General features: G+C 30.6%; 7 protein-coding genes and 1 non-coding gene across 9 annotated transcripts; 2 read left to right on the plus strand and 6 right to left on the minus strand.

The window, feature by feature from the left end:
- Positions 1 to 386: 386 nt before the first annotated feature.
- On the minus strand, positions 387 to 132,816 carry LOC129912775 (uncharacterized). The gene is made up of 6 exons (XM_055991230.1): positions 132,612 to 132,816; positions 131,665 to 131,930; positions 51,395 to 51,610; positions 32,809 to 32,930; positions 30,580 to 30,873; positions 387 to 1,378 (listed from the first exon to the last, which is right to left on the minus strand). Exons 2-6 carry the CDS (start codon positions 131,723 to 131,725, stop codon positions 404 to 406), a joined length of 1,668 nt encoding a protein of 555 aa, XP_055847205.1. The 5' UTR covers positions 131,726 to 131,930; positions 132,612 to 132,816; the 3' UTR covers positions 387 to 403.
- A 16,657-nt stretch (positions 132,817 to 149,473) lies between these two features.
- Positions 149,474 to 154,172, plus strand: LOC129912892 (CBY1-interacting BAR domain-containing protein homolog). Its single transcript, XM_055991254.1, has 6 exons — positions 149,474 to 149,722; positions 149,781 to 149,940; positions 150,004 to 150,144; positions 150,202 to 150,636; positions 153,779 to 153,913; positions 153,979 to 154,172. Exons 1-6 carry the CDS (start codon positions 149,580 to 149,582, stop codon positions 154,153 to 154,155), a joined length of 1,191 nt encoding a protein of 396 aa, XP_055847229.1. The 5' UTR covers positions 149,474 to 149,579; the 3' UTR covers positions 154,156 to 154,172.
- LOC129906536 (heat shock factor-binding protein 1) lies at positions 154,153 to 155,206 on the minus strand. Of its 2 annotated transcripts, XM_055982325.1 has the most exons (3): positions 154,805 to 155,205; positions 154,540 to 154,691; positions 154,153 to 154,452 (listed from the first exon to the last, which is right to left on the minus strand). In XM_055982325.1, the coding sequence occupies exons 1-3, from the start codon at positions 154,904 to 154,906 to the stop codon at positions 154,446 to 154,448; spliced, it is 261 nt and encodes an 86-aa protein (XP_055838300.1). In that variant the 5' UTR covers positions 154,907 to 155,205; the 3' UTR covers positions 154,153 to 154,445. The 2 variants fall into 2 exon arrangements, with proteins under 2 accessions (XP_055838300.1, XP_055838301.1); XM_055982326.1 differs by lacking the exon at positions 154,153 to 154,452 and having other exon boundaries at positions 154,464 to 154,691; positions 154,805 to 155,206.
- Positions 155,207 to 159,200: 3,994 nt separating this feature from the next.
- On the minus strand, positions 159,201 to 160,425 carry LOC129906755 (uncharacterized). The gene is made up of 2 exons (XM_055982652.1): positions 160,268 to 160,425; positions 159,201 to 160,211 (listed from the first exon to the last, which is right to left on the minus strand). Exons 1-2 carry the CDS (start codon positions 160,338 to 160,340, stop codon positions 159,274 to 159,276), a joined length of 1,011 nt encoding a protein of 336 aa, XP_055838627.1. The 5' UTR covers positions 160,341 to 160,425; the 3' UTR covers positions 159,201 to 159,273.
- Positions 160,426 to 162,487: 2,062 nt separating this feature from the next.
- LOC129921393 (secretion-regulating guanine nucleotide exchange factor) lies at positions 162,488 to 164,036 on the minus strand. The gene is made up of 3 exons (XM_056003200.1): positions 163,828 to 164,036; positions 162,770 to 163,752; positions 162,488 to 162,704 (listed from the first exon to the last, which is right to left on the minus strand). Exons 1-3 carry the CDS (start codon positions 163,843 to 163,845, stop codon positions 162,614 to 162,616), a joined length of 1,092 nt encoding a protein of 363 aa, XP_055859175.1. The 5' UTR covers positions 163,846 to 164,036; the 3' UTR covers positions 162,488 to 162,613.
- A 22,055-nt stretch (positions 164,037 to 186,091) lies between these two features.
- Trnaf-gaa (transfer RNA phenylalanine (anticodon GAA)) lies at positions 186,092 to 186,164 on the plus strand. Its single transcript has one exon. It is a non-coding gene; the product is annotated as a tRNA-Phe (tRNA).
- A 15,779-nt stretch (positions 186,165 to 201,943) lies between these two features.
- On the minus strand, positions 201,944 to 202,862 carry LOC129905147 (rutC family protein UK114). Its single transcript, XM_055980551.1, has 3 exons — positions 202,715 to 202,862; positions 202,412 to 202,638; positions 201,944 to 202,159 (listed from the first exon to the last, which is right to left on the minus strand). Exons 1-3 carry the CDS (start codon positions 202,786 to 202,788, stop codon positions 202,044 to 202,046), a joined length of 417 nt encoding a protein of 138 aa, XP_055836526.1. The 5' UTR covers positions 202,789 to 202,862; the 3' UTR covers positions 201,944 to 202,043.
- A 5,927-nt stretch (positions 202,863 to 208,789) lies between these two features.
- Positions 208,790 to 210,671, minus strand: LOC129907325 (uncharacterized). The gene is made up of 4 exons (XM_055983452.1): positions 210,374 to 210,671; positions 210,158 to 210,292; positions 209,685 to 209,834; positions 208,790 to 209,324 (listed from the first exon to the last, which is right to left on the minus strand). Exons 1-4 carry the CDS (start codon positions 210,660 to 210,662, stop codon positions 208,900 to 208,902), a joined length of 999 nt encoding a protein of 332 aa, XP_055839427.1. The 5' UTR covers positions 210,663 to 210,671; the 3' UTR covers positions 208,790 to 208,899.
- Between the last annotated feature and the right edge of the window lie 77,687 nt (positions 210,672 to 288,358).

Here is a 288,358-nt window from a genome sequence, read left to right on the forward strand (position 1 = left end):
TAACAATTAATAATATTTTTATCATTGGCTGAATAAATTAACTGTAGATGACTTACTTTTAGCTCATCTTTTTTTTTTATTTTAATTTCCATTAAATCGACGCTCTATCTATTTTTAAAACAAAACGAATGATCAAAGCATATTATTTATATAAATATAATTTTTTTTAATAAAAATCAGACTTAAAATTACAATTTAGACAAATTAGTTAAATATGTTAAAAATTATATTGCAGTCATAATAATTGCTTTTATGGCAAAATTTTTATATAATTTTTTTATTTATTGAGTATTATAATGATGATGATTTTATTCCTTTTTTTTTGTTGCTTAAATTAAATAATTTTAATAACTTCTATAAAAAAAATACATAATAAAAAATATTTGCTATATATATAACTTTTCTACTTGATATCAGCCAACAATTCAAGTCTTTTTGGTTCATCTTGTCCCAATGTCAATTCTTCCACATCAAATAACTCCGCATCCGGATTGACTGGTGCTGCCTGATCAGCCATTATGTCATTTATAGCAATGTCATTTGACAAATCAATCGGCACACTCTCGTACATATCGATTTCGTTTGTCAAAATATTCTTATCATCCAAACTAACGATGCCACCCCATTCAGATTCGAGTCCTTCATTCTTAGTGGGGGTGTCACCACCCTTCTCCTCGGTATCAGCGGCGTCTTCGTTGTCATCTTCATCATCTGAAGATGAGACATCTTCGCGCAATGAATGGGATTCTTGATTGTATGGCTTTTGTGTTGCCTCTTCAATGGTCTCCTCGTCCCTAACATCGTCATCATCAGCATTGTCGTCGGTCGATACCATCTTTTCAACTTCATCGGCAAAACGCTCCTCGTCCGCGTCGGCCATTGATAATTTCTCTCCAACCGAATCCACTAAAGCTTGCATCTGTTTCTCGGCAATGACTTCTTGTAGTTCTTGTCGTTTTTCCAGTAGCTCCTCGAGCTCTTCGACAGCATCCTCAGCATTCTGATTTACGACGATTGATTCATTAATTTCGCCATTACTATCGTCCTTGCCGCTATCATTTTCTCCATCATTTTCGGAGGAGGACGAGGATTCAGCAGCAGTAGAGGAGGACTTGATGTCTTCGTTCTCATTAACATTTTCCGCCTCCACGGGTTCTGAGAGTTGTTCGCTTTTTATTGCATTGCCAGCTAGATTTGGAGTATCCTCGCTAAGGGTGGCTACAACTTCGGTATCTTCCAATCCTTCGGTGGTAGTTGGAGATGGGGTGTCCTCTTGAAGTTCATCACGCTTGACAGGGCTGTCAGTGTCGATGGCATTGTTGTCCAATGATGGCATCCCGGTGTCCAACATTTCTGTGGTAATTGCTTCTGTGGTAATCTGTGTTTGTTTTTGTTGTTTTTTTTTTTGTGTCAATGTGTTTGTGCAAAGGACAATGATTTTATTTTGTGCGTGCGTGTGTTTGTGTTGATATGAGGAAAAGTGCGTGAAATTGAAAAAGAAAAATTGGAATTTTTTTTTATATATTTTTTTGTTTTTAAAAATTTTATCACAAAAGTTTGATGGTAAAAAAAAAGAATTATAAAGGACGTCGAAAAGGACACTCAGGGAGAATGTATGACATGCGGTTGGGTAGCCTTGTTTATTGCTTGGTTAATTTTATGCTTGACAACTTTACTGTCAGCGGCGATGGCGTGGCTGTAATTATGATCGAGTTAATTAGTGATGCGTTTTTATGTTTGTATGGGTTTATTATATTTTCCTTTTTTCATGCAATTTTATATCAATCACCAAGGAACAAGGACAAAAATGAATTTTAAAAAAATAAATATGATACACTTTTTAATCCATCAATCTGCAGTTGATATACTCACCACAAATGAACAATAAAAATTATCAAAAAAAAAAAATAAAGTATTTCGCTCTTGGGAGTATCTACGAGTGATTGTTAAACGCGAATGATTAATTCAATCCTTCAGATTCTATCTTTTATACAGAGTCGCAGAATAGAGCTTGAATTTCTTCGAAATGTTGCAAGCTTTCTTAGTAATAACCCCTCCACTATTTCATTATTCATCTAGAAAAACAACAAAACTTCAACCAACGATGATACATGTATCTGATGAATATCTGTTGATTGTTGCTAGCGATGGTGGTTTTGTGTGATTAATATTTCAACTACGTAGTCAGTTGATCACCAAGTAGTGATGTCACCTTCAGAATGGATGCGCGATCGGAATTAAAGTTCAATTTTTCAAGAGCTTTTTGTGATATTTTCAACAATAGTTACATTATTTTATGATAATTTTGATGAAATTCTGTAGAAATTTTGATGTTTCACGCGGAAGTGTGAAATAAAGAGAGAAATTATTGAGGGTGTGAAAGATATAGACATGTATCTATCATCAGCAACATGTGTTTGTCAGCAATAGAGGGCGAATGGTATCGGATTTAAGAGACTTTTTTTTGTTTACCTCATAGATTGATTTAGAAAAATCAGGTAAGAGCTGGTGTTTGTTTTGATACTGAGTCACGTAGTATAATATTTTTTTTTTTTTTTGTTTTTCGAACCGGAATAGAAATATCAGTATGCCTTTATACAAATATGCATGCTAATCGCAGAATGATTTTTTATGATAATGAGGGATTCCCTCTTTTTTCGGTGATTGGAATTTATAATTTGAAATGTTTTGCGAATGGAAATAAAAATTAGAAAATTGAAAATAATTATTTTTTATGGGATTTTGGTTGGTTGAGTAGAAAATAAAAATTGAGTTTATAGTACAGGTATTTTGTTTTATTTATTTATATTAGACTAACGTTGTTCCTATAGTTTAAAAATAAGAATATTAGAGAGCTTAATTTTATGATTTTGCAAATAAAACTGAAATTTTCTGTAAGTAACTATCATAAATATAGAAATATCAATCCAAACATCGGTGCAAATGTTATTTTATAATAGATTAAAGTATAACCATTCTATGTCAACTAAAATATATGAAAATATATTGATAAAAATGTAAATATTTTTTTTTAATTCACTAATCTAATAAGGTATCAAAAAGTATTTTGGCCCACATAGAAAATGCATTACGAAAGGATATTGAAAAATGTATTTCTTTTTCTGCTTAAAAAATGCAAGCCCTGATAACAACTTATCTCGAAATTAACCCATTTTCACATAACTACTGAACGTTCTTTTATATTAACAAGAATTAATTTTAGTTTTGTTATAGTAATTAAGAAAGCAAATATAATCTTAGGTTCAAAACAGGATATTTTCTTAACAATTTCAGTAAAATTTTTAGAAAAAAAACTTCTAAGGAACTTCAGAACTTTTACCTTAAATATAAACTGGGCGGCTTACGGGTAGAGATTGCAATCCCGGGATGATTTTCCGATCCCGGGATTTCGGGATTTGAAAAATTGAATCCCGGGATCCCGGGATAATCCCGGGATTTGAAAAAAAAATACATTCTTCATAAAAAAACAAACAAAACAAGTAAAACAAAAAAAATATAGATAACAAAAACTAAAAAATATTCCTAATAAAATAAAATATTCCTAATGGAATAAAATATACAGGGTGTCCCAAAAGTTAACGTCGAAACGGTAGATAGAATAAGTGGTGACAGTTATCAGAAAAATAATAAAAAAAATCGCAGCCATATATTTTGTGAGTTATGGGCATTTGAAAAAAAGTCGAAAAAATGGTCACCCTGTGACGGTTTTTCATGTGCCGTGACTACAAATCTTAAGTTTTCTCATTTTTTTTTTCTTTTGCTACGCAACCTTGAATAACCCTGCTACCAAATGCATTCAAAAATTTTAACTCAACTGCATCAGTTTTAAAGCAAATATTACTTTTTTGCCCAACTAAGTACTAAAAAATTTTGACATGACTCTAATTCAATGAACCGTAGTGTAAAAAAAATGCTCTACGATGTTTCGGCAAGTTACCTTAAAAGTTGGTGTGTTCAATTTTCTTTTCAAAATGGTATAACATTGTTGAGAATATTCCATAAATAACTGAGATAAAATTTTTTTTCTTAAGAAATCTGACTTTTTTATTAGGTAATTTTCCCATATTATTTAAGTTTTTGTGTTCTGAAAGGTTCTGAAAGGGTAAAAAGCTAAGCATATCCATTCTTGTAGTTTTGAGATAAATGCAATTTTCTTTTAGGGTATACAGCGGAGTTACATCGTTGTGGTCATCTTCATTGAATATTTTGATCCACTTGGAATTGGAAATGCGATGTTTTTAGTTAACATATAAATGAGGCATTGTTTCACTAAGTCAAATATACCCTTAACTCAATTTTGGATTTTTGACTCATACACCCTTTTTGCTTAGTACGGCAGCAATGCAAAGCAACCATTCGTTAACGAACCATAGCCGTATTTAGGGGGAGGGGTTTGGGGGTTTAACCCCCCCCCCCGAAATTTTTTTTCAGAAAATCAAAAGATATATATTATAAACAAATATAAGCCTAATATGTGCAGCACTAAATGGTTTGTTTTTGTATTTTAGTGATTTGATTACCTATCTGAAAATCTCCCTTAAAGTCTCTACCAATTTTGTATCGTTAAAGAAGTCGATGAAGTTTTATAATGGAAAACAAAAATTTTTTGTACCATTACAAATTTTGGTAAGGGATTTTTCAAAAAACGAGTTTTTGTCTCTTTGACCATTTCCTTAAGCACCATGCTAACATCTTAAAATGCTCTTTAAAGAACCCTTTAAATACCAGACTAAACTATACTTTTTCAAAGGGTTTCGGTGCGCCGAACTCGAATCCAAAGACAGACATTAGTGTCCGACCGAAGGTCGATTTTCATCCGAAGCCGAAGCCGAAGCCTAAGGTTGAAAAAAGTCAAGAATTCTCCTCCAAAATTCAAAATTTGAAATTTTGTTCGGCGGCTACTATGCGGCACACATTTGTTTTGAAATTTTTGAATACCTACCGAAGAAAAAATTGCAATCTTTTCTTAGATATTCAAAAATTTCAAAAACTGAAATTTTTTCCAGTGCCTAGTACGATGCTCGATATAATAAACAGAACCTTCGGCTTCGGCCAAAACTTCGGCCTAAAATAGCCGAAGCCGAACGTTTGGCCGAATGTTGTTTTTTTGAGCGAATTCTGCCGAAGCCGAAGGCCGAATCCGAAGCTTCGGTCGGACACTAACAGACATATTCGACCACATCTCGTTTTTGAAATATTACCGTTAAATTTATTTAAATCTTTCCGACATCTTTTCTACTGTCCGAGATATCTTCAGCTGCTTGTTACCCACTTTTGTTCAATGTTAAGCTTAAATCCAGTATATAAGCGAAAATTAATGTAGGTATCCATTTATTCAGTATTGTAGTACCTATGTACAACATTTAATAACGAAGAAAAATAACAAAAATAATAAAAAATTATTAAAATTATTTTTATTAAGTAGGCGAAACGCTTTATAAATTTGGAATTGAGGTCACTTGAACTTTAAAATTGTATGTACCTACAACATTTCGTTATTTTTTTGTTTCAAGTTATAAAATTGAACAATTTCAGTTTATTGTTAAATTTCAAAGTGAAGTATAATTAGCTCATGCCAACAACTTGGAAAAATTAATAAGAAATACTTCATGCGTACATACATTAACTTCTTTTTCCAAAATACAATGTTTTTTTTTTATCCTTTTTTTTTGCAAAAAAAAATTTCACAAAATTTTTGAGGTGGATAGAGACAGTTTGACCTGTCAAATTTCAAATAATGGCTTGAAGTTGCTGAAATTTCGTATTTGCCAGATAAACTAAAGAATCGCGTTCATAAAACTTTCTAATTATTTTCGATTCTACGATTTCTAGCAAGGGGGCCATTTTACCTTGGGGTGCCATTTTAGGCCACTTTCCCCTACTTTGATATTTTTGGAAAAAATGTTTTAGTAAAAAAATTTGACAATTAAAAATATCTCATAAGATATAAATTCTTGATTTTACCTAAAGTTGAACATATTTTGGATTTGTGGTTAAGTTCATTTATCTTTGCCGCCGGGTACAAAGGGGTTAAGTCACAAAATTACACTTTCCGGGTTTCGATGAAATAAGAATAACCTCTTTTTTCTCTTTTATTTGGTAGCAAAAACATTAATTTAGAACAACTCTTTTCTATAAAAATAAGAGGATCAATGCTCAAAAGTTCATCGATTAGCTCAACTTCACATTTTCAGGCAAACTATCAATTATGACTTAACCCCTTTGTACCCGGCGGCAAAAATATATAAGTCAACAACATTCTCTCCAACCTAATTGGTGTAGAATACAATTTTGAGAAAAGTAAGTCTAAAATATAACTTGATTTGCTCAAATACCTTAACAGGAATCTACTGAAAAGATGACAAAAGAAAGACAGTGAAGTTAACATTACATCGTAGACTATAATTTTAAATTTACTAATTTTAATCAACAAATAATCCACTTAATCAGACTTGCTTTGATCTAATTCCATATAAAGGAGGTAATGTATGAAATATAAAATCAATAAGTGTCTGAACTTAAAAATTATGGTCTTTTCGTTTTTATCGGCGGCGACAGGAAATATTTCGCTCAAACTAAGCTTGAAATAATGAAACCAAAGGTGTTGAGATTGGGTACGTTATAAATTTATTTCAGTTTTCGACTAAATTTCATTGCGTATAAACAAAAACTATATGGTACAAATCGCAGAAGATTAGAAGAAGGTTGTGGTAAGTACCACGTTTTAAGCTTTTTATGTTAATTCATTAAATGGGCCTTTATGAAAATTGCATATAAGTCTGATTAGTTTTTCCCTATTTTATCTAAATTCTTTTGGAGCTTTGGATTTAATAATAGTTTTTAATTTAACAACAAATTTTTGCGAAAATGTCAGTTATCAACATGTTATTCTAATCGGCGAACCCCACAAGCGGATCACTAGTGTGAAGCAGTAACGTGGGATAGTTATGATCCCCTCGACATCGAGATCATAACAGCGCCGAGAAAAAGGAAGAAGAAGATTCTAATCGCTTCAATCCAAGATTAGAAATTTGAATGCATTATTCAAGATGAATAAGAAAACCTGAGGAGGGTAATTTTTTAAATTAACTATATCCGCTTAAGATATTCGTGTCTTAACTCATTCAACGATGAAGAATCATCTTCATGGTCAAATGAGCTGAAAAAAAATCTAAACTGAGTCATAGAAATAGTCTACAATATTTTTGGGGAAACTTTCATAAAAAGATGTGTTAAGTCGCATTTACTATAAACTCATAGTCCTTACTCAGAAAAGACGATTTAAATGCCAGTGTAATATCAGTGAATTTTTAAAAATAGATATTGATAGAAGGACAGAGGGACTTTTTTTGTAAAAATTGGAAACAATTTAAAACCTTAAAGGTCCAGAGCACCAAAGTCATACTGCTTTACTTTAAAAACAATAAACATACCTATATAAAAATTGTTTAAGTATGTAGTGAATACATTTTCAGGCCTTTAATGAAAAAAATAAAACTAAGCAAATATTAACTCAAACTAAATATCATTTCTAGTTTTTCAAAAAATGAATGGCAATTTTAAAAGACCCATCGTAAAATAAAATTTGAAAAAAAAAGTCATTAGTGAGTAGCCCGATATAAATACTACGATTTATTTCTATTACCTGCTACACATAAACAAAGGGAAAATAATGTCTCATACATGAGATCTGATATCATTACCAAACCACAAGTATGAACTATGTTCCGTATTCCCCCAACAACACCTGCCCTTCGAGAAATATTAGATATTGATTTTTTTTCTATCGGCGGCGTAGTGCGGCTATACTTCTAATGGAATACTACAAAGTACAAAGTCAAGGTGAGTAAAGTATAAAAATGTGACAACAAAACGCAATAATGTTGTAACTAAAACTATACCTATAATAAAATAAATGCAAAAAGCAGAAACCGCTGTCACAGCAAATATTGACGAGTAAAATGACTAGCAGCAGATTTCCAGCGAAATTCAATTGGATTGCTCGATGGAAACGCAAAATATACTGACCACATGGCAGATATTAACATGGAAGGCGCCTATCTAATCATTCGGACAGAGACAAGAAGCTCATATTTCCAACGCAATTTTGTGTTTCTGTCACTTTGATTGAAATTCATTTTTACTTATATAAATGAGCTTTTGAAGATACCATTAAAATTATTCAAGTAGGTCATCACTTCTTCATTATTCAGCCATTAATCGTTTTTCAACTGATAAGTCCTGACGACTTTTTTGAGGGATCTGTTAATAAAAAGCCACACGAAATACATTTATTTTTTATTATTCAATACTTCCGCAAATTAAATAATACTCTTAACATCTCAACGCAATAAACAATTGTAAATTAATAAATAGCTTGAGGGAGACACAAAATTATTTCGATTATGAGATTTATGGGAAAATGAAAAAAAAAATATTTTTTTTAACCAAATCCTCTTATGAAAAGTAATTTGCATATTAAATGACATCTTTGATAATCTTTTTTTTTTTTGATTCACACAAAAATAAATATTTTTTTTTATCCCCCCAAAAACTACAAAATAACAACAACAATAATAGTCGAATAAAATATCCCTTTACCACATAACATTGTCTCCAGCTCTTTAAAATATGCATTTGGCATATAAAAATTGATGTACGCCATGCCAAGTGATGGCCGACAATTTTATTCGGCGGTTAATTTTAACATCCTGGCTGTGGGTATTAATACCTCACCACATGACAACCGAGTATTAAAATTCATATCCTATCCTATTCAATTAAATATTAATATAAAATAGTATTTGCCATTCATTCATTATATTTTTTCATAAAAAACAAAAAAAAAACTGAAAAAAACGAAAATACTTTGTAACATGAACTTTAATATCCTGTCAACTCTTAACAGTCTAGGACACAATAATATAACCCTTAAACAGTGATTATATTTTTACTTGTTGCTCGTTTTTATTGTAAGTACAAGACCCACCCAATAATCATTTCAAACATAAATTTTGAAAATTTCTTATAATTATAGTTTCCTGAATTATTATTTTTAAGTAATACTCGTATTAAAATCTTAAAGTTTAAAAAAAAACTAATTTTCATAACATTAATAAGCCAGTTTTCGAAACATTTAATTAATAAAAAAAATTAAAACAATTTCTAATTTTAATTTTTTGAAGTGATAACGTCTTATAAATCGATGAACCAGGGTAGCATCCACGAAAAAGTGACGCCATTTATACCCGTTCCACTTAAAATTTTTAGTAGTGCGGCAAAAATTTCAATTAAAAATAAACTATTAGAGATACAAAAATCTTCTTTAGCCAGGGGCGTACACTCCCTTGGGGCAAGCGGGGCGACGCCCCGGGGCCCCCGACCGCACTCAGGGCCCCCACTGGAGACAATGCAGGAAAGGAAACTGTTAGCAGAAATTGAGTAACGAAGTTAATTAAAAGGTATTTCAATCACTTCGGATATTTTATATATATAATTTTATCTTAGGGCCCCAAAAAATATGACTTGAAAAAACTTTATAACCACAAATAATACATTAGGGGCCCCAAAAAAGCAAAAATCAACTTCAAGCCAGGGTCCTGCAGGGGCCGCAAATGGACTTAAAAAAAATAAAATAAAAAAAAAATTGTTTTTTTAATTAAATTATATTTGTTAATGGATTACTAAATATTACTTTAGGAGCCCCAATCAAATATTAATTTGAGGGCCCCAAAATCTATTACTAAGGAGCCCAAAAATATTCATCAAATTTTCTGATGACATGACAAATATTATTTGAGGATCCTCAAAAGCTATTACTTATGTGGTTCAAAACAATCAAATGGAAAATTAAATATTAATTTAAGGGCCCCAACATAAATACATCAGGGCCCAAAATAAAACATTACGTTCTTGGTGGCATTCCGAATATTACATCAGTACAGAGGCCCCAATACCTATTAATTCTTGGCTCCAAAAAAATTATATTATATTTTAGGGGCCTCTAAGCACTTAATTGTGAGGCCCCAAAAATAATTTTTCAGGGGCCCCAAAAGAAATAAACTATGTTTGATGATGGAAAATCAAATGTGGACACATTACTTCAGAAAAGAGGCCCCAAGAACTATCAATTCTAAGCTTCAAAAATTTTTATTTTAGGGGTCTCTAAATATTTAATTTTAGTTTTTCAGGGGCCCCAAAATAAAAAAAATTATGTCTGATGATGGAAAATCAAATATGTATGTATATATTACTTCAGAACAGAAGCCCCAAGACCTACAATTGTAAGCTTCAAAAATTTTTATTTTAGGGGTCTCTAAATATTTAATTTTGGGGGCCCCTAGTACAAGTATTTACTACTTTTAAGATTGAAGTTTTATGTAAAAATAGCAAAGTGCATTACAACATTTTAAAACATTAAAATAAACCTAAAAATAAATAAGCCATACAAAACAAAAAATGTATGGCGTATGCGTACTTTTTTTGTATCTAAGGGGCCCACAAATATCAAAGGGGCCCCAAAATATAGTCTTGCCCCGGGGCCCCGACGAATCAACGTACGCCACAGTCTGTAGCTTATTTAAAAGATATCAACCTAAAGTTGTATAAAAATGTAGAATTTTTTTTTAAATTTAGTCATTTAATAGTAAAACAAAATTTAAAAAAGTGGCTATTTTCTAAACGTGACAAAAGTGCTTGCAATATTCATTTTTCGGGTGGTTAATAATTTTTTACTATGAAAAAAAATCTGTTTTTTTATTTTTTTTTCTTAGCTTTAAGTGTTAAAACTAGGAAGAGGGCTCCTAAAACGTTTGATTTTTATTTTTTTTCAAATGCTGTGTAAATATTTAAACCAAAAATTAAAAAAAAAAATTTAAAAAATTATTTTTTAATTGTTTAATTTAATGTTTTTTGAAACACTGTTTTTTGCACACTTTTTCGACTTCAAATTGCATAGAAAAAAAAGATTCCTACGTAATCAAACCAAGCTCAGCTGATTCAAAATCCTTATATATTTCTTAATAAAAATCCAAAAGCTCAGCTGCGTCATTTTGCATCCAACTGAGCTAGAGCGATTTGATTTGAAAAGGTCAGTCAATTTTTCGACATTTTTTTTCATGTGTGAAAATAAAATCTTGGAAAATTGGAGTTCTTTGTTTTGTAAGTGGTGGATTTCAATAACATGATTTTTTATGAATATATTGGGACCAAGGAGATGGAAAAGAGAAGAAAACAAGCGATCCAAACGCGTTTTCGAGAAGAGCTTGGACTTGATGTGGATAAACCAAAGAAAGGCTATGGAAATACTAATAACACTGGTCAACAAAATTGAACTTTTTTTTGCCACAAGAACCAAGATATACTTTTCTAGAGGTTTTTGATGTGCTGAACTCGAATCTGAAGTCAGAAAAATTTGATTGGCCTCCGTTTTTGAAATATTACCGTTATAAAATGCTAAAAAACGTCATTTTGGCTGTTTTCGAGCTTCTGTTTTTATGTACGGTAATTCATTGCATACAAATTTGTAACGGTGATTATAAGAACAGATATTCTTCTTTCAAAAATTTTAAAATTTTCCCTATATCTCTTTAGTTGCTCGAGATATCTTAAGTTTCAGTTAATAAGCTAAAGAGAAACTAAACTTAATCTAAAGTTTAAGTCACTGGTAACAGAATTTTTGCCCCAAGAACTAAAATATAATTTTCTAAAGGTTTTTGGGTTGCTGAACTCGAATCCGTAATCAGAAAAATTCTATTAGTTTCCGTTCTTAAAATATAACCGTTATAAAAAAAACCTTTTTTTGCATTTTATAACGGTAATATTTCAAAAACGGAGGCCCATAGAATTTTTCTGATTGCGGATTCGAGTTCAGCAACCCAAAAACCTTTAGAAAAGTTTAGTTGGGTTCTTGTGGCAAAAAAAAGTTTAATTTGGTTGGTCAGTGCTTTTTCTGAGTCGAAGACCACTCATTAAATTTTAAATATCTCGGGCAGTAAAAGAGATTTCGGAAAGATTAAAATATTTTTTGGAAGAATAAAACCAGTTCTTATAGGCTCTGATAAAAATTTTTTTCATAAGGAATTACCCCACATAAAAACATAACCTCGAAAACAGCCAAAATGACGTTTTTGACATTTTCTAACGGTAATATTTTAAAAACGGAGGCCAATAAAAATTTTCTGACTTCAAATTCGAGTTCAACACATCAAAAACATATAGAAAAGTATATTTTGGTTGTTGTGGCAAAAACCTTGTTGACCAGTGTAATGGAAACACTTAAAGGAGAACAATCAGATGCAACCGCTCGAATAACTGGAGTCAATGGAGAAGTTATTATGATGCTGAAAATAATACCTACTGAATGTTTTGAATTGCAGGGAAGTAGTGAATGCAGTTAAATTTGGAGAGTATACTAAGAAAACAGCAGAGCTTCTAAAAAAAAGTATCCTGAAAAACTACGCACGCCTACTCTTCACAAAATAATGGTCCATAGTCAAAATATCATCGAATATCAATCACTTCCACTTGGAGAACTGTCAGAAGAAGCCCAGGAGTGCAAAGTTAAAGACCACAAGAAGTACAGATATCAAAATACGTGCAAAGTTTCAAGGATTTGGCAGAATGAAGACCTATTTAACAGCTTGCAACCTCATCGGATACACCTATTTCTTCCTTAAGGCATGTAAGAAACCAAAAAGATCTGCAAGAACAATACTCTCCAGAAGTGATGAGTTTATTACAAATTACCCCGGATTTAGATGATAGTTTTAAAGAAATCTAGTGTTTTGTATGTCTTAATTTGTTACTTTTATCTTTTTCCACTGTTTGACTTGTAATATATCACTGAAATACATTATAAATGTACTCTTCTATAAAGAAAAATAAAAAAATTGCATAAAAATAAAAAACAAAAAAAATACTTTTCTACCCACTGTTTCACTCGAATTGGTTCCTTTCCTTTTTCCCCACTGTGTCACCTAACTCAGATTACTTCAGAAATTGATCTTAGACGATTGTAATCAAAATACCATTATGTTTACAACCTTATCTAAAACTTCTTATTTTAACACCAAATTCTGAAACACCCTGTAAAGTTTTTTTTTTTGAAACTCACAATTTTCATAGCCTTGGAAATTTCCTTCAAGATAAAAAAATTTTGGCGATGTCTTTATTTGTTTAGAAGATATTAATTTTGCAAGCAAAAAAGTCAAAACGGGCCACTGTGCGTTGTAGAAAGTTGAATTTTTTTTAAACGATAGATAAATATATTGATAGGCTGACAAAAAAATTGAACACGACCGACTCAGTTGGTATTGCCATGTTCAAAGGAGAGATCCTGAGAACCCTGTCAAAAAAGCAATATCATACAACGTTCCAACACGAAATAATAAGAAAGGTAGGCCTAAAAACTCCTGGTACAAGCAAATGCAAAAACACCAGCATTCAGTTGGCCTCAGAAACGGAACAATACAAAACCGGGAGGCTTGCCGCCGATTTCTGAGGTCAACCCGGCGAACCCCACAGGCGGATCACTAGTGTGAAGCAGTAACGTGGGAAGGTTATGATCCCCTCGACATCGAGATCATAACAGCGCCGAGAAAAAGGAAGAAGAAGAAGATAGGCTGACAATAGTATTGAACAAATTCTAAATAATTTCAAAATTAAGTTATAAATGTTTTTTTTTTTAACAAAAACATGAGGTAGACCTTTGACAAGGTAGTGACTATGGATAGGGGAAATTTTTTTTTTGACAATTTAAAAAACCTCATTCGAAAAATAATATAAAAAAGTTAGGGGTCTAATACGGATTTTTTTAAGTCTCTGCGTTTCGAAATATGAATTTTTGAATAACACCTACTTATTTTTGGGCATTTTTGGGTGAGTTTTTTTATTTTTTAAATTTTTTGTAGAGTTAAAAAAATCTCAAACTTATAGAACATGTAGTCTATAACCGTGCGCATGCATGTATTTTGACCGAATAACGGGAAAAACTATTTTTTTTGTCCCAAGTTTTTTGACCGTTTTTAACCGATTTTTATTTTAATTTTTTTTTTTCTTCAACAAATAAATGAATAAAATTAATGCTGTAGATAGATAATCAATTCAATTTCGTAGTCACAATTTTGAGATAACGGTAAAATAAAGTTCTTTTTTTCCACAAGTTCTTTTTTTTGATCTAGAGCAGATAAAAATTTTATTTAACTTTATTGAGCATGCTGTTAATATTACCTTTCATTTGGTATATCACACATAACCTATGGAAATCTGTTGCCCATGAACAGAACAGCCACCAGTGCACTGCAGTGTGATAAGTACCGTAATCTCAGTTTGGAATTTCGAAATGGTTGACTTTAAAAAAATCTAACTTTTTTTGTAGTCATCAAAGAAATATCATTGAAACATCATATGAAAAGTGAAATAATAAGCTTTCTTATGATATAAAATTTAATAAGGGTTGTCACAGAAAAAAATTAATTTAATGGCGTGACAAAATAAAAAATATTGATATTTTTGCTTTTTTTGATGAAAACTTATTGGGTTCAAAAAATTCTATCTCTTTTTGTAGACGTCGCACAGACATGGGCGATATAAATATTTTGAGCTGAAATAATAGGCTTTCAGATGGTATACAATTTATTATAGGTTGTCATTTAAAAAAAATGGATTTTTGGGTGATGGAAGTAGTTTTTTTCACTTTTTTCATAAGAAATGATTGTATTTAATAAATTATTTTAATACTTTTTGCGCATTGTAAAAATTTAAAAATGGTTTTATTCTTTAGAAGAAATATTTGGCTTTTCAATGGTATATTTTTTTTTAAGCTTTTCAAATAAAAAATTAATATAGTGAGAAAAGTAAAAAAATTGAAATAAATAAACTCTTCAATTGACTCATTTTAAACAAAAGTACACAACCTGTTTTCTTACAACGTTATCACTTAAAATCATCGTCCGTAAACAGGCTTTACTTTTTCATTTACAATCTCGTCAGGACAACTTTTTTATTAGAACTCCTTTAATAAAATAATTATAGTTCGTGTATACAATTTATTGTCCTACACTGTTTCAACATACATCAGGCAATTGCAATTATCACTAAACCACATAAATCTGGTGAAGAGTTAAAATTTTGAACTTTACGACGGACGAGCAAGAGAGGCAGGCTAACAAAAATGTATTATTTTTTTAATAAAATCACCGTCAAAGTGCCAAACAAAATTATCAACAATGTTATATTTTTTTTTTTTTTTTTCTCTTATTTTGTTTGTATTTTGTAGATATATTTTTTTTCTACATGCATAAATTTCAAATTAAAATTACATATATTTTGATTAATTATTTCATTTAATATTCGAATAATTGACGTTGCGGGTTAGTGGATACCTAATGATCTACCAATTATGCATCTTTTGCAATTAATTAAACATACAACACAAAATGTGGTTCAATTCATATAAAATGAAAATTATATTACATAGAAAAACAAAAAAAAAAATTTAAATAAATATAAAAATATAATGATTTATTATAAAACAGTAGTAGGATGTGCAATCCTTTTTTTAGTTTTTTTGTGTTTATTGAGGAAAAACACAAAAAAATTATTCATGATGATTTAGACTCGTGTCGCCCAAAAATAACATCAAATTTAACAATATCGTTGTCAAAGTAAATTTATTTATAATTTTTTTTAATTTTTTTTTATTTTTTTGTCTGCTCGTAACTCGTACCTTTAAAAAAATATTAAAATTAAAAAAAAAAAATTAAAAATTCAGGTAAACATTTTGCGACGTGAATATTTAATGCCCCAGAATTTGTATTTCAATATTAAATAGACACAATTTGAAGGATAACCACGGGCAATTGGAGAGGTGACATAGGCGGTTATAAAGAGGTGGAGTTTTTCAGGAAAAACCTCAACGTTTTTGACACACAACACAACAACTAGACCAAAATTAATTTTATTCAAATTTGTTTCGTGTGATTATGGTCGGGCATGTAACATAGCAAATTGGACGTGCAGATAAATCCCAAAAGGTATAGTGTTCGCCAAGGGGAAGGGGAGTGGGTAAAGGGAAGGAAAGAGGGATCGACTGTAGGCGTTCATTGAATGCAATGAATTATTCTGACGATGAGGATGACGAAGAGGGTATAGGTTAGATGGCGCTGCTGGCGGTCGGGACAATCGGGATCTGCTAGAGAGCAGGAGGACGGAACAGAGAGAAAATGGAACGAAACAACACTGGAGAGCTTTGAATTAGTTGTATTTTGGTTTGTGCGGTTTCTGTGGTTTGGTACAACGATGATTGAATGCGTAATGAGGGGACTTTTCATTAGCAAATGGCTACGAAATTGTTAATACATAAAATTTGATTCATTGGGAGATTGCGGCCACCGACGATTGGTTTATTCATCCAATATCGAATTTTAACACACAAATTTGATATAGGAAAATAGGCTTCAATTTTGTTTTTTTATTGTATTTTTTTTTTTTTGTTAAATGTAATGGGATTGATTTGGATGTGCAACATGAACACAACACAGAGTTTACTCTCTAATTTGTTCTTTATGGCTAAACGAAATACGCACGTTTAACAGGTTACCATAATGATTAGCTTCAAATTTAATGGTTCTTTTTTATAGTTGAGTGGTTCGTTTTTGGACGGGAGAATTGTTTTTATTGTGTTTTGATGGAGATGCTGTAAAAATTCACTTTTGAATAGAGAACTTTGTGTTGTTGTTTTATTGAATTGAACTTTTAAAAATTAATTATTTTATAGAATTGAAAGAAAAAAAAAGAAAAATAACTTGCCAACAAATTTATTTTGGTAAAGGAGGGTAATTTAAAGATGAGGATTATTTTCTAAATGGTGAGTCGTAGATAGTTGATTTTTTGTTTATAGATAGATCAATTCTTTTTGGCTTTTTTTTTTACACAACGCAAGGTATAGGACTTTGAAAAATAGTAGGGAAATTTTTATCAGAAATTTGAGTTATACTAATGAAACGATTATAAAAAGGAAATTGTGAGTTTAAAACGGATTTTTTCTATGAATTTCGAAATATCACTTTTTTCTTATGAATATTTTTGAGTGTTTGTTTTATATTAAGGAGTTTCTGAAGACTTATAGGTGAGATTTGAATTATTGTTAGAAAGGTATCTTTTGTTCAAGGAAAAATATTCAGTTTTGTTGAACATTGTATAATTTAATAATAAGTAGGTAAAATGTCAAAATTGTTACTCATTAAAAAAATCCAAGAAATAGCATAATAAAAGTTCTAAGAGTATGTTTTACAAATTTGGAACTTTTTCGATTTTTTTTTTTTCATTTAATTTGAACAGTTCTAGACAAAACATTTTTTGTAATTCCTAATTTTATACTGTTTAAGAAAAGAAAAGAAAATTCTACTGAAACGCTTATTATGGCCGCCACTATAATATTGACGAAAAAAATGAAATTTGCATGTCTTTTTGTCAAAAAATGGCCTTGAAAATGATTTTTACACCAAAATGGACCAAACGCACCACTGTGATGCCCTCAATTTGCCACCGTTAAATTTATTAGTACAGGTAAAATAGTCCATAAAATCAAGAAATAAAAAAAAAAATTGTTACACTCATGAAACTTTGGCAAAAAGTTTTCTTTTGGGATAAGAACCATGTACAAAAAAATTCTATAAAAAAAAGTTGGGTGGAAGGGTGTTTTTTCGCGGACAAGAGGGAGGAGGTGAAGGTCAAAAATATACCTACTGAAAAAAATTGTTTGTCGAATATCATCGTATGACACATGTTTTCAAGGTAGTCTTTGATGCTCAATCTAATGACATAAAAATAAAGTCAATACTATTGCTCTAAGAAAAGTTATTGCCGATTAAAAACAAGGGTGCTTGTTTTTTGACTTCAACAAGTAAAATATAACCGAAACCCATGTGAAAAACATTCTACACTGTTAAAATTCGGGATGAAGGTTTTAGATAAAGCAGGGGCAAAGGATTAATAAAATTCTTAAAATTATTTTTGGTGAAAGGGTGTTTTTTTGATGGGTTAAGTTGTGTGTAGGTATCATAACAGCTGACTGAAATTTTATTAATTTTTAAAACTTTGTGTAAATGTTATGGTTGGTATAAGAATTAAGAATCTATAAAGTGTACACAATTATCTTGAGTCAAAGGTTGTTTTTTTTTTTTTTAAGAAATGATGAAATTCGGAATTAGTACCACAAAAACTAGGACAAAATTTTTACACCAATGCAAATTGGTAAAAATGTTTCATTTATAACAGAAACCAAGAACCCGAACAGTCTATACAAATAATTTAGGTTAAAGGGTATTTTTTTGGGAAAAATGGAAAAATCCGCTATAAGTCCGATAAAATCAATGGTATAAATGGTACCCTTACAAAATTCATTAAATATATTCTCTTTCCCATGGGAATTACGAATAATGTAAGTCTATAATTTTTTTTTATGTGAAAGGGTGTTTTTTTAGAAGTAAAGAAAATATGGGTATATTTGAAAAAGTGTGTAATGCAAGAGTAATATTAGTGGTACCCTATTAAAATTTAGTAATTATGTTACTTTTAAGATAAGAAACAATTATCTAAAGTGTTTATAAAAATATCATGGTTAAAAGGGTGTTTTTTTGAATGAAAACAAAAATGATGGGTCACCCTAATGAAATTTAGTAAAAACATTGATTTTAGGATAGAAAGCAAGAATAAAGAGTTTTCATAAAAAAAATTTTGGTGAAAGGGTGTTTTTTTTCGAAGAGACAGTAAAATCCCAATGGTCCGTATGTTGATTTGATTTTAATGCCACTAGATTCAACTATTCAGCATAAAAAATCAAATGATAATATCCCATAGGTAACCATCTTTTTTTCACCCCATTTCCCGCGAAAAAAAACATCCATCCATCCAAAAGCAAATATTTTGCCAAGTTCATGAGAGTAAAATAGTTTTTTTTGTTTTTTTATTTTTTGTACTATTTTACCTGTACTAGTTAATTATTAAAAATAATAAATACACATAAGTATAAAGCTTACAATAGGTGTAAGCACTTAGTGAAAAGCAGGTGACAAATAGCTGATTGTCTAAATATTTCATGAAAACTAAAAGCTTTAATAATCCTAGACACCCATATTTTTCTGTGTGCTTCTGATATAAGCTGAATTACAAGCTTTAAACAGTTAAGCTCTCTATTTTTCAAGACAAGATCCATTTTCTAAGAAACTTATTGAATGGTTGTAAAAAAATTCAAGCTCAAAAAAGCTTTCCATAATTAAAAGTCGTAAATTTTTCGCAAAACTTTGCTGCAAGTTAAGTTTAAGTTTAATCTGAAAATGCATTTAAAGCTCAATATTAAACTTTTGAAAATAGTAATGCAATGATATTGTTTTTTCAGACTTACACGTATATGGACAGCATTTGCTAGAATGTAATACCTAATAGAGGCTTAAAATAATTTATAAAATCGAATAATAAATTAAACAATATGTAGCCATTTATATAAACACATATTAAGATGGGTCACTGTGGTGTATACGTAATATTTTTTTTTTTTTTTATAGTATAATTTTACTATTTAATTTTTTTAATAAAAGCAAATTCTTTAATAAGTTCAATTGAATAGCATTCGTTTGTCTATTGACAGAAATTTTTAGAAATTTTTAAAATCTCAAACAACTGGACCGAGAAAATCCAACTCGTCTCCAAATCATTATCAACATATGCCAATCCTGTAATTTATCAATGTTACTAAAAAACTGACAAAAATTAACCTCTTCTATGAGCAATGAGAAGTCTTTACATGCTTCCAAAGTGTTCTATTCTTCGATCATTAAGCAAAAGAACATTTCAATGAGCCAGGGCAAAACTTTCAAAATGTTCCAATCACCAAGGGATGATGTTTTATAGATAAAAAAAATAGTTTAGGGAGAAAACTTTCGATACTTTCACATCCTAACCGTAATAATATGTTGTCACTATCGTCGTCATCGTCCTCGTCAAGCAAATCCTAGTATTTTCCTCCTCCATTTCACTTCACTGTTTTTTTTTTATATTTTTTTTATTTCAATTCATTTCCAATCAATTTTGGCATTAACGACTTTTCCAACCGATTGCCATCGTTGTCGTTGACAGCCGAGTCTTCTCTGTTTGAGACTAAGATCCTGAGACAGACACTAACATTTCGATTTGCGAATGAATGGAGAGGAGAAAAGAACAAGACACAAGAGTGTCTGTCCGCAGGGTACAAAAAAAAAGTCAAAGCACTTGGGTTATCCTGTGTTCTGGCTGGGGTTATCCTTTTTTATTCCGCTTGAGTCAAACATACCAAATAAAAAATTTCGCAAGCAAATTTATAAACCCAAGGAAATTCGCTGGAGCAGAAGAGTGTAGCTAGCACATACCGCGCGCCGCTCATCGATTTGAACTTAATACTCGTAACGAAAAATGTATACAATTTTATTTGCAAGGATTTGGGTTTTTTTATTTTATTTTTATTGGAAAGGGTAGCCAGAGCCAATAAAAAAGTGTAAAATGTCTCCCGGCTGGCGGAGAAGCTGCGAATTCTTTATTTTATTTTTCGGGAAATTTAACTACCGAATTGCTGCAGTAGATTTCCTCGAATCGAAAAAATGTTCATTGCGAATGATCATTGTCGTTGTAATAAAAAAAATAAAAAAAAAAAGAGTAAAATATTTAACTTTGCACGAAGAAGCCTCAAGCAACAAAGTCGTTTTCGCTATTTGTTTGTGATTTTTATTTGTGACTTGAATTTAAGGGTAATTTTAAGGACTCGTTGAAAAAATATATTCGGAACGTATTTTGCTAATATTTTATGAATTGAAAACTGATAAATAACTCATATTTTGGAATGGGATAGTTTTTCGTCTTGAAAATCTTTTAGTTGATGGTTGAAATTACTGGAATCATAACATTTAAATATTTTATCACCAATTTTGTCCAACCTAAATGAGAACTTTATTTATTTATTTTTTGTATTCTCAATTCAAATGATGAGACCTGAGAACGTGACGCGAAATTTTATTTCCCTAGAGGCAGTGTTTTTGTTTTTTTTTTTTTTTTCATTTTTTGTGGAGCAAAAGGCAAATTTATGAATCAGAAATTATTTTTGATTATCCTTTTGGAGTAATTTAATTTAATAAATAATGGATAAGGCTGGTAGGATTTACATTACTTATTTTGTAGCATTCGGGTGTTAAAAATGTTCAAATAGCAGATGATATGGTGGCATTAAAATAATATTTAAGTCTTGAACTGAAAATGAAATATGCATTTTACGATGACCTTTTTTTGTAGGTACTTTAAAATGTTAACTCTTGCTTTCAATTAAGTTGGTCAATAAATTCGTTTATATTTATGAGTTTCTTTGGTAGAGCTATGAAAACAGAAAAGATTCGAAATCGAATCCGGAATTAAGACTCTTGTATTTTCTTGGAAACCCATTTAAAAAATGTTTCTTTTGAAAACTTTGTTTAAAGACACTAAAATTGGCTGCGTACAATCATTTTGACATTCCAAATAAATTTTTTTTACTGAAAAATGACAAAATTAATTCTAGATTTAAAAAAAGTAATCTATACTAGAAAATATCTGAAGTACAAAATAGTACCAAAAATCAATTCAAAATAAAAATTAAAGATTTTTTTACTACAACAGGTAAAATATAACCGAAACCCATGTGATAAAATTTGGAATACAGATTTTGTATCAACTAGGGCAAAAGAATTCATAAAGTTTTTTAAAAATAGTTTTGCTGAAAGGGTGTTATGTGTGAATCATGTGTGAGAAAGGTTTCTAACAGCTGGCAAAATTATCTAAATAAAAGGGTGTTTTTGTTTAAGAAAAATTCAGAATAATTAATACAAAAAAAAAAAAATGTTTCATTTTTTAAGTGAAATATCTTTAGTATCGTAGTGATTTAAAACACGATGAAACGAAAAATCAATTGATTATAACTTTTTGTTTTAAAATATAGATGAATGAAATTTATGCTGTAGATAGGTAATAGAATAAACTATAATTGTACAAAATTTCAATTAATTTCATATACAAAATTCTGAGATAACGGTAATAAGATGTTTTTTTTTTCTAATCACGTTATATCTTTTGATCTAGTGGAGATAAAAGTTAAAGATATTGAGTTGGCTGATAATATTACCTTTCATTTGAAATATCACACATAACGATACGTGCTCTACAAGTTACACAATCTTGAATTGAAAAACTTAAAAAATAACTCAAAGCAACTGTGGAGATCTGTTGCCGATGACCAGCCACCAGTGTAGGAAGTACCGTTATTTTTTAAAAATTCTTACTTTTTTTGTTAACATCATAGAATTATGATTGAAGCCTCATATTAAAGGTGAAGTAATAAGCTTTCAGATGGTATAAAATTTATTATAGTGTGTTTTTTTTTAGGAAAGTAAAGTCTAATAAAATCAATGGTGTAAAATGTACCCTTACTTAATTTATTAAAAATGACTGCTTTGCCTTCGAAACTACGAATCAAATTAGTCTTCATATAAATTTTTTATGTTAAAGGGTGTTTTTTGAGGTAATGAGAACATGTGAGTTTATTAAGGGGTTATACCTAGTTGTAATTTTGAAAAAAAATCAAATATTTCTTTTTTCATATTTTGAATGTAGGTACATATACTCCAGTCAAAGCGTCGGAAAAAAGGGCCTCACCTTGCGCAGAGAGGCACTGTCAGTTTTTATTTCATGGATCGATAGGGGTATATTTAAAAGGCTTAAACCCAATTTCTCACCACCTGATCATTCTTATTAGCGGAGTTATTCACAAAAATGTATTTTTTGGGATATTTTACTTCTAAGCTAATATCTTTGCTCCAGATTATCGTAGACCAAAAAATAAACATACATTCTCTTCCTTATAATATTTTCTATCGTTGTATGTAATTTCATTGTATTTGAAAGAGTAAATATAAAATGGCAGCCATTTAAAGTCAAATTCTTGTTGTAAAAAAACACATTTTTGTCATTATTTCGAGAAAAGCTTATATCATGATTGACATTTTTCTAATCTATTTTGTAGTTCTGTTTATGTCCTGCATTTTACAGAAAAAATGAGCTCTTTATCACTAAAGATGGCCGAGCTATTGATAAATGAACGCATGCAAAACCGGTGCGAAAACACCCAAAAATATCGTTTTTTGGGAATAACTCGACTTCAGAATGTCCTACGGCAAAAAATAAAGCAATGAATTGTTCGTTACAACATTTTCTATCAATTTAGTGCACAATCTTTTTGTTGAAACAAATAAAAAATAAGTAATATTAAGTCAAAGTCGTTTTTTTGTTTAGCAAATTCTTGCCTTATTATTTTGCAAACGGTGCGAGTATTGGCTAAGAAAATAAAATATTATTGTAGTCCTTTAAATTATCTACAATTTAAAAAAAAATTTAGCTCTCTACGACCCACACGAGCCGAGAAATTAATTTTTTAAAAAAGGTCCAAATGACCAACGAAAAAACATAAGACAAATTCTCTTATAACAAGAAACAATGAAAACAACCCCTCTCACTGAGAACTAGTATTCGAATCATAAACAAGGGAAATTTTTTTGAATTTTCGTACGCATTAATGCTTTCTTAAAATTATAATAGCTCGGCTCCCGTGGGTCGTAGAAAGCTAAATTTTTTTTTGAATTGTAGATAATTTAAAGGACTACAATAATATTTTATTTTCTTAGCCAATACTCGCACCGTTTGCAAAATAATAAGGCAAGAATTTGCTAAACAAAAAAACGACTTTGACTTAATATTACTTATTTTTTATTTGTTTCAACAAAAATAATCTGCACTAAATTGATAGAAAATGTTTTAACAAACAATTCATTGCTTTATTTTTTGCCGTAGGCCATTCTGAAGTCGAGTTATTCCCAAAAAACGATATTTTTGGGTGTTTTCGCACCGGTTTTGCATGCGTTCATTTATCAATAGCTGGGCCATCTTTAGTGATAAAGAGCTCATTTTTTCTGTAAAATGCAGGACATAAACAGGGCTACAAAATAGGTTAGAAAAATGTCAATCATGATATAAGCTTTTTTCGAAATAATGACAAAAATGTGTTTTTTTACAACAAGAATTTGACTTTAAATGGCTGCCATTTTATATTTACTCTTTCAAATACAATGAAATTACATACAACGATAGAAAATATTATAAGGAAGAGAACGTATGTTTATTTTTTGGTCTACGATAATCTGGAGCAAAGATATTAGCTTAGAAGTAAAATATCCCAAAAAATGCATTTTTGTGAATAACTCCGCTAATAAGAATGATCAGGTGGTGAGAAATTGGGTTTAAGCCTTTTAAATATACCCCTATCGATCCATGAAATAAAAACAGACAGTGCCTCTCATCGCAAGGTCAAATGACGCTTTGACTGGAGTAATAAAAGAATGTTGTCCGAAAATTTCATATTGATACAGCAATTAGTTTCCGAGAAAATACGTATTTGTGAAGACTTTTTAACTAAGTTTACATGGTTCCCAAAATTTTTAAACGCGTTTTTTCTCGAAACTGTGTTTTCAAAGTCGGTGAGCAAAATTTCTCCGAAACGGTTGGAGTGATCGGCTTAAAATTTTTTACACAATTATCTTAGAAACTTTTGTCAGGTAATGAATGAAGAAATAAGGTTTTTGACAATAATTCGATTTTTTAAGCCACTTTAAATTGAACATTTTAGTGAAAAAAAAGATATTTTTGTTTGGAAAGCCGCCTCTTTGTCAAAATCTAAATTTTCCATATTCCTTCGTTCATTGCCTGCATTCGTCTATCCTGGAAATGATTCTTTTGGATTTTTAAATTTTTAATGATATGGATCAGAGATATCTTGATCACCGCCAGACACCTTTTTTTGGAGGTCGTGTATATAAAACACACATCGAATTCTTTTAAAACATGAAATTCTTTATGTTTATATAGTTAAATGCCTCTTCACAAAAAATCCACAAAAAAGAACGCACTTACAACTAGATATAACCCCTTAAAAAAACTAAGTTCTAAAATTCAGAATTCGTATAATATTTGGGATTGGAAGCAAAACCTATAACAATAACATGGTTAAAAGGGTGTTTATTTTTACCGAAAAAAAATGTTTGCCCCTAACAAAATTTGGTAACGATGTTATGGTTATATTTGAGATAAGAAGCTAGAATAGAGATGCTTCATAGAAAAAATTGACTAAAAAGGGTGTTCTTAAAGTCTGTAATAAGTTCCAAAATACAAATGATTTCCTTAGAACCTTACTGAAAAGATGTTTTATTTGTATTGGACGCATAAAATAAAATATACCTTACTTTAAAAGGGTGTTTTTTTTGAGTGAAAGAAAATATTTTCGCCGATTAAAATTTCCGTTCAAGATCTCTACATTTGCCTTGCTCGATAAAAAAAAACACCCTTTCATCCAAACTAACGTTTAAAGCTGATTTTGATAATAATTAGTTCGCCCAAAAAAACAACCTTTCAGTAAAAAGTTCATTTAATTTTTGAGAAATTTAAATACATTTTCAACACCATATCAGGTATCTACTACAGGAAAAAAATACGAAAAAAAGGGTTGTTTCGTTCCTGTAAGCTGTAATAGAAGTATTAACCGTAACTGATGTGTTGTATGGCATTTTGTGTGTTTCGATGCAATTTTGAAGAAAAATTTATTCTGAGTACGAATTTCCGTTTTCGAAAAACGCATAAATCTCAATATCTCGAGAACTGCTTAGATCTAGTCCTACACCACTGTTTTTTAGACAAATACTCAATTAATAAGAACTTAAAACATCCAACAGAGACTAATTAACTCTCAAAGGTTTTCTTCTTAGCATGAAAGGTACTCTACTTGTGCGATGTATTTAATTATAGTTTAATTTCATTGATCTTTACTTCCTACTTTTCTGTTTATTATCACTAAACTACACATTGTTTCAAATCTCGTTACTTACCACAACGACTAAACATAAAAACCATTATTTCATTAAAAAAAAATTCAATTTGGCTTATATCAAGAAAAATGCAAATAATTTAACCATATAACGATGCAATTTACAGTCAATTAACTAGTTGCATGCGGGGGGGGGGGGGAATATAGGCTAATCAAAAATGCACATCCAATTTTCTAACTTATAACATCACTTAAAGCTCTTAAGTCCACCCCAAAGTCGAAATGGTTTATGGAGGGTAGATTTAATGCAACCATCAGCAACTTAACATCCTTCGAACTAAAGCAACATCATCTACAAAAACAATATACCTAAGGTGTAGAGGTAGGTATTTTTATTTTTCTGGATCCCAGTTTCAGATGCATCCTTACACTATTCACGTGTATGTTTGTATAGGTATAGGAACTCGTCCTTTTTTTATTCTTTGGTTTTTGTCTCTATATAAAGAGTGTTCGCCATCTCACCAATTTAGCTCGTTGTCGAAGCAATTAAATATCAAAAAAAAAAATAATAATAATAAAAGAAGGAAGGAAGTTATAGGTAGGTTAAGCCCCAGGACCAAAAGGAAGCTCTCTACAGTAAGTGAAAGAAAATATAGCAAACATGCATGTGCCAGCAGTTTTATTTTTTAATTTTTTTTTTTTTTTGCTTGTACGTTCTCCTCATTTTAACTTTATCCTCTTTAATTTAATTGAAAAAAATATACTCCCTTTCAATTTGAAGGGAATTTCGAGTAATTAGCTGCAAATTAATGTACTTGAGAATGGACCGAGGCAAAAAATGGGTGTATTTTTGTTCGTTTATGTTTTTTTTTTCTCGTTTTATTGCAGCACTCATCATATTACACACACACAGCATATGTTCTTACATATCCTTAACCTCACAGGCATACAACTCACAATTAAATATTATTTTTGCAAAAAAATTTAATTCAATTCACTATATCCAAGCCGAAATGTTTATCTTAAAAATTAAATCATTATTTCATTTTTTTTTTATTTTTGTATAGTAGCATGCGGCGAGTTCACACAACAATACTGTACATTTTTTTTTAGTCCAGGAAAAATAAATTCAAAAAAATATGTTTATATATAGAATTAAGAAGAAGGGTTTTTGTTTAAAAATATCAAGGATTAAAAAAAGTGAAAAATAAAATTATTTTTACGAGTACGAACATTTTATGGTAACATCATAAAATTAAATGCAATTTGTTTTAATTCAAACAAAAAAAAAAAACATTTTTGAAAAAAAAAAATTAGAAAAAATTATTTTTATAACTCGTTTCTAATTTTTACTGGGCAAACTATTTGACATAATATTTTTTAAGGAAAAACTCTGGTTACTGCACAGACAAAAAACTAGCACGAATCCTTTAGAAACCTTACGAATCAAATATTAAGGCCAAGTTCTTCCAATGAACGATAGTTTGCAAACGAAATTTCTATGTCAAAATTTTATTTTTTACCCTGACGCCTGACAGCTTTGTCAAAAAAAAAATTTTTTCGCGAAATGTGCTAGTCTATTGTTATTTTTTATTTTTTTTTTCATTTTTTTTATTTCTCTAGATTTAAGATCAAAACAGCATGTTCAGAAATTGGAACAAAATTTCATCTTCAAGGGCAGACTTCACAACTGTCCGGACAACTTTATTAAAAACAGCATTGAAAAAATTAATCGTTTTTGATGAATCCGGAGAATTTATAAAGCAATATTTTGGATTTTAGACTCCAATTATTGGAAATTTTATTAGCTTTAATTCCTTTTTCTAAAATTCAGTACCCAGTTTTTGAAAATGAACAAACTTGGTATGTATTTAGCATTTCGTGGAAATTATATGCTTAGGCTTTTTGAATTACATACTCTTGTATGGCCAATTTCAGAAAGGTTATTTTTCTCAAAAAAGGTCTCCTAAGATTTTGCATAGAAAAAAGTCCTAAGTTTTTGAAAAGCGTATATTTTAATGAAATACAAAATGGTATATACGTTGGTAAACTTAATTTTAAAAAAAAATTGTTCAAAAATTAATTTTTACAAAAAATAGTTTTTTTTTAGCTGATATTCATTTAAAAAGTTGTTTGAGAAAATTAAAATTTTGCGAAATTTATAGGTATTGGGCATGTAAGTTTACTATTTCTTTTAATTCCAAAAATTGAAAAGAAAAATTAATATAACCAACTTAATGAACGCTTTGGAAGAGCATTTAATTACTTAAACACTGCTTTAAAAATGGTTTGACCAAAAAACGAAGTATTTGATTTCATTTGTATAAAAAGGAATTTTTAGAAAAAGAAATTGAAATTTTATATCAAAAAGGTCTAACATTTTTCAAATAAAAAGTTGTTATGTCTATTAAGAAAATACTTGTCAATACTTAAAAACGTTTACTTAACGTGTTTTCAAACATTTTATTTTTTTTTTAATATATTGTTTTAGATATATTTTATCTATAAATTAATTACACGTACAAAATACGTTCAGGAACTATATTAGTTTCAATATTAAAGACAGAAAGGTACACTTCTTATACTCATACAATATTTTATTTTCAACAATTAACGTTTTCGAGAATAACAATTCTCATCTTCAGATTGTGTAGCAAAAATTAAAAAATTATTTAAATAATTTTGTCAATAAAGTCTAAACATAAAATTTTTTTTTTTTAATTTCTTAATAATAATTTTTTAGCTGGGTTTCGTTTGTTAAAACAAGTAAATAAACCTAAATTATTAGATGCATTTGAAGAAATGTACATAAATAAAACAAAAAATATGAACAAAAATAAAACATTTAAACGATCTTTGTTGCACAAATTTTTAGAACCACTTTCGGCCAAAGAAATATTTGAGACAAAATTCTAGATGCATTAATTCACTTTAACTTTATTATATATTTCGTTTATAACCTTTAAGAAATTATTTTTAAGAAATTAAAAAACAATGTATGTTTAGATTTTATTGACAAAATTATTTAAATAATTTTTTAATTTTTGCTACACAATCTGAAGATGAGAATTGTTATTCTCGAAAACGTTAATTGTTGAAAATAAAATATTTTATGAGTACCTTTCTGTCTTTAATATATCTATAGGGGATATGGAAATTTTCAAAAAAAATTCAATCGACTAATTGATTGTAATTAATCTTTCTCTCTGGACTAAACCGAGTTTTGTTCCTTATCTATAAATTGTAGGATTTTTTAGAAAATCAAAATTTGTTTAATATTTTAGACATTTTTTAATTAAACTAAAATTGCAATTTATATTTTCAATAATAAAATAATTAAAACTTTGACTTGATATTGGTTTTTTTTTAATTCAATTTAAAAATTTCTTAAGAAACCTATTTCTTTCGAGATTTTAAATGCTTCAAATGATTGTCTATTATTTTTCCTGGACTAATTTATGTACATATTTGTTTTCAAGGCGACAGAGGGAGTATAGTACAGGTAAAATAGTACATAAAATCAAGAAATACAAAAAAAATTGTTTCAACTTGGCAAAAACTTTGCTTTTGGGATAAAAACCAAGTACAAAAAAAGTCTATAAAAAAAAGTTGGGTGGATGGGTGTTTTTTTCGTGTTTTTTTGAGTGAAAACAAAAATGATGGGTCACCCTAATGAAATTTGGTAAAAACACTGATTTTGGGATAGAAAGCAAGAATAAAGAGTTTTTATAAAAAAAATTTTTGGTGAAAGGGTGTTTTTTTCGAAGAGACAGTAAAATCTGCATTTAGTCCCAAAAAGCCAATGATTCGCGTAAAACGTGTAAGAACTTATCTATAAATGTTTAATTTGTCATCAAAACCATAAATAAAATGAATCATTGGCTTTTTGGGACCAATGTTTTCAATCGGCTATAACTTAGAGCAATCGTATTTATTTTATTAGAATTAGCATCAAAAAATACCTTGAAAACATGTGTCATATGATGATATTCGACAAACAATTTTTTTCAGTATATTTTTGACCTTCACCCCCTCCCTCTTGTCAGCGAAAAAACACCCTTCCACAAAACTTTTTTGTATAAACTTTTTTGTACTCGGTTCTTATCCCAAAAGCAAACTTTTTGCCAAGTTTTATGAGTGTAACAATTTTTTTTCTTGTAAATGCCTATTTTACCTGTAGGTACTAGTAGGGCTGAAAAAATCTCTAAAATGATTTATATTTACAAGAAAAGCAGTTATTTTTTGTTTTAATTTTTTTTTAAACAATTTCCTTCCTTTTTATTTTTAACTTGTATATAGCTTTTTGTTAGTTTTGTTGTTGTTATTTGTTTTGTTTTATTAGTATATTTAGAATAATTGTATATATATTTTTTTAAAGATTTTTATATATAGGTATATTTTATCTGTATAAAATCAAAGAAAAAAAAATATTAACAACAAGGCATATTAAAATGTACATACATTATTAAATATATGGAAACAATAAAAGATAATAATAATAATAATTTTATACAATAATAATAATTTTATAGTTTTTATATTGTATGGAAATTAAAAATTTTAAAAACTATAAAATTTATTATAAATTTATATAATTCATTGCGCTGAAGAAAAGGCCAAGCATTTTTTGATTAGTTGATGTTAGATTTTTTTACCTCCGGATCATCAACATTTGCATTGATTTCATTTTCATCGGAATTTTTAACTTCATCGGAATTTCCTTCAATGTCACGTGCAGGTGCACTTCCAGTAGTTGGGGTATTTTCCAATGGAGTTGTTGGTGCTGATGTAACAGTTCCTTCGGCAACTTCTTCACCAGATTCCAATGGGCGGATATTGATAATGCGAAATTTGAATAAGGCACCACCAGCACCATCGCCATTGCCAATGACAGTTTCATTTATTTCAATTTTGTGGCCATCAACAACCTGAAATTTGAAAAGACATATTAGTTTAAAATACAAATACTCTCAACATTATTTAAGTAATAAGTAAGACATAAGCTAGAAAGCAAAAATCATATTGTCGGGTAGGGTGAAAAACAGCTTACTCCATTTTAACACCCCTGACACAGATAAAAACATCTTTAAATGTTTGAATAAATCCAAAAAATAAAAAGTTATTATTTAAGTTACGTACCTAATAAATAAAAAAAAGAATTTGATTAAATTGGAAAGATATTTTGTGTGAGTTATTTCCTAAAAGGAAAATTAAAATAATTTTGACGATTTTGATAAAAAAATAGCTTTTCTGTAGCGTATAAGGTCATACTTTTAAAATTAAAAAATATTTTTTTGAACCGTTAATTAGTAAGAACCTACCCGCCGTAGAACCATTTTCTATATATCTGACTTTCTCGCAATTTTTTGTACAGAAACGTCTTAGTAGCAAATTAACAATTAAGAATATTTTTCAAAAAAATAATTTTTACACAAATTTAAAAAAATATCCAAAATTTTACTATGAAAAACTAATATTTTTGAAAATTATTTTTATGTTTTTTTATAACGTCAATAAACATTTCATTTTTAGTGGCATACCTACCAAATTCAATTTTTTTTTTAATTTTTAAAACTTAAAAAAAAATAAATTTAAACTTTTTGCTTTAGGTACAAAAAGTCATAAGAATTTTTAATATTTTGAACACTTTTTATAATATGAAAAAGTACCTACTTGCCACCAAGTCGTGCACTTAAATATATTTTTTTTTTTTTATATTTTTTCGAAAACAGATTTTTTCTGCTTTTTAATTAGGAAGTTGAAATATGCATAGATATTTTTTTTAAGCCCGAATATTTGAATATTTAGTTAAATAAGACAGAAGTCATGTGTGCAATTCACACGAGGTAGAAGTGAAACCTTAAAAAATCATATTTATTTAAAAAAAAAAAAAAATTCGAAAAAAATCTACCTTTTTTTATTCCATCACCTTTAAATTCATTTTTTTTTTATATGACAACCTATAATAAATTTTATATCATCTGAAAGCTTATTATTTCAACTTTTATATTACGCTTCAATTATATTCCTACCATGCCTACAAAACAAGTAAGAATTTTTTAAAGCCAATTATGTCGAAATTTCAAACTGAGATTACGGTACTTCCTACACTGGTGGCTGGTTATCGCCAACAGATCTTCACAGGTGTTTTGAGGTATTTTTCAAGTTTTTCAATTTAAGATTTTGTAACTTGTGGAGCTTGTACCGTTATGTGTGATATATTAAATGATAGATAATATTATCAGCATGCGTGAAAATTTCCAACAAAAAACAGCGTATTGCATAGCTTGATAGTGGCTCTACATCGATTTATAAAAAAAAATGTCATGGCAATACTTGAAGACATACAAAACGTATCAATTACATTTATCAGGATTTTCTTTTAATTGCTTATTTGAAATGTGAGTATTAGAAAGCTTTGGAAACACTTTTTAAAACGTGGAAAAAAAATCTGATAAAACCTATTCTCTTAAATGGCGGTCTGAAAATATAAACATAGTTCAGATAAGCTTTCAAAAATCAGTATTTTTATGTTAAGCCTTAATTTTTTCCTTCAAAAGTTATTTGACTGTCAGAAATCCTCAGAATCAACTAATCTTTAAGATGTTATTGCAAAACTATACACACTCAGAAAAAAAAAATAAATTTTAAAGAATTCCGCCAATAACTCATTTTTGTTTTTGCACATTTCAAAATTCTAATATTTCAAATAAGAACTGAGAAAGTAGGTAAATTGATTTTTCCCCTTGTAAAAATGAGGATTTCTATTTCGGCATTCTGTAATTCTGTTATGAGATATTCAAAACACTTATACGAGTTACAAAACTCTGAAAAGGCTTATATTGAAAAGTATGAAAACTTACCTTAACAACTGAAGTTGTATCGTTAATAGGATTCGATCCTAGACCAAAACCTGATTCTTCGCTTGACTCATCTGAATCAGAATCCACTGACCATAATCGGTTACGGAGTCCTCTGAAGATATCTATAAAAATAAAAAAAAAAAATAAAAGAAAACACATAAAATTACTTGATTTTATTTGAAAGTGTCGCCTCATTGAAAATGACTTAGAAAACAAAATAAAACATATTAGCATTTTGAATGCAAATCACTGTCAAGGACCTATAAGGCTTTGAAATCACTGTATGATGTGTTTCATCATTCATCCTTCTGGATCTAACTGACAAGAGCAGATGATATATAAAGGTACAACAGAGAAAGGGGATAAGAGATGCGAAAGTAAATTTACATTCGATGAAGTGTAAGTACTATGAGAGGAGAGATTTGAGCATACGACCAACGACGACGACGTGTTTGTTTTTCTGCTGTTTGGCTATATATCTGCTCGGCTCATCGTACCACTCTTGCTGTTTGTAGATTGTAAAGGTACTATAACTCACAAAGGACTCTCTAAGCGAAAGTAAAACGTATAACATCAACGCACAAGGACAATGACAATATAACAACGCGCGCTTTCTCCTTACTCTGCCCGATGAGCTTTGTTGTACAATCTCGTCGTCGTATGTATAGGAAAACATCACAAACGGTTTGCACAATCACAACACAGAGCAAACATTATCGCCCGATGTTAGTCGAGAAAAGCCTAATGGGAACATGCACAGGTGTAGTTAAGTGCTAAGTCGATTCATCCCTTTTTCTTAATGTATGCATTCTCGAAAAGGATTTTGTGTGTTGATATATATTTGAGTGTGTGTGTCTGTGCATGGGAAAAGAATGTTTTTTTTTTTTTTTATTTTTTTGTTTGATGCCTGTTGTCAGAACTAAGCGGATGTAAAGTTGACATTAAGTTTATTTCTTCGTGTTTGAGATTTTTTTTTTGTTTTTGTTTCCTTAATGTTTTACTTTGCCAAACAGACCGGTGATTTACCTTACCCAATATACGCACATCAGAAGTTCTATGAAGATTCTTCAAGATTCTAGAAATGTAAATGGAATTATAAAATCGTGCTTGGGTCAAATTGCAGGAACATTTTAAATTTAACTTTAAACATAAATGTGCGTTCTGGCTTTTTCATTTTATAAATGTTCTTTTTTTCACAAAAAAAAGTAACTGCTTGTTCAATAAAACAATAATTTGAGATGGCCTCTAAAGATGAAAGAACCATAACCTCCCAAATTTGGAAGAATTGTGATTTTTTGACATTGCTATGAAAATATCTTAAAAATTGCAATATTGCATATTTTTATACAACGACAATTATAGTGGAGTAAATAAAGCTTAAAAATTGGCAATATAAGGGAACCCGGCCGAACAGCTTAGATTTTGATGATCTTTTTTTTTCAAACGTCGGTAATTAAAAATACTTTAAAGTTTATAGATTAAAAATTGCCGGTGTTGCCGTTTTGATTTTTTAAATTTAATTGAAGATTTTTGTGAACAAAAACAAATTTTTTTCAAAAATTTTTCTTAAATTTCATAAATTAATTGATGCCAAAAGATTGTCTAGGAAATTCAAAAAAAAAAAAAAAAAATATATGGGAGTGAGGGACAATCTTCCATAGTTCAAGCGATAGATGCAATTTTCTTATGAATTGACTTCAAATACAAAAAAAAAATATTTGAACACAACGGCAACACCTACAATATTCAAATATACATTTTTTAAAAGCTAGAAGCTTAGTTGTATATGTAAAATTAAAATTAAGTTAATTGAATGAACGGCTTTTGAAAGAATGGTAGGTAATTGAACTCAGATTTTTGAAAAAAAAAAATTATTGAAAAAATTTTAACATGTCGTTTTTTAAACTTGGTCGTAATATAAAATGGAAAAAGGAAATGAAAATATGTATTACGGTTTATGAAAAAAATTAAAAAGTATTTCATTTTCGAAGAACTTTTTTTAATGAAAGTTTTGAAAAAAAAATGTAACTTATTTTTTTTTTTTAAAGTTCAACATCTAAACATAAAATTATTTTTTATTCATTTAATAACCCTTACTGTTGTAAGTTAAATAGCAAAAATTTAAAGTTCCTATTTACCACAGTCTTTGAGAAAATTAATTATTTCAATGCAAAAATTCAGTTTTAATAAAAAAAAACCATTGAAATTGAAGTAATTTTTCATTTTTTTTTTTCAAAAGTGTGATATATTTTACCTTTTTTTGCTTCGAAATTCAACTGATTTATGGCCAAAAATTTTTTTTAAATAAATTCATATTTTATTAGAAAAAGTTTGGAAAAAAATCATTTTAAATTTTTCTAATAACATTTTTTTTTTTAATTCTGATTTTGAGGACCATTTTTTCAAAAAGTCTTGATTAAATTTAGTGGATTTAAATTTAAGAGATAAGAATGAGCTTCTGGCTTTTTAAAAATGTATTTTAAAATATTGTACGTGTTGCCGTTGTTTTCAAAATATTTGTTTTGTGTTTGAGGTCAGAATGTTAGAAAATTGCTTTTATCGCTTAAACGATGGAAGATTGTCCCTTACTGCCTTTTATATATTTTCCTTAAATTACCTAGAGAATCGTTTGCTATCATTTGTTTTATGAAATTTAAGCAAAAAAAATGGTTTTGTTAAAAAAAAATTAATTTTAATTTTAAAAAACAATACGGCAACACCGGCAATTTTTAATCTTTAGACTTTAAAGTATTTTTAATCACCAAATTGTCAAAATCAGAGCTGTTCGGCCGGGTTCCCTAATAATTTGCTTTAGTTACTCTACTATTAAATGATATCTGATTTCTTGTATGAAAATGTATTTAAAAAAAAATATATTTGATAATCGTTAGGGCTGTTTTTTTTAAATAATTTTTCTATACAAACTTTCCAACATTTTTCAAAAAAAAAAAGTTGATATTAAATCTTGAATAAATAGTTAATTAACGCTTTAAAACGAAGTTTCGAAACAATTCCCGTTTTCAAAGAACCCATTTTTCAAACAAAAAATTTGAATATGTTGTTTGCAGGATCGTGTTTTTTGAAAATTTTACGGTTACTTAAATGCTTTTGTATAAAATTTTTTGTTGAAAAAGTTGTGTACGATATATTCAAAAACCCAAAAACGCATTGAATGTCAAGTACAGTTTATCACGTTTCAAAATTATTTATTTATTATTTTTTTATTTAAAAAGCTGGTTCTTATTGTTTGTAACATTATACACACAAAAAATTCTTATCAAAAAATTAGTTTTCTATTTCCGTTATATGGCAGGTTCCGTTGCGATAACTAAGGCTCAAAATAAAAAAAAAAATATTTAAAAAAGAACGGCAATACCTACAATTATGAACGATATCTTTTTTAAAAGCCGGAGTTTTACACAAAATAAACTGCCTAAATTGATTTTTAATCAAATGCTAAAAACCATATGTTTCTATGTACTATGTAGTCTAGTTTTTGAGAAAATTGAAAAATAGGAAAACTACTTTTTTTTAAGAATGATGTTTTAATGATATTATTGCTGAAGGGGGGTTTAGTTCCTTTTCTGGCGAAGGAGACCAGGCAAAATACTTTAAATTAAAACGCTGTTGACATTTACGCCTGTCTGGTGACTTTACAGATAAAAGCTATTGATATTGGCGCCTGCCTGGCGAGATATCTAGTGTTTTTTTCTTGAGGGTACCTACAGCTCTCAACTTACTCTATGTATGTATAAAATATCAAAGATCTTTTTAATGTTGGCACTGTAATGCCAAACTTATCGAAAACAGTTAAAAAATTCAAAATCTGATAAATAAGTCGCTTTCGTGTTTTTCAATTTTCTCAAAAACTATAAGGCATAGAAACATTATGGTTTTTAGTGATTGATCAGGAATCAATTGAGGCAGTTTACTTTATCAATCAATTTTGTATTCAAGTCTAAAATCTTAAGAAAAATAGTATTCAAGTACGTTTTTTTTCAGCCTTTTTTCACAATTTATTCGATTATTTAAAAAACTATTGATTGAAATAACTTGATTTGAAATTAAAAACTAATTATAAAAATTTGGCTTTTGAAAAAGGTATCTTTTATAGTTGTAAGAGTTGCCATTGTTTTTAAATATTTTTTTTATCAATTTTAGTCCTTTTTTAGTAAATTGCCCTTCCCTCCTAAACCGGAGGAGATAGCCCCCCTCCCATAGTAAAAATGCTTACACATATTTGACTGTTCTACACTGTTTTCACCGCTTTAGTTATCGTACTTTTACCCCTTTAGTTTTGGTCCTAAAAAAATTTTTAAAATTTGTGTGCTATTTGACTTTAAATATAATGGATAGTGAATCAATTGGGATAAAGTCAAATTTCCAAAATCCTGAAAACTTGTCCATTTTATGAATCTTCAAACATCTACCTTCATTCTTTTAAATGTTCCTTTATTTTAAAATTCGTTGTACCTACCATCTTATTAAAAACCATGAACTTCTGCTTCATCGAATATAATACTCTACATGTTCCCAATATTCTAACAGCTTACAAGTACCTGTACCTACCTTGGACTGAAAACTCGTATATAACCTACATTCCTAAAGTTATTTAAACCTTTACACAATATACTATTTCAAACAAAGAATAATACAAAGACAATACAAAACACCTTTCATTGGAATTGAAACCAAGTTCAGAAGTTCAAGCTTCTTATTCAATCAATAAACCAACTCGGTTGTATTTTCTACACTTTCTTATACATTTCTTCAATTTCTTTCTCTGGCAAAAACAATCATCACATCAATCCAGCCAACCATTTTAGTTTGATCCTTGGTAACTGTTACAAATTTCATTTGTCACCTCACTTCTAAATCTTATATTTCACTTAGGGTTCAACTTTTAACACCATTTTGCCGTTAACTTTATGCATACTACACACGCACACCTTCTTGCAAAGTCACAAGACTTGAGTCAATTTCAAAGAATATATTATAAAGCAACAAACAAAGTATCAGATAGAGAGAGAAAATAACCAATTTGAGGAATCCTTAGAAAAGCTTTCCGAATGGGATTGCATGTAGAAATTTTCAAAGAAATTACTCATACGCCCTGTTTCACCATATCGTATCGTGTGATGTATTCTCTAAGTTTTTGTTGGTTTCATTTAATCCCAATGTCATATTCACTCGATATATAGCTGGTGGGTAAAATGCATTTCAAGGTAAATTGTCAATAACAGGAACTTGAAAGAAAATGCACAACAAAGTGACTTCTTAGTGACAATAATCTTGAAATTCACAGCAACTTAAGGTTGAACATGAAAAGCAAAAAAAAAAAAAAAATCAGAAAAAAATGTTAAATTGGATGAGGAACTATTTGGCAAGTTGTAAAATAACCATAAATCAGCCTTAAGCAGTAATATTGTGAAATCTTTAGTAGGTGTTAGTTTTTAAGTTGTTATGTTTTGTTGTTATTATGTCGAAATGCTGATGAAAATAAAGTAAATACGAATTCGTGGGTACCTGGAGTGGTTAAGTTACCTTAAGGGTCAAAGGTTGAACTACTTACAACAAAGGTAAACGACTTGCTTAAATTTTCCGTTAAGATCTGTGTACTAAGATAGCAGAATACCTATAATTCTAAGTGCTAAATTTTCAGTGTTTTGAAAATAAATTTGACTCCAGTTAATTTAAGTCACAGTGTTTTTAGTAAAGAATGCAACGACTGAAAACATAATTCAATATCAATCAAACATGTTCAATATTGTGATATGGTATGAGGTAAGGAAAGAAAAAAAAAATTCAGTACCGAGAATGTAAGAATAATTAATTCAAAAACTGTCTTCTAAAGTGGAAAAAGTGGGGGATAAAGCTAATATTTTTTTATTGGAGCAATGACAGGGAAGTACAATGTACTTTATCTATAATCCTTTGGGGTAATCTTTTGAGGGATTTTCTAAATAGCCAGCGGCCCTATACAAATTTATAGAAGTGGCAATTTATATTCTGTCATTTTTGTTCCTGGGGTCCAATAAAATATTTAGTAAGTGAAGTGTTGCTTGTAAACAAATAGACTGTTTCAAAAATCTCCATTTGGTTATCTCCAACATGGTTTTTTACGTCCCTTTTTTGAATTTCTTCAGTAATCGTAGCTTTTCAAACCATTATTTTTGGTGCAAGCCCTAATTTTATAGCTCCAACGCTTTTTAAAATATTTAAGGTTTAAGATTAAGTGTTTCTTGGGTCATTAACCCGTGCCTCTAGGGTCATACTTTCCCCATACAAATTTGTATGGGAAATTTTTAACTCATACATAAAATTTTTTTTCTCTCGAGTTAAACCATCTTTTTTCAAAATGTTTGTTAATTCTGGTTATAATTTTTTAATTTTCGGAAAAAAAAAAAATAAATTTAAACGTATAAAAACGGCAAAAATTTCAAATAAAAATTTAAAAAATTAAATTTTTTGATTTATACACACATTTTTGAATGCAATATTGGAAAATATTTAAAAACCAATAAAACTGCATTAAAAAATGTGTGATAGGTGGTGTACTCTTAAAAGAATAAAATAAAACGTAAAAGCAAAAACCACGAAAACAGCTAATAATTTAAAAAGCCGAAATAAAATATAACAAATTTTTTTAAAGGGAAATTTTGAATGTGATCTTTTAAAGTAACTTTTTTCCAACCAGAATTATCAAACATTTTAAAAAAAGATGATTTAACTCGAGAGAAAAAAAAATGTATGTATGTGTTAAAAATTTCCCATACAAATTTGTATGGGGAAAGTATGACCCTAGAGGCACGGGTTAATGACCTTTAAAATTTGCTAAATTCCCCTTATTTAGGTCCTAAACTTTCAATCTGGGGGGTGTCTCCCCCGAAAACATCACTTTGGGAAATAACGGACACCCTAATATACATATAAGATATGAACCTAACTAGTAAAAAAAAAAGATATGGAGAAATAAAGTGAGTCCCGCAAGCTTGCCAGCCTGTCAGTCTGTGTAAAGAAGAAGCTACAGCTTAAAAGGATAGATTAAAATTAAACTTGTTATGTAGCGTTTTTTGGAAGGGTTTTTTGAATTTATTTTTAGGAGTAAAAATAGGACCAATTTTGTAAAAGTTCAATTTTCTCAAAAATGTTTTGATGGAAAAAATTTTGAAAATCATTATTAACGGTAAACCTGCCATTCTAAACTTCTCTCAAACGACAAATTTGATTTCAACACAATTGTCAATATAAAAGCATTTATAAAGATTTATTATATGTAGGTACCTACCTAAATCAAAAATAAAATTTTGAAAAAAAAAATTAAATTAAAAAAAAGGTTTAATTCTGTGCGTGGTGAATATAAATCGTATCGCTTGCGTTTTGGAAAAGAGAAGTTATTTTATATTTGTGTAACGGCCAATTTCTTCACATGAGTACTAAGGGAGCTTAGTACCCGGTTTAGCTAGACCAGGTCCTAGCACTGGTACTCGGTCCTAACGAAAAGTTAGTACCTGAGCAATTCTTCACATTTATAGGACCTGATCTAAATTCACAATGCGGTCCTAAGAAATAATTCGTATAAAACTGGTCTAACTGTCATATTGACAATATTTTGATGTTTGAAATATAGTATTTTGGTATTTCATCAAATTAAACAAAGCAAAATAGATAAAAAAAAAATGTTCATATAATTAAATCACCATTTAGAAAATATAAAAAAAATATAATGAAGCTTAAGAAGACCCAACAAGAAAAGATTTTAAAGATATATCAAGAAGTGTCACAATCAAAAATGAAATGTCATGATTCTACGATGAGAAATTTACTGAATAATCTGGGCAAGCAATGGATAAACTACCGGAAGAAGAATCATAATTATTAAGAAATAAAAAAGATAGTTTGCGTAATATGTTTGTTCCTACATATTTCAATAAAAATAACAGTTCTTAAAAGCGCAGTCCCTTTTTTTTTGTGTGATTATGTCTCTTAGAAGTCATCAGTGCGAGACGCGTTATTTACCACAATTTGTAGATATTAGCGACTAAATTTTTGTTAAAAAAGTCTACCCACAACTTTTTTGAATTAATTGGCGGGGCAAAATATACTGACATGACAGATATTGAGGCATTGGATAAATGCAACGTACCGATTGACAACATTTTTCACCATCAAAAATTAAATTCATTTTCTTAAAAAAAAAATACAAAAATTAAATGCACAAATTTGTTAAAAAAAAATGCCAAAATAAGAATAAATATCAATAAAATAAAAAAATATCTATTTTAAAGGACACCAAATCTCAAAACATAAATATATTTTTAAATAAATGCAAGAAATCCAACCAAATGAAGTATTATCCTCGCTAGACTCTCGATTTTTAGGTTCTAACTTTTAGGACGTCCTAAGCAAAAATCGGTACCAATTTGACAGTACTAGGGCTTAGAACTTGTGTGAAGAAATGATTTGGTACCGATTTAAGTACTAACGATTGGTATAATAACCAGGTCCTAGCTGATTTTGAGGAGCTAGCTAGTACCGAGTCCTAACTAGTACTCGGTCCTAAAATGACGGTTCTAGGGCTTAGTACTTGAGTGAAGAAATGAGTTGATACCGATTTGAGTACTAACTTTAGGACTAGGACCGGTACTAGCGCTAGGACTCTGTGAAGAAATCGGCCGTAAGAGCAAACATGGTTTTTTTTTTCTTTAGTTGACATTTTTTGTTTTATATTTTATTTTTTGAAATTTGAAAGTGCGCGAGTGTATCTGTTTCGTTAGAAAAAATCGTTCTGTCTTTTTCACACGAATGTCTAATATTTCGTAAAAGAAGTTTTTTTATCTCGCTTCAATATTTTGAAAATCAATAAAAAATGTCTTGAAAAAGACGTTTTTAATTACACTGGTTTACAAGGGTTTTGTTGCCGAAACAAAAATATACTTTTCTGAAGGTTTTTGGTGTGCTGAACTCGAATCCGAAGTCAGAAACAACTAATCAGCTCCCGTTTTTGAGATATTACCGTTAGAAAATGCAAAAATACGTTTTTTTTTAATTCTTCGGACCTTCTTCTTTTGTATAAAGAAAATTGTTTGAGCATATTTAGTAACGGTTTCTATGTGAACTGTTTTCCATCTTTCGACACCTGTTTAAATCTTTTCAGTATTTTTTATATTGCCCGAGATATCTCAAACTGAAGTAAGTGGGTTTGGCTTCATATATCATATAGAAGATAATGACGTTATAAAATTTATAAAAATACCAAACAACTTAGGATATCTCGGGCAGTAAAAAAGATATCGGAAGGATTTAAACAGATTTAAAAAGGTGGTAAATAGTACTTATGAAAACCTAACTAAACTAAATATGCTCAAAAAATTTTCCTTATATAAAAGAATAAGGTCCGAAGTACTGCATTTTCTAACGGTAATATTTCAAAAACGGGAGCTGATTAATTTTTTTTTTTTACTTCAGATTCGAGTTCAGCACACCGAAAACCTTCAGAAAAGTATGTTTTTGTTTCGGCAACAAAAAAAAAGTTTAATTTTGTTAACCAGTGTTATCAAAATTTTCAAAATATTTTCAACCTAAAGAAACCTTTAACTGCAATCAATTGGGGATCATTAGAGGATTCAAGATAAGTATTTATTCTATACGTTTTTAGAATTTCCTAGAATTATTTTTCTTAGTCCTGAAGAAGCGTGTAAGCACACGTGAAACGTCGACACAGAAGATAAGACAAAATCTAAACAAGGCCTATAGCCAACGAAGAAGATTAACTTTATCAATCTTACAATCACTCAATTTGTATGTTGTTTGTTTGCATCAAAATCTACCTGTTTACGTCCAAATTGGGGATCATTGTACAATGTACACAGATAGTGCATATTACAAATTGAAGGGACATTAAACGAATTTTAAAATGGGCAACACACTGAATATTAGTTCGTCCTCAAGGATAATACTTATTCGTTTTTACCCTCTCAGTTCAGTAAAGGATTGCTCTTGCCTTAACATCTATAAATATACAAAAAAGAAATATCCAACTGATTTTGTCTAAACTGATGTATTTCTTAGCCAGCCTTCTAAATGCGTTTTCTGGGATCAATGCTATGTGTATGTGTAACTTAAGTAATGCATAAATTCACAAAATTTTGTGAAACATTTCTTGTTTATTAACGCTTGAGTCTTTACCTAGTTTTTGAAGTGAAAACTTCTTTAGTATCGTAGGGATTTGAAACAAGATGAAACGAAAACGCGAATCAACTTCAACTTGTTATAACTTTTTTGTTTTAATAGATATATGAATGAAATTTGTACTGTAGATAGGTAATTAAATAAATTATAATTGTACAAAATTTCAATTAATTTCATATTCAAAATTCGGAGATAACGGTAAAAAGATGTTCTTTTCCAACACACGTGATATTTTTTGGTCTAGTGCACATACAAATTTGGTTTAATACGCATGCATGATAAAAAAATATAAAAATACCTCAAAACACCTGTGGAGATCTGTTGGCGATGACCAGCTACCAGTGTAGGAAGTACCGTAATCTCAGTCTGGAAATTCGACATGGTTGACTTTAAAAAATTCTAACTTCTCTTGTAGACATCTTTGAAATAAGATTTATACATCATTATACAAGGTGAAACAATAAGCTTTCACATGGTATAAAATTTTGTATAGGTTGTCAAACAAAAGAATTAAAATTGATTTAATAGCATGAGAACATAAAAATAAATGTTTTTTTTCGCTTTTTGGATGAAATTTCATCGAGTTTAAAAAATTCTAGCTCTTTTTGTAGATGTCTCATACACCTGATCGATACATATATTTTGAGCTAGTAAAAACAATAAGCTTTCAGATGGTGTAAAAATTTGTATAGGTTGTTAGGGAAAAAAATGGATTTAATAGTGTGAGAAGATAAAAATACGTGTTTTTTCGCTTTTTTTGATGGAAATTGATCGAGTTCAAAAAATTCTAGCTCTTTTTGTACATGTCTCAACGAACGATGTATATATTTTGAGCTAAGACAATAAGCTTTCAGATGATATAAAATTTATCTAGGTTGTCATATAAAAAACATGGATTTGAAGGTGATAGAATAAAAATAGGTAGATTTTTTCAATTTTTTTTTTTTGCAAGAAAAATGATTTTTTAAGGTTTCACTTCTACCACTTGTGAATTGCACACATGATTTTTTTTTTGCTTTATATCCATATAGGTTTGCGTTGTTTGTTTTTCCCAAAACAAACTTTTGATGTTTATTTTCAAATATTTGCATTTGAAATTTTATATACGAATGTATATTATTTACGAATGTCAAAAAATTTATTTTCTTGAGTGATTTCAAAACATCAAAGACATTTTTTTGTTTTTTTGAATTTAATTCACATAACCACTTGCATTTGGAGTTATGCAAATTAATTAGAACACCAAACACTTGAAACCCATTCACTTTGAAATACTACCAAAAAATTTCAAATGCACTTGTGTCAAATTTTATCCAGAAAAAAAAACAAAAAATCATCCTCCTTCCCTCCCGCCCTCTCTACTCAAACAAACATTCATTAAAATATTGAAACCAAAAAAAAAAACACAAACACAAAGTGAAAATTATATGAATAAACCTCTTGAGCTCCTCTAGTGGTGCACCAGCATATCTGGGTTAATGCAGCTCATTGCACTTTTGACGAATTCATTTTCTCGTTGATTTTATATAAAAATTTTTTTTTTTTTTTTTTGTTATTTTGTTGCAGAATTTTTTTCTGTATTTTTTGACATAAATTTAAAGCACAGAAGAATAAAAAAAAAAAGTATCAACGCGTGAGGGAATGTCGTTAAGAGTAGTCGTTTGTCGTCGTCGTGTTGATGTTCATGACACCATTTTTTTTTTTTTTATATATATATAAAAATATTATATATTTTTTTCCATGGCATCATTTGAGTCTTCCTAGAAAAGAAAGAGAAGAAAATCACTCAAGCAATTAAGCCGGCAAACGACAACATTGTTGTATAAAAATAAATCACTCTCCATTTGGGAATTCCCACAAATTAACATAGAACATTGCTAAGATTCATATCGCGCATTACAAAATCACAACTAATTATTAGCTTATTAAAATGAACGATGCACAGATTAGGGATATACAATGCGAAAATTAAAACAACTAATCGTGAGTACATCAGCAGTTCGTTATGAAACGTCAAAAAGTGCTAAAAAATTATATGAATAATAACATGATGGAAAATAAAAAAAAAAAAAGAAATTAATCTCTGTCATTTAAAATATATGATATATCTGTTTGAGCTTTTTTATCAACAATAAAATGACTAATAGTTTATTTTGAAATTAAATATAGTGTCAGTGACAGTTAAAAATGCACACCTTGATTTTGCACAAGAATTGAGGTGAAGTCCTAAAAAAAATCTCTTTAATAAAGACATTATTAACTTTTTACTTTTTTCATTTACAAGCCTCCAACCCAAATTTTTGTTAAAGATTTTGGCACGTAAAAATTGGTAAAAATCTGGTATTAACGAGTATTTAAGACAGATTTCAAATAAAGTTGTAAACGAAGGAATTCCACTAACACAATTCAGTCATGTGTTGAAATTTATCAGAATTTTTATAGGGCAAGTATTGGTTTCGTGTCGAAAAAAAAATTTGAGGTTTTAATCAAAACCAACATTACGATGATGGAGAATTCCAAAAAAGTGGGTCCCGCAATTCCGTCCGTGCGTCTGTACGTCTGTGCGGTTGTGCGTCCATCTGTAAACATTTCCACAGCCTAAACGGGTGGACGGATTTTCTTCAAGTTACAGATGATTTTTATGGAATTTTGAAAGTTGGTTTTTTTTTTGTTTTTTATATCTCGCTTAGAAAGTGTACCTCCCATACAAATTTTTCAATTCAAACCAAATAACTCGAAAACGGCTCTAACGATTTTGATTAAACAGACGTAATATTCAAAGCAATTGCAACAAAACTGCATTTTTAGTTTTTCCCAAAAAAGTCAAAAAAGTGTACCTCCCATACAAATTTTTCAAATTATACCAAATAACTATAAAATGGCTCTAACGATTTTGATTAAACTTAACAAACGTAATATTCAAAGCAATTACAATAAAACTGCATTCTTATTTTTTTCAAAAAAAGTCAAATAAAAAATATTTTTTTTTTTTCATTTAACAAAATTTTGCCCTAAATGTCGGCTCTTCCCCAACATCAACAAAATTTCTTTAATTGATTTATACAGAGGCAGCTCTTAAAATCTACAAGTAAACTAACATAAAAGTGTTTTAAACTGTCGTGCATTTTATTTTAAATCCGGTTTACTCCGAAACTGCTTATTCGGTTTCAACGAAACTTTTTATTCGATTTCAACGAAACTTTTTGTGAAAAAGCATTTATATAATTTTAATTAAAACTAAAAATAAAATTTCAAAAAAAATAATTTTTGGATTTTTAAAAAAGTTTTGAAAATTTTGTTTTGAAAAATCAAATTTTAGAAAACGTGACATTGAATTTTTTTGAAATTACGTTTTTAGATGATGATAAGTGATTTCTACAAAATAGCATAGGTATTAATATTATTTAAAAACTTTTTTTCCAAAAAATTATTTATAAAAAATTAGTTTTTTTTAAAAAACGACTGTAACGATTTTGAAATTTTTTTTCTAAAAATGCATGTTAATATATCAATCAAAACTGCATGCTTGTTTTGTGGGGCGATTGGATTTCAGATGTTGTTTTATTTTTTTGAAAAACGAATTTTATTTTTTTTTTTTTTATATACTACATTTCCCAAATTTTTATATAAAAAAGTCTTAAAAATGTAAGCAACTTGAGCAAGTTCGTGCGACCCAGTCGTGCATTTTATTTTTATTGCGTTTTAATGAAAGTTTAAGTAAACTTTAACCTACTTTGTATGTAATTTAAAATGTTTATGTAATTAAAAAAAAACTAAAAATATGCTTTTATCACGCACTATAAAATAAATTAAATGGTCTTGACCTCCAAACGAGATATGAAATTTAATTTCTTTTTTAACAAAAAATATTTTTGAAGTTATACTATGAAAATTTAGTTTTTGACAAGAATGTCAAAGGGATTATGACGCGATCACCCTGGGTAGCAGGGCTGTCGTTTCACCTTTAGAGTACGCAGTACTTTAGTATTTAAAAATGCAGTACGCCGCAGTACGGCAAACATAAAACACACAACACGTAGCAAGTTACATGTTTCATGTGGCAAGTTGCATGTGGCAAGTTGCATGTGGCAAGTTGTATGTGGCAAGTTGCGTGTGGCAAGTTGCATGTGGCAAGTTGCATGTGGCAAGTTGCATGTGGCAAGTTACATGTGGCAAGTTGCCAGGGTTGCAAAAAGCTAACATTTTAGCTCAGCTCACAGCTCAGCTCAAATTTGAGCTAGGTACCATAGCTTACCTCATTTGAGCTGAGCTGAAAGTGAGCTGAGCTGAAAGTGAGCGCCCCAACTTCCAACGCCTATATCTCGGAATTTTGAAAAAAATGAAAAAAAATTTTTTGATGCCAAAAGGTAGCGGGGACTCTAACCTACATTTGGGTACAACTTCCATCCCTGTAGGTACACGCGTTCTCAAACCAGGAGAACTTAAAGGTAAAAAAAAAGTTAAGCCCGATTCTGAAAAAATAGGCATGATGTGGCGGTTTAACATGCAAGGCGATTTTTTTAAAATCTGACAATGTGCAAAGCGTAGGCCCATGACACAAGCTATCATTTGGCATCATTCCCAAAAATTGCTCTCAAGCGGTTTAGCTTCTAGGAGCGTTCAAAGATTCGGGGATTTTTCGAAAAAATATTTTACCCCAACTTTCAAAGGCGATTTTCTCGGAATTTTGAAAAAAATCGAAAAACCGGATTATACCACTATTGGGTAGCTGAGAATATAAGCTTTCATATGGCACCACTCCCCTGTCTCTAGATCAAAGCGTTCGAACTCCTATATCGCGGAATTTTGAAGAAAATGAAAATGAAATTTTTAATGCCAAAAGGAAGCGGGGACTCTAACCTATATTTGGGTACAACTCCCATCCCTGTAGGTCCACGCGTTCTCAAATCGGGAGAACTTAAAAGTAAAACAAATTAGGCACGATTCTGATAAAATAGGCATGATGTGGCGGTTTAACATGGAAGGCGATTTTTTAAAAATCTGATAATGTAGCTCAAATGAGCTGAGCTATGGTACATAGCTCAAAAGTGAGCTAGCTCAAAATTTGAGCTGAGCTGTGAGCTGAGCTCAGCTAACTTTTGAGCTTTGTAGCAACCCTGCAAGTTCCATATTGCTACTACTAGTGCTGAAGCACACACAATTCTCATAAAATTACCATATCGCACATTTTATGCGCAATTCATTTACTTTCGTTAACCATAAACCGTACGTTCTGAACCGCACAATATGAGTAAATTTCACAGAATAAATTGAAAACTACATGGACGCAAGGAGGATGAAAGAATTAATTTATTGTTCACTTGATAAAAATGTAAAAAAACTAAGTGTGGATTAATTACTTCATAATAGAAATTAAAAATATCAAATGAAATTCATTTACATAATACTGAATGAGAAGTATAACTTCAGTCGCGTGTACATGTGTACACACACTCTTTTTTTTGAATAGTTTTGTTTTTTATACAAATTTTCAAAAATTGAAAAAAAAAAAAACAAAATTGGTACAAGAAAATATTAATCGAAACCAAAGTTTCACCAAAATTCATTGGTCCGTTTTCAAAAAATTGATTTTAAAGAAAAAAAAAAAAAATAAAACACATATATACAGATTTATGTATTTATTTATTTTATTAGACCAATTTTTTGTTACTTTAAAACATAAATATAAATCTACAAAAAAATTTTGAACTTCAAAATAATCTTAATCTTAAACTTTAGTATTATAAACCTTCTAAAACTTTCTTATACAAATTTTCATTGTAATCAGTTGTGTCGGTAACGAGAAAGTCAGAAATAAAATTAAATTTTTCGGCACCAAAACTAACGGTAGATACCTGCCAACCAAAAAAGAAATCTAATTTATTTTTTCAAAAATTACTCAAACCATTGAGATTCAAAAATTTTTCTGTAATATAACAATAAGATCCTGTTTTTAAAGTAGGTAATGAAAAAATATTTTTTAACTCATATTTACGGTACCTCAAATAGAACTATTTTTGTTTTTTGTTTCTGGAATTTCTCGTAAATGACTAATCTAATTTAAACAAACAAAATGTCTTATAAAGCACTAAAGGAACCTGGATATAAAAGAATAAAAAAAAAATTTGAAAAATATTTTTGGATATGAAGAAAAATATTTGTATGGGTTTATTTATGTTTTCTTAAAAATGGCATGTTTTCTAACTTTAAAAGTAGGACACAGCCAACACTAAATTTAAATAAAATCATTAGAGGGATTTTTGAGAAAAATATCATTGTCCATGTCCATATTCGTCATAAATGAAAAGTAGGTACCTTTAATTTTTTCCCAAATCGAATTTAATAAATTTTTATTTCAATTTACTAGTGTATATTTTATTTATTGATGTTTTTAGGATTTTTAAACGACTTTTAGAGACGGAACTAATATTTTTGATTTTTTAACTTATGAATTTACTAACCATTCAATAATAGCATTATTAAAAAAAATTTTGCATTGAAAACAAAAAATTAGAAAAATTACCTAAGTTTTTTAGTTTTTTTTTTTTTTAATTTATATTTAAGTGTAAGTGAAATCAAAAGATACCATATTTCTTGAGCCTGATTTTAATGGTTTTAATAAAAAAAACGAAGTATGCCATCTGATTTATTGTATGAAAAGGAATTTAAAAAAAAAATTGAAAATCGTTAGAGCCTTTTTTTTTTAATAATTTTTAAGACATACAAATTTTCTACCTTTAAACAAAAAGCTTGGTATGCTATTTTGAAGAAATAATTAATTTACACTAAAAAACGGAATTTCAACATATTTCACTAACCCGTTTTCAAAAAATTGATTTTTCAAAAAAAAAAAAATTTTGAAATATTTTTTAAAATCCAAAAAATTGTTTTTTAAAAATTATTCTAAAATTTTAAAATAGCAGCTAACAGTTATTTAAACGCTTGTGTGTAAATATTTTCGTTGAAATCAGGTCATTCTTGTGAGAGATATTCAGAAAACAAAAAAACCGTTCCATGGCAGGTACCGTTAATAACACTGGTCGGCAAAAAAACAAAAAAAGTCGGGCGCAAGAACTCTGTAAGGTAATTTTAATAAACTTGAGTGTGCTGAATTCAAAACAGTTTACAGATTTTTTCCATCACGTCTTGTTTTTAAGCTCTGCTCATCACAATTTTAGCTATAAAGTCCCAAAAACTAATTTTAAATAAAATTTTTTTTTGGGCATTTGATCTAAAAATATTTATTTTTCCGTAATATTTTGCTATTTTTTCAACCGAATCAGGAGTCGAAAACTGAAATTTACTTCAAATCTGCTTCAAAAACCATAAGTTACCTTAACCACCAAGATTTTGAGATATTATACATATACCTTTCTATACCAAATATCTTTTAGAAAAAAATAATTTTGAAAATAAAAATAAACGTATTTAAGACGATAGAATATGGCTTTAAAAAAAATCAACGCCAAAAGTACCACAAAAACGCGTTTTTGACCTGCTAATATTTAAATATTTCAAAAACTTGACGTGCCAGTGAAATTTTAACTTCAGATATTCGGAATCAGCACACAAAAGTCCTTTAAAAAAGTATGGTTTGGTTCCAGTTTCATTTTCGTTGCCGACCAGTGTAACTTTTTCATTTCAAAAGTTTTAACCTATCTGTAAAATTACATACACAAATTTTAATCAAATTCGTTAGAGCCGTTTTTGAAAAAAAAATATAGGTACGTTTGTATTTAAGTCATAAGACAGGTACCGTTAGTTTGTGTCTTAAAAAAAAATTCAATTTCCCCTCGCTCCAGTAGTTAGACTGTAGCTCGAGGTACTTTCAGACGGACAGACATAGAGACAGACAGACGGACGAATCATAAAATTGCCCTATAGTACCTATATCGCAAGTAAAAATTGTACATATTTTACGTTTCATAACGTTTATTGAAATACGTACCTACATTTAATGAAAACGCTTATTTCACAAAAATAACCGCATTATCATCACAATAAATTCGAATTATGTCAGTTTATATAACCAAGCATTGAATTAATGAAGGGCAACTTAATTATTCATATTTTTTTTTGTATTTTTTTTACAAAGAAGACTTAAAAAAAAAAAATAATAAAATACACTTCCATATCAATATCCTAAAAGAACCCTCATAAAAGTCAGGAAAAACCGACAAAAACAAATTACTTTACACTTAAAGTGTCATCACTCCTCTTTTCAGTGTTTTTTCCCCCATTCTTTTTTTGTTTCTGATAATAAAATGGTTTATTTTCTTTCCCCCATCTTCGTCAGTCGTTTGGTGGTGGACGCATAAAATTAATTTTAATGATGTGGTAGGTTTCACTTCCATTATCGTAATTTTTTTTGTTTTTACTTTTTTTCTGTACTCACCGTCAAACGAATCAAAGAATCCCAAATTGAAACTGAACGGACGTGGCAACGGAGCAAGGAATGGATAACCAGCACCAGTATCTACAAAGCCCTTAAAATTCTTGTAATCAGGATCGACATCGGTATCATCGTTGTTGGAGTCGGTTTCGCGGTCAGGGGATCGTTGTGGTCCTTGTGGCACTTGAACAATATCAACTTCATCCTTGGGTGAGCGTGCTAAAATTTGAAAAATTAAGAAAACATGTTTTTAGAATTTTTTTTAGTTTTTAAATAAATTCCAAAAAATATAAAAATATAATAAATTTAAAAATAGATTATTCAAACAAATAAAATACACCTGATGGTTTTATTGTATTGAGTGGGTGAAGAGAGATGACCTTCAAAATTAAGAAAAATAGAATCCTAAAATATATGAGCTTCATTTAAGTGACAATGCTCATTAGTGCGTGGGTGGACACATGTTGACAAAATAAATGATAGCCAACGAATATAGTCTTCTTAGAATATCATAAACACGTGAATAGATATAAATTAATATTTATATTTCAACCCTCCTTCTCCATTCGGTAAGCCCATTATTCAGGCGAAACCAAGCTGGTTTGCTTCAAAATAAACTACCTCAATGATTGAGGGTGGTTTTTGATAGGAGGTGAACAAAGTTCCCACTTTGACTTAAATTATTTTTGAATTTTTGAAATAACTTTGTTTTGTATTTTGTATTTTATTACCTAGCTACGAAAACGTCAAAGGGAATGTAATTTATTTGGCCGTTTTTTATGTTCAAATGTTCATATCTTCTAAAATACTTATTGTCGTTTGACAAACGAGGTATCGCTGAACGCGTCTTACTTGTCCGCTTGTTATGGAATTTAAAGCACCACTTTAAATTTAATATGGCGCCCTCTGGAGGCCAAAGTAATGAACTTATTTTGTATGTGCTCTCTAGACTCTTTAAATACTCTATCATGAAATGATAACTTCAAAGTAGCTTATTCGATATTGGTGAGCATGTTTTTTGGTATTATCACTAGCGTTAAAGTGGCAACACTTATCGCGTGGGGTTTTTTTCTTAATCGGACATTGTGATGCAGACGTTAATTGAGTTTATTATATAAGTAAACGATATTAATTCCATAATTCATTGAACGTTTGAGAGACGATGGATGTTGGTTGACGACCGACCGACCGACAATGATGAAGATGACGATGAAAACTATAAACACCACGGTGTTGGTGCGATAATTATTATTATTATTGCTTTTGATTAATGGTAAATGGCAACGTTCATCAATTTCAATATCATAATCGTAGTTTCTAGTCCTCCTGTACTTAATTTGTGAAATCCAAACGACCCACTTTCATGTTTTGCAATTTAAGTGAAATCCGTTTATTCTTCTTTCTGTATAGAATGGGTGTGAATGGAGGCTTGAGAATATTAACAGGAGTACCGCCTGCGTCTACGTTGAATATAAGTGATTTATTTATGTAGCATCTGTTATATCGATGATGATAATATTCCTTCATTTCACTTTTCAAATAAACAAAAATTAACTTACAATGAAGTTGAATGGATTGGAATATTATCCTTCCTTGATAGAATATCGTTTATGTGCGTAAAAAGAGTAATAAAAAAAGTAAAAAAAAAAATCTACCTACGATAAAATGAAGGAAAAAATCACGTTTTCAGTAGACAATGATTGGTACACGTATACGACGTGATATTGAAATTGAATATCTTAATGTTTGAAAAGCCTTTAGGACCATTATACACACATTCGCATACGAGTGTGTGTATAATATGAAACGAAAAAAAAAAAAAGTGATTGCAAGAGTGCTCTTCTCTGATTATTAAGTTATGAAAGCAACAATGAAGAGCGTTCGCACTTCTTGGCTAATGAAGTTATCAAAGTAATAATGGAAGTCATAAAGTTATAGAGGGTAAACTTTTAAATTAAGTTATGAAGGACTTAATGCTAAAAAGGTGTAGCAAATAGGTAAGTGTGTTCAAAAGGTAGTGATGAAGTATCACAAACAAAATTACAATTTGTAAGTGAAGGTACATACGTATTAACATATTTACGTGTATGGAGATTTTGTGAAAAAAAAACGTCTCATTTTTATTTGACATGATAAAAGTGTTGATAAATATATATGCGTAATTGATTTTATTAGAATTCAGTTTTATACTGGAAAAAACAAAATTGTAGACAAACTAGGAAAGTTTAAACAAATTATAAACCTTTGTACCCCGATTTTATTTTGAATATAAAAATTTTGTATTTTCATTTGCAACTAAACAACAACATTAACTAATTGATCGATTCAGTTCTGCAATTTATTCAATTTGGCTTAGACATCCACTGACATAATTTTATAAAACATATAAATTTTTCAACGATATAGTGGAGTAACTAAAGCTCAAAAATTGGCAATATTAGGGAACCCGGCCGAACAGCTTAGATTTTGATGATCTTTTTTTTTCAAACGTCGGTAATTAAAAATACTTTAAAGTCTATAGATTACAAATTGCCGGTGTTGCTGTTTTGATTTTTTAAATTTAATTGAAGATTTTTGTGAACAAAAACAAATTTTTTTCAAAAATTTTTCTTAAATTTCATAAATTAATTGATGCCAAAAGATTGCCTAGGAAATTCAAGGAAAAAAAATATACGGGAGTGAGGGACAATCTTCCATAGTTCAAGCGATAGATGCAATTTTCTTATTAATTGACTTCAAACACAAAAAAAAATATTTGAACACAACGGCAACACCTATAATATTCAAATATACATTTTTTAAAAGCTAGAAGCTTAGTCATATATGTAAAATTAAAATTAAGTTAATTGAATGAACGGCTTTTGAAAGAATGGTAATTGAACTCAGATTTTTGAAAACTTGGTCGTAATATAAAAAGCATTTATTTTCAAACTTTTTTGGCCGCATTTATTATGATTTCAAATTATAAAAGGAAATGTCAATATGTATTACGGTTTATGAAAAAAATTAAAAAGTATTTCATTTTCGAAGAACTTTTTTTAATAAAAAAAATTGAAAAAAATGTAACTTATTTTTTTTAAAAAGTTCAATCTAAACATAAAATTATTTTTTATTCATTTAATAACCCTTACTGTTGAAAGTTAAATAGCAAAAATTTAAAGTTCCTATTTACCACAGTCTTTGAGAAAATTAATTATTTCAATGCAAAAATTCTGTTTTAATAAAAAAAAAACATTGAAATTGAAGTAATTTTTCTTTTTTTTTTTTTTCAAAAGTGTGATATATTTTACCTTTTTTGCTTCGAAATTCAACTGATAATATTTATGGCCAAACATTTTTTTTTAAATAAATTCATATTTTATTAGAAAAAGCTTGGAAAAAAGTCATTTTAAATTTTTCTAATAACATTTTTTTTTTAATTCTGAGTTTGAGGACCATTTTTTCAAAAAGTCTTGATCAAATTTAGTGGATTTAAATTTGAGAGATAAGAATGAGCTTCTGGCTTTTTAAAAATGTATTTTAAAATATTGTAGGTGTTGCCGTTGTTTTCAAAATATTTTTTTTTTTGTGTTTGAGGTCAGAATGTTAGAAAATTGAATTTATCGCTTAAACGATGGAAGATTGTATCTTACTGCCTTTTATATATTTTCCTTAAATTACCTAGAGAATCTTTTGCTATCATTTGTTTTATGAAATTTAAGCAAAAAAAATGGTTTTGTTAAAAAAAAAATTAATTTTAATTTAATTTAAAAAAACAATACAGCAACACCGGCAATTTTTAATCTATAGACTTTAAAGTATTTTTAATTACCTACGTTTGAAAAAAAAATCGTCAAAATCAGAGCTGTTCGGCCGGGTTCCCTAATAATTTGCTTTAGTTACTCTACTTATAGAAACACCTTGTTTTCTTGTATTTTTTTTCAACAAAAGAAAAGTTTTGAAACAAGTTTTAGAACTCCAACGGTCACTATGGCGTATGTGTACTATTTTAACTTATTGAATATTTTTAATGTCTACAGTGAAAGCTCCCTTAGCCGGACAGCGACGACACGGTCGCAGCACTTTTTTCCGGCTAACGGATTTGTCATTTTGTGAAAGTTTTTCCGTCCACAAAATTAAAAATAATGATGCAGAAAGCTTATTTGTTGGTTTAAAAAAAAATTTTGTAGTTTTTTTCCAAAAACAAATAGCGCTAGAAAGAAATAAAAAAAAATTTACTTTTGTAAATTTACCACAGCAAATTGCTTAAAGCAATAGAGTTTATACAAGCACTGAAAAGTCTTTTTATTTCGAAAAATTATATAATTGCTTTTTTTTTTATAAAATATGCGAATAGGTGCCTCATAGCCGTATTTAGGGGAGGGGTTACAGGGTTTAACCCCCCCCCCCCCCGAAATTTTTTTTAGAAAATCATATGATAAGAATTTGAACAAATACGAACCACATACTTGTACAATGTACAACATAATGTATGCAGATCTTGATGGATTGATTAACATTACCTATACCTAAATACCATTTAAGACTTTTATAATACGTCATAAACACAAAAAATATGAATTTTTTGTTTTTTCTTGGGAATTTCATTTATTTATTTATTTAATGCGTTAAGGACTAACGTTAAACACTTATTATATATCTTAAAACTAGTACATTTTAAATTTTAAATTCATGACTCATGAATATGTTAGGGCTTGCGACGAAACAGCTGAATACAAACAAGAAACGAAATGCAAAAAAAATCTTCCTTCAGTCTAAATATTTGAAACTTTCATTTTTAAACGTTATAATACTGAATATTTAAATCTTAAATGGTGAAAAGTAAACAAATTTTTTTAAATTTTTTCTGAACTTTGGAACTAGGGGTTAAAATTTCGATTTTCCAAAATCATACGTGATATACAATTTATTTTACATAGACATTTAATAAAAAAAAATTTATTTGAGGTGGAAGATTTCAATCTGAATTCGATATTTAGGCCGTGTGTGAATCAAGTTAAATATTTAGTCAAGGATAAAGACACTATAGAGGTCAAAAAATAAAATTTCTGCCGTTAAAGATTTATCATGTTCTGGGTGCAGATTAAATTTGTTTCTTCAGAGAATACATTTTTGATAAAAGGGTTTTTGTATATTTTTGTAAATAAATGTTCAAAATAAACAAAGAAATTTGAAAAAATAATTCAAGAAGGTTGACCAAACATAAAACACAACACGTTTTGGGAGTTTGAAATTGTTTATTATTTTTTTTTTTTTTGCAGTTTAAGAAAACTTTTAAGCCACGTAAAAAATGTATCCATTAAATTTTCAACACATGTTGTGTGTATGTCAAACATTTTTCTTTGGATGAATATTTAAGAGACAAGAACATCAATTTTTGGTTATTTCTAGATACTTTTTTATAGAAACAAACCATCAGTAAGAGAAAAGTCAATTTTTCATTGTATTGCTGTTTAAACTTTTGATTGTATCTAGCGTTTTACGAAATAGTTTTTTTGTAAAGGCTTAGGAAATCTTCTAAAAAAATTTTTTGCTCACTTACGCTCGTATGTAAAAATATGTACAAAAAAAATTTGGTCGGTCTAAGCTAACCCTCCCCGAAATGAAATCCTAGCTACGGATATGAGATGCCTATCATATGTTTATACCAAACACCACAAACGAACTCTCCAAACCTAGCTAGAGTTGTCTCAATATGCAGCTCACAGCTAATGTTGATTCAATTAATTCCTGAAGCTAAAACTCAACCGGTCACTGTGGCGTATGTGAAATATTTTTTTTTTTTTTTTTTGATTATTCGAATAATCAAAACTTTTGAAAAACGCTTTGAAAAACCCTCAAACATTCAACTTTATGAAATAAGTATAGTCGATAACACTGACGCTTTCCCTACGAATTTGACAAACGTATGATTTGTATTTCAATATAAATTTTGCAAAAAGTGTTAAAATTTTTAAGTTTGTTTCAAATGTTTAAGGAACAAAGTAGGTAAAGTAAGTGTATTACCATTAATTAAATTTTGTTATTTGTCTTTATTCAGAAAAATAGTGTTATTTGGCCAAAACTATGTTTAAATAAACATATGGTTTCGAAAACTAAAACCCTACTACTCTAAATTCATAAATAAAATTGGCAGGTCCGATATTCGTTTATGTATAGGGGAAGTTGCAAGACCGCCTATGGGGGCAAGACGGTTTTCGTACTATGTTGTATGAAAAAAAGTAATATTGGCAACACTTGCAATATAAAATACATGCCCTTTGGTACGATCGATCACGTCTGTAAGTTTTAGCAATTTTGGTTAAGACCCCGAAGAGTTACGGTAAATTTTGTGATTTTTCATCAAATTGTTATCGTTTATGTGAAAAGTCAGTTGTATTTTTGACACTGAAATAAATAAAATTTTTAAATTTTCCTTATTTTATAATAGAAATTAAATATTAAAAAGTATTTTTTTGCGAAAGAAGGAGTCATAAAGATAAATTAAAAAAAAATAATACAGAACATCAAATATGAAATGGCTGGGGCAAGACCGCCCATGGGCGAAATTGGAAGCTCTGATAGCTTAAACAAAGTGAAAAAAGAAGTTCACCGTTAAATCTTCCAAAAAGCTAAGCAACAGGCGCCAAACAATACTGTAATTGATGATTCTGATGAAGAGGACTTTGCAGATTGTATTTGTTCCTTCTTTCTGCAACTGTTTTCTTGATCCAATCCAAAGTTTTGTTGGATTAAGTGCAAAATGTGTACCAAATGGTACCAAAAAGCTTCTGCTTGAGTCAGAACTAATGAATATATAGCATAATTGTGTTATTATTACAAATAGGCTGCATTTAAAAGAATAGAAACGGTCTTTCTACCAACAAAATTTGATAGGGCGGTCTTACCCCCATGTGGGGGCAAGACGGTTTTTTGTTTGATGCTTTTTCAAAACGTACTATCTTTTGTTCAGTATTTTTTTATTTTTTTTTTATAATAATGAGAGTTTCTGCAAAAAAAATTAAACTTAATGAAAAAAAAATTTATTCTATTTAAAAGATTTTTTTTATTGGTTTTTAAGACACTCAAACACTAAGTGGGCAGTCTTGCCCCCACTTCCTCTAAGTAAGAAACTTCTTATTCTTAGTTATTTTTAAATATTTTTTTATGTTGAGAATCTTTTTACTGTTGAATTTTTAACAGATTTTTAAAGCTAAGTTCTCATAAATCAACAAATAGGTTTTTTTTTTTTAGTATTCTTCAAAGACTTTTCTACTCCTCATTCTTTTCTGAATATGATAATGATAACAAATTATTTGGTTCCAATACCGTGAACTTACAATTCAGGGTATAGCTCTAAAATCTAAGGCTGAGTAGTCAAATTTCTAGGCAGATCTACCCTTTTGACAATTTTCTGAACCTTTAGTATTGACTTATTGAGATCAGTTATTTTACGTATCTGACCTCTGTAAGTCACTATAAAAAAAAATAAAAAACTTTTTTGGTGAAATTTATTTAAACTACACTGCCGCTCATCTGAATAGGTTCACATTTTAGTTCATCTTACTTTTAGCCTGTCTTGGTATTTAATGCAATGGCACATCTTTTTTATATATGTAACGAGAGAACATCTTTATGCGCTTAGTTTAGGAGAAAAAAAATTGTCTTGGGGCCTACCGTTCTTCTCACACGGTAGCTAGACCAAATCTAGTCAAAAAATCAAGCATATTTTTTGGCTCATCTGAATAGGTTCAAAAGCAAAAAATGTTAATAAATGATGAGTTGCATGGGTCTGTTTGACTCAAAATTGTGTCTGTAAATAAATCTGATTGTGTACCTATAACCTGTAAGGATGAAAACGGGTCGTGAAAAAATCTTTAGGCGCGGAAAAAATGGGGAAAATAAAAGAAGTCTTTGAATCAGCCCGAAACCAACGATGCATTTGGACAAAAACAAACGCAAGTTAAAATTTAGTAAGCAGTTATTTGCGCAATATCCAAGGGTATAGAAACAACATTAAAAGTCGATGCAACGTAGTCACAACATGGCCCGATAGATGTGCAATGATCACAACAGCATGACTTTGCACTAAAAATTAAGCCGAAAACCGGTATAAAATGCAGTTTAACGACGGCAAAACGGGTTGTCAGAAGTGGGAAACATTTAAGAAGAACAATATTACGCAAAAATTACCACTTTACAAACCACGAAAAGAAACTCGCCTACAATAAAAAAAAAAAAAATATGTCGTGAAAGTCGAATTTGCAACCGGTGATTTTTCAAAGGAAAAAAAATGAATTTAGTGGGCTCTGAGGGCTAAATTCCTATTTTTATGACCTTCGTAGAGAGAAGCATTATTTTAATGTTTTTAGATAACTGTGAAGGCAGTGTCATTAAGTGCAAAGCTATTTCCTTCTACAAAACTTTCACTCTGCAATTTGTAACACAGTTTTTTTTTTTACTATTGTCGGCGAGTTTCTTTTCGTGGTTTATAAAGTGGTAATTTTTGCGAAGATTTGTTCTTCTCAAATGTTTACCACTTCTAACAACCCGTTTTGTTGTCGTTAAACTGCATTTTATACCGGTTTTCAGCTTAGTTTTTAGACCGAAGTCATGCTGTTGTGATCATTGCACATCTATCGGCCCATGTTGTGACTGAGTTGCATCGACTTTTAATGTTGTTTCTATACCCTTGGATATTGTGCAAATAACTGCTTACTAAATTTTAACTTGCGTTTGTTTTTGTCCCAATGCATCGTTGGTTTCGGGCTGATTCAAAGACTTCTTTTATTTTCCCCATTTTTTCCGCGCCTAAAGATTTTTTCACGACCCGTTTTCATCCTTACAGGTTATACACAATCAGATTTATTTACAGACACAATTTTGAGTCCAACAGACCCATGCAACTCATCATTTATTAACATTTTTTGCTTTTGAACCTATTCAGATGAGCCAAAAAATATGCTTGATTTTTTGACTAGATTTGGTTTAGCTACCGTGTGAGAAGAACGGTAGGCCCCAAGACAATTTTTTTTCTCCTAAACTAAGCGCAATAAAGATGTTCTCTCTTTACATATATAAAAAAGATGTGCCATTGCATTAAATACCAAGACAGGCTAAGAGTAAGATGAACTAAAATGTGAACCTATTCAGATGAGCGGCAGTGTATCTGAGTGATTTAAATTTATAATTTAATATGAAGTGAAACAGGGAAATTTCTTTTCCATTAAAAACCTCTAGAGTGATAAAAAATTCAAATCACTTAAAAAAGATTTGTTATATTTTTTCATATTGACAGTTTTTTACCTTTATTGTTACAGATTTACTTCTCCCAAGCAAAAAAAAAAAAAAACTTTTAATTTTTAATTCCTTTTCGAACATTGAATAAGTTTATTTATCAAAATAAAAAAAATTAAAGAAGCTAATTGGGAAAGCAAATGTTTACGATGCAAATGGATTAAATACGTGTTTTTTTACTGTCAATGATTGTTTCATTCCCACTGGAAGAGTTTTTCACTTTATATTTGTTTTAATTTTTTTATAACACACAAAACTTATTCTATTTGTTCATTTTTTTTCCTATGGGTTGGTATATATTTGTATAGAATGTAAAAGGCAACAGCATTACAACAGAGTCCCTGAATGTAAAGTTACCTAGTACAACTAGCTGGATGTTGTATGGTGCCAGTGCCATCATAGTTTACTTGATACTTGAATCCTCTGTACATATAGAAGTTCCTACGTAAGGATATTTCAACATAAAAGTTAACTCTCTCTATGACTATATACCCAAAGTAAGTACGCAAAAACCCGTTCTGCACAACTATATAAATGGGCTCGTAAACAAAATGTTGTGTTTTTTTAGGGACAAGAGAGATCCGTGCGGAAATAGTGGAGCACATTTGGAGAGTGCCAGTCACCGAAAATACCAAAAATAAATAGCAATGCTTAAACGGCCAATGTGCTTAAATCGACTGAATAACTGTATATAGGTACCTACTCCAGCTATAAAACAAGTTAGTCTGCTGGACAGGACCCAACCAACAAGCCAGCTCGTGATGTGATCCATAAGCAAGTCATTCTATGGGAATGCGGATTTAAAGTAAAGCTGAACAAAAAAAAAAAAAACAGAAAATGAAAAAACAAAATCATCAAAATTCTGGAAAAAAAAAACTCCAAATTGATGTTGATTTTTGAAAGTCAATTAGTGTCGAGCATTCGACCGTAAAGGCGAAGAAAAAAAAACATTTAAACAAAAATAAAAATAAAAAAAAACTCAAAAACTTAAATACTTGAGTTAAAAGAACGAAAATGAATTATGCACTGCAGAACTCTCGAAAGTGTTGAGAATGAAATTAAGAAGATTTGCCAACGATTACGAATGTAAACTCGAAATTTACATGCAATGCTTCATCATTACGACTCTGTTTCACAGGGTGACACATTGGAGTTAATTTTTTATAAAATGTTTGAGGATAGATAAAATTAGCTACAATTTTTGCAAAAAGTTTAATTTTCTATAATTTTTGTGGAAAATTGATTTTCATAAAATTTTTGTAGAAAAATTTACTCCAAATCAATTTTCTACAAAAAATTGTAGGAAATTCAATTTTTATAAAAGTTTTTGAGAAAATTGAATTTTATTCAATTTTTGCTAAAAAATTTATATAATTTCTAAGAAAATCGAATTTTTAATTTTTTTTTGTAGAAAATTGAATTTTCTTTGATTTTTTGTAGAAATTTGATTTTTATAAATTTTTTGTAGAAAATTGAATTTTCTGCCATTTGTGCAGAAAATTTCCTACAATCTTTGTAGAAAATTGAATTTAACAATTTTTTGTGTAAAATAGAATTTTGTACAACTTTTGTAGAAAATGGAAATTTCTACAATTCTTTTTAGAAAACTATATTTTATTCAATTTTTGCTAAAAAATTTGTATAATTTCTAAGAAAATCGAATTTTTAATTTTTTTTTTGTAGAAAATTGAATTTTCTTTAATTTTTGTAGAAATTTGATTTTTATAATTTTTTTGTAGAGAATTGAATTTTCTGCCATTTGTGCAGAAAATTTCCTATAATCTTTGTAGAAAATTGAATTTAACAAATTTTTGTGGAAAATAGAATTTTGTACAACTTTTGTAGAAAATTGAAATTTCTACAATTTTTATTAGAAAACTAAAATGTATACAATTTCTGTACAAATATTTTTATAGAAAATTGATTTTGTTCTTTTTTTTTCAAATATTGTAGAAAATTGAATCCTTCACAACTTTTTCTAGAAAATTATAACGAGCTGAATTTCCTTCAATTATTTTTAAAATTAAAATCTCAACAACTTTTATATAGAAATTTAATTTAAAAAAATACTTGTTTTCATAAAAGTTCAAAAATCGTTATTCGTAGATAAAGTGACACGATTTTTTTTCTATGAGTGACGGTCTTTTAAATGCAACCGTATTGTTTTCCATCGATCTTTACTATTACAAAGAATAATTCCTCATTCATTTCCTGACTATCTTCACATTGATCATCTCAAATGACTGCAATAAATTGATTAATCAAACTGACATTCATCAGGCATCTCAAGCTCAATTGAGACTGTTAACCACCTTAACCACCGCATACAATTCGATTTAAGGAACAAAAAAAAAAGCAAAACAAAAAAAAAACTGAAACATCTCTTTCCTCTCCTCTGACAAAACAACAACGTTGCATTCAATTAAAGTTTACGACACAGTCCATAACACCATCATCGCCAAAAACCATCTCATCTTTAAGCCATGGACGAACACGTCCAAGCACACCATCAGTCTCAATTCATATTGCAGCGATCTCTGTATATGAAATATATACAAACACAAAATGAAAGATTCAATGCATCCCAGCCCAGATATAGCCACCTATTCGGCGGCTCTGATGGCGGGACATTTGCCATGTAAAGCCGTCGGTCGCCGCTGCCACTGTTGCTCCCGCATCGTCAACTATACGACGTTTGTACAAGCCTTTTTTTGTTTCCTGGATTCCCTCTCGCTCCGCTCCGGAACCGACCATTCATTTTCCTATACCTCGTACAACATCCATAGAAAATGCGGCACAATTTAGTTTCGGTGACAGAGTCACTCATTCATTGGTGTGAGAAAAAAAACCACCGGGTGGGCGCACACTGCCCAGCCGCACACCCTATTGAGAAAGGGGATGCCCCAACCTTTATAACTGGCACTCTAGCTTCTGACCCCAAACAAAAAAAAAATACACAAAAGTTCAAAAAAAAAAAGTGAGACACGTCGCAATCGTTTGCTGAAAAGCCATTCACGATTCGATGCGACGTGAACTGAACCCAAAATCACCATTCTCGCTATTGAAGCAGCAGCTCTACCCCCCTCACAAACAACAACGACTCGGTGGTGTATGGTCGTATATGATGGTAGCAAGTTATCCAAAGTTGGAGTCACTTGACTCCCTCGTCCACTTGTTTTCGAATCTGTCCGGGCCATGTAGTCTGACAATGCAACCACTTTTTGTGTAGACACTTTTTCTTTTGAACACAAAAAAAAAAAACACCCTAATGGGAGCTGGGTACACGGTCATCCCACGGATATACATGCATGCATTGCTTACCCTTCTTTCCTATATCTCCTGAATGCCTCCTTCTGTTAGGCGTAAATTGGATTGATTCAAGCCTCGAAAAAACAAAACCTAAAAGAAGAGTATCCAACTCGATCTGGGTGCATCATGTCTGGGATTGATTTGGCTATGTATTTGTATACTAACCCATCTCAATTTTTTCCAAAAAGTTATTTTAAGGGGAATTTCTTAAGGTCTGGTACCTTAACATGATAGCTTTCTAGAAAGTTCAATGGAATTTATCAGTTGAATGATAAAAATTAAATGTTTGAATGAACTTTCTTGGAAAGAGGTCTTCAGCTAATACGATTTCAGTAAGACAGCCCAATTCCTCCATTAGGCTGTTCGGAGTAGGTGGAAACAGGTGAGAGATGTAAGTCACAAAGCCCTAGGCTCTTTGTGAGCTCTTCACTTTTTTCTTAGTCCGAAACATTTACCAAAGAATTCAAGGTTCAATACTTCCGACCTTGAAATCTACAACATTAAAGTGGGAAATTCCAAATCGGATAAAGAAGAAAAAAGTTAATCATGAGAAGAAACTAATTGAACAAACCGTGTTTTCATGCGTTAGTACTATCGTCTTTATGCTTTGTTGAATTAATGAAGGCACCAATAATTCTGCAGAACGTTTGCAGGCCTGCTTAAGTAAAATTTTCAATAGTCACTGAATGTTAATAAACGTGCCAAAATATCAAATGAGTTTTGTTTAATAACACTGGTCGGCAACGAAAATAGAGCTAGAACCAAATAATACTTTTCTAAAGGATTTTTGTGTGTTGAGTCCGAATCCGAAGTCAAAATTTTACTGGCACGTTACGTTTTTGAAATACTTGAATATTAGCAGGTCAAAAACGCGTTTTTTTGGGTACATTTGACGTCGAATAACACCACCGTAAAATATTTTGTTTGCAAATCTTCTTATGCAATTTCAAAACGCAATATTTTATCGTCCTAAATATATTTACATTTTTTTCAAAATTAATTTTTATCTCAAAGATATTGGAAAATGAAATATATGGTATCTCAAAATCATAGTTATTTCATAATGAATGATTTTTTTTATACAAATTCCAGTTTGCGACTTCTGATTGGGATTTTTAAAAGCAACATATTAAAGAAGCATGTATTTGTTTGATAAAACATACAAAATAAGTTAATTTAAATTTAGTTTTTGAGACTTTTTAGTGAAAATATTAATAAGTATAGCTTAAAAACTAGACGTGATTGAACAAAACTGTAAAGTGTTTTGAATTCAGCACACTAAAATCAATTAAAATCACCTTACAAAGTTCATGCTCCCCACTTTTTTTTTATTTTTGCCGAACAGTGTAATGGTTGGCAAAAAAATACATACTTCCTTTATCAGTTTTTGTTTTTAACACATACATTTTTTAAATCGCTTTACATTAGGGTGGCACAAAAAAAGTACTTTGTTCTACTTTTTTACCGACTTCCGGTACCTATTCAATTCGTCTGTTTTTTTTTTTTTGTTACCTCATAACTTTGGACTGAGTGAACCAATTTTGATATTTCTTTTTGTATTGGAAAGCTGATGGCTGCGATGTGGTTCCATTTCAATTTCGTTCAGTTTAAGCCATAGGAACTATTAGAAAAACCATAAAACCTAGTTTTGATCCATGGAAGTCGGTTTTGTTTTTTTATAAAAATGGACTTTTCTCAAATACAATTTTATCATTTTAATGATGATTGAAATTTTTAATGATCAGTAAAATTATAAAATTGTACATATTTAAAAAAAAAATCTTTATGAAAATTAAATTTTTTTTTCACTAAACAGATTCTCTTTCTTATCACCTTCAAGAATTTACCCAATATAACCATTATTGTTTGCTTCATTTTCTTTATAACGCAAATGAAAATTTTCAACTATGCATTTCAATGAAAGCTATAGGTAACTGCGCCCTAAATGTAATATATTGTATTTTTCTGAGCCCCCTAATGCAAAAATACTCAATTTAAGGTACATAAAAGACGTTTTACAAACTTTCTTTGTAGTGAAAATCAATTTTTTTTAAAATTTTTTTACCACTAATCTCAAAATGTACGATTAAAAAATATTTCGGCGTAATTAAAATCAAAAGAACAACCACAAAATAGGCAAGGCAATAGTTTTGGTTAGTCAATAAAATAAAATAAAATATAAAATAAAATAAAATAAAATAAAATAAAATAAAATAAAATAAAATAAAATAAAATAAAATAAAATAAAATAAAATAAAATAAAATAAAATAAAATAAAATAAAATAAAATAAAATAAAATAAAATAAAATAAAATAAAATAAAATAAAATAAAATAAAATAAAATAAATAAAATAAAATAAATAAAATAAAATAAAATGAAATAAAATAAAATAAAATAAAATAAAATAAAATAAAATAAAATAAAATAAAATAAAATAAAATAAAATAAAATAAAATAAGATAAAATAAAATATAAAATAAAATAAAATAAAATAAAATAAAATAAAATAAAATAAAATAAAATAAAATAAAATTAAATAAAATAAAATAAAATAAAATAAAATAAAATAAAATAAAATAAAATAAAATAAAATAAAATAAAATAAAATAAAATAAAATAAAATAAAATAAAATAAAATAAAATAAAATAAAATAAAATAAAATAAAATAAAATAAAATAAAATAAAATAAAATAAAATAAAATAAAATAAAATAAAATAAAATAAAATAAAATAAAATAAAATAAAATAAAATAAAATAAAATAAAATAAAATAAAATAAAATAAAATAAAATAAAATAAAATAAAATAAAATAAAATAAAATAAAATAAAATAAAATAAAATAAAATAAAATAAAATAAAATAAAATAAAATAAAATAAAATAAAATAAAATAAAATAAAATAAAATAAAATAAAATAAAATAAAATAAAATAAAATAAAATAAAATAAAATAAAATAAAATAAAATAAAATAAAATAAAATAAAATAAAATAAAATAAAATAAAATAAAATAAAATAAAATAAAATAAAATAAAATAAAATAAAATAAAATAAAATAAAATAAAATAAAATAAAATAAAATAAAATAAAATAAAATAAAATAAAATAAAATAAAATAAAATAAAGTAAAATAGTTTCGGTGCTTCAAATTCAAATTTTGTGCCGCAAGTGACTGTGAATTATATTTACACAAAAATAAACAAAAGTTCTAAGCTGATATTGAATTTAATCTTTAAGAATTAATAATATAAAATTGTATAAACTCTGGTTATGAAATATTATATGATTTACACTACTTTCTTTTGAAGATGTCATAGAAACTCTGAAAACCTAAAAAATATCATGATAAAAAAAAAGAAAAAAACTTTTTACTACTTTTACCAAACTGGCGAAATTCAACTAAATTGATGTCAATATATGCAGACAATTCCCTGTGGAGAGATGCATCTATTGTAAACCTGCACAGTCTATGTAGACTGGCGGCAGCAAAAAAAAAATACTAAAAAACAGAATGATAGAATTGATGATTTGAACACTCGTAGAAGTGTGAGAGAAAAAGAGAGTGAGTATAAGAGAGTATAGAAATGGTCTTTCAAATGCAATAGCAAACACCATAGTCACCCATCATTGTACCCGGATAAATGAAATCAATTGTAATTACATATGTCAACAAGCATTTTCAGGTCCACTAGAACTCTAGTTTCTATACTACATTAGACTGCTGCTGCTGATGCATATTGCTCTTATTTCGAAACTAAAATGGCAAAACAAAAAAAAAATAGTTAGATAGCTACCCCCATATAAATACAAATTGGATATATTCAACACTCGAACAGACGACGGTATAAACCGTCCCGAGGTTATATACAGAAGCTAGATTGACTGAAAGGAACGGCTTATTATTGTAGCTAATTGGGCAAACTGATTGATAGCTTTTCGGGGATTGGTGACGCTACTGACGTACATATACTGACGACGACAACGTTGTCAGCAATGTTTTGTTGTGTACATATTGACTTTTTTGTTTTCTCACTTTCCAAATGTCTCGTCTGGTCGAAATATACCAAAAATAGAGACTTTTGTTGGGATTTAGCAAAAGCTATGTTCATCTATTCAAAAAGCCTGCGGAAAGTCAGATAGTGTGTAGAACTCATAAATTAGACGGATGCAATGTTGCAATAGTTACTTGGTGTGGGTGTTTGAATTATATCTATTGGCAAACATGGTGATAGAGGTAGGCTATGGTGACGCGACGATTTTAATGACAGTTCTTAAAGTATTGGTTAATTTAATGGATTTGAAAAAGAAATAGGAGCTTAAGCCCTCAAGGTCCCAAAACTGTGTTTAAGCTTTCAAAGAATAATAGTTAAAACAATAAAACAAAGGAAAGTTTTTTTTTAAGATACTTTTCCATAGAACTTAACTCAAAACCTAGAAAGTTTTTTTAGCAAAAACCAGCTTATATAAGGTTCGCATAACATTCCATGTTATTTTTATAGATTTAATATAATTTTCTATGGGTTACGTGATGTATCAATAAAGAACTCACAACAGAGTCATCATTTTACTTAACTTCTCTTATAGCAAAAGCAAAGCAAATAAACTTATATTGCATTTTTATCACGTAGTTTGTGTCATTTATATCAAACTTAATGTTTTGTCCTTTGGTTATTGTTGATAATAATAATAACAATAACCCTGCAATATATTGGCTTTCAACTGTCAGTTAGAATTTTACATATATACAAACTTACATTTGATTATATTCTCAATCTCAATTATATTGTATAATCAGATTGGCAGATGATTTTTTTTATTTTTTTTTTTTTTTTTTTGTATTAAATTAATATAGGGGAGAGTGGGGCCAAATGTAACACTTTTTTCTAAAATCGATGGTTCTCCTACAAATTTGAAAGTGGGTCAACCAGACCTTTTTTAAATTAAAGACCCATGTTTTAGCTCCAAGATCCATCATAAAAATTTAGCAAAACATAACGGTAATGTTGAAAAATAAAGCTTCCAAAAAAAAAATCGTGTTGTTTCAACTTACCCCACATACGGGGCAAAGTGTAACACATACCGGGATAGGTTGTACCAAGAACTAAAAATAAGAGAAAAATACCTTTATTTGTTTATATTTATTTATTTTTAATTAATAACAATAAAAGCAAACCTCAGTCATGAAATTTTGGTGCAAATTTGTAAAAAGTGGAGCAAATCCAAGTTTTCCAGAGAAAATTTGACAGTAGTCTTAAATAAAAGTTATTCGAATTCATAAATTGTTTTATAAGCTTTATGAATTCAAGTGGTGGTTCAAAAATGTGTTTCCAATTTCAAAATAAATACAAATTCAATTACAAGCATTCATATTCAGGGTTGTTAATTATATTAGGTAAACAATTTTTCAGTATAGGTAGGTTTTTACATGGTACAACTTGCCCCGGAAAAATGTTACAACTAGCCCCAGCATGAAATTTGGCACATAAAATCAATTTAAAAAAAAGCGAAACTGATATAGACATAACATATACACGCAATTTGAGCCAAAACACAGTTGCATATAACAAAAAAACACTTAGCACTCTATCTTTTTCGGGTAAAGAGGTAGACCAAAAATAAAATTTTAAAAAAAAGTTACAAACATGCATTTTTTGGGCACCACTAGTGTAACTTCTCACCCTGTCGTCTAATCTTCATCTGAAGAAAATGTGCCGGTAGATATGCAAAAATTGAGCATTTTTCTCCTTTACGCGTTTCTTAATATTGAAAGGAACATCGCTTTTTTTAGCTGTTAATTCTTACCCCTGTTACATTTAGCCCCACTCTCCCCTATGTAAATTACATTTGATTATTTTAATTTGCATTTTATTTGAACATGCTTATTTTTAGTTTTATTTTTATATTGATGGTATACATTGTTAGTTGATATTTCTTCCAAATAAAAAGTTTTCACAATAAATATTATAAGGAAATTTATTGTTTATATTATTATTTTTACTCTTTTCTTTTAAATTAATTTATAGAGTTGTTCAAAGTAACTGACAGCCTAATGGATAGTTTGTTAGTTTCTTCGATGCAAGTGTCACTCATGGAAAGCTATATCTTGAGTAATAAACGACTAATCTGAACAAAAAAGCCAGCGACTGAAAGCTGAGTTAATAAGAAACAATCGCTAGAACAACTTTTCTGGTTCACTCTATTTGTTTAAGTGCAATGTATTAAAACATTTTAAAAAAATCGAGTTTTTAAAGAAAATTTCTCAAAAAAAAAAATTTTTACTACTGAAAGAAAAAATCAAAATCTATCGAATCCTCATAACTTTCAATTTTTATGTGTAGCACACTTTCTCGCAAAGATAAAAACATAATTTTCTTCAAAATCTATGCATAAATTATAAAGATATGATAATTTTTGTAACGATCAATATTTTTGACTTTTTCTGTTACTTTTTGAGTTTTTGTCTATAACTTGAAAAGCAAGCCAAATTTTAAAATTTTTATTTTGTAATTTTTTGTAGATAATTAAATTTCCTATCGATGTGTATATATTAAAATTGAAATATTGTAAGAAACTTAAGAAAATTATTCATAAAAGAGAAAAAAAACGAAATTTTTTATGTTTTTACTAAATGGTCTATTTTTATCATTTGAGCATTTATAGATATTGAACATGTAAAGGAGAAAAGAACATACTTTATCTTTCAACATAATGGTCACAAAAATTGAATACGGCTAAAATTGGATAAAATATGGACTTTCAAAATCTACAGTTTTTGGTCTTTTTGAACCATTTTTGATTTTTTCTTTCAGTAATAGAGTTTTTTTTGCAGAAATTTTCTTCAAAAACTCGATTTTTTTAAAAATGTTTTAATACATTGCACTTAAACAAATAGAGTGACCCAGAAAAGTTGTTCTAGCGTTTGTTGCTTATTTATTCAGCTTTTAGATTAGTCGTTTATTACTCAAGATATAGCCCGAGTACTAAGTAGGCTGGAAAAAAACAACAACAAAAAAATTTGAAAAATCATATCTCGGAAACGTATCCATAAATATTTTTTTAGATAATATTTTCGAATTTTCTGGGCTCAAATCTATACGAAAAGTATAACGGCACTTGGTGTCCAAAAAATTTTTATATTTTTGTAAACTAGTGTAATTTCTACAAAATGGAGTACCAAAAAATAATAAAATTGCTAAAAGTTACAAACCCTATCTTTTTAAACATTTTTTTTTTTTCAAAAAGTAAGTGTTTATAAATTTTTTTTTTTTGATTTTGGATTTTTTTTCTAAAAAATGAATCTTAATAAAAGAAATCAAACTGCATCCATTTTTGGAGCTCAAATCAATCAGATACTGCACTTCTAAATGCAGCATCTTATGCAAATATTAATCAAAAATAAAATTTTGAAAAGAAAAACTAACTTTTGAATTCTTAAAAATATTTTGAAAAATTTCTTTTGAAAAAACAATTTTTTTTTTAAAACTGGACATTGATTTTTTTTTAAATTTTTGGTTTAAGATGTTGCTTAGTAATTTCTTACAATAATTGGCGTACCAACTTTATTTTAAAACTTTTTCTTCAAAAAATTATTCATAAAAAATTAGTTAAAAAAAAAAAACGACTCTAATGATTCTGAAATTTTTGTTTTTCTAAAAATGCATCTTATTCAGCTTATCTTAAGAAATGTCGGGTGTAATCTCTAAAATACCAGTAAATAGGTAGGTACTACTCAAAGCTATACAAAAAAAACACCAAAGTTCTCATATTTCAGTCAAAAGAATGATATTCGATAGTGTTAAAGCCGTTAAATGTAAACGAAACAAATTAATTCTATTTAAACTTGTTTGATTCGTAGCAAAACCTTTAATCCTTTAAAGATAGATATTCATCAGTGATTAATTGAATCAAAATTATGATTTTACTTACATCAAAACTGAGTATAGTCATATTGTATTTAAAGTAAAGATTTGCATAGTGAAAATTATCCGAATAACAATCAAATGTTGATTTCAAGAACTTGAGGATATTTCTGCCTTCTAACCAAATTCAAATTAAACTTAACACATTTCTATTCCCTATTTCATAATATCTCTACATTTTAATGAAGATATTTGAGCTATCTCTTGACCTATGATATAATCATGTCCTTAACTTATGTATGCTCTGGGATATCAGGAAATCATAATTCTGGCAATTTCCAAAACAGATATGAAGATATAATTGCATATTGGAGTTTCACATCAAATCAAAGCTCTTAATATATTTCACAATTCATCCAATATCAAAATATCCCTTCGATCTCAATATTCTTATCAAAAATCTCGAAAATACAATCTAAAATGTCAGCGCAAGCAAAATCAAACACTAGCGGCTGCTGTTATGTGTATCAAATATATTCTGGCCCAAAGTATCAGACCTTAGAGGCAATATTCACACATTGCACATCAGTCATCAAAACCCAAAAACGAATGCCATATCAAAATGCTGAATTAATTAAAGACTCGATATCAAATTGACGCGCGCTCTAGCAACTTTATGCAGTTATGAATAATTTATTGGAGAATTTCATTTCATATTCCGAGTTCAAATAACATTGCAACAGATAGCAAACCCAAAATAGCATTATATCAACTTGAGTATGTGTATGTTTGTAGGCTTTAGGACGTATATTTTGTTAGAGGGTGCGTTTTGAATTGTATTATATAAGCCTCCCCACTGACTACGGGGTAAGTCTCTAGAATTCAATGTGCCTTTGGCGGATTCAAATAAATGTAACAATCCACAATAAGCCTTAACTCCTCTGTAAATTCGTATAGGGGGCATCATTGGCATCGCCGAACATCACACATCCTGTTTGTAAAGGATATGATGTCATATACACATCGACGACATGACATCTGGCACAATTCAACATTAGAGTGTGTATGTAAGAGAGATAGAAAGAGCTGTAAATTTAATGAGATTTCTGCCAAATTAATTTCCGGTTATGATTAGATTTTCTGTAATAGCAATTTGTGATGAAATCTGCAAAAGCACTCCAGGTCCTTCAGCCCCCAAAAACTATCCTCCTATTTTATAACTTTGTAATGCGGATGGAATTTCGTGTGTCTATAGATACTCTTCGTACACATTTTGTAGGTAATCTAATTGGTTTGGTCAAAAATATATGCGTGCAACAATAGTTTAGATGAGAGTTAGAAATATATAGCTGGTTCCAGCTCGTCGAACTATACACTGAAGCTTGCCCAACCGTGAATGAGTTTATTTCGTGAATCTTGTATTAGTTAGTTGAAAATGCATTTATAGCTTTAGAATAGGTGTAGTTTGGAGGGTATGGGTACAAAGTCTTGCCACAACAAATTTATTTCAATTATAATATCATCGACAGCAAAGTGCATTGGAAAATATAATTGCGTATTTGTTAAAGGCGAGTGGTTTTGTAGCACGTGTTTTATAATAGAGATGATATAAGATGGAACAAATAAAAATGGATTAATAGCAAAACAATTTAAAAACGTTTGTTAAAAAATGCCTAATGTCTAAGAAACTTAAATTATGTATTAATTTTAGGTACCACTTTTATTGTTAAGAACAATCACATTCACTTGCAACTACTTGATCGGAGGACAGGATGTCTTACAAAAATTATCCAAGTTTTTAGCCTTGAACAACTCCTGTGTCCTGCTCCGAATTCGATCTAAGATAAGATAGTATTATTTTTGTGAGTGCTGCATGTTGATAGAGGGCTTTAATCCAAACTTAGGCTATTGAATGTTAATATTTGTACGCACGACAAATTTTCTGAAAAAAGTGGTTGTCTGTAAAGCCGGTAAGAAAACACGTTGTGTGGTTTTGTTTAAAATGAGTCAATTGAAGCGTTTATTTATTTCAAACAATCATAATTTACAAGAAAAAGCTAAAAAAAATTTCCTTTTTTTTCTTTTCTCATTATATTAATTTTTTGACGTGATAACGTCTTTATAAATCGATGAACCATGGCAGCCACCACAAAAAAGTGACGCCATTTTCTAACTTTACACTCTCGCACTTTCGAAGTGCGGCAAAAAATTTCAATTCAAAATTAAAAATAAACTATTAGAGATACAAAAATCTTCTATAGCTTATTTGAAAGATAATAACTTAAAGCTTAATCCAAATGAAGGATTTTTAAAAATTCAGTCATTTAATAGGGTAAACAGGGGTAAAACGGAAAGATGAAATTTGGGCTAAAATCTAAACGCAAAGTCGTAGAGAATTGATTTTTTTTGCTATAGATAGATGAGACTAATTTAAGAATAACTCCATTTAAGAAAAAATTCCAAAACATTTTTAAACTAAGCTTTAACGTTTTATTTGAATGTTGTACGTGTTGGGGCTATGACAAAATGATGATTTTGGGTAAAGGAAATTTTTTTTGACAGTTCTAAAGATGCCAGGTGAAAGATAAGTGAAAAAAAATTAGGGTTCTGATACGGATTTTTTTCCAACACTCTGCGTTTCGAAATATGAATTTTTGAAAAACACCTTGTTTTTTAGGGGTATTTTTGGGTAATTTTTGATTTTTAGCTTTTTTTGGAGCGTTCAAAAAATCTCAAACTTATATTACATGTAGGTTTTGGCCTTATGCATTCATGTGCAAAACGTTGGAAACGTTTAGTGAGTTTCGATTGATTAACGGAAGAAACAAGTTTTAAAAAAACACGTTTTTTTACCGTTTTTAACCGATTTTCATCGTTTTTTATTTTTATCTTTTTTTCATTAATAGATACCGGAATAAAGTATATGGAGTAATGATAGACCATGACTACGAATATATGTTTCAATCATTTTCGTAAACACAATTTTGAGATAACGGTAAAATAATATTTTAGAATTCAACAGGTTATAACTTTTGACCAAGAGCAGATACAAATTTTATTAAACTTTTATGAGCATCCTGATAATATTACCTTTCATTTAATATATCACACATAAAGGTAGACTAACTACAAGCTACACAATGTTAAATCAAGAAACTTGCGAAAAACCTTAAAACACCAGTGGAGATCTGTTGCCCCCCGAACAGCCACCAGTGAAGAAAGTACCGTAATCTCAGTCTGGAAATTCGACATGGTTGACTTTAAAAAATTCTAACTTCTCTTGTAGGCATCTTTGAAATGAGATTGATAAGTCATATGAAAGGTGAAATAATAAACTTTCACATTATATATATTTTATAGGTCGTCAAACAAAAAAATTGATTAGGTACATAGCCTGAGAACATATATGGTTTTGCTTTTTTTTAATGAAATTTGATCGAGTTCAAAAAATTCTAGCTCTTTTTGTAGATGTCTCATAGACCTGATCGATATATATATTTTGAGCTAAGACATTAAGCTTTCAGATGTTATAAAATCTTTTATAGGTTGTTAGGGAGAATTAAGATAAAAGATAAAAATTCATGTTATTTTTGTTTTTTTTTTCTGAAAATGATTGTTTTCAATAAATTATTTTTATACTTTTTGCGCATTGTAAAAATTTTAAAATAGTTTTATTCTTAGGAAGAAATACTTGGCATAATTTTTTTTGTAAGCTTTTAAAATAAAAAAAATAATGTAATGAGAAAATAAAAAAGGTATTTTTTTTTTAGCTTTTATCCAAATATTTCTTCTAAAGAATAAAACCATTTTTAAATTTTTACAATGCGCAAAAAGTATTAAAATAATTTATTGAAAACAATCATTTCTATGAAAAAAAGTGAAAAAATCACTTCCATCACCCAAAAAAAAAAATTGTATGCAACAAAATATAATAAATCTTATACCACCTGAAAGCCTACTATTAGCTCAAAATATATTTAATTTTATATCATAAGAAAGCTTATTATTTTACCTTTCAGATGACGCTTCAATCATATTTGTATGATAACTACAAAAAAAGTTAAAAATTTTTTAAGCCAACCATGTCGAAATTTCAATTTTCCCACACTGGTGGCTGGTCATGGGCAACAGATGTCCACAGTTGTTTTGAGGTATTTCTGAAGTTTTTAAATTAAACATTGTGTTACATTATGTGTGATATATCAAATGAAAGATAATATTATCAGCATTCTCAGTAAAGTTAAATAAATATATTATTTATCTGCTCTATATCAAAAGAAAGAACGTGTTGAAAAATAGTACTTTATTTTACCGTTATCTCAAAATTGTGGCTACAAAATTGATTGAAATTTGTGAAATGTGAAATGCACAAAGAAAGCCCAGTATATAATCTATCCACAGTATAAATTTCATACATTTATCTGTTGAAGAAAAAAAGATAAAAATAAAAAACGGTTAAAAACGGTCAAAAAAACTTGTTTTTTCCGTTATTCGGTCAAAAATCATTTTAAAATACCAGTTCTAGACTAAATGTTCTATTAATTTGAGATATTTTGAACGCTACGAAAAATTAAAAAATAAAACTCACCCAAAAATATCACAAAAAAGTAGGTGTTTTTCAAAAGCTCATATTTCGTAACGCAGAGACTTAAAAAGAATCTGTATCAGATCCCTAACTTTTTTACTTGCTCTATAGGAAAGTTTCGTAAAAAAAATTGTCTAAAAAAAAATTGATGTTTTAATCAAAACCAACATTACGATGATGGAGAATTCCGAAAAAGTGGGTCCCGCAATTCCGTCCGTCCGTCTGTGCGTCCATTTGTACACATTTCCACAGCCTAAACGGGTGGACGGATTTTCTTCAAATTTGGTACAGATGATTTTTATGGAATTCTGAAAGTTGGTTTTTTTTGTTTTTTTTTTTATATCTCGTTTAGAACGTATACTTCCCATACAAAAAAATACGATATTGCGAATTTCTCGAAAACGGCTCTAACGATTTTGATTAAACTTTGTATACGTAATATTTAAAGCAGTGGCAATAAAACTGCATTTTTATTTTTTCTTAAAAAAGTCAAATAACAAAAAAAAAAATTTTTTCATTTAACAAAATTTTACCCTAAATGTCGGCTCTTCCCCAATATCAATTTTTTTTAAATTTAAAATCTAAAAGTACACCCAGAGAAAAAACGCATAGTAATTTTTAATCCGTTCTACATTGAATCAATGGTGAAAAATATATTCATTAATTTTCTAAAAAGTCGTCCTATGCTTAACTTACAGTTTGTCACATCAATTTTTATAAGTGAGATGGCACAGTGGTAAAGCACAAGCTTGTCAACCCAGGTATAGCAGGTTCGATCCCCAGCGGATGCCAGTTTTACTTTTTTTATTTTTTTAATGTGTGAACAACTGTGATTTAATGTGTGAACAACTTTGATTTAATGTGTGAACAACTTTGATTTAAAGTGTGCTACTTTGATTCAATCATTTTCCACTTTAGGCTAAAAATGTAGTGATTTTCCATTGATTCAAAGTGGTTTAGATTGATTTTACGTTGTTTTTTGGCTCAGTGTAGACTAACATAAAAGTGCTTTGAACTGTAAGAGCAAGTACGTGCGACCCCAGTCGTGCATTTTATTTTATTATCTTTCGAATGACGTTATTGAAATTGTCAAAAAAAATGTCTCCTACCTAGTGATGGGCAAATACCCGGTATATACCATTTGTGGGTTTATACCCTGGGTATATACCGGGTATTTACCAAAACGAGAGTGAATACGGGTATTTATTTATAATCGCTATAAATTCGATTGTTTGTCATCAGGGCCCTGTTTCAGAGCTACTACATCAACTACATCAGCTACATCAGCAACCTCAAAAGCCAATAGTTGAGTCCGATTGAAATTCGGGAAATATTTCTTATGGTTTAAATAGTGCAAATGTTCAAAAAATGCTTCGTGAAGTCCAACAGGCCTCCGCAATTAATGTTTAAAGTCATTGATGTAGCTGATGTAAACAATGTTTTATAGCCCCCGCACACTACAAACTTTCTATCGGTCGACAGTTTAGTCGGTCTCTTAATCAGTATCAAAATGTATGAAAGTGCGCACACTACAACGATTAAGTATCGGCCGATCAAAAAGTTTGTTTAATCGAAAAAAAAGTTTGTTTTGCTACACAATTGCCTTTAAACTAAAATGTTTCCTAGCGACCCGACTGTTTAGTCGGTTGCCTGTGCGCACACTAGGAGCCCAACCCGACTAAACTATCGGCCGATAGAAAGTCTGTAGTGTGCGGGGGCTCTTAAGCTCTGAAATAGGCTCCTTATATTATATAAACTTGACAGGGCACATTTGTTCGGTCTTCTTGATTGAGGTTATTTTGTTGTGTTAAATTTTGGAGAAAAAAACAATTAATTTTTTTCGTTCACCCCGTTTATTAGTGTTTGTTTTTCAAAAACGGATGTATAGTTTTAAATGATATTTTCAGAGTTATGAGCAAGAAAAAAGTAATTTAAGTAAAATCCGCTTAAATTGAAACGGCTTGAAAACGGCTCTATTTTAAAAAAAGTTTTATTTAATTAAGGGGTAATAACACCTTGTAAACCACCAAATCGAGCGTCATTTTCATCACCGTATAAAACAAAGAAGAAATATTATTTTCTTTTGGTGTTTGTTTATTTTAATTAAGTATATTAATAGGTAACAGAATACGCTAATGTTAAATTTTTTAACGATGTGAAATTTTTTAAATGGCGGTGTAGTTCCGGATGATAGTAAAATCCTGTGCTCCCATCGGGCGACCAACTAGCTCCTACAGTTTTTAACCGATTGGGCTGAAATTTTGGAGCTTAAAAATACTATTCTCTAGTGAAGTACGTAACATTAGCCTATTCTGTTTCCTATTAATATACTTAATTAAAATAAACAAACACCAAAAGAAAATAATATTTCTTCTTTGTTTTATACGGTGATGAAAATGACGCTCGATTTCGTGGTTTACAAGGTGTTATTACCCCTTAAAGAAAAAGAAATAAGGAAAACATTAACGGATCAAAAGAAAAATTCCAAAATTTTAAACAAGATAAAGCTCAAACTTTCTAGTTTTGAGAAATCATAATGAATTTTTTTTCGAACTAGATGTTCGGCTCAATCCTATTAAATCAAAAAAAAAAAGAAAATTGGAAATTTTTCCGTTTTTTTTTTTTTTTTTGTCCAAAAACTTGGAAAAAATCTTTCCACCTTAAATTTTCTTTTTTAAAGTTTGATTTCGACGCTGAGATATCGAATTTAAAACTTGAAAGGATCTTTTTGACTTTAGATCAATAAATCAGTATCCGCTGATTGCACAAGAAAAGGAGTGTTTTGAAATCTTCAATAAGTTTCCCACAAAAATTTAGTGGGTTTAAAAAAAATATATTTTTTTTTGCAATTTATGGAAAAATCAAGAAAAAAAATGTGCTTTTTGTTGCTATGGGATAATCAGGCGCTAACTTATATCAAATGGTTAGATCAAAAAGCATAGAGCGCATTTTGGTTGTGTGTAGTTTCATTAATAAGTTTGAACAAAGCGCGCTTTACTTTTTTAAGACTAACCATTTTACTAACTAACAAAATTATTTTATAGTTTTTAATGCGTGATAAAAGCGTTGTTTTTAAAATTATATATTTTACTTTTTATCATTATTGAAGGTAAGCAAAATTCGACTTACATAGATTGTATATGTTGTATAAGCCTCCATGTTTTTTTTTTTCATTTGATTGATTTGGAATGTTTCAATGTTTCTAAGCTTCACGCCCCTCCCCTGACCACCAAAATATTGTGTTGACGTCTGAACTACATATGTGTACAAAGTTTCAGCTTGATACGATAATCGGAAGTCGGTCAAAATTAACTTCTTCGATTTTATTACATTGCTAGTTAGTTTGTTTGTTACAAGTGAAGCTAATAAAAGCTTATTAAAAATACAAGTATTGATTGAAAACGTTATAAAGGGCATGTAATGGACTTTATGCAAAAAATATTTCTTGACATCACTCCTCCCCCTAGTGGGATGTTTCATTTTCGTCTGTAAATCGTAAATACCCTCATTTTGGGTATATACCCGCCGTTTGGGTATTTACCCGGTATAAACCCGGTAAGTACCCATTTATAATTACCCACCCGATTGGTATATACCCAAGGCACATCACTACTCCTACCTATAATCACTACTTTGTCAAAGATCTACCTCATGTTTTGGTTTAAAAAAAACCATTTATAACTTGGTTTTGAAATTTTTTAGAATTTTTTCAATACTATTGTCAGCCTATCAATATATTTATCTATCGATTAAAAGAAATTTCAACTTTCGTTGCGTTTAGGAAATAGCCACTTCTTCAATTTTGTTTTACCCATATTTAACCTATTAAATGACTGAATTTTTTAAAAACCCTTTTCATTTGTATTCAACTTTAGGTTAATATCTTTCAAATAAGCTTTAGAAGATTTTTGTATCTGTAATAGTTTATTTTTAATTTTTAATTGAAATTTTCGCTACACTGCTAAAAATTTCAAGTGGAACGGGAGAAAATGGCGTCACTTTTTCGTGGATTCTACCCTTGTTCATCGATTTATAAGACGTTATCACGTCAAAAAGATCATTTCGATTTTTCAACTCAATTTATTTTCATCAAACTTTAAAGTTACAACATTGTCCTTGAAGCTTTTCTGGTTAAGGTTACAAGCCAATTTCCCTTTGAAGATCAGCGGACGACTGAGGCAGGTAAGGATCAGTCACTCGAGAATTATTTCATTGTGCCAAATAGAATAAAATAGGATTTGATGGTCTGACTAACTGCAGTATAATTAGGAAAATATTTCAGCAAACTATATCAAGGGTCTAAACGGACCGATTTTAATGAATAAAAAGTATCGGTCTGCTCATGCTCCTACCAGTTTCTGATACAATTTTCATCGAAATAAAAGAGAAGTATAACAATAAAATGAATCTAAGGCAAACTCTTGCTTCTTATGTCGTGTTCTATAAACCCTTTTTATCTCTTTTTTTATGTCAGTCAATAGCTGGAAAATCATTACTTAACTAGAAAGAACCACGTCTGTATATATGTTGCCAGTACAAAGAGTCTATTTCAGTATTCTTCTTTCGACCCATTTTTCATTTATTTTATCAAAATTTCCGTATGGGTCTATAAGTCCAAGCTTCGAAAGAAACTATAGTATAGTGAATTGCAATCAGAAACACTGTTTAAAGTTTTTGATAAACTTATAAAAGAACATTTTTCGCCAAAGAAACGATGAACAAACCAAAAAAAGAACATACATACAACAACTTTTTAACTTCTTCGAAAATCCAATCCAATACCGCTACCACTACTGCCTGCTATGCTTTTCAAAGTCCAATTTTTGCCTGCTCTTTGCATCGGAAATAAACTAACTTGAGCCTAAAGCAGTTTTGCAGCTTTTACATGGCAGTTCTTGTTTTCTTTTTACTTATTTTTTTTTTTTGTGTTCCTTAGTTTTTCATCTTCCTTAGCAACAAAGAATAAGGATGAAGGCTTGAGATGTAAAGTTTTTGCTTTATTTTTTTTTGGGGGGGGGGGGGAGGGGTAAAGAAAAATGTTTCTTTTACGTGAATAACTTGCATACGAGAACGAGTGTACTACTCACAACAAAAAAAAAAAGAAGAAAATTCAGCTTGCTTGTGGGGCTTTGTTTGGCAGGACTTTTGAACAAAATTTCTCATTCTCATCGTCTTTGTTTGGGAGGAGGGCGGGATCTAAGTTTGAGTTCGAGTCCTCGTTGTCTTCGTCTTCTATGTTTTTTTTTTTGTTACTTGTTTGTTGGATGGAAAGGGGCTTAGTAAATAAAAGTTTCGAAATATTTCAATTTTTGACACTAGCAGAAAATTGCACTCGACTCGTTTTAGGTCTTCTTCGAGTTCAGAGATTCGTGATATAGTGGGAGTGAAAGGAGTATACTGCTTACAATAGATCCTTTCAAGGACTAGTTTTCTTTATTTTTTTTTTTTTTTTTAATTTTCTTCCTTGGCCTGATATACATTTTCGAACGCAGAATTTGTTTCTCTGTGTACGAGTTCAAAAAATAACAAAAAAAAAAAACAAAGAAACAAGAAAAATGTTCAATGCAAAAACTTTAATCCTGGCCAAAGTGTTGCGCACAAAATTGATGCAAACATTTGTCTTATTTGCCGGACCAAATCCTAAGTGCAAATTTACACAGAAAATTTTCATGGAAATCATTTTTGGGGAAAATGAATCATATTGGACAAAAAAGGGGTGATTTGAAGAGGGCGGGCGGTCCAGAGGGAAGGGAAGTTAGAGATGAATGTGTATGAGAATGTTGTTTTTTTCTGGAAGGGTTGAATTTGATTTTTGGCATTTTGGGTCAGGTCAGAGAGGAGAGCTTGGCACAAAGATGATGCAATTTGTAATATGATTTATGGTTTGTGCATGTGAACTGAAATAAATGAACAGTTTTGAGTCGGTTTTTTTTTCTCTCTTCTCTCTCTCTTGTTCGTTCTTTTCTAACTGATATTTGTGTTTTTTTGTTGATGAAATGGAATTTTCATTTAAAGTTGTTTGGACTTTTCTTGTGTTCAACTTTTGGCACTTTGATGGGACTTGATTTGAAAAGTCGAAAGTAATTATGTAAATGGTTTTAAAATGAAACATCAATTTTGTATTTTATACGAGTACCTATATAGAGATATTCAAACAACTGTAAATATAAGATTTTCAATTTTATATTTGAGGACTGAAATATTTAACTTTGGTCTAGGAGATTAGTTATATTGTTGAACATTTTGATTGAATATGATATTTGGTTGATGGGAATGTTAGAGTTTTTGTGGTTTGGGATTATTAGTTTTGAACACAAATTCGAAGTTTTATTTAGTTTTAGAATAAAATTGGGGAACTGTTGTTTTATCGTCTCGCAAATAATACTTTTATTCATATGGATTTCATTAGTATGTATGTTTTTGTACCCATTTTGTGGCTGTAACCATTAGTCCAGTGCATTTATATTTTGACCCAGCAGTTTGTACCACCCCCAAATTTTTTTTGCTCATTCGATAGAACATTGGCTAAATATCATTACTCTGATTTTTCGCACTAGCGAAATTCACCTTTCGGCCGCCATCTTGGATTTTAGTTTTTGTTGAATATCTCGATTTCTATTTATCCTACATAAAAGTTGTGTATACAAGAAACGTAGGTAATTGAATTTCGCGTCTTTTATGTTGAGAACACTTTTTCAATATTCTGAATATTAAAAAAGTTACAAGCCAACAAAGTAAAAAAAAAAACAGAAAAAAGTGACAATTTTAAAGTTTTGAGCACTTTTTATCAAAGTTATGAAAAAACCTTCCGTGATAAAATTATTCACCTTAAAATTCTCTACAACACTGCTATACAACTTTTTTTTCTATCGCTATTATTGATAAAGTTATTAAATTATGTTTTTTTTTCTTAATTTCTTAAAGTAACAAAATAAGTATACACTGTGGCGTATGAGTAATATTTTTTTTTTTTTGGAGACAGCTTTTTACTTGCTCTAAAGGGCAAGTATTAGTTTCGTGTCAAAAAAAAATTTGGAGATTTTAATCAAAACTTACATTACGATGATGGTGAAGTCCAAAAAAGTGGTTTTCGTCATAATGTCCGTCGCGTCGGTCTGTGCGTCGTCAATTTCATTTATAATAATAATATAATACATTTTTTTTGAGTTATTGCAATTTTCTCATAAACGGCTGTAACGATTTTGATTACATTTGGTGTACATAGTAATCAAAACTATTCTAATCAAACTGCGTTTTTAGTTTTTTATCAAAAAATTCGGTTAGTGTAAATATGACGTTGCCATTTTTTTGCGAAAACTAACATTTTGGTTATTTACTCATATCTCGATAAAGGATGAACTGATTGTATTCAAACCAGGCCCTCAGATATTTATTACCATTTAAAAGGATTGTGTTTATTCAAATTTTAAATATGAAAAAAAAAGGAAAAAAAAAATTTGTTCCTAATTTTTTTTTGGGAGCGGGTAAAATTCTGACTTCAAAATTCTGTTTTTCAAAACTCTGATTTTTCAAGAAAATTGTGTTTTTCAAAATTCTGCTTTTTTTCTATTTTGTCTTTCAAAATTCTGCTTTGTAAAATTCTGCTTTTCAAAATTCTGCCAACTTTAATTTTAACAAAAACATTCTGCTAATTCTGCTAATTTTGCTTTATTTATAGCATATGCGTTTATAAAACAAAAATACACCTCATTAAAGTTTGGCACATTCCTAACTGTTTGCTTTTAACTGTCACAAATATTTTTCAAACTGCCTCCTAAAATACTGACTTTCCTATACCTACCTCACATCTGTATACCGTTGAAAACCAATTAAAAAAGAAATGTTGTGTGATAAAAAATATTCCTTTACTTAATCAATTTTTTGAATATTAATTTTTATTTGATTATTTAAAAAAAAAAAAGATGAATATTACAAAAATTGACAAAGTACTCGTAGTACTCTTCAAGTAGACTAGAAGATGATTTTACAAATTCTGCAACAATGGAAAATGTTAAAAGGCGAGCGCTTTTTAACATTTTCCAAACCCTTTTTTAAATTTTTGCAGAATTTTGTAAAACAGAATTTTGAAAAACAAAATTTTAAAAAGCAGATTTTTGAAAAAACGGAATTTTAAAAACCAGAATTTTGACCGCAACCCGAAATAAACTTACAAAACTTTGTTTTACATACCGTTCTTTTATTGTTTGATGAAATGAATTCAGATTAGATTTTATCGCTTTAAAGATTTTTTATAACAATTTTTGATAAAGACCTTTAATTTATGTATTGCATAAAATCTACTGTCAAATGAAAATAATTACGTATTCATATTCTTCTTAATTCAACACCCCAATAAAAAATATACCCAGACAAAAAAATATATTAAAAAAAAAAAAACCATAATTGCATAAAATATTATGGATTATTTAAATTTGAATGAATCTATTGCATCTGTTTTGAAAAATACGTTAATTTAAACTAATAACTTGCTGTTTAAATTATTATTATTAGTTGGTTATTCCATGAACTATACACATTTATATAGATTTGCTGATATTGGCATATAACAAATTTTCGGTTCATTTGAAAGTACTAAACCCATTTTATATGCATGAATAGTAAATTTGAATTAATAATTGGATTTTGATTTTGATTCAATTATATGTATTCGCATAAAGGTACGCACTTTTATTTATAAACTTTGTTGTACCTATATACATAACAACTAATGAATTTCATTGCCTTCATCGAAATAATAAATAATAATCGTTCGTATATTTCAAATTCAAAATCCAATTGAATTTAATAAAATTAAAATAAATTTTGTTTATTTTTTTTTATTCTGAATTTTCTAAAAACAATACACAAATGTCTGGCTCGTATTTATTTATTTTTTTAGTTTTGTATTTTTACATTGCATGATTTGATTTTTTTTTTTTTTTGTTCATTATTATCAATAAATTAGCTTATATGTTTATTTGTTGTTTGAATACATTTTGGTTGTAATCATACAATAAATATTTGATGAGTTTAATATAGTCACAGTGGAATGAGATGCTGTTTACTTAACCTTTAGCCTAAAATTATGTAATTATTTCCATTCAATCAGCAGAATGTAAATTGTTAAGTGCTTAAGCTATAAGATTGAATATGCCTCGTGTTTATAAATACAAACATTAAATTGTAAATCTCAAAGGTCATATGAAGTATTATAGGTCTTATTTTTTAAATCATTTATAATAAATATTGAATTGCATGTTGAAAATTATATTAGTCAAAATAAAGAAGTTGTGAACCTTAAAAGTTCACTTTAAGAACAATAAATTAACAAAAAAAATCATTGAAGATCGGAGAAGGTAACTTTTTTGAGTTGGACTTATTTTTGAAACTTGCCTATTAAAATCGAAATCGAAACTTTTACAAACTGCTAAATGTTGAAAAAGGGAATGTCTTATGTTTGGTCTACATGTCGAAATGGTTTTTTTTTTTGCATATATAATTTGAGCTGAGTAATGCTAAAAAAAAAATAAATTCCACGATTGGGTCACACGAATTTGCTGTCAGAGTAAAATTTCTTGCACACAAATTTTGTAAATTTATATGAATTAACAACATCTTAAGTGAATTTGAGCCCGAAGAAAAGTATGCAACTTGATTAATTTTACTGAAAAGTATTTTTTTAGAAATAAAAATTCGTCAGATCCCTTTTTTTGAAAAATTAATATTTTATTAATATTTTGTTTTTGTTTTGTTTTGAATCAAAATTTGAAAAAAAAATTAATATCCCATTTTTGAAAAATAAATAAAAATAAAATGCATGACTGGGGTCGCAAGTACTTGCTCTTGCAGTTCAAAGCACTTTTGTGTTAGTCTACTTGTAGATTTTAAAAGCTCTATATAAATTTTTAAAAAAATTGATATTGGGGATGAGCCGACATTTAGGTCAAAATTTTGTTAAATGAAAAAAAAATTTTTGATTATTTGACTTTTGTGAGAAAAACTAAAAATGAAGTTTTATTGCCACTGCTTAAAATATTACGTATACAAATTTTAATCAAAATCGTTAGAGTCGTTTTCGAGAAATTTTCAATATCGTATTTTTTTGTATGGGAGGTATACGTTCTAAACGAGATATAAAAAACAAAAAAAAACAACTTTCAGAATTCCATAAAAATCATCTGTACCAAATTTGAAGAAAATCCGTCCACCCGTTTAGGCTGTGGAAATGTGTACAGGACGCACAGACGCACGGACGGAATTGCGGGACCCACTTTTTCGGAATTCTCCATCATCGTAATGTTGGTTTTGATTAAAACCTCAATTTTTTTTTTTGACACGAAACCAATACTTGCCCTATGCTATAGAGCAAGTAAAAATATATTCAAATATTTAGTAGAGTAACTAAAGCAAATTATTAGGGAACCCCGCCGAACAGCTCTGATTTTGACGATTTTTTTTTCAAACGTAGGTAATTTAAAATACTTTAAAGTTTATAGATTAAAAATTGCCGGTGTTGCCGTATTGTTTTTTAAAATTAAAATTAAATTTTTTTTAACAAAACCATTTTTTTTGCTTAAATTTCATAAAACAAATGATAGCAAAAGATTCAAAAAGAAGATATTTATATCGACCATGTCTGAATCAATTTTTTCATCAAAAAAAGTACAAAAATCAATCTTTTTTCTCCCATTAAATCTATTTTTTACCGACTTCCAAAAAGGAGGAGGTATTCAATTCGTCTGTATTTTTTTTTTTTTTTTTTATGTTTGTTACCGCATAACTTTGGACTGAGTGAACCAATTTTGATAATTCTTTTTGTATTGGAAAGCTGGTGGCTGCAGTGGTCCCATTTCAATTTCGTTCATTTTTAGCCATAGGAACTATTTTAAAAACCATAAAACCCAGTTTTGATCCATGGATGTCGGTTTTGTTTTTTTGCTAAAAATGATTATTTAAATGACAACCTATGATAAAATATGATCTGAAAGCTTATTTCACTTTTTATAAGACGTATCAATCATATTTCTACCATGCCTACAAAAAAAGTAAGATTTTTTTAAATCCAACCATGTCGATATTTCAAACTGAGATAACGGTAATTCTTACACTGGTGGCTGGTCATCGGCAACAGATCTTTACAGGTGTTTTGAGGTATTATTAAATTTCAATTTAAGATTGTGTAACTTGTAGAGCACCTACCGTTATGTGTGATATATCAAATAAAAGGTTATGTTATCAGCATGCATATTAAAGTAAAATCAAATTTGTATGTGCACTAGATCAAAAGATATAACGTGTGTAGAAAAAGAACATTTCATTTATCTATTTATTAAAACAAAAAAGTTATAACAAGTTGAAGTCGTGTCGCGTTTTCGTTTCATCGTGTTTCAAATCACTACGATACTAAAGAAGTTTTCACTTCAAAAAATGTTATTAGAAAAATTTAAAATGACTTTTTTCCAAACTTTTTCTAATAAAATATGAATTTATTTAAAAAAAGTTTTTGGCTATAAATATTATCAGTTGAATTTCGAAGCAAAAAAGGTAAAATATATCACACTTTTGAAAAAAAAAAATGAAAAATTACTTCAATTTCAACGTTTTTTTTTTATAAAACTGAATTTTTGCATTGAAATAATTAATTTTCTCAAAGACTGTGGTAAAAAGGAACTTTAAATTTTTGCTATTTAACTTTCAACAGTAAGGGTTATAAAATGAATACAAAATAATTTCATGTTTAGATGTTTAACTTAAAAAAAAAAAATAAGTTAAATTTTTTTCAAAACTTTTATTAAAAAAAGTTCTTCGAAAATGAAATACTTTTTAATATTGACATTTCCTTTTATAATTTGAAATCATAATAAATGCGGCCAAAAAAATTTGAAAATAAATGCATTTTATATTACGACCAAGTTTAAAAAACGACATGTTCAAATTTTTTCAATAATTTTTTTTTTTTTCAAAAATCTGAGTTCAATTACCATTCTTTCAAAAGCCGTTCATTCAATTAACTTAATTTTAATTTTACATATATGACTAAGCTTCTAGCTTTTAAAAAATGTATATTTGAATATTGTAGGTGTTGCCGTTGTGTTCAAATATTTTTTTTTGTGTTTGAAGTCAATTAATAAGAAAATTGCATCTATCGATTGAACTATGGAAGATTGTCCCTCACTCCCATAAATTTTTTTTCCTTGAATTTCCTAGACAATATTTTGGCATCAATTAATTTATGAAATTTAAGAAAAATTTTTGAAAAAAATTTGTTTTTGTTCACAAAAATCTTCAATTAAATTTAAAAAATCAAAACGGCAACAGCGGCAATTTTTAATCTATAGACTTTAAAGTATTTTTAATTACCGACGTTTGAAAAAAAAAGATCATCAAAATCTAAGCTGTTCGGCCGGGTTCCCTTATATTGCCAATTTTTGAGCTTTAGTTACTCCACTAATTAACAAAACTCCAAAAAATTAAATTTTTGAAAATTTTAATTTATACCCTAAATTTTAGAATAATTTCACAACTCATATTTTAAGCTCAAATGAAGGGGCTTTTTTTAATTTATACTTATGTTATTTATAAGCTTTTGTACAAGGAAATTAAAAAATGCCAGTGTTAAGTTGGCCTGAGAAATGGAAAAATACTAAACCGGAGAACTTGCTGCCAATTTTTTGAGATTAACCTGGCGAACCCCACAGTGAGATCAGTAGTCTGAAGAATAGAGACCATAACAGCGCCGAATAAATGAAGAAGAAAAAAATTTTCGAAATAAAAACATTTTCTGATTTTTTTAAAAATTAAAATTATTTCTTTTAAACCATTTTTTTTTTTAACAAATGAATGAATTTGTTTATTGAGACTTTGTAAGTTGTCTGCTTATTGTACTTTGGAAGTAATTTCCCGATTGTAAGTATCAAGAGTTTTCTTTTTTAAGTTTGTAGTCTTGAGTATTACTTTTTCAATAACATGCTTATGCTTAGTGTTACACAGTGGGACCAATCCGGTTTTCAGACGGCAAAAGTTGAAAAAATTATTAGCAGCTTATGGGTGATGGGAAAATTTAGAATAAATGGAAGATATATGAAAGGGGAAAAGTAAACTGCCCACAAACAAATTAAGGGAAAAGGAGGTGGGTATTGTGGTTTTTATAAATTTCTGCTTAAAGTTTACCTCCTATCGAAAAAATAAAATTCAAAAGTTAGAGATCATAAAAAGATCTAAGCACAAATTTTCCTGAATTTTTTTTTTTAATAACCTCAAAAATAGTCAGAAAAATGCCAAAGTACGGTGTTTTAGTTTTTTTATTTTTAACTTTAAAAAAATTATTTTTTATGGTTTTTTTGCCATTTTTTTAGCAAAATATTAATTTTTGTATTTTTGACGAATTCAATTTTAAAAAAATAGCCTATTTTTCATTAAAAAAAAGTTACCGAACTCGTTTGCACTTTTGTTAAGTGGACCTCGTTTGTGTCTAGGAACACAGCAGACGCGACCCATACATTTGTACATAAGTTGTATTCGAAAAATACTAAAAGATCTTGAACCGCAAAGCAAATTTAGGAAGACTTTTTTACAACCTAATTTCTTGCATCTTGCATATTTTGTTCTCGAAGCTAGTTTTTCATTACGAGATAAAAGTAGAACCCAAGTTTGGGCGAGTGAAGTTAGCACTCGTTTGTTCTACGTACATGTAAAATAAGATAAACATTTATCATTTAATTTAATGAAAAACATCCAGACTGGAATTGACGTACGACCTTTTAAATGTCGGTCATACATATCTAAAAGATATAACACATAAAAACAGTTTTGTTAACAATATTTTAAAAGGTAAGATATTTTAACTATAACTAATGTGATGCCAATGTGTAGCAATTATTTTTAAGCACACTCTGTCTAAAGTGACGAACTATTTGAATTTCAATTTGTTAAAATATAAAAATAAATATTTAAGATTCTCATCTAATTGGTTTTCTATTTTAAATCTAAATATTTCCCAATTGGATATTTAGCAACAGCTAACAAGATTTCTTATAGAAAATGAGGGTGCAAAATGAAATAGTTTACCGGGTACTGTTACAATTTATTTAATTATTTTTGAAGCTATACTTTTTCTGGGAGTTTTTATTCTTTTTATTAAGACACTTTTATAGTAATAAGTGATAGGTGATGAGTGATAAGTGGTAAGTGATAAGTGATAAGTGATAAGTGATAAGTGATAAGATAAGTGATAAGTTATAAGTGATAAGTGATAAGTGATAAGTGATAAGTTATAAGTGATAAGTGATAAGTGATAAGTGATAAATGATAAATGATAAGTGATAAGTGATAAGTGATAAGTGATAAGTGATAAGTGATAAGTGATAAGTGATAAGTGATAAGTGATAAGTGATAAGTGATAAATGATAAGTGATAAGTGATAAGTGATAAGTGACCAGTGGCAAGTGGTTATTGAAAAAAAGTGGCATGTTGCATTGGCCAACTGGAAAACTGCAAGTGGAAACTATCATGTAGGTATGTAGGTACCAAATGGCAAGTGGTAAGTGGCAACGATAACTGATAAACTAGTTTAACTTGAACTTCTTAAAATTTATATATCGCACACTTAAATATAAGACCTTCCAAACCCGCACACTTTTTTGAATTTTTATCCAAAACTGAAACACTTCTTTCCGGACTATTCACAGTTTCAAGCTAGACATCAAGATTCTTGGTAATACCTATTCCAAATATTAACCCTTTCACCCAGTCTCTATCCTTTTATTTCATCTTTAGAAAAATATCCTTATTTCGTGCAAACGAGACGAAAACATTTAGTCCCCCTTCTATATGATCCGCAAACCAACTTATAACCTCCACTATACACCACTCGCAACAGCCCACAGCCGCACGGTTGTCCAAAATGACTTATCTCGTTGCAAAAATCATAACTTTTGAACGGATTGAGTTAGCGGTACAATTTTTTTTTTTATTTGAAGGACATTTCTAGGGCTGTTATACCAATGAATTTCAATAAAATTATTTCACAGGGTGTTTCGGAATCATCGGCCAAAAACAGATTTTCTTTAAAAAAAAAGTTTAAATTAAAATTGGTATGCCATTTTGTAGAAATCACTAATCCACATTTAAAAACAAAATTTCAAAAAAATACAATGTCCCGTTTTCGAAAATTTAATTTTTCAAAAAAAAATTTCAAAATTTTTTTAAAAATCCAAAAATTATTTTTTTTGAAATTTTATTTTTGGCTTATATTTGAGTTATATAAGTGCTTCTTCACAAAAAGTTTCGTTGAAATCGAATAAGCCGTTTTGGAGAATATCGGATTTGAAAAAAAACGGTTTTATGGCAGGTACCGTAAAAAATCCATTCGGTTCCATTCATTAAGCCGAATAGGGTATGTGTACCAATCAATTGTTGATTCAAAATAAAAATATTTAGCTGCGCATGCTTGCGCACTGCCGAGATTTTGTACTTTGAAAAAAAATGAAGGCAGAAGGAACAGATTTTCTTTAAAAAAAATGTTTAAATTAAAATTGGTATGCCATTTTGTAGAAATCACTAATCCACATCTAAAAACAAAATTTCAAAAAAATACAATGTCCCGTTTTCGAAAATTTTATTTTTCAAAAAAAAAATTTCAAAATTTTTTTAAAAATCCAAAAATTATTTTTTTTGAAATTTTATTTTTGGCTTATATTTGAGTTATATAAGTGCTTCTTCAAAAAAAGTTTCGTTGAAATCGAATAAGCCGTTTCGGAGAATATCGGATTTAAAAAAAACCGTTCTATGCCAGGTACCGTTAATAATGATTTTCCAAAAAAATTTTTTTCATTAGAAGATAGACCTTGTTTTCAAACTTACATTTGAATTTTTTAAACAAAATCGTTGGAGCCGTTTTTGAGCAATTACAGCTTTACTGAAATTGGTGTATGACAAGTACCGTTATTTTTGGCCCAAAAAAATTAATTCCAAAAACACCTCTGGAGGGTCTCCAAAAAATGCTACATACCAAATTTGAAGTCAATCGGTCCATCCGTTTAGGATGTAGATCCTTATACAGACAGACAGACAGACGGACTTCCGGGACCAACTTTTTTGGCATTCTCTATAATCGTAATATCATGGAAAAGTGTAATCTGAACTTTTTTTAGATGTGAATTAGTGATTTCTACAAAATGGCATACCAATTTTAATTTAAATATTTTTTTTTTAAAGAAAATCGGTTTTCGGCCGATGATTCCTAAACACCCTGTAAAACAATTTTCTTGAAATTCATTGGTGTAACAGCCCTGGAAATTTCCTTCAAATTAAAAAAAAAACTGTACCGCTACCTCAATCCGTTCAAAAGTTATGATTTTTGCAACGAGATAAGTCATTTTGGACAACAGTGAGCCGCCCACACTGTGTAAATCCCATCTACTTCTACACATCTCAAGGCTATATTTAAATAGATATAGCTTTCAATATACACAAGAACTTGTATTTATAACAAATGTTTGCCCAAAAACGAAGGCAAATCCTTGTTTACATTTTGAGTATATATACGAAAGCAGTCAGCAATGATGATGAGGATGAAGACTGAGAAGAGACGTTTACTGAGTGAAGGGATATTTCATTTCAAGTGTAAGAAATATTTGAAGAAGGAATCAAATTCTAACAGGTTGTACCTATGTGACTTAAGGATATCCGATTGATATAGGCTTTTACTTTTGTATATGAAGTTTATTGAGTTTATATGAATCTTTAAGTTTAACAGGAAAGTAAGAAAGAGAGAAAAGTAGGTCAATAAAACCAAAAAGGCTTATTTTGTAAATGATGTTAAAAGATTGAATTCCAATTTATGAATTTCAAGCAGGATATTTAATTTAAGTACACACATACAACACTTCTTTACCTTTAGGTAAATGTATAGGTAGGTATAGGTATAACACAGGTAGGCATAGGAACAATACATTACTTAGTTACGGTACTCTCATTGAAAAACCAAGTTATTTGGCTTGTAATTAAGATTTTAAATTGAAATTCAAGACATCAAAGCATGGCTAATTAATTTTGAGGGCGAAATTTCAATTTTGTGAGAAATTGATTGAATATAATGGTAAGGTTTGTTATGGAAATGTTATTAGAAAAAATGTTGTTTTTTTTTTTTTTGTTTTGCTTTGTAAATTTGTTTTTAATTATACAAAGAAACAAAAAACAATCAATGAGGGTATGATGAAAAATTCCTTCGTTTTTATTATTTGTTTATTATGTATTTTTGTAGATGAATCAAGAATAATTATTTCATAATGATGAAATGTTAATTTGCTTATCGATTTCAAAAAACACTTAAATACCTAGAATAAATATCAATTAAACAGGTTAAACAAAATTTCATTGATGAATTAAAACGAGTTTTTTTATTGTATAAAAGGAATGCCATTATATTAACTCTTTGGGAAGCAAGCAAATAAAAAGAAAATAATTATGATTTCCAAATTCAAATAACTGTTCGCGGTCAATTTGGTTTCAAAATTCTGTTTCATTTTTATTAATGTTAGATTCATTACGGGGTTCTCCAGCTATAGCTAGGTTAAAAAACGCTAACAATAATGTCATCATAGCAAAAACTTTAAGAATTTCAGACACACATTTTTTTAGTAGGTGTCTTAAGAAGACTGTGAGAGTTATTCAATAATCATTCTTAAACAAAACCGACTTCCATGGATCCAAACGGTTTTATGGTTTTTCTCATAGTTTCTATAGCCAGAACTGAACGGAACCACACTGCAGACACCAGCTCTCCTATACAAAAAGAAATATCAAAATTGGTTCACTCAGTCCAAAGTTATGAGGCAACAAACTTAAAAAAAAAAAGACGATGATTTTACGTGATAACGTCGTCAGAAAACAAGTTGTGTGGTTTTGTTTAAAATTAGTCAATTGAAGAGTTTACTTTTTTCAAACAATCATAATTTACAAGAAAAAGCTAAAAAAAAATACCTTTTTTATTTTCTCATTATATTAATTTTTTATTTAAAAGCTTACAAAAAAAATTATGCAATTTAAAAGCCAAGTATTTTTTCTTTTATTTTATAAATTTTTATAATGCGCAAAGAGTATAAAAATAATTTATTGAAAACAATCATTTTCATCAAAAAAGCAAAGAAAACATGAATTTTTATCTTCTCACGTCATTAATTCCATTTTTTTTCCCTAACAACCTATACAAAAATTTATACCATCTGAAAGCTTATTGTCTAATCTCAAAATATATATATCGATCAGGTCTAAAAACGGTCAAAAAACGTGTTTTTTTAAAATTTGTTTCTTCCGTTATTCAGTCAAAGCTCACTAAACGATTTCAAGTTTTTGCACATGTATGCATAAAACCTACATGTCCTATAAGTTTGAGATTTTTTGAACGCTAAAAAAAAAAGCTAAATATCAAAAATTACCCAAAAATACCGCTAAAAAAAAAGGTGTTGGAAAAAAATCCGTATCAATTACAATTTATTTTTTATTTAATGCATTTTTTACCCTTGAGTCCTCTTTATAATTAATTGGAGGTCTCACATTTAAAACGGATGAAGTAAAAATAAAATGCACGACTGGGTTATACGAACTTGCTCTTAGGGATCCAGTTGCTAGAATTTTTAGGACTTTTTATATAGAAACTAGCTGACCCGGCGGACTTCGTTCCGCCATTTCTTGTATTTATTTCCAATTTTCGACTTTGTAATGAACAAAAAAAAGGGGATTAAAACTTTAAAAGTTTGTAAGATGAGTCTAAAAATATTCACTTTTAAACTTTTAGCAAAAAGTAGCCTAAGTAAAATGCTCACTACATGCACTACAATGCTGCACCACACAAAATTTCACAATGCAAAGTTATTAACTCTTTCAAACGTTTTTTCCATAAATATTTCAATACGGCTTGTTACGGCACTTTAAAAAATCAGCGTTTTGCAAATACACCCTATTATCAATATCGCACTTTAACGGCTCTTTATAAATTTGAATAATGTGTATGCTATTTAGCCTGCCCTTTCTTACGCCCATTTTTACTCGACTTTAGAAAATATTTTGATCTCTCTTTTTGGTACCTACATATAGTTAAATTTTTTCGTAAAGCATGTGCGAGTCAGCGGAAATATGCTAACCCATAATGTGCATGAGCGTGGTTCGCTCAACTGGTTCGCTCGGCAAGCTATTCCTACGCTATGAAAAGCATGGCGTTATGTGAATTTCTCAAAATTGATTGTAAGCAACATGGATGCAATGGAGAGAATCAATTTAATTGTCTCTTAATAAAAACAAAAAAAACATATACTTTATTTTCTCATGCTATAAATCAATTTTTTCGATGACAACCTATAATAAATTTTAGATCATGTGAAAGCCTATTATTTCACCTTTCACATGACGTTTTAATGATATTTCTACGATTCCTACAAAAAAAGTAAGAATTTTTTAAAGCCAACCATATCAAAAGTTCAAACTGAGATTACGGTACTTCCCACACTGGTCACCACCACTGGTGGCTGGTCATGATCAACCGATCTCCACAGGTGTTTTTAGGTATTTCTCAAGTTTTTAATTTAACATTATGTAGCTTGTAGTTGATGTACGGCTATGTGCGATATCTGCGATCAAATGAAAGGTAATATCATCAAGATGCTCAATAAAGTTAAATACAATTTTTATGTGCTCTCAATCAAAAGATGTGACGTGTTGAAAAATAGAACTTTATTTTACCGTTATTCAAGATTGTGTTTACATTTTGATACAAATATACAATTATAGTCTTGCTTATTATCTATCTACACAGTAAATTTCATTCATTTATATGTTGAAGAAAAAGAGATAAAAATAAAAAACAGTTAAAAACGGCCAAAAAAATTGGAACAAAAAAACTTGTTTTTCCCGTTATTCGGTCAAAAATCATTTTAAAAATTCAATTATAATTAAAACCCATATGTCCTATTAATTTAAAATTTTTCGCAAATTTTTTAAAAATTCCTTGTTTTTTTCAAAAATTCATATTTAAAAGTACAGGGTCTATGAAAAAAATCCGTATGAGACGCCTATTTTTTTTTAGTATCTTTCTAATGGTGTAATTCAAATTTCTGTCCAAAATTTTGCCTATCTGTAATTAATCTTTTGTCGAAGGTATATCACATGTTTTGACTGCAAAAAACCTTAACAACTTAATTTTGAAATTTTTTAGAATTTTTTCATTACCTTTTCCAAACTAACAAAAATGTATCTATCAATTTAAAAAAATCAGATCTCTAAAACTTACCGTTTAGAAAATAGCCTCTTTTTTCAATGTACTGTTACCCCTATTTACCCTATAAAATCATCAATTTTTTTTGTAATAAACTTTCTACTCTTATTCCTCTTTTATTAAAAAAAAATTAAAGAAAATCAGACAACCGGTTTGGCCGGTTAGCGAACGTACACAAAACCAAACTTTAATTTACTATATATAAGAATATCACATCAGCCACCCATACAGTAGGCCCCAGTGTGCACCAGTGTATGAAGTTAGCAAAATAGTGAACTGACCAATATCATTAACATTACCATCATTAATGGCATCACGAAGTTGAAAGTAGGTACTCCTCAGAATTGAACTTCTTTTGATCAAAAAAAATAGAATTTAATCGTTCTTTTTTTGCATACATACCTAAATACATATCCACAGCATGACACAACAAAATCTGATTAAATTCATGTTTGCGAACTATTAACATGTACGCAAATGTTGTCAAAATCAGGCCTTAAACGATAATAATTATTTTGAAAGCCTGTCTAATAAATTTGTTTACAAATTAAGCTTATTTTTTTTTTAAGTGAGAGTGTTTTTTTACTCGTACAAATTGACAGCTATGTAAAGATGCGAGAAAAGGTATTATTTTTTTTGTATACAAACCATCTACACATTAATACCTTTCAAACAAAAAAAAAAATTACCAAAATCGGACCAGCCAAACGCGAGTTTATCGGCCACACACACTAAATGAACTCATTTTTATATATAAGATTTAGTAAATGTAATTATTGTAGGAACCTATACATAAAAAAAAATTAAAAAAAACATGAAAATCGTTTTATAAAGAAATAAAACAACATTTGAAATCGAATTGATTTTTTTTTATCCAAAAATTATTTTTTTCAAAATTTTATTTTTGGCTTCTATTAAAATTAAATAATAGTAATTTCGGAGAAAATCGGAATAAAAAAAAAAAAAACGGTTCTATTGCAGGTACCGTTAATAATGATTTTCAAAAAAAAGTTTTTTTCATTAAAAGATAGACCTTTTTTCAAAAACTTACATTTTTTAACAAAATCGTTGGAGCCATTTTTGAGAAATTTCAACTTTACTAAAATCAGTTTATGTATGATAAGTACTGTTAATTTTGGTAAAAAAAAAGTAATTCCAAAAACCAGTTAGGAGAGTCACCAAATAACGCTTCATACCAAATTTGACATTAACCGGTCCATTCATTTAGGCTACAGCTTCGTATACAGACAGACAGACGGACTTCTGGGTCCCACTTTTTTCTCTATCATCGTAATGTCATTTCGAAAGTAAAAATGTAGATCTTGTGCCAAAATCTGTACAAAACTTAACTCTATTCAGATCTGTCATTAATTTCTTCAAAAAGTATTTCGTTTCAAACTGTCATTTGTTCGAGAAAAACATTCACCTTAAGATTCAATGGTCACCTATTAACTTTAGCTCGTTATATCTCCGATTCACTTTTTCTGACTTGGTTTACCTACTTCAGCTTTTAGACCTCCAATTAATACTATTTTTTTAAAGTCCTTGGCTTTTTGGAATAATTATACTTCCATTTTTTGATCAACACAAGCTTATTCCCGAATTTTATTTGAATGATCTCAGAGGTCAACCTGGCCAACCGTTATAAAGTTATGATCTTTTTCACATCGAGATCATATTAGAAAGGAAAAAGAAGATGGAGGTAAAAATTTGTTTTTTTTTTTTATCAGCATTTTAGGTCAACCTTAAATGCAAAGGTATATTTCTTCCTTTTGAATAAAAAAATAATACATATAATATCAAAGGTAACCTTTAACAAACACACTGCATAACATTAAAGTCATCAAACAAATTGACCTTGAAAATTTTATATAGCTTAGAAATTAAAACAAACCTGTTAAGTATGTAAATTATTGTGACAGAAATGCATTTTTCTTTGATGAGTCTATTACAAAGACCGACAAAATCAAAAGATGTACTGTGACATTCTTTTTCTTAGCCTTTGTATATACAAAACCTCTTCCGAAAATGAAAAATTCATGTACCCAAAATATTATCATTTAAAATTATTCTCTCTTCTTATACCGGATGTCTTCTTCCCTCATAACTTATACATTATGAATTTTATTTTTATTTTTTTTTTTTGCATATGAAAATGAGTCATTTTTACCAACATTTATATTTTTTACCCTAAAGTCTTCGCATGTTAAAGACAAAACAAAATAATGAAAAAAAAAAAAAACAAAATCTATGCAAATCGAGTTTGACGAGTAGATACTCCATTCCATGGTTTTTTATTCATTGAATAAAAAAAAAAAAATAAATATAAAACAAAGTTTTATGTAAATAAATTCTTTGTTATTGTATTTAAAAAAATCATTATTCAAATCTTGAAGCAAACAAAAAAATATAAATAATCACTGTACCTCACTTTTATTCAAATTGCCATGCGTCAAATACTTTGACATTGTTTTGTTAATGACCCATAGAATTAAGCAAAGTATATCACACAGCTGAAAACACTCTGAGACTTTTGAATAGATTCAATTTGTACCTATACTATAATTTATTAGAAGCTAAAAACTATGACGTATATTTACTCAGAATGGAAATTTAAATGCTTCCATATTCTTTATTCCATGTTGGCACAGCTATCAGTATCAAAAAAGTATATCTTTAAGTTGAGCAAAAATTAGTCCTTTAAACAAATGTTAAGTTCTATTTATATGACCCAGAGTGTACACCACGTTTCTTAAAGCAAAACAGAGGCCTCTCCTAGCCCCCTTTTGAGAAAAATGCAAATTTCTAACTTACAAAATTCAGAGCATGCATTTATATCTGTTGGATACGTAACCTATCTAAATGCATAGTATAGGTATTCCTCTGAGTTGTTGTGTGTTTGTGTGTACTTTGTTGGGGGAAATCACTTAAGGGGCTTAGACGAGAGAGAGAGATACATTCAAGAAATTTATGTCAGAATTAAAAGATTTGTTTATGCAACTTGTATAAGTTGATTGTTTCTTAAGTGTTGCAATGAATGTAATGCAAAGATATAAAGAGGTCTATTCGTGTAGATAGATTCTTTGCTTTTAATTAATGCAATTGGTTGCTTCTGTGTGAAAAAAATGAGAAACAATTTCAATCAATTTATTATGTAGATTCACACTCATTTAGTAGTGCCGAAATTTTCAAGTACCTACCTAGTTTGTAAGTTATTGAATAGGTTGATATATGTTTATGTATATTGAAATTTTTATTCATAAAAAAATATTTTTTTACAATTTGAAAATCGATATTTCGAAAACGAATATATAATTTATAAAAATCAATTCATTTTAGCAATAAGGCTTATTGAAAATAGTAAAAGCTGCATTAGTACTTTGTTTTTTTTTTTTGTTGTATTTGCCCCCGAAATATTGATTTAGGGATAATGAACTTCAGTCTTTGCAAAAATTAAACCTTTGTCAATTTTCAACAGATTTTCATAAATTTGTTTTTTAATTATTATGGTTTAATTCAAAAGTATGCTAAAAATAAATGTCCAAGTGGAGAAAATTCAGGAGAAAAAACACTATTTTTGAAAAACTTATGTTTATAAAGTCTTGGTTTTTTTAAACCAAAACTAAACATTTTATAATATTATATCGTTGCAAAGGTCTAAATATTGGCATGACATAAAAACTGTTACAAATAACTCATTCATGCATATTTTTGGTCAGTTATTTTTTTCATACATTAAATTTGTTGGTTTTGACTTTAAACGTCCATATCTCGAGTTGCAGATTTTTTAAAACTATCATTTGTATGTTTGATTTTCATATATTTATAATACCTATCGATTCCAATATCAATCTTTTTTCGATCACCTTTTGTTTAGCTTTGTGACCTTATCTAAATTCATCTTTGTCTACCCTGCTCAAATTTCAAATTTCTAAAAATCCAGAATGGGATCGGGTCAAAATTCTGGCTTCAAAATTCTGCTTTTCAAAATTCTGCTTTTTTAACGAAAATTCTTATTTTCAAAATTCTGTTTTTTTTCTATTCTGCTTTTCAAAATTCTGCTTTTTAAAATTCTGCTTTTCAAAATTCTGCCATTATTATACTCAACCAAAAAAAATCTGCCAATTCTGTTTTTTTTTTTATAGCATATGCGTTGACTAAAGAAAAACACACCTCATTAATGTAATTCAACATTAGTACTTTTCTAAATTTTTTACTTGCGATATAGGTACTATACAGGGTGTCCCAAAAGTAATGGATCAAACGAAATATGCTGATAGGCCAACTTAAGGGCTCTCAGAATTTGGTAACTTGTTCATCCCAAATCCTTACGGTTTTCGATTTAATGCAGTTTTTGTGAAATTTCGAAAAATGCCGACTTTGCATCAGTATTTTGCTTATTCCGCTCATAATTGATTTTTTGTTTTTTACAATTCTTCCACTAAAACGTTGCCTAATAATAGGAAATAATTAATTAATCAAAATATTTTCTTTATTTCATACGCCATTTTGCTGCAAATTAATTAACAGTTTCATGTTTTATAAAAACTCAATTTCTTACTTTTATTTCAGAGCAGCACCCCGAAAAAAAATTGTAGGGTGTGATACTGGTTTATTATTTTAAAAACTTGCCGTGTTATTGCAGTTTTCAAAAATGTATAAAAATTTCCAAAAGTGAAATTAGAACGAAAGATATTACAATTTAAATGTAACAAAACAGGGTTTTTCAGGGAAAAATAACAAACAAAAGTCGAGACTTTTATTCAAAAAAAAAATAAACAAACAACAGTCGAGAAAATGTGTTTATTTTTCTTTGTTATTTTTCTCTGGAAAGCCCTGTTTTGTTGCATTTAAATTGTAATATCTTTCGTTCTAATTTCAACTTTGAAAATTTTTATACATTTTTGAAAACTGCAATAACACGGCAAGTTTTTAAAATAATAAACCAGTATCACACCATACAATTTTTTTTCGGGGTGCTGCTCTGAAATAAAAGTAAGAAATTGAGTTTTTATAAAACATGAAACTGTTAATTATTTTGCAGCAAAATGGCGTATGAAATAAAAAAATATTTTGATTAATTAATTATTTCCTATTATTAGGCAACGTTTTAGTGGAAGAATTGTAAAAAACAAAAATCAATTATGAGCGGAATAAGCAAAATACTGATGCAAAGTCGGCATTTTTCGAAATTTCACAAAAACTGCATTAAATCGAAAACCGTAAGGATTTGGGATGAACAAGTTACCAAATTCTGAGAACCCTTAAGTTGGCCTATCAGCATATTTCGTTTGATCCATTACTTTTGGGACACCCTGTATATCAAGTTATGCATTCGTACAAAAAAAAAAAGTTGAGATAACATTTTTCCATGACATTACGATGGTAGACAATGCCAAAAAAGTGGGTCCCGGAAGTCCGTCTGTCTGTCTGTCTGTCTGTCAGTCTGTCAGTCTGTCAGTCTGTCAGTCTGTCAGTCTGTCAGTCTGTCAGTCTGTCAGTCTGTCAGTCTGTCAGTCTGTCAGTCTGTCAGTCTGTCAGTCTGTCAGTCTGTCTGTCTGTCTGTCTGTATAAGGAGCTACAGCCTAAACGGATGGACCGATTAATGTCAAACTTGGTATATAGCGTTATTTGGTGACTCTCCAGAGGGGTTTTTGGAATTAATTTTTTTGGACCAAAAATAACGGTACTTGTCATATACCGATTTTAGTAAAATTGAAATATCTCAAAAACGGCTCCAACGATTTTGTTTAAAAAATTCAAATGTTAGTTTTGTGCTAAGGTCTATATTTCAATGAAAAATTTTTTTTTTGAAAATCATTATTAACGGTACCTGCCATAGAACCGTTTTTTTCAAATTCGAATATCTCCGAAACTTCTAATTCGATTTCAACGAAACTTTTTGTGAAGAAGCATTTATATAATTTAAATATAAACCAAAAATAAAATTTCCAAAAAAATAATTTTTGGATTTTTAAAAAAAAATTTTGAAAATTGTTTTTGAAAAATCAAATTTTCGAAAACGGGACATTGAATTTTTTTGAAATTTTGTTTTTAGATGTTGATTAGTGATTTCTACAAAATAGCATAAAATTTTATTTTAAAATTTTTTTTCCAAAAAACTATTTATAAAAAATAGTTTTTTTAAAAAACGGCTCTAACGATTTTGAAATTTTTTTTTTCTATAAATGCACGTTAATATATCAATCAAAACTGCATACTTGTTTTGGAGGGCAATTTAATTTCAGATTTTATTTTATTTTTTTAAAAAACAAATTTTATTCCCAAATTTCTATATAAAAAGTCTTAAAAATTTAAGCAACTTTAACTCCAAGAGCAAGTTCGTGCGACCCAGTCGTGCATTTTATTTGTTTAAGTGTCGCAAATATTTTTTAAAATGCCTAGACTTATTTTCTTTAAATAAATTCTATAAATTATTGGAACCGATGTTATTTGATACAAAATATTCCTTTTCTTATTCAAATTTTTGAATATTCATTTTTATTTGATAAATTAAAAAAATTTGAATTATTTTTGGAAATATTTTAGTATTAAAAACCTTTTCTTAATATTTTCAAATTTATTCATTTATAAAACAAAAATTAATATGCATTCAAAGAATGACAAATTACTAAGGTAAGTAATCAAATTAGCAGATCATTTTTCAAGAATGTTAAAAAGCGCTCGCCTTTTAACATTTTCCAAACCCTTTTTTAATTTTTTGCAGAATTTTGAAAAACAGAATTATGAAAAGCAGAATTTTGAAAAACAGAATTTTGAAAAACAGAATTTTGAAAATCAGAATTTTGAAAGGAGAATTTTGTAAAGCAGAATTTTGAAAGCAGAATTTTGACAAAAGAATTTTAACCCCGGCAGAATACATACACTGAGGGAAAAAACGCAACGTAAAATGTAATATGTTCAACGTTGATTTAATGTTGAAAAAACTAACATGAAACACTTTTAAAATAAAATTGAAACAAGGTAAGAATTTTTTTTTTTTTTTGTCGGACTTCAGCTTTTGTTGCATTTTATCACCCTTATTTCCAACAGATAGCACCTTGGTAAAGCATATGCCTAAAGACCCAACAGTTGTAGGTTCAATCCCCAGCGGCTACCAATTTTTTCTTTGTTTTTAATAAATTGATGATTTTTTTCAAAGTTGAAACAACTTTAATTCAAAGATGTTTTATAACGGCAAACGACTTTAAACTAACGATTTTCTACTCTGATTTTAAAATTTTCGTCTTCAAATCATTCCGAAAAATAGTTGAATCAATGTAGTTTTCCTTGGTGTTAAGTTGTTTTTTTCCCTCAGTGTATTAGCTGTGTTTTATTTTCTTCGTGATCCAGATCAGATCATTGTATTTATTTGCAAAACAATAACAAAACAAAATTCAGCTTTTGTTGTAAAGCTAATAAAAAAACAATGATCTGATCTGGATCACGAGGAAAATAAAACACAGCTATTATTAAACTTTTAAATAAGATTTTAGAGGTTTTTAAATCTCTAAGAATTTCAATATAAGCATGGTTGCGTAGTCGAAAACTTTCAAAAAGTTAACTTTAATACTTGGCAACCCTATGTTTTGACAGGGTTGACTATAAGAGATAAAGGAAAATCAACTGAAAAATTAATTTTTCTTAGTTTTTTTTTAATATTCTTAAACCTCAGACCCTAATACGACTTTTGAGCACTATACAATTTAAAATTATAGTATTTCTGCCGCACAAAAGTTACAAACCCTTCTAGACAACCACACGAACCCTAGGTTACAATGTGTTCATCATACAAAATTACCAATTTCTGTTCTTCTGCTTTATGAATACCTCTATAATAGTATAGTGGTCCAACATTGTATGAGAAAAATTAAATTTTTAAAAAGCTGATCGATATTGAAAAATTGTAAATTTTTGAAAAAAAAAATTTTTTTTTTAAGTTAAAAATTGCTTAAAAGTTGGGGCCTTTTCCAAGTAAATTTAGTCAAAATGTAGTACACAGACTATTTTTTACACTTTTTGCTAATTAATTATTATTATTATTATTAATTATTTATTGCTCACATTTTTTTCGAAGAAAAAAAATATTTTATATTTTATAAAAACAAGTAAGATTTAAATAAAATATTTAATTTTCAAAAAAATTGAAAAAAAAAATCAAGATTACGTAGAAAACCTAAAAATTGAACTGCTATCAGCACCCTCTTCCGTTCAAGATAGCGAGCTGAAATTTCACAACGTTTATGATATAGGCTCGACCAAAAATCGAAAAAAAAAATATTTTTTGGACCACTCTAAACTTAGCTTAGATTATAATAGAACTTTCAGTTACATAATGTATTCAAGTCTTTTGAATTAATCGTGACCTTTTCAAAAAGTTATCTAACATAAGAAAGGATCAGTTAATACTACAATTAAATCTCTTCAATATTGAAAATTAATTAAATTTATTTATCAACCTGAAACATCAATCATCCACTAAATACATTTGAATTTGAAAAAAATAAACAAATATACCTATGCAATGATGGTTTAAGACCTGTTGCATGATTTCCAGGTAAACAACATGAATAATAAATTTATACAAATAGAAGTTGACTCATTTCACATACATGATAAATATTGACCTTGTTGACAATAATTTCAAGAAATATTACCAGTCTGTTGAGTCAGCCTTAAAAAATGTGTAATTTTAATTTTTTCTGCTTGAACACCGGCAATAATTATTAAATTCGTGCCTTTTTGTAGACAAATAAAATTTTAACTGTTGAACAATAATAATTTATTACCAAGAACGATAACAATATCCACTTACGAGTATACAACATAACGAATTTTTCTAAAATCATTATTTCTTTCATTTAATTGCTTTTATTCTTAACTCAATCGTTTCAACAACTGTTATTATATAAATAACCTTTAGCACCAATTATCAAGTTTTCTATACCTACTCATCAATTTATTTTTTTTTTATTACAAAAATTCTTCGAATCGATAAGTTGAACTGCTGGTTTTTAATTTTTGTATTCAAATTAATTGCTTTTTTGTGTGTGTTTTTAAGACAGTGGTGTTGAAAGTACTATTTCAGTAACATAATCACTTTGTTGGTGATAAATAGTACTTTTTAGTAACTTTGAACATTAGGCTTTAGCGATTCAAAATCGTGTTAAAATAAGACAAGTTTTTCCATAAAAGTGGTTTGGAATCACCTTTTCAGCAAACAAAACAAAAAAACAATTTGTGAAATGAAAGCGACATCACTGGCTGCATTCTAATCGAATACTTAATCAATCGATTAAACTTTGTTTAATTAGTATCTGATAGGACTGACAAATCGTGCTATCCGTTGGGTGCTAGCTCTTTCATAACCATCACCTCGTCACTACCTACCCAGCGCAACATCAAACAACACTCCTTGAAATGTTAGTAATTTTTTACTTAAACCCCCTACCCTAATACCTTTGGACTTTCCATCTTATACAAACTTTTTTTTTTCTTTCTGCAATACTAATTAAAAACCAAGGAAACAATAACTTTTTCATTAAACCCTCGTTCCTTCAATCTTCTCTCTCATCCAACCGTTACACACTCTTTACCAGCAGATCATTCTTAGAATTTGAAATGTTGTTGTGCTGAAACAACTTAAGCTCATCATTCTTCGTGAGTCACCTACATAGACAGCATCTGTGATGAAGTTTTTGTAAATCTTCAACTGGAAACCAGTAGTAGAGGGTGCTGAAGCTGAAGAGCTGATGCCAATGACGATGAAAAGACGTGCGAATCTCAGAATTATACAAGACACAAGGGACGCATAGGTTTTGTAGAAGTAAAAGAAAAAAATATAAAAAATAAAAGTTCAGGTAAACAACAATCGAAAAGCTTGTATAAGGCTGCTTTTAAGGTTTTATCTAATTATGTATTCTAAAAGTCGATGTGTAACCGTTGGATGAGGTCCGTCAAGCTGGGTACGCCACAACCGAAAATCCAAAATCTGAGTATGCAGGAATTTGTTGCTAATTTGTTGCTAATTTGTTACCCCAATCCCGAATTTGTTGCTCCTGCCCTTACCCCTTAAATCTGTGGCGTACCCAGCTTGACGTCAAGCTGGGTACGCCACAAATTAAAATTCAAAATTTCAAAAATGTAAGTATGCAGGAATTTGTTGCTAATTTGTTGCTAATTTGTTACCCTAATTTCGAATTTGTTGCTCCACGTTTTGCCCTTCAAATGCACATTAACAGATTATGCAAAAAAGCTAAATCGCCCAAAAATGATCGCACAGTCAAAAAAGTGGTATCAATAGAAAGAGGTCCTTGAAACCTTTTCAAAAAGGTCCATATCAAGTTTTTATTCCAATCCCTTCATGTTCAAAATGCCTTGTGGAGCTTGAATGCATTTGTGGAACATATGTGGATGAAACGAAAAAACGCAAAAACACGTAATACTCAAAATTTCAAAAAAATAAGTATGCAGTAATTTGTTGCTAATTTGTTGCTAATTTGTTACCCCAATCCCGAATTTGTTGCTCCCCCCCTTACCCCTTAAATCTGTGGCGTACCCAGCTTGACGTCAAGCTGGGTACGCCACAACGCAAATTTGAAAATCTAAGTATGCAGGAATTTGTTGCTAATTTGTTGCTAATTTGTTACCCCAATCTTGAATTTGTTGCTCCACGATTTGACCTTCAAATCGACTGCAACAGATGCAATTTTGTGGAGACTTTTTATCTATACAATTTTTCAAAAAACTAAAAACGCCAAATTTTTGACAGAATTTGTTGCTCTGCAAAAAGCTATTTTTAAATTTTCTATCATTAATTAATCCCATCTTACAGGAGGAAAAATAATTTTTCGATGACGTCATCCAACAACGCAAAAAATCGTAATACTCAAAATTTCAAAAAAATAAGTATGCAGTAATTTGTTGCTAATTTGTTGCTAATTTGTTACCCCAATCCCGAATTTGTTGCTCCCCCCCTTACCCCTTAAATCTGTGGCGTACCCAGCTTGACGTCAAGCTGGGTACGCCACAACGCAAATTTGAAAATCTAAGTATGCAGGAATTTGTTGCTAATTTGTTGCTAATTTGTTACCCCAATCTTGAATTTGTTGCTCCACGATTTGACCTTCAAATCGACTGCAACAGATGCAATTTTGTGGAGACTTTTTATCTATACAATTTTTCAAAAAACTAAAAACGCCAAATTTTTGACAGAATTTGTTGCTCTGCAAAAAGCTATTTTTAAATTTTCTATCATTAATTAATCCCATCTTACAGGAGGAAAAATAATTTTTCGATGACGTCATCCAACAACGCAAAAAATCGTAATACTCAAAATTTCAAAAAAATAAGTATGCAGTAATTTGTTGCTAATTTGTTGCTAATTTGTTACCCCAATCCCGAATTTGTTGCTCCCCCCCTTACCCCTTAAATCTGTGGCGTACCCAGCTTGACGTCAAGCTGGGTACGCCACAACGCAAATTTGAAAATCTAAGTATGCAGGAATTTGTTGCTAATTTGTTGCTAATTTGTTGCTAATTTGTTACCCCAATCTTGAATTTGTTGCTCCACGATTTGACCTTCAAATCGACTGCAACAGATGCAATTTTGTGGAGACTTTTTATCTATACGCTTTTTCAAAAAACTAAAAATGCCAAATTATAGACAGAATTTGTTGCTCTGCAAAAAGTTATTTTTAAATTTTCTATCACCACCCAATCCCATCTTACAGGAGATAAACTAATTTTTCGATGACGTCATCCATCAAGCTGGGTACGATAAAACACAAATTTTAAAATCTAAGTACGCAGGAATCTTAAGCTATTTTGTTGCTAATTTGTTACCCTAATCTCGAATTTGTTGCTCCACGATTTGACCTTTAAATTGGCTGAAACAGATGCATGATTTTGAAACTTTATGATACAAAGTTAACAATGCATAGATTTAATACTCTTTGCAGATTAATGCTCAAATCTTTAATTTGATGTAAAAACTACCTTAAAATACTGTTAAAAACTTCCAAAAACAGAACATAACGCACTTAAACCAACTAGCTCAGGTAATTCAATGCTCTTTAAAGGCTACGTCATTTCCAATATTTGGATATACCTACATACATACCTATCATTACCCTTTCATATTTAAAAACCTTTAAAGGCTGGACCTACCTTCAACCTACTTTACTCCCTTCAATAAAACGCAAAGTAAAATTCAACACTCCAACTTGATTTTTATGGATGCTCCTCAATTCTTAGTTTAATAAGTGTTAGGTACTGCTACCCATTCAATTCCTATATTGCCAACAGCTTTTTTGTTCTATTTTTCCCAGAAGTTAGGTTCCTCAATTTCAATTTATAAAAATAAATTGAATTTAACGTATTTTTGCATCTTCCTATTTTAAACATATTTACTATATAGGTAACTTCTTCAATATCCTAGAAAAACCCTTAGACATCTTTTGAAAATACCCCCAATTTTTTTCCATCTTTAAATTTATCTCTATAGCCCTAGTTTTGGAGAGATGCATTTCATTTACTACCACACTAACGACCTAAGACCTCAACTCAATTTATGTACCTACTATTCATCCAATCAGATTATTGCGATTTGCGACTTATTTTTATATTATAAAAACAAACCAAATACCTACATAAAAATGTGTACCTACATTATACTAAATACAAAAAAATCACACATTGATTTTCTATTTTCATAGAAATAATCGAGTGTGTATGCGTTGACTTTAAATTTGACTCCGCCCACAACGGTCTGCTTTGATGAAAATAATACATATACTATTACAATTAGTTAGTATCTATATCTACGCACTACGCCTTGAAATGTTTTTTCTTTAGTCGGCCTCAGACCTCTAGTAAGGTAAGTACCATGTACGTTCTTTAGAGGCAAAAATGTTATGAAATAGGAACCTACATTTATAATGTTATAAACACACATAGGTAGGTAGTTTCGTAGGGTTTTCAGTTGAACTGAATTTAAAATTTTTAATTCTGGAAATATGTATGTGCAAGTTTTTTTTTATGTTTTGGGTCTGCTATTGATGTGATGAACAACGCTGCATATTTTTAGGGAAAAACTTTAAATTCTAATAAACTGAAGACCCGCTTATTGTAGGTATTCTAAATAAAATTAAAACTCTTAGGAAGGTTATAACGGTATTTAAGTGAAGGTTGAAACGTCTATTTTTTTAACTTAAAGTTTTTGCTTTATATTATGTAAAGAAATGAAGAAATATTTTTGTTCATACACTGAGCCAAAAAACAACGTAAAATCAATCTAAACCACTTTGAATCAATGGAAAATCACTACATTTTTAGCCTTAAGTGGAAAATGATTGAATCAAAGTAGCACACTTTAAATCAAAGTTGTTCACACATTAAATCAAAGTTGTTCACACATTAAATCAAAGTTGTTCACACATTAAAAAAATAAAAAAAGTAAAATTGGCATCCGCTGGGGATCGAACCTGCTATACCTGGGTTGACAAGCTTGTGCTTTACCACTGTGCCATCTCACTTATAAAAATTGATGTGACAAACTGTTACTTAAGCATAGGACTACTTTTTAGAAAATTAATGAATATATTTTTCACCATTGATTCAATGTAGAACGGATTAAAAATTACTATGCGTTTTTTCTCTGGGTGTATGTTAAAATATCCAGAAGCAATTATTATTGATTTTTTCTGACTTCGGATTCGAGATCAGCACACAAAAAACCATTAAAAAAATATACTTTGATTTCTATAAAAAAAAAAACTTTTTGACTGGCGAAATCGAACGGGCAGAAATAATCGAATGCCTTGTTCGAGTTCACTAGTCAAACAGTTTTTTTTTATAGAAATCAAAGTATATTTGTTTAATGTTTTTTGTGCGCTGAGCTCGAATCCGAAGTCAAAAAAAAAATCTATCACTTCACATTTTTGACATATTACCATGCCAAAACATCACAAAAATAGTGTTTTGGACGTTCAAAATACAATATCTCAAAAACTTTTCACGTAAGAGCTATTCTAATGCTAGATTCAAAATAAGAAGGTTAAAGGCCATTAGAAAAGTATAATTTGGTTTCTATGGAAAATTTTTTCTCGCCAATATTACTGTCATTTACGGAAAAATCAATCTTAAAAATAGTTTTTTTTGTTTTTTTTTTTCAACTTTCTCAATATTTTCTAAAACAAAAGTGTAGGTTTTCTTAATCTTAAAAAATAGTTTTTAATCTAAATACATAATTGCATTCCAAGCTTTTCAAAAATGAAAATTTTTTTTCGTAACTTTTTTGATTGAAAAATAGGCTATTTTTTCAAATTAAATTCGTTAAAAATCCAAATATTAACTTTTTTCTCAAAAAACATATTAAATAGATATTCGATAGATTTCATGAAAAAGTGGACACGAATTTTGAACAAATTATGCAGTCTTTTTACTTTTTTTATTAGCAAATTACTATTTACAAACGGCAACTCTTTATGCAAGTTGCAAGAAAAGATTGTTTGTTGTATTCCCTTATGGATAGACATAAAATTCAGGGAGTTTAATAATCTTAAAGCATTTTTATAGCATAAGCTTGCCAACAACAGAAGAATTTCACATGAAAATGACGGGAAAACAAGCAAACTGAAAATATGATGAGTCTAATAGTGACGATGACAATATCCCCTCGTGAGTGCTAAAATAAGTTAACATTTAAGCAAGCTTCGTTACACACTATTAGATTAAAAAAAAACTTGAGTGAAAATGCATCTTTTCTTTACTTTTGGAACCACAAATCGCAGGTAACATGAGTTACCAAAATAATGTTACGTGAGTTACCTAAATATTTTAAAATTTTTCCTCAAAATATTGAAAAAATCTTTGGTTTTGTCACTCATATTAAAAGCTTGTAATTTTGTATGTATGGAATCTTCTTTGAAAACAAATTAAGATTCTTAATTTCAGATAAAAACTTCATACTGTCGGACTCTTAAAATTCGTGTCCGATTTTTGTAACGTGAGTTACCATCAAACTTTTATTTTTCCCAAGCAAATGTTAAAAATACAGACAATTTTTTTAGTTAACTATGAAAGTAATAGTTATGCTCCATTCATGGATAGTAATTTCTTATCAATTTACATTAAAATTGAAAAAAAAAAATATTTGGCAATGTTTTAGTGAAAGAATTGTTAAAAACAAAAATCAATTATGGGCGTAGGAAGCACAATACTGTTGCCAAGTAGGGATTTTTCGAAATTTCACAAGAATTGCATTAAATCGAAAACCGTAAGGATTTGGGATGAACATGTTACCAAATTCTGAGAGCCCTTAAGTAGGCCTTTCAGCATATTTCGTTTGATCCATTACTTTTGGGACACCCTGTATAATATAATATAAATAAATATTGAAAAAAATGCAAAAATAGGATTTTTTATTTTTATCTTTTGGGCAATTCCATGGTAACTCACGTTCAATTCACAAAAATTTCCAACACATTAATAATTTTTTTTTTCAATTTTAATGTAAATTGATAAGAAATTACTATCCATGAATGGAGCATAACTATTACTTTCATAGTTAACTAAAAAAATTGTCTGTATTTTTAACATTTGCTTGGGAAAAATAAAAGTTTGATGGTAACTCACGTTACAAAAATCGGACACGAATTTTAAGAGTCCGACAGTATGAAGTTTTTATCTGAAATTAAGAATCTTAATTTGTTTTCAAAGAAGATTCCATACATACAAAATTACAAGCTTTTAATATGAGTGACAAAACCAAAGATTTTTTCAATATTTTGAGGAAAAATTTTAAAATATTTAGGTAACTCACGTAACATTATTTTGGTAACTCATGTTACCTGCGATTTGTGGTTCCAAAAGTAAAGAAAAGATGCATTTTCACTCAAGTTTTTTTTTAATCTAATAGTGTGTAACGAAGCTTGCTTAAATGTTAACTTATTTTAGCACTCACGAGGGGATATTGTCATCGTCACTATTAGACTCATCATATTTTCAGTTTGCTTGTTTTCCCGTCATTTTCATGTGAAATTCTTCTGTTGTTGGCAAGCTTATGCTATAAAAATGCTTTAAGATTATTAAACTCCCTGAATTTTATGTCTATCCATAAGGGAATACAACAAACAATCTTTTCTTGCAACTTGCATAAAGAGTTGCCGTTTGTAAATAGTAATTTGCTAATAAAAAAAGTAAAAAGACTGCATAATTTGTTCAAAATTCGTGTCCACTTTTTCATGAAATCTATCGAATATCTATTTAATATGTTTTTTGAGAAAAAAGTTAATATTTGGATTTTTAACGAATTTAATTTGAAAAAATAGCCTATTTTTCAATCAAAAAAGTTACGAAAAAAAATTTTCATTTTTGAAAAGCTTGGAATGCAATTATGTATTTAGATTAAAAACTATTTTTTAAGATTAAGAAAACCTACACTTTTGTTTTAGAAAATATTGAGAAAGTTGAAAAAAAAAAACAAAAAAAACTATTTTTAAGATTGATTTTTCCGTAAATGACAGTAATATTGGCGAGAAAAAATTTTCCATAGAAACCAAATTATACTTTTCTAATGGCCTTTAACCTTCTTATTTTGAATCTAGCATTAGAATAGCTCTTACGTGAAAAGTTTTTGAGATATTGTATTTTGAACGTCCAAAACACTATTTTTGTGATGTTTTGGCATGGTAATATGTCAAAAATGTGAAGTGATAGATTTTTTTTTTGACTTCGGATTCGAGCTCAGCGCACAAAAAACATTAAACAAATATACTTTGATTTCTATAAAAAAAAACTGTTTGACTAGTGAACTCGAACAAGGCATTCGATTATTTCTGCCCGTTCGATTTCGCCAGTCAAAAAGTTTTTTTTTTTATAGAAATCAAAGTATATTTTTTTAATGGTTTTTTGTGTGCTGATCTCGAATCCGAAGTCAGAAAAAATCAATAATAATTGCTTCTGGATATTTTAACATATGAACAAAAATATTTCTTCATTTCTTTACATAATATAAAGCAAAAACTTTAAGTTAAAAAAATAGACGTTTCAACCTTCACTTAAATACCGTTATAACCTTCCTAAGAGTTTTAATTTTATTTAGAATACCTACAATAAGCGGGTCTTCAGTTTATTAGAATTTAAAGTTTTTCCCTAAAAATATGCAGCGTTGTTCATCACATCAATAGCAGACCCAAAACATAAAAAAAAACTTGCACATACATATTTCCAGAATTAAAAATTTTAAATTCAGTTCAACTGAAAACCCTACGAAACTACCTACCTATGTGTGTTTATAACATTATAAATGTAGGTTCCTATTTCATAACATTTTTGCCTCTAAAGAACGTACATGGTACTTACCTTACTAGAGGTCTGAGGCCGACTAAAGAAAAAACATTTCAAGGCGTAGTGCGTAGATATAGATACTAACTAATTGTAATAGTATATGTATTATTTTCATCAAAGCAGACCGTTGTGGGCGGAGTCAAATTTAAAGTCAACGCATACACACTCGATTATTTCTATGAAAATAGAAAATCAATGTGTGATTTTTTTGTATTTAGTATAATGTAGGTACACATTTTTATGTAGGTATTTGGTTTGTTTTTATAATATAAAAATAAGTCGCAAATCGCAATAATCTGATTGGATGAATAGTAGGTACATAAATTGAGTTGAGGTCTTAGGTCGTTAGTGTGGTAGTAAATGAAATGCATCTCTCCAAAACTAGGGCTATAGAGATAAATTTAAAGATGGAAAAAAATTGGGGGTATTTTCAAAAGATGTCTAAGGGTTTTTCTAGGATATTGAAGAAGTTACCTATATAGTAAATATGTTTAAAATAGGAAGATGCAAAAATACGTTAAATTCAATTTATTTTTATATATTGAAATTGAGGAACCTAACTTCTGGGAAAAATAGAACAAAAAAGCTGTTGGCAATATAGGAATTGAATGGGTAGCAGTACCTAACACTTATTAAACTAAGAATTGAGGAGCATCCATAAAAATCAAGTTGGAGTGTTGAATTTTACTTTGCGTTTTATTGAAGGGAGTAAAGTAGGTTGAAGGTAGGTCCAGCCTTTAAAGGTTTTTAAATATGAAAGGGTAATGATAGGTATGTATGTATATCCAAATATTGGAAATGACGTAGCCTTTAAAGAGCATTGAATTACCTGCAGCTAGTTGGTTTAAGTGCGTTATGTTCTGTTTTTGGAAGTTTTTAACAGTATTTTAAGGTAGTTTTTACATCAAATTAAAGATTTGAGCATTAATCTGCAAAGAGTATTAAATCTATGCATTGTTAACTTTGTATCATAAAGTTTCAAAATCATGCATCTGTTTCAGCCAATTTAAAGGTCAAATCGTGGAGCAACAAATTCGAGATTAGGGTAACAAATTAGCAACAAAATAGCTTAAGATTCCTGCGTACTTAGATTTTAAAATTTGTGTTTTATCGTACCCAGCTTGATGGATGACGTCATCGAAAAATTAGTTTATCTCCTGTAAGATGGGATTGGGTGGTGATAGAAAATTTAAAAATAACTTTTTGCAGAGCAACAAATTCTGTCTATAATTTGGCATTTTTAGTTTTTTGAAAAAGCGTATAGATAAAAAGTCTCCACAAAATTGCATCTGTTGCAGTCGATTTGAAGGTCAAATCGTGGAGCAACAAATTCAAGATTGGGGTAACAAATTAGCAACAAATTAGCAACAAATTCCTGCATACTTAGATTTTCAAATTTGCGTTGTGGCGTACCCAGCTTGACGTCAAGCTGGGTACGCCACAGATTTAAGGGGTAAGGGGGGGAGCAACAAATTCGGGATTGGGGTAACAAATTAGCAACAAATTAGCAACAAATTACTGCATACTTATTTTTTTGAAATTTTGAGTATTACGATTTTTTGCGTTGTTGGATGACGTCATCGAAAAATTATTTTTCCTCCTGTAAGATGGGATTAATTAATGATAGAAAATTTAAAAATAGCTTTTTGCAGAGCAACAAATTCTGTCAAAAATTTGGCGTTTTTAGTTTTTTGAAAAATTGTATAGATAAAAAGTCTCCACAAAATTGCATCTGTTGCAGTCGATTTGAAGGTCAAATCGTGGAGCAACAAATTCAAGATTGGGGTAACAAATTAGCAACAAATTAGCAACAAATTCCTGCATACTTAGATTTTCAAATTTGCGTTGTGGCGTACCCAGCTTGACGTCAAGCTGGGTACGCCACAGATTTAAGGGGTAAGGGGGGGAGCAACAAATTCGGGATTGGGTTAACAAATTAGCAACAAATTAGCAACAAATTACTGCATACTTATTTTTTTGAAATTTTGAGTATTACGATTTTTTGCGTTGTTGGATGACGTCATCGAAAAATTATTTTTCCTCCTGTAAGATGGGATTAATTAATGATAGAAAATTTAAAAATAGCTTTTTGCAGAGCAACAAATTCTGTCAAAAATTTGGCGTTTTTAGTTTTTTGAAAAATTGTATAGATAAAAAGTCTCCACAAAATTGCATCTGTTGCAGTCGATTTGAAGGTCAAATCGTGGAGCAACAAATTCAAGATTGGGGTAACAAATTAGCAACAAATTAGCAACAAATTCCTGCATACTTAGATTTTCAAATTTGCGTTGTGGCGTACCCAGCTTGACGTCAAGCTGGGTACGCCACAGATTTAAGGGGTAAGGGGGGGAGCAACAAATTCGGGATTGGGGTAACAAATTAGCAACAAATTAGCAACAAATTACTGCATACTTATTTTTTTGAAATTTTGAGTATTACGTGTTTTTGCGTTTTTTCGTTTCATCCACATATGTTCCACAAATGCATTCAAGCTCCACAAGGCATTTTGAACATGAAGGGATTGGAATAAAAACTTGATATGGACCTTTTTGAAAAGGTTTCAAGGACCTCTTTCTATTGATACCACTTTTTTGACTGTGCGATCATTTTTGGGCGATTTAGCTTTTTTGCATAATCTGTTAATGTGCATTTGAAGGGCAAAACGTGGAGCAACAAATTCGAAATTAGGGTAACAAATTAGCAACAAATTAGCAACAAATTCCTGCATACTTACATTTTTGAAATTTTGAATTTTAATTTGTGGCGTACCCAGCTTGACGTCAAGCTGGGCACGCCACAGATTTAAGGGGTAAGGGCAGGAGCAACAAATTCGGGATTGGGGTAACAAATTAGCAACAAATTAGCAACAAATTCCTGCATACTCAGATTTTGGATTTTCGGTTGTGGCGTACCCAGCTTGACGGACCTCGTTGGATGGACGAAGGAAAATGTTTTTGTTCCTTTTTTTTTGTCTCTTTTGAATAACCCACTTGTAACTTTTTTGTATCCAACCCTAAGGTCATTCATAGGCAACAAAGGTTCTTTTTTTTTTCACCTTTTAAGGTAAATAGGGAATAATAATTTCTTATAAATAAATGCTAGAACGATTCTTTTTTTATTGGAATTTTTGGTGTAGGTGTTGATTTTAAGGAACACAAAAAAATAGAACAGGGATGGTTTGAATACGTTTTTTGAATTTTAAATAATTTTAAACCCCACTAACGGAAGTTTCAGGGAAAATTATAATGAGATTTATGATTTTTTTTGTATGTGGGCTTCGCAATTCATAGCTTGAATAGGAAACAGAAAGCTTGCAACAAAGTTCATTCTTCTAGGAAAATATATTTTTGTACCTTTTAAGAATTTGGCATTTCAAAATGGTTGAAACCAAATTGGGTATAAAACATTAATTAAGAAGTTTCTTTGTTCCAACTTTACGCAATACTTAACTGGAAATTGCATCGCACTGGACATGAGGACAACATAAAAAATAGCCCATGCAACATGCGGCACTAATGACTAATTTCAGGAAAAGTGACCATATGTTTGTCACATACTAAGAAGAATATAGGTACACCAAATGCACCAAACAGATGAGAAAAATACATGCGAAATGCACATTATGTAATTGGATGCTTACAAGCGTGCCCACATGTGTACCACTGCCTCATGTTCAAATGAGCAAAAAAACATGTCCAGGACTCCGTAAACACCTTAAAAGCAGCCAAAGGGTTTCGCATGAATACGTTTTCGCATGTTATACGACCTGCGAATATACGACATTGTTATGCATTATAGCCGCTTGTTGACTTTCTACATTTGATATAATTCCTTGTTTCAATTTTGGACTGAAATTTTGACTTGTTTGGTGTCATCTGCTTTATTTTGAAATTAGATAGGTAGAATATTTTTGGCCGCTCATTTTAAAGAAAACAATTGTTAGAGAGTAGGGACGAATCAAACTGTTGTTTGACTTTATAAATAGCAATAAGAAATAAAATATACGACAGCGTTGCACGAACTAGATATTATGGTAAAAGTTGCTTAAGAAATTAAAGCTTGATGTGCAAATATTCATTACACAGCCACACAACTGCGACTAGGTTTTTCATATAGTTTTTGGGTCGCTGAAACCGAATCCGAAGTCTATTTTGCCGTATCACGTCAGGTTTTCGAGATAACCTCAAAAAATGTCACGAAAAAAAAAATTGTTTTCTCTGATCTGGATGTGCGAATATATTAATCATATAGTTTTTCGGTCGCTGAATCCAGACTCGAAGTCAATTTTGCCCTATCGCGTCAGGTTTCCGAGATATTCTCAAAAAAATGTCAAAACCAAAAAAAACAAAAGCTCTTATCTGGAGGTGTGAATATGTTGGGTCGTTGAAACCGAATCCGAAGTCGTGTATGTGAATCTTTCTGATGCTTTCTCCATTCAAAGAAAACTTGAAGAAGTATTCAAATTTAATTTCTGTAAAACCGTTTGGAAGTTTAAATGTTAAAAAGGACTTCATGAGTTCGGAAGAAAAAATTTGTTCAAGGATTATAATACTTAATACATACATAATTATAATTCATTAAAATGTCAAAATTTGTAGAAGGTCATTGAAAACCTTGATTTTATAAATCCATTCTTTTCAATCGAATAAGTGACAACGTGAAATAATGGGAAACAACACTAAAATTCAGAGTTCATAAATTCGACTTTAAAAGCTGAAACACAATCACGCTTTGCCGTCGATTTTGACAACTGCGAAAAGTTCAACTATAGGAAATCTGTGTATCCTCACACAATGACGCTTTTCTTACGTACGCTTTTTTTGACAAACGTAAGGAAACGTAAGAAAGCGAGCAAAAGTTCAACCAGACTGAACTTTTGCTCGCTTTCTGACATTTAACAGACATAGTTACAGTCACCCACATTATTATTGCGCCAAATGTGAATAAAAAAAAAAAATTATTGCAAAACTATGTGTGTTTTTTAATTTCTCTATATAGATTTTGCACAAAAAAACGATATCGAGATATTTTAAATCAAAACAATTTACGTATTAAAAACAAAAAAAATTTAATGATGTTTTAGACTGAGTTTTATTGTTAAAAACAATATATTTTGATTGGTTTTGTTTTTATAAATATAGGATTAAAGAATAAACAAATTTCTATGCATTTTTTAAACACATTAATATCCTTTTTCATTTTTCCACAATTAAATCAAGATAAAGACTTGGCCCAATAATTTTGTGAGTGAGTGTGTTTTTTTTATTTGACAGCAGATTTTATGTTGCAATCAGCTGTTCAAAGTCAAAGTGACAGAAGCGCGCTTTGAGGATTTCTCAACGTAACGCAACGAAGCGACGCCCTGAAGCGTGATTGTGTTTCAGCTTTAAGGCGGCAGTGAACAAAAGTGACAGTTTGCATATTTTGACACTTGCTAGATCTATTTCAGAAAGTGAGTTAAATGAAACTGCTAACAAACGTGCAGTATTTTTATCGCTATCAAGACATTTTAATTTTTTCTTTAAACTCATTCTGATTCATTACTTCAACTCAAGTAGGTATGTTCAGTAGCTAAGCAGGCAGCAACCTTAACAGTATACCTAAAACTAGTGATGGGAACTATCGAATAAAAACTATCCTATCGATAGTTGTAAAATATTCATTTATTCGACAGTTTTAAATCATTCATTCATTCATTTAAAAAGTCCAAAACACCCCCAAAATCTGGATTTAGGGGCAATTTTCTCAAAAACTAGAAGACATAGGAACATATAGTTTTCACTGTCGATAAGGAATCAATTGAGGTAGTTTTCTGGGTGAGTAATTTTTTTATTAAAATTCACAGTCTTGACAAAAATTGTATAAAATGAGTTTTTAAAAAATTTTCTTCGCCTATTTTTAACTTTGAAATCGATTATTTCAAAAACTATTGGTTATAACACATTGATTTCAAAATTAGAATTAAATGTACAATTTTGCCTTTCGCAAATGCTATCATTTATTACTGTAAGTGTTGCCGTTGTTTTTTAATATTTTTTTTTTTTTTTATTTTTATAATTTTTTTTTTTAGAAAACTGCCCCTCCCACCTAAACGGGGGGAGAAAGACCCCCCTCCCAAAGAAAAAAATGTTTGTATTCAACTCCTCTACAAAAACTTGTTATCAAATCCTGGCGCCCAGGTTATCCTACTATGTGTCAAAACAACATTTTTGTTCTATACCTAAAAGTTCGAATTTCTGTATCTGGGTTGAAATCGTAAAATTTTTTTTTCTAAGCCAATTTTAAACTGATTTCGAAAAAAAAAAATACCTCGTTTGATTTTGAAATAAATGTTATTTTAGAATATATTTTTTAAACAGCATGTTGCTGTGAAAATATATACTTTAATTTGATGTCGAAGTTGGGTAAATGACGAAAAAAATTTAATTTTTGAACTTTGACAGCTTATAAATTCTAGGTGGTTTAATCGAGTTACATGTTTTATACATTGTTGAAAAGGTATATTTATCTCCTATCAAAAATGGGTAAAAATTTGACGAAGCTAGATTTTTTTTAATGGGTGAGGGTTAGTGTGGTCCACGTTATAAGGCAAAAAAATAAACCATATAATTCATTACTTCCCCACCCATTATTTTGCTACAGACATCTATACCAACATATGCTGAGAGTTTTAGCTCTCAAAAGTAAAAGAAAGAGGGCGCTCATCAGCTTTGAAATATTAGACTTTGTTACCCTTAATATCTGATTATATCGTAATAGGACTTGGCTTTGAGTTGGAATTTGGCTTAAATATGATAAGCACGCATGCTTCCGACAGCCAAGTTAATGATTTTCATGTTTCTTTGGTTTTGAGTCATTCATATTTCATTGATCAATTCTGTTTTGTTTTAACTTTAAGCAAAAAATACTTACAGACGAATTTAAATGAACAAAAAAATCGGTGAAAATATCACTTAACTAGTGTTTTTTTATGAAAGAAAAAACATTTCATGAAAAATTTGACCACTTCGCAACTTAATTCACATGATAAATTAAAAAAAAATAATTTACTAGGCATGAGTACCTAGCTAGAACAGCATCTGAGTAAAAACTTTGAGCCTGTTGAGCGCCCACTTACACTTCACCTAAAAAGCTGAAATTTCACGTGAGTAATACAAAACACATATGCAACCAATTTTTGAGTGGGGAACAAAGGAAATGTAAAAACCAAAAAATTGGACCACCCTAGTGAGGGTCAAAAAAATCGTTTTTTGCTCCTAACTCCAGATTTTGGCGGTGTTAAGGACTTTTTAAATACCGTTTCGTAATCAGTGCGACTAGCTCTACAAAACGTGATAGGTCTCCGCCCGCGTATATTTTAAAACCTCATTTTTGTAACACCGTGTAGTTTTTTCATTCAAATAGTTTCCTTAAACGATAGTTTTTTCATTTGAATAGTTTTTTTATACGATAGTTTTTATTCGATAGTTTATTCGATAGTTTGTTCGATAGTTTTTATTCGATAGTTTTTATTGGAATGAATAAATGAATGAATGAACTAGTCGAATCATTCAGTTGCTAACTATCGATAGTTCAAATCATTAGATAGTTTTCATCACTACCTAAAACCTAGTTTTTCAAACTAAGATTAGAGCCATTAGCAATGGCGTATCCAGAAAAAAATTTGGGGGGGGCTGAAAAATGTTTCAAAAATTTTTGATATGGTAAATGTACTACAAATTTTTCTCTTTTATTATTCATCTTTGATCGAGAGAAAAGCACTGTGCTGCGGTACTGAAAGTCGTATAGTAGCATTTTACTGCTCCCGACAACTTCGTACCCCCCTGAGCCCCCCTGCGCCCTCCCCCCCCCCCTCAATACGCCACTGGCCATTAGCTCAGCCTTTTTGGCACAAATGACCTTCTTAGAATAATTTGGCATCGTTAATGCAAATATCATTCTCTATTTGTTGTATGTTCAGATGTTCATTTCTTTAGTAGCCAGAGAGATTTTCAGAATTGAACTTTCTGCATAGTACATAAAACAGGGGCACCCTGTTAACTTTTGTTATTTTTATAAACTTTGTAATTTCAAAAATACAAGCCATTACTATCAACTTATCTGGTCACTTTAGTTTTCGTCCCTCTTAGAAATAATGTCATCAGCTCGGTGGCGGGCGGGGGGAGTGGTCGGGAGGGAAAGAAGCGACTACTGTTGTGTTTTATAGTAAGGGTAAAATGATGGGTGCTTTGGTTATTGCTGTAATTGTTGTTGTTGTTGTTGTTGTTGTTGTTTGTGATTCCATCCGCTCTCGAATATAACTTTAATCGCAAATCAAAAAAAGGTAGGCGAGTCGCATTTGATAGAAATCGTGAGTGGAATTTAAAAAATATCATTTTAATTTTTCTTCCCTTTATATTCTTATACGCTTTTGCTTCTTGTATGAGTGTGATTTTGTTGTTGTATATTCTTACCTATATACTCTTATATATAGATAGCCGGTCAATCTCCAGACAAAATTGATGCGAAATGATTGGAATAATAAATTTTATCGGTCACCAGGTGGTTTGGACTTGAAACTCAAGAAGGATATATAAGTTTTAGGTCGGTAGGTCACAGTAGTGTGAGCAAAAAAAAAGAAAAACAACAACAACATAAGAGTATCTAAGCTGAATCAGCGTGAAGCAAATGTATGACGACTTTAAACGGTGACGCGACAATACGACGACGACGGACGACATCGAAGCTACTTTATTTTTGCCAAAGTTTATTCGCCCTCAAGGCCATATAAACCGGGTGGTTGGTTGGTTCAGTTTGGTATGGTTCAGTGGTAATGGGGCTTAGCCGTAATTTTGCGGTGAGAATGATGGTTGATGGTGCGATGGTGGTAAATGGTATGCGGGTTTTCAGTTTTATGGAAATTCCAATCTTATTTAGTGCCTAATTGAGGCATGAAGGTATTCCATTCTGATGATGATGACGATGGAAAAGAAGGTTAACTGATATAAAAGAGCAATAAAAGTGCGAATCCGGATGTCTATCTTTAGACTTTAAGGAATGTCGGTCGGAGAGGTAGTGTGGACATTCTTAAGTTTAAAGTAGTTCCCGATGAGTTATGAAGGTTGGTTTCGAATATTTCTATAGATACCTAAGGTTGCGGTATAAAATATTTATGCACATTTATGTTTCTAAAGGGTTTTTCAAAAACCATACATATGAGTGTGTATGGTCATTTAGGATATTAATTTTGTGGTTAATTTTCAAGAAGACAAGGATCTGATTAGTAAAAATAGTTTTGGAAGCATTAAATTTTATCGTTAGTAAGGATAATGAAGCTAATTACCTATTTGAATGTTTTTTGTCCTGGAATTTGTGGTAACAGCATTTATTATCATCTTAGAATTTTTCAATTAAGCATACATTCTAAAGATTTTGTAAGAGAACAATTTGGTGTTTGCCCAAATTACACAAGAATCAAATTAAATTCTTAAGGAACAATTTTATGGTAATTTTAATTTGTATTTTCTGTACAAGAAACCCGTTTAATTAAAACACAAATTTAATTTTGCAACATTAGAAAAACTTATTTTTAAAAAATTAACCCGATAATCTTGAGATGACAAACACACATTAAGTATTTTTAATCATCAATTTCTTTCTAAAATAAAACTTATTCATCTTTCTGAGAAATGAAAAAAAAAAAACTACAGTATTATAATTAATTATTGCCAGTTGGCATAAGTATGCAAAAAAAATAGCATTTACATGTACCTACGTAGTTGCTAGTATCTTTTCTCGTTTATTACAACTTGCTGCATTAAGTTTTTAATTGCAGTTTAAGTAGCCTCGTTGTCATACAGTCATATGAATGTTTAAAAGTCAATTATAATTTAAATAAATTCATAGTTGTCAGTTGAACTTCAGTTCTTTTGAACAAAATATTTTACAAAAATAAATTGCTTCGAAAAAGTTTATATGCACTGATATAAATTTACTCGTAGATAAGTTTGAAATGGGGGAATTTCTTATACAATATACTGAAAGGTACTGATGAGAAATCACTGAACATTTTTTTGAAAAGTTATCAATACTAAATTAAGCACGGTAGTATGCTAAGACAAAAATATGAACACTCAAAAAGTACCCTGATGGAGAACTATTACGTTTCTTTCAAAAATACTCGCAAAAAATGATTTTATAGTCCAGTGCGTTTATAATTTGACCCAGCAGTACCACCCCCAAATTGTTTTTGCTCATTCGATAGAAAATTGGGTGAATATCAAAACTGTTCTCGTAAAATGCAAAAAAATGAAAAAAGCTTAAATTCGAAATTTTTTTTTAGTAAATAGGCCAAAATTACAAGCAATGATAAAAAAAAATTCGAAATCAAGCTTTTTTAATTTTTTGCATTTTACGAGAACATGTACTAGTGTACTTTTACCTATATGTAAATTTTTTCTTACACCATCAGAAAGTAGACATTTTAACAAACTACTTTTTGAAAAAATCTGATATTTTGACACGTGAATTTTCGATTGAAAATAAGGGTGTTTTTTTGATATTGAGCCAAAATATTGAGCCAAAAATAAATATTGTGAAACAAATAAATAGAGTGTATTTGGGACATAATAAGGTAAGTTTTCACCAAATTTCGTAGAAAAATTTTATATTTTGAAAAAGATAAAAATAAAATCCCAAAAACTCGGTTACTTAAATTTTTCACATAATATTTTGAGGTTATGTGAAAAAACTGTCGATACAAAAGTTGTAGATCTTCTTATTACCTACAACTTTTCCATAGGACTTGTAGTTTTGCCGAAAATCAAGATATACCAATTTTTACCGAACTCGGCTCGCCCGTAATTTATTTTTCCCTTAATTTTTATCATATGCACCTCCTTTTAAAATAGGTTTCATTCTTCTATGATTTTTTTTTGGTTTCAAAAATTATCGACCCTGGTCTACACTCTACAAGCCAAAAAAAAGTAAAAAAAAAAACGAAAAAAAAGACATTTTTTAAGCTCAAATCGTTTGAAGTTGTAAGGAAAAAAACGATTTTATATGAAAAAATGATTTTTTTTTTCTTCGCATATTATTTCGCAGCTTCTTTACTAAGTGTTCAATTCCAAGTAATATAAGCCTAAAAGTTTTTTCTTATAAAGATATATATTTAATATATTTGTTTTTGTATTCAAACGGCGCAATTAAAAAAAAAAACATATATTTAAAAAATCTCTAAAAATTCAAATTTCTTCGATTTCTTCCTATATTTTGAGCGAGCCAAAGATATTAATTAAAATGAAAATTGTAAACGCAGGATTTATTTTTGATAAGTAATGCAACTTTTAAAAGCTATTACATTTGAATATTCCATACTTTTGCATTTTGACACACCCTAATAAACAATGTATGTACATAAACCCCCATTTTTCTTTGGTAGCTTTCCGCCCACCTCGCCCCCCCCCCCCCCTGCTCCTCGCAACGCCACTGATTGTGTGATATCCTTTTCTGGCTTATCGTCATATTTAAAAATAAATAAAAAAGAAGAAACAATTTTAAAATCGATCTATAAATCTTAAAATGCTAATTATAATTAAAATGTAAAATAAATCGATCACAAACACAAAATTAATTCAGCATGGAATCAATTCTAAATAAAACAAAAAAAAAAAACACATTGTGGCAACATTTTCTTCTAGGGTACTCGTACATCTGCTAAATTAAAAGTGTCTTTTGTGTAAAATCTATTTTTGCAATATGCGATGCCCCCGGAAGTTGTTGTTGCGATGATCACCCAGGAACCTGGTGGTGTTCATGTAGCTCGCAATTTCTTTTGCATTTTATATATGTATATAGGAAAAAATAGTAACTACAGTTATTCATTGAAAGAAATATACGAATTCAATCAAGCAAACCAATTTAAATTGTTTTATTCATCTGAATTCAACAAGAAGAGGAGGCAAATGCACATCTCGTCGCATATATATATAAGAAATTGCATTATTCAATTTTGTTTTTTTTTTTTTTTTATTCAAAAATAAAAATAAAAAAGCAATCGAGGAATTATGTATGCAATTGCATTTTCTCTGGCAAAATTAAATCGAACAAACAAGCAAATGAATTCAGCACTTTTCTTGGTTTTCTTATTTTTTTGTTGTATACATTTTAATTTATAAGCTTAAACAAAAAAAAAAAAAAACATGTATGCGTGATGCATAAAACATGTCTCCAAAAATAGACGAAGCCACTGTGATGATAATGGTTATTATGATGATGAAGATGACAAAAACTGAAATCATTTATTAAAAAAAAAATCATAATTTTTGCGACGAAAGATTTTCTCATACGCAGTTCTATTATGGGAATTTAAATAACAAGTTTTTTGTATGATTTTTATAGTCCGGGAATTCATAATTTCATCACATTTTGAATTTGCTTGGAAATTTAATCCGATGAAAAAGCTTTGAGTTTAGTTTTTGATAATAACATACAGAGTTTAATAGCTTATAGATTCATGAAACTGCATAATATGCAGTGCATATATTAGGTATACAAAAAAAAATCCACAACATACACCGAAAAATAAATTTGATAATAACAGCTATCAAATTAACATTTTTTCAGTGACAAAAGCCGTCCAACAATTAAAATATCAATTTTGATATTTTATCATATCATTTTGACATTTTTTAATTTCAGGTGGGATAGTGAAAATTTCACTTTGACAATTAAAATATCATTTTGACATTTTTTTAAGTTTTAATGGATAGTGAAAATTTCACTTTGACAATTAAAATATCAATATTGACTAGATTTTACGCTTTAGTTTATTATAATGGAACCTATTTCTTTCCTTTTCATTTTTATTATTTTTATTATTTTAAGAATTTTCTTTCTTTTTTCAAAACATTACTGAAAGGGAATATTCTTTACAAAATAGTGATGATATTATTTTTTCTATTATAGGTGATATAATTGTTTTGTTACTTTCTCCCAAACTATGTGAAGTAAAATCTTAGTGCCGATCAAATTTTCTCAGTAAATCATACATTTTACTTCGAAAAAACACAAAGCGCCTTTAAATTAGTACACATTAAGAATTTTGTATTTAATATTTTTCAATAATTTAGAATGAGAAATTGATATGAAAAAATGATAATAAAATATCAAAAAAAAATTCCAAAATGTGACATTTAAATATCATCCTGATAATAAAAATGTTATTTTAATATTTTAAATATCATAAAACACATTTTATAGAGCATTTTTGGCTGATATTTAAAAAATGTTAATTTGATATTTAAAAAATGTTAAATTGATATTGGTTTTTTTTCGGTGATACCTATTTAAAATTCATTGATACTAACTATACACTCCATTCGTTTGAGTGCATGTAAACTTTTTCAAAGCGATTTTATTCAACTGACGACTTTGAATTTATTTAAATTATAATTGACTTTAAAACATTCATAAAACTGTATAACAACGAGGCTACTTAAACTGCAATTAAAAACTAAAAACAGAAATTGTTATCAGCGAAACAAATTATTTAGAAACTAAAAATAAAAATCACTTTATTTGCATTTTTCTAAGAAGAAAAAGAAAAATTAATATTCAATCTGTTTATTTTATGATTGTCATGAGTATATGCATTAATTTGAAATGAGTATTTTATTGCAATATTTTTTAAAATATTTTTTTGTGTTGTTAAGTAATGTACTTTTTAGGGTGGGACAACAAAATCGAATACCTACCTATTTATTTTTTTATTTTATATTTCGAAAAATCGTTCGCTAGACATCTCTAGAATATGTTCACCAACTGATTATAAAGAAAACTAATGAATCAGTGGGCATCAGGGTTTGGATACGCAAATATCTTCTAAACAATTAATGCAATCGATTTTTAATATGGCATTTTTGGTAGAACGTTTGAGCCCCTAGAAGAATACATCTTTCTTATTTGGAAATAATAAATTCTCAGTGAATTAAAAAAAGTTAAAAAAAGTTTTTATAACTTTTTTTTAACTTTGACCTCGAATATTTTTCATGGCCTTTTTTGTAGAGCAATCTGTTTCCAACAAGAATATGTCTTACTCGTTTGATTATTTAAATCTTTCAATTTGTTTCAAAATTAAGAACATAAAACGAATTTTTGATGATTTTCTCAAACTTTAGACCTCGAATATCTTTTAAACGCTAAGATAAAATGTATGTGTACGGCATTTTTTGTAGAGCCTTCAATTTTCTACAAGAATATGTAAAAAAAATTTGCTAGAAAATCGATTTTTTTTTAATATAACATTGATGTAAAAATATATAACTGCGAAGGATCTTCCCATTAATATTAAGAGCTCATTTTTTTGGTGAGTATATTCTAGAGGTGTCAAGCAACTTTTATTTTTTTATTACAACTGTTATTTTTGAGCTATATAAAAGCATTTCATTAAACTAAAAGTTATGAAATTACAAAAAAGTTCCACATACGCCACCGAGAACTCCCAAAAAACCTTTTCAATTTAAATGTTAAATGACAAAACCACCTTTTTAAATAAATTTTTGTTCTAATTTTTCTTTTCTAATTTTGTTGATCTTTAAGTTTGATTTTTGTTCGTAGTTTTTCAGAGTGTTTTTTTTTTTTTCTAATACTGAATTCGACTTTGAAAAAGTGGAACAAAATTTGTAGATTAATATGAAAATCATCTTAATCTGATTTTGGACAGAAAATTTTAAAAAAGAATCTCATATCGACTGGAGCAAATACATATAACCAAAATTTTAAAAATCTTACAGAAATAAAAAAAAAATTCTTATTCAGTTATTTATTTTCCAATTAACAAAACTCACCAACGAATTACTATATATTATATAAAGAAAATACAGGGTAGTACTTAAAATTTGTGTTAATTTCTCTAGTAGAAATAAAACTAAATATTAGTTTATTTATTTGATCATATATTATACGTTATATTAATTGATGTTTGGTCTTAAATGATCCGTTTTGTAGATGCAATTAATTAAATGGCTAAATATTTTCTAACAATTTTCTTTTCGTAAATTCGAGATAAATTTTAATAAAATGCACTACTGGGTAGCACATACATACTTGTTTAAAGTTGCTTAGAATGTTAAAGTTTTTTATCTTGTTCATAATAGTTATAGTTATGTATATAAAAAATGTAGAAAGGGTATTAAAAGCTGTATTAAAACTGAGAAAAAACATATTTTTTGATGGTGCCTACTAACTTCAAAAGCTATTTGATTTCTTGTATAACAAAGATATTTTTGATAACTGCTTCGGTCCAAAGGAAAAACTCACTAACTACATAGGATTTGAATAGCAGTAAGTGAGTTTTTCCTTTGAACCGACGATCAGGGTTCCCAGGTTTTCAAAATAAAAATCCCCTTTTTTTAACACCAAAACGTTCATTTTTCCCCTTTTTCGTAAACAAAATCCCCTTTTTTCAAGAAAAAAAAATGCAAGTACATATTTATTTTTTTAAATTTTTGTACTTAAATCTTTTTTTAAACATATTAATTTTGTATTTAATTTATTCATAACAATAAAAACTTTATAATGGACATACATAAGTAAATAAAAAAAAATTAACAAAAATGAAGCTCAAAATACATATTTCATTTTCAAACTCAAAACAGTCAAAATAAAATTTATGAAGTATGGAACTACTTCATAAATTTAATTTTGAGGGTAAATCTAAAATATCAGTGCTAATTTAATAAAAAATGGATATTATTTTCTATATTTAATGTATTTTTGTAAATCATATAGTATTTATGCCGATTAAGGCAGGCTTTTTTAACAACGATGTCTTAAAAATGTATAAGTATTTTTTTTACTTTTATTTATTTTACTGCCGCGGCTGCTGGCTGAAAATTTCGTTTGATATACCCAAAAAAGTACAGATTCCCTTAATGAAATATTTTGAGGAGTGAATTAAAAATTGGAAGCACCCTAGTTTTTAGTAGAGCTGTCAAATTAAAAAATCCACTTAGCGTGGAATACGATAGTTTATTTCGAAATTAAGTTTTATTTAAATTGATTACATTATTCAAAGATTGTGTCTAACGTTTTTGTAAGTTTAAATTTTTCCCCTTTTAGATATATTTTCCCCTTTTTATCCCCGTCCCCTATTTTATCCCTTTCGTCTAAGAAAATCGGCAAAAATGGTGATTTTCCCCTCAACCTGGGAACCCTGCCGACGATTGGCTTTAAAATTCTTAAAGCCTTTAAAAAAAAAATTCACGACTGGGTCGGACGTATTTGTTCTTATGTTAAAATTTGCTTAGAATGTTAAAGTTTTTTATAGCGTTACCAAAACAAAAAAAATTAATTTATTTTGTTTAATTATTTTATATGAAATGTAAAAATGATTTTAAAATATTATAAGACACCCTTTAAAATGGATTACATCTCTAAACTGAGTATGCCATTTAATTTCTGTAGGTATAACAAAGAATTTTTGGAATTTTTTTTTTTCGAAAATTGTAAAAAATTGTCGACCCAATTTCAAGCAATTGATTTTTCAAAAAAAAAAATTGAAATTTTTCTAATATAAAACGGAAGGTTTTGAAAATTTAAAGACATTTTAACATTCCGGCTTTTCAAACGCTTCTGTGTAAAAATATCGGTTAAATGGTTTATATGAGAAAGTCAGAAATCAAGAAAACGGTTCTATGGCAGGTACCGTTAATAACGGCTCGAAAAATATTATTTTTTTATTTCAAATTAAGACTTTATCTGCCCCAGTACCTACACGTTTTACTTTCAATCGTTAGAAGCGTTTTGTTTAAATGTTGAAAATTTGTTCTTAATTTTAAAAATAAATATTTTGTTAAATGATTTACGGAAATCAAGAAAACGGTTCTATGGCAGGTACCTACCGTTAACAATAGTACAAATTTTATTTTTAAATTAATTAAAGGGGAATCTTTAAAAACTCATAACTAACAAGTTTCAAGCAATTCGCTTCAGATGTTTTGCCTGTAGCTTGGGGTGAAGACAGAAAGGCAGAAATGCAAAGTCTACTATTTTTGCATCCTACATCATCGTAATTTCATACCTTATTACTTATCTTGAGTTAAATACTACAATTAAGCAGGCACATACAATCCAAAGTTTACCAAAAGTGTCTTTCTATATTTTTGTTTTATAAAACAAACACAAGGAATTATTAAATTGTAAGATTATGTACATTGACCCATCCAAAAAGAAATTTCGTTGTCTATCATGGCATGGGTAATTTTTTTTTTTAAGAATGCTAAAAAAGTTCCCACACAAAATAACTCACTAAACCACTCAGCTATGTCATGTTCCTTAGCTTGCCATCCGAAACCAATAAATTTTCTAAGTGTAGATAGGTATAGTAAAAAAAAAAAGACCAACAAAAGACTAAAAATAAATACAAACGTAAACAAAGATTTTTGTTTTTCTATTGTTTGATAAACCACCCTCCTTCCTATCCCAATTTCAAGGACATATTGAAATCAAATCGATTGTTTATAGGTATACCCACCAGGAAACGGTGGAGTAGTTTAAAAGAGTAAACAAGAAACTTTTCCTTCTTTTTTTTGTTTTTTGTTTTTAAATGAACAAAAGTGACACAAACAAACAACATATTTACTCACCTGGAAGAGCAAATGCCGAACTTATTGCCAAAGATACAAGTAATCCAAGTAAGAGCTTCATGTTGATGATAATGATCCTTGTTTTTTATTTTTATTTGATTTTTTTTTTTTTAATTTGAAGTTTTTTATCTTTTATCACACTTTTTTTTAAAGGAAGTTGCTTGGAAGTAGATAAAACACTTTATTCTTTGCACGACCAACACCGGCTTGTGCTTAAGATACTTTTTTTGAATTGATTTTTTTGTTTTAAGACAGATAAATAAATTCTATAAAAACAAAACAGAAAAAAAAATACACAAAATTAAATTTTATTTTTGATTAATTAAAATAAATTATTATTTTTAAATAAAATTATAAATAAAAAGATGAGTGAAAAAAATATTAAAGATTCAGAAAAAACAAATGTTTAATAATCGCGAACACCAGCAACCAACTTGAACTAAGGTTGACAATTCACTGGAAACGGAGAGATACACGATACACCTAACGAACGACACGATGCCCGATTGCGATACTTTGGTTTTCGTTTGATGTATCTCTATGGTGTTTGCTTTTCAAGTTTGCTTTTTAAGTAGCCTAGTCCCCCCCTCCCTCACCCCCTAACTACCCCCTCGAATTGGTCAGTGTATTATAAACACATAAAGGGGTTCCTCTATATGCCTATGAACTTCTATGACTATGACTCGGGGTATCACGGGGTAGAATGTAAAAATGTTTTACACTTAAAGTATAATACAAATCGATCCTGGTGTTCCCCCTTTTATTGATGTCAAAAATCGTTATTACGTTATTTTTCTATTGTAAGTCTTTTGTATCTATAATTTTCTTTCTTTCAATGGCACTTTTGTTAAAGAATTATTGTATTTTCATATTTTTGTGGATAAATTTCAAGTAATTGATGGACTTATTATAATGCACATTATATTGAATGTAAAAGGCTTTATTACCGAAGGTAAATAAATTGCGCGGTAACGCTAAATGACGAATAAAAAAATTATTACGAAATAAAAAACACGCAGAAAAACATCAAATCGTTTGAGGTTCAAATGAAAAACTAAAATCGTTGTGGCAATTCGCTTTAAATTTATACAAAGACGAGACGCAAGACCCAGTGGCTGTCTGTTGTGTCCGTCCGCTTCGATTCCACAAGCTAAAACGGTCTTCTTTATAAAAATTTATATTATACTGATGAGAAAAAGAGAGAGAACAAGCAAAATAAGCAGCAATAGCACCCATGCCATATGAAAAAAACACTAAGAGAATCAAAAATTATTATTATTGAATTAAACTGGTTGTGTTGTAGTTGTTGTTGTTGTTGTTGTTGTTATTATTGTCGGAACGGGTGTTGATGTTAATGCCATAAGCCGGCCGGCATCATGATGCTTGATTATCATTATCATTAAGTTGGACTATTGTATGGGAAATTCTCAGGAAATTTGTTTAAATCGAGACGCATAAACATCATAAATCAAATACAAAATTACATGTCGAGAGAAAATGTCAAAAATCAACGCTATCGAATATTATAATAATGACACAAAAGCATCAAACAAAAGAAAAACAAACATAAGAATCACCTGATTAAGAGAAGATCACTTTTGATAACAGTGCTGTCGGTAAAATAAAAAAAAAAAGTATTAAATCTCAATAATTTCATATAGCTGGACAGATTTTCATATTATTTTAGAAAATATTTTGTGGGACATTTCTATTCTTTTAAAAATTAAAAAATAACTGTTAAAAATAGATTCAAACTCTCCCATATTTATATTAAATATTATAATTGCCAAGTTAAGCGTTCAAAATGTTCAAAACACGATTTGTACGTATCTCCAGCTAAAAAATCATTTTCCAATTACTTATCTTTCATAATTTAACACACGGAATAAAATTGAATAAAAACGAAGATAAAAATTTCAACTAAAATTAAGATGCACAGGCATTGCTGAAATAATTAAAAAAAAAAAAAATATAAAAGAAATTTAAAATGTTTGTGTTGTAATTAGAATGATAAGTTAATCTTGCGAAATAAGCCATAATAAGTTCATTTTTACAAAAAAGAACAAAACCGACTTCCTTGGATCGAAACTTGAATTTATGGTTTTCTCGTGGATCCTATAAAAGGACTACACAGTTTTCGAATACAAAGATGAACTGATAACCTTCTTCTTTTTGGAAGTGGGTTAAAAAGAAAATTCCCATTTGAATCCCTTTATATTTGAAACATCTCTGCGCAACAAAAAAGTTACTCATACGACACAGTGCCCCTTAAAAAAATTTTTTGATACAAAACTGAGATCCTTTTTTTTTGCGGTTGACAATTAAAAAATTGCTGGAAAATTTCTTGTGGGTGAAAATAGTTTTACATGGGCTTAATTATAAAAATATATGCAAATTTTTGGTTTTGCTTTTTTTTTTAAGTCAAAAGTTTCAACGCTAACGCTACTTTAAATAATTTATATGCTTAACTTGGTCACACGTACTTGCTTTAATGTCAAATTTAAAGAATAAATTATAGCTTTATTATTTGAATATATTCATAAAATTGGTTTTAATAATTACTTAAATTCCAGTTTAAATGGTTATGACCACAAAACGAAGTATGTTCCATTTGGGGTTTTGTATAAAAAGGAGTTTATAGAAAAATAAAATTTAAATCATGAGAGTCCTTAAAAAAAAAAACATTTTTTTATCGCGGGTTTTCTGATTTGGTTAAAAAACCAAATAAGAGCATTTTGAAAACTGAATTAGTAGATACTTATAAAAAATTATGTATTGTATATCGATCCCTCTTCCCGCCAAATGTTCGTAAGCGCCAAATTTAATTATGTACTATGGACAACATATAATTTTATTTTTTTAACACTATACAAACGAATAAAATAAAACTTTTTTGTGTTAATCAACAATTGCTTAAGAAAACATTCACATCAAAATTGTCTTCAATAAGTCTATACAAAAAATAATAAAGATTTTTCTGCAATAAAAAAAAAAACATCATAAGTGCTATGTCGTTACTAACGATTATTTGGCGGGAAGGGCTCGATATAACATAATTTAAATTAATACATAACATACAACTTTGAAAAAACTGCAATATTTTGATTTTGAAAATAAATTCTTCAAAAACAATTTCAAAACAACTTAAGGGGGGAAATCCCTCTGGAATTTTTTATGTTTGCGTAATAAACTCATTTATCAACCGAAGAACTATTTTCAGTGGTCCTTAGCCTTAAATGAAGCCTTAAAAGTCCCTAGATAGTCCCGAAACCCACGCGCTCCGAACCTACCACAGTACGAAAACGAAAACTTTAAACGCATTTTTCTCGAAACGCGTTTTTTTCCGCGCCGTGCAACGTAACTCAAAAACCAATGAAATTATTGACTTGAAATAAAATGCAAATTACTAGTTAACTTATAATTGGCCATAGCATGAACCTAAAAGATCAATATGATTTTTACAATAAATATTTTTTTTAACAAATTTTGTATAAAAAAACATTGTGATTTTTCGTTTTTTTTGGTCTCTAATTTTTATTTTACATTTTTTTTTACTAAATTTAGGGTCATGCAATGCATATAAATATATTTTATTGGAAAAAAATTTCTTTTTTGATTATAAATAATTTTCTGGACTTGGGCATTGCACGGCGCAAACTATAGACGCAACTTTAAAGAGCTATAGAGCCGCCATTTTGTTTTTATTTTACTTCAAAAAAATTGTATCAATACTTCATAATGTCAATAATATCATATACTTTTCCAAATTTCAATAAATGCTTTCGGTTTTCAAAAAAAAATTATTGTAACAACTGTCTTCCAGAGATCAAAGAAGTTTTTTTTTCTTTACAAAAAGGTATAGCCGTCGATTTTTAATAATTTTATTTCCAAATTAATTCATTTTTTTTTGTCTCGAACCAACATACACGTTCTAAAATGGCTTTTTGGCACATTTCTCATAAATCCTCGTAAATGACTATCAAAAAAATTTTTAAGATTCATCACTTTAGACCAGGCATGTCAAACTTGCGGGACGCATGCGGCCCACGACGCTTAACTCTGCGGCCCAGTCCACATTTTTAATAATTTCGAGTTTAAGTTTATAATTTACAGTACTTTTTGCCATATTATTAGGCATAAGCGAAAAAATTGCAATTTTTTGTTTCATGTTGCTCAATTTTTTAAGTTTTTGTTGAGATATCCAACATTTTTTTTGTCTCATTTAATTTTAAATTTTGATAAAAAATAACGTACAGCCCTAAAAGACGTTTTCTAAGGATTTCATGACCAGAGAGTTTCCAGATTGGTGCAATACTTTAATTTTTGTTAGGAAGAATAACGTGACATTCTTAATTTTATGGCAAGAACCCCATTATGCACAAATATAGCATCTTTGAGACTCAAGCATATTCCGAAATCGTAGAATCAAAACGAAAATGTCTTTAAGAGCTTAATCCCTTTTACACGTTATTATTTATCGAAATTTATGAATTCTTTTACTTTTTTTTAAGTTAATCCGTATCTATCCTTATCGGTCGTATTAAAAATAATCCACAAAAAAATATAAACTTTCATACTGAATATGAAAAAGGCTTGCAGATTTATGTCTTTGAAAGACAAGTTCTCTTGATTTTCTTTGCTTTTTTCCTGTTAAATGTACCTGTCAATACGAGTTGTTATTTAAGTCATTAAGACGAATGAGTTACCTATAAGATCCAGCCTAACTAACCTTGGTCTTAGAAAAAACATGGTAAATGGAATACATTAATGTAATCATTTTTCCTGTTTTTTTTTTTTAATAATTTGTTTTATAAAAATTTTAGTTCTACTTTTTTCTGCGGCCCATAAAAATTTTGATCTCGCTGTTTTGGCCCTTCGTTACCATTGAGTTTGACATGCCTGCTTTAGACTAAGGTATCGCATTATCATCTATGATTGATCAAATTGTATGCTTTTATTGTTTCCCTAAAAAAATGTTACGTATACGCCACAGTGCCCTTAACCAATTTTACTTTAGCTTCATACCTAATAAAAATATAATTTTGCATTGAGTCAAAGGTTGTCATGCTACTTTTGCATGGTTATTTATTATTATGTACATTGTACACTAACCAAAAAATTCGTTGCAGTGTCTGATAAGAAATCAGTTGGTGAAACCAAAATAAACTAGTTCAGTTGATACTAGTAGTTTTTATATATAACATATCAACATGACCTTCAATGTTAAAATAATACTTTTATAGTTTAAAACAACGCAAAATAAAGGGCCCAGTTATATTTATTGAAGCATCCTTAGATGTTTTTTGTTTTTTGAAAAATTTAACAAAGAAAAATGCATTGAAATGGGAGTTATTTACACTGTCTAGTTTTCTTTCAAGTCATCTACTTTGTCGCATTTGTTTCTTTGTTTTTGATAATTTTTTTTTGTTTTCTTAGTGGGAATAATGTTAATGAAACATTAATGAAACATTGAAGCATTTAAATTTCGTCATTTAAGATAGAACACAATAATATTGCAAAAAAATAATAAGAAAAACATAGATAAAGGTTTTTTTTATTTTTCTGATTCTCAGAAGATAATGACCTGAATTGAAATATAAGGCAAGAACATACATAAATTAAAACAAAAACATCATACATAATATACACTTCACTATTTTCACCGGTTTCTATAAAATAATTAATCTTATGTGTGAGCCTGACCCTGACCTAATAATCTCGAAACAAATAATCCATTTTTTGTTTTTATTTCCACCACGACAAGACGCGTCTATTACTTATTGGTTTGTTTATTTTTATTTTATATTAAAGAGCAATCTAACGGGGAAAATTATGTTCAGGATGATTTTTTCGTCGAAAAATGAATAAAATTTATTTTCATGTTTATTATAGAAGAGTGGAAACCGCATTTAGTGCTTCACACCGATGTCTATAATTTTTTTTAAGTAGGGGGATTTATTTGAAAATTTATGGAGAAATAAAAAATTAAATAAAATAAGTTTTTCCCCAGAATGACAATTTTATTTTATAAAAAAAATATAGAAATTACACGGAAAAAAATATTCATAGTAGCAATCAGTATTTTTACTTGCATTATTTGAATGTGTAGGTACTGTACATATAACAGTACATAATGTAATAAAGAGGGTGTCCCATAAGTGGAGATTAAAAAAAATGTAAGAGGTATATTCTAAAAAAAAAAAATAAGCTCTATTTGAGAAGCCATGATTTAAAAAAACATATGTCCTGGTTCATGCGTATGATAATTTTTTTTTAATAATGATGCTAAAACCTTTGTTAAGATCCGAATTTTGGGACAAATATTTTTATTTGTTAATGAATTTAAAAATTATACTGATACTTTTATTTTTTTTTTATTACACAAATATACATTTTTCAAGGCTTTTTTTTAATTTTTCTTTCCCACCATAATTTTTTACTTTCAGGTCAATTATCTTTGAAAAAAAAAAAACGTATTTAACAAAACTTTTTACTAATTAAATCTTATTGTACTTACAAAAAAATGCACCAGTAAAAATCTTTAAAAAAAAATGTTTTTATTTTTTGCCTAGGCAGAAAAATGAAAAGTTTATTTTTGTTGTTTAAGATAATTTTTTCTGGCTATGTTTGCTGATGCAAAAAACAAGTTAAAATCAACGAACGCCACTTTGATTCAAAAACATTTTTCTTTGCGAATTTTGCCAATGTTCTTGCAGAAAAAAAGTCAAAGTGTTTTCATCATCTTATAAAATTTCAACAGAAAATATATCCCCCCAAAATTTAGGCACCTTGTTTTACTAAATCATTTTTTTTTAAGCAAAATGGTTATTAGTCTTTCAGAATTCTAAGCCCCAATGAGATTAGGCCAAATTTTCAAAATCTTTAATATCTTTTGGTTTTCAAAAAAAAAAATACAGTATGAAATAGGTATATTAAATTTAAAACATTAGATAATATAAAATATAAAATAATAGTAAATATTTTAAACTCGAGAAAAATATTTATATTATTTACTGTCACTGATTTGGAACTTTCAAAAGAATCAAATCAGCTTATAATAATCCCTTGAATATTTTCCACCTATCACCGAATTTCTTTTGAATTTCAAAAATTCAACTCAAAGCAATCAAATTGAGTACTAGCAAGCTGAAGAAGACAACCACCAATATCAGTTATGATACAAATTTTCAGATTTCTGAATATTCGGGCCAATTTTTGATGATTTTTTTTTTTTTTTTTTTTTTTTGAAAACGTGTTGTATATTCTAATTGAGCTCAAGTTTATGTAGGGGCTCTTTGATTGGAATTGAACCAAATCGAACATCCTGTCCTAGTCCCACGTAGAAAAGTAAAAGACATAGAGAAACAAAATAATCGTTTTTTCACTCGGCTCATTGCACACGGGAATGCAGGTCACTTGAAATAATAAAAACGCCATGCAATTTGTGAACGAACGTATATGATGGTGCATATAACAATCGAATTCGCATTGAGGTAGGTGTATCTATATAAAAATATAAAATAAAAAAAATATTGATGGTACCTACTATACAAATTGACAACGCAAGGCCATCCCACACACACACTTACACACTTTTAATGGAATCGTAGAGCTCTAGAACTAGTCGGCGCCGCCGCCGACGAACTAATTGGTTTAGCATAAAATTGGTTAAAATAAAAAAATTCTTTTAGTCTTCAAAATGAAAAAAAAAATATTGTTTTTATTCGGAAAAGTACTTGCATGATGGGTATATACGTACGAAACAGACTTTGTATGAACGAAGCCTCTTTGCAATTTATTTTTTATTTATTTTTGTGATTAAGTCTCCATACGCTTGACACAGTTATTTTATGGTCCAAACCTAACATTGATTTCAAAAGTTAGTTATAAAACTTTTAATGGTCAATCACACTTATACTGAATAAAAGGGAGTTTTTGTATAGCAAAGTGGGACAAAGTTAATGTTGATTTGAGGCTTTCGTATTTTTTTTTTTTTTTTTTTGAGGTAGGAACAACTTTATTGAATTGGAAAATTGGAACAGATACAAACTTAGGCCCAATGACAATCTTAAGGGTATGCTTTAAAGTTTATAATTGCACTTATGACCAAAACCAACAATTTTTTTCCATGGATTCATCCCAGATGCATCTTGCCCCAAAATGTACCAGCCTATGGAAAGATGCTAAAGCTTAAATGATTCGTATAAAACGTCTAAGAACTTATATATAAACGTTTAAATGGTCATCAAAACCAAAAATAAAATGAATCTTGGCTTTTTGGGACCAATTACAGATTTTACTGTCTCTTCGAAAAAAAACACCATTTCACCTAATTTTTTTTTATTGAAACTCTTTATTCTTGCTTTCTATCCCAAATTCAATATTTATACCAAATTTCATTAGGGTGACCGATCATTTTGGTTTACACTCAAAAAAAACACACTTTTAACCACGATATTCTAACAGACATTTTAGACTCTTGTTTCTTATCTCAAAAGTAACATAATAGCTGAATTTTAATTGGGTACCACTAATACTACTCTTGTATTACTCATTTTCTCAAATATACCCATATGTTCTCTACACCTAAAAAAACACCCTTTCGTAATTCCTAGGGAAAGTCAACATTTTTCATAAATTTCGTAAGGGTACTGATTTTATCGGACTTATCGCGGATTTTCCCTATTTCCCAAACACCCTTAACCCTAAAATATTTGTATAGACTGCTTAGATCTTTGGTTTCTGTTATAAATGAAACATTTTTAAAAATTTTCATTGGTGTAACAATTTTTTCCCAATTTTTATGGTCATATTTCCGAATTTCATCATTTCTTTAAAAAACACCCTTTCACTCAAAATAATTTTGTACACTCTATAGATTCTTAATTATTAATACAAACAAAAGTTTTCACCAAGTTTTAAAAATTAATAAAATTTAAGTCAGCTGTTATGATACCTTTCTCACACATAACTCAGCCCATCAAAAAAACACCCTTTCACCAAAAATATTTTTAAGAACTATTTGAATTCTTTGTCCCTGCTTTGTTTAAAATCTCCATCCCGAATTTCATCAGTTTAGCATGTTTTTAGTATGGGTTTCGGTTATATTTTAAGTGTTGAAGTCGGAAAACAAGCACCCTTGTTTTAAATCGGCTGTAACTTTTCTTAGAGCACTCGTATTGACTTTATTTTTATTTCATTAGATTCAGCATCAAAAAAATACCTTAAAAACTTGTGTCATATGATAATATTCCACAAACATTTTTGCTCACTATATTTTTGACCTTTTTTTGGGAAAACTGTTGGAGAGTTTAAAAAAAATAATAGTAAATAAATGTCCTAAAATTTTTCAAAAAAAAAAAGAATTTGTTAGGTTTTGTCGTCTTCAAGAAATTATTTGCTACATATTTAAAGAAAATGTCGAATAAATTCATTTATCCATTTGGAAAAAAAATTGATTTTTCAAAAAAAAAATTAAAATATTTTTTAAAAATCCTTTTTTTATTTTTTTATTTTGAAATTAAGAACACTAAAACGTTTTTGCACATTTTTTTTTTTTTAATCAGCTAAGCGGTTTACGAGAATGTCAAAAATCAATATAAGGGTTCTATCGCATCGCAGGTACCGTTTAAAACCGTAAAAAAATATTGTTTTTAGGGTGGGCCAAAAAAATCGAAATTCTTTTTTTTTTTATTTTGTACTCCGAAAATCGATTGCTAGACGCCTCTAGAATATACACACCAAATATGAGCTCTTTATATTAAATTTTTACATCAAGCTTCTACTAAAAAAAATAATTTTTTTATGAATCGACTTTTTTGCAAATTTCTTTACATATTCTTGTAGGAAATTTAACGCTCTACAAAAAAGGCCTCATACATTTTTTGCGTTTATTTAACCGTTTAATAGATATTTGAGGTCCATGGTCGAGAAAAACTTAAAAAATTCCTTTTTTGTTCTTAATTTTGTAACAAATTGAAAAATTATAATAATCAAACGCGGAAGACATATTCTTATAGGAAACAGATTGTTCCACAAAAAAAGTCTTATAAACTTTTTTCATTAATCTAACCATTCTAAAGATATTTGAGGTCAAAGTTAAAAGAAATTATAAAAACATTATTTACATTTAAAAAATTTCTAATTCACTGAAAATTCATTATTTTCAAATAAGCAAGATGTATTCATTCTTGTAGGGGCTTAAACGATATACAAAGAAGTCCTTGGCATCAAATTACATAATTACCTAAATCGTTTAGAAGAACATTTAAGCCCCTACAAAAATAGATCTTGCTTATTTGAAAATAATGATTTTTCAGTGAATTAGAAAATTTTGAAAAGTAAAAAATGTTTTCATTTTTTTTTTTTAATTTGATCTCAAATATCTTTAGAATGGTTAGATTAATGAAAAAAGTTAAAAAGACCTTTTTTGTGGAACAATCTATTTCCTACAAGAATATATCTTGAGCATTTTATTATTATAATTTGTACCTATATTTTTTTTAAATGGCTAAACTAACTGAATTTATTCTGTATAATGTTCGAAATATTTTTTATAACGTCACACACAGGTAAATTTTCCCAAATTCATGGCCAAAACTACAAAAAAAAAATTTGCGATTTGTTGTTTTTTTTTAATGCCAAGTTGTTTACAAATAACATAAGCTTAGAACCTGATTGATCATGCGATGCAAATTGTAACTGTTTAATCAGTAGATGCTTTCAAAGTAGAACATTTTAATTAACGAGTGCAGTAGCAAGGTTGGTTTCTTATAAGAAGTAGTTTGCTTTATTTTTTATTTAATTTTTTTTGGTGATTTTAAAAATAATTAACATGGATTCTGTTGCTAGTTGTATGTTAAAAAAAGATAATGACAAAGATAATGCAAAATTTTAAGTCTAAAGTAAATTTTAAAGCTTCTTAAGATAATGTGTTTGAGCAGTAAAAACAAACAAATTTTTTTTCTTTGATAATGAAAAAGTTAAGTTGATTTGCGTTTTTCTGTACTGAAAATAGTGTTGAAAAATAGTTAAATGTTTCCTTTATGGGAAACAATCCTAAAACATTGCGGTTTTTTGCGACTTTTTATAATATTGGCTTCAAAAGGTGTTGGGGACGGTGATTTTTTTTTTTTTTTTTTAATTAGATTTTTCTTTTTTCACACAGGATCGTAATTAACTTTCATTTTTCTTTCAAGAAATAAGCTTTCTGAATTTTTAAATAGCTGTTCGTCACGTGACATTACAGAAAAAATTAATTTTGTTGGTACCAAAGGTTGAAATATTGAAATTTCGGAGCAAATAGAGAAAAATTTAACGGATTTTGATTTTGCATATATGAACATAGAAGAAGATGGCTGAGTGCCTCCAGAAATAACAACACCTTCTTAAAACAAAATATAAATTGGTTGCAATATGAAATATCGTTTCCATGCTGAGCCCATGGCTTTGTTGGACGGCCTCAAATGGATTTTTCAGACCTAAGCGAACGGTCAAAGAGACGTAAAACAGAAGATTTACGTTCTAACTATAATGCCGAAGAATTAAGCTATGCTGCGCCATGCAACTGCGAGAAAAAGGGAAACTTGTTCATCAAATGTAATGAAAAATATAATATTTTCAACTCCTTCACGTGCTGAAAAATATCAAAAGCTTTGAAAAAAATTGACCAGAAAATTATTCCATATACAGCAGAAGAAGCACTTTCAATAGTTGCTGAAGGAAAATTAACTTAGTTTCATAATAACCATAAAATTTATTCATTCATTGGACAGCTCGGCGAAGAAGCTCAAGAATCACGAAACAAAGATATAAAGCGTTTCGAGAAAGTTTCCCAAGAAAATTTTCGAGGCAGCAAAATATGGAAGATGTGTTTTATAATCTCTTGGTGTCTTCTGACCCATTAATAAGTGGTTTGAGAAAACTAAATCCTAAAACAAAAAATGCGTTTCCCTCTGAAATACTTCAGTTTCTAATAGAACCAGAGATCGAGCAAGCAGACTTATAGTTACAGTTTCACAACTCACAAGTCATTGAATGATGTACACACATACAAACTCACACTCATGTTTATTTATGTATATAGTTGTTATCTATGCCTGCATCATTTATTTATTTATAATAACGACTGTTCAACTGTTTTTTTCAATCTATTGAATGTATAAATATTGTATTATTAAATGTCAAATGAAAGAAACCCTGTGGCGTAAAGTAAAAAAACGACTTTTTTCATTTTTTGCTTCTTTTTTTGTGAATTTTCGTGTAAATTTACTTAAAAATGGTGAATTTTATGGAAATTATCTTATTTTGATATAATCATGCAATAATAAATTGAATAAAAACAAAAAATAATTTTGGCCATGTTTTTGGGAAAATTTACCTGTGTGCGTCAGCCTAAAAATTGTTCGATCCTCATTAGTCATTACTCAATCAAATTGACAAAGTCACCTTTATTTATATTAGATATATGAATCATCAAGTCATTAAATATTTTCTTCCCTGCATAACGCCATTTATTTTACGCTAATTTAGTTTAAATAAAAACAAAAACTTTAAAACAATAACCTTTTAACGCCTAAATACAACACCTGGCTATGCATTTTTTCTCATAGTAATAAATTTTCCAACGAGTCATAATTGAACAAAAACAATAGAAAGATGATACTATTGTTTAGATAAAATCATGACATTACATTGTTCAATATTATTAACACATTTTCATATTAAAGAAACTTGATATTCATCAATTTTATGACAAACCTATATCGTTTACAAAAAATATATAAAAAAAAAAGCATTCTAGAATTTTGTGAGTTTTAATTAATAGGAGTTTTTGCTAAAAAAAAAATCTCATGAAAAATATTCAATACCTATCCAAAATCCAAACAATAGCTATTATAATGGTCATATGCTTCCAGCTGAATAGATGAATAGATAAATAGGTACCTAGTTATCTTTTTACACATGCAGGTGCAATTCCTATAGTATCCTCTGAATGTTAGGCCATTTTTCCTGATACTGATGAATATCCAACAAAAATTTGAAAACTTAATACTGCTTTGCAAAATAAATAATCATCGGATGTTATGAAGGAGAGATATTTTATGTTTCTTTAAAGTTTAAAGCGAAATATATGAATGAAATGTAAGGCATACCAAAAAGGATATCAGTATTTTCACTAACTCTAAAAATTTCAAGTCATGGAGAAAAATGTATTAACGTCATTTTCGATTGGCCGTCCAGAAGCGTCCGAAAGGATTAAGAAGTCTCCTGAAAGTGTTTTATTTGCATGAACATGACAGATAAAACGCTTTTCAGAAGAGAAGTTTTCTTCCCGATTTCAAATCAGAATTCAATCAAAATTACTTATTTAAATAGGTACTTAAACGTCAGACCAAATTTTCTAGCGGAAAAGCAAAAATTTTGTATTTGATTATTCACCAATACAGATATAAGATTTCAGAAGTGAGTGAGTTTTCCCAAAAACATTTTTGTTTATTCCGGTTGGGGTAAACTACAAATTTAAAATTCGTATCCATATTTTGAGCACCAAATATGTATACCTATTCATTTGTGCACACTAACTTTGTAAGATAAAAAGTTGTTTTTTTACAAAATTTTTGTAATCTGATTTTTTTTTTCTTAAAAAGTCTACCAGAAAATGATAGTGATATGACTTACCTATCTATTAATTTATATTGATAAATATCACAGAACTCATATTAATTAATTTGTAATAATTCTCTTGGAAATGATTAGTTAACTACAACTGATCAATAGTGCAAACCGGACTCTGATGAAATTACCCATCAAGATATAATATAGTGCTAATAACTAAAATGCACGATTTTTAAATTTGAATTAAAAAGAAAAAAGATAATTGAGACAGCATCATCTCTTCTTCAATACAACAAACAAAATCAGAAAAAAGACAGATTTACTAATTATATACAACCGCATATATGTATACATAAAATAATTTGTTTTATTATAATTTATTATTACACACATATATGAGAATTGATGTTTTGCGAAGATAACCCATCATAGAAAGATCAACAAGAAAAACCCAGTGTAGAGAGATAACCATTGTATCAATCTTTTGTTTTGTTTCAGTACCTATTTGTTTTGATTTTGTTTGCATTACATATAAATTAAAAACAAAAGCATAATCTCAATAAACGATTTTCAAATAGCTACTTTTGTATTTTATATGCGAGAGAAGTAATCAAACTATTATATTTAAGGTTTTCAGAAAAAAAAAATAGGTACACACGGTTTCTTATCTAGACCAGTCGAGTTCTTTAGCTTTAACTTCCTTTCATTTACTCATATTTCTTCTGTAACTCGAACGAATTTTTGTGTCCCGTAAAAGTTCGACTTAAGGGCCCAACCCATAGAATCCGTTGCGTCCGTTCCGTCGAAGTTTTAAAATAAAATACACACGTTCTTATGGGAAGCGACCCATAAGCGACGGATCGGACGGAGACGGACTTCCCATAAGAACGTGTGTATTTTATCGAGCTGTCAGTCAAAAACTTCGACGCAACGGACGCAACGGATTCTATGGGTTGGGCCCTTTAGAGGGAGAAGGGAGTCGACTGTATTTGGGTTCCAGGCGTTTTATTTTCGGCATACCTACAATCTGCTATGTTTCTTTGTAATTCTATAATGCATAATGCATTTAAAGTTAAAACATACCTAAGGCGCGCGCCGGTTACAGCGAGCAAGAAAATGCATCAGTAAAAAACAAACAGTATGAAATTGAATATTTTTTCCTGATGCTCGTTTATTGAGATCAGGAAAACTTAGGTCAGTTGGCACACACAAAATCTACCCACTCTCTTCTTTTCCTGATCGAAATAACACGAAAAATATTTTCGTATGCAGTAGAACAGGAAAAATCTTCAGGGGGCCAATTCTGGTTCTATGAATAAGTGAAACGAAAAGCTTTTCACTTGTTCATTTATAAATTTGATTCTCGTTCTGTGAAAAAATGAAAACAAACATCAAAAATATTCATATGAATATTTTTCTTTCACTAAATTATTCGATTGTGAATGTTTGAAATCGAAACTTTTAAACATTTTAAATGGATGTTTTCAATCGCAAGACGAGAATCGCTTTTTCATTTCAAATGAATCGAAAAAGTGAAAAGAATGTGTGAAAGCGAAAATGAAAGTTTTTTTTCGATTCACGTGTTCACAGAACCTGAATTGAGCCCCAGGGGAACGATTTGTTTTATTTTGTTTTAAATGTCAATCAGCGGGCATGAAAAATTAATTTGCATCAGGAAAACAAATAAATACAATTTAAACAAAAAATAATCACAGCCACACAAAAAAAAATAAAAGTTCTGACCTGGGGTTGCGACTAAATTTTTCATATAGTTTTTGGGTCACTGAAACCGAATCCGAAGCCCGTTTTTCCCCATCACGTCAGGTTTTTGAGATAACCTCATAAAATGTCACGAAAACAAAAAAAAAATTTCTCTGATCTGGATGTGCGAATATGTTAATCATATAGTTTTTGGATCGCTAAATCCAGATTCGAAGTCAATTTTGCCCTGTCACGTCAGGTTTCTGAGATATCCTCAAAAAAATCTCAAAACCAAAAAAACAAAATTTCTTATCTGGGGTTGCGTCTAGGTTTTTCATATAGTTTTTGGGTTGCTTAGACCGAATCCGAACTCTATTTTTCCGTATCACGTCAGGTTTTTGAGATATCCTCAAAAAATGTCAGAAAAGAACTTTTTTTTGAGTTTAGACATTTTTTGAGGATTTCGGTTTCAGCGACCCAAAAACTATATGAAAAATTTAGTCGCAACCCCAGATAAGAAATTTTGTTTTTTTGGTTTTGAGATTTTTTTGAGGATTTCTCAGAAACCTGACGTGATAGGGCGAAATTGACTTCGAATCTGGATTCAGCGATCCAAAAACTATATGATTAACATATTCGCACATCCAGATCAGAGAAATTTTTTTTTTGTTTTCGTGACATTTTATGAGGTTATCTCGCAAAAATGACGTGATGGAGCAAAACGGACTTCGGATTCGGTTTCAGCGACCCAAAAATTATATGAAAACCCTAGTGGCAACCCCAGGTCAGAACTTTTATATTTTTTGTGTGGCTGTGTAATTGTTCCATTGTAAATTTTCTTTTCGAAAAAATTTCCTTGAGTCGTTTATAAAATCGATTGGTATAGCATTTTTGTTTCAAATCAAATAAAAACATCAGTGCCCCCAACGGATACCAGGGCCCCACGAGGCAGAAGTCTGCCTTCAAATATAGGAAAACATATTTTGATGAAAATATCTCGGCAACAAGACCTCAAAAAAAAACAAAAAAAAAAGCAATTTTAAAGTTTTGAGCACTTTTTATCAAAATTATGAAAAAATGTTTCGAGAAAAGATTATTCACCTTAAAGTTCTCTACAACTCTGCTATACAACTTTTTTTTGTATTGCTATAAATACAAAAGTTATTAATACTTTTTTTGTTAAAAAATGCTCTTTTTTGTTTGTGTTTTTATCTTAACTTTTTTCTGAATTTTTTTTTACCAAATCTTGAATTTTAAATGATTAGTGAGTATTTTATAGCTTTATGTTACAGGAGAAAATTCAGGACCTGCAATTTTTTTATATTTAAGTCTCTTCATTTCGAGGGGTATTTTTTAACAAAAATGTATTAATTACTTTATTAATTACAGCGATACATAAAAAAGTTTTATAGCTGAGTTGTAGAGAATTTTAAGTTGAATACTTTTTTCTCGGAACGTTTTTTCATAATTGTGATAAAAAGTGCTCAAAACTTTGAAATTGTCATTTTTTTCAATTTTTTTTTTTGCTTTTCGGGCTTGTAACTTTTTTAATATTCAGAATATCGAAAAAGTGTTCTTAACATAAAAGACGCGAAATTTAATTGCCTACGTTTTTTGTCCATACAACTTTTATGTTGAGGATAGGTAAATAGAAATCGAGATATTCAACAAAAATTAAAATCCAAGATGGCGGCCGAGAGGTGAATTTCGCGAGTGCGAAAAATCAGGGTAATGATATTCAGCAAATAAATTTTGGGGTGGTACAAACTGCTGGGTCGCCCATATATATGAGCATCATAAATGCACTGGACTAAAAGAAAAAACAAACATGGCCTGTTTTTAATTGTGCCCTTAATTATGAAAGTGGACTAAGGCCCAATTTATTCACTCTCCATTATTTTTAAAGGCTCCATTAAAAATTATAAAACTGTCAAATCGCATACAAATTTTAAAATTTCCCTTTTTTAATGGCAACTTTAAATTTAATGGAGTGTGAATAAATTGGACCTAAGTCACTCCTAAAAATGGCATCAAATTAAGCCTAAAAATTATTGTTATTTAAGAGGTAAAGTTTATTTGAAAGCGAAATTGCAGTAAATAAACTTCTTTATTGCTCCTCTAGTGATTTCACAAAAGAAATATAATGAAATCGTTATAAGAAAATTATTATGCAAGTTTTTCTTCAAACAATGCAAAAAGTGACTTAGTCCACTTTCATAATCATGGGCACAATTCTTGGGTAACTTTATAAAAAAAAATTAAAACACAAAACTATCACCATTTCAAAAAAAAAAATTTCTGTGGACAGTACTTTCTGGCCCGCGTTGAAAATGCTGTCGTCACATGAATTTTTATGAATCTTATGCCCAAACCTTACTCTAACAAAATCAAATACAAAAACCATATATTTTAACGAAAAAACACAGCTTATCATAAACAACAACCATTTATTTGAAAATATCGTTAAGCTAAATGACGAGAAACCATGGCAACCTTTTTTAGGACAAAACAAATTTATTTATGTCCCAACTTGAATGCAAAACAAAATAAATAAAATTATAACTTTTGCAACTTAATTCTCATCTCTTACAATAATTATGTTCCGCCGAGTTAGTAAATTATCACTTTTAACAACAAAAGATGATAGAATTAAAGTTATCAACGAACGAATCAATTTAACTGAAAAACATTTGATGGAACTATGTACGCATTTCGCTTCGTGCACTAGGAAATTGGCTAAGTATGCTTATAAACCATGTTAAACGATTCCATTGTTTTCATTAATTTTGGAATTAAAGATGCCGAAATTCCTTTGATGAGCTGGCCAAAGGGTTCAAATTGTATTCAGAAGAAGAGGATGTTAATGAGAGTTTGTGTGAAGGCCTAAAGAGTTTTACCAACTCAATTACTATTCTGGCTGATTATATGGATATTCAGGTCCATCGGATGGAACTGAAAGTAAGATTTTCCTTTCCACATATTGTAATTGGCTATTTACCTTCCTATATTGTTTTTGAATAGATTGTCAATGAACTATCTCAATTTGAAAATATTTGTAAGGCAACTCGAGAAAGCCTTCGCATAGCAGTTCTAGCCAGGGATAAGGAAGTGCTTCGTCAAAAACAAATGATGGATATAAAATCGAAGTTTTCTGCTAACACAGTAAGTTTGATAGCACTTCTCCATATCTTTAGTACTCAAATGCATAATTATTAACAGTCAGCTGCTGATTCCGAACTTATCAAAGCCAAGCTTGAAGTTAATCGAACAAATAAAGAAATCGACGAAATTATTTATAATTTTGAAAAACGTAAACTAAATGATGTTAAGAAAATTCTAAATGACTTTGTCCTGATTTCGATGAAACAGCATACAAAAGCATTAGAAGCTTTATCAGCGACTTGTTATGATATTTCGAATATTGATGAAAATCATGATTTGAAAGAATTTCAAAAACTTATGAAAATCGATGATGATTCAAAGAAGAAAAGTTCACTAAAGAAAGGACTTCGAGCTGCACATTCGATGGATAATTTGGACAGAGATGATTTAATGAGTCCGGCTAAGAATAAGAAGCGATTATCGAAGAGCACTAAGAATCTTTCAACTGAAACTCAGAGCGATGATGATGATGATGAAGATGAGGATGATGATGATGATGTAAGTTTTAATGGAAAAAAAATTGTTGAAATCAGTTAAGTCGCTACGGGAATGTTTCAGATCAAGGAAACCGATATATGACAGGGCCAGGGCCCTATCGTGAATCTCCAGCGAATTTTGTTTTTGTTTCCCTGGAAATATTATTTTTTTTTACGGAATTTACAGTGCGATAGTGAATCTCCTCGGGATTTATTTGCAGAAAACAAGAAATTCTTTCATCCAACGTTCGCATTTGACGATTCACAAATACAAAGAAACTTTAACTTCAGAATCAAAAAACATTACCCGAGTTTGATCGTTTGGCATTCCGGATCGGACAGTTCTATTCTAAGAATTACCAAACGAAAAAGTTGTTAGTTACGTATCTACACCTTTCACATTTACATATATATTTTTTGAAAAGGATGGTGCTACTTAAAAAAAAAAATCCCGCTCATTTTTCTGTCCCCCACCCCACTATCGACCTTCTCCTGCATTCCAATCGATATTTCCCATTATCTATACCATTAATCCTTATTTTCCTCATCACTCATATTTTTAATTTTGTTTTTAAGATTATCAAAAATTATGTTCACTGGGGTAAAGTTAAGGGTTTTGAGAGACTCGCTAAGATCAAAATTAAGGGTACTTGCAATATGACCAAAATGGAAAAGGTGTTTTTTCTCAAATATGTCTATTACCGAAGATGCAGTGATTCACTCACTCGGGAATCTACTCGATCCGCAACTGCATCAAATTTCAATCCGTGAACTCCCCGGGAAAAACTCTATTATCGATTAACGAAATTAAATTTTTTAGAAAAGCGTCTATCCTCCGTATATTCATTAGTACCCCTGCTTGATTAAAAGTAATTGGGACTTTTTTAATAAGCTTAGATTTTTAAAAATACCAAAAAGAGCAATTTTCGCCTCCTCTTCCTCTATTGCTTAAAGCTCATGGTCCTGTTTTCAGGATTTTTGTATAAAACACCTTGAGGTAACCCTTGCCCTTCGATTTTTGCGTTTATTTATAAATTCGAATCTTCGTTGACTGGGGTACATAGTAGATTTTGTTTTTCGAAAAGAATTTTATTTCAGTTTCGAACGACTAAACGAAAACTCTGTGATACAAACTTGCTCTTATTCGAATTTTAGAAAATATAAATTATTCGAACGTGTTTCTTTTTTTAATTATGATAACATGAAAAATGCAAGACTGAATAAAAAAGTTTTTACTTTAAATAAAATAATAAGGGAACCCACCTCTATCCTTATATCGTTGACGGGTTTGAATAGTACCATGGGTTAAAAATCGTGCTGCAAAACTAAAAAATATTTTGTGATTGAAAATTATAAAAAAACAATGCTTTTCCATTATCATTATTGTTCTTAGAAACAAAGACAAATACAGTAAAACCAGGATATGTGCCTCTCGCTTAAGTGCCTAACCCGCATAAGTACCTTTGTTTTTTTTAGAACCAAAATTTTAAGGATTTTTTCATATAAAATTCATCTTTTAAGTACCTTTCGCTTAACTGCCTTCCCCGCTTAATTGCCTGGCTTAGAAAAACTTCGTTTCCTAAACCGCTCTAAAATTCTACTAAAGGTAGAAATGAACTAGTTAGCTATTTTAAACTTTCAGAGTAATTTTTGTTTTGGGAAGATTATGTTTTTAGTAATCAAACATGTTTTTTTTTATTATTAAATAAATATATACATATGTAAGTGCCTATGAGCACTGAAACGGGTTCTTGTAAGTACCTTACCCGCTTTAGTGCCTATCAAAATTTGGCATTTAAGGTGAGGTACTTATACGGGTTTTACTGTAGTTCTAATAAGTTAGATACATTTTTAAACAGATAGTCATTGGGTGAAAAAATGGAAGTTCTATTTTGCAGAACTGCTGCAGTCCTGCATTTATGAACTCATCCATAGTCTCAGCAGCCAACAGTCCTAAATTCTTGAATAAGGAAATTTAATTTTTTTGTATGCAAATTTAGGTATGTCATAAAAGTGGTATTGCCGCAAAGTATAGTTTTGATGGCGTTAATCTGTTAAATGTAAGTGAGGTTTCTATACTTGGTGTTTTGTTTGATAAGAAACTAGCCAATTCAATATTAGGTTGGATAAAAAGGGAGTCACGTCAGTTTTCTGATCCCTACGTACCCAAAAAACTGTTTACTACATTTGTCAGACCCATCATAGAGTATGCTTGCCAAGTATGGTCACCACACTACAGTAGCTATAAAACGAGAGAACAGATTCAAAAGAGATTTTTTAAAATTTGCTCTCAGACATTTAGGATGGCAGGATCCTTTAAACCTACCATCTTATATTAGAAGACTAAACCTAATTGACTTACCTACTCTTGAGAGTAGACGTTCTTATCTATGTTTTGTTTTTATTGTGAAACTTTTAAACGGTGAAATTGATGCTTTGAATCTTCTGTCTCGTGTTACATTCAATGTCCGAAGCCAAAGTCTTACAAGTTTTTCTGAGCCATTACATATGTATAACGCACTATCATACCAACTATGAGCGGTATTCTCCTTTAAATAATATGTTTAATTATGTAACGTAAACCACAACTTAATTTCTCAAAATCTTAATGTAACAAATGCTGGCTTTGAAATGATTTTTTATAGATTACATCATGCCAATAATTCATAAATTATGTACGCTTGAATATTAACTTGTTTAAATAAATAATTAAGCTTATAACAAAACGTTATGGTTGTATCGGACTGCATTGAAATTAAGAGATATCAAATCCAAGTATCGGCTCCAATTTGAACACTTAGGTACTTACAATTTCATGTATGACATAAAATTAATACTAGATTTATTATTAAAAGATAGATTCGATTCTTTCCTTGCCCACAGCATCGAACTTTGAACTAATCCGAATTTTCATACATATTCTATTAATATCGCTCCTATCTTAACACAAAGAATTCGATTAGTCACAGAGTTGAGTAACATTTGATATATAGATCATTAAATATTCAATTTCTGTTTTGCGTGAAGTTTAAATATATCCTGAATTATTGGGACAAATGTGTGGTTATTTTAAGAGAACTATTTAGCATCTAGAATGAACAAACAATGCAGATTCAGAATTTATTCACAACTCCAAATATGAATAAATTTATTTTTAGGACTCTGATGCTGAGTCAATCGATGAAGAAGAAGAATCCAATAGTGAAAGTGAACAATCTAACTCACAAGATGAACAACAATCAATAGAATCTGAATCAGACATCCCTGAGAAACCAAAAAAGCCCAACTTCCGAGTAAGTTAAATGAAACATCCTAAAAAATAAGAATCCTTCTTAACAAATATTTATATTTTCTATAGATTGCAAAACCAAAACCTAGAACATCAATTGGAATACCTAAAGAATCTACACCATCAACATCAGCATTTGCTGGTCGCATGGTTACCGTTAGTGAAACTAAAGGCGATCCACCAACTGCAACGCCCCGTCAAGCAATCGATTGCACTGGAAGAAAAAAATCAAACTACAATGAATAAAGTTCTATAAACTAATATTTTTTTTTATTAATTTTGTTTATGCTTTCATGTTGTTCGTCGTTGATAATAACGCAAACAAATTCTAATTGTAATTGTGGGTTGGTATCCCTCTCTTTTTGTCACATCAATGCACACCGCTCTGATAATATTGAAGGGAACTTTTTTTTTTAATTCAATCCCTCCCTCCAGGGTTTTGGTTTTAGGTTTTTTTTTTTGTGGGTTAGTTTAAACATGATACATTTTTTTTTTTTTTGTTTTTTGTATAAAATTACTTTTTGTTTGTTTTTCTTTTACATACTAAATGAATATAAGAAAAAAAATTGATTTTCTTGTATAAGAAAAAAAAAGATCTTATTTTTAAATTGTTTGATGGGAATAAATTACTTCTCTGGTCCCTCGACTCCGGCCTGATTCATCAAGTCGGCAATGCTCTTCTCCAAGTCATCTATCCGATTGCCCATATCATCGATTCGTGTGATTATTTGATCGGACATAGTTTGGAACTTGTCTTGAACGTTTTGTAAAAGATTTTGCACCTTAAAGAAATTTATATTAAAATTATTTGTAAATAAAAATTGTACAGAGTATACGACCAGCCCTTTTTTTTGCATTTTTCTTTCGTCGCAGTAAATAGTAGACAGATACTCACATAGATTGTTAATTCTTGCATATTCTTTGGATCTGCATTGCTATTTAGGGAGTAATTTTGTTCCATATCACTGTCGATTTCAGATGCTTTTAAATCAGTCATTTTGTTGGTTTATTAATTTGTTTAAATTTATGTTTAAAATTAATGAGCAAGATTGGTTTTATTTTATTTGCAAAACTTCTGTGAGAAGACAACAAAAAAAAGTGAGCAAAATTTATGTATGGTTTTGATTTTTCGTTGACAGCAAATGCTGGCTGGCTGATAAAATTTTTTCAGAGTTTGACAGGTAAGATGGGTTGTGTCAGTAGGGCGTTGCCAGGGAGAAGGAAATATTTGTTTGGAAATAGTAATAAACAAAATGAGGGTTGAATGATGGGATTCGGTTTTGAATGCAATTTTATGCTAATTTTAAAATATTATTTGAGGTTGTTACTATGACAAAATGTAAATAAATGTAATTATGGTGCACTTCGATATTTATTTTAATAAAAAAAAGATAATAAACTGATTTCTTTGAAAGCAGCTAAATTGGTTGCTATTGAGACTGTTTATTAAAATAGTATTAACCCAATGGCTAATATAAGAGCACCATCATTAACGGGTTGTCCTTCAACTGATTATCAATTTTTTACATCCTAAAATGACGTTTGCTCGATGCACCCAATATACATGTGCAAAAAAAATTGATAACCTCTTGATATTTAGGTATTATTAGGTGTGTTTTTTTGTTTATCTATATAGATTTTGTGCAAAAAAACGACATCGAGATTTTTGAAATCAAAACAATTTACGTGTTAAAAACAACAAAAACTTCCCAACTAACATTTCAGCTTCGGTTAAGGTATTACAAAAGCTACATTTCAGCTTCTTTTAAACTTTAGTAAGGTTGTTGGGCATGGAAAAAGGAGAACGTTATACAAGTTTGACTCTCTATAAGGATCTTAAACGAAGCTTTACCGAAGCTCTACCGAAGCTTTGAGATTTGACAGATAGCTTCGGAACAGCCTGTATAGCTCTTTAATACATGTCTTATCGAAATTAAAAAAAAAAAAACAACTACAAAAACCAAAAAGAATTCTTTTTTATCAGGTTTTAAATCATGAATTTTATCTTTTGACCTGATATTATATATAACATTATATTAGTATTTAGTTTATCTATTAATAATAATTTGAAAAGTGGATAATTTTTTTACCACACCCAGGAATCGAACTTCGTATCTGCTTGGTAGTAGTCCATCACTCTACCCACTCGGCCATCCTAGTATATTCATTAATGAAATCAAAAACTTAATCAGTTCAAATAGCAGAAATGTCAAAGAAAAAAATGTCCGAGCTAAATTATTCAATGTCAAAACCAAAAAGTGTCCGAGCTAGATTATTCAATATCAAAACCAAAAATTAAATAAAAACTTGGTAATTTCTGTAAAGCCTCTATAAATTCACTAAGCAAGCTTATCCGAAAAACAAGCTTTCTTCGTTTAAGTTTCTTTAACAGTATTTAAACAACTTATTAGAAGTTGTTAAACAAGTCCGAACTTCTATAAGCGATTAAATTCTGAAGCAAGCTCAATACAAGCTGTATACAAAGCAGAACCTGCGAGATCTCAATTTATAGAAGCTGTTGTGCTAGTTGGGCCCAACTAACATTTCAGCTTCGGTTAAGGTATTACAAAAGCTTCTTTTAAACTTTAGTAAGGTTGTTGGGCATGGAAAAAGGAGAACGTTATACAAGTTTGACCCTCTATAAAGATCTTAAACGAAGCTTTACCGAAGCTCTACAGAAGCTTTGAGATTTGACAGATAGCTTCGGAAGACCTTGTATAGCTCTTTAACACATGTCTTATCGAAATTAAAAAAAAAAAAACTACAAAAACAAAAAAGAATTCTTTTTTAACTGGTTTTAAATCATGAATTTTATCTTTTGATCTGATATTATATAAAACATTTCATAAATTTTTAGTATATCTATTAATAATAATTTTAAAAGTATATAATTTTTTTACCACACCCAGGAATCGAACTTCGTATCTGCTTGGTGGTAATGCACCACTCTACCCACTCGGCCATCCTAGTATATTCATTTATGAAATCAAAAACTTAATCAGTTCAAATAGCAAAAAAATGTCCGAGCTAAATTATTCAATTTCAAAACCAAAAAGTGTCCGAGCTAGATTATTTAATATCAAAACCAAAAATCAAATACAAAACTTGGTAATTTCTGTAAAGCTTCTATAAATTCATTAAACAGGCTTATAAGAAAAACAAGCTTTCTTCATTTAAGTTTCTTTAATAGTCTTTAAACAACTTATTAGAAGTTGTTAAACAAGTCCGAACTTCTATAAACAATTAAATTCTGAAGCAAGCTCAATACAAGCTGTATAAAAAGTAGAATCTGTGAGATTTCAATTTATAGAAGCTGTTGTGCTAGTTGGGAGCCCAACTAACATTTCAGCTTCGGTTAAGGTATTACAAAAAAGCTAAATTTCAGCTTCTTTTAAACTTTAGTAAGGTTGTTGGGCATGGAAAAAGGAGAACGTTATATAAGTTTGACCCTCTATAAAGATCTTAAACGAAGCTTTACCGGAGCTCTACAGAAGCTTTGAGATTTGACTCTAAAGAATTCTTTGAGATTTGACAGATAGCTTCGGAAGAGCTTGTATAGCTCTTTAATACATGGCTTATCGAAATTAAAAAAAAAAAAAAACAACTACAAAAAACAAAAAAGAATTCTTTTTTAACTGGTTTTAAATCATGAATTTTATCTTTTGATCTGATATTATATAACATTTAATTAGTTTTTAGTTTCTATTAATAATAATTTTAAAAGTATATATTTTTTTACCACACCCAGGAATCGAACTTCATATCTGCTTGGTCGTAGTCCACCACTCTACCCACTCCCAACTAACATTTCAGCTTCGGTTAAGGTATTACAAAAGCTACATTTCAGCTTCTTTTAAACTTTAGTAAGGTTGTTGGGCATGGAAAAAGGAGAACGTTATACAAATATAACCTTCTATAAGGATCTTAAACGAAGCTTTACCGAAGCTTTGAGATTTGACAGATAGCTTCGGAAGAGCTTGTATAACTCTTTAATACATGTCTTATCGAAATTAAAAAAAAACTACAAAAACAAAAAAGAATTCTTCTTTAACTGGTTTTAAATCATGAATTTTATCTTTTGATCTGATATTTATATAACATTCCATTAGTTTTTAGTATATCTATTAATAATAATTTTAAAAGTATGTAATTTTTTTACCACACCCAGGAATCGAACTTCGTATCTGCTTGGTGGTAGTCCACCACTCTACCCACTCGGCCATCCTACTATATTCATTAATGAAATCAAAAACTTAATCAGTTCAAATAGCAAAAAAATGTCCGAGCTAAATTATTCAATGTAAAAACCAAAAAGTGTCTGAGCTAGATTATTTAATATCAAAACCAAAAATCAAATACAAAACTTGGTAGTTTCTGTAAAGCTTCTATAAATTCATTAAACAGGCTAATAAGAAAAACAAGCTTTCTTCGTTTAAGTTTCTTTAATAGTATTTAAACAACTTATTAGAAGTTGTTAAACAAGTCCGAATTTCTATAAGCAGTTAAATTCTGAAGCAAGCTCAATACAAGCTCTATACAAAGTAGAACGTGCGAGATTTCAATTTATAGAAGCTGTTGGGCTAGTTGGGCTCTGCCATCCTAGTATATTCATTAATGAAAACAAAAACTTAATCAGACCAAATAGCAAAAAAATGTCGGAGCTAAATTATTCAATGTCAAAACCAAAAAGTTTCCGAGCTAGATTATTTCATATCAAAAGCAAAAATCAAATACAAAACTTGGTAATTTCTGTAAAGCTTCTATAAATTCATTAAACAGGTTTATCCGAAAAACAAGCTTTCTTCGTTTAAGTTTCTTTAACAGTAGGTATTTAAACAACTTATTAGAAGTTTTTAAACAAGTCCGAACTTCTATAAGCAGTTAAATTCTGAAGCAACTCAATACAAGCTGTATAAAAAGTAGATCCTGCGAGATATCAATTTACAGAAGCTGTTGTGCTAGTTGGGAGTCCACTAATAGTAGATGTTTTGGTTAATCTAGTACTATCATCTACTCATGCTCTTCTTCCCGATTTGTATTGAATTCATTGAAAGTGCTTTCCATTGATAATCGCTAGTAAACTACTAGTAGTACTCTGCCACCTCCCAAAGGAACAGGGCTCTTGTTGTAAAAATTCCATCAACAAAAAATTCAAACCTGGCAGTGCTGTATGGTTTCATATATCCGCCATCTATACTTGAGTTGAAAAAACATACGCAGAAAGTTTGACAATCTCTGCAATGCAATTACTTTTCCGGTTCCTGTTTGTTTCAAATTTAAAATAAAACTGATTTTAAATTTTTAACAAACTATTTAAATATTTCAACAAAAATGCATAACAATCAATAATAAGTAATCAACAAATCAATCATCTACCTCTAACTTATTATTCTCACACAAATTATTCTTCACATTTAAAATCGCCTTCATAAAAGCACTTCCATCGTTATTAGCTTGACTTGGCGGTTCAATTTTTTTCAATTCTTGTAATTTACTAATTTTTGTCTTACCCAATCCATTTCCACTACAAATTGTTGTTAGACAAGAATTCCCTTGAAAACTTTGATTTGTTTGAGTTTGTTGCTGAAGCATCTGAGCATAAACAAGTCTTTCATGAATTCCACCTCCTCCACTTAAAAATTGCTGTTGCTGCACAATTGATGTATTTATTTGCGTTTCTCTAACAAACATATTCAAATACTGTGTCATTAGGAAAGGATTTGAATACATTAGTGGCTGGACTAGATTTGGTGTCTGGTAAAAGGGATAACCCCAATAGTTTGTAGGATTCATCATAACTGGCAATTGAGGGACACTAGTTGTAGTATTAGCCATATTGGGATTCTTTCCTGTTGTCATTCCAAACACTTGCGATGGGCTTGATTTTGGAATTGAATTAGGAAACTGAGATGGAAAATCCCCAAAACAGCTAACATCCATCGGTTTGGGGAATTTAATATCTGTGGGGAAATCAAGAAACTCCTTTCCGTAGAGTGCATAACTTTCGGCAGCTTGAAAGTATTCTGGCGAACCATTCGCTGGATGACCCATAGTTGAACAAAACATTAATCTATTTACTTCCTGCATGTAAGGATCCTTGTACCGACATGCTTTGTCCATGTGATTGGTTTTCATATTATTGTTGCTTGAAAATGGTTGGCTTTTCATGTTTAGGCCTTGAAACGCTGATGGTGGTGGCTGAGGTGGTGGTGGTGGAAACATTTCGATTATGTTTTTTATTCCAGCACAGAGGGGATTCTTTGTCTCATCAAAATCTTCTTTTTTGTAACATTCTGGGGTATCTAATTAAAAAAAAAAATAGTTTCAAGGAGTCCTTTACCCAAAATTGTATTCATACCATCAAGAAAGGACATCATACCGTTAATCAATTGTTCTGTATGTTTGTGAAGTAAATTGGATTCAGACTCCATACTCAAAGAGATCGTTGTTTTTTTTTTCGAATTTTGAAAACATCGAACCCCGCCTACCCTAAATTTAGTTTGGGAAAGTAGTCGAGAAAATAACTAGCCAGTGGATGTGATGAAACCTTTGATTCCCTGGCTCTTAATGTCCTACAATCCTACAATTGACTGATCGGAAACTACTGTAATCTTGAATTTAAAGTGCATTAATATTTAATGTAGGACCTTGAATGATTGATTCATATTTGGGATGTAACATCCTCCTCTAACTTAATTCTTTTCGGAAAATTGAGTATCTGGCGCATTTTCATAGAGTGAATTTTTTTTTTCCTTTTCGGCCTGGTAGCAACCCAGTGGCCTGATTATGGAATACGAATTCGATCGTTTTAGATTCGATATCTCCCTTTCGACTTGCCTCGGATTGCGAATATTTCCAATACTCCAGCCAAATGACGACTGGATTCGTAACATTTTTTTTTGTAATGTCTCTGAAAACACGTACCTCTTCTCTTTAGCTCGGAATTAAAATAAAATAGATACATTTTAAATGTACTTAATTGTAATTTGTGTATGCAGAAAGTAATGCCGACTTTTCATGAGTCGATTTTAGCTGCACGATATATCGGTCGACTAGGATTTTTCTATGGGGATGTCACTTTAGTCGCCTGCGACGTTCACACGAGTCGAAAAGCTTCGCCGCACGGCAAAAATCGACTCGTGAAAAGTCCCCATAAGAAACATAAGGACATACATACTTATTTTAGGAAAAAAAACCAGAGAAGTACCTACCTACTACGCTATAAGAAGCTCCGAGTGGGTCGGCTAGTAAGTTCCTAACTTGCTAGTCTTTTGTGGCGTCACAATGGATCCATAAGGGTCTAATGTGTCGGGTATCTTTGCATGACAACCACTACAACCTAACTTAATCTACCTACGCTAGTCTCTTCTGTGAACTTAACTTCCGCGCATTAGAGAAAGTGGCGCAAATTTTTAAACGACTTAGTAAAATGCTAAAGATATTTTAGTAAGTTACTAAGCCAAAAAGCATACGGATTTTTAACTTAGTAACTTAATAAACGGCTTTAATAATTTACTAAATCGTTTAAAATTTTGCGCTAGTGTTTTTATTTTGTATCTTATAGCCGATTGCTGAATCGAAACTTAAGTATTTAAGTTCAACATTAAATTCTTTTGTGACAATTTACGCAGAGGAAAATGTAGATGGCTCTTATATTTTCAAACGTTTGTTATTTATTAAGTTGCGTTCTTAATAAATGTTTACAAAAATTGACAATTGAAAGTATATTCAATAAACTTTTTATGAAAAACAGCATCAAAACTATCTTTCGTAGGTCGAAATAAAATCCGTCAAAATAAAGGAGTCGTAAATCGATGGGAAATTAAAACGATAGAGGCGAAAGCGAAAAAAAATAATCAGCCCTATCGTGAGTTTCACGTAAACAAGATTCCACCCGAAAAACTCAATTTCACTTTTCCCCTATTATGAGTTCCTTCGGACATCTCCCTGTATTTTCAACATTTTTTTCAGGTAAGTTGAGAGGTATTCTCTCACTTAAATTTTGGTGCCGAAATGTAAATTCTCTTCGGATGAAACTTATGATAGCTTTTAAAATTCCGGGCGAACAAAAATATTCCGGAAATCAGTCCACGTGAAACTCACGATAGGGCTGAATACACAACTTAACATTCGTCTTGTTAAACAATCGACTTTGTATTCCATATTCAGTGGCCATATGTTTGAATCTTTTGTGTATTAGTGCATTGCAACTGCCCAGAATATGATCTGGTGTATCTTCTTGTTCATTGTAGAATCTACATGTTGCACTATTTACTAGGCCCAAAATGTGTAGGGGCCTTCTTAGCTTATAGTGGCCCGTTAGGAGACCAGTGATTATCCTGAGGTTTTTCCTACTTAGACTGTTACAGGGTTTGAAACGCTCTTGACTGTAGTTCCCGAGAACCATTTTGGCCAATATAAACTATTTCTTCTTGCTTTTCTGATTTCTTTGTTGTAGCTTGACAACTCTGCCGTATAACTTCTTTAGTAAACCCTTTCTGTTAAATTGAAGATGACTCAAAAAAGTGGAAAAAGAGACTAGAACGTTCTATCTTTCATTAAAAAATTACAACTTGTAAAAAAAAAAACATTTATTCAAGCGTAAAATTAACACACAACATTTAAAGCATTTGGGACATGCAACCGACTTCAGTGGCAGTACTAAAAAAATTGGCCCCTTCACTAATCATAATCAACAAAAAATCTATTCATCAGAGCAAATAGCATAGCAGAATCCAGCTCCAGTACCTGCAATTTTACATGGAGACTTCAACGGCACAAGAGTGGGACTGAATCTGAAATTGAACCAAAAAAAAAAAACATTAATGATTATCAACTCCATATCCCTTGAACTTCTTACATATTGTCTGATGATCCATTTCCACAATTGCCATGCTCATTCCAACCCCAGGTATAAACTTGTCCATCAGTTGAGCAAACCAAACCATGCTCTGAACCCAAATGTAACTTTCTCGGAACAACTCCATCTGGAAGACTTAATTCGATTGGCGTCCGAATTGCATCACAAGCTGCTCTACCCAATTGCCCATAGCAATTCCTTCCCCAAAGGAGTACTTTTTTTTCCTTAGTAAGAACTCCATTATGTGTCCATCCGGCAACTAATTGCTTAACATCTTCTTCAAATTCAAAACAATTAGCTTGACCAAATTTATTATCACCCAATCCAAGAACCCGTCTCCTATTTTCGCACAGAATTAACAAATGATTCTGTCCACCAACGATAGCATCGATTTTAAAGTCACATTGTACTCGGATAATATCCTCCATCCGATTAAATGCGACTTGGGTGATTTTCAAACTCTCATGTGGATCGGTTATACGCAAACGACCGAATATGTAAATTCGATTGTCTTGTGTAAGGACACTACAATGCCTCAAACCGAATGTGACTTGCCGAGGAACCTCACCTCGAGGCAATTGCAACGACAATGGTCGTCGAACTGCAGTGAAACCCCGTTGGCAAACACCCAATTGCTGAAAAGCATTCGAACCCCAAACATACAAAGACCCATCGGTAGTTATGGCCGCCGATAGATCCCAACCACAAGCAAATGATTCAATTGGACAATCTTTAAAGAATTCACTTGGTATTGCAGTGAAGTGACTTTGATTGTCTTCGGTATTGTCAATGCCCAATTGACCACGATTATTCCATCCACAGGAATGCAAGCGATTGCTGTGATCTAGGACAAGGACATGTCCGCCACCACCACGAATTGCTCGTACGGCATTGACATTGAATGATAGCCTTGAGACGAGTTGTGGGGTAGCACATAGTTCAGACTCGATACCAAGGCCAAGTTGACCGTGGGAGTTGGCCCCCTTTTGTCAAAGAAAATAAACACGCGCATTGGAGCACAAAAATATAAACAGTTGTGGTAGTGTGAAAGAACTTACCCAAGAGTAGGCAGTCATTTGAAGAAGAATCTTTTAGTATGGGTAATATGTGTGCAATGTTAGCATTGCAATTTGGTTGCAGGAGTTAAAGTTAACCGTCACCTTTGTGGACACAACACAAACTGTTTGTTGAAGGAAATGTTTTTATGGAATTTCTTGCAAGAATATTTGCAATTCCAATTTTGTTGGTTATTCATTTTTTTTTTGGATTTTTGTCAACAACAAAAATCATGAATGAAATCATATGGTTTTGACGTTTGTAGTGTCGTGTTGTTATGACATTTGGAAGTGATGCCAAGATATATGAATATTGAAAAATTTTAGGTGAATAAAATAATATTTTGTGGTGGGTTTTGTTAACGGGCGTTTAATTTTAAATTTAAAACACATTAGATTAGAAATCAAAATTTACGAATTTGTGTGGTCGAATGAATTATAATAACCTTGAAGTTGGAAAATGTGTTAAATAATTAAGGTAATTTTTGAGAGGATATACAAAGGCACACTTATTACCGAGAAAAAGTAAAACAAATAGAGCAATAAACACTGACTGAGGGAAGTGTGCGCCCGACAAACAATTTCGGTTCTATAAAGCTTTACATATGCAATTGTTGCTTCTGTAAAGCATTATAGAAGCAAAATTGTAAGTAGGGCGAATTGCGTCAGACCATGTGTGAATTCTTAGACCGTGTAAAATTTTTGACACTACTTTTCACCTGTTAAAAATTTAATGGGCTCTGGGACCTGGTTAAATTAGGTTAAATTTTTTTGCAAATGGTTTTGTTTTTTTTTTTTTTAGTAAAAAGGAATTTCATGGCAGAAAAGAGGCAGAGAAATATATTAAACAATAATCTATACAGCTGAAATTTTTTTTATTCACCTCAATAGTGTCAAAAATTTTACACGGTGTTAACTATTTAACGCAGTTCACACACGGCCTTAAAATGTTGGTTACAATTTGACGTTTGGTTAAATTTTGACACTAGCGTGGTAAATAAAATGGGTTAGAATTTACTCAGTTGCGGAGCAGGGTAAAATTAGACACTAGTGGTTGAAATTTAACGTTTCTTAAGAAAGAAAGATCAAAGTATTTAGATTTGAAATTATTTTTGTTATAATGCGTTGATATGTATTTAAAGAAATATATAAGTATAAATACAAATACAAATTATTATTCATTTTGAAAAATTGAAAATGTACGAATTGTTTGTTTGCTTTGTTTTTATAAGCTGCGTTCCTTTGGAAATATTTATCTACTTTTTAGTACTTAAAGCTGCTTTGAACTACTTTTTCAGTATAGCAAAGTAGTTTTAAGTAATAAAAAGTAGATAAATATTTCCAAAGGAACGCAGCTTATTTTATAATCCTATTTTGTTGGCAGCTGGTGAACTATGAATTAGTGTTCGAAGATTGAATTAATAATTTCTTTTTGATCGTAATGAAGTGGGAATTTATCGATAAAAATAAAAAAAAAGTATGTGAAATTGAGAATTTCTTACATTTCCATACCTACTAGAATATTTAACTTGGTTTTGTACAAAAAAAATAATTCATTGAATGTAAGAAAAAAAATTTTTAAGGTTAATTTTGTTTTATCTTGAGGGAATTTTAATCAAAGTACAGCAAAAAAAAAGTCCGATTTTACTTATTTTAACCCATAAACAAAAAATACCAAGACTGGAAAATTTCCTACGTCTTCCCCCCCGAAACCCTTTTGTGTACAGTGCTGTCTGTGAATATATGTGAAAGCCACCACGTTGGTAAATGACGTTAACACGCACACATTTATAGATTCACGACATTCACCACACATTTGACACGAACACAACGATAGGTTCACGACATTCACCACACCTCGCAGCTTGTAGGCAAACGTCAGTTGACCGCCGAGTTTCCAGTCTTGGTATTTTTTGTTTATGTTTTAACCCAATTCGCACAGCAAAAAACAAAAAAATTTTATCACTTTTTTCAACAAAACGTGATAGAAAATTTAACCAACATTTTAACCCAATTCGCACACGGTCTTAGTTATGAACCCAAAGTGCTATAGCAATTATAAAGTCAGTATAGATTATACTAAGTAGGTATGTAGCTTTTCTGAAGCTCATAATATATGGAAAACCAAAAAAATTAATGATTATTACACTTGAAAAAATATTTGTATTTTGTGGTTTTTAAGGTGATATAAAACAAACCAGCTTAATTTATATGGACTACATTCAAGCAAGTAAGAATTCTAAGTCAAATAAATAACATTTGAGGTGCAGTAACCACACCAGTGGATTTAGTTTTTCTAAATTATAAATTATAAAGGTCACTGTGGTGTATGCGTACTATTTTCTTTTTATTTTTTCAAAATTTAACTAGTTGGCCTTTGTAACCAACTAAAGTAAGGATGACGAAAATAAATGGTGGTCTAGCCTGGACTTATACATTGGGTAAACGAACAACAGTGATAAATCAACGATTTTTAAACTAAACCAAAACAAATAATATTTTTTGTGGTTTTTGAGAAGAAAAAAAATATATATAGGACAAAAATAAATAAATATTCTAAAATAAAATAAAAAAGATGCGTTTTAATTTAAACTGAACTGAAAAAAGCAAAACAAATAAGGTAATAAATAAAATAATTAAAAAGTTCAACATAAAAAACAAATAAAATATATAAAAAAATTATGGTTCTATAATTTTTAAACTAAGAGGGTAGGATAGCGAAAATAAGTAGGATAGCGATCGTTCGGGCTAATTTTGGGCAAACGAAACACGGTTTTAAATATTATTACAGAAAAAAATTATTTTTTTCGGTTTCTGAAATGAAAAAAAGTTTATTTATCTCTTGAAAAACTAGTGGAATTGAAATAAAAAAATGTTAAGTTATCCCGGGCTAAAGTTTTTGAAGTGAAAAAATTAAATCCGTTATAATTTTAGAACTACGGGTGGTCTAGCGAATAAAAGTTGACCACCATAATTTCACCATATTTTCAAAAACAATATGGATGAGCTCCAGACATCGCTTGCTTTGAAATAGACTTTGATTCGAAGAAAATAACACTAATTATGGTTTTTTGCATAAGCATCTTTAGTTCATCATTTTGGCACAGAAACCAATGAAGCCGTAATTTTTTTTTTGGAAAAAAAAAACAAAAAAAAAATAAAAAATAGACAGTAGATATCAGCAGTCAATGCTTTGATTTTAGTGAGGATAAGGTAGTGCATATTTTTTACATGGGAAAATACTATATTTCACTTAAGTGTCATTTAATTGACTGTGAAACTGGCTCTTATACTACGTTTCCACTTAACCTAAGAGATTAAGCCAAGTAGATTTAGAATAAATCTCAAGACCTATTCTAAATCTACTTCGCTAAATCACCGATTTGGGTTCACCTACACTAAATCCAAGATTTTCACCTACCCTAAATCCGACATTTAGAATAAATCTCGAGATTTATTCAAAAGCTACTTAGATAAATCTCGGTGGAAACGTAGTATTAGAATTATTTTATTTGGATTTGTTAATTTAGATAATGTATGTATATGTATAAAATATATCAGGATTCCAATTTTCAGAATTGTAGAATTTTCTATTCAAAATCCTGTGATCTTAGAAATAATAGAATTGGTTTTTGATAAATTTATTGTTGTCCGAAAAGTTGGAACCTAACTTTTCTCTATTTTTCATTTCACACAAAACCGGGAGCTGTCTAAACGGTCCATTTAGCCGTTAAAGGACTAATTACATAAAAGAAAGAATATGAGCTCCTAGCACATGATTGCAGTTAATTTAATAGGGATTAAATTAGTTCAGTTAATTTAAGTTCATTGTTGCATAGACTTATCCAATAACCATGTTACAAAACGTAATTGTTTTATGTCAGCTATATGGTATAAGATTCATGCAATAAAAAGCATTTTTGAAATTATGCAAAACACTGCCTTCAATATGACGCATGACAAAATTTAAACACTTTCTATTAAAGAGCATTTCTAATGCTCAGTATACAAAATTATTGATTTTTTTTGTTTTGGTTAGCAATCAAGAACTTTCTTTATATCGATTTCCGATAAGGTCTTTTCATCTCATAACAGCATCTTCTTTCCATTACAATGTCCAGAAATCATGCTGATGTTTTCTATTAATACACAAATGAGAAACAATGAGATCACGAAAATTCCACATTGTCCAACAAAAAAAAAACAAAAAAGATCAACAATAGTAGAAAGTTATAATAACGAATCGCAAAATGAAAAAAACAAACCACCTGAACCATTAAGTACTGTACAGGGACAGGCAAATGCCTAACTGATCCACAAACCATCATCGAGACAGGTTGGAATATACACCTACATAAAGGCTATAAGGAACGAGGTCTTCAGCAGGTTACAAGAGTTACAAACCAATGCCATGTTTGCGCCTCTACTATTATGGGAAGTGATCTACAATACCGAAACAATTCCATCGATAATTATACAATGACATAGCAATTGTATATAATTTTTGTCTGTTCATCTACAAAGTCTTAGTAAGGTACACCCGAACCCGACCATCCCGATACAAACTTAAGGTCCATACTTTTATTTCATTTGTAATAGGTCCGAATATTAAGAGCTCTGGGGCAAACCGTGCGCATGATCCCACAAGACAAGCGCATGAGCTTATATAGCTTCACGATTCGAACCACATCAACCTGTTTGGCTAAAATACTATTATTACTGTTATTGTTATTATTACTGAGACTTTTATTGAACCGATTATCATTTTACGAGCAATAACGACGACGAAGACGCCAACTATTTCGGAAGGAGAATGACCGTTGTTGTAGTTTGTGAACCTGTATACTTTAGCTGGCGGAACCTTTACCTTTACCAATATTATAGTTTATATACAATTCACTTCAGTGATCAGTCTAGATTAGGTATTTGCATTGAATGAAACAAAAAAAAGAAAGAGGATCATTTGAAATGCTTTCATTTGGCGATTTTCTATTTCGAGAGTCGTGGATAACTTTTTAAGTGGAATTTAATCTAATTATGGGGGGTCTTCTCAATTTAGGGTACCTACAATATGTTCGTCAAGAAAAATAATTTTCAATTGATTCTGAAAGAAAACACTCCAAAAAATAGTTAAAAATCGGACCGCGAGGAAAAACATGAGCCCTTTCGAAATTGCTAATATTTTTGTTGAGTCTTTAGCTTTTTTCACTAAAATTTTTCTCCATTTTGTTTTGTTTATCCTCGAGTAAAGTTAACAGTTTAAAATCAGTTATTTAGCAATTTTTTTTTTTTTGTGGATCAAAAGTTAAAACCAAAATATAATAAATCCATTGTTCGAGTGTACTGAATTTACACAAAATAAAAACATCAGTATTTTCTCAAGTATAATCTATAAAGTCACTTCGTGTTTACACAGGCGCCAAAAAGTTGGTCAAATGAAAAATTTGGCAGATACCTGTCAAGTTATTTCGTTTTTTCTCTCTAATAACATAAATATTGTTTCAAATACCTTTCGTGCTGATTTTTGGTGAATTATTTCTCAAACATCGAATTTCACGGTTTTGACTTTTAAACGTCTATATCTCGAGTAGCAGATTTTTTACATTTTTGGTTTGTATGTGTGACTATTATAACTTCACAATATCTATCGATTCCAGTATCAATCTTTTTTTTACCACTTTTTGTTAAGGAAATATCTTTTTGACCTTTTTTCAAATTTACCTCAGTTTCCCCTTCGTATATGTCAAATTTTTAAAAATCCTGAATATTCAAATTTTTAAATGTAATTTTCTCTAACATAATATTTTTTTACACCTCTAACACTTACCATATAAGCAGGGTGGTGTGGTCGAAAAAACTCAAAAAATTTCTTTAAAGCGTGGCAACCCTATGCCTTGAAAGTATGTCGCCAGGCAACCCATGTGCAAACTGTTTCTTTAGACACTACCCTTATTAAAATATAGCTTTCAACTGGTATAACGACGTGGATAGGTCGTCCTATGACGGGATTTTCTTCTTTAATATGTTGAAATACGAAAATAAGTACTTTTTAAAAAAGTCGCTCCGCGAAAACGGTAAGATAAATTAAAAATTTGACAGATACGTGTCAAGTTATTTTATTTTTTCTAACTTATCAAATAAAATTTATTTAAAAAAATTTTAATTCTGATTTTTGGTGAATTATTTCTCAAATATCGAATTTGAGTGTCATGTCTCTAAAAAGACTATATCTCGAGTTGTAGATTTTCTACATTTTTTATTTGTATGTGTGGCTTACATATATTCATAATATCTATCGATTCCAATTTCAATTTTATTTCTATCACGTTTTGTTTAGAAAATAGATTTTTGCCTTTTTTCTAAATTCACCTTTGTTTACCCTACTCAAACTTCAAATTTTAAAAAATCCTGGAAATTAAAATTTTTAAATTAAATTTCCTATGACATTATATTTTTTTTATAACTCTTAGGCTTGCCATATAAGCAGGGTCTCGTATTCAAAAATTTTGCAAAAATGAACTTTAAGGCCTGGCAACCCTATGCCTTGACAGGATGTCGCTAGGCAACCCATGTGCAATTTATTTCCTTAGACACTATAGTTTTCAAAAAATATAACTCTCAAGTGGTATAACGATGAGGGTAGGTCATCCTATGGCGGGATTTTAGACTATTAGGTAAAGCAGACACAGGGAATCTAAAGTCATCAAAAATACTTTTGATCAAAGGATGTTATTTATTAAGGGGTTGAGTATATGTGAGTGTATGTGAAAAAGATTCCAAAAAAGCCGATATAAATTTAGTTTATTTGTATACTTGGTGATAACTGATAAGTTTCATTTGTAAGAATTAAGGAGATTAAAAATTATTTTGTGTTAAAGGGTGTTTTTTTTAGGTATAAGAAAAGATGAAATTCAGAATTAGTACCTAAAATACTATGACACAAATAAAACCCTAGTGAAAATTATTGGTAAAAATGTTCCATTTGCCACAGGAATGAAGAATCTAAGCAATCTATAACAATATTTTTTTGGAAATAAGGAAAATCTGCGATTTAAACTATAAAACCAATGTTATAAATAAATATCCTTACGAAATTAAAAAAAAAAATATTTTCCTTGCCATGGGATTTACTAATACCTACATTTTTTTCATGTGAAAGTGTGTTTTTTTTTTTAGATGTAAAGAAAACTAAAGTAATAATAATGGCAGTCTATTTAAATGCAGCAATTATGTTAACTTTGAGATTGGAAGCAAGAATTGTGATTTTTTCTCAAAAAAAAAAAAAAAAAATTTGGGTCACCCTAATAAAATTTGGTAACAACATTGCATTTGGGATAGAAAGCAAGATTTAAGATATTTCATAAATAATTTTCTGTGATAGAGTTTTTTTTTCGAAGAGGGAGTAAATTCTTACTTTAACCTTCCGAAGCGCTCAACGCTAATTGAGTCACCAAAACGAGTCGATTAAGGACCGCCATCTTTACCGATCTATCTACCTATGGTCTACAACTCAGGGTCAATATTTTAATATTTTTGCACCGTTTTAGCGAAAGTAATATTGTTTCACTCGATATTTCTAGGTTTGGTATCAATCAGCAATCTATCTCGTCAAAAATTAATATTTTTGATTTAGTCGATCCTCTGGTAAAGTGGATTAGATATTATATTTTGTACCGCTCAATACAAATTGTAGTAGATGGTAGATGGATTCAAATATGATATCTAGAAATCAATGCTAGTAATCCCCAAGACTCCGTCTTATCACCCACCATTTTTCTTGTTTTCATCAATGACCTTTAAGAAATAATTTAAGCATTTCTAAGCTTATCAAATTATTTTGCAAACAAATCAAAGGCACTCTACGAGTAAGTTACGCATACCGTTTTTTTTCTGACTCATATTCCCATTCCACAAATTTGGAAAATAACCGAAAGCATATTATGACTACAGGTGCTTCAGAAACTCAATGATGCCAGGTGTCACTTAAACTTAACACACCCAATCAGGGTGTAAAAAATAAAATATAAAACCGTTGTTTCTTTTGAAACCTAGTGTAACATTTTTCTTATCTCTAGTAAGTAGGTGGATACCTACTCTTTCAACTTAAATTGTAATTTCGTTTTCTACTTTTTCCGCTCCATGAAGTTATCATGCCAAATGATTGAAGGCGGTTATCTAACCTGTTAGATCTAATAATACTTTTTATCTCCGCTGCTTAAGCATCTTACCATCTTAAAAGATAGTTTCGACCAAAAAGACAATATAATGAGGTTTCATCTGAAGAGAGAGATTACTTTTGATATTGTTGATGCTGCAATGTAATTCTTGTTTGGAGGTTTTATGATATTTTGAGGCTGTATGATTATAATTTACTTAACACTTTTTAACGACTTATTTATAAAGCATATAGAAAGATCTTATGGAGGGAGTGAAATAAGTGCTTCCAGTTTGAAAATAGATAAACCTTAACACAGGATGTTAAGAAATTTCAACCCCGAAGTTAAGTTATCTCTATAACCTACCTTAACTAAACAAAAGAGAATTAGGTATGGCGTGACAAAGCAACTTCCGATTTGCCCAGCCAACAAAGCTCCAAAGGTCTGCAACAGGTTGACCATTTACCCTTTTGCAAATCAAAATAGAAAAGTTTATTCAACCTGATGGGGCAGGACCAGGATATCATGTCAGCACGATTTTCATTTACCAAAAATGTGTGTTGGATTAAATAATGAGTTTTTATTGATGTTTTTTGTTTTCTATTGTTTTTTTTTTTTTTCTATTTTTCATTTGAATGAATCTCTCTCTGGATAGTGGGTTTTATTGTGCTGGAGAGATTTCATTTCAGCGAATCCAATTTATTAACGAAGAATCAACAACTAATGAAGCATGTGGATTGAATATGGAACTTGGCTAGAGAAACAACAAACATTTGCTACCATTTTAAGGCTCAGGTTGGTGGGTTTATAGGGAATTATGGTAAATTGTTGTTTGCCATTTTAGGAGTAAAACATTTGATTTTGTAATCCCCGTTGTTGTATAATGGGATGATGCGGATGCGGGATGAGCATCGAGAGCCAACTGAGAGAGATGATACCAATTACACCAAATATGGTGTGCGTATTGCATATTCAAATTGGCATAGGACAAAAAATAAAGCATTTTTGTTTTGCTACTGAATCAACTTCAACTTATATGGTTGCAATATATGAGAGTTATAAGTTGAGATTTACTATATATCGAATAATGTCGAATGGAGGAAGTTTTTCTTTCTATTTTAATACACATACCTACATTGTAAATGTGAATAATTTAAAAGTTTAGGGTTCACATTAACTCCAGGCACCTTGTTGGTATCCAATAATTAAAATGGAAGATTTTTGAGAAATTTCCTCTCGACATAAGCTTGGCTTTAAATAAAAAAATATATGAAATTAAGGATTTTTATATTTACCTACATGAATGCTAATAAGGACCCCGAAAGACATTGAATTGGACAAGAATTTAGCAAGTTAAAAATTTGGCAAAAAAGTTAAAACAAACAACAGGTAAAAGCAGTTTAATTCTCCTGCTTTCAGTGGGAGTGGAAATTTTAACAGAAATCACTTCAAATTGAATTAAAATTTTGAACAAGTAATAAATACACAAGTTTTTTACTTTTTTCAGAACTTTTGTAAAACAATTTCATTTAAAAAAAGCAATGGATTTTTGGAACTATAAACGTCAATGGGCAATATTGTCACAAACATGTACTTGCCTTATATCCTCGTGTGTAAGAAGATCCTTGAAGGATAGGTTTCATCTGCTATCTAAATTCTAAAATTTTGAAAATTCAGAATTCAGTTTTCTAAAATTATGTAAATGCGTAAGAACAAGAAACTAAAATAAGTAATTTTAAAAAACATAATTATGGATTTATAAATTTTTGGGAAACAAAATAAAATGGTAGTTTAAGTAGTCTCGTTTACTTTAAATAGCCATAAAATAAATTAAGGTGTTTATTAGCCACCAACCATTCAACCACATTTAATATTTTAGGTAAGTGTTGCCGCAATTTTAAATATTTTTATAAACTTTAAGTCGAATTTTCAAGGAATTTCATTGTTTAAACTATATAATTGGTTGTTTGCAGGTTCCCTCAAGGAAGTCATTTAGGTCCCCACCTCGTCATCCTATATACCTGATCATTAATGACATCAAAATGATCATAAAGAACTATATCTTATTGTACGCTAATGATACTAAGTTTTTCAAAAAAAAAATGTCATCAGTCAGGCCTTGACAGTTTTTCAGTTTGGTGGTTTAACTCTTTGAATCACACTTTTAAGTGAATGATAAAATTTACAATTTTTATTTATAATTATATTTGTTAAAGTTATTTGATTAGAAAAATACATACATATAATTTTTTTAAAACCGTTATTATTTTTAAGAAAAAATGGTAGTTAAAACCTATAATTTCCGTCCGTAATAATTTGACTTGAAAATCACACAAATGATGTTTCATTTTTTAATTTTTATATATTTTCGAACTCAAAAATGAATTTCAATATAAGAAATAAAAAAAAAAAAAATAGCTAGATTTTTTGCAATATTTTAAAGAAGGTTTTTCCCTTTTGCAAAACCAAGTGAAATTTGTAATATTTTCGCTATCAAATAGTGCGAACTGCCTCACTCTTCGTACTGCATGTGGAAAAAATTAAAATTAATATGAACTAAGGTGAAAAGCAGACTAACGGGATATGCAAAAAAGGAATCCATCAGATGACATGGCAAAAATATAAAATTTTGAAGAGGTGGTTTGATAACTAACCACCTGATTGTTATACCAAATAACAATCAATGATCTTTTTATACAAGCTGATAATATAACTTCTCCCACTACTACATACTCTACAATTTAAAAGGAAGTGGTAGTGGCCAGTAAAATGTCTACAAATGCCATTAATAATTAGGCGCTTACGCATTTGTGCTTTGAAATAAAATGTTACACATACACCATAGTGACCGCATAGTTTTAATTTGGAAAACTAATGCTAACATTATTATCACCGACCACATGTATGGATTCTTCCTGATAATTAGGTAGGTAGTTTTTTTTTTTTGGAAAGTTTGTCAAGTTCTTCAACATTTTTTTATTGAAAATAAATAAAAAATGGTTCTGTAGCAGGTATCAATAGTTAATAACGGTGTAAAACAAATTATTTTCCAGAACATTTTAATGAAAAATATAGTTAAACTTTTCTTAAGAGCCATGTGGGACGTATACCGCTAGTAAGATTTCTATTTTTCGTGAGCTTGACCTACATTAAATTTATATCTCAGTTAAAAAATCTCGAACTTCTGATGTTCAAATAATAACCATACTTGACATTAAAAAAAAAAAAACCACCGACACCAAAATGTTTAATAATTATTTAGGTATTTTAAAAAAGTATTACCTTATGGTTTAAATGAAAGAAAAAGTTGGTATTAGTAAATATTTTTAATAAAATATATATACAGGGTGTCCCAAAAGTTAACGTCGAAACGAAAACGGTACATAGGGTAGGTGGTGACAGTTATCAGAATAATAAAAAAAAAATCGCAGCCATATATTTTGGGAGTTAAGAATGGTCACCCTGTGACGGTTTTTCATGTGCCGTGACTACAAATCTTAATTTTTCTCATTTTTTTCTTTTGTTACGGAACCTTGAATAACCCTTCTATCAAATGCATGCAAAAATTTTAACTCAGCTGCATCAGTTTTAAAGAAAATATTACTTTTTTACCCAACTTAGTACTAAAAAATTTTACATGACTCTAATTCAATGAGCCGTAGTGTAAAAAAAATGCACTACGATGTTTCGGCAAGTTGCCTAAAAAGTTGGTATGTTCATATTATTTAAGTTTTTGTATTGTGAAAGGTTCTGAAAAATTACCTCATAAAAAAGTCGGATTTCTTAAGAAAAAAAAATTTATCTCGGTTATTTATGGAATATTCCCAACAATGTTGTACCATTTTAAAAAGAGAATTGAACACACCAACTTTTTAGGCAACTTTCCGAAACATCGTAGTGAGAAAAATTAAGATTTGTAGTCACGGCACATGAAAAACCGTCACAGGGTGACCATTCTTTCGACTTTTTTTCAAATGCCCATAACTCCCAAAATATATGGCTGCGATTTTTTTTATTATTTTTCTGATAACTGTCACCACCTGCCCTATGTACCGTTTTCGTTTCGACGTTAACTTTTGGGACACCCTGTATGTATTATGTAATGTTGTATAATTACTTTGTATTTGTATATTATGCCCAGCTGGGGTCTCACAAAGAAATTTTTTTTTATTCAACGAATGAGAAGCAAATTATTTCCTTTCATTAGTTCCAGATAAGCAGAAACAATGTTTTACTCTGTGATAAATGTACCGAATCCCACAAAAAAAGCATCTTAGAAACCATCCACCTACTCTGCCATATGAGAACGAGAGAGGGCAAAATGCCAACAGCCAAAAGGAGATCCTTAACAAAATGTTAAGACACCACCGCATACACACTGTAACATGACAACCGACAACGCGTAACATATGACTGCTACCTGCAAGCTTAATAAATTGTACTGCACACAGTACATTGTCTTACTAGCACTATACAACCTCTTTGGGTCGTCGTATAGAAGCTACACTGCTGCAATGCTTCCGCTCACTCTTCGTTTGTCACAGTCACTACTGCACAAAGATAACGCGCTGAACAATTACCCATATGAACATTGAGCCACCACCAACTATACTGTCTTTTGTGCTGTACACAGAGAAGAGGGGTATACCTACTATTACACAGAGAAAAATATGACCCGCTAAAAACTAACAGATTGCCATATTGTTTTACCGTCCATACATTTCATAAGGAAATCTTATTAAAATCAACGATTAATAAGATTTTTTTAAGGAGATTTCTTATTATTTTTATAGAGAAAATCTTATTAAAATTTGACTGAAAAGTTGATTTTTTTTGCAACTTAGCGCAAGAACAAAAATCGCGATCAATATTTTCATGGCAGGTTGGTTCAGGTGGTAAGGTGGGCGACTAATGATTTGAAGTCTCCAGTTCGATTCCCAGCCTGGTCATCGTTTTTTTTATTTTTTTGCAGATTTTAAAACAATACGGAAAACCCGATTGTTTTAATAAGGTTTCCTTCTTGGATGAAAACCATAGAGAAATCTTATTGTTTTTGTTCTATTTTATGTGGTCTATTTTTCTCTGTGTATATAGGATTGGAGTGTGAGCCACCAAACCCGACAATCTACCCACTGCCAAGAAATTAAAATCATTTTTGGAACTGTCACATATACAGGCAGCCGCGGATTGTCTCTGTTGAAAAGGCCAAAAAGAATAACAGGCCAAACCAAACGAATGGATCGGTGCAACACAACGCACAAGAGTCAACCTCACATGCTTGGCTTGCTAGCTTTTAGACCAGAAGGATGTCATTTAATGCGGCAAACAGTATAAATTAAGTAACGTCCACACGACAGTCATATATCTGCATTATCATTACAGCCCAGCTCATGAACTGTGAATGAATGGACCGTAACTTTAGAGCCACCATATAGCATTGCCACTATACTGCCATAGTGGAAAGAGTTGAATTTTTTTTGAAGTCTCAAAAGAGAGGACTCCTCCACACGACAAGTTTTTTGTTTGTTTTGTTTTTGAAATAACCGAATGTTTTACAAGTAAACTACGAGGTTTTTCTTGTTCCTTAAGAATGACTTTTTTAGATCCTGAAACATTGATTGTTTTTTTTTTTTTAAATAAGAGGCTCCAATCTGCAGACTTAAATTAGGAACATCTTTTAAATAAATTAAAAAGGATACATTTAGCAGTGTTGTGCCGGATTTTTACATCGAGTTTTTAAAAAGTTTTTTATATGTAAAAAACTCGATGTAAAAAACTTGAAAATTACATGTAAAAAACTAACTGATGTAAAAAATGGTAAAAAATGAAATTTATTGAGAAAATCAAAACAAAAAATTAAAGGATTAAATTCTTTTATTTTTTTTTTCAAGTACCTATTTGGAGGAAAAGAAAAACACTACAATCTCTTAACGATATGGTTACTTAGTTAATTTCATTGAATTTGTTCATTAAATAAATTCAGATGAAATACTTGATTTCGTTTGCTGTTCAATTTAAAATAAATGTGAATTATTTTTCTCGACCTTTCAAATGTTAATGGCCTTGTGTGATGAAGTGGGCAAATTTAATTGCCTTAAAGTTAATTTGAAAAGGTTTCCACGTTTCTTTTCAGCCGCGGTCTAAAAAACATCACCTTTTAAAATTTGTCCACTTTTTTGCTTAAATTATGCGAATCTTCAATGCCCTTTCATGACACTTTTGTTAAAAGAAAGTTAAAGTAAATTGGTAATTTGTTAGAATTTCGCTAAAAATGGATATGAGAAAATGCATGATCGGTGTTCTGTAAGGTTTGCAATAAATTTTGTATTGGATTTGAGGAGTAATATTCAACTCTTGGAAGTTTATTGTTTGTGGAACTGTCAGTCTATTTTAAATATAGCCCAAATGAGATAATTTAACAAATAAGCTCATTTCGAATGTCAAATCATAAAGGAAATTTCTTTCAAACAACATAATTTGTGAAATTATCCCATTTGGCCTCTAAAGAAAAAAGACCAATAATGAAATTTTTATAACCTTTTATTAGAATTCAAGCCGCAAAATGAAGTGTGCTATTCAAAATCTTACATACTTCGAATGGCAACCTGTCAAAATGAATGCGTTTTTTAAGATTATTTACCGTTTTTTTACCGTTTTATCCAATTTTTTTTTTTACCTTTTTTTTACGTTTTTTACATTGTTTTACACATTATTCACCATTTTTTACTGTTTTTTTTTACACGAAAAATGTAAGAAAAAGTTTATTACACGAAATCGCCAATTTAAATCTATATACTTCGAATGGCAACCTGTCAAAATGAATGCGTTTTTTAAGATTATTTACCGTTTTTTACCGTTTTATCCAATTTTTTTTTTTACCTTTTTTTTACGTTTTTTACATTGTTTTACACATTATTCACCATTTTTTACTGTTTTTTTTTACACGAAAAATGTAAGAAAAAGTTTTTTACACGAAATCGCCAATCTAAATCTATATACTTCGAATGGCAACCTGTCTAAATGAATGCGTTTTTTAAGGTTATTTACCGTTTTTTTACCGTTTTATCCCATTTTTTTTACCTTTTGTTACGTTTTTTTTTACATATTTTTACACATTATTCACCCTTTTTTACGGTTTTTTTTTACACGAAAAATGTTAAAAAAGTTTTTTATACGAAATCGCCAATGAATGGATGGCAGTTAACAGTATTTTGACTGATTAACCGCTCTTTATATTGAACGCCCAGTGAAACGTCTGATTTGTATTATAAAACAAATAAGTACATAGGTACAAAAATCAAAATATAAAAAATCTAAATTATGGACTGTATATTTGACAGATTATAGTGTTCTTGAGTATGTTTGATTTATAGAATTCATAATACTGAATTCGCTGATAGTTGCCATGCCCTTTGTTAAATTGATGCCTCTGAAATTAGTTTAATGACAAATGATTCATTTAGATTAAATCAATATTTTTACTGACCGTGTGTAGGATTCATTAAACTGAAATCCGCTTAAAACAAATTAGTCCTATTTCCTATTCATATATTCCTGCAATATATCAACTTGAAAGAAATGTTATTTTCTCATCAGAATCCCAAATTGAAGATGCACTTTAATATGGAAAAGCCATTTGAAGCATAAACAAACCTACCTTATTGCCACCAATCCCTCGTAAGTTAGTGTACTACACTAGCATACTTGACACCATAAAAGAGAAAAAAAAAACCATATCGGGCGTATACTTACTATTTGAATTGACGAACGCCAACTCTGGCGATCATGAATTGCAAATGAAGCATAATCCTCCCCATCAATCTTGAGCGCGTTGTGGGTGTTTTAAGGATGAGTCGTAGTCATCGTTGTCGTTCTCGTCTTCGAGTCGTCGCAATTTTTGCCGTCAACATTGTCGTAGCTAAAAGTTTTTCTTCTTCTTTTTTTTAATTTTTGGTTTTCACTATATAACTGTAAGTGATCCTTCTCGCGTTACCAATCCGCGAAAGTAATTAAGTTGAAAAATTACGAAAAGAAAAAGAGGACACCATGATGGTAAAGTTGGTAAAATTGTTGTATAAAAAAAGGTTTCCGTAGGCGCATCGAATCTTTTTTTTTTAATTTTTCATTTTTGTTGGTTTTGTTTGAAAAAAAAAAAACTCCAAGGTGTGGACGTAGAATTTCTCTTGCAAAGCTGAACGCACACGTTCGTTGAAATTTATGTACACCAAGCACCGTATATGGAGTGAGTGGTGGTCTTAAGGTATAATTAGAGATGTGATTCTCTTGTTTGCGAACGGACATTTTTGGATTAAGGAGGACGCACGCTTCTCTCAAGTCTCGACAAAAATTAAAAAAAACAAACATTACGTCTTTTTTTTTAAGATCAACTTTTATGTATGAGTAATAGGGAAGGCTTGGGCAATCATTCGTATCATCTTTCAAGGATAATTGCTATAGGATTAACTAATAAACATTGAAGTCGCGACTCGAGAGTAATTTATATATTAATTCGATTGCAACAAATTGACCCGATTATAGAGGATCAGAGAGATAAATCTTTGACCTGAATTCGAAAATGTATATGTTTACATAAAGCAGTCAACATTTACATTATGGTAGAGAACATAACTGTGAAAATTGGAGTTTTGATGTACGATGACAGTTTGCTTGTTGGGAGGGCTCAGGTTGTAACTGTTATCAAGTTGTTTAAACAAAGTTAATCGTTTTGGAAAGATGAGCAAGTATAAGCGATGAAAGAAATATTAATTTATTTTGGAATCATGTTCAAGGAGCTGTGTTTTAACAAAAAAGGAGGTTGATCTAGATCGATTGAAAGAAAAATCTAGCAGGTTTATGTTTTTTTTTTAGATTTCAAAAGCCTTTTTATTTTTAATATATGCGAAGTCTGAGCAAAGTCATCTCATCACAATATTATGTTACCTAACTCTTATTAGATATAGCCCAGTCGAATAAAACATTTCAAATGGAAAAAATTAGATTTTGCAATTTTTTCCATAGGACGGTACAGGGGACCACTGAGAGCTTAAAACCAGTTTTTCGGGAAAATCGACCTTGAGCCAAAGCCAAAGTGAAGAACGTTAGAATTAAAAAACTTCTGCACAATGTATGTAAGACTTAACTACATCAAAAAATAACAAAATCGTTCTTGGCCGCGGAACGTCCAAGTTCCAAACAAAATTGCCCATTCTCCTTTGCAAAAACTAACATTTAAGCTAGATTTCTCATGCCCAAAAACATATAAAAAAGGTATACCTAACTACAAAGGCCACTTTTTGCAAAAAGTCCAAAAGTGAAAATTTTCAAACTCATTTTGTGACAGTTTTTCCGACCACAAAAATAAAAATAATGATGCAGAAAGCTTATTTTTTGTTTAAAAAACAAATTTTGTAGTTTTTTCCAAAAACAAATAGCGTTAGAAAGAAATTAATTTTTTTTTACTTTTGTAAATTTCCCACTTTTTGAAGTGAAAACTTCTTTAGTATCGTAGTGATTTGAAACAAGATGAAACGAAAACGCGACACGTCATCAACTTGTTATAACTTTTTTGTTTTAATAGATAGATGAATGAAATTTGTACTGTAGATAGGTAATTAAATAAATTATAATTGTACAAAATTTCAATTAATTTTATATTAAAAATTCGGAGATAACGGTAAAAAGATGTTCTTTTCCAACACACGTTATATCTTTTGATCTAGTGCACATACAAATTTGGTTTAACTTTAATACGCATGCTGATAACATAACCTTTTATTTAATATATCACACATAACGGTAGGTGCTCTACAAGTTACACAACCTTAAATTGAAAAAAATTGAAAAATACCTCAAAACACCTGTGTAGATCTGTTGGCGATGACCAGCTACCAGTGTAGGAAGTACCGTAATCTCAGTCTGGAAATTCGACATGGTAGACTTTAAAAAATTCTAACTTCTCTTGTAGACATCTTTGAAATAAGATTTATAAATCATTATACAAGGTGAAACAATAAGCTTTCACATGGCATAAAAAAGAGTGTGTGTACACATGTACACTCGACTGAAGTTATACTTCTCATTCAGTATACATATATAAATGAATTTCATTTGATATTTTTAATTTCTATTATTAAATTAATTAATCCACACTTCGTTTTATCATAAAAAAAAAATTCCGGTAGAATCCGGTTTTTCGACTTTTTTCAAAATTCCGAGAAAATCGGTTTTGAAAGTTGGGGTAAATTTTTTTTTTCGAAAAATTCCCGAATCTTTAAACGCTCCTGGAAGCTAAACCGCTTTAGAGCAATTTTTGGGAGTGATGCCAAATGATAGCTTGTGTCATGGGCCTACGCTTTGCACATTATCAGATTTTTAAAAAATCGCCTTCCATGTTAAACCACCACATCATGCCTTTTTTTTCAGAATCGCGCCTATTTTTTTTTACTTTTAAGTTCTCCCGGTTTGAGAACGCGTGGACCTACAGGAATGGGAGTTGTACCCAAATGTAGGTTAGAGTCCCCGCTATCTTTTGGCATCAAAAATTTTATTTTCATTTTCTTCAAAATTCCGCGATATAGGCGTTGGAACGCTTTGATCTAGAGACAGGGGAGTGGTGCCATATGAAAGCTTATATTCTCAGCTAGACGATAGTGGTATAATCCGGTTTTTCGATTTTTTTTTTAAAATTCCGTGAAAATCGCCTTTGAAAGTTGGGGTAAAATTTTTTTTCGAAAAATCCCCGAATCTTTGAACGCTCCTGGAAGCTAAACCGCTTGAGAGCAATTTTTGGGAGTGATGCCAAATGATAGCTTGTGTCATGGGCCTACGCTTTGCAAATTGTCAGATTTTTAAAAAATCGCCTTCCATGTTAAACCGCCACATCATGCCTATTTTTTCAGAATCGTGCCTATTTTTTTTTTTACTTTTAAGTTCTCCCGGTTTGAGAACGCGTGGACCTACAGGAATGGGAGTTGTACCCAAATGTAGGTTAGAGTCCCCGCTATCTTTTGGCATCAAAAATTTTATTTTCATTTTCTTCAAAATTCCGCGATATAGGCGTTGGAACGCTTTGATCTAGAGACAGGGGAGTGGTGCCATATGAAAGCTTATATTCTCAGCTAGCCGATAGTGGTATAATCCGGTTTTTCGATTTTTTTCAAAATTCCGAGAAAATCGCGTTTGAAAGTTGGGGTAAAATTTTTTTTCGAAAAATCCCCGAATCTTTGAACGCTCCTGGAAGCTAAACCGCTTGAGAGCAATTTTTGGGAGTGATGCCCAATGATAGCTTGTGTCATGGGCCTACGCTTTGCACATTGTCAGATTTTTAAAAAATCATCTTCCATGTTAAACCGCCACATCATACCTATTTTTTCAGAATCGGGCTTAACTTTTTTTTTACCTTTAAGTTCACCCGGTTTGAGAACGCGTGCACCTACAGGGATGGGAGTTGTACCCAAATGTAGGTTAGAGTCCTCGCTACCTTTTGGCATCAAAAAAATTTTTTTCATTTTCTTCAAAATTCCGAGATATAGGCGTTGGAAGTTGGGGCGCTCACTTTCAGCTCAGCTCACTTTCAGCTCAGCTCAAATGAGCTTAGCTATGGTACCTAGCTCAAATTTGAGCTGAGCTGTGAGCTGAGCTGAAATGTGAGCTTTTTGCAACCATGGCAACTTGCCACATGGAAATTACCACATGCAACTTGCCACACGCAACTTGCCACATGCAACTTGCCACACACAACTTGCCACATACAACTTGCCACATGCAACTTGCCACATACGACTTGCCACATGCAACTTGCCACATGAAACATGTAACTTGCAACGTGTTGTGTGTTTTATGTTTGCCGTACTACGGCGTACTGCATTTTTAAATACTAAAGTACTGCCTACTCTAAAGGTGAAACGACAGCCCTGCTACCCAGGGTGATCGCGTCATAATCCCTTTGACATTCTTGTCAAAAAGTAAATTTTCATACCCACCCTCCCATAAGAAGTATAACTTCAAAAATTTGTATAGGTTGTCAAACAAATAAATTGATTTAATAGCATGAGAACATAAAAATAAAAATTTTGTTTGCTTTTTGGATGAAATTTCATCGAGTTTAAAAAATTCTAGCTCTTTTTGTAGATGTCTCATACACCTGATCGATATATGTATATATTTTGAGCTAAGACAATAAGCTTTCAGATAGTGTAAAAGTTTGTATAGGTTGTTAGGGAAAAAAAATGGATTTAATAGAGTGAGAAGATAAAAATATTTACATACGTGTTTTTTCGCTTTTTTTGATGGAAATTGATCGAGTTCAAAAAATTCTAGCTCTTTTTGTAGATGTCTTATAGACCTGATCGATATATATATTTTGAGCTTAGACAATAAGCTTTTAGATAATATAAAATTTATATAGGTTGTCATATAAAAAACATGGATTTGAAGGTGATAGAATAAAAATAGGTAGAAAATCAAAAATGTCACTAAAACGTGTTTTACCTTTGATCCAAGATGTTGGCTTTGGCTCAAGGATGATTTTCCCGAAAAACTGGTTTTTAGCTTTCAGTGATCCCCTCTACCGTCGTCATATGAAAAAAAATTGCACGATCTAATTTTTTCCATTTCAGCTTAATTTTTTGTACATCCCGACCATTTTATATAAAAACTATGCCGAAACATCCCGTCCTTTTTATATACAGGGTGTCCCACAGTCACCGCCCCAAATGAAAACCATGGATTCCTGAGGTCATTTGAAGTCGAAAAACTTAAGAGGTAATTTTCTCGTTTTCGTCCCGTTTTCGAGTTACCACGGTTTTTATGATTTTTGCTCTCTCGTCCTTTAACTGGCCTTATCTTTGCCAAACTAAGTTTGATTTGAAAGATTTTTTTAACAACCAATCAAGAATTTGTTACAGTTTAAGTTTGCCTCAAAACTTTTTTTTCTGCGGACAACCGTTTTTCCACAATTTTGCATCAAACACAATTTTCTTCGTTTTTTAAGTTGTTTTTTACACTTTCATATCATTTAAGTCAAAAAAACACGTTAATGAGTATTAACTTTTTGTCCTTTTTCTTAAAGCCCAGTTTATTTTCATAAAAAAAATAAGTTTTATTTCATAAAAAAGGCTACTGAAAGTAATTAAAAAAAAAAATAAACAAACTGAGTGAATTAAAAAAAAAATAATTTTTAAATAAAAAATTGATTTAAATGAATTAAAAACTTTTCTGAGCTATTGTGATTAAGAAAAGAACAAATAGATAAAGCTCAGAAAAAAATTTAATTTATTTAAATCAATTTTTTATTTAAAAATTATTTTTTTTTTTAATTCACTCAGTTTGTTTATTTTTTTTAATTACTTTCAGTAGCCTTTTTTATGAAATAAAACTTATTTTTTTTATGAAAATAAACTGGGCTTTAAGAAAAAGGACACAAAATTAATACTCATTAACGTGTTTTTTTGACTTAAATGATATGAAAGTGTAAAAAACAACTTAAAAAACGAAGAAAATTGTGTTTGATGCAAAATTGTGGAAAAACAGTTGTCCTCAGAAAAAAAAGTTTTGAGACAAACTTAAACTGTAATAAATTCTTGATTGGTTGTTAAAAAAATCTTTCAAATCAAACTTAGTTTGGCAAAGATAAGGCCAGTTAAAGGACAAGAGAGCAAAAATCATAAAAACCGTGGTAACTCGAAAACGGGACGAAAACGAGAAAATTACCTCTTAAGTTTTTCGACTTCAAATGACCTCAGGAATCCATGGTTTTCATTTGGGGCGGTGACTGTGGGACACCCTGTATAATCTATAGTACTATCATGAAGTGAAATTTTTTAATTTGTTCGCTACCTGAGTGGTCGCGAAGGCGCTCAGATCGAATTCAATAATGGGAGTAAAGAGATGAGATATACTTTTCTGTTTGAAATTTGACATATTTTTTAGTTCGTTCGTTAGCTTACTATTTTGTTGGCGCTGTTTTTTTTTCATGATAGTACTATAGATTTTATATAAAAAGATCCCGACTGGGCTATTTCTTATTTTTTTTTTTATTTTATACAAATTTATAACTTTCCTCAGTAGCTGCATGACTTTGCCTGGCTTTATGTGCAATTGAAACCCCATCTGCCGAAATAGCTCAGTTGGGAGAGCGTTAGACTGAAGATCTAAATGTCCCCGGTTCAATCCCGGGTTTCGGCATTGGGAGTTTTTATTTTTTATTTGTTGACATACACATTATACATAGCAGAAAGAATATTTTAGCTACAACCAGAGGAGGTAGCATCAACAATTCTGGGAAAATGAATTCTTCCAAATATGTCAGACAAAAACCAAAATTATAGAAATAAAAAAAATTTTACTTATTGTAATAAATCAGCATAGTTAAACTGAGTTGGTAATGGAATTAATTTAAAGTTTTGAATTATTAAATATTCTTCGATATTATTAAAAAAAAGTACAAGTTTCTTTTTAAGGGTTCTCTTCTAAGTTAAATATGAAAATTTATTGTATACAGGGTGTCCCACAGTCACCGCCCCAAACGAAAACCATGGATTCCTGAGGTCATTTTAGGTCGAAAAACTTAAGAGGTAATTTTCTCGTTTTCGTCCCGTTTTCGAGTTACCACGGTTTTTATGATTTTTGCTCTCTTGTCCTTTAACTATCCTTATCTTTGCCAAACCAAGTTTGATTTGAAAGATTTTTGTTACAACCAATCAAGAATTAATTACAGTTTAAGTTTGTCTCAAAACTTTTTTTTCTGCGAACAACCGTTTTTCCACAAAAATGTATAAAAAATATATTTTGTAGAACTTTTAGCTACAGAATATCGTTTGGTATTTACTTTTTGGATCGCGATAGTTCAAAAGATAAAAAATAAAAACGATTTTGGACTTATCATACTTTGAAAATAAACGAATGTGAATTTAGTTTTAAAATTAATATGAAATTTTTTTTAAAGCCGCAGACTATCAAACAATTGCATTTGGGAATAGAATATAATGTTTCGAGTAGTTATTTTACTTGAAAGACGCTTTCAACCTAAGATTTTGAGTCAATAGTCAGCTTCTTTATGTGTAGTCAATTACTCGTAAAAAAGTTGCTGTTTATTTTCAAATGATGATAAGTCCGGGAATTTTATCATGTTTTGACAATAAAAAAATTTTTCGCTTAGTTGTAAAATCGAATATAGACTGAGTAGATGGTTCATATTTTGAAGGCAGGTGTGGTTATACACCCCAAGAACATATTCAGTTAAAAAAACGAATTTTGAAAAAAAGTGGACTTATCATGTTTTGAAAATAAACGATTCAAATGACCTCAGGAATCCATGGTTTTCATTTGGGGCGGTGACTGTGGGACACCCTGTATATTTATTATTAAACAATTTTTTAGTGTTTTGTATTTATAATTAGAAAAATAACACGCTCTGTTACCTTCTGTCACTGCACTTACTCAAAAAACGTAATATTGCATGTAACATTGATCAATCTTACGTTTTTTGAGTAATTAAAGTGTAAATTTGAATAAATAGGCCAAAATTGTAAGCAATGATAAAAATTTTTTTTCGAATTCAAGCTTTTTTCATTTTTTGAATTTTACGAGAACATGTTTTATAGTATACTAATGAAAATTTTTTTTTACACCATCAGAAAAAAGACATTTTAACGAATGAAATTCCCACAGACTTTTTGAAAAATTATGATATTTTGACACGTGAATTTTCGATTGAAAATTAGGGTGTTTTTTTTGTATTAAGTCAAAATAAGGTGAATAAATTAATATTTTAAATCAAAAAAATTACAGTGTATTTGGGACATAATAAGGTAAGTTTTCACCAAATTTCGTAGAAAAATGTTTGTTTTTGAAAAAGATAAAATAAAAAACCAAAAACTCGGTTTTTTTAATTTTATACATAAATTTTGAGGTTATGTGAAAAAGTTGTTGATACAAAAGTTGTAGATCTTTTTATTACCTACAACTTTGCCATACAACTTTTTTCTATAGGATTTGTATCGGAAATCGAGATATACCATTTTTTACCATTAAAAACTCAACCCACCCACTTCCCGAACTCGGCTCGCCCGTAATTTATTTTTCCTTTCATTCTTATCATATTCCCCTCCTTTTCCAATGGTTTTCATCCTACTATGTTTTTTTTGTACTTTTTAATGTTTTTGAAGGCATCGGCACTGGTCTATATGACCACCAAAAAAAGTCGGATAACAGAGAAAATAACTTTTTTTAGAACAATAATGTATGCAACTTCTTCTAAACCAAAACACAAAACACTTTCTGGAGTAACATTTTTTATATCTTCTTTTCAAAATTATGACCACATAATTTATATAAAAAAAAATGTTTGCAAAAAAAAAAATTAAAAGTATGATATTTGACTATCTTTCTGTACTATTCCAGTACTAGGCATTATTATCTTTCAATTAAGCCATCGAAACCTAAAAAATTATTTAATGGAATATTTTTTTTACGAATTTTAAGAAGAGTAACGCTGGTACTAAAAGGGTTAAAACCTTCTTTTACCCAGACTTAAATCATGACACTAAAACTGCATGTTATAATAATACACGCAACCTTATGATCATTACCAGTTTATGACTTATTAACTTCATGTTTCGCACTGCATGAGATCAAAGATAACCCATGAACCTAGGTTCCTGTTCATTAAACACTGATTTCTTGAATGTCACCATATTCCGTGTCAATAATGCGTTACATTAAAAAATAAACAAAACGAAAAAAAAAAACAGCACCTACACACCACACAAACGCATATGTCAGGTCGCCACTGGAATTTCCACTCGCACGAAAAAATCGAAATCCGCAAGGCCATCTTGGCATCATCATCTTCATATAATATTTTTAAGTATATTTTCGGTTCCATACCAAATAGCGACTTCGAAGACGACGACGACCGACGACTCTCTGGAATTGCATCATAACTCAAGGCATTAATTGAGAATTTCACTTTCCATCAGATTGGGCGAAGATATGGCCGAAAATCAGTAACGAAGGCGGAAAGGATATCCCGTCACGCCTGCAGGCTCCATATATCATATTGGCAATGAAATATGAAATTAAAGGGACTTTAGGACGATAAACCATCGATGATGATCTTCACCCGCTACTAATTAATTTCGACATGGGTTCTCTCTTTTTCTGCAGTACAATATTGTGCGTTCCATTCCATATGAGTTTAGGTATATGCCTTGGCCGACTTTTTACTGCTGCAAGCTGTATAACTGCACCTTCCTCCCACCAAGTTTAGCATAAATTCAAAAGACATTGGTGAATTTTAAGAGATTTACTTGAAGGCGCCTAATAAGGGCCTACCTTGGTAATGGTAATTGTCACCTGAAACTGTCAAAACTGGAAATAGATTTGTATTAGGCAAACTGGATTTACCAGTTAATGGTAAATCTCAGCCTAAATATTATACTAGATATCATGACTTTGACATTTGTCAAATGTCAAACTCGTGATGACAGAAATGTCAGATTTTTCTTATCTATTTATGACAGTAGGACAATCCTTTGTCTAGCACAAAATGATCCCAATTTGATTACAAAAAGGTTTTTTCGAGAAGAGTTGCCAGCTACTAATTCTAATTTAGTTGTGGTTTCAAGTTACAAACTCTCGGTGCAAATACTTAGGAGTGAAAAACTTTATTTATTTCAAAATGCGGCCCTGAATAATATTGAGAATGGAAAGTATTTGTTTTTCCAAAAAGAAATCGCCATGCAGAATTGACCCCCGCCCCTTGAAAACATTTATATACGCATTCTCTGCGTTATTCATGTTAATGTTCCGTAAATAAATTATTTCTTTTGCAGACAAATTAATAACCATTTTTGCGCTTTTGTGTCAAAAATAAAAAAGAATAAACACAGAAAATTGAGTACGAACACGATTTTTGTTGGTCGCTGGAACGAAACGATGCGATGATGATGATGATTATACAATTTAGGCATCTCAACAATCATAATTGTTATTAATTTGTTTCTTATAATGTTGTAGGCGATTTTTTGGGCGCCTCGCGGAGGGTCCCTCAACACACACAGCATACTCGTATGCCGCTGTGTTGTCCAAAAAAAAGAACTGTTTTCCCTTCTCAGGTGGATTCCGCACGCGAGTTTCTTAACACCTGACATATACAAATTATCATTGATTGTTTTTGTCATATAAGCGAAGTGTGATACTGCTCCTTTTGGAGTCCCTTATGTGCAGAGACCTCCAGACAGTAGACCTCTGCACCTTCCTGATGTCTGATGGTTGGATTGTATAATTTTGGTTGTTTTTGTTGTGAGTTTGTAAAATATTGGTTCAAGTGATATTACCAACAAGAAAAAAAGAAAATAATGCAAATAACCAATTTTTATGATGCAATTTTGTATAGGTATCTTGTCTTCATGTTTTATTAAAAATGAAAGGAAAAGTTATGTCAAGTAATTAGTTAGCAATTCAGTGAAAATCAATCATAAATGAGATGATATATGGGTAGTGGGAGTGTGTGCATTGTATTGAGTTTCATTTTGTTTAATGGGTCAGTCAAAGTGAATGGTAAGAGGGATATGGACTTACTGTAAATGGGTAACGGAATTGTAGATGAAAATTTTGTTAAATTATGTGACTTTGTTCATTGTGATAGCTTTAATGAAGGTTTTTATTAAGAATTTATTGGGCAGGAAGGTACACAGAGAAAAATATGACCCGCTAAAAACTAACAGATTGCCATATTGTTTTACCGTCCATAAATTTCATCAGGAAATCATATTAAAATCAACGATTAATAAGGTTTTTTTAAGGAGATTTCTTATTATTTTTATAGAGAAAATCTTATTAAAATTTGACTGAAAAGTTGATTTTTTTTGCAACTTAGCACTAGAACAAAAATCGCGATCAATATTGGGTTGGTTCAGGTGGTAAGGTGAGCGACTAATGATTTGAAGTCTCCAGTTCGATTCCCAGCCTGGTCATCTTTTTTTTTTATTTTTTTGCAGATTTTAAAACAATAAGGAAAACCCGATTGTTTTAATAAGGTTTCCTTCTTGGATGAAAACCATAGAGAAATCTTATTGTTTTTGTTCTATTTTATGTAGTCTATTTTTCTCTGTGTATATTAGTTTATATGAAAAAGTGTAATGACACCTGTCAAAGTCATTTAAATTACATAAACAGGATACGTACATATTTTGATATGAAATTTATGTACAACTTTCGTTAAGTTAAGCAATTAAAAGAAATGTCTTGTTCTTTGTTTCTTGTCTCTTTGCCCTAACGTCAAATATAAAGATTAAAGACCTCTCTGAAAATGTCTCAATCGATAGATTTGGAAGAATTTTTTTCACTTCCATCACCCAAAAATCCATTTTTTTTATATAACAACCTATAATAAATTTTATACCACCTGAAAGCTTATTGCTTCAGATATATATATTGATCATGTCTATTAGACATCTACAAAAAGAGCTAGAATTTTTTGAACTCGATCAATTTTCATAAAAAAAAAAAAAACAAAAAAAAAAAACATATAATTTTATCTTCTCACGCTATTGAATCAATTTTTTTCAATTACAACCTATAACAAAATTTATATCATGACGTGAAAGCTCATTACTTCACCTTTCATATGACGCTTCAACCTTATTTCTGTGATGTCTAGAAAAAAAGTTAGAATTTTTTAAAGCCAACCAAGTCGAAATTCCAAACTGAGATTACGGTACGGTACCACACTGGTGGCTGTTCGTGTTCATAATCAACAGATCTCCACAGGTGTTTTGAGGTATTTCGCAAGTTTTTTAATTTAACATTGTGTAGCTTGTAGTGAATGTACAGTTATGTGTCATTTATCAAATGAAAGGTAATATCACCAGGATGCTCAATAAAGTTAAATCAAATTTGTACTTGCTCTAGATCAAAAGATATAACCTATAGAACTTTATTTTACCGTTATCTAAAATTGATTGAAATTTTGCACAGATATCGCACCCTCAGTGCAAAAGAGCGAGAACTCAAAAAAGTTAATTTAGAGAAAACGCTTCTGCAAAATACATACTGACTCTAAACTTTCCCCTATAACTTTCCATGGGACAGCAATTTTCATAATGTCAAAGCTCTATTACAAGAACCATTATGTTTATTTTGTAGTTTTAATAAATTTGTTTTTTTAAATTGTTTCAATTAGGAAAGAGTTTGACTTTTAATATAGTAGGAATTGGATAAAAACAGTGATAATCTTTCGAATTTTTTGTTTACGTTAACAACAAGCCCTTCAAAAGAAAGATAATTTAAAAAGCAACATTTCCTCATCATTGTCTCAAAAATGTCATTTTTTGACTTATCGCTCTTTTGCACTGATGGTGCGATATAGTCCTGTCTATTATCTATCTATAATATAAATTTCATTCATTTATCTGTTGAAGAAAAAAAGATAAAAATAATAAACGGTTAAAAACGGTCAAAAAACTTGGCACAAAAAAACTTGTCTTTCCCGGTCTTCAGTCAAAAATCATTTTAAAATTTTTTGAGCGCTACGAAAAATTTAAAAAAATTAAATCCTACCCAAAAATACCCCGAAACAAGTAGGTGGTTTTCAAAAATTTATATTTCGAAACGTAGAGACTTAAACAAAAATCCGTATTAGACCCCTAACTTTTTTTTATTATCTTTCGAATGACGTTTTTCAAATTGTTAAAAAAAAATTTCAACTACGTTTAATGACTACTTCGTTAAAGGTCTACTTCATGTTCTAGTTTTAGAAAACCATTTATTACTTGGTTTTGAAATTTTTTATAATTTTTTTCAATACCATTGTCTTGTAATAAATTTTTGCAATTTTGTTTTACCCCTATTTACCCTATTAAAAGATGGAATTTTTTAAAATCCTTCAAATGTATTCAACTTTAGGTTATTATCTTTCAAATAAGCTAAAGAAGATTTTTGTATCTCTAATAGTTTATTTTTAATTTTGAATTGAAATTTTTGCCGCACTGCGAAAGTGCGAGAGTGGAACGGTAGAAAATGGCGTCACTTTTTTGTGGTGGCTGCTATGGTTCATCGATTTATAAAACGTTATCACGCAAAAAATAAAAAATATTTTATATACCTACATATACATATTAGAATGCATGAAAGTAATCTCAATTTTTAAAACTTGACAATGTGACTGCCTCTAACTTTTGGTGTGAGTTCATATCCCAAGGGAAAACGAAATCTGTGAAATATATAAAATCTGTGCACTTTAGCAAATAAGGTCCCAATTTTGAAATACAAAACAATTAAATTTGTTAAATTATTGTACTGTTTGAAACTAAAAAAAAATACTCGTTCCCAGACCTATTACATTTTTTACCTCAATCTAAGAAATCTGCATCTAAAAAATAAAAGGACTTGTTTTCATGGCTCCAGCATTTAAAAAAAACCCTAAATCATGCTCAACATAATTCCATTATTCCGAAATAAAATTTAAGTTATTAAAACTAACTTTTCATTTCTGCCTAAAAAACACCCTTATATCTTATATACAGATATATAAACTCTTTTAGTTATTGGTTATAACTAATTTCACAAAGTATGCATTTTATTCCCCGAGTGTTTTGATACTAGTTAAAAATGCTCAAAAAATTCGTTCCCACATGAAAAATTGAAATAGATTTAGTTGATTCTCTATTTGCAAGACAAATAAAACCATAGTGCCATATTCCAAAACTCCATTAAATAAATCCAAAAAAAGAACACGTATACGCCACAATGCATTTGGATAGCTTGCAAATAATTTGAATTATAACTTTGACCTAGGTGCCAACACACTTAAATTGATATTAAGTAACTCTTGCCTTTTATTTAAAATGTCAAGAATTGGCTAAAAAAATTAAAATTATAACACTCTAATATTGCGTTCGTCTTAAAATCTAAGATATGTAAGATAACACTGTAGAAAATTTCCTACAAGTTTGCCTAAATCATTTGGATCGAAAATAAAAAAGGCCGAGTTATTTACTAAAATTTTTTTTTTTGGCGACTATGTCTCAAGCTCGATTTTAACGAAAAATTCTATAAAAAAAATTACTATAAATTATAGTACGTTCTCGATTCACGCGACTCCTCGATTTTCGCAACACCTCAATTTTTATCATTGTTGACGCGGTAATCGCAACTCATCTACAAAAATTGACTTGATAACTGCAACTTTCAATACAAAAATTCGATGAACTGACCAAAATTTAAACCTTTATTGAAAAAATTTTGATTGTTCAAAAACTGCGAGATAATGTATGTACCGATGTAATGAAAATAATATAATGTATGTCAATTTTAAAAATCTAACAAACTAAAAAATCTAAACAAAAATATCCCATTTTTTTGAAATAAAATAACACAGTGCGACACTGAAAATACACCCGACAAATTACATAGAGTAGGCTGTTCATATGGTCGAATAATGCATACAAATATTTTTGTTATATTTTTGGAGCCCTCCATTTTTTTTTATTTACAAAAAACCGTTTTTACTGACTTTACGAAGTAATCTATCAATATCTCAGTCATTTTTTTAACAATTCTCAATGTGTTATATGTTTTTGGAAAGAGGGTTCTTAAACCTTTTAAATAATGTATAGAAGTCTATTGTTTAAACAAATTAAGTGTATGTTTTTATCACATAAATCTTGAAAAAGTGTTTTTTTCCTAAATTTTTTCAACTTTACCCATTTTTGATTGCACAATAAAACAAAACAAAAATAAAGTAAGGTTATATTCTGAAAGAATATATGTTTAGCCACGAATTGGTGTATTGTTTTACTGAATTATTATTTTAAAATAATTAGAATTTGTATGCTCCTAAGATCTTATATGGTTGGAAATAAACTAAAAAAAATATTCTCTAAGTTTCAAGTCTCTAACTTAATTCTAACCCATGCCGCCAAGCGGTTGAAGTTTCTTATGGGAATAACATTTTTATTCACAAATAAGCAAAGTATGTATATATTTAATATGTATATACAGTTCAAAGTTATATAATGAACTAGTTTTTTATATATTTACTACAGTACTTTTTCTTAAATCGGGAACACGTTTTTTTAATATCGATGTAAGTTGAAGAATGAATACACAACTAGTTTATTACTATGAATTGAATATATGTACATTTTAAATAAACATACTACGCTTATTTATTTGTGTTTTTTGGCATTAAACGTGTAAAAAAGCGATTTTTGAAAAAGTCTGAAAAAAATTAGGTTAGAGAATTGAAACTTAGGGAATATTTTTTTTAGTTTATTTCCAACCATATAAGATCTTAGGAGCATACAAATTCTAATTATTTTAAAATAACGAGCACCCTATTGTCCACCTTGCAATACACATCAGGATTTACCATATTTTCTAGTTACGAAAAGGTAGCATAGATTCCGAAGCTTTGGTCACATTCAATAAAACAATACACCAATTTGTGGCTACTTTTTTTTTTGTTTTTTTTTACTGCGCAATAAGAAATGGGTAAAGTTGAAAAAATTGAGGAGAAAATCACTTTTTCAAGATTTAAGTGATAAAAACATGCACTTAATTTGTTTAAACAATAGACTTCTATACATCATTTAAAAGGTCTAAGGTCTTTCCAAAAACATATAACACATTGAGAATTGTTAAAAAATTTACTGAGATATTGATAGATTACTTCGTAAAGTCAGTAAAAACGGTTTTTTGTAAATAAAATAAAATGGTCTAAAAAATATTTACTCGGTCATTGCAACCACCCTTGTTTTAATTAGTAGCGTTAATCGAGAATGTACTGCTTCTGCTTCTTCTGAATTTCTGTCTGACACATACCATCGAAATAATAAACCTTTAATGTCAACTGAAGGGTACAAATTAATACTTCAAAAAGTCTTAATAAATACAATGTCAAAATGTTTATTATCTGCAAAATGAACGATTTCCGCAAATTACACGCCTTTATACCGCAGTAAACTTGTGTGCTAAATGTAGTCCATTTTTTGTATGAATCATAAACTTCCAACAAAAACTGTCTACTGGTCAAGTGAACCTTTCGCTTCGTCAACCAACAAAAAAACCTTCAACATGCTTCAACCATTTTAACAGCAACAAACAACAATATCACTCTGTTGTCATAATTAGCCATCATAACCTCAGTTATTACTAATAAATCAGTTGTTATTACCGTTATTACTTTTGCATACACCTATCCCCCGGAAAGAAGGATAAAAAACAACAGGTTACCCCGTTTCAGACATTAAGTGTCTATGTCTGCCGCACACGAGCGATACAAAAAACCACCAATTGCCAGGTTCTATTGATCGGGGTTCGTTGGTAGGCTAAATCAAAGCCAGCCCAATCGAGCCTATGAGTAATGATTTGACAGTTTTGCAAATGACACTAGTGGCAGTTGTACGTCGCTCGTTGCACGTCGCTCGTTGCACCAATGTACCAAGTTGTATAGCGTATAGACACGTCGTATCTTAAGTGCAGCCAACAGTGAGTATCGCAAACACGAATCAAATCGCTGATTGAATTAAACTGAATGATTCCTTTGAGCTTAGAGCTTGCCACTTTGCAACACGGAACGTGTTCCACAGAGGTGTTTTTTTCTGCTTCTTCTATTTTTTGTGCGCTCCATTAGGCATTTTGAATTGTGTACGAAACGAGTGATACGATGACGACTACGACGTGACGCAGCGATGATGATGAGATGCGACACGGACGGAACGGATTGAAGAAGTATAGAAGAAGAAGCTTAAAAGTCGTGCTATCGTTTGATGAGCTGGTAGGAATACGTTATGGTTCTTCAACTTTATACAGTAGCTTGAGCATGGTTAGGTTGTAAGTAACCATATCATTATATCCAGGTGCTATAAAAATGTAGATCGATTAATTTCGTCAGTTTATCGCTTTGCCGCATAAATCATCTGCCATAAGTGCTAGCTTTGGCAGCAAATAGTATTGTATTGTAGGCAGTTTTTTTTGTTGTTGTTGGTATCTTTCTTTGCCGACACAGTCGTCGTCGGTCGACGGTAGTCGTGGTGGCGACACGCAAAACAAGCACTTTGTGGCACGAATTTGACGTTCGTGTTTATGGGAGGCTAATGCAATTCTCACCTTGTGTGTGCACTGTTTGCAATTCAACGTGGTTAAAGCTTTTGAACTACCAAACAACAACAGCAGCAGCAGCAAAAAAAACTGTTAAATTGTAAGCAATTCATAGACCATATCGTAAAACGGGTCCCCGTTTGTAGGTACTTACTAATGTCTAACTTCAAATAGGTAGTACACATAGTACCTTACAAAGTTGAGGAGAGGCACTTTATCGAGGACCTTTATAATGGTAGTGTTTATAAATTATTTGGGGAAGGAAATGTACCCATTATTATTTTGTTCGTCCAAACGGAAATTGCACTTATTGGCCTTTGATTTACGACAAACTATAAAACTTAGAAGGAGTGCAAGTTTGTAGTTAGGGCGAAGGAAAAAAAAAAAACATGAACCGTAACGCGCATTGTGTGACAGCGTATATGTGTGCTTTGACCTTTGTCATTCTTGTTGCATAAATTTGCTCGGGAAATTAGTTTTGATAGCAAAAAACACAAGCATTGAAGTTGCCAAGAAATTTGTTTTGTATGGTGGTCATGAAGGTCGATAGGTTTTGTGTTTTATGGCAGGGTTAAGGGCTAAGGTTCTTTGTAGTGTTGTGTTGAAATAAATCAATATCAATTAGAGTAGACTTGACTTTTGACAGAAAGGTGAAAGAAAAAAAAAAGGTTGATTAAAATACTTATGTATAATGTATATCAGGAACAAGACCCCCAAAAAACTTTGTTTTCAATATTATGAATAGAGCTTTAAGAGACAAGGGTTACCCCTTATGCCCAGTCAAATATGGGTTCAACCTTGGAATGAACGCTAATAAAATTAATGTTTGCTCAATCTTCGTTTTCGCATTCTATAACGTACTTCAAAAGTCTATAAGAAATTCACTTCAAATTTTTCAAAATTACAAATACATAATGCAAAATGGTACTATATATGTATGTACATATCGTGGGTACAAAGCCAAAACCACGAAGCTGCAAAATTGTAGTTTTGAGAAAAACGGCTTCAAAGTTTTGGAAACTCGTGCAACGGAAATTGATAGATTAGATTTCTAGATAACTGATGGAGGATTGGGATCAACGTAGTGAATAAGGACCGATAAAAAGTAAAATTACACATTTAAGTGAAAATGTCCAAAAATGCATATTCGCGGTTTTGGCGTTGTGCCGACAATATAATACATGATTTTAAGGTAGTTTTTTAAATGTTGATCCAAAAACAAAAACCTCAAAATCAAGGCAATCTGACGTTTCTGAAAAAAAGTAGTAGGTACTTACCTCTTTTTCATCTGTGAACTCGTATTATTAAAACAGCAGCAAAACTTCTACCGAAAACCCTTTTTTAAAGTTATGGTATAGTACCTACATTTAGCATGAAGGTTTATAATTAAGAATGAAAACAATACAAAAAGAATGAAAAAAACACATTATTAGGTCTAGGTATGTAGTCAAGTAATTTTATGTTTTATCTGCTGAATAATTACAAGTGGGCTGAATTTTAGTATACAGCTTTATTACGGCGATGTAAAAAATCGACATTGATATCGTGCCGGCTTAAAAAGTTATAATGGTCAAAATGTCTCGCGACCTATTGATCGTACGTCATCAAAAGTTATTAAAAAAAATGTTCGTCGTGTTATCTACAACATTTCGGGAGTAGAGCGCAGAGAAGGTGACTAGATTGCATTCACATACGAAAAATACATCTCTTTGGTTTATTTTGCTCAATTTTTTATCGAATTACTCGTAGCTTACATTTTTTTGGTCTTATTAACTTATCTTATTACTTAAATACCGATTAACTAAAAAAAGTAAAAATGTACACATTGGGATAAAAAATAATTTACAAAAGGGGAAACCACGTTTTTTGGAAATTTTGTGTGTTTTCCTTTTGGGTACAATAAGCGCCTTCAATATTTAGTACACACTTTTTAAACATGGTTCAATTTTAGTTTTGAGCTTGTCATCAATTGTCCGAACATGAATTCCATAGAAAAAGTCGTTTCGTACAAAATTAGCTGCTGAAAAAGACTAAAACTAAAATTTAACCATTTTTCAAAAGTGTGTTTTAAATAATGTAGGCGCTTATTGTACCAAAAAGGAAGAAATTGTATTTTTTTGAAGAAGGAGGAAATTTAATGATATGCACTAAATAAAATGCACGACTGGGTCGCGCGTACTTTTATGTAAGTTTACTTGTAGATTTTATGAGCTGGCTCTATATATAAATTAAAAAAAAAATTGACATTGGGAAGAGCCGACATTTAGGGCAAAATTTTGTTAAATGAAAAAAAAATTTATTTGACTTTTTTTAGAAAAAATAAAAATGCAGTTTTATTGCAATTCCTTTGAATATTATGTATGCAAAGTTTAATCAAAATCGTTAGAGCCGTTATTTGGTTTAAAAAAATTGTGTATGGGAGGTACTTTTTCTAAGTGAGATATGAAAAAAAAAAAACAAAATAAAATCAACTTTCAGAATTTAATAAAAATCATCTGTACCAAATTTAAAAAAAATCCGCCCACGCGTTTAGGCTGTGGAAATGTGTACATATGTACGCACAGACGCAGATACGGATGGACGGAATTGCGAGACCCACTTTTTTGAAATTCTCCATCATCGAAATGTTGCTTTTGATTAGAACCTCAATTTTTTTTTCGACACGAAACCAATACTTGCCCTATAGAGCAAGTAAAATTATCCTAATACCACCCCGGACTTAGTGCTAACAGGCTTATTTTAATCTTGCACCAGATTAGGTGCAGATTGCCTTGATTTTTAAGGGGGGAAATCCCTCTGGACGACAGCTTTTTCAATAATTTTTTTTGGAAAACTGAAAGCATTTATTGAAATTTGGGAAAGTATGTGATATTATTGAGATTATAAAGCATTGATACAATTTTTTTGAAGTACAAAAAAAAACAAAATGGCGGCTCTACAGCTCTTTAAAGTTGACGCCTCGAGTTTGCGCCGTGCAATTTCCAGGTCCAGAAAATTATTTATAATCAAAAAAGAATTTTTTTTCCAATGAAATATATTTATACGCATTGCATGAACCTACATTTAGTAAAAAAAAGTGTAAAATAAAAATTAGAGACCAAAAAAACGAAAAAACACAATGTTTTTTTATAAACAAATTGTTAAAAAAAATATTTATTGTAGAAATTTTGTTGAACTTTTAGGTTCATGCAATGGCCAATAAATTAAAGAGTAATTTGCAATTTATTTCAAGTCGGTAGCTTCATTAGTTTTTGAGTTACGTTGCACGGCGCGGAAATAAGCGCGTTTTGAGGAAAAAGCGTTTAAAGTTTTCGTTTTCGTACTGAGGTAGGTTCAATGGGCATGGGTTTCGGGACTATCTTGGAGCATTTGAGGCTTCATTTAAGGCTTAGACCACTGAAAATAGTTTCTTCGGTTGATAAATGAATTTTTAAGGCAAAAAAAAAAATAAAATGCACGACTGGGGTCGCACGAACTTGCTCTTAGAGTTAAAGTTGCTTAAATTTTTAAGACTTTTTATATAGAAATTTGGAAAAAAAAAATAAAATTCGTTTAAAAAAAAAAAATAAAATAAAATCTGATATTAAATTGCCCTCTAAAACAAGTATGCAGTTTTGATTGATATATTAACATGCAATTTTAGAAAAAAAATTTTCAAAATCGTTAGAGCCGTTTTTTAAAAAACTAATTTTTTATACCTAAATAATTTTTTGGAAAAAAAGTTTAAAAATAGAGTTGGTATGCCATTTTATAGAAATCACTAATCAACATCTAAAAACAAAATTTCAAAAAAATTCAATGTCCCGTTTTCGAAAATTTGATTTTTCAAAAAAAATTTTCAAAATTTTTTTAAAAATCCAAAAATTATTTTTTTCAAAATTTTATTTTTGGCTTATATTTAAATTATATAAATGCTTCTTCACAAAAAGTTTCGTTAAAATCGAAAAAGCAGTTTTGGAGATAATCAGATTTGAAAAAAACGGTTCTATGGCAGGTACCGTTAATAATGATTTTCAAAAAAAAATTTTTTCATTAAAAGATAGACCTTAGCTTAAAACTAATATTTGAATTTTTTAAACAAAATCGTTAGAGCCGTTTTCGAGAAATTTCAATTTTACTAAAATCGGTATATGACAAGTACCGTTATTTTTGGTCCAAAAAAATTAATTCCAAAAACCCCTCTGGAGAGTCGCCAAATAACGCTACATACCAAGTTTGACATCAATCGGCCCATCCGTTTAGGCTGTAGCTCCTTATACAGACAGACAGACAGACAGACTGACAGACTGACAGACAGACAGACAGACAGACGGACTTCCGGGACCCACTTTTTTGGCATTGTCTACCATCGTAATGTCATATAAAAATGTTATCTCAATTTTTTTTTTTTTGTACGAATGCATAACTTGATATATAGTACCTATATCGCAAGTAATAATGCAAAAATAAAAATTTCCAGAGGGATATCCCCCCTTAACGTGTTTTAGAATCAGCAATAAAAGATACATTGAAATCATGTATAATTTAAGTTCGTTTATGATTCGATTTTATCTAAACTTCTTTGTCGACGTTTCACGTGTGCTTACACGCTTCTTCAGGACTAAGAAAAAAAAAATGCATTTTTTTAGAATTATTTTTTATATTTTTTCTTAGTCCTGAAGAAGCGTGTAAGCACACGTGAAACGTCGACAAAGAAGTTTAGATAAAATCGAAAAAAGACCTATAGCCAGCGAAGAAGATAACATTTATTTAATAAAGAAAGATCACGGAATAAGCCATACGAATTTTCGGTTTTTAGTTATGAAAAGTGCTTAAAAAGACATTTCCTGATTCTTAAGAATTTTTTCGTAAAACAATGATTTCTTTTAATTTTTAATTATTTATTTATTTAAAACAATAACATTAAAAGCTTCCAAAACCATTTTAAAGTCTTGAAATAACTCCTTCATGATCATCTAGTCACGATACAGTCTTTACGTCACCAGTCATTGCAACACATTCAATCTCGACCAAAGCGTCCATTGGCAAACGAGCGACTTGGAAACAAGAGCGAGCTGGAAATTCCTTCGTGAAAACTAAATGAGAAAGTAAAGAGAAAAAAACAAAATAAAAATATTTATAAACTTGTTTACATCAAGCTGATCGCTGATCTATAAACTATAACCACAATCAAGTGTTAGTTAACTATCAACACAGAGCTGATAAGCTCCAAAGTACCAGATAATGACTTATCAATTTGACAGCTCGCTCAAAAGGTCGCATTTTCTTACTCTCTGTTATCTTATCTAAAATGTTCTTTGAAAAAGATCGTTTTTATAGGAACTCACTTGTTTTGTAAACCTCATTGACAGTTCCAAAATCTTCAAGATCTTTAAGGAAAATGGTATTCTTAACGATTCTATCCATTCCAGAATCAGCTGCCTTGAGAGTAGCTTCCATGTTCTTCAAAGCCATGCTGGTCTGAGCTGCAACTCCATCGACCAATTTCATTGTGTCTTTATCTAAACCCAAACATCCAGACACATAAACTGTACGATCGGCAACAACAGCTTGACTGAAAGTTGGAAATGTACAAAATTTGCATATTACATATTTTGTTTTTGTTTTATTTTAATTTTTTGCTCACTCACTTGTATGGCGCTACCGGCTTAGCAGCGTTTGCAGTGCTCACCAATTTTCTGATTAAAGTTGACATTTTATTCATATGGAAGATTGAAACCGACACAGTGACAGTGATGTCTGAATGCTTTGAATGGCGAATGGAAACTAATCATGGAAAGTTTGAACAAGTTTCATATCGTAGAGAGAAAAATATAAAAAAATTTCTTGATTAATCAGTGACGTAAACAAAATACGATCAAGATACAAATAGCTTAGCTAGCGGGTAATAGCAAGTGGACAAGAGCAAAAGCAAATAGAGTGATGACAGTGCTTCCAAAGTACAAAATATAAATAAATTATAGTGCTAGTCGAGACATTTTTGAAAGATTTTACTTAATCGAGCTTTTTTTCTATCTAAACACTATATCGGTAAGCTCAAAAGTGCATGAAAATACCTCACATTTGTAGACTTATAGAGCAAATAGGAATACTAGTCCAGTGCATTTATGATTTTCATTGAATCAAATTGAATATCATTACACTGATTTCACTGGTCAACAAAATTTAACTTTTTTTTTGCCACAAGAACCAAAATATACTTTTCTAGTAGTTTTTGGGGTGCTGAATCCGAATCTGAAGTCAGAATTTGATTGGCCTTCGTTTTTGAAATATTACCGTTGGAAAATGTCAAAAAACGTAATTTTGGCTGTTTTCGAGGTTCTGTTTTTATGTGGAGTAATTCATTATAAACAAATTTGTAACGGTTATTATAAGAACAAATATTCTTCTTTCAAAAACTGTTTAAATTTTACTGATATCTCTTTTATTGCTCGAGATATCTTAAGTTTCATTTAATAAGTCAAAGAGAAACTAAATTTAATCTAAAGTTTAAGTCACTGGTCAAAGAATTTTTGCCACAAAAACCAAAATATACTTTTCTGAAAGTTTTCGAGCTGCTGAACTCAAATCCGCAATCGGAAAAATTCTATTAGCCTCCGTTCTTAAAATATAACCGTTATAAAAAAAAACCTTTTTTGCATTTTATAACGGTAATATTTTAAGAACAAAGGCTAATAGAATTTTTCTGATTGTGGATTCGAGTTCAGCAACCCAAAAACCTTCAGAAAAGTATATTTTGATTCTTGTGGCAAAAAAAGTGAAATTTGGTTGGCCAGTGTTGTTTCTGATTCAAAGACCGCTACTTAAATTTTAAATATCTCGGGCAATAAAAGAGATATCGGAAAGATTTATACATTTTTTGAAAGAATTAAACTAGCTCTTATAGGCACCGTTACAAATTTATTCACAATTAATTACTCCACATAAAAACATAACCTCGAAAACAACCAAAATTATGTTTTTTGACATTTTCTAACGGTAATATTTCAAAAACGAAGGCCAATCAAATATTTCTGAATTCAGATTCGGATTCAGCACCCCAAAAACTACTAGAAAAGTATATTTTGGTTCTTGTGGCAAAAACCTTGTTGACCAGTGTTTTTCGCACTCGTGAAATTCACCTTTCGGCCGACATCTTGGATTTTAGTTTTTGTTAAACATCTCGATTTCTATTTATCCTACATAAAAGTTGTGAATATAAAAAACGTAGACAATTAAATTTCGCGTCTTTTATGTCCAGCATATTTTTTCGATATTCTAAATATTAAAATATTACAAGCTAAAAAAGTAAAACAAAAAACGGAAAAAAATTACAATTTTAAAGATAAAAAAAAATTAATAACTTTTGTAATTATAATGATATAAAAAAAAAGTTGTATAGCAGAGTTGTTGATAATTTTAAGGTACACAATCTTTTTTCGGAAGGTTTTTTCATGATTTTGATGAAAAGGACTCAAAATTTAAAAATAGTCTTTCTTTATCGTTTTTTTTTTACATTTTTCTGCTTGTAATATTCAGAATATCGAAAAAGTGTTCTTAACATAAAAGACACGAAATTTAATTGTCTACGTTTTTTGTGTAACCAATTTTTACCTAGGATGAACCGAAGTCGAGATATTTAATAAAAACTAAAATCCAAAATGGCGGCCAAAAGGTGAATTTCACTAGTGCGAAAAATCAGGGTTATGAAATTCACCTAATTCTCTATGGAATGGGCAAAAAAAATTTGAGGGTGGTACAAACTGCTTGGTCAAATTATAAATGCACTGGACTATTATGCTAAGGACACTTCTTGGAGTATTAAGGGTAATTGGGGAGGACACCAAGTCGTAAACTGTTCATATTAAAACGGAGCCTTGAGGTAAAATTTAACTTAAACCATTTAATGAAGACCAGTATTCAAAGCAAAATGTCACTTTATTTTGGGTTCTCAAGAAAAAAAGTTTGCAAATTAATTTTTGTTAAATTAATGTGATATTGATCAAATTATAATTTCTAATGCAAAAAATAGAGTGCAATTGATACAAAATAAAATGCACGACTGGGTCGCACGTACTTGCTCTTATATTAAAAGTTGCTTAGCATATTAAAGGTTTGAAAATTTATAAGAAATTTAAAAATAAAAACAAAAAAAAAATTAAAATTAACATACAATTTGGTATTAAAGTTACAAAAACATCCCTTTAAAAGGTTTTCATCTTCAAAAGAACAAACAAAGAATTTTTAGGAAATAACAAAAATCTGAAAATCATTAGAACCGTTTTTTTTTTTAAGTGAAAACTTCTTTAGTATCCAGGTATTGAAATTTTCTCGAAAACCGCTCTAATTATTTCGATTAAATTTGGTGTAAGAAATAGTCTTATTTTTTTTTAAATAATTCGGAGAATGGAAATATGGCGTTGCCATTTTTTGCAAAAATTTACATATTTTTTTGGTTTCTTTCTATATTTCATCAAAGCTGGGGATGCCAATTCTATTCAAAATTAACAGACAGGTATTTTGAAGTTTAAAATATATAAAAAAAAAAATGTTAAGTTTTTGAAAACTTAAACTATGGCAAAACTAACGGTACCTGCCATATAACGGAAATATAAAAGTAACAGTTTTGATTGAAATTTATGTGTTTAATGTTACCAATAAGACCCAACTTTTTAAATAAAAAAAGTATTTTTTGAATCGTAATTTGAACCGTTATTATTAAAATTTGAGAAAATCTTCAAACAAAATTTTTGGATTTTAAAAAAATATTTCAATTTATTTATTTATTTATTTTTTTTTTTGAAAAATCAATTTTGTTGGTGAAATATTTTAAAATTTCGTTTTTAACCCTCTACCGCATACCAACCCATATATGGTTTATCGATTTCATATCGATTTATTTCCGTTATATTTCACCAAATGTCAAAAAGAAAAAACTATAATAAAACTACGTCTATTTTTTTATAATAAATCGGTTTTTATTATCAGTAAGAAGGTCGTGATTCTGAAATAAACTCATTGTTTCAAGAGCATGTGTAAAGTGCAAATCAGTGAATAAAAGTGTTTACTTTTCCGGTGTTTTTTTTTTTATAATAAACAAGTAAGTTGCATCCAATTAAAAAGAAGTTTCGTATGTATTTATTATACTTTTATATGTTTACGAAGTTTGTTTTTATAATAATTTTTGTCTTTTTTTGGCATTTTTTTCAAAACACCATATATGGGTTATCATGCGTTGGCGACATACATTACAGATTTTTATACGATTTTTTAGTGTGTACTCGTGATGGCTTTTGAAGTGATGATGATCTAGCATCAGATTCAGGCTCTTTTTAACATCAAACAAGCCATCTCCGAGCCCTTATATGCAAATCTTTAAAACCTACAATGTCACGAAAAAGAGGACGACCTTCAACTTTGGCAGGTGATCAAAGCAGATATGGAACAAAACAAAGGGGAGGGGGTTATCAAGGGGCACGGTAGTGCCCAGCCAAGTTCTCTAGCAACTTTGGCACTACACCCTTATTTACAGGAAACAACTCAGGCCATTTTCGACCCCCCTCTAACTTCCACACCAAAGATGCCAGAATATTCAAACTCGCTACATTTGTTGAGCTGGCCGATCCCAAATTCCTCACAAAATTTCAGCTTTTTACAATGAGTAGTTTCTAAAATATAGGACTTCAAAAATCGCGAAAACCGTAACTGACTCACTGACAGATCATCAAAATTATGGAGAACTTTCCGCTGTCGTAGAAACTTGAAATTGTACATGGTGATAGGACTTGTGGTGTATACAAAGGAAAAAATCGAAAATTTGAGATTTTCAGTTCAGGGGGCGTGGTAACCGCCCATTTTCGCCGAATTTTCATCAATTATTATAGAGCACTTCTGATTATCGTAGAATCTTGAAATTCGGTAGAATGGTAGAGCTGGTAGGTTAGACAAAAAACAAAATTTAAAATCTGATAATTTCAGCCAGGGGGCGTGGTAACCGCCCATTTTTGCCGAATTTTCATCAATTATTATAAAGCACTTCTGAATATCGTAGAATCTTGAAATTTGGTAGAATGGTAGAGCTGGTGGTTTATATAAAGGGAAAAAATTTTATATTTTAGAATTTTAGCCAGGGGGCGTGGTAACCGCCCATTTTCACTAAATTTTATCAAATTTTTTAGAGCACTTCTGATTATCGTAGAATCTTAAAACTTGGTAGAATGGTAAAGCAAGTAAGTTATACCAAATAAAAAATTTAAAATTTGAGAATTTTAGATAAGGGGTGTGGCAACCGCCCATTTCTGCTGAATTTTCATCAAATACTATAGAGCATTTCTAACTGTCGTAGAACCTTAAAATTTGGTAGAATGGTAGACCTGGTAGTTTAAACAAAAGAAAAAATTTAAAATTAGAGAATTTTAGACAAGTGGCGTGGTAACCGCCCATTTTCTCTGAGTGTTCATCAATTATAGAGATTTTAAGTTCTACAGCAATACCTTGCAAAAAGTAGTGAAATCACAACAAAAAATATTACTGTTAAAAAAAGAGCCAAGTTCTCCTATGTTGAAGTTATGCTGGCACAAAAAGTACTGAAATGTAAAAGTGTACCAAGTTCTAAAGCTTGGCTTTAAATTTGTATAGATAAAATGTTGATTGTTCTCTTGACAATTTTTCTTAATATTACCGATTTTTAAAGCTAATTGAAAAATTGCCAAGCAAACAATAAGCATTTTATTTATACAAATTTAAAGCCAAGCTTTAGAACTTGGTACACTTTTACATTTCAGTAATTTTTTTGCCAGCATAACTTCAACATAGGAGAACTTGGCTCTTTTTTTAACAGTAATGTTTTTTGTTGTGATACAAGTCACGGAAGTCCATCCCCATCTTATCCCGAAACTTCAATTCACTCACAACAACCAAGGGCAAAAGTCGTTGAATTCAGTGTCAACTGGAAACATCGACCATATCCCTGAATGGCAAAAAAAAAAACGCCAATATGCCAAATTTGCGGACTGAAGACGTACACAATGTGTAGAAAATGGAATGTGTTCTTCTGCTACAGTGATAAAAGAAAGAGTTTGAATAAATTCCATGAATAAGAAAAGTCCATTGTAATAAAAACATACTTTACAAAACATACCTTGAATGCATACTAAACCATATATGGGCTATTAATTTTTTGCTTGCTTTCCAAAATTTTTCCAAAAATGTATATATATGTAAAAAAATAAAAATTTGTATGTAATACCTTTTTTCAACCCCTAATAAAGCTAACAAATTGTAAAAAAAATTTTTATATCACTTCGATCATAATTCATGCAGTAGAGGGTTAGGTATTAATTAATTATTTCTTCAAAATGGGGTACCAAGTTTTATTTTGAAAAATCTAACGATTTTCAAATATTTTGTTTCTAAAAATTCCTTCTCATACCTACAAGAAATAATCAGATGGCATACTTCGTTTTATGATCAAAATCATTGAAAATGGTATTTCAATAATTTTAAAAACATATTTTACATATTTTTTTTACATTATTGGTAAAATTCTTTTATTAAATTCATTAATGATTTTTTCAAATATTTTTTTGTTTTTTTTTTTTAATAAAGCTTTAAGATAATAGTTTTTTTTTACCATTAGCCATTAAAATATTTATACATAATGTTAATATTGAGCAAACACTATTATTAATTTATGTTGTAAGTTATTTGAAACTTAATATCTGTTCTTGTTTTTTTTTTTCTCTACTCTACACTTTATTATTGTAATTTGAGCCTCAATAAATTTATTCGTTCATTCATACATAGTTTGAATTAAAAAAAATCCTCCGAAGAGTCTTCAGAAGGCATTGAAAATGACATCCAATCTATCATTTATCGGTTCTTCTTCAGTTGGAGTGTTTTTGATTTTTTTCATCAGTACAAGAACTCCTATTTGAAATTTCATAACTTGATCATCATCAAAATGGTCCAGTGTTGGAACTAAAGCATTAAAAAATGTATTATGGCTGTTAATGGGTTCAGCTCTAGTATTAAAATAATCCATTAATTTTGTCATTTTAGCATCTATAGCAGATAACATTGAATAGAATTGTTTTTCATTAGTATTCTCATTGCAGTTTGATTGTTTATAAAAACAATCTTCTTGACTAATTTCTGCGGTTGCTCCTATCGCTTTTGGTTGTGGAGAGAGTTTTTGATGGTTAACATAAGACTCGACAGTTTGAACTCCATTTTCAGACATCTTTTGGCTTTCTACGTGGGCTGAAAAAGTAAAAAAAAAAAAGTTAGACAAATAAAATAAAATAAAATAAAATAAAATAAAATAAAATAAAATAAAATAAAATAAAATAAAATAAAATAAAATAAAATAAAATAAAATAAAATAAAATAAAATAAAATAAAATAAAATAAAATAAAATAAAATAAAATAAAACAAAACAAAACAAAACAAAATAAAATAAAATAAAATAAAACAAAACAAAATAAAATAAAATAAAATAAAATAAAATAAAATAAAATAAAATAAAATAAAATAAAATAAAATAAAATAAAATAAAATAAAATAAAATAAAATAAAATAAAATAAAAATAAAACTAGATAAAAAATCACGCTTTACTCACAATATTCATCGAATTGACAACCGTAGAACCATTTTGCTGAATTTAGTCCAGTAGTACAAAAGCTGAGAAACTTTACATTCACAGGAGGTGTATCTTTATATTTCAAAAGTGGCTCTGCATAACCGATTATATTGACACTTAAATCACCATCTGAAATTAAAATTACAATTCCAGAAGGACTTCAAGCATGTTTTTAACTGAGGGTAATTACATGGAAGGGTTTTGGCAAATTTTTGTAAGTTTTCCGCTCCTATTTATTTATCAACTCACTTAGTATCTCAATAATGTTATAATGTAACGGGCGCGACTTTCTAAAGTCACACCCGTTACATCTTATTTGAAGATATTCTCAGATACCCCAATAGTTAGAATACTTTTAATATTTAAAACAATGAACAAATTAATTTACTTAGGTATTGAAAAAATGTGCCAGAAACCTTGCATGGAATTACCCTTAATTCAACCATTTTTACCTATTGTTTGAATTATTTCAATTGGCATTGGGTCTTCAGTCGATAAAATGTTAGAAGAATTCACTATGATTGGTACACGTACTTCAGCCCTGGAAACACCTAACCATGAAATCGAATTTTGCTCATCACCAATAACTGTAAAGTTGAATATTCTTTTAAAATTATTATATTCCACAATTAAATTCAAATGGAAAATTTCCATTTTGTCACTCCTACCGATTTCATAACCACGATTCGATTTGGGATTATCAATATCTGAGAGCATTATTCGAGCGTCCATTGAAGTATTAACGTAGAATTTCAAATGTAATAACTCTTTGTCTTTTTTTGTCGAATTTTGTTTTAAAGAACTAAGTTCAAAGAAATCAGCGTAACAATATTCACTGTCTCGTAAATAATACTCGTTACATGTTTCCAAATTTGACAAACTGATATTATATTTATTTGCACTGCAAAATTGACTGAGAATAGCAATAATCGCTATGAATTTATATTGAATGTTCATTTTTGCAACCGTTCGTTGGCTTGACTAAAATAAAACTAATCTTGAATGGCTAATTTATAAAATCTTGTTTTCTGCAAAAATTAGCTATACACGTATAAAATGTTCTTTTGATAATTTAAATATTCTGTGGCTTGTGGCTTGTTTTTTTTTAGTTTGCGGTCAAAGGTTCTACATGGTGATATATGGTGATATATGGTAACTGATAGCAAATACTTCTTCGATTCTATGTTTTTTTTTTTTTAATAGTAAAATCAAGCACTACAACTTATATTGCCAAAATCAAGCATAAGAATCTTATATGAACCTTAATGCAGGGTTGTTAAAAAAAAAACATTTTTTTAGTGCATTTTTTTTTGTTTTCTACTTTTTATTTTAAATATTTTTTTTAATACGAAAAATGGTTCTTTAAAATTCATCAACCCGTTTTTTCAAAAATTAATTTAATTTAAATCCAAAAATGTGTTTTTTGAAAAACTTGCAAAATTTTTATCTTAGGGTTACTTAAACCCTTCCTTATAAAAATTCAAATTGAAATCGGCTTCGTATTTTACGGGAAATTCAGAAATAATATTAACGGTTAAAAAATATTTTGTTTTTTTCACAAAAGTAGGTATCACAATTATTAGTTCGTTGCACAAACAAATTGAAATAAAATTATAAAAAAAAGATTACTCATACACCCGAGTGACCATTTAAGTTTCAATCAACATATTGACAAAAAATAATTTTTATCGTTGACCAAGTAATAATAATTTCTAGTATTCAAAATACAAAATATCGAGACAGAGTAGAACCTTTAAATGTTAAACATTTTTTCCATCGTTTGTATCAATAATAAAAATATACCTTTTGACAAAACGTAGAAATGGCATTTATCTTTATTAAATATCCCAGCGATTACATTAAAATCACTAGTACCAAAAAGATAAAATTGAATTTCTATGAGTGAGATGTTTATTAACCGTGAAATGTTAGGTTAGGTTAAATGGGCTGACAGTTGATGTTGCTACCGTCACACTTAGATCAATGTAGATCCCTTGTGATACCCTGAAGTGCTTAAAACTAGAGATGCCGCGAACATTGGTTTGGCCGAATACCGAATACCGAATATTCGGCCACGCTCCTCGGCCGAATAACGAATATTCGGCCGCCGAATATTCGGCCAAGGACACTCAGAAAAAAACGTTGGTAATTTCAAAAATTTTATAATTTGTTTCAAAAATAGATGTAGCTTAAAAAATTCCCAACAACATCGTATTGTAACGATGAATAACTGAACTACTTTTAAGATAAATGTCTGAACACACTACCTAGTACTGCAAAGGTAGACATCTAAAATCGAATTATATATGAGGACTATTCGCCAAGATCGAACGGCGGACCCATACTAGTGGTGGTCAACACATACTACAAAATTTCATATTTTGACAACATTTGAGGAGCTGATTTCCAGCTATGGGAAAAAAATTGGAAAATGAGATATGCATGTCATTTTTTAGGTCTTTTCAACGCGCGTCTGATTCAATCAAAAATAATTTTCTTAACAGCACACAGAGATAGTTATTCAATGTCAAAAAACGACTTTATTTCGAAAACAGCCTATTGAACACCAAATATTTTTTCCAAAATGGCCTACGCAAAATTTTCTTTCCAATAAGGCCTCTTCAGTAAAAAAAATTTCAATTTGACGTATGATAAAATGCCTCATTACGATGATGGAGGAGTTACAAAAGTAGTTTTCGTCATCACTTAGTTCCGTTCGTCCATCTGTACAGCGTGCTAGGACCTAAACGGTCTAACGATTTTAATTAAATTTTGTGTACTTAAGGGTTTTAGTAAATAATATTAAGAATCTGTGTTTTTAGTTTTTCTCAAAAATTTGGATAATGCTTGTGGTTTTTTGCGAAAATTGACTTATTTTTTAGCTTATTTCGTACCAATTTTTTTCAAAATTTAGACTGTTATTTCTTATCATTTAAAAAAATTAAATATAGAGCTATTCAAATAACCAAAATAGACACTCCAAATTACAAGAGCAAGTATGTGCGGTCCAGAAACGCATTTTAATTCAATTTTATTTATAAAAATGTATTTTTGTTTCTTGTTATAAACTAAAATACTGATATTGATAAAGGTTTATTTACAAAAAATTAAAAAAAAAAATCGTGATTTTACCTGCAAAAGAAGAATTTTTTAATAGTTTTACTTCCAAAAGAAGACATAACGCAATTATACTCGTACTTCCAAAAGCAGATATACCGACTTTTTAATAAGGAATTTTCAATATAAAGACTTGAGATATATTTATTTTGAAAACTTTAATTTTATTAAAATTTCGTAAAGAATAAATTTGTAGAAGATTATTTTGCTCTACATCTTCTGTATTACGAAGTAAAGGTTTTTGGCACTTTACTCAAAACTTCCTTCAGGTCAGATAGCTGGTTTCAGAAATCACCTCCTCATTTCCTAAAGTCTACCTTTCTTCTCCTGGGACAAGTGTTTACAGTGAAAGACTATTTCAATTTGGTAGACTTGACAAAGTTCAGTAGGCTTTTGCCTGACAGTTCTGATAGTTCTTCTAAACCGTGAAATGTTAGTTATTATTATTGTATTCTCGTCTATTTTCATAAATTTAAACACACAGCAAAACACATAACGCACAACATTGTTCTTTTCGGCCTTTTTTTTGTATCTTTTAAAAGTTTAGTTTTCTTTGAGAAATATGGAAGAAGATAGTAACAACAGTTAATCAATATCAGTCCAGATTAACAACATGCACTTTCATTTATTCAATTTTCATCTGCAACATTGTTGCAAACTTGTGTGAAGAAGAAGCAAATTTACTTTCTGGTCCTTTAGTGTTAACGAAATTAATTTATAACATTCAGTGTTTGACACACACAAAACCTCGCAATAAAATGCAATCAACTATAAACGCTTTCTATGAATCTTTTGAAGCTGCATATGTCAATGCGGGTCTATCCATCTAGATGAGGATTCGTATAGTAGTAGATGCGACCAAGAAAAAGAGTTAAAGATGTGCGATACCTAGTAAAGTGATAAAAATAACATAATGTTAATGTTATTCTTACACCGAGAAAAATATAAAGCAGTTACTATTTTCTTAAGATTTATTTCAAAACTTGACAAGTTTCCATTTATATAAAAAAGGAGCGCAATTATTTGTGTCAAAAGTGTGTAAAACTTGTTAAGAAAATCTTTTTAAGAAAACCTTTGCATGCGTTACCAACGTAATGCAGAAGTAGCTTAGAAATGGCTTACGCCAAGTCAAAGAATCTTCACTATGCTAGAACTGTTAGAAGATTAAAACACTGTTTACATCGGTAAGGACCTTTATTCACTTGATGCTAATTTGTGAACTTGAAAAAACAACAAGTTTGTTTGATTGTAAATTATTTTTATGTATAAAACAAATACAATTCTGACCTAATCGTTTGACATTATTTTATCAAAACTTTAACTACAGTGTATCATAAAATTTATACACCGTCTGAGTGAAATATCACTTAAAAACATGCTTCAGACATCCAAACGAACAAGTTTATTTGCCTCTAAATGTAACAATTTACTTTTTTCCTCAGATCACACTATAATATCAGACAGAGTTGTTGCTGCAGTTCCAAACAACAACAACAACAATTGCATCCACTATATTTCACTGACTGAAAGAGAGAGAATAACACACTGGTGCAGAGATTTTTGCTCGGCTGACTAATGTTTGCGACCAGAGTCGTACAGGTTGTGATTAAAGCGTTAACGTAACGCCCTCTACCTCCCTTTTGAACCTGTCAGCTTCACCATACAATAACTATAGATACAGTGTGTCTCACTGTTAACGTTTTGATTTAATTTTTGTATTTTTTTCTTTTTTTTGTGTTAACTCTTTATTCGCGCTTACCCGGTCGTAGAGCACAAACTACACGAAGATTAATATCCCGTCGCGTATGTGCAACAGCATAAATAAGAAGCTAGAAAAAGACAGAAAGACTAATATCAAAGTTTGTAACTTTATGGCCAAGTGAATTAGGTTCGCAATTTTGCTTCATTTTTATGTAGATAATCGAAGACTTACTTTTTTTTTTAATTTTTATTAAAAGAACAATCACTGCAGTTACTATTCGAACTGTTCGATTTTTGTTGAAAAAATTGCAAGTAAACAGATCAAAAATGAACGATTGGCAGCATTGTTTGAATGAAGTTTGTTATTGACGTCCATCTTGTCATTTTGTCAGCTGTCAAAATGAGAAAACCATTAAATCTGAATTGTACTAAAAGATCTGTTTGTTTTGTTTTCAATGTAAATGTCATAAAAAAGAAGTGTTGAAATTGGTGAATTTGCTTGACCAAAGAAAAAAAGTGCGGAATACTTGTTCTGTAATTTTGTTATTTGACAAATTTGTCCGTATAATTATGACGTCTACTGTTATGAGTATTTATTTTTTGTGCCACAAAACATATCTAAATATTTACGAAACCTGCCACCCCTCCTCAATTTGGTGCCAGGTCCCACTACTGCAGGGAAGGAAATGAAAAACTAATTTCCTTATCTGCAAGATCACGGGACAGTCAGTCAGTCACTCACTCAGTTTAGGCTCATGCTGGCCAAAGCTTACCAACTAGAAAGAGAGAGCAGAGCAAGATTGGACCTCATGTGTGTGTGGACTGATTTTGAGATTAGGCCATTTTTCACTAAATGACAAAACAAATATATTATAAAGGATTTTGACATTTTGGCAAATGGCTTCTTTCCACATGGACGTGGGCACGGTTGCCGGAGTGGGTAGGATCCTACCAAACTGGGTAGGTTTTTTTACCTTGGGTAGGTTGGTAGGTTTGAAGTCAATTTGGTAGGTTTTTCCAAGTTCTTTCTCTAAAATAATTTTATTTTTAGTAATTGACGTCAAATCTACCCAAAATATTTGTGCCAAACAAATGTGCCCATCTAAACCGAGAGTAATAATATTAAGTAGTGTATGTAAACGCAGTATCCTCATTGATGGTGTCTGAACTCTTCCATTTTCATGTTTTGTGTTGACACTAACTTAACATTCTTGATTAGTGATTTCTACAAAATGGCATTACAATTTTATTTTAAAAGTTTTTTTCCAAAAAATTATTTATAAAAAATTGTTTTTTTAAAAAACGGCTCTATCGATTTTGAAATTTTTTTTCTAAAAATGCACGTTTATATATCAATCAAAACTGCATACTTGTTTTGGAGGGCAATTTAATTTCAGATTTTATTTTATTTTTTTAAACGAATTTTATTTTTTTTTCCAAATTTCTATATAGAAAGTCTTAAAAATTTAAGCAGCTTTAACTCCAAGAGCAAGTTCGTGCGACCCAGTCGTGCATTTTATTTTTTTAAACAAGAATTTATTCTCTTAAAATCAAAAATTTTCGTTGGGTAGGTTTTTCTTTGAATTGGTAGGTTTTTTTCGAAACTTTGGTAGGAAATTTTTTATGCGAGTGGCAACCGTGGACGTGGGTCGTCGTCGCTTCGCGTCGCGTCATTCCTCTCGCGCAGTGTTCCTGGGGTAAGGAAGGGCTTCAGTTTTCATTCATTCGGTTTACTGGCTGGCAGGCAAAATTTCGAGGAGAAACTAATTACATTGGCGGCTGACGGCTGGCGGCGAGGCTGTTCCTTTATTTTGTCAATTTTTTTTTAAATTTTCATTTTGTTATTGTTGTGGCTACTGTCCACTAGATGTCAATTATGATACCGTGATTGCATGATCCAGTTTCCTCTGTTGAAATTGGAGCACATTGCACACTGGCAATTGTGCACAAGCGCAAGCGCAACACATGGCGAATGAGTCATTTTTTTTTTTTTTATTTTTTTGGTTATAGTTGTTGTTTGTTGGTTGTCTGGTTTTTTGTTTGGAACGGGGCAGACTTTAGCATACTATTTTTTGGCTTTATTGAGCCTTTTGGGAATTTCTATTCACCTCACGATTATTAATCGAGTGTATTACGGTTAATGGGATCTAATGCGTGTCTAGGAAATAAATAAAAGTTTAAAATATAAGATCAATATCTTAAAATGTATATAAGACAACGATATAATTGATTACTTAGTTGGTCTATGTTGTGCGGCAACGCGATGCAATGCACATATGCATAGTTGGATTTTGTGAGATTTTCAATAGAAAATTTCAACACATTCAAGCTGTTTGGTTTAGCAGCATGTCTCCTAACAACAACGACGACCAACGACGACTTCCACATCCCAGACATTGAATCATACCTTAATATCTGTGCTACGCACTGCAGTAGTAAGTAAAGCAGAGCGCTGCTGCTGGTTTTATATGAACGCGCTACTTTATCTCAGATCTCTCATCTTTGGGTCAGGACTTGTTAATCATAATATATTCAGTTGAGTTGTTTCGTCTATGTCAGCGGGGTGCCTTTTGTAATTCAGGTGGTTGGTTGTATATGTTGAACTATATAGAAAGAGCCAGACCCAGAAGCTATTATGCAATCTTGCAAAAGTGAGTTGATTTTTTTTTTTTCAAAGGTGATCTAATGGGAGTGGGAGAGTTGTAGTTGTAGCTCTATCTTGCTGAGGAAGTCTATTTGTCAAAATAGCAATCAGGGTAAATATGTTTTGACAAAAATGCTTATCTAAATTTTAGAGTTAACAGAGTGCAATAGAACCGGAAATATGTTGTGGGACATACTCATAGGAATTTCTACGTCCCTTACTTTGGCGGACACTTTGTGGCGTAATCAAAAAAAATTTATCTCATTAATTGTAGCTAATTAAATGGTAATTTGTTGCGTAAACCAAAAATTTATAGCTCGCATAGTTTTTGAATTATTGAATTTTCCGCTAAAATAAGTCTGAAGTTAGAGGACAAAATCTGAAATGATTGAAATTAATGAATTTAGTTGACCTCCAAATTTGTAGCTTTTTAAATTCTTTTCAATTACATTAACTTGGTTTTTGTAGCTTGAACAATTTTTTTGTTATTCAAAATTCCGCTAAAATAAGACTGAAGTTAGCGGACGAAAGTAGGAAAATTAATATTTTTTTAATGCCCAAAATTGTAGCTAATTAAATGCTAATTTGTTGCGACCCAGTACCCAGTCATTTTTTATTTCATTTTAAAGTTTAAGAAGTGCACTTCCGGTTTGATGAGGCCAGTAGAGACTTTTTTTTAAAAAAAATCACTTTTTTAAGTTTTTTCTTTTTTCATTAATTGTAGCTTTTGAATAGATTATTTTTGATACAAACCATAATTTTGTAGCTCAAACCGTTTATGGAATATTCAAGATTTTGTTTTAAAAACATAGCTCAAAAGTAACCTTCCAAAATCCAAAAAAAAAAAAAATGGGAAATTCAAAATTTTTTTTTGCACAAATTTCGATTTTGTAGCTCGATTAGTTTTTTTGTTATTCAATATTTCACTAAAATAAGACTCAATTTCATATGTAACGGTCAAAATTTTCAAAAAAGTTTTTTCTTTTCTAGAAATTGTAGCTTTGCAAAACAAAATATGTTGTGCAAAAATTAATTTTGTAGCTCCTCACAGTCATTTTCTATTTCAATTTGAAGTTTAAAAAGTGCACTTTCCTGTTCGCTGTACCAATGCACGAAATTTAAAAAAAGACTTTTTTAAATTTTTTCTTTTGCCATTAATATAAGATGATGCGCACATTAAATTTCACAACTTTAAATTAAGGTGATATCCGCTTAAAATAAGGTGATTCCACTTAAACTCAGTTAAATTTAATGCACGGAGAAAACAGACCACGTAGAATTAAGCGGATCGCACCTTAATTTAAGCGAATTTCTGCATGGGTTTTTGTCACTGTCACTTTAAATTAAGGTGACACTTTTTTCTCCGTGTAGGTATTAATAGCTTTATGTATGGACATAGCCGTATTTAGGGGGGGGGGGGGGGGGGGAAATCAAAAGATATATAATAAACAAATACAAGTCTAATATGTGTAGCACTAAATGGATTGTTTTTGTATTTTAGTGATTTGATTTAATATCTGAAAATCTCCCTTAAAGTCTCTACCAATTTTGTATCGTTAAAGAAGCTGTCGATGAAGTTTTTATAAACGAAAACAAAAATTTGTTGGTTAATGGACCGTTTGGAAAGGGATCTTTCAAAAAAGAAGTTTTTTCCTCTTTCACCATTTCCTTAAGCACCATGTTAACACCTTAAAATGCTCTAAAAGAAACTTTCAATACCACAAGTATTTATGCAAGGTTTTTGTTGGCGAGACTTAACTATACTTTTTCAAAGGGTTTTTGTGTGCCGAACTCGAATCCAAAGACAGACTTATTCGATCACATCTCGTTTTTGAAATATTACCGTTAAATCTATTTAAATCTTTCTGACATCTTTTCTGCTGTCCGAGATATCTTCAGTTGCTTGTTATTAGTTGTGTTCACTGACGCTGTGCTGGACTGTTCTAGGCAGAAAAGTACAGCTTTTTGCTGTTCATTGAGATTTTTTCTCTGCTGAACTTTTCTAGTTTGCTGTTCATTGACAAATCTAGAACAGTTTAGAACAGGATTTTCTGTTCTTGCTTTTGAGTCAGATCAGGTTAGAACAGACTCGTGAGAATTGTCAAAAGCAAAGCTGTCATTTTTTCTTTTTGTTTTGATTTAATTGTGCGAATTATTCTCGGGTGCTCGTGGTTTTTATAATTAAAAACAATTTTTAATTATTTTTTTCGCAGTAAAAACAAAAAAAAAAAATAGAAAAAAAACCGATATAAACAAAAAATTCATAGTCAGCTATTACATGAAGCCTCAAGAGGCGCGCATCTTTTCAAAACTAATGAGTGCAAAAGAGATAGAAGATCAAACAAAAATTTATCCGACCGGAGAGTCGTGGGCCAAAATTCTGAGACTCTTTTCTGACGTTTCTTTTTCCACTCTTTCTTTTTTCAACATTCCCTTTCATTGTTTTTGCTTCTTGGTGGAATACAACAACAACAATACTTAAATCAAAAGAGAAATGTCAAATTTGAGTCTTTGACTCAAGAGGCATCGTGTAATAGTACGCGCCTCACAGAATGATTATCAAAAGAAAATTCGAAAAAAGAGTCAAGCCTCTTGTAATAGCTGACATATAATTTACAATTTGTTTTTTTTTTTTTATTTTGACAACTGATGTTTGAATGACTGTTCTAACTTATTCTGACGTTTCTCACGAAACTGTGCTGATTTAGAAAAATCCTCGGTGAACACAACTATTAGGTCTGTTAAATGAATCTGATCCGCACAGAAAAGTATAGAAAAGATCCAAAAGTACAAGTTTTTGTGTTTCATGAAAAAAAGCACACCCCAACTTGTTCTATATTCTGTCATTTTATGTTCCATGAAGTTTTTCAGCACAGAAAAGTTCAAGTTTTTCTGCTTGGATTATTAAACATTTTTGTTTTTAAGTATTGTCAATTTCATTTAGAACTCAATAGATAGAATGTACCTATCAATTTTCTGCTACAAAATTTCAGTGCGAGAAAAAGTCCATTTTTCAATGTTTTATATGTATATAAAATTGTACGAAATAATTTTTTGTATAAAGCCTAACAATGGTTAAAATTTGTTTCTTCAAAAAAATTTTCTTGCTCGCTAACGCTCGCAATTTATATCAACCAACTTATCACTCTTTGAAGCAATTTAAACTAGAGACGCCGCGGAATATTCGGCCATTTTTAAATTCGTTTATGGCAAGCAGAGCTATTTAAAACTTTTAACTACGAACTCCTCTTATAAAAAATACTTAAAAAGGATATTGGAAAGTTTTTCGCTTCGACACAGTTCTAATGACTATTTGCTTTAGTGGGATTAAGAATCGACTGCAGTTAGGTACATATTAGGTATAGTTGATACAAAGTATTGTCATTCGTAAAAAAAATTTTATTTGGTCTGAGATAACCCCCCCCCGAAATGAAATCCTAGCTACGGCTATGTGTATGGAAGCAGTGGAATAATTATATTAAGCGCGTACTATGGGTTCCACTAAGTGTCAAGCTTAAAAGTACCGATATTTTACAATTCAAAATTACATTACAGTCGTTCATTGGTGTTTTACATATATATTTCCTATCACAGTACGTGGACTTATTAGACTCTCAAATACAAAAAAAAAATTATGTGATATTAGTGAGAAATCCACCTTAAAGAAAACTTTCTTATCCACTTTCTTAGACCTATTAGGTAAATCACTTTGGACGATTTAGTATTAGCCCTTTTGCACTCTTCGAAGAAGCGTTCCACAACCCAGGCTGTCTCTGAGTGCTTTTTTATTACTTCAGTAACCATTTAGTCGACAAGCACGTAACAGCTTTGCATTCCATGAACATGCCTTAGAATCTCAAATTGTAGGTATATTTTTAATTGAACTTTTGTTACTTTGATTTTCCAAATTACAAAATTAATAATTTTAATTTTTCACATAACATGAATGTGTTTTTTTTTTATTTTCTGAAAAAGGTGTAAAGGACAAAAATATCATAAAGAAAACTTCATTTAGCTTGTCTCCTAAGACTACAGTCAAAGCCTTCCACCGGCATTTTACATGGGAACACACAAAACATCTCACAGAGAGCTCTCAGCTCGAACACTGCACATATTTTGCAATCAACTCCCGATTGCCAAGCGGAATGCGCACCTTCTTTCTACAGCACAAAAAATTTATTACTCAAAGAATCCAAAGACATCATGACAAGTCCAAGCGAACTCTGTGTGTCGGTGTAGGTTGTATGGATCAAACAATAATTTCACCAGAGCATTAAATTATTGCTCTCAAGACACTGTGTATAGATATGAGGTGCGCAAGGATCACACAATGTCCGTCCGTTTGTCTGTCTATTTTTATTCCAAAGCAAGTAGCAAAAGCGTTTTAAATTGTTGATGAGGAACTTCTTTGGGACAAACAAACAAAATGTGTGTTTCTTTTCACAAGCGACTCAAACACAAACAACTTGTGGCTTAAAAGGATTAAAAAGAGGGAAAGAGACGATACAGTTTTTTTTTTTTGTATAATATTAAAGTACGTGCACTTGTGACGAAATAAAACATGGCTTTCTGTGTCGGCTATAATGAAAATATACGACGAGTTAATTCCAGAATTTATTTATTGCTCGTTGTATGCAGTTAGATCGTAATGTTTGTCGGGTAGTATGGTTTGGTTGCACACAAGCAGACTGTTCGACGATGTTGGTTAAGTTTGGTTTTACCAAAATACGGAAATGACACATTATTTTGAAAAAGCCGGTGAAGTGTACAAAGAAGTTTTAAAGGAGAGTGCGCAGTGTAACTGGCGTTTGGTTAATTTTGGTTAGGCTCTTAGAGCAAGCTTATTGCAATAAGCTTCTGTTAATTGTGCTGGGCTTAGGCATATCGTATTTTACAATTATCAGCGAGAGTGACAGGTCTTAGCTACTTGCATTTGAAGGAAATCAAAACAGTTCAAAGGTTTGCTCTGTATAGGACCTTTATAAGGTTTCAAAAGTAGGTCCAGGGAATAATTGTATAGGTACACTGAAAATAATAAATTTCGTAAAATTACCAAAATCATTTCATACACTACATTTCCGTTGGCCCAACGAAACTTTCGTTGGCTCAACGAAAATATGTAATTTTTCGTAATATGAAAACCTTAATCAATTAATGAAAACATTTCATACACTTTTTCTCCCTTTTTAGTGCCAAAAAATCCAATTTAATGAAATGATTCATCACTTAACGAAAAATTTCATACTCATTTTAAAGAATAAAAATAAGAATTTTTTCTTACTTTATCAAAGTTTTCATTAAGTAACGAAAAAATTTATTAACTTAAGAAATTCAACATTAACTAACGAAAATCTTCATAAGTTAATGAAAATAAATAATTGTCTTATGAAAATTCTTCATTACTACTGAAATATTACATCGGGTTATGAAAAAATACATCAGTTAACGAAAAAAAATCGTTGCCTTACAACAACAAAAAATAAAAAATACGTAGACTTGGGTGCATTTCTGTTTTAATGATTAAAAACTTAGTCTTGCTGGATGTAGTTCACATTAGGTTTTTTGTTTAAAAATCTATGTAAGTTGAGCTGAATATAAACAATATTTGCGTATTGATAAGGTGTCTCACGATAAGTCAACTGATGATTCAAAGTGAGCTCCACCACCGGGACGAAACGCCAATTTTTTTTTATGGTTAAAAATTTTCAGCGGATTTTATGCATTTCATTTTTTTTTAATTCCTAAATTAAGGGAAGAAAATGAATAAAAAATTTCGTAGGTTACGAAAAAAATCGTAACTCTACGAAAAGAATGTAAGTATAGTCTACTAAAAAAATAATTAATACAACGAAAAGCTTCGTAAGCTAACGAACATTTTTTCGTAATTTAACTAAAATATTCATAAAATTTACGAAAAAATTCGTTAGCTAACGAAAATTCCTTTCATAAATTAATCAAAAAATACATTGACTATAGAAAAATATCACCGTGGTTAATTAAATTTTACGTTAATCGATGAAAAAATTTCGTAAAGTGATGTAAAAATTTATTAACCCCTTGTAGCCCCATGGGATATTTCTGTAACAAACCGAAAAAGATCGCCCAAAAGCTGTAAAAAACATATTTTTATTCTTTTAAAGCTTCTTACATAATCTTTAAGAATTGCTTTATCGAAATAATGCGCCATATTTCTAATAAATAGCACCAATAGTTTTTAATTGGCCAGTTAATGTTGAAAGTTCGGCTTTTTTGGAAAACAAGCAAATTTATGTAAAAACTACGAAATTCAGAAAAAATATTTTTCGTGCATAAACTAACGCGGTTTTATTTTTGGATTTAAATAAATATTAGATAGCTTTTTGTTTGAATTTTTGCATTTATATACAAAAATAAATTATTTAAACTTTTTTTTTTACTGCGTAAATTTCGAAATAACAAAGCAAATAATGAATTTATTGAATTTTTAAAAAATACGTGTTTTATTATAGCTAAAGCCCTTACGATTTACATTATTAATTTTTAAATTTACGATTTGATCAAAAATTTTTATGAAAAATTTCATTAAAATACGACAGTTTTCGTTGATTGATGATGTTCTTCATTAACGTATGAAACCCATTTCGTTGAGCCAATTAAATTTTTCATCGGCTGAAAATTAATTAAATTTTCGTTGAATTCTTCCTTATTTCGTGACCATTCTTTATTAAAATATTTTGTTCTTTTTCATCGGCTACAGGTTTTTTTTTTTTCAAATCAGACCTGTAGCCGACGAAAAAAAACAAAATATTTTAAATTTTCGTTGTATTTACGTAAGGATTTGGTTCAGTGTAGCATTAATTGGATTGAATATGTGTCTTATTGATAAAAATAAAATGTTTCGATACGAGCTCGTATTCAATCAAAGATATATAGCTGATAAAGGGTACACTTTTATCGATCACCATCCCTATTTTTATACCTACATTTTTTTATTAATGAAAAAGTTTTTCATTTTATATAATTTTTCGGGATCTCTAGACTCCTGATTGTTTCCTGTAAATAACGATGTATTGCCAAATTATCTGGATGAATTGCTAGCGGACTAATCTTGCCTTTTGATTATGATTTTTATAACGAATACTAACCTAAACCTCAAGCTCAGTGTGCAGAATTTTTTCGTAAGAAATTTAGATTGTCTTTAATATCTACACACTCAATCGTTTAAGAGGAAGACCTTCTTATATTCAATTTAACTACCTCATTGAAATACAAAGTAACAATATGCTCAATCATGTATCAGAGTGGTTATTAAAACACCAACACCTCCGCTAGTATTTTCTATTAGGTAAAATATCTAAAATACCACTAATAAACACACTTGAAGCTCTCAATCTTCTTATTGATTGTTGCAAATCTATTTCCTGATTAAGTTACTTTACCACTCCCCAACTAAAAAAACTTAAGTCTCTCCATCTGTTTCAAATACAAAAAAAAAGTAATAGAAGAAAAAACCATTTCACACTGAATAGACACCCAATAAAACATGACCCAATCATGCAGTGTCATCGCGAGGACAAAAGCCGTCTCAAATGCCACAACTATCCAATTCAAACCATACGCAATTTCATATATACAACACTCTAACCTACAATGAAAGTATAGGTCTATCCACAGAAAGGCCATACAATTCAACCTGATGCCTAGATGATTGGCAACCATATCCAATAGGACACATCTCCACCAAAAAGCCACACGAACCAAACATTTTCAATGCACACAGCACCACAACACCGATCATGAAAACACCTGAATTCGCTCCGACACTTAACTCATTCTTATCAAGATTCCCCTGTGTGAGAGAGAGACTTCAATTGAACTTACGATGATGACGGCTGCTCAGCGACCGGCCGGCCGGCCGGCGAGGTATGTTATAGACGACTCAGCGCGAGGTGGCTTGTATACTTGGAACGCCATGGTGTCAGAAACACCACAGCCGCCAGCTTCGGGCACAATAAAAACACATGTCTGACGTCCATTATGGTTTCACTCAAAGGCGCTATTCTTGCCCGATGCCTGTGGTGGATCATAGAAAACCAGCCTCATGCTGAATCGCGATCTAACCTATGGCGAATAGAAGACAACAAAAAAAGAATGCTGCAAAATTATGAATGCACCGCAATAAGCAATTGGAAAAATGGAAATGGCTCAATCAATAACACTCCTGTTAAAAGGTGTGAGCCACATGCAGAGAGAAATGGCTGCCCGTTTGACGTCTACAATGGCGGCGCGGTGCGGTGAATTTCGATACCATGTGGCTGGCCATTGCGCAATGACACATATGAACTATTCAACAACCATCGACTATAAAAAATAAGAAACTCGTTGCAAATGGTGATGGTTCCCTTGGCTAGCTTAGCCATTTAATTGATCACTTTGGGGCCTTTATTTGGAATTTCTGAGGCTCTGTTTGTCGTTGACAGTTTTTGTTGTTCTATCGTCATCTTCGTTGTGATATAAATCATCGATCATGACTGGAATTGGCCTTTTTCGCATTCTAGCGCACAGGTGAATGTAATCACTGACAGTAATTCCCAGAGTGAGCCATAAATCATAATAAAGCCAAATGAATATTCTTACCAAGTCAAGTCAGTGGGAGAGCTTCGGTATCGTGGTGAAAAATTATGGATTCTTGGAGGGCTAACAGAAATTCATTGACCATTCGTTGCAGGGGACTCACATTAATAATAATTCATCTATTGGCAATTCCCTCTTGCAAATGCACACAAAGCCTCTCTGAGAAATGTCAGTGCATATTTATTTCTACCAGCATCACCAGGAAACGAAGACCTTGCGTCTCTAATGATGGCTTGGACCAAACGAAGTCAAGTTGAATGATCATTTTTCACCCCAACCCAGCATCGTCGTCGTCGCGTCGGTTTTCGTTTGATATTTCGCTTACAAGAATTCTGTGCGGGCTAAGCAATCAAATTTGATTCTGAAACTTGAGTTGGTTAATTGCACTTTTTGACAGTTCGATGCGTTAGCATCATATGAATCTCATGCATTTAATTTATTAATGGTTTGAAACAAAAGCTACCAATATTTGCAGCCAGATGACGCTTTTACATTTTTACTGTAAATTACATCTGTCAGAGAAAACTATAAATGCACATTTGTATGAGTCGTTTTTAATGGCATCGGTATAGGTAGGTAGGTACAAGGTAGACACATATCCGGGTGATGTATGGTTTGAATTGACATCTTTAGGAGGCTAAACCAGCACTAAAACCAATTAGCTGATGTTAATGAAGGTGGTGGTGGTACTGCACGCTTGCGGAAGTGTATAAGTTTCTAAAGGAACTGAGCGGCAAATATATGATTTACTGGGTAAAGGAGGAGTTTTTTGACAGATGATCTAGCTAAACATCAAAATAATAAATTGTTATTAAATTGAATGAAAGTTGTTATTAATGTTAAAAATTAGAGTGAAATTAAGTACGAATTTGTATGTATTCATATTTATTTAAATTGAGAATTTGTTCTCTGAAACAACTTGGCAATTTGGCATCACTTATTTTTCTTTTTCGTGTCAAAATACAGTGTTGCCACTGCATTTATTTTCTAAAGCTGTCAATATTGAGAATATTTACTTATTTAATTGTTTGTAAAAAGAAACTTTAGCAAATTAAAAATACATTAAACAAAATAAATCCATTTTAACTTTAAAATAGTTACTGACAAGAAATAAAAGTCAAAATTGCAAAACACATGAACATTTACAATGTCAAATTTACCACTCATTCTCACATAACAGAAGGCAACAGGTTGATTGTAAAAAGTAAATATATTTATCTTTGTGGTAAGACCATACGATTTTAACCAAGCTAATGACTATGAACAACACACTCATGTACTCTGCATTGGCCATAAACAACAATATAACGGTTCGTGGGTGGTAAAAACAAAATAATATATGAAAAGAAACCGCTGCACTGCACTGGTTTGGAAAAATTAATGACTTTTCATTTATAAACACGTGTGGCTTTGTAAACTGCTTTATTGATTTCCTATAAATTTTGTGGATTTTTGTTTTTTTTTTGTTTTCTGAAATAATGGTCAGTTGATTGATGAATAGTTTATCATCGTAAAGAAGTTTAATGATGACTTCCTGACACTCATTAACTCGTTGATAGCAACTTATTATCTATTAATAGCCTTTTTGTAAAGGAGGATATATGCATTTTACATGTTTGCTTTCATGCTCATTTTTGAGCGCAACTTGTTTTACTATTTGTTAATATTTTATTCAAACTTGGGTGGAATCCAAATATTGATAAGAAGATACCTCAACAATTTTGAACAGCCAACCCATGTCTCTGAAAGAAAGAATTTTAGTGGTCTTCAAGAAATCTTGACCAGCAACGCCCATTATCAAGAATCAAAGCAATAAATGCTGCAATGTTTAAGGGGTAGTAAAAATATTTGCAAAATACATAAAACATAAAACGGAATACTAGTGTCTTCAGTTGAAAGGCTCGTCTTGAATAACAATAATTTTGTTAGCTCTATTGAATAACCTAACCTTCATGCGAAACGCTTCCCGATAGTGCACAGAGAAAAATATGACCACCTAAAAACTAACAGATTGCCATATTGTTTTACTGTCCATATGTTTTATAAGGAAATCTTATTAAAAGCAACATTTAATAAGGTTTTTTTATAAGGATAAAGTAAAGTCTCCAGTTCGATTCCCGGCTTGGTCGTCGTTTTTTTTTTTTGTTTTTTCTTATCAAAACCTTACTAGTGCAGATTTTAAAACAATAAGGAAAACCCGATTGTTTTAATAAGATTGATCTTATTGTTTTTGTTCAAGTTCTTCAGTATGCGTGAACGGATTAATGCGACAAATTTTTTTTCGCAATCACTAGTAGCAAGAGTTCTTAAATAACAACTTGTTGGCGTGAATAGTGGCAAAAACCGCTCTCCGTAAGCTTTTTCATCTGTCTTAAGCCAGAACTATAATTGGAGGAAGCAGTCGGATGCTAATGTCAAATCTACGTTTTTGTTGTTGTTTTCTTTGGCTTTGGTTTCACAATTATAGTTCTGGCTTAATTTTACGTGTCTGTTTCTTTATAAGTCAATGAAAAACAGGATTTGTTCACCCTGTCTAAAAAAAACCGAATCTTCCTCACCCTCAAACTACCAACCGATCGCACTTACGTCTCTTCTTTCCAAATTCATTATCAATTTAAGGAATATATCAAGGAACGAAGGCTTCTAAATGACCGGCAAAACGGCTTTCGTAGCAACAGGTCCAATGGTGATCTGATAGTTTATCTCGTCGAACAGTGGACGAAATTCTTACATCGTTTTGGAGAAAGTAAGAAATTGTTCTCCGCGTCAGATCTATAAGGCATTTTTTCCCCCAAAACTCGGCTCTCGTTCTCACAACTGGGTAGTTTCTTTTTTTTGCATTTGATTTCTCAGAAACGGCTTTACCGATCGGCTTCAACAGTCCAGATAATGAAAAGAAGAATAAGATAACTGACAATAATTGATTTTTTAGCCACTTTTATTCTTTGGGAAGCCGTGATGTTGTCAAAAATCCAAATTTTGGCTATTTCTTTGTTCATTACCTATATTTATCTATCCTTTTAATAACTTAAATCAGAGATAGATATCTCTCCTCACCGCTAGACATCTTTCTGTTGAGGTCTAGAAGATCTACTACAAAAACAACGGAAGACGGAACCCAAAATTAGGGCTCTTTGTAATATGTAACAGTTTTAAACTACCAATAATCATTTGTATCAAAACAACAAAAACCGACTTCTATAGATCGAAACTTAGATTTAAGATTTTCTCATGGATAAAAGTATCCGTCAGAACTTTACGCAAAAAAAAAACAAAGAATTATCACTGCCCAACACACAAACAATTTCCAGACCGTTGTTTATCATTTCTTACTAAATTTAGGGTGCTGATAATAATAAAATCTAAAAAAAATAGTAACAAACAGTTACAATAAGAATAACTTTAAAATTAGTACGAAATTAAAGCCAAAATCTGGAAAACTTAAATATTTCAAAAAATAGAGCTCCTAGAAATATATGACTGTGATTTTTAGGTTTAATGACCCTAAATACATTAAGTTTAACATAAATTTTTCTGGAAAACTCTAATAAACGCTCAAAATAAGGAAAACTGAAAAATAAGCATGAATATTCCTCAAATATGAATAATTAAATATTTCAAAAACTAGAACTGCTAGAAAAAAACCAAATATGATTTTTGAGCTAAACCCTCATCTATAAAATTTGATATAAATCTTTCTTGAAAATTTTAAAAAGTTGAAAATTGTTGGCCAGTGTTATCAAAATTGGTTCACCCAGTCCAATGTTATGAGGTAACAAACATAAAAAAAAAAAAAAACAAAACAAAAATACAGACGAAGTCGGTTAAAAAAGTTGTATGTTGAGCAAAGCTAAATCTATCATATTTTCATACCTCCCTCTCTTGACTTAACTAAATTCAAACAAATTCAGTCATTTTTCAAAACTTATCGCATGCATTTAAATGCAATGAATTAACCTTAAATACCATGTCCCCCAACTCTACTTACCGTCCAGCATAAATATACAATTCGCACATATTATAACTTTCAATAACAACAAGTTGGCTACATAATTCAACTGCCATGTCACAACAACGCAATATCTCTGCCATAAATTACCCGTCACCTATAAAGTCCCGATTAATCAGATGAAATGTAAGAAATAAAAAATAATAAATAAAAATTCATGACGACCTCACCTACATTCTCTGTGATGTTCAATGGTCATGCGAATCTCCCCGAAATCCGAATTCGAATGCGCGATTCAATTTAATTCAACTGAACACAAAACGCGCACATAATGTCATCGAATCGAAATTTATTAAACGATAGGTCAAGTGAAAGCCTCCAACTTACATATACAACAGCGCTCAGCATGCCAAAAAGGAACCTTCAACAATCTCCTTAAATCGGTCGGCCCTCTTCCCTGACCAACTTATCAATAAATGATGCTTATACCCTGCTGCCGATGGTCCTGATGCTCATCTCTACCCACTATCGTCTTCGTCATATTGAAAGAAACTGGGTAAACCAAGTGCCTTACCATCGCTTAGCATCGAAAATGCACAAAAAACAGGTCAGAAAAGCCCTAAATTACAAATAAAGATACCAGATGGCACTGGAATTCCAGATTTAATTTCCATTCAATATAAACGAATGAGCTGTTGGGACTGGAGAGGGTCCAAGGGAATACGGGGCTCCCAAAAAATATAAAGGAAAATCTTATTGCACAATCAAAATATGTACCACCTCACTCCAAGGGTTTCTTAAATCGCCAAGCGACTCGACCGTATCCTCGTCATCATCATCATCGTCATCTTCAGTGACCACCATCATTGGGGGATATCGCCGATGATGATGATGGTCCACATGGAACCTTTTCAATTATCCCCCCATCGCATCGCTCACTCTTGGCGGGACAACGCGACTTTCCATTTCGGACACCCAGCATAATTTGTTGTTAACTCTTAAATTGATGTGCGTAAGCGCGTTATCGCGACCCAATCGGGGCTCGTGCGCACGCGCACCTCTGCGAGTATATTTTGACAGGCGTCCACACACTGCATCCACTCGAAGCTCGAGGGGCTTCAACTCATCGCGTCCACCAAAACCATTCCACCAGCACCAACCAACCAACCATATCGCGATGAGACTTCAGCATAAACATGTCCGCTCCCACTTACTTTGGAATGTGTTGGCCAATGGATTTACTATGGCCCCGAAGTTTCTGTAAGCTTATATATATTCTCCACACATCCACATCTTTTAGTCAGGACCCTGGACAAGTAAAATTAATATTTTAACAAATCGTAAAATAAATTTGATTCCGTGCCTCGATAGGGCAGGTGTTGGGACTTGAGCTCGTGCTCGATCGAGTCGACTGGACTCGCTTTGAAATGTCTGACGGCCGTGTTGGACAATGAATCCTAAAGTGGTGACACGATCCACTTTCGAATTGCTCAATTCCACTGAACAGGAAAAAGAGAACAAAAAACTACTCAAAGCAAATTGTGCTCCAAATGGAAGTCCATTCGTAAAGACACGCAGTTAAAAGGCTCTTCCTTGATGGTGAATCGCCCAAAAAAGAGCTACGTTAAATAAAAATTAATGTCACGCCTCTGCTTTGCATGTAGGTACACAAGGAGCACGATTGACAGGTGTAATCAGAAAAGGAGATGCAAACACACGGTGGGGCTTCAACCAAACAAAAAAGAAAAGAAGAAAAAACAAATTAAATACTGGGCGTGTAAGGTGATTAAGTTTTGAAGACTTATAGCGGATTTAGTACAGTGCCACCTACGTGGAGTGGAATCGGTAGCAATCATATTTTTTATCAGCAAAAAAAAAAATCAATTTATGTAAGGTGAAAAAGAACATAAATGCAATCCTTGTCGGATGCGATGAAATCGAAAATTAAGGTTAACCGAATTTGGTGTCTGGACATGCGGGTTTAAAAATTTACCAAATTTCTTGAATTGATTTGAATTAGTTTTTGTTTTGGAGATCCTATAATTTTTTCCTAATCGGTTTTTTATTTCATTGGATTTTAGAAACTGCATTATATACCTATTTTATCATTTAAAGAAAAAATAAAAAAAGAAGGAGTTTTTCAACTAAGACACTTTTCCTTGGAACTACTAATTTGGAAGTGGGAAAGAATTTAATTTAATCCTTAATCCTAGTTGCTTCCCACATAAAGTGAGATATAAATTGTACCGGAATTTCGAACAATAGTTTTGCAAAAATGATATAAGATCACAGAGAAAAAGACCACCAATATGACTTCCGTTTTTAATTAAGCGGGAATCCACTTAATTTTAGATGAAAATTTTCTCATTTTTCATCTTGAATTAAAAGTGGATATCCATTTGATTTTAGACGAAGTCATCTTGGAAAAAAGCCGCTTAATTTTAGGTGTTTTTTTTCCCCGTGATTAAATTTTGAAATTTTGATAGTTTTTCTAGATAGTAATCTAAAGTAGGTATCATATTCTGACTTTTATTGAATTCGAGTAATTGAAGATTAAATTTATCACTGGATAATCAATTTTGAACTTCGAAGGACAAATTTTGTATACGACATATTGATGAAAACACTGCCGACAACATTTTTGAGTTATCCTTCTTCTCCGGTGACGGGGCCCGGAGCGGCGGCGTGCTACTGCATTTGGTAGTGATAATCACTCCGACCCTTGACAATAAAATCAAACTTTTGACGTTTGCAACAAGTAATGATGGCATCAAAATTTGATTTTCATCAATTTTCAATCTATTAAATAGGATGAGTTGAAGCGGTAGTCTCTTTTGATTGTTTGTTAAAAGTATTTTTTTATGAAGCTATTTGGCTCCTAAAACCTTTTTATTAATACGTATTTTTAATGATTCATTATTAAATATTGCTTTTCTATGTAATGTGCTACTTTGAAAGCGCCTAAAACTTAAGAGGCCTTGTTCAAATGATATGGACTGATAGTTGTTTCTCTTTTCCGTATAAAAAGGAATATATATTGATCGCACATAGGAGAATTTCCAGTGAAAACCTGGTCAAAAGTTGATTTTCTGAAAATCAAAATTGACAGCAAAAAAGTTGGGCAAAACGGGTGTTAAGTATATAATATATATACTATATATGGTGCCCTTTTTTTGTTTTTAGATCATGTCTTGTTAAAAAATGAGTTCAAAGTTAACTGTAACATCTACTTAATTTGAATTCAATACGTACTACTTTGGTAAGTGTTATTCAATTTATGATATCGAAGTGTTGTGTTAGAAAAATAAAAAAAATTAAATAGGGAATTCTGCTTCAGTTATGATTGCACGATATTAATTTAGTTTTGAAAATATTTGCTAGTGTTTTCTATTTCAATTCGGGCTTAGAACTATTGTAACAAAAATTAATTTTTTTGTAAGGATATTTTTAAAGTTTTTAATAATTTTGTTTTAGTATACCCCGTTATTCTGCAATGAATAAAAACTTATAGGTTATTTTATATATTCCCTAATCTAATACAACGAAAGTTGGGTGCTCTAATGAGCTCTTTACAGAATTGAGGGTTAATGAGTTTTTAACTTTCTGATAGAAAGTACTCCATACTGTATGCAGTGTTTTTTATTTTTAAATTAAAATTATTTGTGTTATCTTAATTTAGATTTTGGTAGTGCGAAAAAAAAACTGAGAATTGTTTATTAGGCATGGGGATCAAAATATGAGCAGAATAATGTCAACAGGAGGAAGTAGAGAATCAAATTTATGAGTTTTTGATAAAAAAGTAAAAATTACAAAAATTAGTTATATATTACATAATATTTTATTGAATATTCATTTCAAAAAGAATTAATAAGAAAAACTACAAAAAAATATTTTGGCCAGGTTTTTGGTGAAAATACTCATATGTGGATCGGTTCAATGCTAAAAAATTAAACTGTTGAGCGTAAGGATATCTCTTGGCGTTGAATGGATAGGAACTAGGAACATTTTCGCGACTACGCCTTGATTTGAAATCTTTTGTGATGGTTTTTATGTATATTATTTCTCTAATTTTCTAAAAAAAGATATTATGTCTGGCAACCCTTGGGTCTCTATATACAAACAGCGCGCCCAGAAGTGTAGTTTTTATCGACCTGATAAACAATTATTTCGAGAGATTAAATTATATGCAGTGAGTTAAAGATAAAAATTGTTGTGTGAAATTTGTTTTTTTATCCTTAAAATTGCAGTTATACTTATCATTTGCAATTTATATGGTGCATGTTTACTGTTGATATGGTGTCATTAATACCAAGCATTATTGAGTGTTTGTTCATATTTATGGCATCATTTTCAACCAACTTCTTCTTAATTGCAAGTTGGTCACAATTAAAAACTATAATTATTTATTAAAACATCATGCGAAAGAACCTTTAATGTAAGTAACGAAGGTCAGAAAAAATCGAATATTTTCCCTTTAAGATAAACAACGACTAAGTCAAACGCAATCGCAAATATTTCGACCCACTTACCACACACATACAAAACTCTATATTTACTATATAGCAATTCCAAAGAATGCCAAAGGAATAACAATCAATTGCCAGTACACAAAAGCTCACCTCCGACCTGGGTTAATTATTATTCAACACGATACAAATAAATTGTATTTAATCCTTTTGCCATTGGTTGCAACTGTTCGTTTGCGTTTGCTTGTTGCCTATACCCAGCACCACTCAACTCATTCGCATGGCACACGATAAATATCCGCACGTCACTACTGCCATGGCGAACTCTAAACTAATCTCGACCACACGCGACCGCAGTCAGATTCAAGAAAAAAAAAAAATAAAAAAATTTAGCTCTCAGTGCAGCAGGAAACCAAACCAAACCAAACCACACACCATCATCAGCCACCATCTCAGCTACCAGCCAACTTGGAACGTCAAACAACTCTGTTGTTCCGTTTAATCGCAATCAATTAATACGCGATACCAGAGCGTTGTTCCTTTTAGCCAAAAAATTAATTTTCTATCCCTGCTGATTCTGGCCAACTAAATAACCATCAGTCCCCCATTGACGCCGTGCGCCGACGAAAACCCCCCATTGAGGAAGCTCTACCATGGCTAAGAATAAGGACTTTAGCTTTGCTGGCTCATGTTAACAAGTTGCTTCTGGGTTTGAAAAGTCCCGCTCAAGCGATAGGGATCTCTCCAAATGATCAATACTCTACACTCGATTCTCGATAATTAAACATTTCCCCACTCAAACAGCAGGTTCTTGCGGTCTTCGAATTGAATGCAAGTTGCATCTTTTCGAAGAGAAAGATGATGATGACCACCTGTGCCTTTGAGTTTGTCTTTACCCAAACCCGGGCCAAAGATGCTCTGTGTGGTCTCAAGAGTATCGCTGGAAATTGAAAAATTAACGGGTATGAGATGTGTAATTAGAACCATTACTATTATTTTGTCATTTGGATAACACACAGAGCTGAAATTTACGAGCTTGTAGTACCAACAGAAATAATTAATTGCACGGCTAACAAGCTCGCGAAATAAACAAAGTGCTCCTGGTGGGCAGAGACACACATAGATCCAACTTCGCAGCGAAGTAGCAGCGTTGGCGAAACGAAACGAAGCGAAGATATTTCTAACGCTGCTTAATGCCATACCTTGGGCTAATTAATTTTATTAATTGCCGGCCCAAAGCATGTGGCGTCAGGCAGTTACAAATTGGTCAGAGGGAAATCTTTTTATAGTATCTTTAAGTCTCCTCCCCACTTAGTCGATATCTCTTTTCCTGCCCCATGTAATAAAGTTGTAGAAATCCCGGACGCCACCGATGATTTGCTCTGGTTTCATTTGTTTCGTTGTTTTGTTCGGACAAGTGGGATACCAGATCGCAGAGAGAGAGATAGTTTGCTACACGTAATAATGCCCGTTGTCAACATGGCTAACTTATTTTAGGCCATAATGTTGAGGTAAATCGAAATCGGGCCTCGTAAATAAGTTTCGGGCGGGCATGCAATTATAAGCCAAAGTCGTAGGGAAATTATGACGAACGTCCTACACCAATATTCATTTTCACTATGTGGCGCCCGGGCGAGCCGCCACTATGACTGCACTATGCTTCGTTTATATTTTAAGCTCTGCACAGTGAAAATCTGTTGCAATATTATATAGGATACACTTGCAACAGGTTCAGCTTCTGAGGCATGTTTATGACCAAGTGGATATTTATGGATCCTAGATTCCTATATAGAATGTGAATGCGCAGTGGCTATGATGGTAGTTATGGCATTTTCAGATTCTTTTATTGCACCTCTCTCGACCAACTTAGTCTGTGAAGTGATGGGCGTAGCAAGAATCAGAAGCCAATAGTTTTATAATCATCTTCAATCGGCAGTTTTAGTTATAGGAAAGGATGATGTGGAAATTGTTTTATGAGGCGACTTATAAAGAAGTAGCCCTTTTTTGTGAGGGGAAAATTATTAGTTAGCACAGATGCACTCTTTGGCTGGAGGATGACTTTATTTGCGAATTCGTATATTTGTGATTCAGGTAATTCGGAGCAATGTTTTATTTCTACAAGTTGCACCTCAATAATCATAATTGTGGGTTTTGAAATTCAACTTGAATGTATGGGATTTTCATTTAACGAGGACTATGAGTTATGGACTAATAATGGAGGTTAATTAAAGGTTTTGAATTGGATTGTTAGATTTTTAATTTACAACTCTATTATATTCAAAAATAATTCACATAAATGAATATGAACATTTTATCTACTCAAGTTTTCTAAATTGGAATTAAATTGCATACAACAGTTGAAAATAAATATCCTTCCTCTTGAGCGGGGATCAGAAATTGAGGAAAAAAACTTTTTAGATCCCTGTTTGAAAAAATCAAAATAACTTACCAAAAGTAGTATATAACTTCAAAAATAAAAAATAAATGAGGATCATTGGAAGCAGTGTACAATAATTCAGTTGATGGTTGCTTGCTCAAAGATAATGTATGAATGTATTGTACTGATATGAATTTTGTATAGTATTGGCATTTTTTTTAAATGTACATATATGTATTTTGAATGATATTCGAATGATTATGATGTTAAGTAAGTATTCACTATAAACTTTTGAATACTACAAAAAAATAATGTATGCAAGTTTGCTTCTCAGCTCTTTCGTTTTGGAAGTTTTGGAAATGCATGCAATCTTATGGGAACTCGTGCTACGGAAATTGATATTTTAGGCTTTTAGGCAACAAATGGATGATTGGGGTCGAAGCAGTGGATAGAAGGACCGATAACAAGTTAAATGACGCATTAAAGTGAAAATGTCCAAAAATGCAGATTCGCGGTTTTGGCTTTGTGCCGACGACATTAAGGTTATTAGGTTAAGCTATAGTTAGTATTTTACATTAGAAAGAAAAATTATCGTTTTTATCAAAAAAATTAAAACCGACTTCCATGGATCATAACTGGGTTTTATGGTTTTTCTCATAGTTCTCATACAACAAGAAATATCAAAATTGGTCAGTCCAAAGTTGTGAGGTAACAAATATACAAAAGAAAATTAAAAAAAAAATACAGACGAATATTGAATACCTCCTCCAATTATATCAGAATTTTTTTATTTGTCTCAACAAAAAAAAAAAAAAACAAAAACAAAAATGATGTTGTATAATATTGTTTGAAAACGTTTTGATCTCAAAACAATGTATGCCATTTGATTTTTTGTATAAAAAAATTTTTGTCAAACAAATTTGAAAAACTAATAATTTTAATTTTAAATTTGATACTAAAAAAAAGTAACACCTTGGGAATCTAATAATTTCCAAGTTTAAAGAAAATCGTATGAGTTTAGCTGTAATTTATCTATCTTGAGTTAAATCTTAAACTACTAAAGCTATTTTCAGTCTCACAGACAGAGAGACAAAAATGCGGGACCCACTTTTTCTCATTCAGCTTGATTTGTTCTAAATCCGTTTTTCTCGTCAGGCGGTGTTTTGAATTTATAAATCTTTGAAATAACTGGATCGACTCTTACATTTTGTTTAGATATAAAAATTATTGTTTATTTGACCCCAAAAAAAAACTAATATTGTAACAATATATAAATATTTCAATTAGTTAGTTAGTTTTCAATACAACCTTTTATTATTCATGTTATTTTCATATAATCTTTTCATTGTATAATTTTGTATGTTTCTACATATGTGAGTTTTATTTGTTTACTTTATCGCCTTTAACTATAATTTTAATTTTTATAAATATTTATTTTTATTTTCTAAAAATTCAAAGCCTCCTAATTAATTAATATTTTGTTCAATGTTTTCTGGCTATAAAAGGAGAGCCAGAACTAGAATTAAATCACTTTTGATTTGACCAGGAAAGAGTCAAGATACTACAGAGGTAACACTTACCGCTTCTTATCCTTGGCTTCTTTTCTGAAAGTATTATTACAGTGTTTCCTTACGCCTTCTGTAATAACTGCGGAACACCAACCACATAATAGCAAAGGGTAGCAACACCATAATAATACTCTTTCAATAGAAGTAGTAACAAACTTTGTAAATTATTTAATCTTCGTTTACCTATTCAATAAACTTAATTTTCTTTTAAAATATCCTTTTGTGTCAGAGTTTTGCTTGGAAGATACCACAACACGACAACTGACTGAACAAGCTGTTACAATATTTAAATTTTGAAAAATACATGAAGTTTATTTATTTTTTTTTTTTTTACAAATTTATAGAAAACTGTCTCATGAATTATGTTAATTTTGTTGGTTTAAAGCTGAAATCAAACGGCGCACACTGGGGATTTTGCGGAAAAAAGTCCAAAATTAAAAGTTCCTCGGAGAACATTTTCAATAGTTTTTCTGAATTCTAGAATAAAATCTGAATCAAAAAGGCTTACTAAAATCGGAGTTTTAGTTTACTTTTTAGAGCTTTGTGAAGGGACAAGTTGTTGAAAGTAAAAAAAAAACGAAGTGAAAATACCCTGAAATTAAAGTTGTGTAAATTTTGTATGCTTGAGCCGACTTATACACTTTTATTTTTCCGTAAAGAAACCATCTTTTGTCTATTGTATATCAAAGAAATAAATAATTTCAAAGATTTCAATTATTTTATATAATTATTTAAAGAAAAGAGAACAAAATAAATTGATTTTTTCATATTTTTGCATAAATAATTTTAGCTAGACTTGCCTACAGTTAGATACTATTAAAAACATTTTCCTTATGAAATTACCTTTCGATAGAGGCCAAATTTGGGTGCCACCAGGTGCCACTGCGTTTTTTATTGACAATTGAAAACTTCATTTGGTCCCAAAATTAATTTTCTTAAAAATTACTTAAAATAAAAAAAAAAAAAATATTAAAAAACAACGGCAACACTTACCTAATACCTTTTTCAAAAGCTTGAGTTATATGCTTAATTTCAATTTTTAAATTATGTTCTTAAAATTAATGGTTTTAGAAATAATCGATATCAAAGTCAAAATTTGTGAAAAAAGGTTGAAAAAACACATATAATGCTTTTTTTTGTTAAGACCGTGGATTTCAATACAAAATTGACTGATACAGAAAACTGCCTTATCATTTCTTATCAAAGTAATGGCTCTCTTAAAAGAATAAACTTTTGAAAAATTTGTAAAGGTAGGTAAACCTATACATTTTAACTTGTATAAAATGTGAAAAAAGTGTTTTTTTTTTTAAATAATTTTCAACTATAATTCGGGTTTTTTATTCTGCGTGGACGTGGACCTCGACAACAGTACCTACAATGAGTTATTCTTCTCCATTTAATGTGGTTAAAATCGGTAAGGTGGTTCCAATTATACAAAAAAATAAAAAAAATGCTATAAGTACAAGTAAATTTAAAATCGGAATTCTGTATTACTCTCACAATTTTTTTTTTAAATGGCTGGCAGTGGGCGGAAATGAATAATAATAATTTCTAACGACAACGTACCCTGCCATCCCTGCAAATTTCATCCAAATCTACTCAGTGTGCGGCGTTTATTATTTTACATTCACAAAATATTTTTTTTTAAGTTTTAAAAATCTCACAAATTTGAACCTTTAAATCAGGGGTTACCTATCGAGCGTTATAAATACGGTTGAATTTTTCGATTCAATATCTAAGAGTCATCAAGACATATGTTCAATTGATAGTGACTCAGAAAACAGTAAAATCGAGAGTAAAAATGTATTTTTTTTTTATTTTTGGTTTTTATGTACACATTTTCTTTTTCTCTTTCGATTTAATATACTGAACCAAAAAGTGATACTTTTTGTTATACATTTGTTTAAAACTTTTGGAATGTACCTATACAAAATGTTAACTTGACTCATATGAAATACCTGCACGAAGTCCATGTCAGAGTAAAAGTTGTATAAAATGTCAGATTTTTTGAACTGCACCTATTCATGATAACGATAAGTATAGTCTTTCCAAAAAAAAGTTCTGTCATGTTTTTTTTTTTTTGTTTTTCTTAAAACCTTTTCCAAAATAACTACAAATGCACTCTTCTCTACTGAAGCCAATAAATTTTCCAAATTTTCTAAAAACAAAGCCAAACGTCATACGGTTTTCTTCTACCATTAAAAAAGAACTAAAACCTTTTTTTTTTCTTGATATTCCATCAAATTTCAAAAAGTGTTGTTCATCATCAATTCATCGCACCTATTAACACCTTTTAACACAAAAATCCATAAAAGAACAGATCAATTTTTTTCAATCCTCTGCGACCTAAATTTACACCTGAATTGCTTATGACTGGGTTTAAACAAAAGCCCCCAAATACCAAAAGAAAGTCACGACACGGTGAGGTGATGGTGTGAAACATCAAATATCTAATCCTTCATTCAAAAAAAAAAAAAAAAAAACAACCGCCTATGCAACACAGTTACAAAAACATAAAAAAAAGTTAGTTGATTACACACGCATCAAACTAAACTCATTTAAAAGCTGATACTCCATTATTAATAACACCACCACCAACTTCATGAGTTACTCCTCCTTCTTCTTCCTCCGGCTTCAGGTTTTTTTTTTTTGTTTTGTTTTTGTGACATCCTACTCCTACTCTCCTCACAGAGGAGATGGACCCAAAGCGTCTCGATTAATCAATCATTAATACTCCACCATTTAAGTGTCTTTAAACACCAAACAGCGATTAATCTCTCTCACTGCGAGCAGCACCACACTGCGCGTCGCCTCATCATCATCTGCGCAACCATCTAAGAGATGAACACCGGCAAAACGGTCATTCTGCTGTCCGCTCTTCCACCGCATTCGTCGTTCAGCTATTTTTTATATGAACCCCGCATGCGCACCACTGCGCACAGTCCGACCATCCGAAATATTATTAGATTCCACTGTCCGGTACCACTACACAACAACGAAACTGTGGGGAGACCCATCAAAGAGCAACGAGCAGAAGCAGCAGGAATCGACCGATAACTGTCCACGGACATCGGGCAGCGCATTAGCCAACCGGCAGGTATCTTTCATCGCGGTCCAACGGACACAAATGGGCGCAGAAGTCCGAAAAGATGATGGAATTTAAGTCACAAAAAAGAAACAAATCCGCACTAGATGGATGAATGGAGCGACTTGTCCTCGCCCATATAAAACTGTTGTGCAAAGCTGGAGCGCAATACCTTTTAACGCACAACCGAGAGAGCTAAAACAACAAACAAAACGGGATACGGAAACAGGATCGTATATGGATGGATTCATGGCGTGGAGTGAAACCACTTTGCTCTCATTATGCTCACCGGTATAAGCCGCATAATGGAATGACACTAAGCTCATAACTTACATCCGAATGATTTGAAGTTATTTCTAGAGCACCATCCGTTGCGTCCTCCTTTTCATCGTCTCATCCTGGAGTATATATAAAGGCTTAGTCTTTTAGTCGCCTCTAAGGCGAAGAGGAAACGAATCTATGTGGATTCGATGAGGCTGACTTGTCGCGCGAACATCGTTTCAATTCAATTGAACAGAGTCGCAGCAGACAGGGATTAGTGAATTGTCCGGTTGGCAGAGCCGGATTAGACTATGGAGAAGAAGTTTGAGCCAATTAGGAGTTCTGCAGATCCTCCACCTAAAATGATTCTTTCGTCCAAATATTGCTTTCTTTCACATAGAAAAGAAATTCGGTAATTTCCATACGATTTTGCACTTCGTTTTTTCGATTCACACTCAGTGTATACAAGATAAAAAAAAAATATCGTTCGCCATTGGCTTTTGAAGTGAAAACTGCACAAATTGACCAAGGCTTACCTTTTTTATTTGTTTGGATGTAAATAGGTACAAATATTCAAACAAGTTCCATAATGAGTTTCCAAGGCTATGAAGAAGAAGTTTTAGCCAATTAAGAGTTTTTCAGATCTTCCACCTAAAATGATTTCGTCGTCCAAAAATTGCTTTCTTTCACATGGAAAAGAAATTTGGTAATTTCCATACGATTTTGAACTTCGTTTTCTCGATTCACACTCAGTGCATACTGGATGAAAAAAGATTTTATTCGCCATTGGCTTATGAAGTGAACATTGTACAAAGTGACCCTTTCACTCTGTCTTTTTTAGAGTCCTTCTTAAAGCGTTTTTTAAAGCCTTGGGATCTGTATTGACATTATTTTATGGTAACTCCGGCCATGCAGAATGGAAAATGGCAGGTTGCAGAAAGGCATGTGGGAAGCCAACTTATTTCTTTTTCTTTTTTTTTTTTGTGAGAAAAGTAGTGTACCTGATGATGGTGTTTTTTCTTTGTATTGTTAAACAAGTTGAGGTCATTTATGGTTTTGCTCGTAAATTCGCAAACATTTCAAATCTATTAAAGTGAAAAAAAAAATATTTACTTTGGTTAAAAGTTTTCTTTTGAATGTTATACGACCGAGAGCACAATGTCATCAACTATATAGATAACATTCCAGTACAGATGAGAAAGTGCAGACGATTATATGATTCCATTTTTGGCAGAAGATACATCGATTAGAATCAAATTTTATAAGTTCAATCAATCATTTTCAGAAAAATTTTCTACAAATAAATCTGAACTCAAGAGAAACTTCTAACAATTGCTATTGCCATGGAGCTTTTAGAGAGATGTAATGTTAAAAGTATGGCTAAGAAATGGTTTATTACAGATTTTCTTATGGAATTTTTGAATTTCATTGAAAAGAAGAGTCATTTTATTGGTTTGAAAAAGAAAATCTATTGAATAAAATGACAATTTCGGTGAGTTGAAAAATAAAGATATTAAAAATTTCTATAGTGGAATATGAGAAAGAAATAACTTTTCAGGAGGTAGGCAGCTTTATGTTTCGACTTAAAAGATGAGTTACAACTTTTCTAAATGAAGGATACCTGAACTAGAAAAATTATAAGAAGAATTTTCTGTTGGAATTTGGGAAATGGGAATTAATTTTTAAAATAAACTGAAATGTTTTAGACATAGTTAAAATTGTTGAACCGTCTTTTGGTAAAGAAAAAAAACTTAGTTGGTTTCGAATCCATTTTATTTTGTTTAATCAAACAAATCTTACTAAAAAAATTACAATTGACTCCATCTGTATAAAATTTATATGGTGAATACCCTCTATTTTAGTTTTTAGATTGTTCGTCGTCGATTTTAAAATAACAATTGTTTTGCAGCTATAATTGGATAGATTTTTCTTTTTTTTTTTTTCAAATTTGAATTGAAATCTCGACGTTAAGATCTATACACATCAAATAAAAAAGTTATGTATAATAATTATTGTAATTGCTTATTGTGCTCAATAGTGTAGTCCACTCTTTTATGGGAAAAATAAAATTTTAAAAAAGTTGTCGGGCCACTCTCTACTTTGCTTCCACGTCCTATTGATATTATACTGCTAAATTTTTAGCTTCCTATCTTATACAGAAGGGGGTGCTGATCGATATTGAAAAATTGAAGTTTTTTGGAAAAACGTAAAAAAAAAATAATTTTCTAAAAAAATTAAAAAAAAAAAAAATAAAGGTTACGTACAAAACCTAAAAATTGAACTGTTACACTGGTCAACAAAATTAAACTTTTTTTTTGTTACAGAAACCAAGGTATACTTTTCTATAGGATTTTGGTGTGCTAAGCTCGAATCCGAAGTCAAAAAAATTCTATCACATCACGTTTTTGAGATAGTCCCGTTAGAAAATCGAAAATTCCGCTTTTTACCAGTTTTCGAGATTATTTCTTAGCTTTTGGTTAGTTGTTTTAGATAAATTTGTAACGGTTTCTAGTAGAACTAAATCTTGTCTTTCTAAATCCGTTTAAATCTTTTAAAAATCTCTTTTCTTCTTTGAGAAATCTGAAGTTGAAATCAACGTGTTTGGTATATCTTATGTTTATTTACTTTTAATAGCGAATCTCGAAAAGTTCTTTGCCAATCGCTTTCAAATTTTGACACAACGTTTCGTTTACATTCCATTAAGTTCTTGTCTTGTTTTTAACAAGAAAAAAATTATATTTTTCTCACTAGTAATTATTTAGTATAACTTATCTGACACAGTCACGCTTTGATGTATCTCACCGCGATTCACCACTTTCGCAGATATAAAAACTTGCAAGATTCAAAATAGAACGTTGTGTCAAAATTTGAAAGCGATTGGCAAAGAACTTTTTGAGATTCGCTATTAAAAGTAAATAAACATAAGATATACCAAACACGTTGATTTCAACTTCAGATTTCTCAACGAAGAAAAGAAATTTTTAAAAGATTTAAACGGATTTAGAAAGACAAGATTTAGTTCTACTAGAAACCGTTACAAATTTATTTAAAACAAATAACCAAAAGCTAAGAAATAATCTCGAAAACTGGTAAAAAGCGGCATTTTCGATTTTCTAACGGGATTATCTCAAAAACGTGATGTGATAGAATTGTTCTGACTCCAGATTCGAGCTCAGCACCCAAAAAACCTATAGAAAAGTATGTCTTGATGTCTGTAACAAAAACCTTGTTGACCAGTGTTATCAGCACCCTCTTCCGCTAAAGATAGCGAACTACTGAAATTTAACAACGTTAATGTTATAAATAAGTGTAACAAATTTAGCGGGTGGCCCGACCAAAAATTGAAACAAATATTTTTTGGACCACTCTAGTGCTCAATCTTCAGCGATGGTGGATATTTTAAACGTTCTTGCTTAATTTCTTCTCTCTTACTGCGTTTACATGCTAAATAAGGAGAATGAGCTTAATGTAGTAAAAAAAAAGTCTTTCAAATGGGAAAAAGAGTAAAGCTCCCTTAAGCTAATATGATTTTATTTTCATCTCATATAAAGGAAAATACATTTAAAGTGTAGCAAATACAAATTATTTATACAAAACAAAAGAGCTGAGCAGCGAACTTGAAAAAAAAAATCATTTGAAAGGCAGATTAGGTACTGTTTCTATTGTTTTTGGTACATTATTATCACATTCTGTGATGTTTGAGAGTTACAATGTCTGGGCTTATAACAAAATTAAAAAAAAAATGGTAATGACTGCAACAATTTTTGTTTATAATATGCGCGCAATAAAGTGGTTTTTGGTACCCTTTATATGTATCAAAACATTAGTTTTGAAGCCCTGAACATTGAAATGGAAAGAAAATATTGAGACTCATTCTCATAGAATGAGTATTAACGGTACGTTCGGAATTGGGTGCTGAAGAGTTTGATTCTTTTAAACGGGTGGAGCAAGAATGATACAGATACACGTTTATAAGACGCAACAGCTGTACAAACATTCTCATTTGCTTAATATTAAGGGAGCGATGCTTCAATATACGGCGGACCTCAAAGTAAAATTTTTACCATACTCTGATCATATGCCAATCGTTACGTGTATCCGCAAAGACCTTATCTTTGCCAGCCAAATTAAAATCAAAAGAAAAGAAAAGGATGCGAAAATTTTTCAAACTTATCTTTTCAAATCTTTGCATAATTTTGGAATCCATATTGATTTATAGATGTGGGTTAATTAAAAGTAAGAGATTGCCAAGGAATACAAAAACTGCAATAAATGCACCAGGGAATCCAAAGAATGCAATATGTAATAAATATTACCGAATTTTAGAGATTGCATGCTTTAACAACCCTGGTAGAAATTTTTTTATTAGGTACTATATTTTATTAGGTAGGTAGTATATTTCTGGATGATTTACTGCAATCATTACCTGAAGAAATAGTTTGTCGAAATTGTGAATATAATTTTAGAAACTTTCTAGAAGGATTATTAAGCTTTTCAGCCATTATTAGTAACAAACCTTAATACAAAGATATTTCTATAGTCAGTAAGCAATAAGAGTTCTGCATTACAACATCAACAATTTTTTTTTTTGGTTAATATAACTACAACTTTCACACTCGAACATATCAACTGTGAGCTCTTATTTTAGTACTGATCTATCTTGACAGCAATACTCGATAACGGGAATAAAAAATCACTTTCACAAAAATTTCCTTTAAAGCATCGCTAACTGTTGTCAATAATAATAAATAAAGGTTTTCTTCCTACGCCAAATAATATATCTATCTAAAAAAACCTTCTCCCACAAGTAGATAGGTAGGTATAGTAAAGGTAACTATCTATACCAACACCTGCACCACACATAATAATATAATCGACTTCCCTATGCAACTGATTGATTACCTTCGATGGAATAAAAACAAAAAAACAAAAAAAATACCCAACGCATTACACCAGCTAACCCAACCTCCATTTTTATGCTAACGGCTTTTTCAATATTTCTCTCACTCTGCAACTGTGTGTAGTTCAAGTTATAAGTTAAGTTTAGAAAGAGGAAAAAAAAAATCCATTGCTGTCCTCAATAATTAGCGTAACCAAGCCTTTTGTGGGACCAAATAAGTTTTTAATTTATACGGAACCGGCATTATCTTGACTTTGACGCGTCATGACACAAGTTTCACATTCAATTCCACCATCACACAGCGCATTCACTTACCTTACCTTAACCAAGTAAAACTCTCACAGATTTTTTAACTTAACGGTATATTTGGGTATCTTACCTTACCTACCAATATATTGAATAAAATGAAGGAAAAAAAAACTATCTTCGGCGGAAAGGTGACAAAGTCACGAAGTTCTTGTCAATATCTGAATGCAAACCAATTTGTTTCTTGAATTCATTCACTCGCCCCCCTCTCAATCTTCTGCACCACACGGGGTGTATATGCCACCCTTCACTCAATTGAATTTCGTCGCCACGTCGTGACAAATCAAGCTACCAAAATTGGAGAAGGTGTTTGTTTGGGAATTTTTACCTTTTTTTTAAGTCAGTCAGTTGGGAAAAGCGTATAGGGTATGTTAAATATTTAACAATATTTCCACCACAGAGAACATTGCTGAATTGCTGAATAAAGTTTGCGAGTTTTTGACAGTTCCTTAAATTGAAAATTGAAGAATCTGTGAAAAAATTTTCGCTAAAGACTACAAATCTGTAGATGATTTTTCAAGTTCCATGTTGCATTGAAAACGTTGCTTAATTGCTGAATATTGTTTGCAATTTTTTGTCGGCTCTTTGGATGGAAAATTGAAAAATCTATAGGTCCATTTGCACACTGTTAGTTGGACAAAGTTTCCCGAATATAGAAGATTGTGTTTCCAAGTTCTGTGTTGCACAGAAAACATTGCTGAATTGCTGAATATTAAATGGGATTTATTGATAGCTCTTTAAATAGAAAATTAAAAAAAAATTGTAGATCCAATCGCACGTTATTAGTTGGAAAATTTTTCACGAAATACTACAAATGTGGAGATGATTGTTTTTCCCAGTTCCATATTGAATAGAGAACGTTGCTGAATATTGTTTGCAAATTTTTGAAGGCTCTTTGGATGAAAAATTGAAAAAAAAACCAGTAGACAGATTTTCCCGAACTACTGAAAATCTATAGAAGATTATGTTCCCCAGTTCTGTGTTGCACAGAAAACATTGCTGAATTGCTGAATATATATTAATTTCGATTTTTTGACAGCTCTTTAGATGGAAAATTAAAAAAAATCTGTAGATCCAATCGCGCTCTGTTAGTTGGAAAAATGTTCACGAAATACTGCAAATCTGTTGATTTTTTTCCCTCTTCCATTGTTCACAGAGAACATTGCTGAATTGCTGAATATTGTTTGCAAATTTCTGAAACGTCCTTAGATGGAAAATTGAAAAATCTGTAGACCCGTTCACGTAATGGTAGTTGGACAAATTTTCGCTAACTCCAAAAGAGTAGAAGATTGCTTTTTCCAGCTCTATGTTCCAAAGAGAATAGGTATTGCTGAATTGCTGGATTTTGTTTGCGAATTTTCGACAGTCTTTAAGGTGATAAATTGAAAAATTTGTATATCTGTTCGTGTACTGGTAGTTGGAAAAATGTTCACGAAATACAGTAAAATTGTACAAGATGCTTTTGGCAGTTCCATTTCCCACAAAAAACATTGCTGAATAGCTGACTGTCGGCATTTTTCTGCACCACATTAAATATAACAAATATAAATCTGTCAAATTTTTAGCCCCCCATCACGGTAATCATTATCCATGAAAGCATGTTCGTGCGACCCATTTGTGTATATTCTATTTATTGGAGCAAGTGCCACAGATCTTATATGTTCATGCTCATGCTGAATGCACCACACAATCAAAGACATAATGCATCAAAGTTTGAATTCATTTCTCCATTGCGGAAACTGTCAAGAATTAGTTGGGCCTGGAGTCAAAGAAAAAGACTTGAAGTTATATACCCAAGGAACATGAACAGCGAGTTTTCATAGTCTAAAGCCGTAGTTGCGCTGTCGCCTTCGTCTTGGCAAATGATTTGTGGTTTGTAATATGCTGCATGTGTATGAGACTGCTGCACATGCAGCGTGGGCGATAGGAATCTTTCAGAGTGAGAATTATTTGTTCGTATGGAAATTGACGTCGATAGATCATTCTTCGATGATTATTGGCAGCAGCGCAGCGGTGAGGAGAAGGCACAGTAACAGGCGGGCATAACCAATTTGACATTAGAATCAAGTTGGCTTATTAAACTTGAACTTGTTGGTTAAAAAGTTCTACAATTTTATAAAAAAAAAAAAAAAAAAACATGACAACCAGATGGCGTATATGAAAATGCAGTTTTTTTCTTAAAGAAGTCTTATAGAAGTGGGAAGTGAGATGGAAGAATCTGGAACACAATAAACTACTTTCTATATACCATAACCATCAGAGAGAACAATTGTTCAATTTGGACAAGAATTTACCTAAGAAATTTGTTTTTTTTTCTTTCGAGATTGGCAGCAGCTGAACTTGGAGTTCGGGAGAGTGTGCATTGATGCCAAGGGAGAGCATAAATTGATGTAGCTGTCTAGCTGTCAGATGGCAAATGGACAATGCATGTAGGTGGATAGTTTATTTTATTTATGGGTCACATATCAAAAATTGCTCGTATATAGAAGATGACCTCCAAATGAGAGCCTGTTTTTTTTTGTAAAAAGACTTTGTATCTGCCGATTTCAATTGGCTGCCTTACCAGAGGCTAAACTTAGGTTAAGTTAAGGAATTTCTAAAGTATACGGAAAACTTTATCCCAACAATTGTCAGGTGAAGGTTAAGAGAAGTTATTGGATTTAATAATTAACAATGTGTCTCGAATTCTTTTATCGCAAAATTAAAAATCCATAACAAGAAGTAAAAGCACTTAATTAATGAAAATGAATTAATTTCCTTTACAGCTTTCTATAAAACACAGTTTCTTTTTTGTCTTTGCTTTCATCTCTTCCACTGCGATAAAGTTCGATTTTGAAAACATTCCCGGTTCTTAGTTTGTGCTACTTCTTTTCCAGCCAGTGCCAAGCCAAGATCTTCTATTTTAATTTCCTTAACAAAAAACTAAAAAAAAATTAGCATGCTCACTGACCTGTTGAACGGTATCGATCCGATGTCGTAGCGCTTCGTACTTTACTCCTTTAAGCTATGTCGATACATGGACACATGTCCAAAATAACCAAAAACCAATATCTCGCCACATGCCTTCCCAAAGGGTATATATGCCAATAGTCTCTAGCTACACGTTAAGATACATCCGTATGGAACATGCCTTAACCAGTATATCTTTACGGCGACAAAGACCCCAAAGTGCTCCACTTGCCATTGATTATATTGCAAAGATATTCCGCCCTCCATTGAGTGCTCTCCACTACAACTATACACCATCAATACTTGTATATACCCGAGCGACACGATCATATGATTTTGTTCTGTGGCTACACTCAATACTGTTTGGTGGATTTTGGTCGAGAGTGTGCACAACAATAGAAGCTCAAGCATAACCAATTCCAGCGGAAGCATTCCAAGTCACCATTTATCACATCTAGCGTTGGCTTAATCTCCTCCATGCCGTGTATAAATGAATAGCGAATAAGCTGGCAATTCGTGCGCCCAGCTAAACACCTGATAACAGAAGGTTCCAGCAGTGTGCTCTTAGCCGACAATGGTGATGGCAGCGGTGGCGCGGCGGCCAATACGACGATGACGACGGCCGACGACGATGGTGTGGTTCAGTACGAGCACTGTTAAGGCCAATGTTGCACATCATCAGATAGTGTGACCAGCTTTTCATGATCTAAAATTGCACCAAAACTCACCCACAGTGTTGGGACATGTTCGGGACATGTTCGGAACATGTTCGGAACATGTTCGGTACATCTTTGGGACTTGTTCGGGATATGTTTGGGATTAGTTCGGTACATTTTCGGTACATGTTCGGGACATGTTTGAGACATGTTCAGTATGTGCTCGGAAGATGTTGGAAACATGTTCGTAACATTTTTGAGACATTTTCGGGACATGTTTGGTACATGTCCAGTACATATTCAGGACATGTTCAGGACATGTTCGGGACATGTTCGGTACATGTTGGGGAAATGTTTGGGATTAGTTCGGTACATTTTCGGTACATATTCAGGACATGTTTGTGACATGTTCAGGATATGTTTTGTTTCTATAAAGCTTTATAGAAGCAAAATTGTTAGTTGGGTATCCAGCCAAAACATTTGTTTTTTTAAAGGTTTGGGTCAATAGTTTTTTTTTTTTTCAATTTCATCAAATTGTTGGTCACACTAATCACCACATAAAACTATTGATCGCCAGGTAGCTAGCTGCCAGCCATATTGCAGTGTGCACTTATCGCATTTGCTCGCTATTCGTGTCTTAAATTAACCTTTTATAGAAAAAGTTATTTATTCCCTTTTTTTCTTGGCGCTGGATGCAGCGATTTTGTTGTTGTTGTTGTTTGTTTATTTGGTACCGTTTTTTTTTTTTTTTTTGTGTCCTCCTTTGAAGTATTGATGCCTCAGTATAGGGGGAACACGTTTTAGTTTCGTCGACGTTGTCGTCGTCTCCCCCAACACACAACAAACAAAAAAAACAAAACGTCTCTCTGTCGTTCCGCAAATCATTTAGCCAATCTTTTATGCGCCATAAATTTTCCAAACGGACCCAAGAAAGCTGGACAGCAGCCCACCAGCTTCAAACCAAACCAAAGGGAGGGAAAGTATCTATAAAGCTGACTGTATGCGCATGCGCACAGGTAGCCCATATTTGGTAACGCATGATTCTTCTCAAACACAACGATCGACTTCTACGACGACTACGACGATGAGGAAAAACGACAAAAGACCATACGATGTTGAAAGAGCTCTATCCCTCCGATAGATGGTGATAGTGTGCGCGCCCTTAGGCCTTCCGCTTTCATGTCTGACCCCCAAAAGCGATAAAATGTCCCGCGCGCACGCCATCAAACACCCCAAATGCAATTCGACAACGACGATTGTATGGCCTCTATTCGATCCATATTACCCAGAGAAGATCCGTTAACAAATTCCACCTGGAAACGGTACCAATATGCGAGCTTAGGCCCACCACCACGGTCAATATGGTCACAGCACGATTGGGATTCGCGATTTATGTGCCAGTCGTGGGCACGATTAGTCAATATCCTATCCACACACAGAGTGTGAATGTCACCCAAAACGTCAAACCCTTCGTGCTGTGCGCAGCTCTGTGCGCTGCATTGCGCATGCGCACTTGTCAACTGTCATTAGACTAAATGGTGCATCGATCAGTCGAAGATCAACAATCGATCGATTGAAGTCTTTCCAAGGTGTTAGTTGTGTGTGTATGTGTACAATAGGACCTCCTAAACTGTCTCTAAAAATATAAGCTCCCACTAGGCTTTAGTTTAAAATATCAATAGATGCCGCCGCCATGTTAGTTATGCGCATGCGCGCAGCCTCTCCAGTGACATGGACACTCTGGGGGCCACTCGTAGCTCTTTTTGCCAAAATTGGTCTTGGCAATAAGTCACTTGAATGTTGGCAACATGTTTAAATGGTCGCGTTATTCGTTTAGGCTTTCGAATGGTTTAAGGGGGGGTTGAAGGTGGGGAGGTCTTAGATGGAAGAATTAAATGTTCGGCTTGTTAAGGATATAAATGCACGAATCGAACTTATATATCTGATTGCAAGTTAACAAACTGAATGTCGATTGTGTTGGCAGCGCATTACACTATTTTACATGCAGCTATAGCGACTTTGTCGAAGACAGACTTTGTTGCGAAGTCTATTAGTGGCATGCAACTTACAAAACAGGGAGATGCTCTCTGGCTTGACTGATGCTACATGTGTTTTGCCGCGCATCTCGGGGATGAGTAAAGTGAAAACATGGTGTTGACGTAAGTATTGGTGAATGCGGAAAAAGGCTAGGGAATCCAACGGTAGAACGTTGAATATGCTGATAATTTGCCAAATCGTGATTAGATTTTGGGACGAAAACAAAAGATTTACATAGGTTTTTTTTTTACTTGCGATATTTCTTAAGCCTCTGAGGCGAAAGTAGGGCGTGTTGTTGTTTTTTCAAACTTGGCAGAACCTGCAGCCTATGAAACCCTCTTCGAGCCCACACTTTCTTTTCACAGAAGCCTCCTCGGACTCATTTCAAAAAACTAGTTTAAGATTAACTTTGCATTTGCAAAGCCTCATCGGAGCAAGAGATATGAAAGACAGAAGCATTCTCTTGATTGCAAATTAATGCCCATAATAATATGGTTGCAATATCAATATGCTCCTCCTTTGGACCAACTTGAGTGGCATTTATGAAGGAATCTGTGCGATTATACTCTCATGAGACACGCTACCGAGTCTGCCATATGGCACCGCACCGGTCGCCGTCCAACAACAAAACCGGTGACACAAAATCCGATGAAAACGATAATAATTCAATGAAATCATTGTAAGTGCAACATGGCTTTTAGACAATATGTGGAGGATGAATGGCAGGCGCATGAAAAGATGCAGATGCAGTCACCAGAGAGTCACATGCCACCGCCACCGCACACAAGGCTCAAACTCACTATATGACTACTCTGGTGACATGAAAAAACGGATTAATTAAAGAAGTGAAATTGGTTTATATGAGAGGAACCGCTGTATGTGATAGTGGACAAAAAAGATGAAGGAAGGCCACTATGGACAGCCGGAGGCTATGCAGAAATTGGGCGAGTCACACAAATCATCCTGAGCGATCACTATGAAGGAATGAATTTATTTTATTATTAGTAACACTTTAGAAAGGTGGCCAAGTCCACTCAAGTTGACACAGATTGTTGTCTGGATTTTTATAGAAAAGAAAGGAACATCATATACACCTTTTCTATATGGAAAAAGCGGATGTGTACGTTGCTGATAAGACCCTCTCTGGAATTGAATTTATGCATAAATTTTAATAAGTGAATGTTGAAATAACTGAGCGCGATTTATTTGATTTATTCCGTTTTGTCATATTTTTTTAGTTTTTAGGAAAAATTTCTATGGCCTTGATGTCTAGACGAAAAGTGTTGGTATTTCATCCGGGTGGTCATTTAGATTTTCTGATATACATACATATAAAGAAAAATATAATTCGATTTTTTTTTTAATTTCTTGGATGAGATATAATTAATTAGGAATTTAATAAAAGTTTTACAATAACACAATGTTTTAAAAACAACCTACGTCATTGTGTGTAGTTCAAAATGTTTAGTGACTTTAAATTTGCCAAGTTTTTAGAAAATTGCCCCTCCTGGCTAAACGGATTGGAATAGACCCTCTCTCCTACACGTTTTTGTTCTTGTATCAACCCAACATTTTTACTTGCTCTAATAGGGCAAGTATTGGTTTCGTGTCGAAAAAAAAATTGAGGTTTTAATCAAAACCAACATTACGATGATGGAGGATTCCAAAAAAGTGGGTCTCGCAATTTCGTCCGTGCGTCTGTACGTCTGTGCGTCTGTGCGTCCATGCGTCTGTGCGGTTGTGCGTCTATCTGTACATATTTCCACAGCCTAAACGGGTGGACGGATTTTCTTCAAATTTGGTACAGATGATTTTTTTGTAATTCTGAAAGTTGGTTTTTTTTTGTTTTTTTTTATATCTCGCTTAGAAAGTGTACCTCTCATACAAATTTTTCAATTCAAACCAGATAACTCGAAAACGGCTCTAACGATTTTGATTAAACTTTTTAAACGTAATATTCCTTATCTTGACGAACATTTTGTATCGGAATCAAAAAATTTAATTTAAAAAATTGTAGCTATAATTAGAGGATGTGGTGGCAAGATGGGGAACTTAAGTTTTATTTTTTACTTGCTCTAACAACTTAATATTATTCTTATATATTTATTAGGAACTTTTTGTAACAGATTTAAGAAAAAAATTTAAAAAAAAGGTGTTTTCCCCGTCTTGCCCCACGAAGAATAACCGAGCGTGATTTGTCAACTTAAACTGTAAACGCTAGGTACCCCATCTAACCCACTACTCCGTCTTACCTCTTTCTCCCCTAAATGATTTTATATTTTTTGCGCAAACCATAAATTTGTAGGTCGCATGGTTTTGAGTTATTGAATTTTTCGATTTTACGAACAAAATCTGTAATGATTACATAGAATTAAGTTTGGCTGACATCAAAATTTGTATCAGAATTTGCCAATAACACTGGTCAGTTGGTCAGCAAAATTAAACTTCTTTCTTGTCACAGGAAATTAAAAACAATGAATATCTCGTACAAGATTAATCCAATTTCAATGAAAATTACTATACAAATAGTAGAGTAACTAAAGCAAATTATTAGACAACCCGGCCGAACAGCTCTGATTTTGACGATTTTTTTTTTCAAACGTAGGTAATTAAAAATACTTTAAAGTCTATAGATTAAAAATTGCTGGTGTTGCCGTATTGTTTTTTAAAATTAAAATTAATTTTTTTTTTAACAAAACCATTTTTTTTTTGCTTAAATTTCATAAAACAAATGAAAGCAAAAGATTCTCTAGGTAATTTAAGGAAAACATATAAAAGGCAGTAAGGGACAATCTTCCATCGTTTAAGCGATAAATGCAATTTTCTAACATTCTGACCTCAAACACAAAAAAAATATTTTGAAAACAACGGCAACACCTACAATATTTTAAAATATATTTTTAAAAAGCCAGAAGCTCATTCTTATCTCTTAAATTTAAATCCACTAAATTTAATCAAGACTTTTTGAAAAAATGGTCCTCAAACTCAGAATTAAAAAAAAAAAATGTTATTAGAAAAATTTAAAATGACTTTTTTCCAAACTTTTTCTAATAAAATATGAATTTATTTAAAAAAATTTTTGGCCATAAATATTATCAGTTGAATTTCGAAGCAAAAAAGGTAAAATATATCACACTTTTGAATAAAAAAAATGAAAAATTACTTCAATTTCAATGGTTTTTTTTTATTAAAACTGAATTTTTGCATTGAAATAATTAATTTTCTCAAAGACTGTGGTAAATAGGAACTTTAAATTTTTTGCTGTTTAACTTTCAACAGTAAGGGTTATTAAATGAATAAAAAATAATTTTATGTTTAGATGTTGAACTTCAAAAAAAAAAAATAAGTTACATTTTTTTTCAAAACTTTTATTAAAAAAAGTTCTTCGAAAATGAAATACTTTTTAATTTTTTTCATAAACCGTAATACATATTGACATTTCCTTTTATAATTTGAAATCATAATAAATGCGGCCAAAAAAATTTGAAAATAAATGAATTTTATATTACGACCAAGTTTAAAAAACGACATGTTAAATTTTTTTCAATAATTTTTTTTTTTTCAAAAATCTGAGTTCAATTACCATTCTTTCAAAAGCCGTTCATTCAATTAACTTAATTTTAATTTTACATATATGACTAAGCTTCTAGCTTTTAAAAAATTTATATTTGAATATTGTAGGTGTTGCCGTTGTGCTCAAATATTTTTTTTGTGTTTGAAGTCAATTAATAAGAAAATTGCATCTATAGCTTGAACGATGGAAGATTGTCCCTTACTCCCATATATTTTTTTCCTTTAATTTCCTAGACAATCTTTTGGCATCAATTAATTTATGAAATTTAAGAAAAATGTTTGAAAAAAATTTGTTTTTGTTCACAAAAATCTTCAATTAAATTTAAAAAATCAAAACGGCAACACCGGCAATTTTTAATCTATAGACTTTAAAGTATTTTTAATTACCGACGTTTGAAAAAAAAGATCATTAAAATCTAAGCTGTTCGGCCGGGTTCCCTAATATTGCCAATTTGTGAGCTTTAGTTACTCCACTAAAAAGCGTTTGAGTAAAGGTAATATTAAAATTTTAGAAAATATTCATAAAACACATTTTTGGATTTTTAAAAAATATTCCAAATTTTTTTTTTGAAAAATCATTTTTTTTTATACTTTTGAACTAAAAAATGAAAGTTTTGATAATTTTTTGAATTAATATCATTAAGTTTTAAACAATTGACTTATTTTTTTTATGAAAATCGGTTGAAAACAGACGAAGCTAGGTAAATGAAATATTTGAAGGTCTAAAAAATCGTTTTTGGTCTAAAAAACCGTATAGGTTACCAGAAAAATATTTTCAAATTTCGTTTTTTTTTTTTTTCGTTAAATAGTGTATTGAAATGTAAAAATCTGTAATTCTTCTAAAATACACAGGAGCCAAAAACTAAGTTAAATACAAAATTTGGCAGATATGTGTCAAGTTATTTTCTTCTTGCTCTCTAAAAACATAAACATCATTTCAAATACCTTTTGTGCTGATTTTTGGTGAATTATATCTCAAATATCAAATTTCAGAGTTTTGACTTTTAACACTTTCGAACCCAAGCTATGAAAATCAATATTAAAAATGTGTTTTCGGTATTATCGGGTCAAAAACATCAGAACTAAGAAATATGAATAGCAAAAAGTTATTTTCCAAAATAATAAATAGCAAAACTAATGTGTTTTTCTCGTGTTACATGTAAGTAAAATGCACTGCCTAAGACCACCAAAAAAAGTCGGAGAAATGAGAAAATAACTTTTTATGAAACTATAATGTATGCTACTTCTTCTAAGCAAAAAAACAAAACACTTTCTGCATTAACATTTCTTATATCTTTTTTTCAAAATTATGACCATATATAAATTTTTTTTAAATGTGAATTCCAGTCCCTTTCTCGATAAAAAAAAATTAAAGGTATGATATTTGACTAACTTTTTATAATAATCCAGTAACTAGGCATTATTATCTTTCAATTAAGCCATCGTAACCTAAAAAATTGTTTAATTTAATATTTTTTACGAATTTTTAAAAAAATGTTACATGAGAGTAACGCTACCGAAAGGGTTAAACGTCCATATCTCGAGTTGCAGATTTTTCACATTTTTTTGTTTGTATGTTTGATTCCAGTATCAATCTTTTCTTTACCACTTTTTGTTAAGAAAATAGCTTTTTCACCTTTTTTCTAACTGAGATTTTTAGGAACTGAGATATTTAGTACAGATTTAACATATGTATACTGACCTTTTCCGATTTTCAAACTGTTTGTCAAAGTTGTCCTAAAGATTTAACTGAATGTCTTACAGATACAACACTTAACTTTTTTTCTGAGTTTGGTCTACAAAAAGCTTGACAGTGCAAAATAAAATTCAAATCTTCAACAAAATGTAAATAAGTTTGAAGTCTTTCAGGAAAAACTGCTTGCTTAGTCAAGCCCTGAATTCTTTCTATTTGCTAAAGAAAACAAAGTTAAAATATACAAAAAAGAAAAAAAAAAACAAATTAATTGACAACCACTGCAAAATGTGTGCTGTCCAGTCTGGAGTGCGCTCTCGAGAGTCATTTGAAAATTACGACCGCCCAACTGGCCCAGCAGCGGCCGCACCCACTATGTCATTAATAAATTCATCCTGGCGCGCGCTCGTTCATTCGAACTAATTTTGACAATTAACCGTTAAGTCTTAAGTCTTGTTGAAAAGCTGCGCTAGCTTGGCTTATGGGTGTTGCGTAAGAAGTCCACAAACGAACCTGTTGCCGTTTAAACTGTATCAAAAATAAAACCTTAACTGCATCGAATAGACCACCTACAGTTAATGCACTACATGACTTCTAGGATGCTTGATGGGGATCCCTCCCTTCTGCACATACACAAGACACAACCACCCTGCTGCTTTACAATACCATTCGGTCCCACAACAACGGAACGGTAATAATGATATAATTAATAGACTCAACGTTTCGTTTAATTTCACAACAAATTGATTTCGAATTAATCCTCTCAGGTGTGTAATGGGGTGAACCATTTGGATTTCTCATGTGGAACGATGTCTTTTTTATATGGTCGTTGTTTTAAAGTTTTACCATTGCTTGGAGTCTGAAGTGCAGTATAGGTCCCATCTGGGTGCAAAAAAAATGTCACTAAAAAGTAAACACTCTCAGCCCAGGTACTCCCTCCTGGAGAGATGAAAACCTAAGCTAGAGGTGTTAGTTTATAAACTTTTTATGGTGCCGTTTTACTGTCGTTACATTGTTTGAATTGAGTTTTTATTTGCTGAAAAAAATTGAACTATCAATAATGACGAACGTAAGAGCCGAAAGCCTGAATATTGTTTTAACTTATAGTGGACAGAGGCTCTCGAAGGAGGTACCTTTTAGCACTGCCTGATTTGAGGTAATGAAATAATCAATTATATGAATGTATTCTTTGCGGGTGGCACTATATTATGACCAGGGATAGGATGTTGTGGAATTTGCCTTTTTTTCTTGCTTAATCGTACGACATAATAGATTAAATACAAACACGTTTCACGTCCCCCTCGTGCCAAATATATGTATTTTATTTTGCCTTTTTTTTGCCTTTTCTTTCGTTATTGCCTTTTTTTGCCTTTTCTCTCGTTATTGCCTTTTTTTGTCTTTTCCTATGTTTTTTATCTTTTTAGCGTCTTAAAGGTAATGCCTACACACAAAACACTGAAATATACAAACAAAAAGCTAACTTACTCAGTATATATTACTTACTCAATATATCTGTTCTATATTAAAAATTCACTAATTACCCCACACAAACAAAATTCGAATGAAAAGATCTACCTATTCAACTTGTTTGTCTGCTATTGCTACCATTTATTGTCTTCTACGTTCTATTGCGCGGCCGACAACCGACACGTATCAGAGTGCAAAAGCTAACTTACTCAATTTACAATACTCCATTGAAGAAGTTCTCCAGATTTTGGACATAATCCAGAGAGATTTGGAAGCTGCGAAAGGGGCAGTCGCAAAAGATGTTTTTGAGAAATACAGATCAATTTTTTTTGGCAAATAAGGGACTTGAAAGAGTTGAACAAATAAATTGCGTAATATATTGGAACACAAATGCAGGGGTCGAACTACGGCATACGTACGTTAACGTATTGACGCTTTATGTCTCTATCATTTTCTTCTAATTAAATAGAGAAAGCAAAACGGTAACGAACTTATGCCGTAGTTCGACCCCAGAGCAACCGGCAAATGTTGAAGTGGGCGATGTCGAGTTATTTAATTGGGGTCCAGTCGTCTCTACAGATGTAGAGAGATATTTTAGCTCCTTTAGAGCACTCTTAAGCCTGGTACGCTGCTCGCGCTAAATTTTAGCTCCCATACAAATTATCGAAAAATTTTAGCCGAGCTAAAATGAGTCCCATACAAATTATCGATAACTTTTATGGAAATTTTATCTTGGCTAAAATTTAGCGCGAGCAGCGTACCAGGCTTTAGGGGACAATCGCAGGCGCTTCTTAACTGAAAATTTAAAAAAACTCATGATTGTTCAAAATTACTGCAATTAATTTTTATATTTCATTCTTTTCTCAATATAAATGCCTTTTTATGCCTTTTTGGGAGTTTTATTTTGCCTTTTTTTAAGTTTTTAGATCCACAAGATCCTATCCCTGATTATGACTGTAGGAGATAAGTGCTACTTAATTTATTTAGATTGTAATAACATATACTGGTGCCAACTAATCGCAGGACAACTCCTAATAGATTTATTATTTCATCTTTAATAGCCCAACTTTCTATCGAACTCAATACATCAGGAGAACTTAAGTTAAAAGAAAAGATGAAGTAAACATCACCTTTTGAAGTGAAAACTTCTTAAGTATCGCAGTGATTTGAAACAAGATGAAACGAAAAAGCGACAGGAAAAATCAATTGATCATAACTTTTTTGTTTTAATAGATAGATGAATGAAATTTATACAGTAGATAGACAAAATTTCAATTAATTTCATATTCAAAATTCAGAGATAACGGTAAAAAGATGTTCTTTTTTTAAACACGTTATATCTTCTGATCTAGAGCACATAACAAATTTATTTAACTTTAATACGAATACTGATAATATTACCTTTCATTTGATATATCACACATAATGGTACGTGCTCTACAAGTTATATAATCTTTAATTGAAAAACTTGAAAAATACCTCAAAACACCTGTGAAGATCTGTTGCCGATGATCAGCTACCAGTGTAGGAAGTACCGTAATCTCAGTTTGAAATTTCAACATAGTTGGCTTTAAAAAATTCTTACATTTTTTGTAGGCATGGTAGAAATATGATTGAAGTGTCATATAAAAGGTGAAATAATAATGATATAAAATTTATTATAGGTTGTCATTTAAAAAATGCATTAAATGGCGTTAGAAGAAAAAAGAGATTGATTGTTTTGCTTTTTTTATGAAAACTATTTGGGTTAGAAAAATTCTTGCTCATTTGTAGATGTTGTATAGACATGGTCGATATAAATATTTTGAGCTGAAACAATAAGCTTTCAGATGGTATAAAATTTATTGTAGGTCATATATAAAAAGTGATGGAATAAAAAAAAAGTTATATTTTTTCGATTTTTTTTGTGTGCAAGAAAAATGATTTTTAAGCTTTAAGGTGGGCGGCGCGGTGTTTTGGACTTCTTTGATAATTTCGACCGAATTGCAAGTGTTGACAAAAATAGTTTTTTCTCAGGTCATTAAAGCCTTTACAGAGTTATGTATGTAAATTGTTCTTAGATCGGAATTAAATTGTCCTTAAGTAGTTCTTTATTCTTTTTAAATATGCATTTTCAAATAGGTACTTTTTTACTCCTACTTATAGAATGTGTAGGTTTTCAAAGGAAATCCAACTTTGTATGGTTTGTGCCTGATTCTACACTTTACGATGTGTCACAAGTCACAAATTGACAATTGACTCCATTCTAAATAAAAAATTAACCATTTCAAAAAATGACATAAAATACCGGTTAGTATTGTTTAGTAGTGTTTAATGAAAGATTTTTGTGTCTTATATAATACTGTAATGGTAGTAGCATATTTAAAGAAACGATAGTGTAAAATATAATTTAAAGCTATAAAAAAAAAGAAGAATTGAGATGCATTTAAGGTAAATATCCTACCTAATGTATTCACTTGGGCGTATACTTACTATTATGCAGACAATTTGTATTATAGTTAAAGACAAGTCGTTGGGCATTATTGGTTTTAAAATTTACCATCTTGGGGTACAAGGGGCTACGATTTAGTATACAAAAATACATATTTTTTGATACCCATATTTCGAGTATTTTAAAATTTGTTAATCGTTTGGTCTAGGTTCAATACTGAAGGGTGACGGAAAAAGTTTTTCAAATTAAATAAATAAAATGCACGACTGGGTCGCACGAACTTGCTCTCAGAGTTAAAGTTGCTTTAATTTTTAAGACTTTTAATATAGAAATTTGGAAAAAAAAATAAAATTCGTTTAAAAAAAAAAATAAAATAAGATCTCAAATCAAATTGCCCTCCAAAACTAGTAGGCAGTTTTAATTGATATGTTAAGATGCATTTTTAGAAAAAAAATTTTCAAAATCGTTAGAGCCGTTTTTTTAAAAACTAATTTTGTATAAATAATTTTTTGGAAAAAATGGTTTAAAATAAAATTGGTATGCCATTTTGTAGAAATCACTAATCAACATCTAAAACCAAAATTTCAAAAAAATTCAATGTCCCGTTTTCGAAAATTTTATTTTTCAAAAAAAAAAATTTCAAATTTTTTTTAAAAATCCAAAATTTATTTTTTTGTAAATTTTTTTTTGGTTTATATTTAAATTCTATAAATGCTTTCTCAAAAAAAGTTTCGTTGAAATCGAATAAGCAGTTTCGGAGATAATGGGATTTGAAAAAAAACGGTTCTATGGCAGGTACCGTTAATAATGATTTTCCAAAAAAAAAAATTTTCATTAGAAGACCTTATCTCAAAACTAACATTTGAATTTTTTAAACAAAATCGTTGGAGCCGTTTTTGAGATATTTCAATTTTACTAAAATCGGTATATCACAAGTACCGTTATTTTTGGTCCAAAAAAATTAATTCCAAAAACCCCTCTATAGAGTCGCCAAGTAACGCTACATACCAAGTTTGACATTAATCGGTCCATCCGTTTAGGCTGTAGGTCCTTATACAGACAGACAGACAGACAGACTGACAGACAGACAGACAGACAGACAGACAGACAGACAGACGGACTTCCGGGACCCACTTTTTTGGCATTGTCTACCATCGTAATGTCATGGAAAAATGTTATCTCAACTTTTTTTTTTTGTACGAATGCATAACTTGATATATAGTAGGTACCTATATCGCAAGTAAAAATGAAAAAAATTTTTGATGCCAAAAGGTAGCGGGGACTCTAACCTACATTTGGGTACCACTCCCGTCACTGTAGGTGCACGCGTTCTCAAACCGAGAGAACTTGAAGGTCAAAAAAGAGTTAAGCCCGATTCTGAAAAAAATAGGCATGATGTGGCGGTTTAACATGGAAGATGATTTTTTAAAAATCTGACAATGTGCAAAGCGTAGGCCAATGACACAAGCTATCATTTGGCATCATTCCCATTGCTCTCAAGCGGTTTAGCTTCCAGGAGCGTTCAAAAATTCGGGGATTTTTCGAAAAAAAGATTTTACCCCAACTTTCAAGCGCGATTTTCTCGGAATTTTGAAAAAAATCCAAAAACCCGATTATACCACTATCGGGTAGCTGAGAATATAAGCTTTCATATGGCACCACTCCCATGTCTCTAGGAATTGATACATTTGCAGATGAGATTTATTTTTTTCTCTCAGCGATAAATCTCACTGGTTGACCGAAACATAAAAAAATACAAAATAAAGGTTTCTCTCAGACTTTGACCGAAATTTTTCTTTTTTAAAAATAAAGGTTATTTTATGACCTTTATTGAAAATGGTGACAAATAAGAGTTATAAAGGAACCTTTCAAAAGGTTGAGATTTATTTCTGATCTCTGCCCAAGGGTGACGGAAAAAGTATTTCAAATTAAAGACTAAGCACCACATAAAAATGGAATAAAGGGGTCTGATGATCGGATTGTCATCCATAAAACAGTGCTGTAACTCTAGCCATAAACCCTTGGTGGTAGCACCTTGTTGTTGTTGTTCAAGGATTAAAATTTTTTGACCATTTGATTTGATTTCGAATACTCACCTACATTTTGCATACCATATAAATCATTTTTTTGAAAACTCCTTCAACCTTGAGGCCATTTTTTCCCCCCAGGTCTACGGTTCTTAAAATATGATTTTTTTTTATAGTTGTTCAAGATAAAAATTACCGCAATATCAAGACGCGAGGGGTGTAAGCTAAAGAATTTGAGGGGATTCTCATAACGAGCTAAATTAAATGGATCTTCAATAGAAATCTACGTTGAACAGCTTAAATTAGTTCAAAATGGATTTGATGCTACTATTTCCAGATTGAAAGACGTATTTTTTTGACGAGTTACCTCACGAAGCCAAGAGCTGAGTTAGCTTAACTTTACACTCATTGTCGTAATGTTAAGCCCTCAAAAGTTATGTTGGCACCATAAAAAGAAAATATTACCTATTACAAAAAAAAAGTTTAGGTACCATATAGGTACTGTACTTAGTGCTAAAATGTCACTTCTAAAATGCCTTATCTTAACACAGTCATGAAAACCCATCATAAATAGAAATTCCATGAAAGTAACACAATGCCCTCAATATGCTCAAATTTACCATTAATATCTATCAATGAATTAAACTTCATTTTTGTTGTTTTGGGTTATTTATCCCGCGAGCCGATATAAATGCAATTATATCGTCAATCGTTTATCGGCAGATTCATTTATTTAATACCATTTGACTGGAGTCTGATATTTTTGCTTTTTTTTTTCCTGAAAGTTCCACAGGAAAGTTCTATAGTCAACTCCCCAAGAGCGCAATCTGACACAAACATTGCTTAATGATCGCCTGTCTTAAGTGTCACAGTGAAGACGATATAGTATCGCGTCTCCACCTCTCTGTCCACCTCCTGTGTTCATCAACTAAATTGTTCTGCGTTAGTTGCCCGCCTACCTATCAAAAACCCATTAAAATTAATCCCGAGAATCTAGCACACCGTTCTTTGGTATACGTTCATAGAGACGACTTTAGAGAAGTGATTCCGTAAAGAAGACCTCTTGCGGGCTCTCTCGCCATCAACATCATCAACTATTGCTGCTGTGCTGTTGTTGTTTGCTGCGGCTGATGCTAGACAACTTGTTCGCTTAATGCAATCATTTATCGGTGATGCTTTGTCCAGGCAAGGTGCGGGATTCGGGATGGAAGTTGAAAACTGCAAAGAACATTCATCTCCGTTGCAAACGAGGATACGGATGCCGGATGGAGGTAATGATATAAAAAAACAGTCGCAAAATAGGAGGAAAGTGCGTGATAAGATAGATATTCTTTTGAACCACGTGCAATGGGCATTACCCAGAAGCAACTTCAGAGAATCATCATCACGAGTAATGCACCGAATCCGCCCTATGTAAGTCAGAGATCACAAAGTGGCCTGCTCTGAAGATACTTCATTTAAGATATTAAGACTTTTCGTGTGTACAAGTTAAGTTTGTCGTTTTATAGATACTTTAGAAAGAAAAAAACAAAAAGATGCATTTAAATAATTAGAGCCAGGTGACTCGTGGGATGCATATCCTCCACTCTCGCTCGCGAACACGCTTCAAACATCCATATACAGATGATAAAGTAACGATAAATCGATAATTACACTTTCGTACAATGCATTCAACATAAAGGAGGCAATCATCGCAACGGTTAGGTTTTTGAGGATATGCGCGAAGAAAAACAGAAACACTTTACAGCGAAAATAATTGCAAAAGCATTTCCTGCAGAGCCTTTTGAAAGACTATACCTACATCAAAAACTAATACAAAGACTCTGTGCAGGGCACTGTTGAAAGCGATAGAAAGATTGTTTATGGCGTTTGATGAATAAAATTTAATCGAAAAAGTTTACACGAGTTTACTTAACTTGATTGAAACTTATATTTTTATCCATTTTTGTTCTAGTTTTATACTATTTAGTTGATCGAAAAAGTCATGAAACGTTTAAAAAACTCATTTTGGAGACACATTTCCGTTCGTTAGGCTGCAGAGGTCTTGTCATCATTGTTTTGAGGTGTTATACATTTTTAAATAATGATTGCAGAAGTTGGCAGCTTTTAAAAAATTGTAGAGTTTTGAGTAGCAGTTGTCATTTAGAAAGTTGAGAAACTGAGATCTGGAGAGGACGTGACTACCAAAAAATTTTCTTCTGTACCCTTTGAAAATTGGACAGGTACCGACGAAGTGAAAGGCATTTTCCGATGCATCCATATTACAAAGTGTGCACATTCCATCAGTATATCTCTTGGGAACGCTCTTCCATTAATATTCAGAAGCCCACAACGGGCTTTGCAGATGAAGGAAATCTTGTCACGTGAGTTTGAGTCGTCAAAATAGTTTGGAACTTCCGAGTACAATAAGTTGCAATATTCATCATGGAATTGAGAATGTGTGGCACTGGTGGTAATTTCGTTCCAGTGTTTTTCTTACAGCTTCGAAAGAAAAATACTATGCAGTCTCTGCCATTCATGTAAACTTATGTCAAAAGAAAAATCCATCGACACTTCATGAAAAATATCCAACCATTCTTTAGCCCAGAAGATTTTTTTGGACATAACGGATTCAGATAAGATTCTTGGTAATCTACCATTTGGAAGAGATAAGGTTCTTCTTATGTACGAAAAGTGTATCTTTAGAGACGTTAGAAAAGCTTTAGGTAGACCAGTTTCGATATGTAAAGCATAATTAGGTGTGTTGTCTGGTAGCAGGAAACATCTATTTATAAAAAATCGTTGCAGCTTTTCAACTTGGTTGTATTCACGATATTCCCATATCTGTGCACAGTACAACATTATAGCTCTGGAAGCAGTAGGAAATGGTTCCAACAGTTCAAAACTGCCCCTCTAAAGGCACCCTCAGGGGCGGACTGGGGGTCAAAGGGCCTCCCGGGACTTTAAGGAAAAGGGTCACAAATACATAATTCAAATAATTTTTAAAAAGAAAAGTAGATATGCAGAAACTGTTTCTTGATATTAAGTTTTTCCACGTTTATTGATCTATAATCTGTGAACAGGCGGATCAATTTATTTGAGTGATTGAAAATAAAAAAAATGTACAGGGCTAAGTTATATAACATTCATTTTAAAACGTTAAGTGGTTGTTACTTTCAGTTTAGTCAAAAGAAAATATGTATTCTTTATATATCTAATATAAGGCCTTTATATATCAATATATCGAATGTCACTTTTCATAAATGTCCACCTCTTCCAAAAATATGTACAAATACAAATCGACAAAATCTTTATCTTAATTTGTTTGAATAATGTAGAATGTTATTATTATTATTATTTGATCTCAACACAACGTTCTAGAATGATATTATAGCCCATGCAAATTAGTAAATCAAATCGCATTTTTCGCAGGACTAAATTTTTTTTCGTGGAATGTATTTGGGTGAATGTCCTTATCATAAAAGTCAATTTTTTGTCGAAAGCAGCCGCCATCTTGGAAAAGAAGTTGGTACCATTTATATTTTTAATAGCTCCATTTTTACTCATTTCAACAGTCTTATTCACAATAAAACTATCTTAACAATGATGTTCTAACGAATTCCGTGGCTATATTAAATTCAATTTTATAACTGGTCCCGGTTTGTCTCGAAAGGTGGGGACAAATTGACATTTTTACTTGCGATATTGGTACTACATATAGGGCAAGTTAAAAATTCGAAAAAATAATCGGACTTGAGATAACAATCAGACATGACATTAAGATGATAGAGTATGCTAAAAAAGTGGGTCCCGCTATTCTGGTCTGTCTGTCCGTCTATAAGTACCGCGAGTTATAGTCTAAACTAATACAGCGATTTTTTTCAAACTTGGTAGTTAATAATTTTGGGTGATTCCCTGGAGGACAAATTGAAATTTTTTTAGGGCCAAAATTAACGGTACCTACCTGTCTTTTGAAAAATCGATTTTTTGAAAACGGGTTGAAAAATTTTATGGAAATTTCGTTTTTTTATTTCTAATAAATGGTATACCAACTATATTTTTTGAAAAATGTTGGAAAAATTTTATATAATATATAAAATTTTTCCAACATTTTTTTTTTTACTATTATGTATAAAAAATTATTTTTTTATAAAACGACTTTAACGATTTTCGAAATTTTTTTCTGAAAGTTCCTTTTCATGGAAGATATCAAATAGCATAGGTACTTAGTTTTGTGTAAACGATCATTTAAAACGGTGTTTAATTAATTACAAAATTAAAATTACGTCATTCCGTCCGTCGTCGGTCTGTCCTACGAGCTAGGGCGTAAACGGATAGATGGTAGATGGATTTCCTTGAAACTTGGTACAGATGATTTTTACCTAGTTCCAAAGACCCGTTTTTTTTTTCAATATACCGTTTTGGAGGTATTGCAATTTTTTCGAAAACGGCTCTCGAAATTTTGTGTACGTAATAGTCTTTTGGATTCTAACAAAACTGCATTTTTAGTTTTTCTCAAAAAATTCGGAAAACGGAAATATGGCGTTGTCTTTTTTGCAAAAATTGTCATATTTTTTAGGTTTCTATATTTCAAAATCTACATACAGGTATTTCTTATCATTTTAAAGTGTAAAATGCAAAACAAAATTTAAAAAAAGTTTATATTTTAAATCTAATTTTTTAATTTTTTTCTCGGAACTTAACAAAATCTTAAATATCCAATAGATATTAAAGATAAAGATACTTTTAACTACAAGAGCAAGTAAGTGCGACCCAGTCGTGCATTTTATTTTCTTACGTGCTTTGACCTAAGGGTCTCGGAAATTACTTTACAAAAAATTACGATGGATACGTTTTCGAGACATAATTTCTCAGTTTTTTGTCGTTGTTTTTTTCCCAGCATAGTTAGTACCCATTCGGGCAATATCTTGAGTAATAAACGACCAATCTGAACAGAAAAACCGGCCCTGATAGCTGAATAAATAAGCAACAAACACTAAAATATTTTTTTGGGTCACTCCAGATGTTTAAGAGCAATGTATAAAAAGATTTTTAAAGTAAATTTTTGACAAAAAATTTCTTACTGAAAGAAAAAATCAAAATCTTTCGAATCCTCATCGTTTTAAATTTTGCATGTGTAGTACGTTTTTTGGAAAAGATAACAAAATACTTTTCTTCAAAATCTATGGATTTTGTAACTATCAATATTTTGGACCCTTTTTGTTACTTTTTGGGTTTTTGTCTATAACTTGAAAACCAAGCTGAATTTGAAAATTTTTATTAAGTAATATTTTGAAGATAAATAAATTTTCTATCGATATGAATCCTTTAAATTTTTTTTCAAATTAAAAAATTGTAAAAAACTTAAGAAAAAACTATTCAAAAAAGGAATAAAACGACATTTTTGATGTTTTTACTAATAGTTTTTTTGTATCCTTTGAGTATTTTTAGATATAAAGGAGAAAAGAGAATACTACTTTATCTTTCAACATAATGGTCACAAAAATTAAATACGGCTAAAATTGGATAAAATATGGACTTTGAAAACCTACTGTTTTTGATCTTTTTAAGTCATTTTTCTTTAACAAATACAAGTAGCATATTTTTATCAATTTAAAGCATTATTTTATAAAAAAAAACGATCTCATATGATATTGTTTATCCTACATCCCGAAACTATTTTCTAAAGATAAAACCGCGGAGTGCTATTAAATGAGAGGGTGAAAATTGAAGATAGGGGTGCAAACGCCCCCTTTTTGAAGTTCTCAATATATCTCGCAAACAAAGCAAAATTTTTATGTATCGCATTTAAAACTTTTTTTGTAGAGAATTAAATTTCCTATAAGAATAATGTTTTTTTCCTATAAGAATAATATTTTTTTTTAAATTCAGAAAAAAAATTTGCGTATCTAAACAGTCGAAAAAAACACTAAAGAAAATCAAAAATTTCATTTTTTTTAGTTTTTTTTTTTTGTTACTTTGGTCGTATCTCTTTTTTGGGCTGAGTAAGACATAAAAATTGCTCTAAAAAATGAGATTAAATTTCCTCCAAAAGTGTCTTGTCTGTGGGCCACTTAATACAGTGAATGTTTATTATGGAAAGGGGGGAGGGTCTATCTGCCCCCTTTTAGGCGGGAACGGCAATTTTTCAAAAAAAATACTTTAAATAAAAAAAAATTATTAAAAAACAACGGCAGCACTTACAGTTATGAACGATACTATACGTTTTTTACAATATTTTAATTTAAAAAATTTCAAAAGGATGCATATCGATAGGAACTTTAAAGTCGAGTAACTAAGGCAAATTATTATTGTAAAAGATCCATAGGAGGCCTACATTGACTAAAGGGCCACAAACATAACTCTGTGGACCTCGAAAGATAAATAGGAGGCCTCCTTAATTGACTAAAGGGCCACAAACAAAATTCAGTGGGCCTTCAAAGATCTATAGGGGGCCTACAATTAATGAAAGGCCAACAAACAAAATTCGGTGGGCCTTCAAAGATCTATGGGGGACTTACATTTACTAAAAGGGCCACAAGCATAATTCTGTGAACCTTGAAAGATCGAAAGAGGGCCTACATTGACTAAAGGGCAATAAACAAAATTTGGTGGGCCTTCAAAGATCTATAGAGGGCCTACATTTACTAAAAGGGCCACAAGCATAATTCTGTGAACCTTGAAAGATCGAAAGAGGGCCTACATTGACTAAAGGGCAACAAACAAAATTCGGTGGGCCTTCAAAGATCTATAGGGGGCCTACATTTAATGAAAGGGCTACAAACAAAATTCGGTGGGCCTTCAAAGATCTATAGGGGGCCTAAATTTAATGAAAGGGCAACAAACAAAATTCGGTGGGCCTTCAAAGATCTATAGAGGGCCTACACTTACTAAAAGGGCCACAAGCATAATTCTGTGAACCTTGAAAGATCGAAAGAGGGCCTACATTGACTAAAGGGCAACAAACAAAATTCGGTGGGCCTTCAAAGATCTATAGAGGGCCTACATTTACTAAAAGGGCCACAAGCATAATTCTGTGAACCTTGAAAGATCGAAAGAGGGCCTACATTGACTAAAGGGCAACAAACAAAATTCGGTGGGCCTTCAAAGATCTATAGGGGGCCTACATTTAATGAAAGGGCTACAAACAAAATTCGGTGGGCCTTCAAAGATCTATAGGGGGCCTAAATTTAATGAAAGGGCAACAAACAAAATTCGGTGGGCCTTCAAAGATCTATAGAGGGCCTACATTTACTAAAAGGGCCACAAGCATAATTCTGTGAACCTTGAAAGATCGAAAGAGGGCCTACATTGACTAAAGGGCAACAAACAAAATTCGGTGGGCCTTCAAAGATCTATAGAGGGCCTACATTTACTAAAAGGGCCACAAGCATAATTCTGTGAACCTTGAAAGATCGAAAGAGGGCCCACATTGACTAAAGGGCAACAAACAAAATTCGGTGGGCCTTCAAAGATCTATAGAGGGCCTACATTTACTAAAAGGGCCACAAGCATAATTCTGTGAACCTTGAAAGATCGAAAGGAGGCCTACATTGACTAAATTGCCACAAACAAAATTCGGTGGGCCTTCAAAGATCTAGAGGGGGCTTACATTTACTAAAAGGGCCACAAGCATAATTCTGTGAACCTTGAAAGATCGAAAGAGGGCCTACATTGACTAAAGGGCCACAAACAAAATTCGGTGGGCCTTCAAAAATCTAAAGGGGGCCTACATTTAATAAAAGAGCCACAAAAATAATTCTGTGGACCTCGAAAGATTTATAGGAGGCCACAATATGTTTATATTGACTAGCAACCGAGCATTTTATGAGAAAGTTTTCTATTACAAAATAGAATTTCAAGTGCTTTTAAAAATTTTCTTCTTGCCCGAGGGCCTACCGGGAAAATTCCCGGTTGCCCGGTGGGCCAGGCCGCCCCTGGGCACCCTTGGGGCAGCTTTGAACATGCATAAAAAAACGCACTATATTGAGATAGGTTTATTCAAAAACAATACACTACTTGAAATAAGTCATATAAAACAGTCTTTTGAAAAATATTTTCTGATTTGACTTGGATAAAGAAATTGTTCAATAGTCGACAACATAATTTTGGTTATAGAATTTTAATTAAAATGTAAGAACGAAGATTTAGCATGTCCAAATGTGCCTCTAACTGCCCAAAAGTGCCCCAAGGGGTACTAGAAACTGAAAATTAAAAATTTGTTCAACAACATTGAATAATGTGCTAAGATAATTGTATAATGACATTACATTTAAACTATATATACCTAACAATAAATACTTTTTTCCTCCTTAACAGATCAAACAAATAAAAGGTTATCATAAAACAGTCTTCTATTTTTGTATTTTTATTTTTGTTGGAATCGTCCCAAAATTGTCAATCCGTTTACCAAATAAAAACGGATAACCAGAAATTACATGTGTTAATTTAACTATTTGAGTCGTTTTCGAGAAAATTGCAATACCTCGAATATGTTACACTGAGGGAAAAAACAACTTATAATAAACGAGAACCACGTTGGTTCAATTTTTTTTCGGAATGATTTTGCGTTGAAGACGAAAATTTTAAAATCAAAGTAGAACATCGTTAGTTTAAAGTTGTTTACCGTTATAAAACATCTTTTAATCAAAGTTGTTTCAAATTAAAAAAAAGCATCAATTTATTAAAAAAATAGAAAAAATGGGCAGTAGAGTGATAAAATGCAACAAAAGCTGAAGTCCGACAAAAATAAAACAATTTCTTACGTTGTTTCAATTTTATTTTGAAGAAGTTTCATGTTAATATTTTCAACATTAAATCAACGTTGAACATTTTACGTTGCCTTTTTTCCCTCAGTGTACATAAGATTAATTCATTTTAAAAAAATATATTAAAAAAATATATATTTAGAATAGATCTGGGAAAATTCTTAAAATCCAACCATCCACCCATTTAACCACAGATGAGTGGACGGTATGACGAAAACCGAAAATGAATATCTAACAACATTAAACGTGAGACTTTCTTTTTTTTTTTTTTATTTGGACACATTAAGACCCTGTTGCGACGATCACTAAAAAGGCTTAAGATCTAAAAAAAAATCTAAAACACATCTAGGTACTGCTATATGTTTAAACTTTGCCAAGTTTCAAATTTTATATACATATGAATAAATAGTTTTGCTGAAATGATTATTTTACTGTTTAAAGAGCAAAAGCCTGTGCTTTTATTACTTTACATTATAATGCTTTGCTAATGTGCTTTTCTTATTAGAAACTACCGCTGATTGGGGACAAGGGTAAGAATTAAGTTAGAAACTTGAATTTCTGGGAGGGCACAAATTCCTAATTTATCAATTTAAGAACCGCTCTAGTGATAATGCAACAAAAGTTATTTTCAAATGTGTACATCAAATGACGAGGAAACAAAAAATAACTTTATATTAAATCTGATAGTACTCCAGTTTTCACAAAATAAAAGTGTAATGTGTTATTCTTAAATATTGCTTTTAAACATCTCTCCATTTAACGACCTTATGCTTTAAATTTCAATGAATGGAAGGTTCACTAGTTTACTAAATTGGTCAACAATAGATACATTTTAAAATCCTGAAAAGATTTTCAATAGAAAAAAAATTACGTATACACCACAGCGACCCTTTTTTATTTAAAACTCAGAACTTCGATACAAAAATTTTCTATCATTATGTTAGTAAATGAAACGATTGATTTAACTTCCTGATCATTCACTAAACTTTCAAAATATATACCATTTGTCATTTAATACACAATTTAATAAAAAACCGATTATTTTAAAAAAATATTTAGACTTATTGCAAACTTCTGTATTTTTTTATTTTGTGAGCTGTAGCATAAATAAATTTAAAACAACGTCAACGGTAACCAAGGGACCAAGGGAACATTTAAAAAAATTATTTCACAAAAAAATTTAAAATATTCATTTTAGAGAGTTCTAATAAATTGTAATAGTATACAGGGTGTCCCAAAAGTTAACGTCGAAACGACAACGGTAGATAGGGTAGGTGGTGACAGTCATCAGAAAAATGATAAAAAAAATCGCAGCCATATATTTTGGGAGTTATGGGCATTTGAAAAAAAGTCGAAAAAATGGTCACCTTGTGACGGTTTTTCGTGTGCCGTGACTACAAATCTTAATTTTTCTCATTTTTTTCTTTTGTTACGGAACCTTGAATAACCCTGCTATCAAATGCATTCAAAAATTTTAACTCAGCTGTATCAGTTTTAAAGAAAATATTACTTTTTTACTCAACTTAGTACTAAAAATTTTTACATGACTCTAATTCAATGAGCCGTAGTGTAAAAAAAATGCACTACAATGTTTCGGCAAGTTGCCTTAAAAGTTGGTGTGTTCAATTCTATTTTCAAAATGGTATAACATTGTTGGGAATATTTCATAAATAACCGAGATAAAATTTTTTTTCTTAAGAAATGCGACTTTTTTTTAGGTAATTTTTCCATATTATTTAAGTTCTTGTATTCTGAAAGGTTCTGAAAGGGTACAAAACTTGAATAATATGGAAAAATTACCTCATAAAAAAGTCGGATTTCTTAAGAAAAAAAAATTTATCTCGGTTATTTATGAAATATTCCCAACAATGTTATACCATTTTGAAAATAGAATTGAACACACCAACTTTTAAGGCAACTTGCCGAAACATTGTAGTGCATTTTTTTTACACTACGGCTCATTGAATTAGAGTCATGTAAAATTTTTTAGTACTAAGTTGGGTAAAAAAGTAATATTTTCTTTAAAACTGATACAGCTGCGTTAAAATTTTTGAATGCATTTGATAGCAGGGTTATTCAAGGTTCCGTAACAAAAGAAAAAAATGAGAAAAATTAAGATTTGTAGTCACGGCATATGAAAAACCGTCACAGGGTGACCATTTTTTCGACTTTTTTTCAATTGCCCATAACTCCCAAAATATATGGCTGCGATTTTTTTTTTATTATTTTTCTGATAACTGTCACCACCTACCCTATCTACCGTTTTCGTTTCGACGTTAACTTTTGGGACACCCTGTATATGTTTTAATTTTTTCGAATGCATAATACCTATGTTTACTTTATCTCAAGTAAAAATGGAGAAGTATAGATCCCGAAAGTCTTTTACTGCACCTGAATTCGATTTAACTACCTTATCGATGTGACTTGTCGACTTAAACGTCGCGTCACACTTTATGTAATTTTTTCTGTAATGAAAACTCCAATCAAATAGGCTTTCGAATGAGCGCGTAGATGTTGATGTGAACATCTGTAGATATAAGTAAGGTTTTCATCTGCACTGTGCTTGCTTATTTCATTTGGAAGACAACAACGCGTTGAATTGATGAAAACCTTAACTATATCGAAAAGATCCAATAGACAGATTGATACACAAGACAGACGAAGTAAATCGAGAAAACGTTTATGGATCGCATTCAATCTGCACTTCAGATGCCCACGTGAGCCAATTTTACTTTTAATTAATGGGTAGGAAGAACAATGATTTAAGCCCAGGCCAAAGAAAAAGAATTGTTGGAAAGAAATGAAATGGGCTAATAATGTTCCACGCCGAAAGAATGATTTGCCCACTGATTGCATCGTTGATCGTTAATGTTGTTGTTTGTTGGTTTTTGATTCGATTTATAATGTTTTAATGTTTTTGTTTTTAATTTTTTTTTTTTGAAAATCGTAAGTGTGTGGGGTGCAAACGAAACAGTTCTTTTTTTTTTGTAGGTTCAAGACGAGCATCCTTTGAAAGAAGAATTATGCCAAATGTAGTTCAACTTGGCTGTGATGAACCACAGTGGAACGTTTTGAGTCCAAAAATTACAAATAAATCAATTAGACCCCAAAATTTGCAAGTTTTAGATGCATTTCAGCTTTCACTTTGATCTTAAATATGTATTATTGAAAAAAATCTATATTCCAGGGTTTTAAAGATCAATTGAATTTAATTCAATTGATTCAGGATTTCTGAAAGACTACCCCACTGTTTGGTGTCGGCGTTGTTTAGCGTAAAGTGAAAATTCAATAACTTTCGAATGAATTGAATGTGGGCGTCAGCAGGTTAACATGTGTTAAGGTACATCGTTCTGATAAACTTTTCATAAAAAAAAACAACATAAGAAAATAATGTTTAATCGGGATCTGGGCCAAATTCGACTATACAGATGAAAATGTTGTACTTGCTGGTGCTGCACCTACGTAACGTACCTTTATACATCTTCATTGAAAAAGAGAACAAATCATAAAATCATTTGTGATCTACTTTTTCCAAGGAATTTTTTTTTGTTAAGAAGATTTAAATGAAAAATTAGGTATACAACATTTTGCGGAATTTCTTTAAATAAGGTAAATTTTTGTATTTTTATGTTAAATCCAATTTAATCAGCGGTATTGTTTTCTATTTCGGAGGCAAAAGTGATTTATTATGTTAAGGATTAAGACTCTTGTTAATGTTTAAAATAAAAACATAGAGTATAGTGAAATCTTTCTTTAAAAACACAAATTATAAAAAAGACTTTTAAAACAATTGAATAATGTAATTAATTTTGAAAAAGAAATTTAAATAACTGTGACAAACAGTGACCGCTACATACAAAGACAAGTTTTCAGAAGTAATTCTAAGTCAAATAACTTATGAGGTCATATTATCGTTTCGCTTCGTTTTCGTGTCGTTTTCTTTTGCAAAATTACAATTTATTTTAAAAGTTTTAACTTTATTCAAACAAAAACTATTAATAAAAATGAAAAACCTTTTCTCATCGCCTAACGTTTTTCACGGATTTTTACTACTTACTCCAAAAGCAGTAATAACTCCAAAAAATTTAATTTTTTGGAATAGTGTTAACAAAATCAGGGAAAATTCATAATTTTATTTTTTTAAGGAATTTCATAAATAATGTAAAATAAAATAAAATCTGTTTTTATAATTAATTTAACACTGTTTTTAATGATCTTTTACTCAAAACCAAGTATGCCATTTTATTTCTTGTATGTATAAAAAAAAATTTTCAAAAAAAACATAAATTGATAATTGTTTAAGCCGTTTAAAAATAAAAATAGATGTACAATTTTAAAGACAATATTATTGAACATATTAAAACAAAATTTTTTTAACATCGTTTTCAAAACATTTAATTTTCAAAAAACTAATTTGAAATATTTTTTAAAAATCCGTATATATGTTTTTTGAAGTGAAAACTTCTTTAGTATCGTAGTGATTTAAAACACGATGAAACGAAAACGCGACACGAACATTCAACTTGTTATAACTTTTTTGTTTTAATAGATAGGTAGATGAATGAAATTTGTACTGTAATTAAATAAATTATAATTGTACAAAATTTCAATTAATTTCATATTCAAAATTCTGAGATAACGGTAAAAAGATGTTCTTTTTCTACACACGTTATATCTTTTGATCTAGTGCACATACAAATTTGATTTAACTTTAATACGCATGCTCATAACATAACCTTTTATTTGATATATCAGACATAACGGTACATGCTCTACAAGTTACACAATCTTAAATTGAAAAAATTGAAAAATACCTCAAAACACCTGTGGAGATCTGTTGCCGATGCCCATTGCCCAGCCACCAGTGTAGGAAGTACCGTAATCTCAGTTTGAAATTTCGACATATTTGGCTTTAAAAAATGCTTACTTTTTCTGTAGGCATGGTAGAAATATGAATGAAGCGTCATATAAAAGGTGAAATAATAATGATATAAAATTTATCATAGGTTGTCATTAAAAAAAATGGATTTAATGGCGTTAGAAGAGAAAAGAGATTGATTTTTTTGCTTTTTTTTATGAAAACTAATTTGGTAACAAATTTCTAGCTCTTTTTGTAGATGTTGTATAGACATGGTCCAAATAAATATTTTGAGCTGAAACAATAAGCTTTCAGATGATATAAAATTTATTGTAGGTTGTCAAATTTTTCGATTTTTTTTTTGCAAGAAATAATGATTTTTAAGGTTTCACTTTACCACATGTGAATTGCACACATGATTTTTGAAAATTTTGTGTAATTTTTAAACAATTTACGAAAAATTCATAAATCAAAAACATTTTCTATGGCAGGTACCATTAATAACGGGACAACACACCTATGTATATATTTTTATAAAGTAAAGTAAAAATAATATCCGTTTTTGAAAATTTGATATTTCAAAATGAACCGAAAAACGTTTCATAAAAGCGTTTTTATAAATAATATGCGCTGAGATAGAGCTTGAAAGTAAAAAAAATAACGTCATGATTTTTGAATATTTTTTTTTTAATAGGAGATAGACCTTGTTGCAGCTGATATCGAGTAAATTGGAATACCTGATAAAAAAAACAATGATGAAGAAAACAGTTATTGTTGTTACTAGGTCTCAAACAGAAATAAGCTTAAACTACAAAAATAAATTTTTAATTTGTACCCATTTTTGACTAAAGCAAAATAAACACATTTTTTAGAGATTTTACCTGGTGCAGGTTTTCCTAAATATCATAAAATGTATGAGTTTTCTGGCAAACTTGTAACCAACATTTGTTCATTATTGTTTTCTTCATAAGAATAAATTTATAAAACTCTATGTTTATAACACATTTATCGAAGAAAATCGGCCCCAAAGTCAAAAATTATCATGGGTAAGAAAAAAATGATTCCATTTAAAAATTAATATCTGAGCAATTAAAAAAGATATTAAAATTTTTTAAATGCAGGTACAAAGAATAGCATTTATTCTAAAAATCGAGACATTAATAAACTTTTTGTAATAAGTATTAACGGAGTTATTCACATTAACATGAGTAAAGGCATACCAAAGTAAGCGTTTTCTAAAATCATCGCAGATAGAGAGTTACTGTAGAAAATTTTTTTTTAGAATATACCCAAGAATCATCCCTCAAAATGTTCTTATTTTATTTCGGGACACCCTGTATTTTAAAGAAGTAACTACAAAGCATCAGCAGTTTAACACGCAATATTCAGAATTTAATTTAATAATTTAAACTAAATAAATCTATTTAAGAATTGAGGGGCGGGTTGGAATGCATGCAAAGCAAACAAGTTGTGTCAATGCATTTTGTTTAAGTTTAATTTGGATTTACCTATTTCAAACTGTTTTATATACTAAAAAATTTCGTAATTTAAAACTATCCCCATTATCAGATTTGCCAAACAAAAAATCTTGATCCCATTTAATTTTCATATGACTCACTCGTCGACCACCTCTAACGAAACAAAACACAATGTAAAAATGATGTGGGCGATTCAAATTTAAATAAAATGTTCACATTAAAGTTAATGAATTACTTAAGTCTATTGCCAACAGGAGCAGCTACATACAACTCAGCCAATCTGCGTTAACGTTAAGCAATTCAAGCAATTAGCCAAACCACACAGAGAACCCATTTGTCTGGACATCAATTTGCAAATCGGCAGCAATGTAATGTGGCAGCGCCACAAGAAAAACACCATCAACATTGAACTCAACCAATCACCCGACCAACTGTCCAATCAGTCAGTTAATATGTTAACCAGGCTAAAACAATGACTCCACTGAGCCGAGGGAATATAAATGTGCCATGTAGCTTGGCTAACATCGAACATATGCGCAATATACTAACGAGAATTTTATAAAATCGGCCAAAAATTATCCCAAAGCAGGCAAAAACATAATCAAACTGTGAGGCAAAATGACAACTTCAGACAATTACAGTCTGTCTCGGCTCGGGTGATCTTGTCTCGTTTGGACAACAAAAAAAAACCTAAAACAAACAAAACGACAATGACAACAAGCCATCAACTCTCGTCTTGATCAGCAAATTCCCTCGTACCTCGAACCCATAATCCGCCTGATCCCGAACCCGCAAAAGCCTCAACCCTATACCTGCGAGTATACCTATAATCCAACACACACAGACGATGTCAAAATAAATCAATTGATTGATCTCGTTTTATTTATGTCCAATTCAATTGCGATCATTCGTCGGTTATACGAGTCTCGCTCTCGATCCGAGTTGTCAACCGAAGTTACTCTAGAAACACACGAGACCACTAGATCAGGCCTGGTGGAGTTGGAGTGCCTGTAGAGTGTAATGCCGCCAGTCTAACAGTTGCAAGCAACAAATTGCGTTTAATTGAAAGGAATAAAACCACCCCGCAGTCGTTTTTCCACCATTTTGAACTCTGGAGGCACTGGTGCTTGGGGCTGGGGTTAGCAAAACGATATCTTAAAATTCCAAAGTATCTAAAATTTAAAGTTTAAGTTCTTTACTTCTTGTAGAGCTGGGTGCTGTGCGCCAGCTACGCTATGGCTAATCCGATTCAAATGTGTGTGAGTTTTGTGGTGACAAGCTCTGCATGCGGCTTAAGAGCTAAACAAATAACAAAGCTATTAGTTTACAGTGTGTTTTGCAAGAATATGAGCTTTTATGCATTAGTTTTCAGAATTTATTAATTACGACAAAATCAAATCCGCATCCGCACATCAGTTAAAGATCCATAGCCAATAATGTTCATTTAGAACACCAACGCAATGTTCAGAGTTATCACAAATTAATTCTGCGACTGATTTTCTAGTTTCGGTATATCTGTTTCTTTTTTCAGTCGGCGACTAAAGTCGAAGACTAAAGTCGATGACTAAAGTCGAAGACAAAAGTCGAAGACTAAAGTCGAAGACTAAAGTCGAAGACTAAAGTCGAAGACTAAAGTCGACGACTAAAGTCGACGACAAAAGTCTTCTGCTAAAAGTCGACGACAAAAGTCGACGACAAGAGTCGACGACAAAAATCGACGACAAAAGTCGACCATAAAAGTCGACGACAAAAGTCGACGACTAAAGTCGAAGATTAAAGTCGACGACTAAAGTCGATGACTAAAGTCGGCGACTAAAGTCGGCGACTAAAGTCGGCGACTAAAGTCGGCGACTTAAGTCGGCGACTAAAGTCGGCGACTAAAGTCGGCGACAAAAGTCGGCGACAAAAGTCGACGGCAAAAGTAAACGACAAAAGTCGAAGACTAAAGTCGAAGACTAAAGTCGAAGACTAAAGTCGACGACAAAAGTCGACGACAAAAGTCGACGACAAAAGTCTTCTGCTAAAAGTCGACGACAAGAGTCGACGACAAAAGTCGACCATAAAAGTCGACGACAAAAGTCGACGACTAAAGTCGACGACTAAAGTCGACGACTAAAGTCGACGTTTAAAGTCGACGATTAAAGTCGGCGCCTAAGTTCGGCGTCGTAGTTTTTTTTGTTGAGGAAATAAACCCCTCACCTGGAAGTGATACTGTTAATAGTTCATTCAAAAAACCAATTGAAGATGAATGACTCTATGACCAGGGGAGACGAAGTAAAATTGCATGTCTACCAAATGGCTGATCTGCAGGGGCGGGCAACATAAAATGATTGTCATGATTGCACTGACTCACTCTGCACACAGCCGAAGCAGCAGTAAATGTCCGCATTTTGCGGAATAAACAACCAACGTGTTGCGTGTGTGTAGTAGATCTGCACTTAGCAGCTACCGCGTTTACGTGTCTATTTGGCATTCAATAGCCTTTTGGTATTTTGTTGTTGTTGTTATTTTTTTCTTACACCATATGAGGCAAAATTACCTTCTGTCCAATCGTCTGTCCGTCTGTCTTGAGTCTGTCTAAATGTCTGACTGTCTCTTGAGTTGAACACACAAGATACACACAGAGAGCCTTCACTTTGTGAAATGCATGCTGAGGAGGAGGTGATCAGTCTTTGTGAAGCAGAGTTTGGTATTCTCACAGAACACGCAAGTCATGCGCGCCTTGAATCAGGTGAATTATTTAATGGCCAATTCTGGAGGCCTTTTTTTTTATTCTTATGCTTTGCCTGATCTCAACTCGAGAGAACTCCAAAGATGCCAACATGATGTTCGAGTGGATGTATTCAGCACTTTTAATACCAACAACCACGACGATGATGATGACAATAACGACCATTTGAGGAAACATTGTTCGCTAGCGATAGGAAATTCATTTGAGTGTGGCGACATCTGTTGTCCATAGAGTTCCCCCAAGTCCAATTTGGGCAGGAACGATATTTAAAAGATACGTTTTTTCTGTATTTTCCTTTGCAGTTCTGGCAAAAGTCACTTTTAATAAATCTCATCGAGCAAGTGATAAATTGATTGGCGCTAATCTTGTGTTTGAGATTATTTGTGTGTGGAACTATTTTAACGGATTTTGATTAAACCGACCGACCAACGACGAACGACGACTACCAAGGACTTTTTGTAGCTTTTTTGATTGAGCATTTTGTCGGCTTCGATTAAACCAGCTATAAGCCAACTACCTGCTGCCTACACAATATTGGCGGTGTCGCGTCACATCGAATGTGGTCGGTTTGGTTAGCCTATAATAATCTGGTAGTTGAAGCATTTTAACGAGATGCCAAATTGTTTGCGGAATGAGATTGATATTGTTGGGTGATTAATTAGCAACAAGTGACTTGAAGGAGACAAGAAAACGTGACGTGACGGATGGACGTATGTATGACGACCAACACGATAATGTTTGAGTTTTGATATTTTTTTTTTCAAAGTTTTTTAATTAACGAAGCATTCGGTCGGCTATTTGATGTTTGTTTCATTTGCTGAAGGAATTATTGTTATTTGGAATATGTTTTGTATGTTACAGGTAGAAATCAAAACCATAATGAGTTGACTTCGTGGGAGAATGTTTTGTTAAGGCTGGGCTCGCTCGCTAATTGAGGATGGCTGAGTTAATGCTTTTATTAAATCAACTTGTTTTCTTGATGGTGACCTAGTTTTCGAATGTTAGGTTTTAATTGGTCTAAGCCTTGAAAGTGAAACCAAAATATAGTTTTAACTGAGTCAAACACGGCCACAAAATTATTTTTTCAACTAATCAAAAGAAGTTAATACATTGAATAGATGGGAAGAGCACAGCGAGCTTATGTTGCATTGAATAATTATATTAAATATAAAAGTGACAGCAGTACAAAATCTGCTATGAATGAGATCCGGCTCTATAGTCGCTTTATAGGATCGTGTATTCGATAGCTCAACGAAAAAAAATTTGAAAAGGACTTTTTGGTTACTAAGTAACCAAATCTATTTTTAAAGCTATTTATATTTTTTTTTTTTAAATTTTATTAGTATTGTTTTGTGTTAGGTTTGTATATGTTTGTTTTTGTAAGGTTTTAGAAATTAGTTGAATTCACTATAATAGGTTTAAGAAATATTTTTAAATTTTTGTTTCTCATTTGTTTTGTTTTTTTTTGTTTCTTTATTAACACTAACGACAAGAAGATGGATATTTTGTTCACTAATTGAGTACAAGTGTTTATTTAATTTCAATATGGGTGTGTTAGAATTTAGGCCGAAGTTGTTATTCACATTATTTGCACGTGTGGCGTATACACGGAGAAAAAAGTGTCACCTTAAAATAAGATGATGCGCACATTCAATTTCACCACCTTAAAATAAGGTGATATCCTCTTTAAATAAGATGATTCCAATTAAACTCATTTAAATTTAATGTGACCTTCATCTTATATTAATGTGAATGTTCATCTTTAAAAAACCGACCAAAAATAAACATTTTTTAATTATAGTCACACTTAAGCTTTACTTGCAGTTTATCATACTCATTTCCAACACTGAGATAGCACAGTGGTAAGGCACTGGCCTAGTAACCCAACAGTCGTAGGTTCGATCCCCGGTGGCAGTCAGTTTTTTTTAATTTACGCATTCAAGATATTAATGTGACGTGTCACCTTAATTTAAAGTGATGTCACCTTAATTTAAGGTGAAAGTCATCTTATCAAAAAACCATATAGAAATCCGCTTAAATTAAGGTGCGATCCGCTTAATTCTATTTGGTCCGTTTTCTCCGTGATACTTGCTTTTTGTATTGCCTTTTTTTAAAACCGTATATGCAAGGGTAGGGGAGGAGAAGGCGGTTGATGTTAGTCAACTTTTCGTTTAGAACGAAGCTCGAATATGTCAAACATGCTCTGAACATGCTCCGCACTGAGCGTGTTCTGAGCGCTCAGACGTGTTTGTGACATTTAAGAACCAATTGATATGTTATCAATTGACAATTCTAGGGGCGTTCATAAAATTGGGGCAGCCGAAGCAGTGCCCATGGGCCACCAACGTATGGAAATTTCCACGAGGAGTTACTAAGTAAAGAAACCTGTTTATAATATAATAAGCCACAAAATCTATAAGAAACTTTTTATTTTCAGTTGTAAACTCAGACTACAGACCATTTTTTTTTAGTGAAGAACACAGTTTAAAGAGGCCTCTCTCTTGATGTCGCACTCCATGGACTGTCAGGATATTTTTGAAATTGTATTTTTTTTTTTTGGGAAGGAGTAGGTACTCCTTATATGTTTTTCAGAATGAAAAAATAAATACGTAAAATATGAACATTCTGATAGAAAACGAGACATAACTTTTATTTTGACAACTCAGACTCTATTCAAAGGAAAAAAAAAACCCTTTGGTATCGGTGGGAGAACTACTATTTTGCAAGAATGGGAGAAACTACAATTTTGTACCGAATTCGATCAAAGACGTCCACTTTCTTGAAAAAGATACTGTTGAATATTTTAATTAATTAATAATTAACATTTTAAATAATGATAAGAAAAAATTTTCGAATTCAAGCTTTTTTCAATTTTTGCATTTTCCGAGAAAATGTACCTACTATAGTGTACTAATGTAAATTTTTTCTTTCACCATCTGAAAGTAGACTTTTTGAAAATAGCTGATATTTTGACACGTGCATTTTAGATTGAAAATTAAGGTGTTTTTTTGATATTAAGTCAAAATAAGGTGAATAAATAAATATTTTAAGGGCCAATTTTTCAATAGTCAGTTAAACAGTCATTTAGTACTTATTCCTAAGGATAGAGAAAAAATCAATTTTTCAACAAGCAGATATAGCTTATTCCTTCTTTCAGAGACGAATAAAAATTATTCTAAGGAATAATCTCAACAAAAATATTGTGTCAGTTGTCAAAGCTGTTTTCAAAGAATTTTGAAAAAAATACAGTGGAACACAAGAAAACAAAAACAATCATGAATAAAAATGACGTTTAATTTTAAATATTTTTAAATTTGACAATTTTTTTTTGTTATTCTGTAGAATAAATTATTCTTGATTGAAAAATTCAATGTTTTTATCTGATTGTTTATGAGCCTAATAACTTTATTCGTCGAACAGTTAACTGACTGTTTATTAGAAGATTGAAAAATTGGCTCTAAATCAAATAAATTTTAGTGTATTTGAGACATAATAAGGTAAGGTAATTTGTCACCAAATTTCGTAGAAAAAAACTTTTTTTTTTTTAAAGATAAAAATAAAAAACCAAAAACTCGTTTTTTTTAATTTTCCACCTCAATTTTGAGGTAATGTGAAAAAATTGAACAATCTTAAGGTGTTTTTTTTTTTTTAAAGTTTTAAAACTATTGCTTTTGCAACTATAAAACTTTTTAATGAGAAAACTGCATAAGTAAAGAAAAAATTTTTGGTCCTTTGAACCCCATCGTGGCACATTATCTAGAATCTTTTAACTTTACTTCTGATATCTTTTTATTTTACTTAATAACCATTCTGCATTTCTGTTCCAAAATTTTAAATTGCTGTTATATTACAAATTGTATTCATAAAGATGTTGGAATCTCCCATACATTTAAAACTTAGATTTTAGATTTTACTCCAATTTTAAAAATTACTCCAACTTGGGATGTTCCAAGAGAACGGTAAGAGTTCGGTAGGAGAACTATAGATCCAGTAAGGTCGAACTACTTTGTAAAATACCTTATAGGACACTTTTGGAGCATAGGTATATATTATATAAGGACTTTTTAGCTCCGGCTCTCGTCCTTGGAATTATTAAATGACCAGGGTTTTGCCTACACCACGCCGATTTTAACTTATACCCTAGCCCAAACGTATGAAAAAGAAATATGACCAAATAAAAGCATTCGCCTTTTGTAGATGATAATTAGATTCTAAGGATTAGACATTCATTGCTAGAATCAAGTTGAACTCAAATTTAATCTGGGATTATGTATCTTCCTGGTATGTATCTAGCGACTCGAAGTACTTAATCATCAAAACAACCTTTTATCCTATATGTATAGATTAGGGTGCTTCTTAAAAATCAATTTTCGAAATTTTAATGGGCCACCCTTTCATTTTGTTCTTCCTGCCTTGAATATAAATTGGGTAAAATTTGGTCCAGTTTAAACACGTTCTAGGCGACGCGTCGCTACCACAATTCAAAGTTTTAAAAAATACGCCAAATTTTGTTTTTTTTTCCTCAGAAAATTTAAAAATTTGTAATCAGAATTAAGTTCTTTATATAAATCTTTAACTGTTTTTAAAGAAATTTTGATAAAAATACAGTTGAATAAAAATGAAGTTTAATTTTGAATATTTTTGAATTTGATATTTTTTTTGTGTTATTCTGTAGAATAACTAACTGAGTGATCTTTCTTAATTGAAAAATTCAATGATTTTATCTAATTGTTTATGAACCTAAAATCTTTATTCGACAGACAGTTAACTGACTGTTTATTAGAAGATTGAAAAATCGGGTCTTAAGCGTACTTTGTATTGTAACAAAAAAAATTTGTTGAAATTGATCTTTTTTTTTTACTTAAAACTTTAGTGAATGGTAGCGACCCCAAAATTTTAATATTAAAATCGGAAAAAAATACCATATACTAGAAATGGTAACGGAGTTACGAATAACAGAGTTACGCACGACAGAGTTACGGCCGTCAAAGTTACGCGAAACCGAAGTTACGAAAAACTAGAGTTACGAATTCTAAAGTTATGTTAAGCTATGACATGTGATTTTTGGGTTGGCAACAACGATATGGAATTATGGAAACATAACTAAGAGAATATCGATACGTAGGTGCAATATTAGTTGGACAAATAAGAAGTTAATTTCAATTATGTCTCCCAAACTTACATAAGTATACTTATGTTTTTTTTTTCTATTTCAACGTTTATGCGATCTTCTCACAAAAACAAATCCATATATGTATGTATATCTATACCTATCCAATCAAAATTTTACAAGATTAAATAACACCCATTTTCGCTTTACTCATTTAGTTCTGACCAATGAAAAAAATGTTAATCTCTTGTTTGTATTTCCATAATTCCATATCGTTCCTCGCAACTGTTGCCAACCCAAAAATCACATGTCATAGCTTAACATAACTTTAGAATTCGTAACTCTAGTTTTTCGTAACTTCGGTTTCGCGTAACTTTGACGGCCGTAACTCTGTCGCCCGTAACTCTGGTATTCGTAACTTCGTCGGTTTCCCCATATACTATGCTTATATGGTAGAACATAATGCAATGGTGTCCCATTAAAAAATCGAGAAAAAATTTTTTTCGACCATATAAGGAGCACCCTAGTATAGATACATATATCTACCATTCCTATTTAGGTACCATTTACTACGATTTGCCTTTAAGGTCTAAGAAAAATCTTATTCCATAACATTCCGTAGATGTCTATACAAAAACTGAAAAAAATTTATGAATTTTACGTCATTCTTGAATTCCAGACACATTATGACGTGTATTTTGGAAGAAAAAAAATTCATGGGATGCACATAACATTACGATAAAATTTTTGTGGATGAACTCCCAAATTTACATGCGAGCAAACGTTCCAATGTGTCTGTAATTTTTTGGGAATGACAAATTGACAAACCAATAATAAATTCCAGACATTTTATTGATTTCTCGATCAGGCCATTGTCGTTTGCCCAAACTCGCGTGATGGGTCATTGCATTGGGACCTCATGTAAAAATGTAAATAACTTACATAACCAACATCTCGAGAAATCTGATTTAAGAAACAGCATCATCCCTATATCTCTTCGGCCCTTTTGCTTTGGTTAGATAACAGTGAAGAAAATGATATTCTAATGAAATTCACACCAGATCCGAAGTAACTGTCACAATAGAATTGCAAATACAAGGTGGACTGAATAGCTGAGCGTTCACCCCATCATGTGGATGCGATTGACGGCTGTGACAGCTTAAAAAATGCAACCCATTTAGACTATCTGTATGATGAGGAAAAAGTCAATGAACGCATGCAAATGCAGCCATCGCAGTTCAGTCGACGGATGAATGACAACAGGACAATGGACGAGTTGGCTACTTACAAGATGTCACGTAGGCCCTTGGCGGTTATTGCTCTGTGGTCATTGAACCGACCTGATTGATTTCTCATAGGTATATCAGGAAGGATACTGCCCTGAGATCATAGGGAAAATATTTCACCCTTCGTTAAGGTATTGTTCAGCGATTGTAGTGGCGAAATGTAATGAATTTGCAATGAACCGAGATCGGGCAACGAACTTGCATCGTCACAATGAACAGTAGCACAGCATTGTACAGTTGCAATGAACTTTTTCTGAGCTAAAGGCTTTTATCGAGGCCGTAGGCTCGTGTAGTCAAATGCGGTCAGTCATATACAGAACAAAATGTTGACGTGACTTCAACACAAAGTGAACGGATTCTTTTGCATATTTGGGAAATGCTTGTGGAGGAGCTTGCGTTTGGGTGTTAATTTTCTTGTGTGTTTTAATATGGATCGAGATGATTGATTTGCAATTGTAAACTAGCTACTCGTAGTTATCTGTATGAGATACATGAGAGGTTGGAATTAAATCATTGTAAAGGAATAATTTTGATCTCATTGTTTGATAGTGGAATGAATATTATATTTTTTTTTTGTTTCTTGAATATGAGCACAGATATTAGAGGTGATTTTAAAATGATCA

Source organism: Episyrphus balteatus, chromosome 1 (assembly GCF_945859705.1).
Source record: "Episyrphus balteatus chromosome 1, idEpiBalt1.1, whole genome shotgun sequence".
Taxonomy (NCBI): domain Eukaryota; kingdom Metazoa; phylum Arthropoda; class Insecta; order Diptera; family Syrphidae; genus Episyrphus; species Episyrphus balteatus.

What these genes read in the sequence shown, in the direction of transcription:
- LOC129912775 (XM_055991230.1), bottom strand. Translation starts at nt 131,725, where the DNA reads ATGAAGCTCTTACTTGGATTACTTGTATCTTTGGCAATAAGTTCGGCA. An exon ending in TTCGGCATTTGCTCTTCCAG is followed by an intron (nt 51,611 to 131,664) that starts GTGAGTAAATAT and finishes TTCAAATTTTAG; the next exon opens with CACGCTCACCCAAGGATGAA. An exon ending in ATTCTTTGATTCGTTTGACG is followed by an intron (nt 32,931 to 51,394) that starts GTGAGTACAGAA and finishes TTATTTTTATAG; the next exon opens with ATATCTTCAGAGGACTCCGT.
- LOC129906755 (XM_055982652.1), bottom strand. Translation starts at nt 160,340, where the DNA reads ATGGAGTCTGAATCCAATTTACTTCACAAACATACAGAACAATTGATT. An exon ending in TATGATGTCCTTTCTTGATG is followed by an intron (nt 160,212 to 160,267) that starts GTATGAATACAA and finishes TTTTTTAATTAG; the next exon opens with ATACCCCAGAATGTTACAAA.
- LOC129912892 (XM_055991254.1), top strand. Translation starts at nt 149,580, where the DNA reads ATGTTCCGCCGAGTTAGTAAATTATCACTTTTAACAACAAAAGATGAT. An exon ending in TGCACTAGGAAATTGGCTAA is followed by an intron (nt 149,723 to 149,780) that starts GTATGCTTATAA and finishes TTGGAATTAAAG; the next exon opens with ATGCCGAAATTCCTTTGATG. An exon ending in CAAAAAAGCCCAACTTCCGA is followed by an intron (nt 153,914 to 153,978) that starts GTAAGTTAAATG and finishes TATTTTCTATAG; the next exon opens with ATTGCAAAACCAAAACCTAG.
- LOC129906536 (XM_055982325.1), bottom strand. Translation starts at nt 154,906, where the DNA reads ATGACTGATTTAAAAGCATCTGAAATCGACAGTGATATGGAACAAAAT. An exon ending in TGCAAGAATTAACAATCTAT is followed by an intron (nt 154,692 to 154,804) that starts GTGAGTATCTGT and finishes AATTTCTTTAAG; the next exon opens with GTGCAAAATCTTTTACAAAA.
- LOC129921393 (XM_056003200.1), bottom strand. An exon ending in AATGGATCATCAGACAATAT is followed by an intron (nt 162,705 to 162,769) that starts GTAAGAAGTTCA and finishes GTTCAATTTCAG; the next exon opens with ATTCAGTCCCACTCTTGTGC.
- LOC129905147 (XM_055980551.1), bottom strand. Translation starts at nt 202,788, where the DNA reads ATGAATAAAATGTCAACTTTAATCAGAAAATTGGTGAGCACTGCAAAC. An exon ending in AAGCCGGTAGCGCCATACAA is followed by an intron (nt 202,639 to 202,714) that starts GTGAGTGAGCAA and finishes TCCAACTTTCAG; the next exon opens with TCAAGCTGTTGTTGCCGATC. An exon ending in CAATGAGGTTTACAAAACAA is followed by an intron (nt 202,160 to 202,411) that starts GTGAGTTCCTAT and finishes TTTCTCATTTAG; the next exon opens with TTTTCACGAAGGAATTTCCA.
- LOC129907325 (XM_055983452.1), bottom strand. Translation starts at nt 210,662, where the DNA reads ATGAACATTCAATATAAATTCATAGCGATTATTGCTATTCTCAGTCAA. An exon ending in GAATCGTGGTTATGAAATCG is followed by an intron (nt 210,293 to 210,373) that starts GTAGGAGTGACA and finishes TCAACTTTACAG; the next exon opens with TTATTGGTGATGAGCAAAAT. An exon ending in TGAAATAATTCAAACAATAG is followed by an intron (nt 209,835 to 210,157) that starts GTAAAAATGGTT and finishes TTTTAATTTCAG; the next exon opens with ATGGTGATTTAAGTGTCAAT.